Source organism: Carcharodon carcharias, chromosome 16 (assembly GCF_017639515.1).
Source record: "Carcharodon carcharias isolate sCarCar2 chromosome 16, sCarCar2.pri, whole genome shotgun sequence".
In the NCBI taxonomy this organism is placed as follows: domain Eukaryota; kingdom Metazoa; phylum Chordata; class Chondrichthyes; order Lamniformes; family Lamnidae; genus Carcharodon; species Carcharodon carcharias.
The window spans coordinates 4,903,181-5,191,538 of NC_054482.1; the positions used below are offsets into that span (position 1 = coordinate 4,903,181).

At 43.5% G+C, this 288,358-nt stretch overlaps 3 protein-coding genes across 5 annotated transcripts in view; 1 reads left to right on the forward strand and 2 right to left on the reverse strand.

Moving 5' to 3' along the window:
• Positions 1-35,591: 35,591 nt before the first annotated feature.
• On the reverse strand, positions 35,592-133,999 carry aspm (assembly factor for spindle microtubules). The gene is made up of 31 exons (XM_041208747.1): positions 133,914-133,999; positions 127,679-127,813; positions 127,409-127,544; positions 123,323-123,463; positions 118,846-120,145; positions 117,628-117,729; positions 109,376-109,522; positions 108,583-108,831; positions 104,647-104,714; positions 104,290-104,431; positions 100,741-100,871; positions 97,570-97,745; positions 93,906-94,051; positions 93,724-93,809; positions 90,556-90,774; positions 87,840-88,044; positions 79,054-79,196; positions 76,412-76,540; positions 74,801-74,995; positions 65,486-71,272; positions 64,794-64,943; positions 63,290-63,456; positions 60,106-60,265; positions 58,140-58,349; positions 51,592-51,741; positions 50,484-50,675; positions 49,971-50,163; positions 48,262-48,416; positions 44,745-44,921; positions 36,171-36,343; positions 35,592-36,050 (listed from the first exon to the last, which is right to left on the reverse strand). Exons 1-31 carry the CDS (start codon positions 133,997-133,999, stop codon positions 35,948-35,950), a joined length of 11,553 nt encoding a protein of 3,850 aa, XP_041064681.1. The 3' UTR covers positions 35,592-35,947.
• Positions 134,000-136,674: 2,675 nt separating this feature from the next.
• On the reverse strand, positions 136,675-180,274 carry zbtb41 (zinc finger and BTB domain containing 41). Of its 3 annotated transcripts, none has more exons than XM_041208366.1 (11): positions 180,235-180,274; positions 167,236-168,530; positions 166,397-166,604; positions 163,118-163,187; positions 162,835-162,982; positions 160,060-160,189; positions 159,040-159,135; positions 147,570-147,676; positions 147,066-147,171; positions 144,031-144,119; positions 136,675-140,663 (listed from the first exon to the last, which is right to left on the reverse strand). In XM_041208366.1, the coding sequence occupies exons 2-11, from the start codon at positions 168,350-168,352 to the stop codon at positions 140,014-140,016; spliced, it is 2,721 nt and encodes a 906-aa protein (XP_041064300.1). In that variant the 5' UTR covers positions 168,353-168,530; positions 180,235-180,274; the 3' UTR covers positions 136,675-140,013. The 3 variants fall into 3 exon arrangements, with proteins under 3 accessions (XP_041064300.1, XP_041064301.1, XP_041064299.1); XM_041208367.1 differs by lacking the exon at positions 180,235-180,274 and adding an exon at positions 180,009-180,029; XM_041208365.1 differs by lacking the exon at positions 180,235-180,274 and adding an exon at positions 179,738-179,889.
• Positions 180,275-285,953: 105,679 nt separating this feature from the next.
• Positions 285,954-288,358, forward strand: part of crb1 (crumbs cell polarity complex component 1) — a 97,158-nt gene continuing 94,753 nt past the window's right edge. The window contains exons 1-2 of the mRNA XM_041208748.1: positions 285,954-286,029; positions 287,210-287,794. Of these exons, the coding sequence (XP_041064682.1) occupies positions 285,954-286,029; positions 287,210-287,794 (661 nt within the window). The remainder of the gene's footprint in view (positions 286,030-287,209; positions 287,795-288,358) is intronic.

A 288,358-nucleotide genomic window follows, 5' to 3' on the forward strand; every position in this document is an offset into this window, starting at 1 on the left:
GATAAAAGAGCATGAGGAGATCAGAGACACAGGATAAAAGCACAAGGAAATCGGAGACACAGGATAAAAGAGTGCGAGGAGATCGGAGACACAGGATAAAAGAGCACGAGGAGAGCAGAGAGACAGGATAAAAGGGCGCAAGGAGATCAGAGACACAGGATAAAAGAGCGTGAGGAGAGCGGGGGAGACACAGGATAAAACAGCGTGAGGAGAGTTGACACATAGGATAAAAGGGCGCGAGGAGAGCGGCAGAGACACAGGATAAAAGAGCGCGAGGACAGCGGCAGAGACACAGGATAAAAGGGCGCGAGGAGAGCGGCAGAGACACAGGATAAAAGGGCGCGAGGAGATCGGAGACACAGGATAAAAGAGCGTGAGGAGAGCGGCGGAAACACAGGATAAAAGAGCACGAAGAGAGCGGACACACAGGTGAAAGGGCGCGAGGAGAGCGGGGAAACACTGGATAAAGGAGCGCGAGGAGAGCGGCGGAGACACAGGATAAACGAGCGTGAGGAGTGTGGAGACACTGAATAAAAGGATAAAAGAACGTGAGGAGAGTGACGGAGACACAGGATAAAAGAGTGTGAGGACAGCCCGGGAGACACAGGATAAATGAGCGCGAGGAGAGCAGGGGAGACACAGGATAAAAGAGCGCGAGGAGTGCGGGGGCGACACAGGATAAAAGAGGGTGAGGAGAGCGCGGGAGACACAGGATAAAAGAGTGCGAGGAGAGCGGGGAAGACAAACGATAAAAGGGCGCGAGGAGGGCGGAGACACAGCATGAAAGAGCGCGAGGAAAGCGGGGGAGACACAGGATAAAAGAGCGCAAGGAGAGCGGTGGAGACACAGGACAAAAGAGCAGGAGGAGGGCGGTGGAGACGCGGGATAAAAGAGTGCGAGGAGAGCGGAGACACAGGATAAAAGAGTGCGAGCAGAGCAGAGACCCGGGATAAAAGAGCACGAGGAGAGTGGGGGAAACGCAGGATAAAAGAGCACGAGGAGAGCAGAGACACAGGATAAAAGTGCGCGAGGAGAGCGGTGACACTGGATAAAAGAGCATGAGGAGAGCGGTGGGGACACGGGATAAAAGAGTGCGAGGAGAGCAGGGGAGACACTGGATAAAAGAGCACGAGGAGAGCGGCGCAGACACGGGATAAAAGAGCGTGAGGACAGCAGGGGATACACAGGATAAAAGAGCGCGAGGAGAGCGGGGGAGACACAGGATAAAAGAGCGCGAGGAGAGCGGGGGAGACACAGGAAAGAAGAGCACGAGGAGTGTGGGGGAGAAACTGGATAAAAGAGCGCAATGAGAGCGGGGAGGACTCGGCATTAATGAGCGCGAGGAGAGCGGCGGAGTCACAGGATAAAGGGGCGCGAGGAGAGCAGAGACACAGGATAAAAGAGCGTGAGGAGAGTGGGGGAGACACAGGTTAAAAGAGCGCGAGGAGAGCGGGGGAGACACAGGATAAAAGAGCGCAAGGAGAGCAGAGACTCTCGATAAAAGAGCGTGAGGAGAGCAGAGACACAGGATAAAAGAGTGTGAGCAGAGCAGAGACACTGGATAAAAGAGCGCGAGCAGAGCAGAGACACAGGATTAAAGAGCGCGAGGAGAGCAGAGACACAGGATAAAAGAACGCGAGGAGAGCAGAGACACAGGATAAAGGAGCACGAGGAGAGCGGCGGAGACACAGGATAAAAGGGCGCGAGCAGAGTGGAGACGAAGGACAAAAGAGCGTGAGGAGAGCAGGGTAGACACAGGATAAAAGAGCGCGATGAGAGCGGAGACACAGGATAAAAGGCCGTGAGGAGAACGGGGGAGATACTGGATAAAAGAGCGCGAGGAGAGCGGGTGAGACATAGGATAAAAGAGCACAAGGAGAGCGGACACACAGGATAAAAGAGCACGAGGAGAGTGGGGGAGACACAGGATAAAAGAGCACGAGGAGAGCAGACACACAGGATAAAAGGGCGCAAGGAAATCGGAGACACAGGATAAAAGAGCGCGAGGAGAGCAGAGGAGACACAGGATAAAAGAGCATGAGCAGATCGGAGACACAGGATAAAAGAGCGCGAGCAGAGCAGAGACACAGGATAAAAGAGCGCGAGGAGAGTGGCAGAGACACAGGATAAAAGGGCGCGAGGAGATCGGAGACACAGGATAAAAGAGCGCGAGGAGAGCGGGGGAGACACAGGATAAAAGAGCGCGAGGAGAGTGGAGACACTGAATAAAAGGATAAAAGAACATGAGGAGAGTGACGGAGACACAGGATAAAAGAGTGTGAGGACAGCCCGGGAGACACAGGATAAAAGAGCGCGAGGAGAGTGGTGGAGACCCAGGATAAAAGAGTGCGAGCAGAGCAGAGACCCAGGATAAAAGAGCACGAGGAGAGCGGAGACACAGGATAAAAGAGCGCGACGTGAGTGGTGGAAACACAGGATAAAAGAGCGCGAGCAGAGCAGAGACCCAGGATAAAAGAGCATGAGGAGAGTGGGGGAAACGCAGGATAAAAGAGCGCGAGGAGAGCAGAGGATACACTGGATAAAAGAGCACGAGGAGAGCAGGGGAGACACAGGATAAAAGAGCGCAAAGAGAGCGGGGAGACACAGGAAAGAAGAGCACGAGGAGAGTGGGGGAGATACTGGATAAAAGAGCACAATGAGAGCGGGCAGGACTCGGCATTAATGAGCGCGAGGAGAGTGGCGGAGTCACAGGATAAAGGAGCGCGAGGAGAGCGGGGGAGACACAGGATAAAAGGGCGCGAGCAGAGCATAGACACAGGATAAAAGAACGCGAGCAGAGCGGGGAAAACACAGGATAAAAGAGCGCGAGGAGAGCGGCGGAGACACAGGATAAAAGAGCGCGAGGAGAGTGGGAGAGACACAGGATAAAAGAGCGCAAGGAGAGCGGCGGAGACATAGGATAATATGGCGCGAGGAGAGCGGAGACACAGGATAAAAGAGCACGAGGAGAGTGGACACACAGCATAAAAGGGTGCAAGGAGAGCGGCGGAGACACAGGATAAAAGAGCATGAGGAGATCGGAGACACAGGATAAAAGAGCTCGTGGAGAGTGGACACACAGGATAAAAAGGCGCGAGGAGATCGGAGACACAGGATAAAAGAGCGTGAGGAGAGCAGGGGAGACACAGGATAAAAGAGTGCGAGGAGAGCGGGGGAGACACAGGATAAAAGGGCACGAGGAGATCGGGGACACAGGATAAAAGAGTGCGAGGAATGCGGGGGAGACACAGGATAAAAGAGTGCGAGGAGATCGGAGACACAGGATAAAAGGGCGCCAGGAGATCGGAGACACAGGATAAAAGAGCATGCGGAGAGCGGCAGAGACACAGGATAAAAGAGCGTGAGGAGATCGGAGACACAGGATAAAAGAGCGTGAGGAGGGCGGACATACAGGATAAAAGAGCGGGAGGAGAGTGGCGGAGACACAGTATAAAAGGGCGCGAGGAGATCCAAGACACAGGATAAAAGAGCACGAGGAGAATGGACACACAGGATAAAAGGGCGCGAGGAGATCCGAGACACAGGATAAAAGAGCATGAGGAGAGCGGGGGACACACAGGATAAAAGAGCGCGAGGAGAGCGGAGAAGACACAGGATAGAAGAGCGCGAGGTGAGCGGAGAAGACACAGGATAAAAGAGCGCGAGGAGAGCGGGGGAGACACAGGAAAAAGCAGCGCGAGGAGAGCGGGGGAGACACAGGATAAAAGAGCGTGAGGAGAGCGGGGGAGACACAGGATAAAAGAGCGCGAGGATATCAGAGACACAGGATAAAAGAGCGCGAGGAGGGCATGCGAGACACAGGATAAAAGAGCACGAGGAGATCGGAGACACAGGATAAAAGAGCGCAAGGAGAGCGGGGGAGACACATGATAAAAGAGCATGAGGAGATCGGAGACACAGGATAAAAGAGTGAGAGGAGAGCAGGGGAGACACAGGATAAAAGAGCACGAGGAGATCGGAGACACAGGATAAAAGAGTGAGCGGAGACGGGGGAGACACTGGATAAAAGGGCGCGAGGAGAGCGAGGGAGGCACATGATTAAAGAGCATGAGGAGAGCGGCGACACAGGATAAAGGAGCTAGAGGAGAGCGGGGGAAACACTGGATAAGGGAGCGCGAGGAGAGCGGGGGAGACACAGGATAAAAGAGCGCGAGGAGAGCAGTGACACAAGACAAAAGAGTGCAAGCCTAGCGGAGACACAGGGCAAAAGAGCGCGAGCAGAGCGGTAGAGACACTGGATAAAGGAGCGTGAGGACAGCAGGGTCGACACTGGATAAAAGAGCGCGAGCAGAGCAGGGGAGACACAGGATAAAAGAGCACGAGGACAGCGAGGGAGACACAGGATAAAAGAGTGTGACGAGAGCGGGGGAGGCACTGGACAAAAGAGCGCGAGCAGAGCAGTGGAGACACAGGATAAAAGAGCGCGAGGAGAGCGGAGACACAAGATAAAAGGGCGCGAGGAGAGCGGGGGAGACACTGGATAAAAGGGCGCGAGGAGAGCGGAGACACAGGATAAAAGCGGGAGTAGAGCAGAGACACAGGATAAAAGAGCGCAAGCAGAGCAGAGACACAGGATTAAAGAGCGCGAGGAGAGCAGAGATACAGGATAAAAGAGCGTGAGGAGAGCAGAGACACAGGATAAAAGAGCGCGAGGAGAGCGGGGGAGACACAGGATAAAAGCGGGAGTAGAGCAGAGACACAGGATAAAAAAGCACAAGGAGAGCGGGGGAGACACAGGATAAAAGAGCGCAAGCAGAGCAGAGACACAGGATTAAAGAGCGCGAGGAGAGCAGAGACTCTCGATAAAAGAGCATGGGGAGAGCAGAGACACAGGATAAAAGAGTGTGAACAGAGCAGAGACACTGGATAAAAGAGCACGAGCAGAGCAGAGACACAGGATTAAAGAGCGCGAGGAGAGCAGAGACACAGGATAAAAGAACGCGAGGAGAGCGGAGACACAGGATAAAGGAGCACAAGGAGAGCGGCGGAGACACAGGATAAAAGGGAGCGAGCAGAGTGGATACGAAGGACAAAAGAGCGTGAGGAGAGCGGGGTAGGCACAGGATAAAAGAGCGCGAGGAGAGCGGAGACACAGGATAAAAGGCCGCGAGGAGAGCAGGGGAGACACAGGATAAAAGAGCGCGAGGAGAGCGGGTGAGACATAGGATAAAAGAGCACAAGGAGAGCGGACACACAGGATAAAAGGGCGCAAGGAAATCGGAGACACAGGATAAAAGAGCGCGAGGAGAGCAGGGGAGACACAGGATAAAAGAACGTGAGGAGATCGGAGACACAGGATAAAAGAGCGCGAGCAGAGCAGAGACACAGGATAAAAGAGCGCGAGGAGAGAGGCAGAGACACAGAATAAAAGAGCACGAGGAGAGTGGAGACACAGGAGAAAAGAGCACAAGGAGAGCAGACACACAGCATAAAAGGGCACGAGGCGAGCGGCGGAGACACAGGATAAAGGGGCGCGCGGAGATCGGAGACACAGGATAAAAGAGCGTGAGGGGAGTGGGGGAGACACAGGATAAAAGATCGCGAGGAGAGCCGCAGAGACACAGGATAAAAGGGCGCGAGGAGATTGGAGACACAGGATAAAAGAGCGCGAGGAGAGCGGGGGAGACACAGGATAAAAGAGCGCGAGGAGAGCGGGGGAGACACTGGATAAAAGGGCACGAGGAGAGCGGAGACACAGGATAAAAGCGGGAGTAGAGCAGAGACACAGGATAAAAAAGCACAAGGAGAGCGGGGGAGACACAGGATAAAAGAGCGCAAGCAGAGCAGAGACACAGGATTAAAGAGCGCGAGGAGAGCAGAGACTCTCGATAAAAGAGCATGGGGAGAGCAGAGACACAGGATAAAAGAGTGTGAACAGAGCAGAGACACTGGATAAAAGAGCGCGAGCAGAGCAGAGACACAGGATTAAAGAGCGCGAGGAGAGCAGAGACACAGGATAAAAGAACGCGAGGAGAGCGGAGACACAGGATAAAGGAGCACAAGGAGAGCGACGGAGACACAGGATAAAAGGGAGCGAGCAGAGTGGATACGAAGGACAAAAGAGCGTGAGGAGAGCGGGGTAGGCACAGGATAAAAGAGCGCGAGGAGAGCGGAGACACAGGATAAAAGGCCGCGAGGAGAGCAGGGGAGACACAGGATAAAAGAGCGCGAGGAGAGCGGGTGAGACATAGGATAAAAGAGCACAAGGAGAGCGGACACACAGGATAAAAGGGCGCAAGGAAATCGGAGACACAGGATAAAAGAGCGCGAGGAGAGCAGGGGAGACACAGGATAAAAGAACGTGAGGAGATCGGAGACACAGGATAAAAGAGCGCGAGCAGAGCAGAGACACAGGATAAAAGAGGGCGAGGAGAGAGGCAGAGACACAGAATAAAAGAGCACGAGGAGAGTGGAGACACAGGAGAAAAGAGCACAAGGAGAGCAGACACACAGCATAAAAGGGCACGAGGCGAGCGGGGGAGACACAGGATAAAGGGGCGCGCGGAGATCGGAGACACAGGATAAAAGAGCGTGAGGGGAGTGGGGGAGACACAGGATAAAAGATCGCGAGGAGAGCCGCAGAGACACAGGATAAAAGGGCGCGAGGAGATTGGAGACACAGGATAAAAGAGCACGAGGAGAGCGGGGCAGACACAGGATAAAAGAGCGCGAGGAGAGCGGGGGAGACACAGGTTAAAAGAGCGCGAGGAGAGCGGGGCAGACATAGGATAAAAGAGCGCGAGGAGAGCGGGTGGACATAGGATAAAAGAGCACCAGGAGAGCGGGCACGCAGGATAAAAGAGCACGAGGAGAGTTGGGGAGGCACAGGATAAAAGGGCGCGAGGAAATCGGAGACACAGGATAAAAGAGCGCGAGAAGAGCTGGGGAGAAACAGGATAGAAGAGCGTGAGGAGATCAGAGACACAGGATAAAAGCACGAGGAAATCGGAGACACAGGATAAAAGAGCGCGAGGAGATCGGAGACACAGGATAAAAGAGCGCAAGGAGATCGGAGACACAGGATAAAAGAGCGCGAGGAAATCGGAGACACAGGATAAAAGAGCACGAGGAGAGCAGAGACAGGATAAAAAGCGCGAGGAGAGCGGATACACAGCATAAAAGGACACGAGGCGAGCGGCGGAGACACAGGATAATAGAGCATGAGGAGAGCGGGGGAGACACAGGATAAAAGGGCGTGAGGAGAGCGGGGCAGACACAGGATTAAAGAGCGCGAGGAGAGCAGAGACACAGGATAAAAGAGCGCGAGGACAGCGAGGGAGACACAAGATAAAAGAGCGTGACGAGAGCGGGGGAGACACTGGACAAAAGAGCGCGAGCAGAGCAGTGGAGACACAAGATAAAAGAGCGCGAGGAGAGCGGGGGAGACACTGGATAAAAGGGCGCGAGGAGAGCGGAGACACAGGATAAAAGCGGGAGTAGGGCAGAGACACAGGATAAAAAAGCACAAGGAGAGCGGGGGAGACACAGGATAAAAGAGCGCAAGCAGAGCAGAGACACAGGATTAAAGAGCGCGAGGAGAGCAGAGACTCTCGATAAAAGAGCGTGAGGAGAGCGGCGAAACAGGATAAAAGAGCGCGAGCAGAGCAGAGACACAGGATTAAAGAGCGCGAGGAGAGCAGAGACACAGGATAAAAGAACGTGAGGAGAGCAGAGACACAGGATAAAAGAGTGTGAGCAGAGCAGAGACACTGGATAAAAGAGCGCGAGCAGAGCAGAGATACAGGATTAAAGAGCGCGAGGAGAGCAGAGACACAGGATAAAAGAACGCGAGGAGAGCGGAGACACAGGATAAAACGGCATGTGCAGAGTGGAGACGAAGGACAAAAGTGCGTGAGGAGAGCAGGGTAGACACTGGATAAAAGAGCGCGAGGAGAGCGGAGACACAGGATAAAAGGCCGCGAGGAGAGCGGGGGAGACACAGGATAAAAGAGCGCAAGGAGAGCGGGTGAGACATAGGATAAAAGAGCACAAGGAGAGCGGACACACAGGATAAAAGAGCACGAGGAGAGTGGGGGAGACACAGGATAAAAGAGCACGAGGAGAGCAGACACACAGGATAAAAGGGCGCAAGGAAATCGGAGACACAGGATAAAAGAGCGCGAGGAGAGCAGGGGAGACACAGGTTAAAAGAGCGCGAGGAGAGCGGGGCAGACATAGGATAAAAGAGCGCGAGGAGAGCGGGTGGACATAGGATAAAAGAGCACCAGGAGAGCGGGCACGCAGGATAAAAGAGCACGAGGAGAGTTGGGGAGGCACAGGATAAAAGGGCGCGAGGAAATCGGAGACACAGGATAAAAGAGCGCGAGAAGAGCTGGGGAGAAACAGGATAGAAGAGCGTGAGGAGATCAGAGACACAGGATAAAAGCACGAGGAAATCGGAGACACAGGATAAAAGAGCGCGAGGAGATCGGAGACACAGGATAAAAGAGCGCAAGGAGATCGGAGACACAGGATAAAAGAGCGCGAGGAAATCGGAGACACAGGATAAAAGAGCACGAGGAGAGCAGAGAGACAGGATAAAAAGCGCGAGGAGAGCGGATACACAGCATAAAAGGACACGAGGCGAGCGACGGAGACACAGGATAATAGAGCATGAGGAGAGCGGGGGAGACACAGGATAAAAGGGCGTGAGGAGAGCGGGGCAGACACAGGATTAAAGAGCGCGAGGAGAGCAGAGACACAGGATAAAAGAGCGCGAGGACAGCGAGGGAGACACAAGATAAAAGAGCGTGACGAGAGCGGGGGAGACACTGGACAAAAGAGCGCGAGCAGAGCAGTGGAGACACAAGATGAAAGAGCGCGAGGAGAGCGGGGGAGACACTGGATAAAAGGGCGCGAGGAGAGCGGAGACACAGGATAAAAGCGGGAGTAGGGCAGAGACACAGGATAAAAAAGCACAAGGAGAGCGGGGGAGACAAAGGATAAAAGAGCGCAAGCAGAGCAGAGACACAGGATTAAAGAGCGCGAGGAGAGCAGAGACTCTCGATAAAAGAGCGTGAGGAGAGCGGCGAAACAGGATAAAAGAGCGCGAGCAGAGCAGAGACACAGGATTAAAGAGCGTGAGGAGAGCAGAGACACAGGATAAAAGAACGTGAGGAGAGCAGAGACACAGGATAAAAGAGTGTGAGCAGAGCAGAGACACTGGATAAAAGAGCGCGAGCAGAGCAGAGACACAGGATTAAAGAGCGCGAGGAGAGCAGAGACACAGGATAAAAGAACGCGAGGAGAGCGGAGACACAGGATAAAACGGTATGTGCAGAGTGGAGACGAAGGACAAAAGTGCGTGAGGAGAGCAGGGTAGACACTGGATAAAAGAGCGCGAGGAGAGCGGAGACACAGGATAAAAGGCCACGAGGAGAGCGGGGGAGACACAGGATAAAAGAGCGCAAGGAGAGCGGGTGAGACATAGGATAAAAGAGCACAAGGAGAGCGGACACACAGGATAAAAGAGCACGAGGAGAGTGGGGGAGACACAGGATAAAAGAGCGCGAGGAGAGCAGACACACAGGATAAAAGGGCGCAAGGAAATCGGAGACACAGGATAAAAGAGCGCGAGGAGAGCAGGGGAGACACAGGATAAAAGAACGTGAGGAGATCGGAGACATAGGATAAAAGAGCGCGAGCAGAGCAGAGACACAGGATAAAAGAGCGCGAGGAGAGTGGCAGAGACACAGGATAAAAGGGCGCGAGGAGAGTGGAGACACAGGAGAAAAGAGCACAAGGAGAGCAGACACACAGCATAAAAGGGCACGAGGCGAGCGGCGGAGACACAGGATAAAAGGGCGCGAGGAGATCGGAGACACAGGATAAAAGAGCGTGAGGGGAGTGGGGGAGACACAGGATAAAAGAGCGCGAGGAGAGCCGCAGAGACACAGGATAAAAGGGCGCAAGGAGATCGGAGACACAGGATAAAAGAGCGCGAGGAGAGCGGGTGGACATAGGATAAAAGAACACGAGGAGAGCGGACACACAGGATAAAAGAGCACGAGGAGAGTTGGGGAGACACAGGATAAAAGGGCGCGAGGAAATCGGAGACACAGGATAAAAGAGCGCGAGGAGAGCAGGGGAGACACAGGATAAAAGAACGCGAGGAGATCGGAGACACAGGATAAAAGAGCGCGAGCAGAGCAGAGACACAGGATAAAAGAGCACGAGGAGAGTGGCAGAGACACAGGATAAAAGAGCGCGAGGAGAGCAGAGAGAAAGGATAAAAGGCACGAGGAGAGCGGAGACACAGGAGAAACGAGCACGAAGAGAGCAGACACACAGCATAAAAGGACACGAGGCGAGCAGCGGAGACACAGGATTAAAGAGCGCGAGGAGAGCAGAGACACAGGATAAAAGAGCGTGAGGAGAGCAGAGACACAGGATAAAAGAGCGTGAGGAGAGCAGAGACACAGGATAAAAGAGTGTGAGCAGAGCAGAGACACTGGATAAAAGAGCGCGAGCAGAGCAGAGCAGAGACACAGGATTAAAGAGTGTGAGCAGAGCAGAGACACAAGATAAAAGAACGCGAGGAGAGCGGAGACACAGGATAAAGGAGCATGAGGAGAGCGGCGGAGACACAGGATAAAAGGGCGTGAGCAGAGTGGAGACGAAGGACAAAAGAGCGTGAGGAGAGCGGGGTAGACACTGGATAAAAGAGCGCGAGGAGAGCGGAGACACTGGATAAAAGGCCTTGAGGAGAGTGGGGGAGACACAGGATAAAAGAGCGCAAGGAGAGCGGGTGGACATAGAATAAAAGAGCACGAGGAGATCGGAGACACAGGATAAAAGAGCGCGAGGAGAGCGGGGGAGACACAGGATAAAAGAGCGCGAGGAGAGCAGGGGAGACACAGGATAAAAGAGCACGAGGAGAGCGGACACACAGCATAAAAGGGCGCAAGGAGAGCGGCGGAGACACAGGATAAAAGAGCATGAGGAGATCGGAGACACAGGATAAAAGAGCTTGAGGAGAGCAGAGACACAGGATAAAAGAGCGCGAGGAGAGCGGGGAAGGCACAGGATAAAAGGGCGCGAGGAAAGCGGGGGAGACACAGGATAAAAGAGCATGAGGAGAGTGGAGACACAGGATAAAAGAGCGCGAGGAAATCGGAGACACAGGATAAAAGAGCACGAGGAGAGCAGAGACACAGGATAAAAGAGCACGAGGAGAGCGGAGACACAGGATAAAGCAGCGCGTGGAGAGCGGGGGAGACAGGTTAAAAGAGCGCAAGGAGAGCGGCGGAGACACTGGATAAAAGAGCACGAGGAGAACGGGGGAGACAGAGGATAAAAGAGCGCGAGGAGAGCGGGGGGAGACACAAGATAAAAGAGCGCGAAGAGAGCGGGGGAGACACAGGATAAAAGAGCACGAGGATATCGGAGACACAGGATAAAAGAGCGCGAGGAGATCGGAGACACAGGATAAAAGAGTGAGAGGAGACAGGGGAGTCACAGGATAAAAGAGGGCGAGAAGAGCGGGGGAGACACAGGATAAAGGAGCGCGAGGAGTGCGGGGGAAACACTGGATAAAGGAGCGCGATGAGAGCAGGGGAGACACTGGATAAAAGAGCGCGAGCAGAGCGGTAGAGACACTGGATAAAGGAGCGTGAGGCCAGCAGGGTCGACACTGGACAAAAGAGCGCGAGCAGAGCAGGGGAGACTCAGGATAAAAGAGCGTGAGGACAGTGAGGGAGACACAGGATAAAAGACCGCGAGGAGAGCGGGGGAGACACTGGACAAAAGAGCGCGAGCAGAGCAGGAGAGACACAGGATAAAAGAGCGCGAGGAGAGCGGGGGGAGACACAGGGTAAAAGAGCGCGAGGAGAGCGGAGACACAAGATAAAAGAGCACGAGGAGAGCGGGGGAGACACCGTATAAAAGGGCACGAGGAGAGCGGAGACACAGGATAAAAGCGGTAGTAGAGCAGAGACACAGGATAAAAAAGCACAAGGAGAGCGGGAGAGACACAGGATAAAAGAGCGTGAGCAGAGCAGAGACACGGGATTAAAGAGCGCAAGGAGAGCAGAGACACACGATAAAAGAGCGTGAGGAGAGCGGCGGCACAAGATAAAAGAGCGCAAGCAGAGCAGAGACACAGGTTTAAAGAGCGCGAGGAGAGCAGAGACACAGGATAAAAGAGCATGAGGAGAGCAGAGACACAGGATAAAGGACTGTGAGCAGAGACACAGGATAAAAGAACGCGAGGAGAGCGGAGACACAGCATAAAGGAGCACGAGGAGAGCGGCGGAGACACAGGATAAAAGGGCGCGAGGAGAGTGGAGACGCAGGACAAAACAGCGTGAGGAGAGCGGGTGAGACATAGGATAAAAGAGCACGAGGAGAGCGGGTGAGACATAGGATAAAAGAGCACGAGGAGAGCGGACACACAGGATCAAAGAGCACGAGGAGAGTGGGGGAGACACAGGATAAAAGAACACGAGGAGAGCAGACACACAGGATAAAAGGGCGCGAGGAAATCGGAGACACAGGATAAAAGAGCGCGAGGAGAGCAGGGGAGACACAGGATAAAAGAGCGTGAGGAGATCGGAGACACAGGATAAAAGAGCGCGAGCAGAGCAGAGACACAGGATAAAAGAGCACGAGGAAATCGGAGACACAGGATAAAAGAGCACGAGGAGAGCGGAGCCACAGGATAAAAGAGCACGAGGAGAGCAGAGACACAGGATAAAAGAGCACGAGGAGAGCGGAGACACAGGATAAAAGAGCGCGAGGAAATCGGAGACACAGGATAAAAGAGCACGAGGAGAGCGGAGACACAGGATAAAAGGACGCGAGGAGATCGGAGACACAGGATAAAAGGGCACGAGGAGATCGGAGATACAGGATAAAAGAGCGCGAGGAAATCGGAGACACAGGATAAAAGAGCACGAGGAGAGCGGAGACAGAGGATAAAAGAGCACGAGGAGAGCGGAGACACAGGATAAAAGAGCACGAGGAGAGCGGAGACACAGGATAAAAGAGCACGAGGAGAGCAGACACACAGCATAAAAGGGCGCAAGGAGAGCGGCGGAGACACAGGATAAAAGAGCGTGAGGAGATCGGAGACACAGGATAAAAGAGCTCGAGGAGAGCAGAGACACAGGATAAAAGAGCACGAGGAGAGCAGGGAAGACACAGGATAAAAGGGCGCGAGGAGAGCGGCAGAGACATTGGATAAAAGAGCGCGAGGAGAGTGGGGGAGACACAGGATAAAAGAGCGCAAGGAAAGCGGGGGAGACACAGGATAAAAGAGCGCGAGTAAATCGGAGACACAGCATAAAAGAGCACGAGGAGAGCGGAGCCACAGGATAAGAGAGTGCGAGGAAATCGGAGACACAGCATAAAAGAGCACGAGGAGAGCGGAGAAACAGGATAAAAGAGCGCGAGGAAATCGGAGACACAGGATAAAAGAGCACGAGGAGAGCGGAGACACAGGATAAAAGGGCGCGAGGAGATCGGAGACACAGGATAAAAGAGTGCGAGGAGAGCGGAGACACAGGATAAAAGAGCGCAAGGACAGCGGGGGAGACACAGGATAAAAGCACGAGGAGAGTCAGAGGGCGGAGTTACAGAGAGGTGAGTATAAAAACCTTTCTTCAGCGAATCGCGGACCCCGGCTTGTTAAAAAATATATTATAAATGGCGTCACGGTAAATCTATGACCTGATTGGCTGGTAGAGAATTTACACTGAATTTGAAACTAAAACATTGTTAAACTAATTAAACCAAATAAATTAATCACTTGATTAATAAGTAGAGAGTATCTAGACCAGAATCAGGGGATTACTGTTCTTAGAATTTAGCATTTATAGTAGTAATCTAGCCCTAGGGAACGTATAGTTAATAAGGAGTCAATAAGCAGTTATTAGATTTAAATTAATTTATTAAATAGTTCTGGAAAAGCAGATGCTGGGATGAAGTGCTTCACCTGTGGGATGTGGGAAATCTGTGATGCTTCAAGTGTCCTGGACAACTACATCTGCAGGAAGTGTACCCAACTGCAGCTCCTCACAGACCCGCATGAATTGGTTGGAGCAGCGGTTGAATGCACTTCGGAGCATTCAGGTGGCGGAAAGCATCATTGACAGGAGTTTTGAAGATGTGGTCACGCCCAAGGTACAGACAAGTAGCTGGGTGACCGCTAGAAGGGGCAGGCAGTCAGTGCAGAAACCCCCTTTGGCTGTCCCCCTCTCTAACAGGTATATCATGTTGGATACTGTTGGGTGTGATGGCCTATCAGGGGAAAACAACAGCAGTAGCCAGAGCAGTGGCACCACGGCTGTCCCTGTTGTTCAGCAGGGGGAGGGGTCAAAGCACAGAAGAGCAATTGACATAGGGGACTCTATAGTCAGGGGCTCAGATAGGCGCTTCTGTGGTCGTGAAAGAGACACCAGGATGGTATGTTACCTCCCTGGTGCCAGGGTCCAGGATGTCTCTGATTGGGTACAGGACATTCTGAAGGGGGAGGGAGAACAGCCAGAGATCGTGGTACACATTGGTACTAACGACGTAGGCAGGAAGAGTGACAAGGTCCTGCAGCGGGAGTTCAGAGAGTTAGGCAGAAAGTTAACAAACAGGACCTCTAGGGTTGTAATCTCAGGATTACTCCCTGTGCCATGTGCCAGTGAGGCTAGAAATAGGAAGATAGAGCAGCTGAACACGTGGCTGAACAGATGGTGTAGGAGGGATCCGATATCTGGATTATTGGGATCTCTTCCGGGGCAGGTGGGACCTGTACAAGAAGGACGGGTTGCATCTAAACTGGAGGTGCACCAATATCCTGGCTGCGAGGTTTGCTAGTGTCACTCAGGTGGGTTTAAACTAGTATGGCAGGGGGCTGGGAACCAGAGCAATAGGTCAGCAGGTGAAATAAAGACTGGGAACCAGTGAATATGGCCAGTAGGACTAAGAGGAAGAGCAGGCAGGGAGAAATTACTGAACACAGTGGGACTGGGGGTCTGAAATGCAGTTGTTTCAATGCGAGAAGTATAACAGGCAAGACAGATGATCTTAGAGCTTGGATTAGGACTTGGGATTATGATGTTATTGCTATTACAGAGACTTGGTTGAAGGATGAACAGGTTTGGCAGAAAAACGTTCCAGGATTTAGATGTTTCAGGCAGGTTAGAGAGGGATGTAGAAGAGGTGGGGGAGTTGCACTGCTGGTTAAGGGGAATATCACAGCTGTACGACAGGAGGACACCTCAGAGGGCTCATGCAGCGAGGCAATGTGGGTAGAGCTTTGGAATAGGAAGGGTGCAGTCAATATAGGCCTCCCAATTGCCGGCGGGAGATTGAGGAATAGTTATGTAGGCAGATTTTGGAAAGATGTAAAAGCAATAGGCTGGTTGTGATGGGTGATTTTAACTTTCCCTATATTGACTGGGAATCACTTAGTGCTAGGGGTTTGGATGGTGCAGAATTTGTAAGGTGCATTCAGGAGGGCTTCCTGAGACAATATGTAGATAGCCCAACTAGGGAAGGGGCAATACTGGACCTGGTATTAGGGAATGAACCTGGCCAGGTGGTTGAAGTTTCAGTAGGGGAGCATTTCGGGAAAAGTGACCATAATTCAGTAAGTTTCAAGGTACTGGTGGATAAGGATAACAGGAGTCCTCGGGTTAAGGTGCTTAATTGGGGGAAGGCTAATTATAACAATATTAGGCAGAAACTGAGGAATCTAGACTGGAGGCGGATGTTTGAGGGCAAATCATCAACTTACATGTGGGGGGTTTTCAAACGTCAGTTGGTAAGAACTCAGGACCGGCATGTTCCTGCTAGGGTGAAGGATAAACACGGCAAGTTTCAGGAACCTTGGATAATGAAGGATATTGTGAGATTAGTCAAAAAGAAAAGGGAAGCATTTGTAAGGGCTAGAAAGCTGGGAACAGATGAAGCCCGTGGAGAATATAAAGAAAGTAGGAAGAAACTTAAGCAAGGAGTCAGGAGGGCTAAAAGGGGTCATGAAAAGTCACTGGCAACCAGGATTAAAGAAAATCCCAAGGCCTTTTATACATATGCAAAAAGTAAGAGGGTAGCCAGAGAAAGGGTAGGCCCACTCAGGGACAGAGGTAGGAATCTGTGTGTGGAGCCAAAAGAAATGGGAGAGATACTAAATGAATACTTCTCATCAGTATTCACCAAAGAGAAGGACTTAGCGGTCGATTTGTCCAGTGAAGAGTGTGTAGATAGCCTGGATCATGTTGAGATCAAAAAAGAGGAGGTGTCTTGAAGAATATTAAGGTGGATAAGTCCCTAGGGCCAGAGGGGATCTACCCCAGAGTACTGAGGGAGGCAAGGGAGGAGATTGCTGGGGCCTTGACAGAAATCTTTGTATCCTCACTGGCTACGGGTGAGGTCCCAGAGGACTGGAGAATGGCCAATGTTGTTCCATTGTTTAAGTAGGGTAGCAGGGATAATACAGGAAATTACAGACCAGTGAGCCTTACGTCAGTGGTAGGGAAATTATTGGAGAAGATTCTTCATGACAGGATTTACTACCATTTGGAAGCAAATGGGTGTATTAGTGAGAGGCAGCATGGTTTTGCGAAGGGGAGGTCGTGTCTCACTAGCTTGATCGAGTTTTCGAGGAAATGACAAAGATGATCGACGATGGAAGGGCAGTGGATGTTATATACATGGATTTCAGTAAGGCCTTTGACAAGGTCCCTCATGGCAGACTGGTACAGAAGGTAAAGTCGCACAGGATCAAGGGTGAGCTGGCAGGATGGATACATAATTGGCTTGGTCATAGAAGACAGAGGGTAGCAGTGGAAGGGTGCTTTTCTGAATGGAGAGCTGTGACTAGTGGAGTTCCACAGGGATCAGTGCTGGGACCTTTGCTGTTTGTAGTATACATAAATGATTTGGAGGAAAATGTAACTGGGTTAATTAGTAAGTTTGCAGATGATACTAAGTTTGGAGGAGTTGCAGATAGTGAAGAGGATTGTCAAAGGATACAACGGGATTTGGATCAGTTGGAGACTTGGGTGGAGAAATGGCAGATGGAGTTTAATCTGGACAAATGTGAGATAATGCGTTTTGGAAGGTCTAATACAGGCAGGAATTATACAGTAAATGGCAGAACCCTTAAGTGCATTGATGGACAGAGGGATCTGGGTGTACAGGTCCACAGGTCACTGGAAGTGGCAACGCAGGTGGATTACGTAGTCAGGAAGACATATGGCATGCTTGCTTTCATTGGCAGGGGTATTGAGTATAAAAGTGGGAAGTCATGCTGCAGCTGTATAGAACCTTGGTTAGGCCACACTTGGAATATTGCATGCAATTCTGGTCACCACATTACCAGAAGGATATGGAGGCATTGGAGAGGGTGCAGAGGAGGTTTACCAGGATGCTGCCTGGTCTAGAGGTTATTAGCTATGAGGAGAGGCTGGAGAAACTCAGATTGTTCTCACTAGAGCGACGGAGATTGAGGGACGACTTGATAGAAGTTTACAAAATTATGAGTGGCATGGACAGAATAGATAGTCAGAAGCTTTTTCCCAGGGTGGAAGAGTCAATTACTAGGGGACATAGATTTAAGGTGAGAGGAGAAAACTATAGAGGAGATGTGCGGGGCAAGTTTTTTACGTAGAGGGTAATGAGTGTCTGGAATTCACTGCCAGAGGAGGTGGTGGAAGCAGGTACGATAGTGATGTATAAGAGGCAGCTTGACAAATACATGAATAGCATGGGAATAGAGGGATACAGACCCCAGAAGTGCAAAATGTTTTAGTTGACGGGCAATATGATCGGCACAGGCTTGGAGAGCTGACGGGCCTGTTCCTGTGCTGTACTTTTCTTTGTTCTTTGCATGGCTGTAAACTTCCCCCTCCCAGCTCCTGCTGAAATGAAAGGTGATTTGTGACAGAACTTGCAGTTTTACCACTGGCAGTTTCACCACTTGCAATGGCAAAAACCATAAGATTACAACAGATTTAATTAACAAACTGGAACAGATACAAGTAGCCACACTCCTAAAGCTGCTGGGGAAGGTCTGCTACAAATGGTATTCTGCCCTCAATCAATCTGACAAACAAAGGAAAAATATGACAGAGATTTTGAATGCCTTGAATGCACATTTTGAAACCCGAGTGAACGTTACTTATGAACGGTATGTGTTCAATACTAGAGCTCAAGGTGCAAATGAGCCCATTGAACTGTATGTGACTGCAGTAACATTGTTTGCAGAATCGTGAATTCAGGCAGCTAAAAGATGATTTGATTCAAGATGGAATAGTCTTAGGCCTATGAGACCCCTCAGTGCGAGCAAGTCTACTGAAAGAGGAGAAACTTAGTAAAGTAGTAGATGTGTGTAGAAATGTGGAGCTTGTAAAACATCAGTTAAAGCACATGTATGGCAGAGCAGACCAGGAGATGAGTTATACTGAGGGACATTCAAGGCCAAAAGAATAGAGCAATTGCAGACAAAGGGCAGGATGCAAATACTGCAGAAGACATAATGCAAAGGAGAAGGAGGATTGTCCAGCATGCGGAAAGCAGTGTTTTAACTGCAAGAAGTTGAATCATTTCACACACAAGTGTTTGGCTAGAAAGAAGCAAAACAAGCCTATACATATGGCCACTGGAGAGATATCAGCAAAACGGTCCCATGAAGCACTGTTCACAATACAAGAGGTTGGTTCCATCAAGTCTATAGGTGATGAATGGTTTGTGACTGTTGCAATAATGACCACAGAAGGAGTGTCAAGTGAACAAGTAGTGTCAGATAAACACTCGTGCGTCAAGCAACATCATGACCTTCATAGACCTGTGCAAAGTAGTTCAACATGGTCTGAAAATGAAGCCCTCGAAAGTAATGTTGAGTCTATATGATGGTACGATACTCATACTGAGAGGACAAATTAGTCTGGAAGCCCAATGCAATGGCAAGAAGGAAGATCTAGAATTCCAGATCATAGATGGGACACAACAGCTACTCATCTCAGCTGATGTGAGTATAAAACTTGGACTGGTAACCCTGAATGTGCCAACAGAGGTTTACAATGTGGCACAGCACAGAAAACCATTGACACCCTGAACAGATCCTAGAGGAATACAAAGATGTATTTGCAGGGTTTGGATGTCTACCAGGAGAATATCATCTAGAAGTAGATGAGAGTATATAAGACCAATCCAGCTTCTGCTGAGAAGAGTTCCAGCTGCCCTCAAGTCAAGCCTACAAGACCAGGTAGGGGAGCTGGAAGAGAGGGGAGTAATTAAAAAGTGACAACTCCTACAGACAGGGTTAGCAGCATGGTAGCAGTGAGACAACCTGGAAAGCTGCAAGAATGCATAGACCCAAAGCATCTAAATAAAGTGCTGAAGACATCTCACTATCCCATGCCGAGCCTCGAAGGAACTTTACTGCAACTTGCCAAGGCAAAGATCTTTACTATCCTAGATGCGAAGGGTGGTTATTGGCAAGTGAAGCTGGATGAAAGCAGCAGCTTTCTAAAGACATTCTGGATGCCATTCAGGAGACACAGATAGTTGCACATGCTGTTTGACATTCCCATGGCTCCAGAAGAGTATCAATGCAGACAGCATGAGATAATAGTGATCTTTCTGGATTGGAGGTCATAGTGGATGATCTACTAGTCTGTGGATATGGAGACACAATGGAAGAAGCAATAACTGACCATGATTAAAATTTAATGCAACTGCTGGAGAGAGCTCGCGAGATGAACCTGAAGCTGAACAAGAAAAAAATGCAATTGAAGATGCCTGAAGTCAAGTACATAGGTCACGTAAAGACAGCAAAATGTCTTCACCGGATCCTGACAAGTTGAGAGCTGTAGCAGCGATACAGTGACCAACAGACATGAAAGCAGTGCCGCGATCCATTGGATTTCTGAACTATTTAGCAAAATCTTTGCCTAATTTGTCATTGGAGTGTGAACCATTAGGCAAGCTCACTACCAAAGAGGTACAGTGGTATTGGGGCACAGAACAAGAAGCAGCATTCACTAAAATCAAACAACTAGTGATGGCAATGCCAGTGCTGAACTGCTATGATGTCAGTGATGAAGTCACCTTGCAGTGTGATGCCAGCAAGACAGATCTTGGAGTAACCCTAATGCAGCAAGGACAGCCAGTCGCATTTGCACCAGGGCACTAATGCAAATGCTCAGGTCTAGAAAGAATGCCTGGTTATTGTTTTTGCTTGTGAGCATTTTCATCAATACTTGCTTGGGAGAGACAAAGCAACAGTGGAGTCCGACCAGAAGCCGCTTTAAAGATTTTTCTCAAACTGATGCTATCTGCTCCAAAGCGTCTGCAAAGAACGTTACTTCATTTACAGAGATATCATCTGGATGTGACATACAAGCAAAAAACACAGGTGTACGCTGCAGACGTTTTGTCGAGGGCAGCAGTCCCCATGAAGAAAGTTGAGGATGTTACAGTAGAATGTGAAATCTTCCAAATTCAATGTGAAGCAGCAGCTTGACATGATCTGGAAGTCATCAAGCAAGCAGAGCCATTGAATCTGACAGACAAGCACCTTGCTCAAATCAGTCAAACTACCCAACAAAGTGCAACTCTCCAAATGCTACAAGAAGTAGTGATGAAAGGATGGCCTGTGAACATCAAGGATCCACCTGTGGTCACAAGAGCACATTGGGCATTCCAAGATGAAATGACAGCTGAAGATGGCATCTTGTTCAAAAGGAAGTAGGGTCGTCATCTACAAGGAGATCCATCAGGGAATTGAATTGAGTCTGAATCTGGCCAAACATGAGCAACGGAATTAAAGACCACCCTGGCCAGTGTGGTGCTTGTAACAAGTACCAAGCAAAATAAGCTGGAGAACCATTGATGGACGCATGACATCCCAGACAGACTATGGATGAAGCTGGGAGTAGACCTAGTCACTACAGCAGGAACTGATTATCTTATCACTGTGTACTACTATTCTGACTACTGGGAGTTAGGCCAGATAACTTTAATGATGACAGGGGAAATAGAAGAAAACACTGAAAGCACACTTCAGTCATTATGGCATTCCAGACATCGTGATGAGTGACAATGGCCCTCAGTTCACTAGCGAAGAATTCAGCCGCTTCACAAAAAATTGGGAAATTCAACACTATGCATCATTTCTGCTCTATCCCCAGTCAAATGGAAAGGCTGAGGCAGCAGTTAAAGGCATCAAAGGAATCAAGAAATTGAGCAAAACTAGCATAGATGTATACAAGACAATCATCGAGTGGAAAAACGCACAGACTGAAGGCATGGAAGTTAGTCCAGTCCAAAGACCAACGTCACATCATACCCAAACTACTCTTCCAATAGCAAAGATGGTACAAAAATCAAAATTAGTAACAGGTGTGAGTGAAAAGATCAAGGTGAAATGGCAGAAAGCCAAATTTAATTTTGATAAGACTGTCAAACCAGTGCCAGAGCTGAACATTCGAGAGCCAGTCAGGGTACAAGCCTTGGATGATCTCAACAAGTCAGCCCACATGGAAACTTGAAACATGTGTAGAGAAGTTGTTACATAAATCGTATGTGGTGGAAGTGAACAAGCAAATATACTGGTGCAATCGTAGGCATAGACGCACAACTAGCAAAGCTGTTCTTTCACAGCAAATGGACGGTCAGAAAGAAGGCATCTCACCAGTTGTACTGAGTGCAGAACTACCAGAGTCCATGTGTCCTCAACAACGGAAATGGAACAACACCAGTTACCATGGCAATCAGTGCCATGGCAATAACACTCTCCGGAGAGGGAACATCATCCGGACGAACAGCTAATGACACCACACTCGCGTACCATTAAGAGACTGTACGATTTAAAGACCATGTATACAAAGCAGTTGAAGAGACTGACTAGGAGAACAAACAGTTAATACATGAGAATAGTGAGTGTACAATAGGTAACTTGGGTAACTCATAGTTAAACATGGTCATGCATGCAAATTTGTCTTTTGTTCATTAGGAAAAGGGGGATGTTTGTGTCTTTTGTTCGATATGGAAAGAGGGATGTTTGGGTTTTGAAGTGCAATGGTACTAAATGTCCTATCTGGCTTGCTGTAGTCATCTGACTCTGACATGAGGTAGTCTTTCTGTAAGCAGTCATTTTCCAGCAGTTCAATAAGGACTTACAAAGCACTGCTGCCTTTGAACATGAAACAATATCCACCTCTTAAGAATTTTACACATTTCAATGAAATCATCTCTCATTCTTCTGAACTTCAGAGAATTTATGCCCTTTCCGCTCAATAATAAATTAACTCAGTTTTGGCAGGTGTGAATTGCAAAGTGGACAAAGACTGTGATAGGTGAGCTTGTTGGAAGTGGAATTTAGACAGTGGTGCCTTACATCCACTTGACAAAACGTGTAATGGTGCTCAAATTATCTTTTTAAACTCTAAATGATCAGCAGTTCTCATTTTATAATTTTTGCTTTATTCCGTAGGTGTTCTTCTTTGACTGTTAGATCATTGCACAAGAAGCAGTACTTCTTTTTAAATTCTGCATATTTCTTCTATTTTCTGAGATTAATCTGAAAACATTTTGTGTTGATACTTAGATGCCAGCACACTGAGTTTGGTGGCTCAGAGAGGAAGTGGCAATGCAGTATTTACAGTGCACAATATCGATGGAAGAAATAGCAACCATTTAACATTTTCTATAAGACATTCCAGCAATGCCCTGGTGAACATAGCTTTCAACAATGAGCCAAGAAGTATACAATATAATAATCCTGCAGTTGGGGATTATTGCTTAACATTTTCAACAGGTAATTCTGTAAGTATCATGATCTATTTTTCTCTCTGTATGAAACCATAGCCTTTGAAAATAACATAACATGAAAATTCAGAAAATAGTTAACCTGTGTTTTATAGCGGTGACAGTTTTCTTAGTGGACAACTTCTGTTCCACTGACCTTGTTAATTTGCTTCAGATCGTTAGAATTTTTAATTCCATTTTGCCACAAATTCAGTGTTAAATACAGTAGAAGTCAAAGATTATTGAATTAACAGCCAGAAACTACCATTTTGAATATAACTATAATATATTAAATATATTTAATTATATTTATCCCTGTTATGTTTATATATTTATCCTTGTTATGCTATTATTGTGGTGCTTATTAATGCTTCAGTAATGTCACTGAAGATATTACGTCATCCCTCCTTATCTCATAACTCCTTTTAACAATAACTTGCATTTATAAGGCACCTTTAAAATAATAAAATGTCCCTAGGTGCTACACAGGAGTATTGAAAGCAAAATTTGAAAACATGAATGAGAATTTTGAATTTGAAGTATTGCTTGATTGGGAGCCAATGTAAATCAGCAAGTATTGAGGTGATAGGTGACAAGGGGCAGGACATGGTGCAACTTGCAGAATGTTGTTCCTCTGGCCTCTTTACCACTTCCCATTTATAATTCATTAAAATTTTACATTAGAAACATAAAAAGAAAGAAGGTGACTAATGTCGACATGGCCAACATACATCACTGATGTCACAATGCTAATCAAAACCACTGCCTGACCTGCATTGCACTATTGACATTGCGCAGTTTAATGGGTAGGATTAGCAGTTAGGATTAGTGATCAGTCTTAACAACACATTTGTATCATTAACAAGACATTATCAAACCATTATTGAGAATGAGACTGTGATTAACGTGTCCCAAAAAAACACAACAGATGGGAGTAAGTTTAAGACTATAAATCCACTAGAATATTCAGACAATTGTAAATCTATGTTGGTTATAGAGAAATTCAACTTGACCTCAGAGAATTAATAAACCATCTCTGATATCATAAAGCTAAGTATTTCTTGTCTGAAAATGTGTCAGAGAATAAGAAAGGCTATCGAAGCTTTGGAAGCGCAAGCAAAGTAAAGGTATGGAAGGAGCCATTGAGAGAGATTGAGCAGCCTAGAAAGAGAACTAGGAAGAGGCAGAGTTACAACAGCCCAAAACTGCACCTTCTATTTTGTATGTGACTTTTGAATAAGCTGAACTGGTAATTCTGATGGAGATTACAGACAATTCATTCTTCGAGGCCAAGTGTGATGGAATTTTAGTCTGCAGCTGGAATCTCTTTCTCTACCTGCAGCATGAGAAAACTTCTCCTTGGACATTATCTGCAGTATTGTTGTGAGAAAGGTCTGGGTGCATTTGCTGGAGATGTCATCTTTCAAATGAAATGTAAACTGACACTTTGTCTACTCTCCCTTATGTGGACACAAAAGATCCAATGACACTAATGAAAAAGAATAGGGACTTCAGTGCTGCTTCATGCTCTCGTCGGGACTTGGAAAAATTTATTAATTTTGCTTCCAATCTCCACCCCTCCATCATTTTCACATGGTCCATCTCTGACACTTCCCTTCCCTTCCTTGACCTCTCTGTCTCAATCACTGTTGATAGATTGTCCACCAATATCCATTACAAGCCTACCGACTCCCACAGCTACCTCGACTACAGCTCCTCACACCCCGCTTCCTGTAAGGATTCAATCCCATTCTCTCAGTTCCTTCGCCTCCGTCGCATCTGTTCCGATGATGCTACCTTCAAAAACAGTTCCTCTGACATGTCCTCCATCTTCCCCCTTAACAGAGGTTTTCCACCCACGGTCGTTGACAGGGCACTCAACTGTGTCCAGCCCACCTCCCACACATCCGCCCTCACGCCTTCTCCTCCCTCCCAGAAGCATGATAGGGTCCCTCTTGTCCTCACTTATCACCCCACCAGCCTTCGCATTCAAAGGATCATCCTCCACCATTTCTGCCAACTCCAGCATGATGCCACCACCAAACACATCTTCCCTTCACACCCCCAGTGGCATTCCGTAGGGATCGTTCCCTCCGGGACACCCTGGTCCACTCCTCCATCACTCCCTACTCCTCAACCCCCTCCTATAGCACCACCCCATACCCACGCAAAAGGTGCAACACCTGCCCCTTCACTTCCTCTCTCCTCACCGTCCAAGGGCCCAAACACTTCTTTCAAGTGAAGCAGTATTTCACTTGCATTTCCCCCAACTTTGTCTACTGTATTCGTTGCTCCCAATGCGGTCTCCTCTACATTGGAGAGACCAAACGTAAACTGGGCAACTGCTTTGCAGAACACCTGCGGTCTGTCCGCAAGAATGACCCAAACCTCCCTGTTGCTTGCCATTTTAACACTCCACCCTGCTCTCTTGCCCACATGTCGGTCCTTGGCTTGCTGCATTGTTCCAGTGAAGCACAACGCAAACTGGAGGAACAGCACCTCATCTTCCAACTAGGCACTTTACAGCCTTCCGGACTGAATATTGAATTCAACAACTTTAGATCTTGAACTCGCTCCTCCATCCCCACCCCCTTTCTGTTTCTTCCCCCTTCCTTTTGTTTTTTCCAATAAATTATATAGATTTTTCTTTTCCCACCTATTTCCATTATTTTTAAATCTTTTATGCCCCCCCACCCCCACTAGAGCTGTACCTTGAGTGCACTACCATCCATTCTTAATTAGCACATTCGTTTAGATAATATCACCAACTTCAACACCTCTGTGTTCTTTTGTTCTTTTGTCTGTGACATCTTTTGATTATCTGCTCCTATCACTGCTTGCTTGTCCCTACAACCACACCCTCCACTTCTCTCTCCCCCACCCTCCCCCCCACCCCGGCACTCTCCCCCCCCCCACCCGCCCCACCCGGCATCCACCTTAAACCAGCTTATATTTCACCCCTTTCCTAAGATTCACTCAGTTCTGCTGAAGGGTCATGAGGACTCGAAATGTTAACCCTTTTCTTCTCCGCCGATGCTGCCAGACCTGCTGAGTTTTTCCAGGTAATTCTGTTTTTGTTTGGGATTTCTCTGTGTCTTGTCAATATTTCACTCTCAGGCAACACTGAGGCTGTCTGGCATTTTGGGATATCTAAAAGACATGGAAGGCACGATAAAATGCATATAAAAACAGAAAATGCTCAGTAGATGAGGCAGCATGATCCACTGAGTATTTCCAACATTTTCTATTTTTGGTTCAGATTTTTCAGTATTTCACTTCTGTATTCAATAATAAAATGCAAGTTCCTTCTTTCTTTCACAGCCTGTGCATATCTATCGTTTACCTTATAACGGTTTGGACACTTTGCATGTGTACAAGCAATGGCCTTAATATATTAATTTATTTTTGTTATCTTATAGATCATTTTTAATGTTACATTCAGTGGAACTTTCACCATTAGATTTAATAACATCAAGCAAAATCTGGAATAAAAAATGGAAAACTATAGAGGTAAGTGATTGTAGTGACATAATCACAATGTCCCTGTACAAATCACTTTGTAAAAAGATTTAAAATGTGACTGTATAATCCAGTATTTCATGGTTAGACTATGGATTATCCTTAAGGTTTCCTATGTTGCAAGTTGCTGCTGTGCATCTTATAGATAATTCACACTCCAGCTACTGTACATTAATGGAGGAGGGAGTGGATATTTAAGCCCGTGGATAGAATGTCCTGGACAGTGTTGGGTTTCTTGAGTGTTGTTGAAGCTGTGCACATTCAGGCAAATGGAAAGTATTCCATCACACTCCAGACTTGTGCCTTGTTAGATGATAGAGGGCCTTTGGGTAGACAGGAGGTGAGTCACTCACTGCAAATTATAGAATAATTACAGCACAGAAGGAGGCTATTGGGCCCATCAAGCCTGGACAGGCTCTCTGCAAGAGCAGGTTAGCTAGTCCCCACTCCCCTGTCCTTTCCCTGTAGCCCTGAAATTCTTTTCCCTTCAACTGCTTATCCAATTTCCTTTTGAAAACCACAATTGAATCTGCCTTCACCACCCTTTCAGGCAGAACATACCAGATAATGAATGTTAGCTCCGGAAAAATGTTTTTTTTCATGTTGCCTTTGGTTTATTACCAATCACTTTAAATTTGTGTCCTCTGGTACTTGATCTTTCCACCAATGGGATCAGTTTCTCTAGAGCTATTGCATTCTGTCTCAACCCCTCAAGCTGTTGAACATTTTTATCAAGTCTCCTCTCAGCCTACATTTTCTAAGAAGAATAATGTCAATCTCTCCAATGCATTCATGTAACTGAAGTCCCTTTTTGTAAATCTTTTCTACACTCTCTCTAAAGTCTTCCATCCTTCCTTTAGTGTAGTGCCCAGAATTGTGCATAATATTCCAGTTGAGACCAAACTAGTGATTCATAAAGGTTAATCTTGGCTTCCTTGCTTTTGTACTCTGTGCCTCCATTTATAAAGCCCAGGATCCCATATGCCTTTTGAATCACTTTCTCAACCTGTCCTGCCACCTTTAGTGATTTGCGCACATCTGCCCCAGGCCTCTCTGTTCCTTCATCCCCTTTAGAATTGTACCCTTTATTTCATCTCCTTGTTCTTCCTACCAAGCTATATCACTTTGCATTTCTATGCATTAAATTTCATCTGCCCCATGCCCACCTATTCCACCAGCCATGTCTGCTTGATGTCTATCAGTATCCCTCCCTGCAGTTCACAATAGTTACAGTTTTGGGTCATCTTCAAATTTTGAAATTGTGCCCTGAACACCCAAGTTGGAGTCATTAACATATATCAAGAAAGGCAGTGGCCCTACTCCTGACCCCTAGGGAATACTGCTGTATACTTTCCTCCAGTAGGAAAAAGGACCACTCACCATTACTGTTTCCTGCCACTTAGCCAATTTCATATCTATACTGCCACTATCCCTTCTATTCCATGGGATTCAACTTTGCTGAGAAGCCAATTATGTGCACTTTACAAATTCCTTTTGGGAGTCCATGTACATCACATCAACCGCACTAACCTCATCAACCCTCCCTGCTATCTTATCAAAAAGCCAGGTGGTTTCTTGATATTAAGGCTCATCTATCCATTTTAAGAACTCTCAACTCCATCCCCCAGCTCATGCAATGTTAGGTTCTTATGGTCGTTCATAATAAATGACCCTCTGACATTGGAAAATGGGTTGGAGTTGTAGTATTCTCAGGGTGGCGGGAAGAAGCCCTGCAACATTGCAGTTTCTCTGTGAAGAGGAGAATCTAACTATATAATGAACCATTTAGTTTTGCTAGGCACAAAACAACTAGGATATACATTGTATCCTGCAGCTCATCGTCATTTACTCAGATCATTTCAAATATTGATTTTTTTTTTAAAGTTCAATGTTAATTTAAATTTGAAACAGAGCTACTCACACAAATTGTTGTATTTTTTGTAAATGTCATTGTCTGTTTCTAATTATAATATCATCTTCTTTAAAAATACAAATTAATAAATGTGGTATATTTATAATTTATTTCAATAACAGGCACAAGATGTGGTGGTACAAGTTATGAGAAATTGTAATCAACTACTTCCAAAGAATTAAAGATTCAATTACTGAATGAATGAAATTTACAGGATAGGTTATTCTATAACTTAAATACTACTTCATTTGTTTTGGAATTAATGTGAATATGGTTATCTAATCCAACTGCACTGCAACATCTTCGGAGTACTTTTGGAATAATAAACAAATAGTTTGGATAGTTCAAGTAACCTTTAGAATATGAGATGTTTTTCATTTTAAAATAATTGTTAATATGGAAAATGTTATTTGTGTCCTGCAGTATTATTACTTCCATGAGTACATAGTACATTGTGAGATAATTTCTTCATGCCTGCAGTGGATGAACAGGATTATCTAATGATAAATTGCAATTATTTGTAATAGTGTTAGTGAGGATAATATTCACATCAGTGGAATTAGTTTCAATGCTGTAGTCATAGAAGTGGTACCGTAGGATATTATTTTATGTTGCAGTTCTTTTTTTCTCTGATTCAATTTATATTGTTGCTTATGTAATTTCTGTACACAGTTGATTTTATTGCAACCTGCAACAGATAAACATATATTAAATGCAGAAAATGAATGGCTGGATTTTTTTGTAAACTGTAATCAGACTGTTACAATGTAAGTGCCTGGTGTTTAACAAAAGCTACTTTGAGAGTTGTAGCTTTGAAAAGATCATTGATCGAAACTGAAACAGCTCTATATGGTTTAGATGTAAATGTTTATAACAACAATTTGCATTTGTATTGCACCTTTAACATAGTAAAATGTCCCATGACACAGGAGTATTATGCAACAAAATTTGGCAATGAGTCCGTAAGATACTAGGACAGGAAACCAAAAGCTTGGTCAAAGAGGTAGGTTTTAAGGACCAGCTTAAAAGAGGAGAGAGAGAGTGAAGAGGTGAAGAGGTTTAGGGAGAGAATTCCAGAGCTTGGGCTTGAGGAGTGATGTAGGGCTGGAGGATATTTTACAGGTCAGAATGGGCAAGCCCTGGGAGGGATTTGAAAACAAGGATTAGAATTTTAAAATCGAGGTGTTGCTCCACTGGGAGCCAATGTAGCTTAGCAAGAACAGGGTCTTGGATGAATGGGGTTTGGTGCAAGTGAGGAAGTAGTGCTGCAGCAGTTTTGTGAACTCAGGTTAATGGACAATGCAAATTGAGAGACTTGCCAGGGGAGGATTGGAATAGTTGAAGGTGGTATTATTCCTTGGGCCGTGGAAGTACTCCCAATACTGAAGTGTATCATCAGTTCTCTGATGATTTAGGGCAGAATTTTCTGTTTGACATGCGGGGGTGTGGACCCTGTACGTCCACGGATAAAATGACACATGGTGACAACGGGCAAGCATCCAGACGTCACCACGCGCCATCGCAATATTTTGCTGGGTGGGCGCACAATGAAGTCCGACGCGTGCCCGCCATTAATTTAAGACCCTTTAGTGTTCAGGCGCCCGCGGGATCTTCGGTTCGGTGCACGGGCGAAACGGCCAGGCGGGTAGGAGACATTTGTATTAACCTCATCCACAGGCAGGATAAGAGGGCTCAGTGGGGTCGTGAATCTGGTCTGTGAAGTATTTATTGTTGAAAGTTTTTCAAACCTGCCTGTGTGACCTGCAGTACTTCAAAACGCATCCCAGCTGCTTGTTCTGGACTCTCAACCTTCAGGTCAGCGCTCTGCAGTGAGGAATCTTTACTGGGCCTGCAGTTTTCAGGAAGCCTTCCCTTAGCCTGGGTATGGGAGTTGATCTGCCCACTGGAGGCTGCTCCTCTGAGGAGGAAGGGAGGGCTAGAAGGGGGAGGAGGCCATGAGTGCACAATCAGCCTCCAGGGGAGCCAACTTTGGGAGGACAGGTGCAGGCACAAGGGGTGCAGGGCCAAGAGGTAGTCCAAGGCAGAGGGGGTCACAGAAGATGCCACTACCCTGTTGCCAGGGTTTACAGGCGGCGAAGCAGTTACCTCAATATGTCTGAGGTGCAGTCTGAAGGAGGCTCCGTCCCTCAAGGGAGACAGTCAACTATATCTGTCAGATGATTGGCTCTGAGATCTCTCTTAACTGTGTGGGTGGACACCCCATGCCAGCAGCTCTGAAGATCACAGCTGCCCTCAACCTCTATGCCTCTGGCTCCTTCTAGGAGACGGTGGGTGATCTTTGTGGAGTCTCCCAATCAGCTGTCCACACTTGTGTCAAGCAGGTTACAGACGCTCTGTTCAGATGGGCATTGACCTTTATCCACTTCCTTTGGGACCAGGCAAGCCAGACACAGCGAGCCAGAGGCTTTTTGGCCATTGCTGGCTTCCCCCGTGTCCAGGGTGCTATAGACTGTACACATGTGGCCATCAAGGCTCCAGCAGGTGAGCCCGGTGCCTTCGTCAACAGGAAGGGATTCACTGCATGAACGTGCAGATAGTGTGTGATCACAGGATGCTGATTCTACAAGTGTGTGCAAGGTACCCAGGCAGCTCCCACAACACCTACATCCTCAGACACTCCCAGGTGCCGGGGCTCTTCAGTGCTCCAGCCCGGCTGGATGGATGGCTGCTGGGTGACAAGGGCTATCCCCTCAGAAGGTGGCTCATGACGCCTCTCCCCATCCAAGAACAGAAGCTGAGCAGCGTTACAATAGGAGCCACGGCACCACAAGGGCTGTGGTGGAGAGAGCCATCTTTCCTCTCAAGATGTGCTTCTGGTGCCTGGACTGCTCAGGGGGTGCACTCCAGTCCCCCCCGATTGTGTCTCGGTGACAGTGGTTGCATGCAGTGCTCTACACAATCTTGCACTGGAAAGGGGGAATGCAGTGGATGATGAAGACGTCAACGCAGTGGCTGCGGCTGCACATGATAAGTCCAGCAGTGAGTCCGAGGATGAGCGGGCACAGGCAAATGCTGAGGGGTAGATGCTGACCTGGGACTACTCCAGGGAGGCAGGGACACCTGGGATACTTAAATCCAACGAACCTGAAAACTGAAACTGGATGATGGTGTTGAAGCACGAAGCTCTTCTCAGTGAGAAACTTCAGAAAGGTGTTGTCATCCACATTCACGAGAAAATCTGGATGGATGAAGACAGCTGCTAGATATGGATCAAAGATGTGTGGAATTTCAGACTAGGAGGACTATGCAAAGGAAGAGGTTTTCTCACCTGGAACGTATTCAAACCCCACCATACCAATAGCTATTGGGATGAATTATTTGGTGATTCAGATGGGATCAGGGTGATTTAGAGGATTTCAATGTGAAGTATTGTAGTTAATTCATTATGGTACACATTTCTATTGCATTGGATGAAATGTATATAGTTTGTAATGTTATAAAATAAATGTTAGTAAATTAATATGGATTCTTTAGTGTTTTTGTTTTCACATTATTCAATTGTGAGTCTTTTTTGGACCTAAATCAAGCACAGATGTTAACCCCTCAGAAATATTACCCATGTAAAAGTCGGCTCCATGACTTTTGACCTAAAAATTGGTCTCAAAAAATTTGTCTTTACATGAGCATATACGGTATCTGCTTAATGTTACTGGTATAATAATAGTAAAACAAACACATAGTTGGATGTAAAAAAACAAGTAGATATTTTTAGGCAAGCTCCGAGTCTGTTTACTGATTTTGCATTGATGATCTTCCAGTGCAGAGTAATAAGGAAAACAGAACATTTGTGTGAAATTGAATTTACAATTAATTATTAATCAAATACAAATCAACAATTATGCCTAAACTCTATTTAGTTTGATATACAGTGAAACAGTGATTACTAAAAGTCTTTTCCTTTGAGTCATTAAGCATTATTCAAAACGTCAAGGTGGGTATGATGTTACCCTTTTAAGAAAATGTCACATGAAAATTTCAATTGAAACACAAACTCAATATGTTAATGTGGCCTATACAGTAAGTACTTAAGGTTGAATTTAATAGTCAATTTTGAAAAGCATGACATTTAGGGGAAAATGTACTTGAGTGTGACTGATAGGCCCCTTCTGTGGTTCTTGGCTCCTAACTTTGTCATCAGAAGAATGTGATTTAAATCACCCTAAAGAAAGGAATTTGCAGGAATATTCAGGCCCTGAAAAATGGAAACGTGGGATGAATTACACAAATATTTTCTTTAAAACTGTAGTGATTGAAGGTATAACCTTTCCTACTGCCTATTAGGGGTCACGTGATTGTTCTGACGAAGGAACCCTAAGCGTGGGTGATCCAGGGATGTGGGGGGAGGGGGAGGGGATGTTTTCTAGTGGTGTACCTGGTTGAAGCATTTCTTTCATGCACCAAAAGTCAAGACACATTTAAAATAATGGGGAGAATATTCTGCCTGTCGGGTAGAGTGGAGCCAATCGGCTGAGCTCCACCATTTCACATGGGCGGGCCAATTAAGGCCTGCCCAGCGTGACGCACGGCTGGTAGTGCCCAGCGCTACCTGTACGGGCGGGGCAGGGGGGAGAAAGTCGGGGCCTGCACTCTTTCGCACATGTGCACTGAAAGAGCGCAGAAACCTCCCTGAGGTAGCTCTGTGCCTCAGGGAGATTATTATTTATGAATTTTATTACGTACTTAAAGTTAAAAATTATTTAGACATGTCCCCTCTTGTGACAGTGTTACATGGGCTGGGACATGTTTATGAATTGTGCAGAAAAATTATTTATTTATTTAATAAACCCTTCAGGAAACCTCATCCCGCCCGTGGGTGAGGTTTCCTGAAAAACGTGAAGGCCGCTTGCGCTCTTCACCTGCCCACCGCCAACCTTAAGATTGGACGAGCAGTGTTGATAACTACTTTAATTGGTTTTTTAATGGCCTTAAGAGGCTGTTGACAGTTCAGCAGGTGCGCGCCCACCGAACATAATATCTGAATGATGCATGCTGACGGCAGGACACATGCCCGACATTACCAGGCATCATTTTACGCGTCTGGGTGCCAGGGCCACCCCCACATGCTGACGTCAAAATTTTGGCCAATGTTTCTATTGTTCTAAAATACTAGGAAACGGATGAGTGCACAGAATGGCGGATCAATGGAATTACAATCATATCAATATGAATAAGGAATTTATACAAATCTGAAAATCATTTTATAATTATTCGTAATATGTATTACATTGGATCTGCCTTTTAAAAACAAGGTCTCAGATTATGCAACAATCTTTCAGTACTTATATCGTTGCTTTTTTACCAGATCACCAAAAGCAGCTACACTTTACTTAAATGTAAAGTGATGAATTGTTTATATTCTTTACCACATGCCATTTGTAAATACATCAAGTTTTAAAACAAAACGAATGCATGTTTCATTCAATAAGCGTTTATCATTTTAATAGCTGTTCAAATTACAGTATAGATTCAGACAACATTCTTACCAACTTTTTTTCTCTATAGAAAGATAAGAAATACGGCAATTTAAATGTGCAGGTGTAAATAACTCACAATGCATTATGTAGGAGTGTTCAAAAGTCTTTTTGTTCATTTGCTTAAAATAAATGCTTTTCATGCTCAAAAGGTCATTCAAAAATTCATGAAGGCAAAAGTAGACATTAAATTTTGGACTATTTTATACAATTTAAGTGCCTGTATGAATGGGCTGTGCTTTACCAGCCCTCTGGACACAGGCTGAGATGAGAGGGCTGATAAATTGTCAGTGGATGGTGCCGGAATGGAATCTGACATCTTCCTGCTGCCATGGCACATTATCAGTAGTGGGCCCTCAATGGCACGGCCACCCTCTGGGTAGCCGATTCATTGCCACTCCCCACAACATTGGGAAGTGGTGGCACTCCAGCCGCCAATGTGAGACGACCACCAGGAAAACCCTGGCAGCCTCCCATCAGGGTGGGATGGGGGAGGCCCTCCTTTATGACTACGGCATGACTCATGGGAGGGTGGGACGGGGTAGGGGGGGGGGGGTGTGGGGACTCACTGCTAGAGTGCACACCCCTACTCAGTGACCATGGCCTGTCTGCCCTCTCCTTCCTGCAGCTTCACCAGTAAAATGCTGCTCAAAATCTTGTTGCCTGCTTTCTGTCTTGGCAGCTGTCTCACTTAACTTTTCAGAAGATTCAGCTCATCCTTTTCCTTAACATTACAATGGCACTGATCCAGGTCAGACCAAGTACTATTCATTCCATATCTACTCTGAAGTTTTATTAAAAATTCATACAGCATTACCGGTAGGGCCAATATTTATTTCCCATTCCAACTTATTTTTAGAGACAAAGGTGGTGAGCAGCCTTCTTAAATCACTGCAGTTCATTCAGTGAAGGTGTTTCCACAATGCTGTTAGACAGGGAGCTCTAGGATGTTGATCCAGTGACAGTGAAGAAACGTCAACATATTTCCAAACTGGGGAGGCAATGGTTGGATGCAGTGATGTTCCCGTACACCTGCTGTGTTCATTCTACTGGGTGGTGGCATTTGCAGGTTTAGGAGGAGCTGCTAAACAAGTTTTGGTAATTTGCTGTAGTAAATACTGGCATTGAATGCCAATGGGAGGTGTTTAGGATCACAAGGATCTTTCTTTGTGCTAGGTATAGCCCTAGTCCCCTCAGTTTTACACAGACTCCTTGATGCCACACTTGGTCAAATGCTTCCTGATGTCAAGGGCAGTCATTATCACCCCATCTCTAGAATTCAGCTCAGGTCTATATTTGAATCAAGGTTAAATGAGGTCTGGAGCCACATGGTCCTGAGCATTAGTGAGGAGGTTATGATGTTTAAGTGCATCTTGATATCAACTTGTTGACAACTTCTTCACTCACTTTGCTGATGATTGGGAGCTGTATAATGTAATTGGATGGGTTGGTTTTGTCCTGCTTTTTGTGGGATGCCTAGACAATTTTCCACAATGAAAGGTCAATGTCAGTGTTGTAGTTGCATTGGAACAGCCTAGGTAAAGATGCAGCTTGTACTGGAGTTTGGGACCGTCCAAATGCAGTGAAAAGACATTACTAATAAATTATTGTCCTTGTGTAATATTCTGGAGAGACAAAGAGAACAAGCAGAGATAACAGTAAACTCCAATCCACCAATGTATAACCCCAAAAAATGTTGTATTTATTCAGCTAATTTATTTTTACAAAGCACATGGTACTTTCTAAATTAGTCTTTGCCTGCTAACTACAGTGAATGACCTTGTAATACAAATTGAAGGAATGGGTCTGTGATAGGGTTCATGTGCATGATGTTTTTCCCCTCCTCAAAATGTTAATATAATTCAGCAAGGTAGCTAGAGAAAAAAAATTGATGTGACAAAACATTTCTGTATTGCTCATTGCATACAGTATTGTAAAAATTTATTTCTAAATTGTAATAAAAACCAAGCGATGTAGACTGTACAAAAATATTTACAAATTCAACCAATTCATTTCAAAGACTAAGAAATAGTCCACAGAAATAATTTTGTTCCCACATGTTTTTCAGATTAGATAATCTTTCATCATGATATTTAACATACAGAGGAAAGATGCATGTGAAACCAAACCAAACTTAACAACATTGACAAACAATATACAATGAATACAATTTGGATAAGGTTAAAGAATTTGTTTTTTCATACACATTCACATGAACATTTTTCGAAAAATTCAACTATTATTTTCCATTATTGATGTTTTAAGTAGAAATTCCAAGTGTATCCACAACCAACTGAATGGCTTTCAGAGGGTCTACAATTTCTTTCATGTTGTCTCTCCTTAATACCCAGTCTGGATTTAGTCTGCAACACAGAAACAAGAACAAAAGCTCAGGATAGTGTTATAGACAAACAGGAAAATAGAAGAGGGAGTGCAAGAGAACGATGATAACATAATTCAAAGGTGAGAAAATGGTTTCTTACTTAGAAACTAATCTTGTTCGCACAGGTGTAGCTGGAATATATGAAACACCATTGCAAGGGGCAGACATCCGCAACTTCACATTTATTCTATCTATATCCATCTTGTGTTTTCTCACAGTTAGCTCATAAATGCTACGGATATGATCCACTGCTCTGGGCAAGTTTCGCACCTCCTGAAATCAAAATCCACCATTATATAGTGCATCAGATTAATCCAAATCCCCATTTCTATTCTCTATTTCGGTGGGAAAAAAAAGAGGAGAAATCAACAAGAAATTAACCATGACCCAATTATTTATTCTCTGCAAATACAATTAGTTTCAGCAAAATTAGCTAACAGAATTGCCATTTTATGCAGATAAAATAAAGTACATTGTTGACATTAATTTCAGAATGCAGTCTTTTTAAATCTACTTATTATATTTGTGTTTTAAAACAATGTCCTTTTAACAGATATAAAATTGTATGATCGCAATCCTTCTATCAAAGCCACAGATAACACATTCAATGATTGGAATTATCATTACAGTCAAATATCTCCATGATCGTCGTATACACCAATACCTCACTGTATCTTCAATGTGAGGTGAACACTTTTTTACATTCTTTCACGGGACGTGGGTGTCACTGGCTAGGCCAACATTTATTGCCTATTACAAAACAAAAACAGAATTACCTGGAAAAACTCAGCAGGTCTGGCAGCATCGGCAGAGAAGAAAAGAGTTGACGTTTCGAGTCCTCATGACCCTTCGACAGAACTTGAGTTCGAGTCCAAGAAAGAGTTGAAATATAAGCTGGTTTAAGGTGTGTGTGTGGGGGGCGAAGAGATAGAGAGAGGGGTGGAGTGGGGGGGTGGGGGGTGGTGAGGTTGTAGGGACAAACAAGCAGTGATAGAAGCAGATCATCAAAAGATGTCAACGACAATAGTACAATAGAACACATAGGTGTTAAAGTTAAAGTTGGTGATATTATCTAAACGAATGTGCTAATTAAGAATGGATGGTAGGGCACTCAAGGTATAGCTCTAGTGGGGGTTTTTTTTAATTTTATTTTATTTAAATAATGGAAATAGGTGGGAAAAGGAAAATCTTGATAATTTATTGGAAAAAAAAGGAAGGGGGAAACAGAAAGGGGGTGGGGATCGGGGAGGGAGCTCACGACCTGAAGTTGTTGAATTCAATATTCAGTCCGGAAGGCTGTAAAGTGCCTAGTCGGAAGATGAGGTGTTGTTCCTCCAGTTTGCGTTGGGCTTCACTGGAACAATGCAGTAAGCCAAGGACAGACATGTGGGCAAGAGAGCAGGGTGCAGTGTTAAAACAGCAAGCAACAGGGAGGTTTGGGTCATTCTTGCGGACAGACCGCAGGTGTTCTGCAAAGCGGTCGCCCAATTTACGTTTGGTCTCTCCAATGTAGAGGAGACCACATTGGGAGCAACGAATGCAGTAGACTAAGTTGGGGGAAATGCAAGTGAAATGCTGCTTCACTTGAAAGGAGTGTTTGGGTCCTTGGACGGTGAGGAGAGAGGAAGTGAAGGGGCAGGTGTTGCATCTTTTGCGTGGGCATGGGGTGGTGCCATAGGAGGGGGTTGAGGAGTAGGGGGTGATGGAGGAGTGGACCAGGGTGTCCCGGAGGGAGCGATCCCTATGGAATGCCGATAAGGGGGGTGAAGGGAAGATGTGTTTGGTGATGGCGTCATGTTGGAGTTGGCGGAAATGGCGGAGGATGATCCTTCGAATGCGGAGGCTGGTGGGGTGATAAGTGAGGACAAGGGGGACCCTATCATGTTTCTGGGAGGGAGGAGAAGGCTTGAGGGCGGATGCGCGGGAGATGGGTCAGACACGGTTGAGGGCCCTGTCAACGACCGTGGGTGGAAAACCTCGGTTAAGGAAGAAGGAGGACATGTCAGAGGAACTGTTTTTGAATGTAGCATCATCGGAACAGATGTGACGGAGGCGAAGGAACTGAGAGAATGGGATGGAGTCCTTACAGGAAGCGGGGTGTGAGGAGCTGTAGTCGAGATAGCTGTGGGAGTCGGTGGGTTTGTAATGGATATTGGTGGACAGTCTATCACCAGAGATTGAGACAGAGAGGTCAAGGAAGGGAAGGGAAATGTCAGAGATGGACCACGTGAAAATGATGGAGGGGTGGAGATTGGAAGCAAAATTAATAAATTTTTCCAAGTTCCGACGAGAGCATGAAGCGGCACCGAAGTAATCATCGATGTACCGGAGAAAGAGTTGTGGAAGGGGGCCGGAGTAGGACTGCAACAAGGAATGTTCCACATACCCCATAAAGAGACAGGCATAGCTGGGGCCCATGCGGGTACCCATAGCCACACCTTTTATTTGGAGGAAGTGAGAGGAGTTGAAGGAGAAATTGTTCAGCGTGAGAACAAGTTCAGCCAGACGGAGGAGAGTAGTGGTGGATGGGGATTGTTCGGGCCTCTGTTCGAGGAAGAAGCTAAGGGCCCTCAGACCATCCTGGTGGGGGATGGAGGTGTAGAGGGATTGGACGTCCATGGTGAAGAGGAAGCGGTTGGGGCCAGGGAACTGGAAATTGTTGATGTGACGTAAGGTGTCAGAGGAATCACGGATGTAGGTGGGAAGGGACTGGACAAGGGGAGAGAGAAGGGAGTCAAGATAACGAGAAATGAGTTCTGTGGGGCAGGAGCAAGCTGAGACGATCGGTCTACCGGGGCAGTTCTGTTTGTGGATTTTGGGTAGGAGATAGAAGCGGGCCGTCCGAGGTTGGGCGACTGTCAGGTTGGAAGCTGTGGGAGGGAGATCCCCAGAGGAGATGAGGTCAGTGACAGTCCTGGAAACAATGGCTTGATGTTCAGTGGTGGGGTCATGGTCCAGGGAGAGGTAGGAGGAAGTGTCTGCGAGTTGACGCTCAGCCTCCGCGAGGTAGAGGTCAGTGCGCCAGACAACAACAGCACCACCCTTGTCAGCGGGTTTGATGACAATGTCAGGGTTGGACCTGAGAGAATGGAGTGCAGTAAGTTCAGAGAGAGACAGGTTAGAATGGGTGAGAGGAGCAGAGAAATTGAGACGACTAATGTCGCGCCGACAGTTCTCAATGAAAAGATCGAGAGAAGGTAAGAATCCAGAGGGAGGGGTCCAGGTGGAGGGAGAATATTGGAGATGGGTAAAAGGATCCGTTGAACTGGGAGAGGACTCCTGCCCAAAGAAGTGAGCCCGGAGACGAAGACGGCGGAAGAAGACTTCAGTATCATGCCGAGCCCGAAATTCATTGAGGTGAGGGCGTAAGGGTATGAAACTAAGTCCTTTGCTGAGCACTGAACGTTCAGCATCAGAGAGGGGAAGGTCAGGGGGTATAGTGAATACACGGCTGGGGTTGGGATTGGAAGAAAGGGTGGGGACGGAGGGACAGGCAGGGGTGGAGGGTCCTAGATGGGTGTTGGTGTCGATGAGTTGTTGGAGCTTGCGTTCCTTAGCACTTGAGAGAAAGAGAAAAAGTTTCTTGTTGAGGCGTCGGATGAGCCGAAGGATAAAATGAAACTGGGGGCACGCGCAGCTTTGAAAAAGGGTACGGCGGTGCTGCTGGAGGGAGAGGTCGAGTGTGTTCATATGGCGGCGCATGGCACTGAGTGTGGATTTCAGAATGTGACGGGAACAGCAGTCCGAGAAACGTTTTATTGCCTATATTGCCTATTCCTAATTGCCTTTGAGAAAGCAGTGGCAAGCCACCTTCTTGAACCACTGCAGTCCATGTGGTGTAGTTACACCCACAGTGCTGTAAGGAAGGGAGTTCCAGGATTTTGACTCAGCAAGAGTGAAGGAACGGCGGTACAGTTCCAAGCCAGGATGGTGTGTGGCTTGGAGGGGAACTTGAAATTGGCATGCATCTGCAGCCCTTATTGGTGGTAGAGGTCGCAGGTTTGGAAGATGCTGTCCAAGGCACCTTAGTGAGTTGCTGCAGTGCATCTTGTAGATTGTACACACTGTTGCCACTGTGCATCGGTGCTGGAGAGAGTGATTTTGAAGATGATGGAGGAGTGCCAATCAAGTCGGCTGCTTGTGCTGGATGGTGTTGAGCTTCGGGTGTTGTTGGAACTGCACTCATCCAGGCAAGTGGAGAGTATTCCAACACATTTGACTTGTGCCTTGTAGATAGTGGACAGGCTTTGTGGAGTCAGAAGGCGAGTTACTCTTGCAGAATTGCCAGTCTCAGACCTGCTCTTGTAGCCACACTATTTATATGGCTAGTTCAGTTCAGTTTCTGGTCAAAGAGGTTGTTGATAATGAGGGATTCAGTGATGATAATGCCATTGAACACCAAGGGGAGATAGTTGGAGTCTCCCTTGTTGAAAATAGTCATTGCTTGGCACTTGTGTGGTGCCAAATGTAGCTCGTCACTTTGCCACCCACACCTGAATGTTGTCCAGCTCTTGCTGTGTTTGGACATGGACTGCTTCAGTAGCTGAGGAGTCACAAATGGTGCTGACCATTGTGCAATCATCAGTGAACATCCCCACTTCTGACCTTATGATGGAAGGAAGGTCATTGATGAAGCAGCTAACGACGGTTGGGCATAGGACACTGAGAACTCCTGCAGTGAAGTCCTGGCGCTGAGATGACTGACCTCCAACAACCACAACCATCTCCCTTTGAGCTAGGTATGACTCTAACCTGTGGAGAGTTTCCCCCCCAATTCCAAGTTTTGCTAGGGCTCCTTGATGCCACACACTCAAATGCTGCTTTAATATCAAGAGCAGTCATTCTCAATTCACCTCTTGAGTTTAGCTCTTTGGTCCATGTTTGCTCCAAGGCTGTATTGAGGTCAGCTCAGTGGCCTTGGCAGAACCCAAACGGAGCGTCAATGAGCAGGTTATTGCTGAGTTAGTGTCAATTTGCTGATGACCAGGTGGTAATTGGCCAGGTTAGATTTGTCCTGTTTTTTGTGGACAGGACATACCTAGGCAATTTTCTACATTGTTGGGTAGATGACAGTGTTGTAGCTGTACTGGAACAGCTTGGCTAGGGGCGCGGCTAGCTCTGGAGCACAAGTCTTCATTACTATTGCCAGAGCTCATAGCCATTTCAGTATCTAGTGACTTCAGCCGTTTCTTGATATCACGAAGTGAATCAAATTGACTGAAGACTGGCATCTGCGATGCTGGGGGCCTCCAGAGGAGGCCATGATGGATCATCCACTCAGTACTTCTGGCTGAAGATGATTGTAAATGTTTCAGCCTTCTCTTTTGCACTGATGTGCTGGACTCCCCCGTCATTGAGGGTTAGGAAATTTGTGGAGCCTCCTTCTCCAGTTAGTTGTTTAATTGTCCATAACCATTCAGGACAGGATGTGGTAGGACTGCAGAGCTTAGATCTGATCCATTGGTTGTGGGATCACTCAGTTCTGTCTATTGCATGCTGCTTAGCACACAAGAAGTCCTGTCTTGTAGCTTCACCATGTTGACACCTCATTTTTAGTCATGCCCAGTGCTGCACCTCGCATATTCTCCTGCACTCTTCATTGAACCAGGGTATTTTGAAGACCCAGGCTGGCATGTCATACCTGCATTGTCTGCATATTAGTTGAAAATAAAATTATCATTTGCAATAATCTGATGGCTACATGATTTGCAATCATTATTCTCAAATGTGACAAAGTCTAAGATTTAGTGTCAAACAAGTCAGCGTTTACAACAATCTCATTTGATATTCAAATGCAAAAGACAGCTCAAGTTGAATTTTACAGAACCCCATTTCATTAGAAGTTGTCACCAGACACTTTCTTGATCTAAGTGATACTCAAAGATCCCTCAGGGGCAATTTATCACAGACATCCACAGCTCTAAGGATGTATAGATGCCAGAGTTGCTTTAAGGTCAGTGGATATTGAAGCATTAGGCTAGGAGCTATTTAAAGCGCTTCAGATTTCAAATGATCCTCTTTGCCACCTGTGCATGGTGGGATAGATCATGATACTCGTGTACTAACATTGTTGAATCATGGAGACCAACATCCACTGATCTTTAGCATTTATGTATTTTAAAATTAAGTTCTCCTAGGCAGCATTGCTTAGAGCTGGAATTTGCTTATGTTGGAGCACAAATTGAACCCCATAGTCAGTTATTCACCAATGAAATATTTATAAGCTAAAAAAGTACCTGTCAGCACAAAACCAATGGAAAAAAATTTTGTGAGCTGAGCTTAGTCAAATGAGCTAAATGACAGTTTCTTTCAGGCTTGCTGTAATTAATTTGCCACAGGAGCAAAGCTCATAATTACAAGGAGAAAGCGAATGTGGGGTAGAAATTTCCCCATTGGGGGGGTTGTGCAGGGGCAGGCACAGAACCGATTGGCGCCCCCGATCGGTCTGTGCTGCCATTTTATGTGGGCGGGCCAATTAAGGCCTGCTTTAATTGGCTCGCACGCGAAAGAGCCTCTTCAGGGAGATTAGTTTACCTTCCAAAAATTTTAATAAAGAAACAAAAATATTTTAAAACATGCCCCAGCTCATGTGACAAGTGTCACGTGAGCTGGGACATGTCAATGAACTTTAATGAAAACATTTATTTAATTTATAAAGCCTTCATGAAGCCTCATCCGGCCTGTGGACGAGGTTCTATGAAAAATGCGAAGGTCGCCTGGGCTCTTTGCCTGCCCAACAACCTTAAGGTTGGACGGGCAGCTTTCTCAATAGGCTTAATTAGTTCATTAATGGCCTTAACAGGCCTTTGACAGTTCAGCGGACGCGCAGCCGACTTGGCCCAACGTCACCCCGCGTCATTTTACACCTTGGCAAGCGGGCCCCGCCCCCACGTCAAAGATTCAGCCGATGGAAGTCGTGCAGTGAGTCTTTGCTAGTTATATAGCTTTTCCTCATTTGGTGTATATTGTAAATGTTTGGTGTAGTTGCAATCACTTTTTCTGTAAAAACTGCACATGTCAAATCTTTTAACTTTCTTCAACAGAGCCAGCAGGTGTGGGGCTGTGCAGATCAGGAGATCGCCAGGTTGATCCCTAATGTGTGATGATTTCATCAATCACAGTTGGGAGGATAGCAGGGGTGCTACAATTGACTAAGACTGGAAGAACGTGTGGTAGAAAGAGGGATGATGAGAAGAGACATTTTTAAAAAGGCTCCTCATTACAATCCAGTTCTCCTCTATGGCATCAAACAGGACTCAGACTCATAGATGTTTAGAGCACAGAAGGAGACCATTCAGCCCATCGTGTTCTGCACCAGTTAACAAAATTTCTGACCCATTTTCCAGTGCTTGGCTCATAGCCCTGAGGCTATGGCAACTTGAGTGAATATCTAAATACTTCTTAAATGTTATGAGAGTTTCTGACTTAACCACTCTTTCAGGCAATGAGTTCCAGACATCCACCACCCTCTGGGTGAAAGAAATTCTCCTCAACCGTCTTAGCTTTCCACCTCTTATCTTAATTCTATACCTGCTAGTTATTGACCCCTCTACTAATGGAAAAAGTGCCTTCCTATCCACCCTATCTATGCCCCTCATAAATCTTACACACCTCCATTAGGTTCCCTCCCAACCTTCACTGCTCCAAGGAAAACAACCCCAGACTATCCAATCTTTCCTCACGGCTCAGACCTTCCAGCCCAGGCAGCATCCTGGTAAATCTCCTCTGCACCCTCTCAAGTGCAATCACATTCTTCCTATAATGTGGTGACCAGAACTGCAACAGCACTCCAGTTGTGGCCTAACCAGCATTTTATACAGTTCCAGCATAACCTCCCTGCTCTTGTATTCGATGCCTCGGCTAATAAAGGCAAGTATCCCATATGCCTTCTTATCTACCTGCCCTACTACCTTCAGGGATCTGTGGATATGCACACCAAGGTCCCTCTGATCTTCAGTACTTTCCAGGGTCCTAGTTTGCCTTGTTAGCCCTCCCCAAGTGCATTGCCTCACACTTTGCCAGGTTCAGTTCCATTTGCCACTGCTCTGCCCACCTGATCAGTCCATTGATACCCTCCTGTAGTTTCCGGTTATCTTCCTCACTATTTACCACCCTACCAATTTTCCTGTCATCCATGAACTTCTTGATCATACCCGCTACATTTAAGTCCAAATTATTTATGTACATCACAACCAGCAACAGTCCCAGCACCGAGCCCTGCTGAATCCCACTGGAAACAGACTTCCAATCACAGAAACATCCCTCTACCATCACCCTCTGTTTCCTGCCTCTCAGCCAATCAATTCAGATGATGCTCTTACATAAAATAGCCTGCCACTCATTCAAAGTTGGGGCCCATGCATGAGGCTTAGCCAATTTGTAAATTACCAGAGGGTAGCTGGCAGCATGGCCAAGTGTCAATGCATTTGAGAGCAGAGGTGGCAAAGTAGGAGTAAACCCAATTCAAATAGAGGCCCACTGCATAAATTCTGTGTCTGGCAACTATGCTTTTGCAGTCTATTCTTTAGATTAATTGTTCTACAGTATTTGTATTAAATATCAATTATGAAGCAGGACAGCTAATTGCCAAATTAAACATCTTTTTCAAACTGATGTGCAAATTTGTCTATAACTAAAAAATTTACAACATACACTTGAAGATGCATTTACTCACCAACGCCCTCTTTGAATCCTTTGACAGAAGGGCCAGTAAACAGCAAACCTTAGTAAAAATGCTGCCACACTTGTCTGATGTTTTGTCACCAGCTTTCCCTCTGTACTTGTGCAACAGGTCGAGTAAGGTATTAATGGAATTGTCCACTTCGTACACCACTGCAGAGGTTTTCTGATACTGGGGATCATGAAATCAAAATTCAATTTTATTCATTCATAGCTAAAATTAAGCTAAATCTTTATGTTGAAAACAAGGAAAGAAAACCATAGAAAGGAACAGCCAATTTACAATTACTTGGCGCAAAACAGAAAAACCATCCACTATGAGGGAGGTGGGGTATGAAGAAAAGAGATTGAGAGATGCAATGACAGATTCCTGTTCACCATCAGCACCTATTGAAGGTATACAGCTCAGCAAAATCCTGAATATTAATCCAGTGGTTAATTAGTTATCATCCAAGTCCTCATGGTGTCAAATAAAGAACCTAAAATGTTCAGAATAAGCCTATCTTTTCCAACGTGAAATTTTTAAAGACAGAAAACGTTAACTGTGATTTGTAATTGGACCTGTTTGCAGTTGAAGATGAGACTCAAAGGAATCATCAATCAGAAAAGGAAAACCAGACCAACATATTCGAGGTCACATATTGAATTACGCCCATTCGCAGTATTTCAAATAAGTGTCATTAACAGCAGAAACCAAAGACATTCCAAGTACGATACAAGAGGGGTCCTATGGAAGGTGAAGCAGAATAGATCATGTATACCATGTGAGGCTGTTTTACCTTGCTTTAGATACAAAAAGAGGGCATAGTCTGCACTTGAAGCAGGTAAATTCAAAAATAATCTTCGGAAACACTAGGAGGAGATTGTATGGAGCCCACAAAGATGTGCGGGGAGACTGAATTAGGTGGGAGCTGAGCTTGTGTTTCCCTGATGTCACGTTGAGATGCAGAGATTAAGTCAGCAGTGTGCTTATGGCATGTTGGGCCTCACACTTGCCTGGGGCAGGTTCCCACTTATCAAACATTTGCATGCCATGAACACTCATTGCCGCAAAACTTTTATAATTACATTCTGCCTTTAAGATAAAATTAGCAGCACATAAGAATCTTGTGGTTCATACTCACTTATAAGTGGCATGCACCAGTCAGCTTTGTGCAGTGGTGTCTAAGGTCAGTGGTCTTCTTTGCTGAATTCTATGGCACAATGGAGGGGAGCAGGAGAATGGCAGCTTGTATGAAGGCTCGAGATTAGCATGGACAAGTCGGGGTAGGGGAGGTGGGGTTAGGATCATCAGGTTTGGAAGACGAAAGGGCCTGACATCCTTTGCGGGGGGGGAAATGTGTGAGTAGTTGGTGGGAACAAGCGTGAAGGGGACAGGAGAGTGGAAGGTAACAGGTTCTATCGCAAGCCTTACAATGAGCATTCTGCAATGTCTCCAGAAGCATGTGCCTTGCTAGGATTGGGGATCGAAGTGAGAGGAGCCCCCAGTGTGTGGTGTTTGGAGCTTTGGTTGAAGACCACAGAAGGAAAATCTCACTGCTCATCTGTTCTACGGATGAAATCCATGGACACACATATTCTCTCAACAATGTCTCTCTACTTCACACTATTCAATTGCTGGAGTACCTATGGGTCACCTATACCCAGGAGCAGGAGGAGGGGATATGACAAAGGTGAGCTCTTGCTGGTCAACAACAGAGGCCGTAGTGCCAGCAGCAGGCAGCACCAGAGGGGAGGGCTGGTCAGGTTGCTGTCATCAATGGAAGGCAATGTAGCGGAAGGGCACTGGCGTTTGGCAGCAAAGTTGTGGCCATGATGTAGAGCCTCCCTTTTTGTCCAGGAGGCTCTTTTATAGCCTGTCAGTAGCTGCAGAATTGTCAGCTGACAGTGGGTTTCATCAATGAAAAGCTTCCTCTGCTGCAGAAATGCACATTTCCCTTGCATGCCGTCTGCACAGATTTTATTTAGAATAGAGTGGAAAACAGGAAAGAGCAAGAGACCGGAGTGGCGCACAGTTCTGGTTACGCCATCAAGAATGCCACAGTTAAAATTCCACCCATTATTTCTGTGACCAAGTTATCAAGCTATGGACCAGGTTCCACAGAAGCTGGATGCAAACAGTACTGGTTGATTCTTAAATGCAAAGTGGATGGATTTCTTTCAGGTGATATTTTGGGCTACAGTATGAATAATGAGGCATGATGCATGCTAAGTGTGGCATACTTGGGGACAACAGGTGACTGGAGACAGGGGGGTAGAGTTTTTATATTAGTGCCAGGAATTCCAGGTCAGTCCATTTCCCGATGTTGTATTACTGCATGCTCATCATATTTTCACCACATGGTATCGGGGCTGCTGCCTCCTGAAGCAGGCCCCAGATGGGAACAGAGCCAGCAAATGTTGAGTCAGGCAGGTAACAGGGCCCACATTCATTCACTCAGACATCGGCCCAGTTCTGTACACGAGTGTTCTGCGCCATTATTCTCACCCCTCACATCCAATATTCCCTACATAGGCAACAGATGGACTTCCGCTCCACTGCTTCAAAATGGCTGGATAGATGGCTGGATTTTAAATCAAAGGTTAAAGTACCAGGTTCAAATGATACATCTTAATGGTGTTGAATGCATAGGGCCATATATCCTCTGAAGAAAGTACTCCAATGCATCTGAACACTTTCACATTGCTGGCCAATTTAATGGTCACTTATCTTTAAAGAATAAAGCCCTTTCTTCAAGCACTGCATTAAAAATATGCTTAAATGATCATAAAACATCTAATTATGACACATCAAGCCGGCAACATCTTTTAAACTTACCTGTCGAAAAGTTCCCGACTACAACAGGCTTCCCCCAAGGTTTATAAACTGATGACCTGTAGTATTTCACACAGGCTTCAGGAACCTACCCGCTTCACCAAAGATCTCAAACTTAGGGGAATTGGCTGCTCTACGTCTTGATTGATATTTAATACAAATACATTTAAAAGGCTGAACCCGATGTCACTTTGGGTGCATGTCAGGTTGCAACCAGCCATACATCCCATGCTAGTCAAAATGGCGTCCAGCAGGAATTGGCTGGGAACTTCAATTTAAGGACCCCTCAAATCCATTTCAGTCACTTGATGCAGGTTTATCCAATGTCGGGAAGGCCAAATCCAGCCCATTGTTCCCAAAGCCTCCCAATACCCATGTTTCCCTCGCCTCAATTTTGGGTCAATTGTAGGCCAAATGATAGCAATTGATCACTTTTAATCAACTCCAGTTAAATAATATTTAAGTACACAGGGCAATTAAAAATGTATTGGGTGGAGGAATGTACACAATTATAACTTGTAACAAGTCAACTATACACCCACATACAGAGTACTAATTTAGATTTAACATATTTATCTCTTTACATCCGTTACAAAACAGGAGGCTACCCACACTATTACCCTGAAGAACCTCACTGCCTTTTTGAACACAGATGAGAATTTTGTAATGGGTTAATACCATTTAAAACTGATGATACCTTTGAAAGGTTGAAGAGAACTTGAACTGCACACTTAATGACATCCATAGAAGGCACACTGCGGTTGCAACTCCTGATCAAAGTTAAGATAATAGGCATTGCTCCACTTCGGGCGAGATTTTCACAACACATGGAAGATAGCCTAGTTGCAACCTCTGAAAAGAAATTAACAAAAGATTCATGTTAAAATTATGGGATGTTTTGTGGCTTGAATTAGCAGGTACATTTATGAAATTAGAATTAAGGTCAATATCCATTTGAAGAGCAGTTTTAAACAAGGAAAAACATCTTAAGAGCACTTGACAGAGAAGACAATGAGCAAACATCCCATTGCAAACTACTGCCCCATCTGCAACCTCCTTTTCTCCCAAAAGTGTTGTCACCTCTCAACTCAGTGCTCATCTTTCCAGCAATTAAGTGTTTGAACCTCTTCAATCGCACTAGCACTGAAACAATACCAATCAGTCACAAATTGCATCTTCTATGATCAGGATGTTCTGTCACTCTACTTTTGACCAGTCTGCCTCCTGTTGACCCCATCATCTTTTTCCAGTGTCTCTCTTCAGCTGTCCAATTGAGTGGGACAATCCCATCCAGTTCCACTCTTATCTTCTCAGTTGTAACCAGAGAATCTCCTGTTGAGCTAGAAGTTGGCATAAGTCATATCAGATAAGCAAAGCTCAGAGGTGATCAAAATGTAGATCAGCATGTTGTCATCAATGGGATAAAGGCTGGTGCCAAAGCAAGCAGCTTTGCAGAGGTGGAATTAAGCATGGATCATGATGGATAGAATATGGTAATGCAGATCTGGTCTGGATTTGACAGAATGCTAAGATTATGCACAGTCCAGGTGAGCAAAAGGATGGGAAATGAGCAGAGCTCACAAGGGAGAAAATAATAGTTTCAATTGCTCCAACGTTCAACTGGAGAAGTCTTGGTTCATCTAGAACCTGTTGTCAGACAGGCTGTCTAACAGCAGAGAATTGGTTGTACGTGCAATCAGCATTCCATATCATCAGATGATATAAGAATAACAGTAGAACAATGAGAAAGAGAGAGGACCAAACATGTATCTTTGGGAAACTCAGTTAGTGACTGTAGTAAACTGTTGCTCAAATAATGTAATGTATTGAGCCTCACTTATAGCAAATAAAAACTATCGTTATCAATACAGCGTCAGCTTCAGAAAACTTGGAAATTGTTCAAAAAAGACTATAGAGCTCATTAATCAAACTCTCCATTGAAAGAGGTATGTTAACATAATGGTTATGTTATTGCACTAGTAATTCAGAGGCTTGGACTAATGATGCTTTGAAATGCTGTAAAAACCCAAGTTCATTAAAGCCCCTGAGGGAAGGAAGCAGGTAGCCCTGGGCTGGGCTACATGTGGCTCCAATGCCAAATCAGGGTGGTTGACTCTTAACTGCCCTCTGGTCTAGCAAGCCACTACTAGAGATTCAAGAAGCAGCCCCATTACCACTGCCTCAGGGCAACAAGGCACTGGCAATAAATGCTGCTCTTGCCAGGATCCCATCTTTTATAATTATATCCAAGTCCCACTCCCGCAGTATAAAACTAAAATAGATATAGCTACAGTTAACCTCTGTGCTCCAACGAAAGACTCAATTAAAACTAACCTTAATAAATAAAGTGCATTGTCAGCTAATCTTATTGTATTGCATAAATGAAGAAAATGGAAATATGCAAACCTAAATGCTGTAAAGCTGCAAGAATGTGAGAGAAATGTTTGAACTTCAGAATGTAATCCAGAGCTACAGCAGTTCTGTTACACAATTTCTGCTCCTCAGTGCTGTTCTGATTAGCCTGTTTAATGCGGCGTCTGATAGTAATTATTTGAGGATTGTTGGTTTTCTTGCGTAAGCAATATCCTTTCCACAACGCCTACAAAATTAGAAATTTATTTCAATATTTTCTTTGACAAATAAGTGAATCATTCCAGTAAACTTCAGTTCTATCAAGATCATATTAAAGTACATTTAAAAAGCTCAATATTTCAAGTGTACCGTTGCAAATCGGCATTACAATGACACAATTGATTTTAAATCAATATATTATATATAAAGTCTAAATGATATTTTACAAACTCCAAAAATAACCAGAAAACTAAATTATATAAATAACCTTTCTTTTTCATAAGTTGCTCAGATGCAGCAAATGCTTAAACTCATTTCAACAGTCAACCACAATTAAAGTTTGAGTACCTGTATTTTGATAATTCCACTGTGAAATCTTTGTTTCCGAGTTCTATAAATAAAACGCCTTACAACTTTCTGAATTACAACAGCAGCTCTGTGACGTCGTATGAGCCAAACCCTCACAGTTCGCTGCACTACAATGATCTTCTGACGATCATCAAGGTATCTGCTGCGTTGAAGACAAGCTCTGAACCATCTCTATAATGAAATATATACAACAAATAACCACCTCAAATCAGTAGGACAATCAAAGGGGCCTTTAACACCCACTCAGTCAAAAATGGATTTGGGAACAGCTTGACAAATACCAAAATAAATTTTGGGTTAAATAGTTAAAGCAGGATGGGTAGACAAGTTGTCATTCAAAGTAAATGGGGTAATGTTGTAACAGGAGCATACCAGATCACTATTTACCAACCACAAGCTGGTAGCAGTAACTTAACTGAGCAGTAGCAGCAGGTTTGGAGTTAGTGCTACAAATTGAGTCAGAAGATTGTGGGCTCAAGTCCCAACCTATGATTGAGTTCAAAAGTCAAGGCTGACGCTTAGGGGATGCCACATTGTTGGAGGTGCCATCTTTCAGAAGAGTGATCAAAACAAGTCTTCTGCTTGCCTATTCAGGTAAAACATAAGATTCAAATATCCTGGTCAACACTCCTTGCTCAAGCATGACCACCAAAAACAGACTTTCTAGTTTTAAATTCATTTTCTGTTTTGGAACTTTACTGTGTATAATAAGCTGTCACATTTACTACATAACAGTGACATTACTCATGAAGGAATCCAACGGATATTAAGTGCTTTGGGAGATTTGAAGGCATTACAATGTTACATGAAAGTCATTTTCTCAGTGGATTAAATATTTTTGTTCAATTGTAACAATTTTGAACAGTGAAATGACTTGTAAAGACTCAAACAATAATAAAAAAACGGGGAATAATTACTCTAGTCAACATGAGATATTGTAAACATCTAGATTACTTTTAATACACAGTGACCTGAATAATTCTTCCTCATCAACGTGTTTAAACTTTCAGCTTTTTAAGAAATGCCGTTTTAAAATTCTAATTATCTGGAATGACCTTCACCCTTTTCATATGTCTTTTTTTTTTACCTGGATATAAATGACAGAATTGATCTTTTCTTTCGCACATTTAAGAGCCCTGTATCGTCTGTACATTCTTTGAATCTTAAAGGCACAAAGGTGGTGATAGACAGCAGCAGTAAAACGAAGCTTCTTTTGTGCCAATTTTTGCTCAACAAGCTGTAATTGAAGAGGAAAAATAAATAAATCATGAATTAAAGTAGCTACTTCACCACAATAAAATAGGCAATAGTGGCATTACAATTATTAAGTAAAAGTCAGATTTCTAAATTTGAATGTTGAATAGATAATTTACACCTGTGACACAGCCTATCACGCATGATCCTTGTGGAACAGAATATATATTCAAGTAAAAAAAAAGCTTGAAACTCATCACATTTTTTCACTTCGTAACTTAAGCCTCTTACACAGGCAACTCAAATACACTTATGCTTTTAACAATCCACAAGGAGCTGATGGTTTAAGGGCAGTAATGACTTTCACAGGTACTCTCTCAATTCCCAGTGCCCTGAATGTAAGCGATTATAGCAGTATCTTTGCTGTTGGATTTGAAACGTTATGAAAACTCCTTTAGACACTGCTGTGGGGATTTAGTAGAATTTTTTCCTTTATTCAGCTAACTAATACCAGTTCTGAGCTTGAGCTCAAGATTTACCTTTCATTTAAAGCCTCCTCTCCTCTTCTCCCATCCACCAATTCTAGCATTTAACACAATCTTAATAAACCTCAACTGAAGATTAGAGATAAAATGTAATGCTAACACATTTTAAGATGACTGCATTGCTCAGATTTCCTCTACAAATTAAGTCAGTCATTGATTTCTCCCTGCCTTGCTCCCATTAATGCCGCCTAAATTTTTCCATCAACTTTGAAACAAGTGTGGATTAATTAAGGAAAGCCAGCATGGATTTATTAAAGGCAAATCATGCTCAACAAACATAGAGTTTTTAGATGAGGTAACAGAAGGTTGATATGGTGTACACAGACTTCCAAAAGGCATTTGATAGTGTGACATATAATAGACTTGCCAACAAAGTTGAAACCCATTGAATAAAAAGGGACAATAGCAGCGTAAGTGATGGTGGAATAATGAGAAACAGAGTAGTGGTGAAGAGTTGTTTTTCAGACTGGAGGATGGTATATAGTGGTGCTCTGCAGGGGTTGGTATGATTCAATTACATTCTAGTTTTCAAAGAGGGACACCAATACATGACTTTAAAGCATGAATTTTAATGCAATTAAGATTATTCATTAGAAGACAGTTGAAACAAAATCTAATACTCAATAACCCAGAAAAAAAAAGATATGGATGTGTCACAAAGAACTGGCAAGACACAAGACTAGCAAAACCATGGTAATGATCATTATAGCTGCTGTCCTTGTGTGTAACGACTGTTATCAGGATCAGCAAAGAGTGAAAGTAATTCCTGACTGTTCCCTCTTGAAGTAGTGTGTTTGGTCATCCTTTTGATAGCTTTTCCACTTAGATGATTACAATGGGATATGATTGAAGTTTAGTACATTTCATATTTTTTGCATGATGTCCTGAACATGTCTGTGATGAATGTTACATAATGCAGGGTGTGTGATACACTGCAGTTTTTTTTTAAAGTATGCCATCAAAAAATATGTTTCCTGTTATTATGAGATTGTTGAGGAATCAAATAAAGCTCTTGCCCGTTTGTTATAATGAATTTGAATCTTGATCGAAAGTGTTTATATTAATGACCTAGACTTGGACATACATGGCACAATTTCAAAATTTGCAAATTACACAAAAATATTCCAAAATTCCCTAGATTCTGGAAAGGTTCCAGTGGATTGGAAAAATGCTAATATAGTGCCCTAACTCTAAAAGGGGGGGGCGGGGGGAGGCAGAAAGTAGGAAAACTATAGCCCAGTTAGTTTAATGTCTGTCTTTGGGAAATTGTTGGAATCCATTAGTGAGGAAGTAGTAATGGGGCATTTGGAAAGTCAAAGTGCAATCCATCAGAGTCAGCATGGTTTTATGAAGCGTAAATCATGTTTGACTAATTTGCTAGAGTTCTTTGAAGACGTGACAAGCAAAGTGGATAATGACGATCCTGTAGATTTAGTATATCTGGACTTCCAGAAGGCCTTTGATAAAGTGCCGCACAAAAGATTAATACACAAGATAAGATCACACGGAGTTAGGGGTAATATATTAGCTTGGATAGAGGATTGGCTAATCAACAGAAAGCAGAGAATCGGGATAAATGGGTCTTTTTCTGGATGGCAAGCTATGACTAGTGGGGTGCCACAGGGTTCAGTCCTTGGGCCCCAACTATTTACAATCTATATTAATGACTTGGATTCAGGGATAGAAGGTACTATAGCTAAATTTGCAAATGACACCAAAATAAGTGGTAAAGTAAGTTGCAATGAAGAAATAAGAAATTTGCAAATGGATATGGACAGGTTAGGTGAACGGGCCAAACTTTGGTAGACAGAGTTTAACGTGGATAAGTATGAGGTTATCCATGGAGAAGAAAAGAGTTGACGTTTCGAGTCTTCATGATCCTTCAGCAGAACTGCTGAAGGGTCATGAGGACTCGAAATGTCAACTCTTTTCTTCTCCACCGATGCTGCCAGACCTGCTGAGTTTTTCCAGGTAATTCTGTTTTTGTTTTGGATTTCCAGCATCCGCAGTTTTTTGTTTTTATCTCTGAGGTTATCCATTTTGGTCGGAAGAATATTATTTAAATGAAAAGAAACTTCAGAATGCTTCAGTGCAGAGGGATCTGGGTGTCCTCGTGCATGAATCGCTGAAACCTAGTATGCAGGTACAGCAGGTAATAAGGAAGGCAAATGGAATTTTGGCATTTATTGCTAAAGGAATATAGTATAAAAATAGGGAAGTGTTGTTGCAACTGTACAAGGCATTGGTGAGACCGCACCTGGAGTACTGTGCAGTTTTGCTCCCCTTACTTAAGGAAGGATGTAGTTGCACTGGAGGCGGTTCAGAGGAGGTTCACCAGATTGATTCCAGAGATGCAGGGCTTGTCTTATGAGGAGAGATTGAGCAGTTTAGGCCTATACTCGCTAGAGTTTAGAAGGATGAGAGGAGATCTAATCGAGGTATATAAGATGCTAAAGGGGCTAGACAAAGTAGACATAGAGCGGATGTTTCCCCTTCTGGGGCATTTTAGACCCGCACGCCGACACGCCAAATGACGTGTGGTGACACCGGGTGAGCGTTCTGACGCCACTGCGCGCCATCGCAATATTTCATTGGGCGGGCGCGCAGTTATATTTGATGCTACTTAAGGCCCTTGAGGCGTCAATTGACAGCAATTTTTCGGCACTGTGCAATCTTTGGGTCAGCGCATGGGCGCAACAGGCAGGCAGGTAGGACACATTTGTATAAACCTCACCCACAGGCGGGATGACAGGGCTCAGTGGGGTCGCAAGTGTGCTCTGTCAAATATTGATTTTTCAAAGTTACTGATACTTGCCCGTGTGATCTGCAATACTTCAAAACATATATCAGCTGCTTGGACTGGACTCTCAACCTTCAGGTCAGCACTCTGCAGTGAAGAATCTTTTTTGGGCCTGCAGATTTCAGGAAACTTTCCCTTAGCCTGGAGGCACCCCCCCTGAGGAGGAAGAGAGGGTTAGAAGGGGGAGGAGGCCAGGAGTGCACATTTAGCCTCCAGGGGAGCCACTTTTAGGAGGACAGGCACAGGCACAAGGGGTGCAGGGCCAACAGATTGTCCAAGGCAGAAGGGGCCGCAGAAGACGCCACTATCCCACTACCAGGGTAGACAGGTGGCAAAGAAGCTACCTCAATATGTCTAAGGTAGTGCCGAAGGAGGCTCCTCTCTCAAAGGAGACAGTCAACTATATCTGTCAGGTGATCGGGCCTGAGATCTCCACGAACTAGGTGGGTGAACGCCCCATGCCAGTGGCTCTGAAGGTCACAGCTGCCCTCAACTTCTATGCCTCTGGCTCCTTCCAGGGGTTGGTGGGTGATATTTGCGGTGTCTCCCAATCAGCTGTCCACACTTGTGTCAAACAGGTTACAGGTGGTCTGTTCAAGCGTGCATTGACCTTCATCTACTACCATTGGGACCAGGCAAGCCAGACACAGCGAGCCAGAGGTTCGCAGCAATTGCTGGCTTCCCCCCTCATCCAGGGTGCAATAGACTGCATACGTGGCCATCGAGGCACCAGCAAGTGAGCCCAGTGCCTTAGTCAACAGGAGGGGCTTCCACTCCATCTATGTGCAGATAGTGTGTGACCACAGGATGCTGATTCTACAAGTCTGGGCAATGTACCCAAGCAGCTCCCACAACCTACATCCTCAGACACTCCCAGGTGCCAGGGCTCTTCAGTGCTCCAGCCCGGCTGGATGGATGGCTGCTGGGTGACAAGGGGTATTCTCTCAGAAGGTAGCTCATGATGCCTCTCTGCCATCCAAGAACAGAAGCTGAGCAGCGGTATAATAGTAGCCACGCATCCTCAAGGGCTGTGGTGGAGAGAGCTATCGGCCTTCTCAAAATGGGCTCAGTACCCCAGATCACGTGTCATTGATAGTGGTTACATGCTGCGCTCTCCACAATCTTGCGCTGGAAACAGGGGATGCTGTGGACAACGAAGATGTCAACGCAGTGGCTGCGGCTGCACACGATGAGTCCAGCAGTGAGTCCGAGGATGAGCACGCACGGGGAAATGCTGAGGGAATAGATGTTGACCTGACATACTCCAGGGAGGCAGGGACACCCAGGAGGCTTTAATCCAACGGACCTTCAACTAACACACCATATATGGGCCTCTAGGACAAGCCTGGGCTGCAGGCTCTATACTCGATACCTGAGAGCAAAATCTGCCTGGATAGGAACATTAACTGAGGGCCTTGTTAAAAAAGCTGAATGTCCCACAAATCACTCATAACGTTATTGGTAACCATTCACCTGCAGGAAGAAAAGAGGAACCCTCAGCCATGGCGACATGTCAGAATTTAATATTATAACAAAAGGAACTTAAGAAAACAAAATGACAAAGGTGTGAAAACATCACACCAACTCATAAAGACCTCAGTCTGGGCCAACAAAAAAGCACCAGTGATAAACCCGTGGTGTGCTTAAGGTGCCTTATATTTACATTTTCAGGTGCTACGTCTTGGTGCTGCCCCCTCGCTGGGAGTGGCATCTGAGACAGCCTGCTCACCCTGCTGTCCTCTTGGCCTCGATGACCTTGGCGGATGTCCTCTGGCTTGTGGACCCTGTGCTGGCCCTGCCTGGGAGGGATATGCCAGTTCCACAACTGGCATCTCCCCAGTCGTCGCAGACTCATCGGATGCAAGGGTCACTGGCAGAGGGGTGGGGGAGCTGCCACCCTCATCCGGAGCGCCCTGAGAGGAGCCTGCAGAGATGACAGGCAGCTGCCGCGCCGACATGAGGTCGCTTTGGACCTCCCTGCTCACCGTGGATGGATGCGCACTGAGCAGGGAAACTTGGTGCCCAATCTATCTCCAACACTGGCACTGCAGGAAGCCATGATTGGCCTCCTGGAGGAGCCTCTCATCGAGAGTCGCCACTCTCTCCATGGAGGATGCATGGCGCTCAGCCATTGCATCAGCAATGGTCCATGTAGGCTCCTCCACCACGGACGCCAAGCCAAGCACAGCCTCATGTATCTCCACCAGATCCTCCCACACACCCTGCTGCATTTCCTGCATCGTGGACGACTCCAGAGACACATCATCACGCACCGAACGAGCATGTGGCTGGTCCCCTGCAATCCTCCAACTGCTAGCGCCATCGGCACTCTCTGTCTCTGCCAGCTCCTCTAGCGACTGTGAAGGGCCCTCACCGCTGTGCCCTGGGACACTAGCCGATGTTCTAATTCCCACCGAGGTGCTAGTATCTGTGTTGGTGCCTGCCTGGCAGAGATGGTGAGATGCTGGTGAGTCTGAGAAACTTCAATTACTGGTGTTGTTTTCCTTAGAGAAGAAAAGGGTGAGAAGAGATTTGATAGAGGTGTTCAAAATCATGAGCAGTCTGGACAGACTACTTAGAGAGAAACTATTCCCATTGGCAGAAGGGTCGATACCAGACATAAAGTGATTGGCAATAGCACCAAAGACAACATGAGGAAACGTTTTTATACAGTGAATAGTTACGACCTAGAATACATTGCCTGAAAGGATGGAGGGAGAATCAACCATGCTTTCAGAAGGGAATTAGATAAGCACCTGAAGATAACAAGTTTGAGGGTGACAGGGAATGGGGAGAGTAGTGGGACTAGCTAAATTACTGTTGTAGAGAGCCAGCATAGGCTCAACAGGCTGAATGGTTGCAGCACAGATTAGACCATTCTATGATTCTAATCTTAGCAAAGAGAAAAATGCAGCCCTAAGTCATCTTTTTATTCATTATGCATCTTATAATAGTGGAAGTCACAGTATGTATTTTCTATAGAGAGCCAAATATTTTGGGAGGTTTATAGAGTGCTAATTACATTTAAAATGAGCTTCAATAAATTAGAACTCATTCAAAACTTGAATTCAAAACATGCAGTTACTAAAATCATACCTTTTTGCGAACAAGCCATCCACGGCATATAGATTGCAAGAGAATTACAGCCTCTCTGATTCTTTTGTATTTCATGTTTTCAGCTTTTGCAAGTTGCCATGTTCTGTAAAATCTTTGTATAAATATTGCAGCCATTCTTTGCTGAAGAAACTTCTTTCTTTGATTATAACTTCTGTATGCAAGCTGAATTTGACAGGCAGCTTCATGTTTCTGTAATTCCAATAACAGACAGTAAATACTGGTGGTACATTAATTTTGCAGTATGTAATTTGCTCCAGCAACTTAACTTTTGAAATTGAATTTCAAATATTATTTGGAAACACAACTATAGGACAGCTGCAAAGTAATTTATCAACATTCTAAATATTTAGGAAAAATTGGCAATGCTTTATGGACCTACTCAAATTCTTTGAAGAAGTAATTAAATTATTGAATGTGGAGTGTAGAGGATAGTGTTAAACAAAGTTCTCAATCTGAGAAGGAATAACCAACTATGTTCCAGAGATCTCTTTTGGAACCTTTGTGGTTCACAATATTAAAAGGCAGTTGCTGATGGCAAAGCTGTGTTGAAAGGCAATGAGTAGAAAGGAAATTTTAACTCAAGAAACTTGAGCCAAATATGCAGATGTACTGTACATTTTATCACACGTAAACATGATGGTATGCATGGATTGGGGAAGGTGGCAGAATGACCTGTATACGTAGAGCTGCAATTAGACAATGCCAAATGCAATGCGGCTTACATTCCCAAAAGGAGAAAATGCAGGCCATTAACAAAAGGTACTCCGACAAAAGATTCACATCTAATTTGTCATTCTGTCTCTACCCACTCCACATAAAGGACCAAACCCAATCATCATCATCCCTTTGTTGGAAGAAAATAGGCAATGTTAGCTATGATCAGGGTAATATTAGCTATGATTTGAAGTTTCCAAAGTCAATATTCAAACAAAAGGGCTGCAGACAAAATTGGACATTGTACCCTAGCCTTGATCTTCCTTGGGTGAGTGTTTGAATAGCTTTCAGTTTAAGGGTTATGCAAAGCATTACCCTGTCTTTTCCTTCTCCAGGTACAGACTGACACTCTTAGTTTTAGAAACTGTTCAAGCTCATTTTACCTAAGCATTCCCAGATATAAAAGAAGAAAGACCAGTTTAATCCTAGCAATTTAGTCTGAATTTGAATCCTAGTACCAGAACTATGATGAAAGTATAGGTCTAGAGTTCTGTACCCCAGCACAATGGAAATTAGCCAAACCACTGAAAGATTATTGCAATTTTAATTTCAAGTTACAGCCAGCGTAACTGGAGTGTCCGTGAACTTTAACATGTTTGAAGGAACATTATGTTGGGAGCTGGAACTCCCATAAAACTGGCCACACCCCTAGATTAAAATAATGAGCATGGAGAGTTTTCACTGACTGAAGAGCTTCCTTGAAGAGGCATAAATTAAACTGGTTGTTTTTTGACAATATAAGTTTTAAAAATATATTTAATTTACTAAGGAACAGACTACTGAGCATCAAAGATACCAGTAAATACGTAGTTTTGAAAAAGTAATTTTCAGTGTTTTAATATGAGGTATTCACAGGTAGTACACTAGAAACTTACCGTAAATGCTTACTACTTGAAATAAGCCCATTTTCAACAGGATTAATAAAGCTGCACCAGGTTAAGTACATCTCTCAAATACTTTTTGAACTAAGTGGGGGTGGGGGTGGTTGGGGGAAGCAATTATGTTTTATCAAACCGCCAGATTGCATTGGTTCAGGTATGATTTAGATTCATTTGGATGGAAATGTATTTAAGCTGACACCTGAACTTTGGAAAACCTGCAGTTTGTGCCTGGGTTGTAGATTGCACCCAAAGTGAAATTCTTCCCCAATATGTTTACACTAATTACCCAATTACAAATTAAGCCAAAAAGTTTAAGAAAACGCAGTAGATTATTTCAGAAAATAGGCTACCCTGATCAATTGTTTCCTGGTTTTAAATCCTTTCCAAAAGGCCTGGATTTTGATTGCTGCCATTGTTTTTCTTAAGTTTTCATGCTGCAATCTCCTTGTTGCAATAGTCATTCTCCATCTTTGCTGAATAATGATTGCGGCAGCCCGGATCTTTAAGAACCTGTGGTTGTTAAATATGAAAAATTAATTTAACCAAACTATATTGTAAAAAGGGAAAATTTAAATCAGGAAGCATAAGTAGTCAGTTCCTATACCTACAGCAATATAAGATCTTTCTTGCTCCCTGGAATGTTATTCCTTGCAGTCAATGGGTGGAATTTTCCCAAATTTGCACTATGTTGTAGTAGTTCTATCCACCGGCCACGATGGTGGGTTCATCCCGAACCCACCCCATTATTTATACACTCCCAGGAAACACTCCATTTCCAAAATCCAACTACAAGCACACACCTGTGCTTCCAACTCACCACTGCTGCACAGAAGACATGGCCCTGAAACTGAAGAAGACTGCAGCCCCCAGGTTCAATGACGCGTCTCTCAAGCGGCTTCTGGATGCCGTGGAGGCCTGCCAGAACATCCTCTACCCACTCTGGCATAGGATGGGCAGTAACAGCACTAACACGGCTTGGGAGGCGGTGGCAGTAGTGGTCAGTGCCACCGCTCTGCAAAAGAGGACAGCCACCCAGTGCCGCAAGAGGATGAATGATCTCTTTCATTCCGCCCGGGTATGTGACTCATTTCATCACTCAACTCTCACACTCATAAACCTATCACGCATCCACAGGGCCCACACTCACTGCCGGTTCAAGGGACATCGCCATTCACTCTCTCACTCCTAGTGTCATTGTCTGCATCCTGTCCATGGAGCCACTCAACACCCACACAGGCCAGGCATACTTGTCATCTGGCCTAGCAGGCATCCTGCTTACACTTTCTCCATCCCTATCAATGCAGGACAAGCTGGCACACAAGAAGAGAGAGAGGCCGCAGACCAGTGGCTGAATGCCCGAAATCAAGGTCTTTGAAAACAGAGCCATCCAGCTGGCCGGCGAGGATCCGGACTCGTCATTTGCTGATGGTGAGGTTGGTGCTGCTCTACCAAGTGAGGATCCAGCAGTGCAACATCCATCAGACAACCATGCTATGAGTGATGTGTCCTGTTTCACAGGCCACTGCCATACACTAACTATCTCTCCTTGCTTCCGCAGGCGCATCTGCCAAATAGCCGAGAGTTTCAAGGGCCTCCAGTTAAGCCCCGAAGAAACCTCTGAAGAAGAATCTGGAGGCACCCTCCCTGAAGTCCCATCACAGCGCTCACTCACACCCTCTAAAGTTGCCTCAGAAACAGGGCTGCACTTACCCCCTGCTCCTCCCCTCGCCACCAGTCAGCACTTAACCCCCAGGGAGTGCCCCTGGAGCCTGCAAAGCAACAGGTGACCCTGGCAAGCTCTGCAGAACGTTGCTGTGCACTCACCTCCAGTTCACCTAAAGTGCAGGCCGCCAAGTGCACGTTGCCTCTGTGCTATTGTGAAACACGCTGGCGTGCTTTCCCGCCAACGGGACAGACGATCCAGCGGGGATGCAAGAGCCTGGTGAGATGGCCTGATAATGATAGGCTGATGCATCACAATGAGGTTCTCGATGACCGATGGCGGGAAATGCAGCCTACTGGTGGCGGGTTGAGCAGACAATCACGATCTGCCTTCCCACTGTCGTGAAACCAATTGCACAATATTATCTGCTCATGCCGCCTGTACGCCCGCTGCCAGCTGATATGGAAAATTCCACCCAATGTGGCAGATGAACATTTTCCATTTCATGGACTGTCAGCTAACACCATCTGCTCTGTCTCAAGTTCTGAATAGCATCCTCTACTGCATCAATGTGGCACTTCTTTCATTTCCAACTCTAAGCATGATATATACTCAGGTGAAATTGGCAAATGGTAGGGCAATTGTCTGCCTTTTTGTGCTCATAAACCTACGCCACTAGGAATTGGATTAAGATTGCCCAACTTCATTTTATATTCAGAAAGATGAGATTTTCATCCTGAGGATTATTATTCATTAAAAACACGTTCACTGGTCATTTTTTCTCAATAATAATGCTTATAAATTCCCCCTCTTTAAAGCGTTAGTGCAGTTTCTATATTTTTCCTTCTTCCTCGTGCGCTAACACAAATTAGTCTGCCCTTTTTGTTGCAAATTATTATTCTTTATTACATCACAGTGAACAAATGACATTTACTCAATTTGAATTGTATTTTGGGAAGCATGACAAATATCAGTGATTTGTAACTAACATTTTGAGAGAAAATGCATTGGCCCGGTTTTTGCTGTCAGCAAAGGGACGGTATTAGCTGTTGACCTTGATGAAAATTGCCCACAAAGATTTAGTGGGCTGTGGCTGTGTGGCATCAAGTTGATTATGGCATCATCCATAAGGGATCTCGGGTGCCCAAGAATACTAACTCATCAAGTAACCAGTTTGATGAATTCTCAGAGAGCAAACCAGGAAGTAAAAAGGCACTGAATTTTATTCATTTTTGAACTGTTTCACGAGGAGGATGGGATTGAGACAGAAGTAGAAAACTTTTTAAAAAGAAAAAAAATGGCATGGAGCAAATGGCATTCCATACGTCTAAATTTATTACAGGGCCAGAGGGGTTGTTCATCAATTATTATGACTTGGTACATTGTTAAAAACCCTGAAACACCTCATATAACAAGGGGTTTAACATTTTCAATGGTTTTTATGGTGAGATTGGTGTGCAAAAATTTTAAGTTCACAGCAAATCACTGATTGCATCTGGAATAACAGCAACTACATTACCAATGAAAGAGCAGGGCATTCCTGTACGAAACTTCCAGATTTACACATTTATCTTCCCATATGCTAATCGATGTCTCCGCTAAGCTGCGTGGTCAGCCTAAAAGCTACCACAAAGGTCATGTTCCATGATAAATAACGTGTGCACGCAGCCACGCAAAAACATTTAAAAGGGATTGTGTAGTAGAGAAAAAAATATTGGCCGTGCATAACGGCTAGATTTCAAAGGGAAAATTAGTGTTTATGTCAGTTTCACAGGATAATAACGGCAAAAGCTGACAGTTGTTTTCTCTACAATTGCAAAGCATGGGCTGTAATTAAAAAAAAACACAACTTCTTTTACTTAGAGAGTTACCTCGATCTTTCTTGTTTTGCTCTCAATCGCCGTTTGATGAATATAACTGAATTAAGTATGGACTTATACTGCTGACGTACAGTTCGAGCCTTGAACCATGCCTGGATTTTTTGTGCAGCTCTCATTTTTTTGGCTAGCTGTCTCACTTGGTACCTACGGAATGCATTCTGAAACAAAATAAAAATACACAATAGAATGTTCACTGACAGTGGGTGCTGAAGTTGGTCAAGAAGAACAGAAAACAATTTTAACTGAAGTGATGCATTTCAAGTAAAGAAATGGCATATTGAGATTACAATATTCCTGCAAATAAGACCTTTAAACTAGGGGACCCAAAAGATGTTTTCCTGTGCATAAAACTTTAAATGAAAATGTGATGGAACATAAAACACTAATAAAACTAAATGCTCAAATGAATATCAATGATGCAAGCAAGAGCAACAAAACTGCACAGTGAAAAACATACTTACTAAAGAAGATATTCTAAAATTGGATTAAAATTGTTAAAATAGAATATTTACAATTAAAATGCATGCTCTTGTTTATGAGAAATGCCATGCACAACAAAGCAAGAAATGGTGCTTCAGTATAGATAAGAGTTTATGTCAACAGCTAGAAATCATGCATTGACAAAAGGAATGAAAATAGGACCTATATTCAGGATAAAACAGAAAGGAAGCAATAGAAAAGAAATTTAGTAACAAAGATGTGAAGGGTAGAATATTGATGATGCTTTCAAAAGCCCAAAACCTGGTACAATTAGAGTGACACTAAGAACTGACTGCATCAAATTTTGGCATAAGACTAGCAGCCAGTGCTAAAGTGAACAAATCTGTTGGATGGCCTTGCAGCATTTTGTCAACAAACAGCCAATTATTGTATTGATGATAGATCAGATTAGCTGTTGAGTACAGCTCTTCACATTGAAGTATAAACAAACAAAAGGTCTGTGTGCTTAGCCAGTAAGTGAAACCAAGTCAGTGGTATAACTCTATTGCCAGGCCTCCTGGTGAAGAAGGTGTCAGTTTTGAAATCAGTGTGTACTGAATCACAATAGCATCGCTGAAAAGGAAAGAGAATTTAAAATTGGAAGCTAAGAAAATAGTTTACGATCCAGCGTTAGTTACTTTGCATCACTTTTTAGAGGGAAGAGAAATATAATGCTAAATTCAGAGATCAAATGTTCAAAGGCATCAGAAAAGCAGCTTGGCAGTGTGCTGATGATTTTAAAGCAAAGCACCTAGTTCAGACAATAGACATTCACAGACTTCAAAACAAAATAGAATAAAAAATTCTCTGGACAATTCTATATTCCAAAATTTTTCTTTACATGTGAAAGGTGGGAAGTGCAAGTATTTTTTGAAAAAAGGGCAAGCTTTCACAATTTGAAATTATAGGCAAGTTTAGCATGGGAATATCTGGAGCAGTGCAGCCTCATAAAGTACAATCAGCATGGATTGGGAGTGGAAAATTACCATTATTTGACAATTTGTCAAAGAAATACCTGTATTACAACAGCAGCATGCTTCATTTTAAGGTATTTCTCTTGTTCAGTCTTTCTTTGACAATAAGCTCTGTAGTGTTGCTGTATCACACATGCGGACTTCTTGTTGAGAAGGAATATTTTCCTCTGTTTCTTTCTACGATAACAAGCCTGCAAGGATTTTTAAAAACATAACTGAAGTAAACTAATGTACTTAAAGATGGAATGAAAATAGGCTACACATATTGGTAATATTTGAAAATATTCCATTTGTACATTGTTCTCCAACCCTTAAACTAATCCCCTTTTAATTAGCATTTGACATTTGCTCCTTGTAAATGTAGCCAGTTATCTCGGTGCCTGTCTTTGCTGAATCACTCCCCCATTTGGCAACATACAATTTCGCACAAGAGATGAGCAGAGACAGAAGGGGGGAGAGAAAACTGAAGAGGAAAGAGAAAGGAGGTCAGAGGAGAGAAAATAAAATAACATGAAGTTTATCATTGTTCACAATGATATTGGATACAGCAAAGACAAACTGGAATCTGCCTCTCGTTTTAATCACCCCCAATCAATTAAAGAACTGTTTTTATGAATAAATCAGATTTTTATGTTTACAAGTTTAACTTGCAACTGTATTCAAACCATAATACTACAAGAGGGCACCAATTTAAATATTATATCCAATTTAAACTTAACATTTGAAATATTACCTGAATTTTTGTGATGCTCTGAAGAAACATTTTATAACTTCTTCGGGCAATAGCTCCTCGCATTCTGGCTTGAAGGCTGATGACTATCCGCCGGAGTGTCAAGTAAGTTGATCTCTGTTGCTTCATTAGCAGGTAGGATCTGTAATGCCTTTGCAATACAACAGCTGCTACTTTGTATTTCGTATATAGTTTTCGAGCTTCAAGACCACGGTAGTGAGACTGGACTACAATTGCTGAAGATTTCATTCGGAGGAAAGTTCTCCTATACTGAATCATACGGAGTATTGACTGAATTTTTACAGCTGCACATTTCTGTTTAAACCAGTGACGAACAACCATACCTCTGTAGGCTGCCTGAATTGTGATGGCTGCATGCCTCATGGATTGATATTGCACAAGCTGTGAATGGCGCATTTTGCAAGCTCTGTACCAGCTTTGGATTGAAATAGCTGCAAGCCGCACGGCTCTGTAGCGTACCCTTGCTCGAAAACCACGGAATGCTGCTTGCAATATTATTACAGCTGACTTCTGAATCAAGTACAATTTTCTCGTGATGCACATCTGCAAAAAAGACTTAATAAGGCGGACAGCCTTAATTTTTTTAACCAAATCTCGGGCTTTTTTCCCACGGTAAAATGCCTGGAAACTAATTGTTGCTTTCTTGACATCATCATACTGTTTCATACAGGCATCCCTTATTTTGCAAGCTCGGTATCTTCTCTGTACAGTTGTTGCTGCCCAACAGAGTCTTTTGTAGCATTGGCGCTGCTTGTGCATTCGATAATAACTCTGTATCAACGTTGTTGATTCATGCATGCTTCTCAAATGCTGTCGAACAATCATTCCTCTGTATGCAGCCTGAATATGCAGAACACTGTTGCGAATCTTCATGTAATTCTCGTGATCGGTTTTCATTTGAAGGCGAGCTCGATAATGGGCTTGCATTATCACAGCTGCCAGTCTCAGTGCCTGATATGGGAGGCAAACCCTGTGCATCCTAAATGCAGCTTGTATTACTGTAGCTGCCTTGTGCCTGCACTGAATTTCTTGCCTAACTTTCATGCCTCTGTAAGCAGCTTGTATTGCTAAGGCTGCATTACGGACAGAGAAATATTTCTGTTGTTGTATTCGAGTAAGCAGTATTGCACGGTATCGTTGTTGGATTATGGTAGCAGCTGTTCTAAGATTCAGATATGTTTTTCTATTGTTATAGGCCCTAAATCTTCTCTGGATAATTATTACAGCTTGACCAATTCTCCGAATTTCTTGCCTTGTTTTCATTCCACGGAAAACAGCCTGAATATGAATAGTTGCTTTCTTGACATCATCATACTGTTTCACACAGGCATCCCTGACTTTGCAAGCTCGGTATCTTCTCTGTACAGCTGTTGCTGCCCAACAGAGTCTTCTGTAGTATTGGCGCCGCTTGTGCATTCGGTAATAACTCTGTATCAATGTTGCTGATTCATGCATGCTTCTCAAATGCTGTCGAACAATCATTCCTCGGTATGCAGCCTGAATATGCAGAACACTGTTGCGAATCTTCATGTAATTCTCGTGATCGGTTTTCATTTGAAGGCGAGCTCGATAATGGGCTTGCATTATCACAGCTGCCAGTCTCAGTGCCTGATATGGGAGGCAAACCCTGTGCATCCTAAATGCAGCTTGTATTACTGTAGCTGCCTTGTGCCTGCACTGAATTTCTTGCCTAACTTTCATGCCTCTGTAAGCAGCTTGTATTGCTAAGGCTGCATTACGAACAGAGAAATATTTCTGTTGTTGAATTCGAGTAAGCAGTATTGCACGGTATCGTTGTTGGATTATGGTAGCAGCAGTTCTAAGATTCAGATATGTTTTTCTATTGTTATAGGCCCTAAATCTTCTCTGGATAATTATTACAGCTTGACCAATTCTCCGAATTTCTTGCCTTGTTTTCATGCCACGGAAAACAGCCTGAATGTGAATAGTTGCTTTCTTGACATCATCATACTGTTTCACACAGGCATCCCTGACTTTGCAAGCTCGGTATCTTCTCTGTACAGCTGTTGCTGCCCAACAGAGTCTTTTGTAGTATTGGCGCTGCTTGTGCATTCGATAATAATTCTGTATCAATGTTGCTGATTCATGCATGCTTCTCAAATGTTGTCGAACAATCATTCCTCGGTATGCAGCCTGAATATGCAGAACACTGTTGCGAATCTTCATGTAATTCTCGTGATCGGTTTTCATTTGAAGGCGAGCTCGATAATGGGCTTGTATTATCACAGCTGCCAGTCTCAGTGCCTGATATGGGAGGCAAACCCTGTGCATCCTAAATGCAGCTTGTATTACTGTAGCTGCCTTGTGCCGGCACTGAATTTCTTGCCTAACCTTCATGCCTCTGTAAGCAGTTTGTATTGCTAAGGCTGCATTACGAACAGAGAAATATTTCTGTTGTTGAATTCGAGTAAGCAGTATTGCACGGTATCGTTGTTGGATTATGGTAGCAGCAGTTCTAAGATTCAGATATGTTTTTCTATTGTTATAGGCCCTAAATCTTCTCTGGATAATTATTACAGCTTGACCAATTCTCCAAATTTCTTGCCTTGTTTTCATTCCACGGAAAACAGCCTGAATATGAATAGTTGCTTTCTTGACATCATCATACTGTTTCACACAGGCATCCCTGACTTTGCAAGCTCGGTATCTTCTCTGTACAGCTGTTGCTGCCCAACAGAGTCTTCTGTAGTATTGGCGCTGCTTGTGCATTCGATAATAACTCTGTATCAATGTTGCTGATTCATGCATGCTTCTCAAATGCTGTCGAACAATCATTCCTCGGTATGCAGCCTGAATATGCAGAACACTGTTGCAAATCTTCATGTAATTCTCGTGATCGGTTTTCATTTGAAGGCGAGCTCGATAATGGGCTTGTATTATCACAGCTGCCAGTCTCAGTGCCTGGTATGGAAGGCAAACCTTGTGCATCCTAAATGCAGCTTGTATTACTGTAGCAGCCTTTTGCCTGCGCTGAATCTCTTGCCTAACTTGCATGCCTCTGTAAGCAGCTTGTATTACTAATGTTGCACGGCGGACGGATAGGTACATTCCTCGCTGCTTTCTGCTCAGCACCAAAGCTCTGAATTGTCTTTGCAGTAAAACTGAAGCAGCTCTAAGAGCGATGTAATGCTTCCTGGTTAAAAAAGATTTAGCCGCTGCTTGGATAACTGTAGCAGCTTTGTGAATTTCTTTCAGCTTTTTCCGGGTTTTCATGGCACGAAATGCAGCTTGCAGCACTATGGCAGCAGTCCTCATGTTTTGATACTTTTGACATTGATGTTTTCTTTGCACATGAGCTCTGAATCGATTCTGTATTATTAATGCTGCTCGTCTCCTCGTCTGAAATTTTTCATGCATTTTGTGCATTCTGAAATAAGACTGTATCATAATACAAGCTTGCAATTTTCTATTAAATTCTTTTCTTGCAATCATGCCCTTATAAGCTGCTTGAAGTGTCATTGCTGATTGGCGCACTGTCAGATATATTTGACGTTCTTTTCTCCCCATCAACTTTGCCTTAAAACGGTGCTGAACAGTTAATGCAGCATTCTTTAGCATTTCAAGCTGGTGCTGCGCTCTGAACCTTCGGAAAGCAGATTGAATGGTCACTGCAGCCTTGTGCTGCATTTTTAATTTTTCCCTTGCAGATAATCCACGGCATGCTGCTTGAAGAATAATCACTGCTGTCTTAATTTTAAGGTACTCTAGTCGCTGCTGCTGCCCAACTTTGCAACTCCTATACCATCTCTGGATCACAATGGCAGCATTTTGCATTGCCAAGTACTTGACCCTTGAAGCATGTCCCCTTAAAGCTGCCTGGATTTTAGTGGCTGCTGTATGTTGAAGCTTAATCATTTTGCGCACAATGTAACCTTTGTATGCTGCCTGTAAACATATTACAGCTTCTTTGATTCTTAAGAAGTTCTGTCTTTGATAAACCCCTTCACTGTAGGCACGGAATCCCCTTTGAATTATGACTACAGCAAAATGAATCCTAAGATACTGCCTCCTGAGCCTATGCATTCTGAACATGGACTGAATTTTAACTGCTGCTTGCTTCCACAAGTGCAACTGTTTTTGTATTAAGTACAGTCTAACGGCAGACTGAAGACATATACAAGCTTCTCTTTTTCTCAGATACTCGTTTCGCTTTTCCAAACAAAGTTTATTAGCCCGGTAACATCTTTGGACATAAGTTGTGGCTTTTTTAAGAGACCTGTAATACTTCCGTACTTGGATCATTTTCACAGAGGCCTGAATTTTGATGGTAGCATTTTTAATTTGCATGAACCTTTTGCGTGAAATATATGCACGAAAAGCAGACTGGATCTTTACAACTGAACGTAAAAGCCAAAACTGTCTTCTTGCTTGTAACCCTCTGTATGCAGACTGGAAGACAATAACTGCAGACCTTATTGCCTTGTACTCAGACTGAGCTTTCTTTTGAGCTGAAATTGCTCTGAAGTGGGCTTGTAATACACAAGCTGCAGCTTTCATTGAATAATATCTTCGCTGAGCTTGCCATCTTCTCACATGGGCCTGCACTGCAATGACACATTGTCTATTATGCAAAAACTTAAATCTTTCTTTTCTCGTTTGCCAATATGACTGAATAATACATGCAGCTTTCACTTTTCTGGCAAACTGGCGAGCCTTCATACCTCGAAAGTGAGCCTGTATAACTATCGCTGCCTTGAGCATCAATACATACTTCTCATGCTGAGCTTTTCCTTCTCTGTAAGCTCTGTAATATTTTTGGATGGCCAGCACCGCAGTTTTCATGGTGCAAAAAGCACGTTGAGCCATGCAGCATCTATACCATGACTGTATTCGAATGCAACTTTCTTTTTGATGTAAATATCTTTGTTTTTCTCTATACATTCGATACCATGACTGGATTGTAATTGCAGCTTGATTTTCTCTAATCTTTTTTTGAGCTCGCCATCTGCGAAAAGCTAGTTGCACCTTTACAGTTGCTTGTCTAAGTTTTAGGTAATGCTGCATCTCCTTCTGCCCCTGTTGCTTGGTTCTGAAACGCCTCTGCACAATAATGGCAGCTTGACGATATTTTTGAAACCTAGTTTGAGCCAAACGCATTCTTACTAAAGCCTGCATGGTAACGACCACTTTCCGAACAGCAATGTACTTCTTTCGCTGCTGATACATTCTAAAAGTAGATTGGATTACAATGGCTGACTTAGTTTGGTAATAGAGCTTCCTCACTCTTGAACCACGGTAAGCAGCTTGAAATACTACTGCAGCCCATTTCAATCTCTGATATGAAACATATTCATACTTTCCTGTCACATATGCCTTTATATGCTTCTGCAGTGTAACAGTAGCTTTTTTCCTTTTGCTGATTTCAGTTCTTACTAGATATCCTTTAGCATATGTTTGTATCAAGGATATGGACCGTTGAAACCTTTTGTATTGGTATCGACAGAGAAAACCCCTTATGTATTTCTGAAGTATTATTGAAGCTTTGGTCTCCTTCTTCAGCTTGCATGCTTTCCACCTTCTAAATGCAGATTGTATTATAACAGTGGATTGTTTCAACTGCAAATAATTCCTTCGCTCGGCCAAAGCTAGCAGACGTGCTCTGAAATGCCTCTGAAGTGCAACAGTGGCCCATACAGTACGTTTATAAGCAGTGACTGCGATTTTCATCCTTATGAGGCTTTGTATGAGAATGCAATAGCGTTGTGCCCTCCGAAGCTGTCTTCTAGCAGTATACCCTCGCCAGTGAGCCTGTTACATAAAGAAATTGGGAAAAAAATTACAATACCCAGCAGGTTGTATCAAAACAAAACCAATTACTATTAGAAATTAGACGAGTACCCAAAAAACCCTCCAGTCAAGTACATCTGTGAGACTATTTCATGCAGTGAACATATAACCATGGCTGGGCATACAAAACAGTTTTTATAAAACTACCTTAAACAAATCTCTGAAATACTAGTCTTTAATATTTGTTTTAAATTACCTCCCAAATTATTATTTGACAATCAAATTTAGAAGGTTAGAAAGCCCAAATTTACCTTAACTAGTATGCGCTTAATAGAATCAAAAATAGATTGTCAAATCAATTTCATGAGAAACCCTTCCTTGAAATTAAAGATGGGAATGTGTCAAAACTTATCCTTGCCCCATGATTTGGGGAGCAGATTGAAACCCACTGTGCAACTTCTGTAGTTACTGAAGAACCTGGCCAACTTGCTGTGGCATTAAGATCTACATGAGGGAAGCTTGCCAGAAAAGTAAAATCTGCATGTATTAATCAGTCGTATTGGCAAATGAGGAAAGAAAGATTTAAGTTTTTGTGTAATAGATAATGTGTCATTGCAGTGCAGGCCCATGTGAAAAGATGGCAAGCTCAGCAAAGCTATTATTCAATGAAAGCTGCAGCTTGTGTATTACAATGTGGCTTTGCTCTAATCTCATTTGGAGTTTTCTGCAGGGCAAGATGTGGCAATAAAGATTTTGCTCATACCAACATGAAGGTCAGTTTTTCAGTATTTCATTGGAAGAAAAAATGTGGTTCAAACTTCAACAAGCTTATTAAATGCCCTTTAAAGCTTCAAGACAGCTGCTTTTGAATGGAGCCGCTGAAATACAAGATGGCAAACCACAATGCTAAAAACTTGAAGCAGTTTATATACCAGATTGCAGTAAAGAAAACAGATTAACAATTTAATCTGTACGAACTCAGAGCCACCGCTGGCTCCTGGGCAATTTACACACACGGTCAAGACGGCTCAGTCAGGACTTTCAGATAAAACCCACATCTGCAACTACAAAAACTGTTGTTGAAATCCAACAACACTTTAAAATGCTTGTGGTGTTCTGCCTACATGCTGCTGAATGATCAAGGGCATGAGATTTTGTCCAAATATGACTGAAATGAAGGCCCAATAAGGATGATACAAAGGCATCAAGTGGGATTTCTCTGGAATGTGAAAAAAAGGTCAATTAGTACTTTATCGGCTAGGCAACTTCGATAAATCAGTCCTGCAAAAGGAAGCACTCATAAACATACTACACTGGACAACCACAGCTTTTCAAGCATTGGACAATACTGATATCAGCCAAGCAGAAATTATTTGTCCTGGTAATTTACTGCTCCTACAAGACTTTAATGTTGTAATTGCTGTCCTTTGAAGGAAATACCAGAGGGAAAGAAATTAAGATTCAGGGAGTATGGAAAGGCAAAATAAAACAAAGAATTCTATAGTTATACAAGACTTTCTTACAGCTGCATTTAATGTACAGAGTTCAGTTTTGAGGCTCAGCAGGGTCCAATGGAGCAAAATCAAAAGAGTACCCAATCCTAAGACACTTAGCTATCAGTGTAAGCATAAAGACTTCCTGCAAGAGAAAAGGTAGGTATGTTCACAACCGTTCGCCACTGGAACAGATCACTGAAGTAGGTGGCAAGTTCCCTTCAGTCTTTAAAAAGGGGGCTAGTTGAGAAAGGAAGACCGAGTTAGAGAAAGTATGTGCAGGTTCAATGAAATTATTGGCACTCTCAAATTACTGTGGTACTCTGGAGCTTGCATAATTGTCTTCGGCACTTTAAAAATTTTTCAGTTTTCCCTATAAGAATATTTTTATTTACTGCTCCTGGGAGATTGCAGAATTTGAGGGGTTGGGTGCTGGTGGGGGTGTGGGCTGGAAAGAGCATTGGTTTGATGCTACTGTACATGTGCTGTATATCTAAATGAGGCACACTTGATGGACTGAAGCTTTTTTTTTTTAAAATGCTGGCAAAATCTGTAGCCCTTTCTTGGTATATTGATCGTATGGAAAAGCAATGCAGGAAGCGACTGGATTATCCAGTCCATCAAGTGTGCCTCATTTAGATATACAGCACAAGTACTGTAGCATTAAACCAATGCTCTTTCCAGCCAACACCCTCAGCACCAACCCCTCAAATTCTGCAATCTCCTGGGAGCAGCAAATAAAAAATATTCTTAAAGGGAAAGCTGAAAAATTCTTAAAGTTTATTAAGGGCCTTAACAGGCCTTTGATAATTCGGCAGGCGCGCAGCTGATTCCAGTGCGTGCCCGCTGAAAGGAAGATCAGAATGATGCACAGTGATGCTGGGATGCACGGCCGACGTCACGAGGTATCATTTTACGGGCCCTGCACGCCCAACAGAAGATTCTGCATTTAGTTATTGTCCAGATTGAGATATGTAGCAAAGTTCAGCAAAACAGACCGGATCTCCAGTAAGGATAGAAGTGAACTAAACTCAAATCTTAGCACATTGTGGGCTGGAGGGTGGAAGGAGAAAGCTGTCAATTGCTGAGCATTTAGTATCAGATGTCATTTTAAAGGAAGTGCCGGGAAGAAATGATCCCAACAGATGCTTTGTTCTTCCTGCTGGAAAAATGCATGTCAATACCAATTGTTACAATGACAAAGCTTTTGCTGGTGCAAGACAGATCACTGAAAGCAATAGGGCAGCAGTGCATTTATGTAATGGGATAGGTGTGGGAGAAAGAAGGGCGATCACTTCTTCAGCAAATGCTTTTGTTTTGAAGGAACAGCATTCTGGTGGAGTGACAGAAACATGCGGATGTTGAATAAGTAAACATGAAATTTAATTTGCCGCAAGAAAGTGTGTTGTGTCTAACCAAAATATATTTCATTTAATGGTTGTAAAAGTAGTATTTATTGTTGTTTGAAACCCAGTTGTGTTCCACAAAGGAAACCTGCCTGTCTGCCTGTGGTTGAGGGGGCACTGTGCTAATTTAAGATTAGTGTTAGTCTTAGTAACTGAATCCTAACCTCATACAAGCATCCATACTCCATCAATGAGTAAAAATGCAATTTTTCAATTAACCAACTTTACAGACTTTCAGAATGAGCGCCAATCTGTACAGAAATCTGCATCAGGTTTTTTAGGATCAACAGGATACCCATGGCGTAGATTCCAAAATCAGTACCTGGGGATGGAAAGGTTGTATGCAAACTAATTTTATCTTGCACATTTTTGTTCCAATGAATATTGGGAATTTTTACACTGTTGGAAATTTTGTATGACATGATCAATTGTTAGGCCTAACAACCAAAACAAAAAAACCTGTAGAGATCTGTATAACTCAAGTGATTAAAACTCACCTACTGCTTCTGACCAAACTTAAAGCTAAAAGCAGAGCTTATTATTATAAAGCAATAAAACAGCAGTTAAAGGCAGGGTATAACCCAAAATGCAGTGCATGATGCAGCATTTCAGCCTTAAATTGTTCTTGTAATGCCAAATATTAGTCTAACCTGAATAAGTGTTGCTGCTTCATTCTGCACTGCTTGCACCTTAATCATCATCAATGCTTTAGCTTTCTTCCTTGCCACATGACCACGCCAAAGAGTTTGTATAAGAAGAGCAGCATTTGTTTTCTTCTTGACATGCTGTTTATGGAGCAATCTACGCACAGCTGCTTGAATGATACAGGCAGCTTGATGTTTTTCCTAAAACACAATTCAGTTGTTAAATTTAGAAGAACAAATTTTTATTTTAGGTAGTGCTTTTCATGGCCTCAGGACATTCTAAAGTGCTGCACAGTCAATCTTCTTACATTTATTTATATATGCTTATTTAATATGACACATGGGAAGAAAAAGGTAAACACCAAGGGTGTTAATTCAATAATTTGCATCCTTCATGCCATATTATACCTCAGTGCCCGGGGTAGCCCCATTAGGACTCAATGATGAATTACAATAGCTTTCTGCTGAATGTGGGATTGTAAAATATGGAATTTGTAAGGGGACACTGGGCACAGGCATCACCGCAGAAAAAGAATGATGCAATGGTGCTACTTGTTATTTGATAATACTTCTGTATCAATGTTGCAAATTTATACCTATGTTTAAGGTACAATTAATTGGTTATACTATGTATTTTGCTTTTGCTACAATTAACCGGTTATCTATCACCTGTATGCATGAAATGTAATAAAGCAAAAATGGTGTACAAGTGTGAGAAAATCACTGTATAGCAGCACTCGCTGTCTTAGTAAAGACCTGATTCAGCATTGTTACAACAGTATGTGCGTGCAAACTCTAGTGCTGAAAGTAATGAGATGATAACAATAACACAGTCCAACCAAAGTCATAATATATTAACCATTTGGCCTCTTTCCCATGGGCAATAAAGTGTAGTTACATGGATTTTAACCAAATGCTAAGACACTCAACAATTGCCCAAGTCAGTGATACAATAACAAGCTTTCATGTACATTACTGGATGAGGAGCTCAAGCCTCAGTAAATGACAATGGGGAGAGTTTTCTCCTTGTAAGTCAGGCCGTCGGGAGTGGGCGCAGAGTGGATCGCTGCCTGCGAACCACCATTTTACGCAGATGGGCCAATTAAGGCCCGCCCATTGTGTTGCGTACCCGGAAGTGCTTAGCACTACCTGTGCGGGCAGGGGGAGGAGGGAGAGTTAGGGCCTATGTTCTTCTCGTGCATGCACGTGAAAGAGCACAGAAATATTCCTGAGGCATGGAGCTGCCTCGGAGATTAATTTCATAATAAAACATAGGAAAAAAAAAAACTACTCAGACATGTCCCCTCATGTGACATGTTTATGAATTTCGGTCGAAGGGTCATGAGGACTCGAAACGTCAACTTTTTTCTTCTCCGCCGATGCTGCCAGACCTGCTGAGTTTTTCCAGGTAATTCTGTTTTTGTTTTGTATTTAATAATCTGTGTTTTCTTAAAGGTTAACTTGTTCCAACATATACCATTGTATACTTATTGATGCCCAAAGGCCAGATGCATTGCAAAGCTTTCACTCCATACTTAACAGCTAGATTTAGCAAAACCCTTGTACGGAATGAACAATGTAGGTGACAATGAATATATTGGAAGATAATGACACTACCTGTAAAAGCCGAAGCTCACAGTTTAACTTGTATTTCCTCCAAGCAGCCTGTATGATCCTGGCAGCTCTTGCTTCTTTTCGAAGGTCCAGAAGACGAGCACAAAGGAATGAAACGTAGGTAATAACAACCTGCAAAAAATTAAATAGGTATTGGTGAAACAACTTGGACAAAGTAATAACTGAAGTGCAATCTTACTTTGGGGGGGGGGGGGGGCGTGGAATATTTAGTTAAAGTAGCAATGACTATACTGGTCATTAGCAGTGACTATTATATTAGTCTCCTGTTTATCCCCCCGTACCTTGAGGCAGAATGGGAGAGTTGGAACAAGCAATAAAATGGATGAAAAAAAAACCAAAGCCCGTGGTCTTAAAAGCTGGTGGGCTTTTGTTCAAATCATGACTCTATGCACTGATCCTACAGATTTGGGAGGAATAAGAACCACCCCCCACCCGCTCCCCCCAAAACCTCCCACCACCAAATTTCAGGGAACGAATGTGACAATTGTAAATATCTTCAAAATAAATCATGTTGGGGAAACTATCAAAGTATTTCCCTCTTGTCCATAGCACAGAAAATCCTATTACCAATTCTCATACTTCCCGTGGCTGAGGAAATCCTCCCAGAGACAGTGTGGCTTTAAGACCTTCTAGAAGAACCTCACGCATGATCTTTCTTACCAAACAAATCCAACAGAAATGCCAAGAATACCATTAGGGACCCTTCATTGTCTTCATCAACCTAACCAAAGCATTTAACCCTGTGAATCACAAGGATCTGTAGATTGGATATCCAAATCTCTGGAGCACAAGAAACTTCATCACAATCCTGAAACTGCTTCATGATGATAAAGAATGCAACTATCTTGAGTGGGAGATCTGAAAGACACCTTGAAAATCCAGACTAGTGTCATGTAAGTCTGTGTGATGGCCCCAAGAATATTTAATTCTACCTGACAGTGGCTATTCACCTCAAAAGTCAACTGCCCTCTGGTGTGAGTATTTTTTTAAATTTATTCATTCATGGTATGTGGGCATCACTGGCTAGGCCAGCATTTATTACCCATTCCTAATTGCCCTCGAGAAGGTGGTGGTGGTAAGCTACCTTTTTGAGCCACTTAAGTCCACCTGGTGCTGGTGCACCCACACTGTTGTTAGGAAGGCAGTTCTAGGATTTTGACCCAGTGACAGTTAAGAAACAGCAACATAGTTCCAAGTCAGGATGGTGTGTAACTTGGAGGGAAACCTGACAGTGGTGATGTTTCCATGCATCTGCTGCCCTTGTTCTTTTAACTGGTAAAGGTCAGGGATTTGAAAGGAGCCTTGGTAAGTTGCTGCAGTATATCTGGAGGATAGTAAACACTGTGCCACTGTGAGTTGGTGGTAGAGGAGGTGAGTGTTTAAGTGCTGGATGGGGTGCCAAACAAGTCGGCTGCTTCGTCCTGGATGGTGTCGAGCTTCTTCAGCATTAATGGAGCTGCACTCGTTCAGGTACATGGAGAGTGAAAATACCACCTGGATAGAAAACTTTAACCTCAGACACCTCTGTGCCAAAACTAAATGGACTACCATAGGCATACATGATCTACTGTTTGTGGATGCCTGCAGTGTCATTATCCACTCTCAATTTCTTCAATTTTGCATACAAGGGCCTGTCTTTGAATGTTGCCAAAACAAAACTCATCAACTCACACCTGGACAGCCAAATATTCCACTTCCCATTTTTTTTTTTGAAAGAGACACCATACCACGGCAGCTACCTCTCTCAAAAGGCCACCATTGACAAAGAGATCCAACGCCAGATCACCTGTGTCAGCTCAGCCTTCTATAAATTACGATACTGAAAGTTGGACAACAAAGACCTCAAGTCAACAAAAGTCCTGGTGTACAGAGCAGTTGTTGTCAACACAATCCTGCACTGCAGTGAGATCAGGACTGTGTATCAGCAACACACAAGAGCACTGGAAAAATTCCATCAGCAATACTCCACCACATCCTTCAGATTCAATGGGATGACCTTCGAACAGAAGCTGGTTTCTTTCTTGAAGCCAGCTTCACCAGAATTTAGGCAAAACTCCTGCAAAATCAATTAGATTGGACTGGGCACCATGCCTAGATGGCTGAAAAGCATCTCCACAACAGCTCCTGTTTTCTCAGCTCTCAAAAACACTCTGAAGCTCTCCTCAAAGCACGGCAGCATTGACATTAAAGACTGGGAGATTACTACCAATCGTTTAAAATGACAACTTGCCCATCAACATACATCGTACTTTCAGTCCAAATATCTTAATGATGAGGCAGAGTGGCAGCAGAGAAGAAAAGAAAGAAGGCAAATCCTGCACTCCAGATCATGCTGTGGGACATCCTGCCCCATATATTCAAAGATGGGAGGGTCGAGAACTGGCCTAGTCAGTCACATGAAGACCCATGGCTGGAACTTTGCGGCGTCATCCTCAAATCAAGGAACAGTTGACGACATAAATCAACAATGGTTTGATAAAAAAGGGCAAGTTCGGAACTGAACCACGTAGACAACTTATAAAAATTGCAGTTGGATAAACCTTCAAGTATTGTTCTGTACAGAATTAAGAAATTACAGTGTATTATTCAATGCTTTCACCTGAAGGCCAGGGTGTTAAGCTTACCTTCTCCTCAGGGATAGTATTCGACATATCTATATGGCGAATCATAGCTGGGACACCGCCAAGTGCAGCAACTGCAGAAGTCACCAAGTTAAAATTCTTTTTTTCATTCTCCAGTAATTCTTCATAGAGTCTAGCTGATGAAACTTAAAAGTGAAAATAATACATTATGTAACATTTGAACAGCAATATTCAAAGAAACAGGTGGCTCGAGTTCATATCTAACCATTTATTTAATTATAACAAAAGTCAGCATTTAATTTTAATACCACAAAGATGAATCATAGAAGTTTACAATAGAACACAATCTGTTAGGTCTCTGCTGGAACAATCTAAAACCAGTCCCATTGCCCTGCTATCACCCCATATTTTTCTCATCATCAAATATTTATTGACTTGTCTTAAAAACATGCAATAGCCTCTGCAGCAAGTCAATTCATGATCCAACTCTGCATAAAAGCTGTCCAAATATCTCCATTTTAACTTGATAACTCCCAAGTCGCCGATTTATGAACTAGAGAAAATTCACCCCATCAAAACCCTTCATTAATTTTAAAAACCTCTTAAATCTGTTCTTGAACTTCCCTACTCCAGTGGAAACTGTTCAAGTATCTAAATTCTTTCCTCATAACAGATTTCCTAGTCCTGGCATTATTCAAATTATGACCAGTGCCTCTGCATTTCCACCCTTACTTCCTGTAATATTGTTGGATGGATCTCATCCAATCTAGGTGACTTAACAACTTCAAGTGGGCCAAGTGAATCAAGTATAAGTAGGGAAATATTTACAGGATAGCACTACATAAGTACCGAGCAATGTCCAGCTCCAACAAGAGAATCTAACCATCTCCCCCATGACATTTAATAGCATTCCCATCACTGAACTCTGTTAACATACTGGAGTTGCCTCTGATCAGAAATTAAACTGGATCAGGCACATAAAAACTTGCTATAACAGATCATCAGAGATTTGGTATTCTGTGGCACGTGACATGCCACACCTCCCAACTCCCAAAAGCCTCTCCACCACCAACAAGGCACATGTTGGGAGTGCAATGGAATATTCTCCACTTGCCTGAACTTTCAACAACATTCAAACAGCCCAACACCATTCACGGCAAAGCAGTCCACTTCATTGGCATTCCATCCACCACCTTAAATATTCATTCCCACCATCACAACAACATCGCAACAGTCTGTACATTTACAAAACGTACTACAGCAACTTGCCAAGGCTTCTTTGACTGCACATCACAAACTCCTGACCTCTCCCACCAAAAATGAGAAGGGCAAAAAGGACACGAGAAATAAGAGCAGGAGTAGACCATATGGCCTGTCAAGCCTACTCCACCATTCGACACGATTATGGCTATTCTTGGGCTTCAACTCCATTTTCCCGCCTGCTCCCCATTTCCCTTAATTCCCTCACAGGCCAAAAATGTGTCCATCTAAGCCTTAAATGTATTCAATGATGGAGCATCCACAACCCTCTGGACTCAAGAATTCTGAAGATTCACAACCCTATGAGCGAAGTAATTTCTCCTCATCTCAGCCCTAAACGATTAGCCCCTTATTCTGAAACTGTGCCTCCATATTTTAGATTCCCAGACCAATGGAAACAATCTGACTCTACCCTATCATCAGAACATAAGAAACAGGAGGAGGAATAGGCCATTTGGCCCCTCAAGCCTTCCCCAGCCATTCAATAAGATAATGGCAGATCTGCCCCAGGCCTCAACTCCTCTTTTGTGCTAACTCCTCATAACCCTCAACTCCCCGATATTTCAAAAGTCTATCTACCTCCTCTTTAAATACTTTAAGTGATCTAGCCTGCACAATTCTATGGGGTACAGAATTCCAGATATTCACTGACCTCTGAGAAGAGATTCCTTTGCGTCTCAGTTTTAAATGAGTGTCCCCCTATTCTGTAAGTAGTCCCTTAGTTCGAGATTCCCCTACTAGTGAAACCATTTTCTCAACATCTACCCTATCAAGCCCCCTCAGAATCCTGTATGTTTCATAAGATCACCCCTCATACTTCTAAACTCCAATGAATAAAGGCCTAACCTGTTTAGCCATTCTTGATCAGTCAACCCCTTCATCCCAGGAATCAGCCTACTGAATCTCTTCTGAACTCCAATGCCTGTATATCCTTTCTTAAATACGCTGGCCAAAACTGTACACAGTACTCCAGGTGCAGCCTCACCAACACCCTGTACAGTTGGAACAAGACTTCCCTATTTTTGAACTCCAACCCCCTAGCAATACAAGTCAAAATTCCATTTGCCTTCTTAATTAGTTGTTGCACCAGCATGCTAACTTTTTGTGTTTCACGCACAAGAACAGCCAGATCCCTCTATGCTGCACTTTTTTGGAGTCTCCCTCCATTTAAATAATAGTCTGCCTTTTGATTTTTCCAACCAAAGTGTATGACCTCACACTTTCCTAAATTAAACTTCATCTGCCAGGTTTTTGCCCACTCACTCAACCTGTCTATATCCCCTTGCAGATTCCTTATGTCTTCATCACAACATGCCCTCCCACCTATTTTTTTTATTATCTGCAAATTTGGATACATTACACTCTGCCCCCTCCTCAAAGTCATTAAATATAAATAGTAAATAATTGAGGCCCTAGGACTATCTTTGTGGCACTCCATGAGTTACATCTTTCCAACCTGAAAAAGACCCATTAAGCCCGACTCCCTGTCTTCTATGTGTTAACTAATCCTCAATCCATGCTAATACATTACATTCAATACCGTGAGCTCCTAACTTGCACAATAGCTTTTTATGTGAGACTTTATTGAATGTCTTCTGGAAATCCAAATACACTATATCTACTGGTTCCTCTATCAATTCTGCTTCTTATATCCTCAAAGAATGCAAGCAAATTTGTCAAACATGATTTTCCCTTTGACTCTGTTTGATTAAGTTAAGCTTTACTAACTGTCCTGCTAGTTCTTCCTTAATAACGGACTCTAGCATTTTCTCAACGACAGATGTTAAGCTGACTGGCCTATAGTTTTCTGCTTTTTGTCTCCCTCCCTTCTTGAACAGGGGCATCACATTAGTGGTTTTCCAATCCGCTGGGACCCTCCTGGATTCCAGTGAGTTCTGGGATATTTCAACCAATGCCTCCACTATCTCTGCAGCCACTTCCTTTATAACTCTTGGATGCAGGCCATCAGGTCCTGGCAGCTTCTCTGCCTTTAGTCCCATTAGTTTCTCAAATACTTAGTCCCTCATGATAGAGGCTGTTACAAGATCATTCCTCCCATTAGCTCCTTGCTTATCTGATATCTTTGGAATGTTTATAGTGTCCTCCACCACGAAGACCGAAGCAAAATATTGGTTTAAAATATGTGCCATTTCCCTGTTCCCCATTATCAATTCTCCAGTTGCATCCTCCAAGGGTCACATGCTCACTTTAGCTATTCTCTTTCCTTTTATATACCCATAGAAGCTCTTGCTGTTTGTTTTTATATTCCTTGCCAATTTACTTTCATCAAGCACCTTCACAATTTTGTAGGTTTCAATGAGGTCGCCTCTCATTCTAAACTCCAGAGAACGTAAACCCAATTTACTTAGCCTCTCATCATAGGACAACCCCCTTATCCTAGTGACCGATTTAGTGAACCTTCACTGTATCGCATCCAATGCAAGTATATCCTTTCTTAAATGTGGAGACCAAAACTGCACACAGTATTCCAGATGTGGTCTCACTAAAACCCTGTATTGCATCAACCGCTGTTTATTCTTGTACTCCAATCCCCTCACAATAAAGTAATAAAGGCCAACATGTCATTTACCTTCCTAATTGCTTGCTTCACCTGCATGTTAAGTTTCTGTGTTCCTTGTACAAGTTTCTTTGAAAATCAACACTTACAATTTTCACATCTTTTAAAAAATATCTGCTTTTCTATTCTTACGATCAAAGTGACTGACCTCAGAGTTCCCCACATCGCTTCCATCTGCAATCTTGTTGCCCACTCACTTAACCTGTCTACATCTCTTTTCAGCCTCTCTGTTGCCTCCACACAGCTTACCTTCCCATTTAGCTTGGTATCAACAGCGAAACTGTATCAAAGTCATGGGGCAGGATTTTTCCTATAGCGGCTGGGCTGGGCAGGAGTAGGCACAGAGCTGATAGCCGCCCGTGATCGGCTCTGCGCTGCCATTTTACGTGGGCAGGCCAACTAAGGCCAGCATAAGATGCGACCGGTCGCGCTCAGCACTACCTGTGCGGGCAGTGGGAGGGGGTAGAGTCGGGGCTAGTGCTCTTCCGCACGAAAGAGTGCAGCAATCTCCCTACAGCATGGAGCTGCCTCAGCGGGATTGAATGGGTATTAAAATAATTAAAGAAATGATTTAAAAATTTACTTAAACATGCCTCCTCATGTAATAAGCTTCAGAAAACCTCATCCCGCTCGTGGATGAGGTTTCCTGAAAAACGCAAAGGCTGCTTGGGCTTTTTGCCTGCCCACTAACCTTAAGGTTGGACAGGCAGCATTCACAAGTGCTTCAATTGATTTCTTAATGGCCTTAATAGGCCATTTATATTTCAGCGGGCGCCAGCCCATTCCAGCATGCACCCGCCACATGAAATATCACAACGACGCATGATGATGTTGGGATGCACACCCAACGTCACTGCGCGTCATTTTACATGTCGGTATGTCTGCCCCCCCCTCCCCCGATCAGAAAATTCTGCCCGTGGATATATATTGTAAATTGCTGAGTCCCAGCACTGATTCTTGCGGCACTCCACTACTTACTGCCTCCTAACTTGAAAAAATCTCGTTTATGTCCACTCTGTGCTTTTTATTGGTTAACCAATCCTCTCTCCATGCTAAAATATTACTTCCAACTCCATGAGCCCTTAACTTGCCTATTAACCTTTTGTATGTCACCTTATCAAATGCCTTTTGGAAATCTGCATCTACCAGTTCAGCTTTATCCGACTTACTAGTTACATCCTCTAAAAGCTCTAATAAATTTATTAAACAGGATTTCCCTTTAGTAAGACCATGTTGATTTGTTCTAATCATACCATGCTTTTCTAAGTACATTGTTAAGACTTCCTTCATAATAATAGACAGCAGGCACATGGCATGAAACTGAACAATGAGCTTCCTTTAAAGAGGTGATAGTTCAGGTACAGTCAAGGTACAGCTCCCTGGAAGATGAAAGAGAAGGAAGCAGAAAAGGGGTGCATATGACAGATGTCAGATGAATAATGCAATTGAGAATTAAGCTCAACATGGAAGGTTCAGAAAAAAGGTTCAATGTGAAAAAGATAAATAAGAGAAGCAAATAAAAAGTATGAGAAGAGACTGGCATCTGACAAAGGATTCTAAGTCTCCTATAGGCATATGAATGGGAATGTGGTGGCAAAAGGAGGAATGAGGCTGATTATAGACCTTAAAGGGGATTAACACATTTAGTACCTCAGCCATGTCCCCTACTTCCATGAGTACTTTGCAAATTTGTCAGGGAAGAGTCACAACCCAGGTGATAGTGAAAGAAAGTGGTTGAGATACTGGATTGACTAAAAATTATTAAGGAAGCATGAGGTAGGCAGGCATATCAGTTTTACTTGCCAAGCTTTGTTTGTAACTTACGTGGGCCAGATCCATTCTCAATCCATTAAGATGGCCCTCTCCCCATTAATTACTTTTAATTAATTACTCCTTGTCCTTTTCTGCAACTAACCTAAACTTTATGGCCCTTAAATGTCCCCCTTCTGACACTTGATCCACATACCCAAAAGTTGGTAAATCACCTAGATTGGATGAGGTACATCCAATGATACTGAAGGAAGGAAGGGTGAAAATTGCAGAAGCACTGGCCATAATTTTCAATTATTAGTCAGGTGGTGCCAGAGGACTGGAGAATATTCAAAATGGCTCTAACATTTGCAAAGAGTGTAAGGATAAGTCCAGCAACTACAGACCAGCCATCAGTTTAATCTCAGTAGTGGGGAAGTGTGGTGGCCTAGACAAATAGGGAACCCACTTTGTTCTAAAAGGGTTAATGGAGAAATTGAATTAAATGCCTAGGCTTAAGAGAAAAATACTGCAACCTTGAAGAACAATACCATCTTGTTTGACCACTGTTGTAGGATGAGCCCTGAGACATTCCATGTTGTTCTTTCTCAGGCCGAATATATCAAAGTTGTGATAAGCATTTGCGTAACCACAATGTCTGTTCCGATGGGAATGGAAATTTACTAAAATATGGATTGATCAATTAATTTATGCAAATAAGCGGATTGAGTTGTGCAAAATTTACTGATTGGCTGTAAAATGCTTTTAAGCAAGCGTTTGTGTATTCTGCTTTGAGATGGTACAATAGCTCTCGTTGTATTGTTCTCCCTTACGCAGAAGTAATAAATGGGGTTTCTATGTATTAATGATGCCTTGGGGTGATTAATCTCCGACAAAAGCTTTTAGAAACAATAATCCAGAATAACAGTCACTTAGGTTAAGGGTGAATTAATTCAGGCAAGCCAACACAGATTTGTTAAGAGCAAATAGTGTCCAACTTTCTTGAATTTTTTTGATGAGGTAACAGAGGGTTGATTAGGATAACCCAGTTGGTGTACATGACACTTCCAAAAAGAATTTGATAAAATGCCACATAACAAGCTTGTCAGCAAAGTTAGATCCCATGGAATACAAGTGACAGTAGCAGCATGGTTACTAAATTGGCCAAGGATGGTGGAATGGGCAGGCAAGTGGCAGTTGAAATTTAATGCAGAAAAGTGTGAAGTTTCATTTTGGTAGGAAGGAAGAGAGGGATTATAAACTTAAAGGTCCAATTCTAAAGGAAATGGAGGGGTAGAGAGATCTGGGATATATATGCACAAATCATGGAAGGTGGCAGGGTAAGTTGAGAAAGTGGTTAATAAAGCATATGGGATCTTGAGCTTTATAAATAGGGGCCCAGAATACAAAAGCAAAAATTAAGTTATGGTGAATCTTCATAAAACATTGGTTCGGTCTCAACTGGAAGTGTGTGTCCAGTTCTGGGTGCCATATTTTAGGAAGGATGTGAATGCATTGGAGAGAAGGTAGAAAGGTTTCATGAGAATGGTTTCAGGAAAGATTAACTTTAGTTACATAGATAGGTTGGAAAATTGGAGCTGTTCTCCATGAAGAGATGATCAAGAAGAAATTTGATAGAGCTTTTCAAAATCATGAGGGGTCTGGACAGAGTAGATAGGGAGGAACTGTTCCCATTGTGGGAAGGATCCAGAACCATAGGGTAATGATTTAAGGGGATTTCTTTTTTAAAAAAATGCTGTGAGCAGTTAGGCTCTGGATTGCACTGCCTGAGAAGGTGGTGTAGGCAGTTTCAGTCGAGACCTTCAAAAGCAAATTGAATAATTACCTGAAGAGAAGAAATATGCCGGGCAAAAAGATGGGAAGTGGGACTAGGTGAGCTGCACCTGCATGTACAAGCACAGACATAATGGGCTGAGTGGCCTCCTTTTGTGCTGCAGCCATTTTACAATTTGATATAAAATATTGAAAAATATTTCATTTATTGAGAATCTAAATAGCATACAAAAATGAAAGTAGTAAATATGTTAGTATAACTTTTAAGATGTCTTTTTCAATTATTCAAAATCAGTTCACTCACAAGTGGAGGGCTACATGCTTAGCAAAAACAGGACTAGTCATTGAGGGAAAGTATGAGAAATAGGATGGAATTTTCCAGCACGCTTATGGTGGGTTCCCCCAGGGCGGGGCCGGCCAACCACTGAAATCTCCATTCACATCAGCGGGACCGGAAGATCCTGCTGGCGTGAGGGGCTGGAAAATTCCAGGCACTATTTCAATTATTCCCCCCTCCATTTTTTTGGCCTACTGCAAGAGTACGGTTTCTGGTTAGGAAGGACAGTGAACAAAGTTGTATAATCTAGTAAATAGGAAGAGCATTGATGGGCCTGCCTTTTTCTTATTTTTGCTGTTTTCACACTTCCAGATATCTGAAGTGTGTTCCAGTAACAAACTGCTCCCAGTGACATCGCCATTCACATTACCAGTCGATTTAATTTTCCTAATACCTGGATAGGCACATGGGAATTCCCAAACTAAAGGATTGTGCAGATAGCTGAAATTATTTCAGCTTTTTGGTGATCCATCAGAATGAACATTACACAAGTCACAGATTACAGTTCAACATCAGTCACTGCATTGCAACATTTAAATCTCCCAAAAATATACACATTTTTAAGCAGATGTTTTTAAACTTCAAATACAGTGCCATATTACTAATGTGAAATGAAAAAACCTGGAAACTGCATTGCTGAAGTCAAATCAATTGACATTTAAGCTACATAGCCCAGTGGTGCATTTGATTTGCTTTTTAATAGGTACAAAGGAAACAATGGAAATGGTATGGGGGAGCCATTCTTTATATGGGTATTGTGATAAGGTCACGGCTGAATGATGGGCAAAATCCACATACGATTGCATTTTAGCAGTGCATCAAGTTGCTGACACGTTCGAATGCAAGTTTGTATTACATAACAGTGCACTTGTCATGGTTGCATTACATGATAATTACTAAAGGGTATCCCAGCCAATTTTTAAATTTAAATTTAAAATAATTTAACATCATGTGAAATAATAAATTTTTTGTATTTGACCAATAAAGTTACACATCACTGGGAAAAAAAACACATTTATAATGTAACATGTACATTGCAGAAACAACATAGATAATTTAGCACTTGAGCACGAATGCCTTTGTAATCTTCAGAACACTAACCATACTTACTCAGGTTCGTTGGAATGACTTCAACAGAGCTTTCATCAGAATCACTGGTTGATGTATCAATTGCCACGGTACCATGTTGCGCACATTCTACTGTCTGCATGGTTCGAGAACAGATATCATCTGCAGCCAGAAGGCCAGGGTGATAATGGTGAATAAGGTAACATAAAACTCTGCCATCAGAAAAGGCGACAGTGAAGTTTTCAACCTGAAATAAGAAATAAAATTATAGGACCATGTAGCTTAAATTGTTACCTTGAATATTTATTACTGCTTTCCTGAGACACTACTTACAAAATAGCAATTTCTCAAATCATCTAATTGACTGCATTTCAGAAAAGTTAGCTCTTACAGAAATTGAGCCAGGCTCTGCTTGGTATTTCATTTCCATTGTTTTCAGGTTATGGAATCATACAATCATGCAGCAAAGGAGACCATTTGGCCCATCAACTGCGTCAGCTTTTCTGAATCCCATTAGTCCCACTCTCCCACTATTTCCCAACGTCCCTCCAATTCCTTCTGCTTCAAAGTATTAATCCAATTTCAAAGCTACTAAATCTATATCCATCATCTAACAGATAGTGCATTACAAATCCAAACCATCTGTTTCATAAACAAGTTTTTCATGTTACCTCTTGTACTTTCACCAATCACATTAGGTCTATGCTCTTGGATTATCAACTCTTCAACCATTGGAAACATTTCCTCTATCTAAATCCTTCATCATTTTAAACACTTCTATCAAATCTCTTCTTAGCCTTCTCTCCTCCACGGAGAACAACCCCAGCTTCTCCAGTCTCCCAACTTAACTAGCAAAAATATTCTGCTCTGCATGACTTAAGTAAAATTCAAATTAAACATTTATAGAAGTCAAGGTCCTTGATAGTGAAACATTGCAGTACAGAAACTAGAGGCAATTTATTAGATTACTTCAACTTACTGCCTTTTGAAATTTAACACTGCAAGGTCATCAGTAGATTTTTATTTAGCTTCACTGCGCCAGCATCAGTTCATTAATGCAACCAAGAACAAAAATATGTTTCAAGTACTGCAGAAATCTCAATTAATTCAGTTCCTTTTCCCTCCAAAATCTTCATCTTAAACTCCCCATCCAGTTTTCACACAAACATCAGTGCCCTTCCAGAATCTCATCTCTCGTGTGAACCACAATGGTGAACATCAGCAGAGTATTCAATAGTGGGGTAACATTACAGCCAATCCTAATTCTGCCCTTGTACAATGCCACAGATGCAAACATATGCCATGGGACACAAAATGATCAGGGAAGGAATCTTGCAGAGGTGTCAGGAGCTTCACCTGCTAGCTGAAGAGCAGACAAAACACCTGTGCAACCTCTTTTCACTGAGAGCCGCTAACCACAAGCCAATTAGGCAGTGGCAAGGCCAATGGCAGGCCTTCCCCTTGAATGAAGGCCCCATAGATGGCATAGAATTACCAGTCAATCAGAGATTGGCAGCTTGTGCTCAGCAATGCCCGGGGGGGGGGGGGGGGTGTACAGTGGCAGCTGCTGCCAGAAGGACACCCCCCCAACCCCCCAACAGTCCCAGAATCACAGAGGGACCCAGGACACAGGTAAGTTATGTTGGGGCAGGCGGGGGAAGATGGGGGGTATGGATTTACGCAGAATGGGTTTGCAGGGAGAGGTGGTCAGGCAGGTCAGAAGCAACGGCAGGGGATGGCTCTCAACGCCTCTTCCTGGTGTCCACTTCCCCGATCAGGCACTGAACAAGGGACCACCCCCACTTTGCAAGATTCCACATTCAAGCATTTACTGGAGCAAATACAAAGGTTCAATAACATGAATCTGTTGGACTCCAATTAACACATTTAACTTGCAAAGGGAATTTCTATGAACATAATTCTTTCCCTGCATGATGTTTCAGCACCATATCCTTTTAGTTGGATATTTCAGAATTTTATAATCAAATATTAGAAGACTCAGCTCAGAATTCAGTCCACCTACAGCTCCTTGTACGACTTTGTGGATTTGAGTAACTGTCAATCACTCTTGAAAATAATGGGCCGCCATGCATAGCCTATTTGAAAGTAGCTTGGCTCTTCCCTAAAGCTTTAAGACAACTGTTAAAAATTACTGCCTTTGTATCAAGCTAGAATCTTAATCCTGGTTTAACTGTTGCTTATGCAAAACAAAACTGACTCGCGTCTGAATTTATGGAACATCTACAAAGTTAAAACCAGACAGAATTGTTTAATTGTTACAGGTAACTCTATTGAACTGTTCAAGATTGCTGCAAGTTATTCATGTTAATAGTTTAAGAAACTCAAGCCACCAAATGTTATATTTTCAATTTTATCTTGGGATCAACACTTCAAACCATAACCGAATGCAACGCAATAAACTTATTTGAGATTTAGATGCGAGTAATCCTAAGTCTTCAATATCATCCCAAAATAAAATTAGCTGTGCTGATCATTGCCAGTGGCATGTGCATTCTGAGAACAAATACATACTTGAGTCTGATTGGGCATGGAGTGAAATCAAAATTAATTTGGCGAAGGATATGATTGCAATGGCTAAAAAGTCTGCCAGTCACTGTCTAGTCTCGCACGTAAAGAACGGTCACACAAAAAGAAATGAAGGGTGGCACTTGTACATACAAATAAATTCTAAAGACACATACAAAAGGATAATTTGATCAATTTTGTGTGGTTAAAATAAATGAACGAATCAACTTACTTTGAGATCATAATATTCACAAACAGCATTAACCCAATTCAGTAGCAACTTGATTCGTGGGCTATATTTTTCAGGTATAATGTTGAGGTCTTTATCTTTTGCTGGGTGAGACAGAACAGACATGGAGCGCAGAGCTTCCAATTTATGCCATGTACGTAAAGTTTTTTGCAAGAATTCAATCTCTTCTTGTAACTGATCTTCGTTGAGCAAAATCTCTACCTAGGATAAAAACAATGCAGTCAAAACTTAAGTAGTAGTCACATATTAGTGCTCAAAATACACAGGGGCAGGAGGCAAATGTACCCTTGAAACCTCAATAGAAGCTTGTGAAAAATCAAATACATGGGCAAAAAAATACAAGAAAGGTCACCCCACACATAGGGCTTCTCCGTAGTCCAGCTGGGGCTGAACAATTGCAGGCACACGCAACTTGTTGAGATTGGGAAAATAATGCAGAGTTTGATTGGTGGAGCAGCGGCCATGGAAGATAGATAGTTGGCGGGTAGTTGCTCCTCCAATCACAGATTCTGTCTCTCCCATGTTCACTGCTTCAGCTCCTCCAATCACTAGTACCCTCCCTCCTGCCTTTGCTGCTTCTCCAGAGACAGAATCTATATGGATGGCAGAGGAGCAACTGCGAGAGGGAGGGAAGGAACCTGTGATTGGAGAAGCTGCTGGCCGCCATATAGGACTTTCTGCTGCACCATTACTAACCGCATTGAGAGCAAGCCGTGGAGAAGAAGTGAAAACAAAAATAGAGGGAAGAAGTGACCAGTAACCCCATAACGGGGCCAGGGGCAGGCCCAGGGAACTACTTGCACCAAGAATGCCTTCATGGCCCTTTCAGAAACATGCAGCTAAAGAGGAGGGAGGAGGCTGCCTCGAACCCAGTAATGAAGCTGGGAGCAGGGCTTGGGTGAGCCGTCACTCAGTCCGACACTAGCCTGTATCCTGCTGCCGTCTGTGTTGATGGGGCCACCATTCTCCTCTGATCTCACCTCTTCACAGTGACAGAGTCTGAATGAGTTTGCAGGATATTATTTTGAAGGGAGCTGAGAAATGGAGAAAATGCAGAAGCTCCTGTTAATGGGAGGTTTAAGGGTCCATGACTGGTGTCCATAAAGAAGCCACCAGTTAATGGAAGGGTGAGAGGTTCCCATAAAGGAGCCGCCATCTGATAAACATATGCTTAAGTTTGCTTATGCTTCCTAAAGCTAATCCCACAAAAGAATCTATTTGAAATCTGAACAGTGAAGCTTTTGTCGGCATTGACATGTTAATATCCAAACGGTAACTTTATAATTGCTTGGAGCTATGTTCTATTTAAGTTCCTTTTGTTTTTGATTTCATTAAAGATTAATTCTCCCAACCTGCTCCACTTGAGAATTAAATGCCTGCCCTTTATTTTTAATATGGGTACAAAGAACCTCAATTAATGTCCCTTTGATCCATCCAATCGATGCCTCATTAAAGTATGGATTATCATGCAAGGAAAAACATTGAAATGTGAAGTGTGTGTAAATTAAACCATTCATTATCTGCTGTCTGGCTTGGTGCTGCAGCAATAATTTGTGTGTATTCCCTTGTTGGACCCTTGAAAAGTTCTTCAGCACCCACTTTAAACAGAAATACTGAGGGAAAAGAACCTCGAAACTGGAAGAACAAAACTAGAGGAACCTGTAGAATGCTAACTACTTGCAATTTTTTTTTTAAAAGGGGCTGCAGATGTGAGACTCATTCTCAATAAGCTGTCCTGTGCCAAGTAGTTTTCATTTTGGAAATGGAATATGAGAGATTTATTCATAAGTTAAGAAAACATCTTTTAGAAAAAATGAGTTTATAGGAAATGGAATACCAGGACCTTGCTCACAGATTCCAAGTTAAAAGGTACAAACACACATAGGGCAGGATTTTCTGTTCATCGGGTGGGCAGGACCAGGAAAAAGTCCCCCGCCCGCTATCGGCCCCTGACTGCAAATTCATGGCGCGCTGAAACGCTCAGCACTGCCAGGACGGGGGTGGGAGGAGGGCAAGCTGAAAGCTCCCTGAGGGCACAGAGCTGCCTCGGGGAGCTGAAGAATTGTACAAGTGAAAATAAAGATTTTAGAAATGATATAAGCTTGTCCCCACGTGATTCAGTCTGTCACGCCCGAGCATAATACAACGTATGATGATGTCGGGCGTGCGTCCCAATATCATTGCGCACTTGCGCGATATTTCATTCGGCAGGCATGCGCCGGAGTCGGCTGTACACCCACCAATAATTGAAAGGCCTATAAAGACCATTAACAAGGTAATTAACTTGAAATTTACGCTGCCCGTCCAACCTAATGGTTGGTGGGCAGACGAAAAGACCAAGCGGCCTTTACATTTTTCTTTAAGAACCCTCATTCACGAGCGGGATGAGGTTTCCTAAAGCTGTCTACCCATAGATACATATGTAATCTTTGATATTTGTGCTACCTTATCTACATAAAGAAGTAAACTCTTTAAAAACATAAGTACAGAAGGAGATGTTACTACATGACTACATCACTTAAATAAAGGACTGAGTGAGAATAACGCAGCCAGGAAAATAAAAAAGTAGCTCCCGAAAATAAGAAGTAGCACTTGAGAAAATGTCAAAAAGAGCCCAGATGGTGGGGGCGGTGGGAAATTACCTCTGGCACAATATACTCTGAAAGCACAATTGAGAGCACATTTTAGCATTTCCAGTTTGCAGTCATATCCATGGGTGATACCAAAAAGTATATTTTTCAACTTGAATCTGAACTGCTTCCAGCAATGTGTTTGCTACAACACTAAACACACCTTGTTCAAATAAACAGCTGCAAATTGAGGAGTGGGGAGGTTGGCTTTTATAAAATGTTAGTTACTTTTTATATTATCCATTAACTTCAGTTTATCAGCATGCCACAAGCTAAAATTCAAAGAGGCAGAGCCAAGTAGTTCCCTCTGCTTTCCAGAGACAATAATATCCCAAATCATGGTGAAAGCAAATAAATGGACAGTCATACCACAATTTCCTAATATGTATACTACAGAATTTCAATACTAACCAAACAACTCTTTTACCTTAATGTCAGCATATTAGCACCATCATCTTTGAAGAATGACAACTGTATATTTTCAAAAAAAAAAATTAAATTTCTGTAGTGTATACAATACCTGAAACGCAAAGATGATTCTCCACAGCAGTGCCAAAGTTTTTTCCCGATGTCCATCAACAATATCTCTAGAATCTATTAGGTTGCCTTGTGAACAAAAGGCAAAATTGTGTTCAAAAGTGAATATCTTATGAGAATACAAAGCTTTTTATTCAAGTTACAGTTATAAAATTTCAATTTTACCCTGTTCGTCCTTCAGATCAACTCCTTGAGTTTTAAGAGCATTCAATGCAACATGCACATTATGCAGCTTTTGAAGACGGCTAATCGCTGGGACTCTGAGTTGTTTTGATAGTTTCCAGTCTCGTGTGAGAAGTTCCACTGCTCGTCTGTAAAAGGTTATCCAAATCAAATTAAAAACACTGTACTGAGCATGTGAATTTACATTACACATCGTTAGCAATTATTAAGCTTATTCTAATTGCCACCTAGCAACTTTACTACATGGATTTTCTTATTCATAGTATTCTTCATCAAGTCAAAAGAAAACTTTTTCAAACACCTTCAAAATACTTGTCTTTGAAATACCATGGGCAGCCTAAAAGGTCCAGCTAGGAAAATTACAAAATGATGTATTAATGTGATTTTCTGTATTTTCTTCGTCAAATGCCACATGGTTAAAACAGTAATATGTGGTAACATTTACTCTGATAGCCAAGTACTTACTCCATTGTGTAAATCTGATCAAACATTTGCTGGACTCCCAATGAAGTTCTATGATCACCCATTTGTGGGTTGATTATTCTGACACAATGTCACATCAATTGAGTTAGTGATGGGTCCTGTTCTTTCGCAAACAGTGGTATTTTTTAAATTTGTATTTTAAATCTACAATCAAATCTACATTGACTGATGGCAGAATACACTGCAAGGTTTCCCAAAGTCAGGTGGCTCTGGCTCTGTCCCTGGTTTGGTTTGATGTTCCACAATATGCGGAATTTTGGAACAGTCCCAGTGGATTGGAAGGTACCAAAGAAACACTGCTACTCAGGAAAGGAGCGAGAGAGAAAGTAAGAAACTAAAGACCAGTCAGCCATTAGGAAAATGCTGGAATCCATAAAGCAAGTGCCAACAGTCAATTTAGAAAATAATATGACTTGGCAAACACAAGATGATTTCATGAAAGGGAAACCATACTTAGCAAATCTACCAACTACTGATGATGTACCTAGCAGGGTTGATTGTGGGGTGATAGTGGATATAGTTTGTTTTGATTTTCAAAAGGCATTTGATAAGGTGCTAAAAGAAAGGTTGTTGCACAAGGCAAGGACTCGTGGGGCTGTGGGTAATATATTAGCATGTTTAGAGGATTGTTTATCGGACAGAAAACAGTAGGAATAAACAGGTCATTTTCAGTTAGCAAGCTATAACCAGTTGGGTGTCACAAGGATCAGCGCTGGGTCCTCAGCTAATCACAATCTATATTACTAATTTAGATGAGAGGACTGAGCGTAACATCCAAGTTTGCTGACCATACAAAGCTAAGTGGGAAAATAAACAGCAAGGAAGGCTGAGTCTGCAAAGCGATAAAGATAAATTAAGTGAGCAGGCAAGATGGTATATAATGTAGGAAACTCAAGGTTATTCACTTTGGTAGGAAGAATGAAAAGAAAAAAAACATAATTTTCTTAAGTGCTGAGAAACCATAATATGTTGGCATTCAGAAAGAAGGATGTGTGTCATTGTACATGAAACACAAAGATAACGTACAAGCAATAAGAAAGTGTCATTTCTATAAGACATAAAAAAAATCATAAACTGTTTAAAATTAAACATTACTGACTGCTTATTTAAAAATGGACTTTGCTGGACCAAAAAACATGGCTGCTATTGCAAATTGACTATAGTTTTGGAAACTTCCAACAGTAATTACAGGACAAAGCTTAACTTTCACCTTTGTGGAATCTCACACTTATCACTGTGTGGACCCATTGTAATCAATGAAACAAGGGAGCAGGAAACAGCCAGTTTCCCCAGCCTGGACTTATAACAAAGGGAGAGAGCCACCAAAACTCAGTGTACCTGCAGATATGCTAGTGGCCACTATCTCTCCCTGAAGGTGAACAATGGATTTGGCCAGAGACTTAGAAACTGATCGTTAACCTGAAACTGATTCATCAGTGGGCAACACCATATGATCTAAGCTCCTTTGGCCTTTGAAAAGTTTTAATGTTACATTCTTGGACTCACAGGGCTGTCTGCTGTTAGCATCCAGCCTGTTAACACCAAAGCAGAACTCCAGGCTGGCAACAAAGCTTGCCTCAAGTCTAAACCAACCAAAGCATGGTTCTCTGGAAATTCCTACCATCATCTCTAGAGCGGTCCAAGTCTCTGTGTACCATACTCATCTTGCTGTATCATCATCAACTTTGAAGGAATTTGGCAACTCATGCTTTCAGCTAGCTGAACCCATCTGGACTCTAACATTCACGTGAATTGATATTTCTATCTTTGCTTTTTTTTGTTATAAGTTATTCCTAGGGGAGAATTTTCTCCCCGTCGGGCAGGCTGGAGCTGGCGCGCAACCGACCGTCGCCCGCAATCGGCTGCGCGGCGCCATTTTACGTGAGTGGGCTAATTAAGGCCCACCCAGCGTAACACGCTCCCAGTGCGGATGGGGTGAGGAGGGAGAGTTGGGGCCTGTGCTCTTTTGCGCATGCGCACGAAAGAGCACAGAAATGTCTCTGAGGCATGGAGCTGCCTTAGGGAGATTACTTTGCTTATGAAAAGTTGAAATAAAGAAAAAAAATATTCATACATGTCCCCTCATGTGACAGTGTCACATGAGTTGGGACATGTCAATGAATTTTAATAAAAATTTTTATGACATTTATAAACCCCTCATGAAACCTCATCCCGCCTGGACTCTTTGCCTGCCTGCCAACCTTAAGGTTGGATGGGCAGCCCTGTTAATTATTTCAATTGTTATTTAAATGGCCTTAATATGCCTTTGACAGTTCAAGAGTGTGCAGCCAACTCTGGTGCATGCCCGCCGAACTGAAGATCGGAATGACACATGGTGATGTCAGGACGCACGCCTGACGTCACCGCATGTCACTTTATGCGTTGGCGAGGAGGGCCCCGGCCCCCACACGCCTATCAGAAGATTCAGGCCCTAGTTGTTGAACTTTTCTTGGAATATAAAAATAACAAAGTATAGTTGCAATACAGGACTTTGGTGAGATGACACCTGGAATACTGTGCACAGGCTTTTCACTAGATTGATTCCTTGGATCAGAAGGCTGCCCTGAGGTCAGATGGAATACAGTAGCTCGATATTCCCTAGAGTTTCGATGAATAAGAAGTGATTTCATTGAAATATGTAGAATTCTGGGAGTACTTGACAGGATAGTTGCTGAAAGGCTGTTTCCCTTGACTGGAAAGTCTAAAACTAAAGGATGCAGTCTCAGGATAAGGGGTTGGTCATTAACAACAAGGGTTGTGAATCTTTGGATTTCTCTACTTCTGAAGAGGGTAGGTGAAGAGGAAGTATGTAAGAGGAGCTGAAAATAATCTGTTCGAAACTTTTTTTCAAAGACATTTAAATAACTGGTTGGTCCAAAAATCAGAATAAACAAAAGAACACATTCCGTTGCAGGCTTAATGAACAATTTTCAAATTGAGCAGTTTCATAAAAAAGGAGATAAAAATTACTAAGGAACATCTGGGTGTCAAGTAACCTTCAGTCCAACAAAATATTTGAATCTTTTTGGGTCAGTTTTGCTGTTTTATAAGATTAGTCTTACCATAAATCACTTTATTACAGTTCAATTATTTAGAATGAGCATCAGATTAAGAGAAAATTCAGAAGTACCATCATTCCGTTGGTTAATTAAAATATACTTACACCAAACGAATACCACATCGAAGATCAACAGCTATATTGGTGATTGCAAAATTAAATTCGTGGAGGGGTGTCTGAAAATGGCCAACAGTCAACCCAAAGTAACCAAGGTGACGAGAAATGTCTCCTTCGCCACTGAGAAAATCTCTAGAGAAGGCAAGTAACAGATCTTTGCTTGTCTAAATGGAAAAGACAAGTTAAATTAGAAAGTTCAAAGTTTACTAATAAACAAAATCATATTGTACATCATACCAGTCTTACACCAGATTTCAGCCTGTACACATTTTCACCAAAAGGTTATGCCATAGTATATATATGCTTCAATACCAGCATTTGGATTCAAAAACATTTTAGGTACTGTAATCAGCTATGCATTAAGTTAAGAGGTATCACAAGGACAGTCAGCCTGAATACACAATGCCAGGCTGTTAAGTCACTGAATTCATGTTCACACTTGGTCTTTAGTGTACTCACACTAATGGCTTCTCTGTGATAACCCAATGTTTCTGCATTCTGAAGTAAATCTCATATTTCTTACCCATCTCACTCACTTTGATACTGAGGAACTTGATCTCAAATTATTCTTGCTCAGAATGCCAGCGTACATGGACAATATAGTCCCATTTTGTTAACCTGTGTTCTCCAAGGATCTATCCTTAGCATTCCCCATTTTTCTCTTATACACATTACCACTCAGCGACAATATCCAAAAAAACAATGTCAGAGTCCAGTTAGATGATGACACTCAATTCTTCCCCATGGCCACGTTTCTTAACCCCTCCAATATCTCTAAACTATCAGGTTGCTTGTCAGACATCCAATGCTGGATGAGCGGAAATTTCCTCCAACTACATATTAGGAAGACAGAAGTCATTTGTCTTCGGTTCCTGTCACAAAGTCTGTTCCCTAGCCACTGACACCCTCCCTCTCCTTGGCAACTGTCAGAGGTTGAACCAGACTGTTCACAACCTTAGCTTCATATTTGACCAAGATGAGCTTCCCACCACATATCACTGCAATCACTAAAACTGTCCATTTCCAATTCTGTAATGTCACCTGACTCCCTGCCTGCCTTAGCTCATTTGCTATTGAAATCCTTATTCATACCACTAGAATGGACTTTCGTATAGGAAATAGGAGGAGTAGACCACTGGGCCTCTCAAGCCTGCTCCACTGTTCAGCTAGATCATGGCTGATCTTCCACCTCAACACCATTTTCCCGCACTATCCCAACATCCCTTGATACTTCTAATACTTATAAATCTATCATCTCTGTCTCGAATATACTCATTAATGAGCCTCCACAGCCCTCTGGCGCAGAGAGTTCCAAAGATTCACCAGTCTCCTGCGTGAAGAATTCCTCCTCATCTCAGTCCTAAATGGTCTGCCTCCTATTCTGAGTATGCCGCCTGGTTTGAGAACTCAGGGTGGGGATTGAGAAACTGGGTGGAGGCCCCAGTCAGGGGAAATATCCTTCCTGTATCTAATGTTTCAAGTCTTGTAAGAATTTTGTAAGCCTCAATGAGATCACTTATTCTTCTAAACTCCAGAGAATTTAGGCTGTGTCTCCTCAATATCTCCTTGTAGGACAATCCAGCCGTCCCAGGATCAGTCTGGTGAACCTCGATCATGCTCCCTCTATGGCAAGTACGTACTTCCTTAGGTAGGAGACCGAAACTGTACACAATACTCGAGGTGTAGTCTCACCAAGGCTTTATACAATTGCAGCAAGGCATATTTACTCTTGCACTCAAATTGTCTTGCATTAAAGCCCATAATAGCATTTTGCCTTCCCTCCATGTTAGTTTTCACAGTGACTTATGAGCAAGGGTACTGGTGTCTCTTTGGACATCAACACTTTTGCAATGCATCACCATTTAAGAAATACTCTGCATTTCTGTTTTTTTTTACCAAAGAGGATAACTTCATATTTTTCCACATTATATTCCATCTGCCATGTACTTGCTCACTCACTTAGCCTGTCTAAATCCCTTTGAAGCCTCTTTGCATCCTTCTCACAAGTCACATTTCCGCCTAGTTTTGTATGATCAGCAAACTTGGAAATTACATTTGGTCCCCACATTCAAATCATTGGGGCCCACACGGCTGGCCTGCTCGGATTGGATTGGAAAGCTCTTTAAGGTGCTGCTGTCTGTCTCCTAGTCCTCCTCTCTACTGCTCTTTTATTCTTTAGTCACTTCTTGTTCAGTCGCTTATGTTCTAACTTCCGTAAACTTATCATCCAAAACTCTGCTGCCCATGTCCTTACTCGCACCAAATCGCATTCATCCATTATTCCTGTTCCCGCTGACCTACGTTGGCTCCTGATTAATTAACACCTCAATTTTAAAATGTTCAATTTATGGCTCCACTCCTCCCCATGTATAGTCTCTTCCAGCCCTAAAGCCATTAGAGATACGTATGCTCCTCTAATTCTCACTTTTGAACATCTCAGATTTTCATTGCTCTACCATTGGTGACTGTGTCTTCATCTTCTAAAGCCATAAGCTCTGGAATTACTTCCGTAAACCTCTTTGCCTCATTCTCCTCCTTTAAGAGTCGCCTCAAAACCTGTCTTTATGACCAAGCTTTTGGTCATTTGCCTTAATATTTCCTCATATGGCTCAGTGTTGTATTGTTTCCTAAAGCTGCCAAGAAGTGCCTTGATATGTTATATTACATTAAAGGTGCCATGCTGTCCTAGAATTTATTTTTAAGAATGGATTAATATCAATTGGCTTTCAAATAATAAAATGATCACAAACTTATTTTTTATTTGAAGCTGCCTTTTCAAAACGATGTTGTACATAAGTTAACGAAATGAAAGTGTAATACTAGGTACAAATGCTTAACTCTCTCAACTATCTTGGCGAGCCGTTAACCCATTTATTACACGGATTAACACTTCCTCTAAAATAGCAAAGAGCGATTTCAGTGGCTGTGTTATGCACTTTCACGTTGGTATCATACAGAATGTCAAAGACACACTCATTTTCTGGTCTAATCTTATCATTCAAAAGGTTAGTTAAATTTCTAATTAAAACTGTTATGCTGTAAAAACTTTTTCAACATAAAAAGAGAGAAACAACCAGAGAAAAATGTACATAAAACATCTACGACAAAACTCAATAGAAACTCAAAACTCAAGAGAAACATTGTTGGTGGATATCTAACCTTAAGTTCAGCATCTTTGCAGAAAAGGCATGGGTCGTGATCTATTAACCTAGACTGTTTAGCACAATCAAGAAACCAAACCAGAAGCAGAAATTTCTTCAGTGTGAATTGTGCCAAAACCTCCTTGTGCTCTAGAAAATCAAAACAAATAGTTACAACATTATTTAACTTTAATTTCTAGCTCAGCCTTAATAGACAATAGTATTAGTGTATATCTACATACACTACTACAAAGTGAGCCTCAACTCCAAATGCAAGATGTAATCGAGACACAAGGCACAATATACATTATTCAATGGCAATGTCTTTTAATTAATGAAAATATTTGTTTGGTAGTACAGAACTTGAGTATCGAGGGAAAAAAGACATGCTATTGAAGATTTTCATCTTGCATTCATCAGGACAGATTTGCAAGGATACCAATTGTAAAGGAAACAATAATTTATACTGCATGAGAAGAGTGTGCTGATTGGTGGCAAGTGGACTTTGGTCGGTAGAGACATTGCCCTGGAGAATACACCAGGGAACAGTTAACTTCCAAATGTTTAAATTCAATCCAGGCAGGTCGACTCTGATTCCATAGGAAATGAACCAGGGAATGTTGCTCCCCCACCCAAGCTTTTGTTTAATTGAAAAAGGCGCAATACGTCTGTCTGCAATGGACAGAGCCATGTGTGTGAATATATGTAGCTTCTCACTCACAAGTGTTCCCTGGTGCATTCTCCATGGCAATGCCTCTAACAGATTCCTCCTGCCAACCAAGCAGATGAAAAGCTTCGGCAGCATGTTCCTTTTTTCAGCAATAATGAAATTATGCATCATTTATCAACAAAATTAATATTTAAATACCATGGTTCAGTTGGTAGCACTCCCACCACCGAATCAGAAGGTTGAGGGTTCAAATCCCACTCCAAGGCAAACACAAATTCTAGTCTACCACACCAGTGCAGTGCTAAGGGAGTGCTGGACTTTCAGAGGTGCTGTTTTTTGGATGGGATGTTAAACCAAGGCCCCACCTGCCTGCTTTGGTAAATGTAAGAGATCCCATTGAACCATTTTGAAGAAAAGCAAGGAAGATATTCCTGGTGTCCTGAACAATATTTATTTCTCAATCAACATCACAAAAACAGATTACCTGGTTGTTATCCCATTGCTGTTTAGGGGAGTATGCTGCACACAAATCGGCTGCTGTGCATTTCCTACATTACAACAGTAACTTCACTTCAAAAGCAGTTAATTGGCTGTAAAGCACTTTAAATACATTGAGTGGTTGCGAAAGGCACCAAATAAATCCAATTTTTTTCTTTTATTTATGAATCAGCAACTATATTGTTTCACAGAAAATGCTAGCAAAACTCAGCAGGACTGACAAAGTTCTGAAGCAGTCATATGGGCTCGAAATGTTGACTCTGTTTCTCTCTCCACAGATGCTGCTAGACCTGCTGAGTTTTTCAAGCATTTTCTGTTTTTATTTCAGATTCCCAGCATCTGCAGTATTTTGCTTGTATATTATATTGTTTCAAGTTAACCCTCAAATCAAACAAGTAACAGTAGAAGTTGATTTTTAAACACACAGGAAGAAAAATAAAGTCCTGAATGGAGATGTTAGGTTTGCAGTTTAAATTGTTACATAGTAGAGAAGTTATCTAAAAGGTATATAAGCTTACTGTAGTACATCATATTACACACTGTACATTGAGATAGAGGTGTTACAAACAAGAGCATGCAAATCCTTGCACAAATGAAATTAACAGCGCTTGCATAAGTTTATCATGCAAAAATGCTGTAAAAGCATTTCATGCCGAATCAGGTCTTTTAGATGTAATCTTGGTAATCTATATGATATCAACATTAGAAATATTGTTATATTTAAGGAAAGAAGTTGGGGGGGTGAAATCAGCCACCCATGTTTGTACCAAGCATTAATATCTGCAAGAATGTCATAAACAGTCTCAGAAATGGAGACAAAATATATTAAGTACAATCCTCTTGAAAGACTGATGCAATGACTTGATAGAAGATTACAAAGCAACCAATAATACAGGATTATAAAAAGTTCTACCGCTGTTCTTTGCAGGGTCTGGTATCCCAAATGATTTTCTCAAGATGAACAAGAATTCAATTGTATATATTATATGCATTGAACAGAAATAAAAATATAGCTTTTTTTTCTCCTTTCAGTTAGCAAGGAGCTAGAAATAATTATAGGAGATAAAATGGATCTTATTTCATTCAATGAGAATCACTTAACTGGAATCTGTTTATTGAGGTATTACTGAACACACACAAGTTTGTCCAGAATCTTGAACAATACCAATGCATGCAAAAAAATCTCGGCTATTAAGATGTAAAAGGAGGAAATGTTCATCTCAGGAAATCAGAGAAGGCTCAAGAATCAGCTCTAAAATTAATGTGGATCAGCTTTAAAAGGGGTTATTGCTTCATAATTCCAAATTAAAAGAACAGATAAATAAGTGGCAGAAACCATCAATTTGAAGAAATTTCACAAGTCAGAAATACAGGTTGTTTAAAACAGAATTCCTAAGCCTAGATGCTTTTAAAAAGGCCTTTAGATTAATTTTGAAAGCACATGGTTCAACAACTAGGACTATCAAACAATTTCTTTGGCAAGTTAACAGTACAATGCAATAAGCAATGTTACATTCTACAGATGCGCAGATGGCTTGCCAGAAATAAAAAACAGGCTTATGCACAAATCGAGAATAGACTTGCAGATGATTGAGTAAAGGTGTAAGCTGTATGGCAGGATCAGCACATTGCAGAATAAAAAAGGTGCAGCATCCCACAGAAGACAAAAGGGCTGCTTGTGGTTTAGTATATGCCCTGAATATTTTAATTTAAATGAAACTGTAGGTTAAAGCAATCACAACTAGTGAGGGAAATCATAGGATTATCAATAGATGAGGTTGCTCTTCAGCTCATCATGCTCTAAAACCTTCCCCATTGTAGCAATCTATTTTTGCATAGTGGTTGTCATACTCAAATAATAAGCCAGAAGTAGCAAGTTGAAATTGTGGGCCAGGAACCAGAAAGTGAAATCTGACAATGGTTACAAAAGTGCAACTAGTTCACTAATGTCATTCTAGGAAAGGGAACAGGCCACTCTTGCCTGGTCTGGCATGTAACTCCAGTGTCACTGTGATCAAGTTATAAAGTGGATGAGTAAGCCATCTCAGTTATAAAAATTATGAAAGCAGTAATGGAAGCAGAATCCACAACAGTTTTTGAGGGGAAATGGATAAAAGTTATGTAAAAAGTTAGAAAATGTGGAAAGCTTCATCAGAGAGGACACTATGCACTGTAGTCTCATTTTGTGCTGTAAAATTCTAATGATTCATCTATGTTAACTGAATTAGCATAAATAAAATATGTTCACAGAAAACTAAACTATGCACTCGTTTCATCTAGATTTCAACTTGAGTCCCAAACCATTTTTTTCCTCAAGGTGGAGGCCTTTCAAGTCAATGAGACTACATGTCAAACTTAATTTTGAAACAGAATCCATGTATTTGAAGCAAGTTTTCTTACCATCACGGTATAAATGTGGCACGGTTGGATGTCTATATGCTGCAGCTATATCAGAATTCCAAAGTAGGCGATTTAAAATAAATCTAGCTAAGCCAATCGCATCACTGTTGCTTTCCAGTGGAATCAGTTCACCAAAAATGCACTAAAATGTGACACAAGAAGTAGATTTCAGCCAGCGCACCAAAATGTATTATTCCTCATCATAAATAAAAACAGAACCATATCTCATCATAAAGCTGTTACATTTGTTTACCTCAAATACATTGCAAAGAAATGAAAAATTGTAAAGCTTGAAACCTGATCAAAAGATGCAATACAACATTACAATTGTATTTAATTGTACCAAATATACCTCACCTCCAGTCCTATTCGTAGCCACAGAGGATTATAAGACAAAAGCCATTTTAGGATCTTCTGTCGTTCCCCTTTAGTGAAGGAGAAAATACAAGTTTAACATAAAAGCATTGAAAAATTCTAAAAATACTAAAACTTAAGCTGAGAAACTAGAGTTTACTCATGACCAAATATGAAAACCAATTCATTTAGAAATCAGAATGGAGGGAAATACCTTTCATACAACTTCACCACCAAATACAATGTTGCTTTCAGTATAAATTGAATTTTTGACTACAGCTAATTTCCTTTCGATAATTATTCTACTTGAACTGCGATGATAAGTGGGTTATTCTTTCTAATCACTCTGTCCCTCATTCTGGTTCAGCTGGTCACTAATACAACTAATTGAACCTGTGTTTCACCAATATGTGGAACAATAGTACTGACATAAGGCATAAAAAATGCACATTGTAAACCCATAAATCAGTATCTTCATATTCCATTTTATTCATCATTAACCCCTGTGAATGCATTTGACTTTATTACAGCCAGGCCCCAAAAACAGGAATTTGGGAACTCCTAAATGCCACTTGCGGAGAGGTCCAATTCCACATATGAAGGATTGTTACAAGGAGTTCAGTTGGGCTTGGTATATTCCCATGAAGTGGAAAGGAAGGGAAAATAAATCCAGAGCTCCATGGATGACAATGGGATAGAGATTAAGATGAAGAAGAAAAAGCATGCTTATAACAGGTGTCAGGTGGACAATACAACCGAGAACCAGGCTGAATATAGAAGATTCAGAGGGAAAATGAAAAAGTGTATAAGAGAAGCAAAGATAGATTGGAATAGAGACCAACAGGTAATATAAAAGAGAATCCAGAAGTCTTCTGTAGGTATTTAAATAGTTAAAGGGTGGTCAGAGGAGCAGGGCCGATTGGGGGCCAAAAAGGGGATTTACACCTGGAGGCAGGAGACATGGCTGCGATATTAAATGAATATTTTGCATCTGTCTTTACCAATGAGTAAATTGTAACTGTAACGGTGAAAGAGGAGCTAATTCAGGCACTTGAAGAGTGAAAAGCGATAAGGAGGTAGTACTGGATAGGCTGTCTGTACTTAGTTAATAAGGAACCAGGACCAGATGGATGCATCCAAGGATACTGAAGAAAGTGAGAGTAAAAATTGTGGAGGCATTGGCCATAATTTCCCAGTCTTCCTTTGACTCAGGGGTGGTGGCAGGTCTGAAAAATTGCAAATGTTGCACTCTTGTTCAAAAAAAAAGGTGTAAAGATAAACCCAGCAACTAGAGGCCAGTAAGTTTAACCTCGGTGGTGTAGAAGCTTCTAGAATTGATACCTCGAGACAAAATTAATAGTCACTTGGGCAGTGTAGGTTGATTAAGGAAAGCCAGCACAGATTTGTTAAGTGCAAATCGTGTTTATCTAACTTGCTGGATGAGGTAACAGAAAAGATTAATGAGGGTAATGCTGTCAATGTGGTGGACTTCCAAAAGGCATTTGATGAAGTGCTGCACAACAGACTTGTGGGCAAAGTTCATGGGATAAAAAGGGACAGTAGCAGGATTTTCAGACTGGAAGGAACGTTTGTAGTGGAGTTCCCCAGGAGGTCAATGTTGGGACCCTTGCTTTACCTGATATGTATTAATGACCTAGACCTTGGTGTACAGGGCACAATTTTAAAAATTGCAGATGATACAAAATTTGGAATCATTGTGAACTATGAGGATGGTGTTCAATTTTAAAAGGATAGACAGGTTGGTGGAATGGGCAGACAAGTGGCAGATGAAGTTTAATGCAGAGAATTGTGAACTGATTCATTTTAGAAAGAATAATGCAGCAAGACAATATAAAGGTACAATTCTAAAGGGGGTGCAGGAGCAGAGGGTCCTGGTTGTATCTGTGCATAAATCACCAAAGATGGCAAGACAAGTTGAGAGCATTGTTTAATAAAGCAATGGCATCCCAGGTTTTATCAATAGAGTATAAAAACAAGGAAGCTATGTTAAACTTGTATAGAACACGGTTTGGGCTCAACTGGCGTATTGTGTCCACTTCTGGGCACCACACTTTTGTAAAGATGTGAAGGCATTAGAGTGTGCAGAAAAGATTCACAAGAGACTGGAGAAGTTGGGACTGTTTTCTGTGAGGAGGAGAAGTTTGGGAGGAGATTTGATGGAGATATTCAAAATCACAAGTGGTCTGGTTAGAGTAGATAGGGAAAAAATATGTTCCCATTGGTGTGAGGATCAAGAACAACAGGTCATTAAACAATGGCGACATGAGGAAAAGCCTTCTCATGCAGCAAGTGGTTAGGATCTGGAATGCACTGCCTGAGATTGCAGTGGAGGCAGGTTCAATCGAGGCATTCAAGACAGAGTTGGATTATTATCAGAAAAGGGAGGATGTGCAAGGCTACGGAGAGAAGGTGTGGGGAGTGGTACCAGGTAAATTGCTCCTGGAGAGAGCTGGCGCAGAGACGGTGGTCCGAATGGCCTCCTTCTGTGCTGTATCTATTCTGTGATTCAGTGCATTATCTATTTCGTTGCCTTCCTTGGGGGATTGCAAAGTTAATTGGTGGGTAAACAGTGTATATGGTTACGCTATATCTGAGTGTGGCCTTGTTGATCATCTTTCTCGTATGCTTTTATATTCCCTACTTCACTTCCCTTTCCACGTTACATTGATGTGATTAGAAGAAGTGGAGCGGCAGAAGGCTTGTGAGAAGTATGGACCCGTTGGGTCAAATGGTCTGTTTCTGTGTTGTACATTCACTGCCAGCTTGGAGGAAGATTTCTCCCTTCATGCTGGCAATTCCGTGCCAAAGATTCTGAAAATGTTGTACTACCACGGCTCACCAAACTGCTTCAATGGAGAATTCCTAGGTCATGCACCACTTAGTGGCATTCTAGAAATTCACAAATCTTGCTGACTTCAGTTTAGACAACCACTGAAAGTTGAGATCTCATGTGGGGAAACTACGATCAATGGTGTTGTTTCAATAAAAGTCACATTCGAAAAATGCATTCCATGCTCCTGTGCTATCAAGTGGAGAGTGAGCAAAAAGATAATTTGTCATCTGAGGACTTTAGACTCGGAGCAAAAGTTACAGAATAGCATCATAGATTCAGCTTGAATTTCATTCAAACTGAACCATAAAGTTCTTCAGCTGGGGTTATGTTTTAACTCACTGCACATTTTAAATTACAGTATATCTTAGTTGCACTTGGATGGAGCAAGGCACATCAACAAGCAGATCTGGACACTAATAGAATTAAAGAAAGTGACATATCAATAGGTATGCAATTTTTCTGATGTCAGACACACTGTTCAGGGAAAGGGCAAAGCTGAAGGTAATATTTCACTGCAAGAAACAAAACTGAAATTCTCATCTTCCCCATTAGCCAACTGGACTGCCAATGGGCAAGGCTACAAAATCTATCCGAATGTGTAATAAATAAATGGTTATTATTAGGAGGCCTAGATTATAGGAAAGAAAAAGAAGTTCTTACATATATTATCCTTCTACCAACAAAATGAAATATCTCTACTTATTGAATCTGCTGTGACAAATTATGTGTTAGGATACAAAAGTGAGAGGAGTTTTACCCAAAAAGGAAATTTCAAAACCCACTCAAGATTGTAATTTTTCACTTCCAAGAACTTAAGTCACACTTTCCACCCTTCCCCTTCCGTTTACAGTAAATGCAGACAGGGCATGATACTGTACCCTTCATGTGAATCAGTTAAATTGGTTTGTCTCAAATGTGAAATGGCCATGATTCACACCAATCTTAATCAAGCAGTTCCTTTATACAATGGTTCATAAATTGCAGAGCAGATCAGACTCAAGAATGTTATTTGATTGCACCAAAATCTTGCACAAGTTTCAAAATAGCACAGCAAAAATGCAAGAATGATATGCTTGGGAGTTTACCAATGTCTTTCCAGAGGTATCGGTCTTTCCGTACAACCAAATGTTTAGCCTCAATGGCTACTTCCAACTTCTGTATAACTTTGACCATCCCTTCAGATGTAAATAGTCTGCAGGCTGCGCGGCGAAGACGATTAAGTCTACATTTCGCAGTATATGCCCTCAGTGACATTTCTTCGTTGGTTGGTGCTGCAGAAACACTAACTTTGTGGTGCTGTGTCTCAGAACCCATAAACAGCGTAGCAGTATTCACTAAAAATAAATTTCAAACAGTTGAAGTTAAAGTTATCCTAACAGCAGGGATAAAAATTTGCATCAATTTTTTCTCCACACTAAGGGCAGGTTTTTCCGGCTGACGCGTCAAATGACACAGGGGTACGTTGGGTGTGTGTCCTGGCTGAGGGAATTCTCCCCTGCCCACACAGAGAGCACATCGCGCTTCCTGGTGGACATCACACTGCAGCACCCCCCCCACCCCACCCAGGCGCCAAGCAGAAGGCCGGCCACCGGCACCTGCTCCCACACCCACCCCCAACAGGGGGTAAAATGTTCCCCTCCAGTGTCTGGAAAAGATTTCTATAACTGATGATGTAACAGCTTAAAATCGATAGCCCAAATTGTTCAGCCAGCATCAGTGTTGAAAAGGACACCATTGCAAAAAAAAATCTGAAGAGTTGACAAAGAATGTCAAAATAAAACCTTTTGGGACTGAGAAATAAATAGCTCATGATATATTTCATACATTTGAGAGAATAGTAAATACTAAAAGTAGCACTTGGTAACCATTTCAGCTCACCTCTGGAGGACTCAGTGTTTACTGTAAAGTCATCAGGAGTAAGAACAAAATTTAACCACCATGTGAAGCCTCTTTCCTGTTTCTCTTTCCATTGTTCATCATAAAACATATTTTTTGCAGCAAATGGCATTGGATGTCTTGGAATAACTGTAAATACAAATAAATGGGTTAAATGCTCCTTAATAGAAACAACTCAATTCAACACAATAAGTGTGTGGAAACAAATACAAAAGCCTTTGCTGTACAACACATCTTCACAGCATTTTAGTCCAACAAATTAGCCACTTACCACACATGTCTAATTGGGATCCCAAATGTGGGTAATTGTATTTCCGCTTAGTAAATTTTAAAAAATTAGTATTTATCACCCAAGTGATCTCAATATTGTTTGAGAGCATGCACTCCTACTTTAACCTTTGTGTGCATTTGTTGGTAACAAAAAGCAAGTGTTTTTTGATCATCCCGAGTGCTCTACCACTTTGATTACTGAATAAGGATAGATGATGGTGAAGTAAATATACGCACAAAGAATTCACTTATCCATATCTAGCAAGTGTACACAAGGCATTTTCTATTAGAATTAATGCATCTGACTAGTCAGTTTACTTAATTAATAAACAATTTTATGGTGGGCTGACGGCAGGTCGGATTTCCTGCTGAACTACGTTGGGAACGCCATTTGCATGCATTACCACGTCATGAATTATTTGAAAGGGTACTCGCAGGAATCACGTTCCACCTCCCAATCTTGTACCATACCAGCAGGAAATTAGACCAGTCTAAATCGTGTTTAGAAATGAACGGCGTGCAGCTGTTTGCACCCCCTTCGCTCATCACTTTGAGTCACCATCGTTTTAACGCAATTCTTTTGATGATTTGCAAATTCCATGTTGTAAACTTGGGATCGTATTCAAACTTCCCTCTACAAGGTGCTAGCAATAAGCGTTTTAAATAAATGATGCCAGCAACTTAGAGCAGGCACCAAAAAAGTTTTGTCCTGTACTGAATGAAGAAGTCAAAAACTAAGCGAAATCACCTACAAGTTTGCAACCTCTCCAGTGATCTATGAGCTCAAAAATTACAACCCACAAGTGTAAAGTACTCATATGATTGAAAAAATAGTTGTTTCCTTTGTCAAAAAGTAGCAAAATCCAAAGAAATTAGTAGTGACCATAGTCGGTGGAGCCATTAGAAACAGAAAGAACAACATCGATTCTCGTTTACTCATTTATTCTACCCAGCAAAACAGGGTATTCAACCAAGATTGCATAACTATAAATTAACACTACTTACTGGATTACATAACAGCTGACCTCTCATAATGATAGAAATTGAAAATGCATAAGTTCTATTAAATACTTAACAAATTCTGAACAAGTAGCTTGAAGCAGTAACCTGAAGCAGTCGAGACTTATCAGAGTAACAAAATGCAGAGGGCAGAATTTTCCGGTCCGGCCAGTGGTGGGCTTTGTGGCGAGTGGAAGCAGAAAATTCGGAGAGAGGCCAAAAATTGAATTTCCAATGTGAGAAATCAGTTTGAAATTTTCCCCTCACAATTTTATAGTGGGCTGACGGCAGGTCGGATTTCCTGCTGAACTACGCTGAGAACGCCATTTGCATGCATTACCACGTCATGAATTACTTGAAAGGGTAGTTGCAGGAATCACGTTCCACCTCGCAATCTTGTGCCATGCCAGCAGGAAATTAGACCAGTCTAAATCGTGTTTGGAAACGAACGGCCTGCAGCTGTTTGCACTCACTTCGTCATCACTTTGAGTTGAGTGCATCATTCAAAGACTACCAATAGCGCTGCTCTGGATTCTCATCAATGCCAGTGTGACGCCACACTGGTGGGGGTGTACGGTTGGTCTGCTCACTGGCTTCTGCCACACTCTGGGAGGGTGTGTTCTGCGGGTCTCAGGCAGGGCTGCACTCTGAAACAGAGACGAGCATTGTGACCAGGGGAGTGGGGAAGGAGGACGGGCACACAAGGGATAATGGGCTATGATGGGGTTGGGTCGGGGAGTGCGGGGCACAGACACGGGGGCTTGCATGAGGAACAGGTTGCACAGAGAATCCTGGAGGGGTTGGGGATTTTGTCATCAGTAAAGAAGGAACAGGAGGGCTCATTGAAAGAAAGTCATAGTCCCGAGTCTGGAGCCAAGAGGTCGGGAGAGAGATTAAAAGGCAGTCCTAGGGGTTAGCTGACCATGCTACAGGATTATGCATGGCAGGAACATTCTAGTCACGCTCTAAAGAGCCTCTGTGCTCAATTGGGACAAGACATAGCTTGGTGTGCAGGGCGTAGTGATGGTCTTACAGTCGGTGGCAATGTGGTTGCCTGGCTTGGTACTGGGCTGCAGATGGGACAGTCATGATTAGGGGAGGCATCTGCAGCTTATAAATGGTGAAATGAAAAGGGGGGGTGCGGGGGGAGCCGAGCAGGGTGTTCTCCTCTGTATGTGACCGTGCATACAGCCTCAAGATGGGGAGGGATAAGATCCAAACGGGGCATAGGGACATCCACACTAATGGGGTTGGTGGCGGGGGGGAGGAGGAGGAGGAGGAGGAGGAGGAAGGGGTGTGGGGTGGGTGGTGGTGGTGGCGGTGGCTGAAACATCCACCGCAATTACAATGGGATTCCGAATTACTGGGGGAGGCTGGAGAATAACTGGAGAGCTCTACCTGCACATTGTGAGGTTCCAGGAAGATTGGAGGGACCTGAACACTGACACGGGGAGGGGAGAAGCTGGTCTCAAAATAAAGAAGGAACACCACCATCTTGAAACCCTGAAGTTGTTGCAGTTTAAAAATTGATACTGGAGAAGAATCTGCATGAGCGGGCTCTGAGACAGTGTGGGAGGAACCCACCGCTGGACTAAGGGGCTGTTTCAGGGAGAACCCTCTAACTGCTTAGGGTCACAGCATTGAAATAAGGTCAGAACTGAGAGAAAAGACGAAGACCTCCTTGAGAAGGTGCCTTTTGGTGCGGTTTAACGAGAGACTGCAGGAGTAATTAGCTTCACAATACAGATGCTCCATTTGAGCTTTAACAGAGAGATAAGTGAGAATGGAAAATGCTGGCAACTGTTAAGGGAACACAGCTGCTGCATATCTGCCAGATCATCAGTGAAAGCATTTGACGTGCTTTCTGCTATTGGCATGGATAACAGGCCAAAGGGCATCCAGTCATTGCTGAAATGCAAGTTGAGTTTGATCAGCATACCAGATCATAGATTGCAGGAGTACCTTTGGTAAGGTGGCACATTTTAAAATGTGTCCAACCTCTGTGGGATGGAGAAGTATCAGGGTTGGCATCTTGAACACCTAGATCTGTGAATGTGTGCCTCAGTTGCATCAACGAGAAACTAGTAGCACAGATTCAGCACTAGGGCATGAAAGTGGCTTTGTTTGCAAGTGGGAGGTCTACTATATTTACCCAGCATTCATTAATCTGTTGCATCTATTAGTCCACAGGGAGGAGGAGGAGGAGCCCATGCTCAATGCTGCCTTCTTGATGGCAGTAATCCATTTGAGGAGGAGAGAGGCTCAGCACCACCTAGTGCAGCTTCGAGAGGAGGCCCAGCCTGAGGTCCATGATTCAGGGAGCTCCAGCAACACCCAGAGGATGAGGAGATTAGATCCAACTGGCGGAGGCAACATGCACAACCAACGATCTACCGAAGAAAACATTCCTATATGGAGATGACTGAATGAGTGAATGAGAATGCTGTGCACGTCTGCACTTGTAAAGAGATGTGGTGGATCATATCTGCCACATTCTGCCGAAGGATCTAACGCCCCATGGACTGGCAGGACATCCCCTGCCAGTGCCCCTTAAGGTCACTGCTATGCTCAATTTTCTTCACTGGCGAGTCATTCCAGGGATACACAGGAGACCTATGCAACATCTCAGTCCTCTGCACAAACGTATCAAGGTGACAGATGCCATCTCCAGTAAAGCTCATCATTATGGGAAGTTCACACTTGATGAAGCTAGCCCGGCTGCTGGATTTCTGCGTTTTTCAGGTATCTCAACATTCCCTGGAGTACAAGGTGCAATCGATTGGACACACGTGGCTTTGAGAGCTGCATGGCAGCAGCCCCTGACGTTCATCAACATGAAAGGTTTGTACTCCCTGATCAATCAACTGGCGTGTGATCACAAGCACATCATGCATGTTTGTGTCAGATACCATGGGAGCTGCCATAACTCATACATCCTGAGTCACTCCCAGGTGCCTCATGTATTTCAAGGGCCTCAGCGATTACAGGCTGGCTGCTTGGGGATAAGGGGGTGCCCACTCAATGATGGCTCATGACACATGTGCGCTGTCCTCAGAATGCCTTGGAGGAGAGATATAATGCAGCGCACAGGCCGACACGATCCATTATCGAGCGGACCATCCGCACCCTGAAGATGCGCTTCTGATGTTTGAACTGCTCAGGAGTACTCTCTGCATATCCTCCACAGGGCGCCCCACATAATCATGGTCTGTTGCACCCTTCACAACCTGGCACTTCAAAGGGGAATGTCTTGCCAGAGGGAGACATGGAGGAGGCGGAGAGTTCCTCAGATGAAGAAGAGCAGGAACCTGAAGAAGGAAATGAGGGTCAGTTTCCACATGAGGATGCCATTGAAGAAGCACAATGTGGAAAACTTGCATGAGCCACACTGATAGCCACATTCCTTCTATCCCTTAGTTCCATGCCTGTGCACTAAAAGGTCTTTACAACCACGAGAGCAAATTCAGCATTTGGACTTGCACCTTCAACCTTCATGATTGACCAGGCCCCAATCTTTGGAAAGGTCAGCAGTGAATCCTGTATCTGTGCGCTCTGGGAAGTGAAAGTCAAAGGACGTTAGATCCTTCGGCAGAATGTGGCAGTCATCACCATCTTAAAGAGAAACATTTAGCAGACACGGAGATACACGCATGGTTGGAGGTGCCATCAGAGCTGCAGGTCTTGTGCTTTGGCACTTCCAATCAAGGCAGACTTCTCACATGAGAATTACATCTAATGCTCCAAGGCTATTGCCTAACTCCATATTGTCTTGTAAGGAGTATAAATTACTAACATATTTTGCAGACGCTTTCAGTAAAGAATTTCACACATTTGCCTGGCATAACACTAGGGTCCAGTAACTATCAGGGCTCAGCCACACATCACATGAATGCTAGGCTCACAAATGGAGGTAATAACAGAGTGGGAACATGGCTCACCCTCACAGTAAGAGGGCACATAGATGCAAATGCACGACGCTTTCAAATGATGAGAACGGACTCCTAACAGGCAGTCGAGATGCCTCCCACCACTCTTGCCTAGCCACTGATGGATCCTATCAATGCCAATAGTGATGGAGTGCAGGTCCGAGCACAAATCCGGCAGAATCTGCTGGACTAAGGTCTCCAAGGCGGCTGCCACCTTTCCCAAGGAGACCGAGGCACTTGCATGTCGTAGTCACGACATCGGACAGAATGTGAACAGGCTCCTCCAACCTTTGCTCCAGTCTGTTGACTGCTTCTCGCAACGATGCCTGATTTTCTACCACCTGTCGATGCATCTCCAGCATGTGTGCGGTGGCCACTTCCAGAGGCTGAATCTGAACTCAGCAGGTGCCCGATCTCCAACATTCCTTCATTTGCCAGAGACCTGGACTCAGATTGGAGTGTGTGCCTGTGTTGGTGGAGAGTGCAGGGAAATGCAGCAACAGGTGTTCTTCAAAGAGTTACACTGCTACAGTATCCTGGGCTTTATTAATAGGGGCACAGAGTACAAGAGCAGGGTTATGCTGAGTTTGTATAAGACACTCGTTAGACCTCAGCTGGAATATTGTGTACAGTCCTGAGCACCACACTATAGGAAGGATGTGATCGCATTGGGGAAGAGTGAAGAGGTTTACAAAAAATGGTTCCAGGGATGAGAAAACTGAGTTGTGAATATAGATTGGAGAGGTTGTGACTGCCTCCTTGGAGAGGAGAAGGCAAAGAGGAGTTCGATAGAGGTGTTCAAAATCATGAGGGGGCTGGATAGAATAGATAGGGAGAAACTGTTCCCGCTCTTCAAGGGATTGAGAATAAGGGGGCACAGATTTAAGGTGATTTGCAAAAGAAACAAATGTGATGTGAGAAAAAACTTTTTCACACAGCAAGTGGCTCAAGTCTAGATTGCACTGCCTGGAAGTGCGGTGGAGGCAGGTTCAATCGAGGCATTCAAGCAAGCAATAGATAATTATTTAAATAGAAACAACGCGCAAGAGTACAGGGAAAAAGCAGGACAATGGCACTAAGACATAATGCTCATTTGGAGAGGCGGTATAGAAACAATGGGCCGAATAGCCTTTTTTTGCGCTGTAACAATTCTGTGAAATGAATCCCCATCATCCTCCTCTTATGTGGGCTGGAATCTGGGGCTTATGTTGGTTGTGCTGGTCTGTCTGTACCTGCTGCTGCCTGTAAGAGAGAGAAGCTAGATTTAGTTCATGAACAGGCAGAATACAACATCGCATGTCACTCACTGAGAATGTCAGGATATGATCAACTCATGGAGAGTTCATCCATATTGGCTTGTTGGGAGAAGGCTATCTTGCCTTCCCCACATAGCGATCCCTGTCCTCCCCCGCCAACTCGACAGCATCCTCCTCAAATTTGGAGAGCTCCTGTATGTCGGCCGTCCCTCCTCCACTCCAGGATCTCTCCCTCTTATGGGCAAGCTTGGCCTGCATGAAGACAAATGAAAGGAATGTGATGAGAAGAGATGGAGGAGAGGTTGGGAAGCATGCATGCTTGTTGTGTGTGCTGAGCCCTCCCCAGTAGGAGCTGAGGTTAGAGTTTCTGCAGCATGATAAATGAGATGCTGGTTATGTTAAAGTGTCCGTGAGACCATCAGTTTTGATGTGTCCCCCGCTAATATTGTGAGAGATCCCAAGCAGTGTAACCCTTTACACGCAGAATATCCTTATGAGAGTGAGAGATTGGAGTGAGCTGAAGGTTGACTTACCCTGGCTGAGCAGATGAGATCATTCATCCTCTTCCTGCACTGGATGATGTTTCTCAAACGGGTGCCCAGTGAGTCGACCTCTCTTACAACCACCTCCCAAGCTGGCAAGATGAGGCTAGTGGGCCTCCTGGAGCCATCCCTCAGGTAGAGGACATCCCAGTGCTGGTGGACTCCATGGAGGAGGACCTCAAGCGAGTCTCTGCCGAACCTTGGTGCAGTTTTTTCTTGGGTGCAGCAATATCGAAATGTTTCCTCCAAACAGCTGGGCTGGAGAGTGTGAATGTGTGCGCTTGGGTGGTGTTTAAATATAGTGCCCAGACCTTTGACCCCATTAGATAGCAGCAGGGTGGATGAATCAGTTCCCACCCCAGATACTTGCCAACGCATAATTAATTGGCTTCCGAGCATGAAATCGGGTGCAAGTTCCCACCACACCACCCAGCAGGAAACACACCACAAAACCTGCCTGTCACTGCACTTAGTCTCCAAAATGGGAAATTCCACCCAGAGTATCTAATTGAACAGCATTTTAAAATTGAATTTTTCACCTACTGATAGTTCATGGCTGTGCCAACAATCTTGTTAGGAATATGACGGCATCTAGAACATGTAAACAGAACTCTGGACATGTGTGCTTTTCATGCATGGATACACAACACTTCACTAACCCTAGTCCAATGGCAGCTCAAAGTCAGCTATATAACCTAAGTCTACTGATGCAACATCTTTGAAAGTAGTTGCCTTCTACGCAGGCCATTTTGCATGTAGAACACCTTGCACCAAGACGACAGATATTCAACGACACATAAACCAGATATGGTTTCACCATCACACTGCCTTGACAAGGTAAACCCAATCCATTCATCAATCTTATTTTTTTTTGCTTAGCTGCAGTGCACCAGTTTCAATAATTCAAAATTCATAGTATAATGCCTTACCCAATATGAGAAATGGTTATTGCAACACATCTCTAGAAGGGTATTGCTCGCCACCGTAATAAAAGCATATGAACCCACAATACTAAAACAAAAAATTATCTTGGGTATTAAAATGACTTAGAAAAAGTAAAAATATTTCAAAGAAATAGTAAATGTAATCTTCAATGCATTGAGAAGTTGTTTCTGTGAATGCCACTTCAACAGAGATGATCTTTAGAAAGCAATAAAACTTTTATATTTGTTCAGTTTACTTTTTTTTTAAAATAAACAAATTATGTAGCAAGTGGTTGCAAATGTTGTACATTTACCTACCTGCCTTAGTCAATTTTCTGAAAGCAAACTGTGACTGCGCAACCCCAGGCATAAGCTTTCCAGGTTTTACTTGAGCGGTAGTGGAGTACTTAATGCGAGAAACTGTGGAGTTCAACAAAAATATATAATTTACTCCATAACCTATTAAAACCTACAGTATCTAATCCTTAAAGCAAGCCTCTTAAAAACTACAAAAACAGAAAGATGAATGCTATTTGCATTACATGAACAATTTTAGCAATTGATTATGCATGAACATGTTTATATGCAGAGAGATGACCTTGGTTTGGAGTTACTAGCTATTAGTATGCCAGGTGGCAATTTGCAATGATAATATAGTTGGACAAACTGCTACTTTTTATCTTGATAAATGGATGCCACCTTGGAGCAAACGCTACCCATACCCGACTTACAATTAGAGTTTTAGAGAAACAGGAAACTGTGCAACACCTCTTCTTTGCCTCATTGGCAAGAAAGGCCACCAAGAACGTATTCCATCTTGCATCTTAAATTGGACAATATACTAATTTCTAAGGTATACCCAGGAACTTGTCTGATTGGGCATAATATACAGGTGGCTTGACTATTTGGTGATCCGTACAGTGCTGTTTTGGAAACATTTAGTGAGATTAGATCTTGAGGAGCTGAATGGCCCAGTATTTCAGAGCAGAACTGTTCATTAACTGCCCAGCCTTACATTGCTAGGTGCTAAATTAACATATTTGAAGGCAACTAGAAACAATTTTGCAATTTCTAACAGTAGTAATATCATTACCATGGTTAGACTGAGCTTCTGGCAAGCACAGGAATGTAAATTACTGAATTTAATGCCATGCACTTGACGTCACCATAAATTTCAATACATTTATATTGCAGATGTATTATTTCTATAATTATTCAATAGCATATTCATATTAACTATTAAGTTTCTGGCCACAAGAATTTGAATTACTTTTTCAATGCCGAGCTGGCCTCCACATTAAAATTTTACTCTGTTTTCGACTCCCATCAGTAAGACTCATGGGATATAATGCAATACGTAGAAAAACACCTTGATGAACCAATCGAATATGCTGATCTGTACCTCCCTTGGTTTCAAATATCACTGCCTTACATTTTATGTCCATTAACTAAACACATTAAATATGCATAGTTACGGTTTTTAACTCTATAAATACACCATATCCTCTGTACAAAATTAAGCACGTCAATTCATACCAGTTTTTCTTTTCTGGAGTTGTTTTCCTCCTCCACATGAAGTGTATTTTTTCACAGCACTTGATTTCCTGCACAATTGTTCCAGGTGTACAGATTTCCTTTTGTTAGTATAACTATCCTTTTCATGCGCATCATTTGACAAGAATTCGGAACTTTTTCTCTTTCTACTTGGAAAAGGTAGGTGGTTAACAAGACTTGGATTTCTGTTTTCAGCTTCGGTCTGTGCAACAGTAACAGACTGTGAACTGGAACTAGTTGTGACTTCAATATCTTGCCTCCTTGACAGTTTAGGTTTTCTCTCCAGCTCGCAGGGTCCTACAGATTTACTTTTGGCTCCTGTAGTAGTGTAGACAGGGAGCAGCTTGGTTTGACCAGTAGACTGATGTGTGAGCTGCTTATGTGGCTGTGCCTTCTGATGGTGATTAGAAGTTTTGGACTTCACAACAAAAGTTAACCTTGACTTCACTGGCTCCAGTTCTTCCACATTTATAACAGGGGGAGTGCCCTGCGCTGGCCCAGGTGACCTGAGCGTTGCCACAAAGTCCAGCTGTTCATTGCTCCTTTCCTGTTTTGAAGAATTTCCAGATTGCAATGCAATTTCATCCGGAACGGTCTCAGCAGCTTGTACATGACTTATGCGTGACAAAGGCTGGTTCATAGTTTCCCATGCATCTTTCAGAAACTGATCTGGTGACAGCACTGATGACTCAACAACTGGTTCAGAATCTCTATCAACAGTATAACTATCATTTACAAAAGAATCAGGGCTTAAGATCCGACGTCCATTAACAGGAGTAGGAGGAGCAGATATACAAGAAAAATTTGTTGGTGTTTTGATAGAAAACTCCTTCACTGGTTGACATCCCAAGGTCACTCCAGTGTCCATGAAAGTCTCAGCTATACACAGTTCATCATGCTTTTTGTCACAATCCAGCACCCTCTCAATTTGCACTGATACTCTGTTACTTTGAAGGACAGAGTAAGTAGTATAAGATTTAAGCGAATGTTGAGTACAATTTTCAAGTTCTTGCTTTTTTTGACCTGGGGATAATATAGGAGATAACTGCAATATCTCGTGACCATCATACTCTGAGAAGTGGTGAAGAGGGGGAGCTCTATCCCCGACTGGACTGAGGTTTTCACATGACTGAAGAGGACTTCGAGGTTCCCCCGTTTTCATAATATCCACCTTCTGTGATATGATGATTGTTTTACTGGCAATTGATGCACTCTTTTTTGGTTTCAAAGGAGCAGCACCTTCTGAGGTTTTCTTCCTTTTAATCGATTCCCACAAGCTTCGCTGTGGAAGTAAATTAAGTATTTAGACTGTGCAGCTTCAAACTATTTCGCACAATATACTCCTAATAGGATTCATCATTTTACCAACCGAAAGCAATTAGGAAGCTATCAGGAACTGGTACCTGTATACTGTATTATTTTATTTTGTATGTTTTAATGTACTGTTGAAGATTAGAAGTAAAAGTAATACAGTTCTTTACTTTCCGAGTACTTGCATATTAGTTCATGCTGAAGTATTGTGCTGCATTCCGTTAGTAAATGAAACTCTGTTAGCCTACATTTTTGATTAATCAGCAATGCCAATTCCCCCATGCATGCCAGATATTAAAAGTTTTCACTGAACTGTAACTCTAAAATTTGCTCATAAGAACATTAAAAAAATAGGAGCAGGAGTATGGCATAGGGTCTCTTAACCCTGCTCTGCCATCCAGCTCCTGATCCGATTGTGGCCTCAACTCCACTTTCCTGCCTGTTTGTCATGACTCTCGACTTGCCTGGAGTTCAAAAATCTATCATCTGGGAGCTTGTGTCAAATTTGGGCCAGCAGTCCCACAGACTAGTTAAATGTGACTTAGTCGTATTCACAGAATTGACCACTGAGCCAACATCAAGGCTCCTCCATCCTGACAATGTCCTGCCGCAAAGGCAGGATATACCCACAGAAATGGCAATACAATTGGATGCAGGAAGGACTGGCTGGGGGGGGATTCTTAACAGTGACTGAAGGTCCCATAAAGTTTCATGGCATCAGGTCAAATATAGGTAAGCAAATCACTTGCTGATTACCATATCTCTCAGCTAATGAATTTACGAACATATGAACAAGGAGCAGGAGTAGGCCATTCAGCCCCTTGAGCCTGCTCCGCCATTTACTAAGTCCTTGGCTGATCTGATAGTAACATGAAATCTGCATTCCACCTATTCCCAATAACCCATCACCCACCTCTTGCTTTAAAATTATTCAAAGGCTCTGCTTCCACCACCTGTTCAGGAAGAGAACTCCAAAGGCTCATGACCCTGAGTGAAAAAATTTCACCTCATCTGTTTATTTTTAAACAATGACCCCTAGTTCTAAATTCTTCCACAAGAGGAAACATCCTCTCCACATCCACCCTGTCAAGACCTCTCAGGATCTTATATGTTTCAAGCACATCACCTTTTACTCTAAATTCCAGCAGATACAAGCCTTGTCTGTCTAACCTTTCCTCATAAGACAACCCATCCATTCCAGGTATTAGTCTGGTAAACCTTCTCTGAACTGCTTCCAATGCATTTACATCCTTCCTTAAATAAGGTGACCAATACAGTACTCCAAATGTGGTCTCACTAGCGCCCTGTACAACTGAAGCATAACCTCCCTACTTTTGTATTCAATTCCCCTCGTAATAAATGATAATATTCTATTAGCTTTCCTAATTACTTGCTGTACTTGCATACTAGCCTTTTGTGATTCATTCACTAAGACACCCAGATTCCTCTGCACCTCAGAGCTCTGCAATCCCTCACAATTTAGATAATATGCTTCTCTTTTTTTCTTCCTACCAAAATGGACAATTTCACATTTTCCACATAATATATTCCATTTGCCAGGTCTTTGCCCTGTCACTTAACTATCTTTATATCTTTTTGTAGCCTCCTTATGCCCACTTCACAACTTACTTTCCTACCTATCTGTCATCAGCAAATTTGGCACCCAATTCTTCATCCAAGTCATTTATATAAATTGTAAACAGTTGAGGTCCCAACACTGATCCCTGTGGCACAGCACTCGTTACATCATGCCAACCTGAAAAAGACCCACTTATACCCACTCTCTGCTTCCTGTTGACCAGCCAATCTTCTATCCATGCCAATATGTTATCCCCATACCATGAGCTTTTATTTTCCACCTTTGATGTGACACTTAATCAAATGCTTTCTGGAAATTTGTGCTCCCCAACATTGAACACCACTTAGAAGAGGTACCAAGGGCACATAATGTAAACTGGGTAATGGCTTCAATGTCAGTCGCCAAGAGTGGCTTGACAGGACCACTGCTAACCATGCCCAAAAGTACATAGTTGCCAGACTAAGCTATGACAGTGATGACAGGATGAATGACAGAAATAACGCTGCTTCACCCTCCACACATGCAGCCTGGCCTGCTGAGTATTTACATCATTAAAAGTTTTTAAATGATTTGGATTTTGGGATAGGGACATTGAAAAGTATTGCGTAAATAACAGTGGACAGTTTGGCAAACAGCAACAATTCAAAATTTTCAGAGGCCAGAGACAGTTGTGACTGCGTTTGACACAGAAGAAAATTTGTAATTACTTCAAACTGTTTGCGAAATCTGAAATTTGGAAAGGATTTTTAAGAGTTTGTATCACTTGTAAAGGGATCAACTATAATTTTTGGATGATAAGAAATACCGGTCAATGTGACCTGGCAACTCTTGACCTGAAGGCAGTACCAACAGGAAGAAGTTAAAAATACTGGAGGCTGGGTGCCGAACAAAGAGAAAAGAGAAGAGCTGGAGAGAGAAGGCGGACAGCAAGCCAAATCAGAGAGCTCCTGAATTCTGAGCAGTCGGAAAGCACATTTAGCTCTGCTGAGTGATTGAATACCCAGAATCGGCTGGACAGTGCAAAGGTAAAGCTGGTTCTGGTCATCCATGACCAACGAGAGCTGAGAATCGAGAAGGTTCCAGAAAGAAGTGCGCCATTGTGTGGAAGAATGTATGGGCAGAACCCTGTTTACATGGATGCTGCTGCCTGTGGAGAATCCACTAAATCCTTGAAAGAAAGAGATTGGAATGCTGCCCAAGGAATAAAACTGGTACCACAAAGATGGATCTGCTATTCCATGTATAATTTATAGTTTGTACCAACCATGATTTGCACGTTAAGTTTTTTTTAAATTCATGTTGACTCGGATTCGTGTTGAGGTAAAAGTCACACAAAGTGAGATCTTGTTTGGTACTTTCTTCATTTGGGGGTCGTTCAGTAAATTGGCTTTACAGATTCAAGGGGATCGTATCACAATTTATAGAATGGTTAGAGAGGAAAAAAAGTGAGATTTAATACAGAAAACTGGAGATAAGGATGTAGGGACGAGGAAAGATGTTGAATAATGTAGTGTTTCAATAGTATACCATATACAGTGCTAATTATGAAACAGGAACAAATTCTCTCACCTTCTTTTTGGGTGGGTCCTCTGCCTTGCCCAGAAGAATGCAGTGAATTTTCACGCAGCCAACATTAAATGTCACTGTTTCTCGGACCCCTCCAGCATCTACTGGTGTCCAAGTTATGGAAAGATAATACTTTTCTGCTGGCTGTGAGAGGAAGCACACATTTCGAAAGACCAGAATTACAACTAAGGTTTTAATTTGTCGCACAATTAAAAATTAAATTAGGAAAAGCAGTTATGAATGAGGGGCCATAACTTCTGTGGAGTGGCAATCATAGTCAGATTGCCACTCTGCTCCTATTTACTTAAATGCAGCTGCACCTTTCTCAAGCAACCTTCCAACACAGGTCAGCTGAGAAAGGTGCAGTGCTGCGGATTCCCGAGGCCTGCAAGTGCAGTAGAGTCAAGGGAAAGAAAGCCATGTCCCCTTTTTATGGCACGAACTTCAAAGGTCCAAACACTTTGAGAAGCCAGGAAGAAGGTAAATGGGCAGGATGGTGGTGGTGTCGGGGGCTAGGATGATTCAGGGTGAATTGGATGGTCAGTAGGGAGATTGGGGGCAGTGGTTGGGGAGTCCAGTGGTGTCAGTACTATAGGTACCCAGGAGTTAAAAGTGATTTTAATGCTTCTAACTTTTCATGGGTAACTATTCCTGTACGACAGTTGAAGCCGGCCAAAGACTTGATTTAATTCAAAGTATCAGATGGTTCTCAATGCAGGGTAATTGTCCATTGGAAGTTTGAATTTCCCAGGCAATTGCGTACAATCACTCAGTGTGGACTTTTGGTGGGGGGCTGAGGTCCCAGCACATCTTCGGAATACCCCTGGGTACAACACCCCAGCGAACAGAAGTTATGAACCAAGATATGAACTGTAACTTTAGAGTTTGTTCAACAACTCTATTTACATATTGGGACACAATTCTGTATCAGGATGCAGCAAACACTGCAAATCATCAACATGTACATGCTTTTTCTTACCACATTTTTGAAAGAATGGTAGCACACAACCATCACGCAGTCATGTATTGCTCAGCGCCATAGGATTCTGCTGAAGCCATTACACAATACAGGAGAGTGGAAACCAAACCATAAACCACTGTTGCAAAGGGTGTCCATATGACATTATGTATTAAACTTACATATATTGACTATATTTTGGACCTAGTTTACAGCTTTGCCACAATCCCCAAAACAGTAAAGGAGCTCCCAACCCCTTTTCAGAAAAAGATATGGGGAGATTTTGATGAGTCTTCTACAAAAAGAGTAAAGCTGTCACAGGTGTGAATCAATAAAAAGCCAGAACTATAAATTGCATCAGCAATCCAGATGTGAACTCCATTATGGCAAGACGTGCTCTGTTAGCAGCCGCCACCACCCAATGCCGGCCCCCCAGTGGTAAACTCACACAACCTGGGCTTCCCAGTGATCAATGTCAACTTTTTAAATCCTTCTCCGTGTTTTCCAGCGTGCTACCTTGTAACTGTGACCACACTTCCAAAAATAGTTGTGACTGTAAAACACTGTATAACATCTTAAGATCGTGAAAGGCACTTTACAAGAACAAGTTTTTTTAAAATCTTGACAGGATTTACAGATACAGCTCAGACTATTTTGCTGTTGGTGAAAGTAACATCAACCTGATATTAAACAAGTGACACAGGTGCGAAAGCAGTTATTTAGCAATCTAACTCGCTTTCTGCTTTATCTATTTAAAGGAGCATAAAGCAAGTAAGAAATGTCCCATTATGTCATCTTCACCTTAGAGAAATATGTACGTTACTTCTCCCTGATGAAATGAGTAGTATCAGTAAAGCTCGGCGAGCGGAAGTCTGGTTTGGTATTTTATCACCATGAAGGATTTCGATTTAAAAAAAAAACACAAGCAGCACAGTGGCTTAAAACCTTACATGTATTAGTGGGAAGAGGTCAATAACTCCAACTTCTGTTCAGGAAATTAACAGCTTTAACAGCAAATTTACCTTAGTATGCAAAATCATCTTATAATGAGATCATTGCAATTTTTTTTTTAGAAAACAACAAATTTGATTTTTAAGTCGAAGAATTGGGCATCAAGGTGATCAAGACACAAACCTACAACTTAAAACAAGCCTATTGTAATCTAAAAATAATGCTTAATTGTAACCAAAAGCCAAGAGTGAAAGTGGGATGGAGTGTCAGTTTTAACGGAGATGCAGTGCACGTTGTGCTCAAATAAAGTTGTGCCTGTGGTTACGGGGTGGGGGGTGGGGGCACCATCAATATTAATGACATCGAGGCAGGATCTGAGCTGATGTGCAACTTGTTATTCCAGAGGTACTGTACCATCATGGGATTACTTCGACTAAGCAGGCTGTCCACAAGCACTGAGATAAAAACAAAAAAAACTGCGGATGCTGGAAATCCAAAACAAAAACAGAATTACCTGGAAAAACTCAGCAGGTCTGGCAGCATCGATGCTGCTGAGTTTGTCCAGGTAATTCTGTTTTTGTCCACAAGCAGTGGTCAGTTTTCTCGGACGGCGGTGGAGTGGGTGTCCCAGATCCACTCTCCCTGCTGACCCAAGACCAGCACACTAAACACCCTCTGTATATGTGTGTGTGTGTGTGTGTGTGTGTGTGTGTGTGTGTGTGTGTGTGTGTGTGTGTGTGGGGGGGAGGTAAGGGAGGGGGATGGGGGTGAGGGGGTGAGGGGGGATGGGGGTGTGTGGGGGTGAGGGTGAAGGGAGGGGGGCTGGGGGTGAGGGTGAGGGGGGTGAGGGGGTGGGGGGTGTGAGGGTGAGGGGGTGAGGGGTGTGAGGGTGGGGGGTGTGAGGGTGGGGGGTGTGAGGTGTGAGGGTGAGAGGTGTGAAGGTGAGGGTAGGGGGAGTGAGGGGGGGGTGGGGGTGAGGGGGTGGGGGGGGGTGAGGGTGAGGGGGGTGGGTGTGAGGGTGAGGGGGGTGTGAGGTGTGAGGGTGAGAGGTGTGAGGGTGAGAGGTGTGAGGGTGAGGGTAGGGGGAGTGAGGGGGGGTGGGGGTGAGGGGGTGGGGGGTGTGAGGGTGAGGGGGTGGGTGTGAGGGGGGGTGGGCGTGGGTGGGTGAGGGTGGGGGTGAGGGGTGTGAGGGTGAGGGTAGGGGGGAGTGAGGGGGGGGTGGGGGTGAGGGGGTGGGGGGTGTGAGGGTGAGGGGGGTGGGTGTGAGGGGGGTGAGGGGGGGTGGGCGTGGGTGGGTGAGGGTGGGGGTGAGGGTGAGGGTAGGGGGGAGTGAGGGGGGGTGGGGTGAGGGGGTGGGGGGTGTGAGGGTGAGGGGGGTGGGTGTGAGGGGGTGAGGGGGGGGTGGGCGTGGGTGGGGGTGAGGGGTGTGAGGGTGAGGGTAGGGGGGGAGTGAGGGGGGGTGGGGGTGAGGGTGAGGGGGTGGGGGGTGTGAGGGTGAGGGGGGTGGGTGTGAGGGGGGTGAGGGGGGGTGGGGTGAGGGGGTGGGGGTGAGGGGTGTGAGGGGGGGTGGGCGTGGGTGGGGGTGAGGGGTGTGAGGGTGAGGGGGGGTGGGGGTGAGGGGGGTGGGTGTGAGGGTGAGGGGGGTGGGTGTGAGGGGGGTGAGGGGGGGTGGGGTGGGTGTGAGGGGGGTGAGGGGGGGGTGGGCGTGGGTGGGGGTGAGGGGTGTGAGGGTGAGGGTAGGGGGGAGTGAGGGGGGGTGGGGGTGAGGGTGAGGGGGTGGGGGGTGTGAGGGTCAGGGGGGTGGGTGTGAGGGGGGTGAGGGGGGGTGGGGTGAGGGGGTGGGGGTGAGGGGTGTGAGGGGGGGTGGGCGTGGGTGGGGGTGAGGGGTGTGAGGGTGAGGGTAGGGGGAGTGAGGGGGGGTGGGGGTGAGGGGGGTGGGTGTGAGGGGAGTGAGGGAGGGTGGGGGTGAGGGGGGTGGGTGTGAGGGTGAGGGGGGTGGGTGTGAGGGGAGTGAGGGGGGGTGGGGGTGAGGGGGGTGGGTGTGAGGGGGGTGAGGGTAGGGGGAGTGAGGGGGGGTGGGGGTGAGGGGGGAGTGGGGGTGAGGGTAGAGGGGAGGTGGGGTGAGGGGGGAGAGCGCCACTGGGGCAACATGAGTCGAGTTGAGGAGACGGGGGTCTTACCTCCACCACAAACTCCCGCTCGCTGACTGCAAATCCCTTGCAGGTGGGAAACTTGTCGATCGCCACCAGGACCGGGACGCGCTCGGGGTTCTCGATGGCCAAGGTCGCGGTTTTCCAGCAGCCGGTCCGCACGGTGCTGAAGCAGACGAAGGGGGTTCGGGCGAAGTGAGTGAGGGTAAGGACGGGGGGGACATCCTCCCCCTCCCCCTCCCCCTCCCCCTCACCGCCAGCCGCCGGGATCCCGCGGTATGGCCGCTGGGCCGAGCTCACCTCCATCGAGACCCTTCTACGAAGCACCGCCCCCGAGCAAAAGGTCTGCTTGTGTGTGTCCCGTCCCCCCCCGCCGCCGCCGCCGCCGCCGCCGCCGCCGCCGCCGCCCCCCCGGGCCACTCGGTCTCCGACCCGCTGTCCGGCACACGGCAGTTAACACAATCGCCTCTCTCTCTTTCAAAGTGACTGCACACCACCCCCACCGCCCCCCCCCCTCCCGCCCATCACTCAATTCAAACGGTCAGATCCAGCCAATCACCCAACAGGAGCGGCATTTCACTCACCAATCAGGCGCTCTGAAGGCTAAGCCAATAGGAGAGGCCCCTCGCGGGGCCGCCCCCCCCCCTCCAACTTTCAAACTCAGTCGCCCAATCAGAGCCCAAATACCTCGGCCCAATCTCGCGCAGCTCCTCCAAAACGGGGCGTCTCTCCGCGAGACCGCGGCGACGGTTGGTGGTGATGGACAAGTTGGGGGGGGGGCGGGGCTAGGACGGGGGGCGGGGCCAAGATTGGCATCCATGACGTTTCCGTGGCTTTTGAGATGGCCGCCGAATCCAATTCCTAATCTGCCACATGCGGGGCAGATGATGTTTGGAGGACCGGGTGGATAAATTGTTTGGAGATTTGTGCGCTTTCTCCAACATCTGGACTTTGTAGGTTCCTGGTGAAGTCTCTGGTGTGTTTAGGAACATAAGAACAGGAGTAAGCCATTCGACCCATGGAGTAGGCTTCCCTATGTAATTAGACCATGGCTGACCATCTACCTCAAGTGCCACTTTCTCACACTCTCCCCATATCTCTTGATGTCATTAGTCTGAGAAATCTATCAATTTCTGTTTTGAATATACTCAATGATTGAGCTTCCACAGCCCTCTGGGTAGAGAATTCCAAAGATTCACTATCCTTTGAGTGAAGAAATTCCTCCTCATCTCGGTCTTAAATGGCCAACCCTTTATCCTGAGATTATATCCCCTGGTTTCAGACTCACCTGCAGGTTGAACATCTTATGTACACTCAGCCTGTCACACCCCGTAAGAACTTTGTAAGCTCCAATGAGGTCACCCGTCATTCTTCAAAACTGTAGGGAATACAGCCCTAGTCTCCTCACTCTCTCCTCTTAAAACAACCTTGCCATCCTAGTGATTAATCTGGTGAACCTCTATTGCACTTCCTCCATCGAAAGTATATCCTTCCTTAGATAAGGGGACCAAAACTATGCACAATTCTGGTGAGGTCTCACCAAGGCTCTATATAACTGCAGCCTTTTTTGTACCTTCCCAAATGAACCTTCTCCATTTTGGTCAGTCACAAGCCAGAGTCTCCCATGCATCAGCGGGGATGTTTGACCTCTTCAGGGATAACCTCCTCTTGGAGTCTCCTATGACCAAGTTCCGAGTAGAGCAGTTGCCCCAGGAGTCTGGTGTCAGGCATATAAACAACATATCTTGCCCAGCGGAGCAGGTTTTAAGTGATTAGTGACTCAATGCTTGCCTTGTTGGCTTAGCATATGTGCTGCTGTTGGACCACCTTTCTTACTGCCAGATTTGGAGGATCTTATGAAGGCAACACGGTACTTCTCCAATGCTTTGAAATGCCTGCAAGTCTCCGAAGTGTATGGGAGCACAGGGCTCACTGCTGTCCAGTAAATCATTATGTTAGACTCGGGTTTGAGATGCTGGTCCTCAGATATTCTTTTCCTCAATTGGCTGAAGGCTGATCTGGCACAAGGGAGGCAATGATGAATTTTGTAGTCTATGTCTGCTTTCATCAAGAGGAGGCTCCCAAGAAATTCAAAATGATCCACACTTTCCAGATTTTGATCTCGACATACTGGTCCAGGTAAGCAGGCAGAGGGAATGGTCACACTGGGGAAGGTCACATTGCCATAGTTTGAGCCTGGTCACATTGCTAAATACTGGGAGATGGGTGCATTGTCTATGAGTTATTGTATGGTTACAAGGAATTAAAACTACTGCTCATATTAAATATATACACTAACATGATTAGTTGGATGGAATGTCCTATGTCTGTGTTATAGTTTGATGTAATGCATTGACCACTGCCAGTATGTTGTGGTCTTTTTTTTATTCATTCCCAAGGTGTAGGTGTTACTGCAAATCCTACATTTATTGCCCATCCTCAATTGCTCTTGAAAAGGTGGTGGTGAGCCACCTTCTTCAATCACAGCACCCTGTGTGATATTCCCATGGCACAGTTAAGCAGAGAGTTCCAGGATTTTGATCTGGTAACAATGAAGGAACAGCTCAGGATGGAGTGTGACTTGGAGGAGAACTTGCAATTGATTGTATTGCTAAGCACCTACTGCCTTTCTCCTTCTAGGTGATAAAGTTCACAGGTTTGAGAGATACTGTTGAATAAGCAACACTTGGTGAGTGGCTGCATCAGGTAAGTAATAGTGTAGCCATGTTACATTGGTGATAGAGGAAATGAATGCTTATCGTTTGCTATAATACAGCAGTGACTAATTTTCAAACAAGTACTTCTAGCTGTAGGGCACTTTGGGACATCCTTAGGTCGTGAAAGGTACTATATGAATGTTAAGGCTTTCTGTAAGGTGGTGGATGGGGTACCGATCAAGCAGGTTGCTTCGTCCTGGATGATGTTGAGCTCTTTCTGTTGTTGGAACTACAGGCAAGTGAAGAGTATTCTATTACAGGTCTGACTTGTGTCTTGTTGATGGTGGAGAGCTTTTGGAGAGTGAAGAGTTAGGTCATCCAAGGGCAACTAGGGATGGGATTGCTTAGCTCTATCTATAGCATGTTGCTTTTGTATGTAGTACTTCCTATGTTGCAGCTTTACTATGTGGCATCTCTTTTTTGTGTACTATTGGGCTGCTCTTGGCATACTTTTCCACTCCTTATTGAAACTGGGTTGGTCGCCTGGCTTGATGGTAATGTAGAGTGAGGGATGTGTCACGCCACGAGATTACAGATTGCAATACAATGCAGGGGAATACAATTCTGCACCTCCTGTGTACCCTTAGGTGATCTTAGGTTGTAGTTATCAGGCAGGCATTTGACTCTTAGGCAGCTTTCTCTGCTGGTGGTTGTGGAAGGGATCAACCAGGACTATAAGCTGGCTGCTAGCAAGTGCTTTGGCGGGTGTGTGTGTGTGTGCATGTGTGTGTGTGTGCATGTGTGTGTGCGCATGTGTGGAGGGTGGATTAATATCTGTAAGGGGGACACAAGGACATAGAGCATCAAACCAGACCAATGGGTAGATAGGTTATTTCTTTGATTAATATGCACAAACAAATCTATAAAAAAAACTGGCATCACTGGAAGTACTCAGCAGGTCTAGCAGAGAAACAGAATTAACGTTTTGAGTCGAATGTGACTTCTTCAGAAAAGAAAAATTTATATTTGAAGTAGTCTAATTTACCTTGGCACACAAAAATAACAAAACAAAATCTTAAATCAAAATGTGTCCAATTTCACAAATCTATATTTACTAAATCAAAGCATTCAGACATTTTCCTAATGGAAAGCATATTTTCTAATCTGAAGTTGTTTCAGAAATTACAATATGCCCTTTCAATCTTATGTTCAAAATCATTTAAAGTCAGGTTAGGGAATCCTTTCAGCTGGGTGCGCCTGTAGGAAGCAAGCTCATATCTTTTGGTATTCCCCTACAAGCAAGCAGAATCTGTGCATGACTGGCAGATATCAGGAAAAATACAGCACAGGAGGTAGCCATTTGTCCCTTTTTGTCTATGTTAACTCTTTGAAAGAGCTATTCAATTAGTCTCCCTCACCCACTCTTTCCCCATAAGCCTGATTTTTTTTTTCTTTTTCAAGTATATATCAATTCATTTTTGAAAGTTACTGTTGCATCTGCTGCCATCACCGTTTCAGGTAGTGCATTCAGATCATAGCTCGCAATGTGAAAAGAAAAATCTCATCCCCCCCATCACTTCTCCCCAATTCTTTTCCCACTATCTTAAAGCTGTATCCTCTGGTTACCAACCCTCTTGCCAGTGGAAACACTTCCTTATTTACTCTAGCAAAATGCCATATGATTTTCAAACCTCTGTTAAATCTCCCCTTAACCTTCCCTGTTCTAGTCTCAATGCATAACTAAAGTCCCTCATCCCTTTTTCCATTCCAGTACATTCCTCTATATAGCACCATAGCTTTGACATCTTTCCAAAATTGGGCTGCCCAGAATTTGTTATGTCCAGTTTTAAGGGTGTATCAGGTTGTGCCAGGGCTGAGATTTGTACTTTCCCGTCATCATGATTAAGATCTGGGAAAGTCTGTTACTAGCAGGGGTTCATTACTCAGTTGGTAAGCTAAATAGATGCAACGTCAGGCTAAATGGCAGAGCTTCCTGGCCACATGGGCTTGGGATAAGAAGGGCTAAAGGCAGGGGCAGAATGGGAGTTGAATTACGACCCTCATCTAGTTGGGTAGATTGAAAATTATAGGTTAAATATGTGATTCTGGCAATTAGTAATTCCACTTAAATATGAAAAACCAAAGAGCTGCACAGAAGTCCTGCAAATATTGTAAAATGTATAAAAGCAGCATGTACTTTGTTACTCTGTTGACCATGACCCGAGAAAGCATGGAAGTGCTTATGCAAACAGGGAAAAAGAAGAAAAGAGATTTTCACAGACATCAACTTAGTCTTAGACTGTCACCTAGTGTTTACTGCGCAAACTGCTGAAGTAGCCAGAAGAGAATTGGTTACTTCAATAGGTGGAAGTAGGTAAAAGATGTTTTTCAAATGGTTATATCCGATGCTAAACAAATGATAAACAAACCCAATGCGCTTTCATCCATGCAAGAAAGCATAGACACTGTTGTCATAGATTATAGAAAATTGTTGTAGTGTTGTGTCAATGCGTATTGAAAGCAAAGCAATGGGTGAGAATTTAATATAGCACCTTTTCAAAACTAAAATTTCATAAACCACTGGGTCAATCAAATATGCAGGGGGCTACACACAAAGGGTGATAAGAGATCGGTACTCTTTAGTGCAAATAGAAATTAGTGCTGGATTAATTTTTAATTTTAAAACTGAGATTAATAGATTTTTGTTCAAGCCTATTAAGGGGTTGGGGGCAAAGGCAGGTATATGGAGTTAAGTCACAAATCAGCTATGATCTCACTGAGTGCTGTAATAGACTCAATGGGCTAAATGGCCTTCTCCTACTCCTGTTCCTATGTTCTCTACCCTGGCATTGATCATCTTTCCTACTCTCTTGCCACCGTCCAAGGTATGTAGTGATCTACCTAAGGGCAGGTCGTCTGCACATTTCTCCATGTCTCATGGTCTTGCGCTTTCCTCTTCAGTTGCTCATAGGAGCCTCCCATTTTCAATGTCAAGTTGTCCAATATCATCATTCTCTTTCTCTCTAATCTTCCTTCAATCAAATCTTTCAGCCTGTTCTCATGCCTTAGCATATGACCAATCTAATCTTGTTGCTCCTTCTTGATGATGCTCATTAATGATCTTTCCTCCTCCACCATCCTGAAAACCTCATTGTTCTTGTGTTGTCAAACTGACCCACTCCATTCTTCTTCAAAGCCATATTTCACAACTTTCTTTTCTTTGGATGTCTACTTTTCAGCCCTATACAAGTCACTCTGAATCATAGTCTTGATAATCCTTTTATTAAGATCTCTACTTATTCCTATGTTGAGCAATTCTTTATGTTTGGAGAATGCATTCTTTGTCATTGCTATTTTAATTTTGATTTCTTTATGACAGTTACCATCTTCTGACAAGATGTTTCCCATGTACTTAAATTGCAATATCTAGTCCAGCTGTTGACGATGTGTCTTGTCTTCTGCCTTCCCACCATTTTTTCTCCCTAACTTCATAATTTGTGTCTTTTTTACATTAATTTTCATTTCATAAGCTTTCACCACATCATTCATTCTATCCATTAGTATCTGTAGATCTTATGCTGCGCAAACCACCAGGACCTGGTCATTTGCAAATCTCACTACCTTCACCAATTGACTTCCTACTTTGACACATTTCTGTACTTCACCTAATGCATCTTTTACCATGGCTTCTGCACAGATGTTAAAGATGGTGATAGTAGAGAGCCTTGTCTCTTCTTACTCCCGATTACAGCAAGTTCAGTTTCACCAAATACTGTCCTGATTGTAGCAGTCTGTCCCAATAGAGTTCCAATCATTCTTTTATTTCTCCAGTCAACTCTGCTCACCTCCAGCACTTCCACTAGCCTTTGCCAGGTCACCTGGTCAGAAGCTTTTTATAATCCACAAAGCACGCGTACAATTCTTGCTGGTATTCTAGGCTTCTTTTGCTGAATACTTTCATCATTGTTACAGCCTTTCTAGATCCACAACTCTTCCTGAAACTGATCAAAGCTGATATCACGGCTTACTTTGGCTTCCAATCTAATTGCTTGGATATAACATTCACTTTGATACATGTGTAACCAAAGTTATGATGCATTTCATACCTTCACATATCATGTTCTTTGTTATCTTCTCCAATGGAACTGTTGTGCCTCTTCAAACGTCTTCTGGCCATTCTCCCCTAGCGTACATCTCCTCCACAAATTAATCAATTCTCTTGCTGCTTTCTTTCCAAGTCCTTTTATCATTTCTGCTGACTGCTTTTCTTAGCTTCAGTTATTTTATAGCTCTAAACATTTCACAATGCATACAGTCAAGTCCTAGTTCATCATGGGAAACATCATCTTTCTCTGGTTCTAGTTCTATTGGCATAGAAATCATTGATGTACTCTTTCTATCGATTTCCTTCCTCAGATTCTCTAACCAGCATAATCCATCTCTCCTATCAATTCCTTTATTGCCCATCCCAAATTGCCCTTGTTCAGAGGGCATTTAAGAGTCAATTTGGCCTGGTAAGGACAGCAGATTAGTAAACCAGATGGGTTTACAACAATCGACAATGGTTTCATGGTCATCATTAGACTTTTAATTTCAGATTTTTATTGAACTCAAATTCCATCTGCTGACTCGAGCCTGGGTCCCCAGAGCATTACTGGTCTGGATTATTGGATTACTAGTCCAGCGACAATACCACTACGCCATTGCCTCCCCCCTGCACTATTCTCCCTACTAACACTCTTGCCTGGTCAATCTCTTAGCTCATTTTATTTTCTATATATTTGTTTGCCTTCATTAATTTTTGTTCTTCCAGTTTCTTTGTCTATTTTCTTCAACATTTCTTCTGAGACCCATGGCTTTCTAACTCTTCTCCCTTTAACCAAAACCAATGTTTTCTCTAGCACTTGGCATCACTTTTCATTCTAACTCACTGACTGATCTTTGCAATTCCTTTCTGAACTGTTGTTAACATCTAAATTTTTCTCTGCTGATTCATGAAGCTTGACCCCTTTAGAGCCCTCCATATTCTCTCTATCCCATCTAGGCTTCTGATTTCCCTGACCCAACCATCCTTGCAAACTACCATCCCACTTCCAACCTCCTTATCCTCTCCAAAGTTTGAACTCTCTATCACTTCCTAAATGTGTTGCCATATTTCTTCGAACTTGATGTTTGAATCCCTCTAATCAGATTTCCACTTCAGCAACAAATGGCTCCAAGTCATAAATTATATCTTACTTGACTGTGACAATTATAGATTATCAATTCTCATTCTGTCTGCAGGCTTTGACAGAGCTGATAACATCACCCCTCCTTCAACATTTCTCTATCATCGTTCGACTGGGCTACACTCACCTGGTTCCATTCTTATCTATCCATAACTAGAGTCACCTGCAAAGCCATTTTTTTTCCCATTTCCAAACCATTACCTCTGGTGTCCCCAAAGGATCTATCCTTGGCCCCCTATTTCTCATCTACATGCTGCCCCTTGGTGACACCATCCAAAAATACAGCATCAGTTTCCACATGCACTGACAATACCTAGTTCTATCTTTCCTGACCCCTCCACTATCTCTAAACTGAGACTGCCTGTCCAGCTAAAGTACAGGATGAACAGAAATTTCCTCAAACTAAATATTGGGAAGATAGAAGCCATTGTTGTCCGTCCCTGTTACAAACTGCATCCCCTTGCCACTGACTCCATCCCTCTCCTTGGCAACTGAGGCTGAACCAGACATTTCATAGTCTTGGTGTTATATTTGATCTCAAGATGAGCTTCCTAGAACATATCTGCACAATCACTAAGACTGCCTATTTTCACCTCGTAACACAGCCCAACTTCCCCAACTTGCTTCAGCTTATATACCGAAGCCTCAGCCATGCCTTTGAAAATTCCTGACAAACCTAACACACTTCTGGTCAGCTCCTCTATGTCTACCCTCCACAAACTTGCTGTCATCTAAAACTCTGCTGCCTGTGCCCTAACTTGCACCAAGTCCTGCTCACCGATCTCATCTGTACTTGCTGTTGATCATTGACTCCAGTTAAGGGATGTCCCTGTATTAAAGTTGTCATCCTTGTTTCTTGGTTCCTCTATGGCCTGACCCCTCCCTATCTCCAATCTTCTCCAGCCCTATAAAACTGTGACATTTCTGCACTGTGCCAATTTTAATTGCTCCATCACTGGGACAGTTGTGCCTTCAGCTGTCAAAGTCCTAAGCTCTGGAATTCCCACCCCAAATCTCTCCACCTTCCTTTCCTCTTTAAGATTCCTTAAAACCTACCTTTTTGACATTGCTCCTTTAAAGTGACTTATTACTTTAAAGGTACACTATAATTGCAAAGTTGCTGTTTAAATCATCATTGGTTAATCTGAAAGACCTTTAAGGATACAGAGGTGGTGTCATTTAGAGAAAGTGATACAACATATGGTTATTACTAACTTTGAAAAAGTCAGTTACTGCAGACAAAGTCAATTATGTAATAGCTTAATTATACTTTTGTAAAGCTGATCAGTGAGTGAAAACAAGTTGAGGCTTTCAAACTGACAAATGGACAACACTATTGATTATTAATGCTAGAGAGACTAGCTTGGACCTATTGTCTCCAGGCCAGGAATCAAGGTTCAAAATGCAAGTCTTCGTTGATTGAATTTATTAGAGGGAACAATATCCACAGCCAACACATACAATGATGCAAATTTTGCAGGACACCTCACGTTACAGTCGCTGAGTTTGATCACAGGGAAATTAAACCCATACCTTTCCCATATCTCTTCCTTACAATGGTCTTGGCTTTTTAAACTCAGCTAAAAGACCCTTATACCATACCTCCTCCATGAACTTCATTCTTAGCTTTACACCAACTTACATTAGCTCAGCACTCCAGTGGGTCTCATTATAAAAACTCTTGTTAGAAGTACACAAAATAGAGTCCTAAACATAAAATGGACTCTTTATAAAATCTTTCCTGCCAGCATTCCTAACAAACGCCATGATTGACCTCAGCTTCTTGTAAATTTTAACTTGTAAAAATTACTTGCAAATGACATTTACTTGTAAAAATGCAGTGTAATTAACATTTGGGTGGGATTTTGCAGTGCCAGTAGCAGCAAAGCGTTCAGCTTCGTCGCCACTGGGCATTGGAGAGGCCGCTAACTTATGAAGTGCACATGTAAACTAGAGTGCACTAAACTACTACTCTCAAGGGTTGGCTACTTCAAGCACCAAGTAAGGAACCAGAGTGAATTTGGGCTAATTGCCAACTCATTAATTAATTATACTTTAAAATTTTATACTAGTACTTTGATGGATGAGCAGCCTCATCTCAATGTGCAAATACTTAATAAACTAAAATGGAAACATTCTGAACATGAAACCTTTTCAAAAGTAAAACCTATGTCTTTTTTACCATGATTTATCAGACTTTTTACAGTTTTGGTGATGCAGTGACTGTTAACCAATCCTACAATTGCCTGTTGCTTTCACCCAAATTAGCCTGCGCTGCTGGGCTTCACTGCAACCCACGTTGAGAGAGAAACCTTCCTCAAGACAGCTGAAATTCTTGTCACTGGGACCATGGTAGGTTCATGCTGAAATCTGTTCAACGTCAGCAGCAAGCACTGCTACTGCCCGAAAAATCCTGGCCATTAATTTTCAAGTATATCTTACATACACATGATTTTATTCAGATAGTTTCAAACTTTTGGTATTTTACTAAAGTGCACGGTGCATGCGCATATGCTTTATTATGACAATTTTGCTCCCACAATAGTTTTCACTTTATTTCCTCATTTGACTTTTCTTTTAAATCTTTATTTAGCAAGGAAATTTAAAACATTGTATTAGTTTTATACTTTAGAGGTTTGTTAGATTCAGTTCAATTCAACAATAAGCTATGACTTACAATCTATTTATATATAAAATTCACTTAGTCTAGTAAGTTTTTCAATTGGAGAAACTCAGGATGCCTGTGTTTTTAAGACATTTTAAGTATCAAGATCCTTGATTTTCCTTCACTGTGTTTAAATGCATTGTGTCTGTGTGTCAGTCGAGTTTCTATTTTCCTGCTGTTGGCAAGCTAGGTACTATATGAAAAACAAATCTAATGTTTTTCCTGAAAATTTGTTAAACTCTTATTTTCTCTATTTTTGAATTCTCCACATAATCTCATCTAACTTTCGCAAGCTATTCAGGCAGTAGGTGTCTCTGGTGTCACCCCTCTGAAGTTTGGGAAAGGAACTAAAGTATATAATACATGCTTAGCAGTGCATTAATTGACTGATTTAAATTAACATTTTTAAAAAAGCAGTTGTTCATCTGCTGAAATATTGAAATTCAGAATAGGCTAGGAAGAGGGAATAATTCTGAAACAAACCAAACCCACTTTATACCAAGGAACAAACATTACATTCTCCGGGCAATATCCTCGACGGACTTCATCAAGTTTCCACTTAACTGACTTTAGTGTAGAGGTGTAGATGATTTAGGTGTGTTAATGAAACCCAGGAAAGTTACTTTCAAAATTAGTTGCCGAGAAAAGTTATCCAAAGTTAAATACACAGCATTCGTAGGACAATTATATTCTCTTAAAGAATGTAAATATACTAAGGAATACTTTTTAATATAAAATACTCCTATCCAAGTGTTAAAAATATTTAAAATACCTACATTGTAGAACACACCCAACATATTTTTTCCTTTCCCTCCTCCCTTCCAACTGTCATTTCAATACTCATCTGACATGTAGAATGCAAGCAACTTGTATTGATCAGTGGCCCTTTCATAATCTAGAAGCTAATTAGAAGGATTTCAGTGAGAAACTTCAATACTATCTGAAAATATGAGCAACTTTGACCAATAATTAAAGGACAAATGGTTTCTTATGCAGCTGTTTGCTGAGTGCTCTATTATAGCTGATTTCAGTTTGAGTAGTTACCCAAGGTAGGCATATAAATTTTGTAGAACTACCCTCAACTCTGCAGGTTGAAAGGACCTTGTATTCATGATGTGTGAAGTAAAATCAAAAGGGTGGATTTTCCACCATTTTGATGCGATAGTTGTAATTCTTCAAATTAAAGATTTGAATCAATACTGTGCTTCATGCCTCTACACATTTCCTTCTCTGCTAATCTATATTTCAGATTAGTTTTTCCTTGTGAAAGCCCATCTTTAGAAGCATCACATGGTATATTTTATTTTCATTTACCAACTGGTTTAACATTAAGATTTCTTATTCCCGGTTTTCAGGATTTTTTGCTATCTAGGAGTTTCTCATAATGGAAAAGATGACATTTCGAATGGTATATGTTTCCCGTAACATTTCAGTGTAAAAGAAGGTTTCTACTTTCCTTTCAATGGGGCTGAGGGAATGGGATCTTGCTATTACCAAGTCTGATGGCAAGATGTTTCCACAAGTCAAATTTGGGAAACCCAGGTTCTTACTAAAATGTTACTTAAAGAATCAGGCATCCTTCAGATTTTTCAAACTGCTTTTTTAACTTATTATTATGTAGAATATAACCTTCATTAAACAATAAGGATGACTAGGCCTAAAGCTGAGCCATCTTTTCATCTTCCAAAAATGAAGACATTATGGTCAAACAATAAATATGATCAGTTTAATATTAATCTTCAATATTAATCTTTGGATTTTTGAATATGTTAATGTTTAAAATTATTTAAGTCCTCTTAAAACCAGTGCTGAAGCATAATTTCAGTTATATACAATACCAAGCCTTGACTGTCACTCAGAAATCAGATTGGAAGGACTAGAGGTAAACGTAAAGATGACAAATACCTCCTTTTTAAAATACATTATTATAACATACCCGATACCAAAACAAGGATAATTGAGGGAAATCATACCAATTTACTACATAATTTGTAATCGATATCAAATCAGATTTGACTTAAAAGTTCATTTTTTACTTTTCTGGATAAAACAATGAGTCTACAGAGGGTGAACTGTTCATTGCAATTAATGGTCTGCATTGGAAATACTTTGTACTGATGTACCCGTGTCAAGTCCAAGTAAAGTTCCGAGATATGATTGCTCTCTCGGATCTAACATCTGATCACGAACTGGATGCACAATATTAGCTGGTTGTGATGTAAGAGTGTACTTCTCCAGAAATGAAAGGTCTGTAGCTCTTTGATAATCAGTCTGCTGATGAGGCTGTTGGGAGTGAAGGAGGGTGTGAGGTTGTGAAGCTAAAGTTGCAGGATGTTGGGTTGCTTCAGATTGAACAGTACTATCAGCAATCCGTACTGGTACAAGTGTTACATCTCCATGAACGTTCTGAATTGCTGTTTTGCCATCGCCTTGGTAAACCTTATTTTGATCCAAATACGATTTTGCATCTGTTTGGTACATTTTGCCATCTTGTGCATACAGCAATTGCTGGGATACCATTTTCATTTCAGAAGCAGCCACAATTGACTGTTCTGGAGACTTGGTGCCATGAACATGATCCATATGATATTTTAGCTTGTCTTTCCGTTTGAACGTTGCATTGCAATGATGACAGTTGAAGGGACGGGCATCAGAATGAATAACCATGTGTTTTGTTAAAGTCTTCTTAATTCGAAACGCTTGGTTACAAACTTGGCATTTATAGGGTTTTTCACCTGTAATAAAGAAAACACCTTGACTAGGTTTTGATTTGAGCCTTAAAGGGTTTCTGACATGCTTAGATCAATTTGCCATCACTAACCTATTCAGCATTATTGTTTTCCAAAAAAGTCATCATTAGCACTACATTGGATATCTGGAATAATGTGTGCAGTGAAGTCCAAATCAAATCAATTCAGTTGTGCAGAATTAGTAGAACTCAATTTAAATTCCCAGGACTTTCACTAAAATCTCTAAGGAATCTAAACTGTTGAAAACAGGGTCAGAGATTTTCTTCCATAGAAGTGGGACCTTGAGTTTAAAACTAAAATGGGGCTCTGTACCCTGAAAACAGGCAAAATGCCAATATCATCACTTTTTCCAGCATTAGTAATTGGCAGGTACATAAATCACATTTCTGCCAGTATATATAATTTTAAGTTGAATTTATATATACTTGTGTGTGTTAAGGTAAAAATGGTTTCAGTTTCATTTACAAACTGTGGTATCTGGGAGTCTGGATAGACTTGTGACTAAAAGGTTTCAGGTCTTTTGGGTTTGTTTGTATAAGTACATTTTTAATGAGGTCTTACACCTCTGAAGTTAAAGTGATGTGTTAAAAGGGGTTGAAAGTTCAGTGATTCTGGAAATAAAGTAGAAAATCTTCACTGTTGCCAAGCTACAGTGATCCAGGAGCAGTAGTTAAGTGAATAATCAGTTATAGGACTCAGTAAAGTGATCAGTTTAGCAGAAGTGCTACTAGAAGACTGAGTTTAGGGAGCTCATTTGTTTGCTCTGCAGTTGAAGAAACAGTGAGATTAAAGTGCAGTTTTTGGTTGTCTTGGGGAGAGAGATGACTTAGGTGAGAAGCATCAAGTGAAGGCTCAGGAATTCACCAGAAGAAAACCGTTTACAACTGTGCCAACCTCATGCAAGAAGCCTTTGCATCAAGCTACTGGTAATTCTTCACTGGTTTACATAAACATATGAAATAGGAACAGAAATAGGCCATTGGGCCTCTTGAGCCTGCTTCGCCATTCAATAAGATCACGGCTGATCTGTTTGCGTTTCGGATTCCACATTTCCATCTACCCCTGATAACCTTTGATTCCCTTGCCTAACAAGAATCTATCTACCTGCGCCTTAAAAACATTCAATTACCCCACCTCCACCCCTTCTAAGGCGGAGAGCTCCAAAGTAGCAAAACCCCCTGAGAAAAAAAATTCTCCTCATCCCTGCTCTTAAAGGGCAACCCCTAACTATAAAACAATACCCCCTTGTTCTGGATTCACCCACAAGAGGAAACATCCTTTCCACGTCCACCTTGACAATACCGTTCAGGATCTATATACTTCAATCAAGTCACCCCTCCCTCTTGTAATCTCCAGTGGAAACAAGCCCAGTCAATTTAACCCTTCCTAAGTGTTTATGTGTTATATTGATTATTGTATTGCTGGGGCAAAGGAATACTGTGACTATTCCTTTATTCCAGTAACTTTCCTCAAGATTTCTTTTAAAAAAAAGTTAGGATCTATCAAGCCAGGTTTCACTCTGAGGTCTGACCTGTCCAGCATTAACAGCAGCTGTAATCGTAACACTGTACAGTTAAATTTGTGATTGTAACCTTAAACAAAAAATAACAGCCATTAAATGCTTTCTTAGGTCATGATGCATTACAAAAATGGATCTGTATCACAAATTGTAAGGTAACTACAAATGTCTGTCACAAATTTCTGACCTGATTTTGCGAATTCCAGTGATATTACTCATTGGCAGAGCTTTGGGTTATGCAGATGTGTCAAAGCACATATTGAGTTTGAATTCAGTTATTACATGGTACTAAAAGGTGCTAGGAGCCCTTATTAATGCAGGGAATGGGGCAGAGTTTTCTGCAAAAGGGGTCCGTATACCTTCTGGTGCTTCTCCGTCTGCAAGCATAACCCATGCATCTCGCACTTGGGAGTGGAAAATGGTCCACAAAGGGGACCATGCACTCTGAAACCTCTCTGAAATGGATGGTCTACACTGGTACTTTTGGGGAATAACAGGGTCTTAGCGGCATTGCCAGATATGAATTTAGCAGAGGAAATCATATTATACAATCTGGAACTCACCTGTACACAGCAAAAATATTTTTGGATCATTACAGCTTACATTCTTTGCTGAGTTTCAACATACTTAACCTGACAATTGAACAGGGGCCCCCAGGAAACTCGCTGCCTAACATGAGTGAACCAAAATGCATCAGCGACTTCTGTCATTATTAGTCTATACTCTCCAGACCAAATAAATCATTATAGCCTTGATAAATCCAAGAGCTGAACCTCTACAAACACTGCATTATAATTTAAGCTGACCTTGGTTCTGCACTGCTGCAGAGATGCTAGCATCAAATCAGAACAAGGAATATAATGTCTTAAACTTAATGCTTAGTAAATGAAAAGATAAAGACATTTCTTACTGGATGCAGAGCACAGTGTATGTCTAAGAAGCCAGGTGACTGAACTAGTACTTATAGATCACTCCAGCTGCCTTTCACAAACTTCACATTTAATCAGATAGTTGTCCAGGCATGTTAAGAGAACTCATTTAAAGTTCTCATCCACAATCACTGTATGTCCCATGAAAGGGTGAGAATAATGTTCAGGAGAGCCACTGTGGGAAATGTAGAAGAGTCTGTGTTTATGGCATAAATGTTAGGGAAGCTGACAAGCAGCTCAGTGTGGAGAGCAAAATGGCCACAATTATATTCTTGGATGAGAATAAGGCCATCAGTGTTGAATTAAGGCAGACTGCAATACTTGTCATCATAAGATACCATAGTTCAAACAATGTTCTTGAACAAGTGTTTGCAATGTTACAAATTATAATATAAACTTAATATTCCACACAGCAGGTTTACAGAATAATAAATTCTTCAGTGGCATAGCACAGAGTTTGAGGAAAGATGTCAAGTTTTGGAAAGGTTGCAAAGGGGATCTACTAGAATTGGTACCAAATACCAAAGGGAGTTCAGTTAAGTGGAGACACAAGAGAAGCTGGGATTGCTGTCCCCAGAGCAGAGGAGGTTAAGGGGAAAGAGGTGTTCAAAATTATGATGAGTTTTGATAAAGCAGATAAGGAGAAACTGTTTCCACTGGTAGGAGGGTCAGTAATCAGACAATACAGATTTACAGAAATTGGTTAAAAGAACCAGAAGGAAGCAGAGGAGTACTTTTTATGCAACAAGTTATGGTCCTGAATGCAGTGCCTGACAGGATGGTGGAAGCAGATTGAATAATAACTTTCAAAAAGGAATTAGACATCGACTTAAAACGAGAAATTAAAAGATTAAACTGATTACAGCTTCAATGGATGCAAAGAAAAAACAATTTATCAGGATACCTGAATGTGTCCTAAAATGCATATCCAAGCTCGACTTCCCTTTGAATTCTTTTTTGCATACTCCACATTGGTGAAGAGTAGCTTTGTACCTGTGATCAGTAAAGAAAAATTAGAGGTATTTTTCTTACCTTTGTTAAAAAAATATTTTCTTTAAACTCAATTGTCAAAAAAGGTTAATCCAGATCAGTTATAGTTTGCATTTATTTTACATATTATTCACCTGCTTTAAATGAAAATGATGGAAGACATATCTAACCTGCTCGTATTAACAGTATCCATTCTGAGGAGGGAATGTTCTTGCGTTTTATATTTTTTTTTTCAAAATCTGTGAAAATTGCCACAGCAACTTTCAAGAAATTGCATCAACAGGTTTCTTACCTTATTAAGAATACAAGGCAGCAATTCAGACCTCTTGGATATCATCAAATTCTCTAATAACAACATTCACTAAGTGGTTGCTTTATCATGGGTTTGCTCAAGGTCTGCTCATGTTAGACTGGATCTAGCTTCCAGATGTATGCTGATGAGACAGCTTTAACCCCTCATCTCCTCAATGTTGGACTTCTTATCTGATGTTTTGAATGAGCCATGCCTTCCTTCAGCTAAGGATGCCACTGTCTTTAGCTCCTATCAAAGACATTACCATCACTATTGATTCCATCCCACTAAGCCACCTACTTATAACTCCATATCGCCACCCATCCTCACTTCTACCTCAGTCCATCTGTTCCCAGATATAATTTTGCCACCTCCCAAATTTAATTACTCCAACGGTCTCCTAGCTTGTCACCCACTCTCCACTAGCTTCAGCTCATCCAAATCTGTGCAGCACACATCCTGTCCCACGCTAATTCCCACTCACTAATGTTTCAACATTGACTAAACTGCACTGACCAAAATTTTGGTCACTCTTCTTTAGGTTGAGTATCCATTTTCTTTAAACTCATACTCACATTTGTTCTATATAAAAGCTACTATATAAATGCAAGTTCTTGTTAATTACCATCAGAAATATCCATGAGGACAGAGCAGGGTGGCTTCATTCCACTCCTAAACATTATTTATTACCTTACATTACATTAGCTTCTACTCAGATAGTCTCATCTGCATCTTGGTATTTTTTTGGCCCATGGAAGGATCAGTCATGTCATGACAAGGTCCAATGGATGTGCCTAAATAATTCTAATAGCCCCATAACTTTTTCACAACTTCTGGAAAAAGGGTCTATCAAGTGACAATTAGTTATTGGACAACCATGGGGAGTTAAGGAATTTCTTTGCACTCTAGGCTATCTTGAACAATTTGCTTAGTCAGACCATTCAATTGCTTTTTGATTCCTTGTGCATTTGGGACAATTTGGATAATCCCCCTTATGTTTCATTGTTTTTTTCAAGCTACTCAAAATAGAAAGATGGTTTACAAATTACAAGGATGAGAATGACCAAAGACAAAAAGATTTGAAAATTGTGGGGGGCAAGGAATCATGCAATTAAAGCACTTTTTATGATCTGTAATGAATGCAAATACTTCAAGGCACTTCAAATAGATGGAATTATTAGACTTTAGGGGGTAGGAACAAAAGTTTTCCTTTATTTATCTTTTATTACCATCAAGACTAACCAATACATTTATATCAACCTCAGCATTTCTGCATTCACTCCAGCTTAGTGCATGTAACACAGGATGAAGTACATACTAACAGCAGAACATGATCTTGCTAGGATATGTACATACAAAGCAAAGGACTACAGCAGTGCTTTGTAAACTATTTTCCAATGTGACCCCATTTTAAATCAGCACCACCTTCTTGCCCACATCCCACGAGAGAATATATTTTTAAAATTCTTGAAAATTAATGTGACCCACAATGCCAACAAAAAAGCAATAAAGCAGTATAATAACATTCAGTGTATAATTAAAGTTTGCACATTATTTAACAACAAACAATAATGCATCATATAGGGCCATAACTTACGTTGAAGTGGCAAATGAGTTGGATTGTCACTCTGCCCGAAATGACTTGCCTGGACTTCCAGGCGATCCTATCCTGTCCGACCTGAGGGAGTTGGGGGTGGATCGTCAGGAGTTGAGCCTGGGGATGGGGGCAGTGGTGTGGGTGGGCGTGGGTGTTTGGGAGTCAGGCCTGTCAAGAGTAGGGCCTGAGTGTGGAGGGAGTCCCCTGGGGTGGGTGGTGAAGAGCTACTCCAGCAACATGGGAGGGGGGGTCGTTGTGGGTATTACTACGCAAAAGCTACAAGTGGTTTTAATTCTTCTAACTTTTTCTGGGTAACCATTGCTGTAACAGCAAAGTCAAAACCTTCCAAAGTTTGCGAATTAAGTTGCATTTTCAGATGGTTCCCAGTGCATGGCATTTGCCCACCCTAAGTTTGAACTTCCAGGGCAATTACCATGCAGTCCTTACCTGGGAACGTCTGGGGGTGGGTGGGTGTGGTTCCTCCGCACATCTTTGGGGTACCCCCCCAGATAACCGTCCCGGAGCTCAGAAGTGATGGCACATAAATATGAAAATCCATGTTTTTTAAGTACTTTGTAAAAATGTTACATACTTACATAGATTTCAGCCAAGCTCTCCATATTCCCTGTGACAGAAGACTCAGTAAAGCTCCTCTTCACCACCCCACCCCTCCACACACTCACTCATCAGTCCCTCTTCCCCCCCCCACCCCTAGCCTTCCAAATCCTACTAAAATTTGGGCTCCTCTTTTCCCCCTGACCCCTGCACACAGATGGAAGTTGGAAAATAGTCAAGGATGAGGTGAGAGAAAGGGTGATGGGGTAAAGGAAGAAATCGTCAGAAGAGATGAGGAATGAGGAGGAAAATGGGGCAACTGGAAAGGGAACATGGAAGGAAGAGGAGGGGAAAGTTGGATTTTGCCAGGAAAAGTAAAGTAAATAACTATCTAGTAATTTGAATTATGCAATTTAAAGATCTCGAGCTTTCTTTCCCCATAATTATTAAAGTATCAGGTGATTTAAATTAATTAACTCCAAATTAAGAGCAGGACTTGACTTACTTCTGCCAGACTTTTTCTCCCAAATGGACACTTCTATAGTGAACACTGAGATGATCCCGACGGCCAAAACACTTTCCACATTCTTCACACTGATGAGCTTTTTCTCCTTTGGAGACAAAACAAAAAAGGTTGGATATCAATATGTGAAGTGGATTGCTGTTAAAACAATTGTATCTCCTCCAATTAAACAAATGTTTCATGCCCCAGACAAAAAAAAGTGTTGTAAAGACAGCAAAGTATTCTTGTGGGAAACCAAAACAGATGGAGATGTTAAAGCAGCTAGTGAATCCAGAAAACTAAAGGGTGTCCCTTATGTGAATTTAATATGCAATGTAGGACATCAAATTTGAAACACATAAGGGGTGATTAGCAGGCAGGGTCAAAAAGTTATGGAGAACCACCTCTCCAGCCAGCCAGCTAACAACTATTTAAGCATTGGCTGGAATCCCCCAAGGCACCCATTTCCTCTTTGGACTATGTGAGGGAGCAACCTAAATACTTTACCTGAATGGGTTTTTCGGTGTTTTGTGAGATGGTCATGGCGAATAAAGGTTTTCCCACATTCTTCACATTCATAGCGCTTGTCATCATGGTGCACCCGGAGATGTAGTCTAGTAACAACATGCAAAGTTATAAAAACTTTAAATAATATTTCTTGCTATGCTATTGACTTCATGAATCTGATCAGCATGCCATAAATATATAAATAAAACACTAAAAAAGAAAACTGAGAGCAACAATTGCATTTATCGTCATTGTAAGTAAACTCATTTGATTCAAAAGGATTTTAAGAAAGCTATTATTCATTTCTGCAATAAAGTTAAGGTAACGGATCTAACTAGAAAATATTTGATGCTCTTCTAATAAACATGACAAATATATCAGATTTTCACCTGTATCACTAAATGTTCACAGAAATGATGTTTCCTGATATTCAGTTTGTTTAGAATTTGTTCACCATGACAAAAAGTCACTGTCATCCCTGCTTTTCAGGTTTATAAATCCAAACTTGATACCCCTGTTAATTGTACATCAATTGTGTTTAATTATATTCAGGTGGAGGGCATAAATTGAGGTTTCACTTGAGCAGTTACAAGGGAACACTGGCCTTTATTTCAAAGGGAATGGGGTATGAAAATAGGGAAGTTTTGCTAAAACTATACAAGGCACAGTTAGACCACACCTAGAATACTGTGAACAATTTCGGTCCCCTTTTCTAAGGAAAGCTATACTGGCATTGGAGGCAGTCCAGAGAAGGTTCACTAGGTTGATTCTGGTTATGGAGGGATTTTCTTATGACCAGAGGTTGAGTAGGTTGGGGCTGTACTCATTGGCATTTAGAAGAATGAGAGGCTTGAAACATATAAGATTCTTAGGGTAGATGCTGAGATGTTGTTTCTCTTCGCGAGAGAGTCTAGGACCAGAGGGCATAATCTCAGAGTAAGGGGTCACCCATTTAAAACAGAGGAGGTGGAATTAGTGAATCTGTGGAATTCTTTACCGCAGAGGGCTGTAGAGGCTGGGTCATTAAGTATATTTAAGGCTGAGACAGATTTTTAATCAGTAAGGTTATCAAGGGTTATGGGGAAAAGGCAGGAAAGTGGAACTGAGGATTATCAGATCAGCCATGATCTCGTTGAATGGCGAAGCAGACTCGATAGGCCAAAGTGCCTCCTTCTGCTCCGACGTCTTATGATCTTATGGTCCAAGTACTCTGATGTCACTACAAAAGATCATGAAACAGCTATGAATGCAACACGTAGAACAAAAAGGCTCAATACATATTTAAGCATGAGAGAATAACATCCTTCCTGCTACACTGTGTCACTTAACTATAGGCAAATTTATTTAAAACTTGGCCAATGGACACTATCGATCTGATTCAGTCATTCTACTTCTATGACTGATTCCCTAACTTCCAATTCAAGATGATTGAGAAGCAAGTTAAAACACAAAAGGCTAACAAAAAAACTATAAGGTATGTGCAAAGTTTAAGATTTTTCAACAATAACTACTACTTTTAGCACAGCATACTCATGCTCAACTCTTTCTCACAAATGAGAAACAATCAGCCTCCCTCTCACCATTCTGATTTCAGTGCCTCCCACCTTGTTAATTGGCCTGGATTCTCCTCTAGAACTTAATCATATCAACAATACAGAATAATTTTACCTTCCAATCTTCAAAACACAAAAGCCTAAATTCCATTTTAATCAGTATAATAATGCTCCTGTCCTTATAAGATTATCATCTCAGCAGAACAGAAAAATTACTGCTATAATCTACCACACATTTCCCATTTCATCACTGAATAAATATTAATAATTTCACTTGACTTAATCCATCAACCTCTCAGCAATGACATCCAGTAACTGATCAAAACTCTTAAGTACATACCAGTATGTTAACAAACCAACCCTGTCAAGCAACAGCTTGAAATTGAAATCGTTACCGTGTCGTACCCAAAATGATCCCTAATATGTAAATCACAATTAATAGAACTTCCCTATGCATGTTGCGGTGGAACAATTCATAACCTGGCAAAGAACAACTTGCAGATGACTCTCACCAGTCAAAGCTTCACACTCCGCTCCCACGGGGAATGGGGAAAGAGATGGTGGCATAGTGGTAATGTTGCTGGACTAGTAATCCAGAGGCCCAAGCTAATGCTCTGGGGTACATGGGTTCAAATCCCACCACAGCAGCTGGTGGAATTTGAATTCAGTTAACAAATCTGAAGAATAAAGCTAGCCTCACTAATGGCGACCATGAAACTATCATCCATTGTCGTAAAAACCCATCTAGAAATCTGCCATCCTTACCTGGTCTTGCCTATATACCACTCCAGACCCACGGCAATGTGGTTGACTCTTAAATACCCTTATAATGACCTAGCAAGGTCAGTTCAAGGACAATTAGGGATGGGCAACAAATGCTGGCCTTGCCAGCGACACCCACATCCCATGAAAGAATAAAGAAAACTATAGTACACGGAGATCTTTTTCTCCCATTGGCCGGGAGAACACGTACTGTCTGTTGACAGTGTATTTAAGACCGAGATAGATAGGTTCTTGATTGGTAAGGGGATCAAAGGTTACAGGGTGAAGGAGGGAGAATGGGGTTGAGAAACTTACCAGCCATGATTGAATAGCGGAGCAGACTCGATGGGCCGAATGGCCTAATTTCTGCTCCTATGTCTTATGGGAGGAAAACCAACACCAGAGTTCAATGTGAACCCTCTGATTTAAACAAATCAGTGATATTCCCATTGCTCCTATGAAACAGAGGGGATTGCTGTCAAGACTGGTGGGAGTAGAAATTAGTTCAAGAGCCCAAGGGAACCGTGCACCAGTGCATGACGTTAGTGCTGAGGAAGTGGATTGGCAGAAGGGAGAGGCAAGTCTGGGGTTGCAGAAGCCCAACAGCTTCTGAAGAGCACAGGAGAACCCTCCTGGTCTGGTAAGAATTCCACAGAAATATTAAATTCCTTACCCTGACCCATTTGCTGACTCCAGCCCTGGTAAGGTTGTTGATTTAGTCATCAGGTTTGAACTTTTAACTGTGAAGAGGGTCCCACTTGTCTGAGACTGAACAGTCCTACTATGTTAAATCTGAGGTCAGTTAAGGCGATAAAAGGCAGGAATATGTTGGGAACATGGTGTGACTGCCCTTGACATCTTAACTCCCGCCCCCCAGTGTGTTCGCACTGAATTGGGGGTTACAGCCGATTGGTAAAAGCTATTTTCAGTTTTGTTTAGTTTACATAGAACAATAAAGTACATTTCAGGATAAAAGCAAAATACTGCGGATGCTGGAAATCTGAAACAAAAAAATAGCTGGAAAAACTCAGCAGGTCTGACAGCATCTGCGGAGATGAATACAGCTAACATTTCGAGTCCGTATGACATCATCAGATCTGAGGAAATATAGAAATGAGGTGAAATATAAGCTGATTGAGGGGGTTGGGATAGAGTTGGATAGAGGGCCAGTGATAGGTGGAGGCAAAGAAGAGATTGCCAAAGATGTCATAGACAAAAGGACAAAGGGGTGTTGACAGTGGTGATATTAGCTAAGGAGTCTGCAGGATGAGCAAGTAACAGATAGTTCGAGTGGGGCTGGGGTGGGGGGAAGGGATCGAAATAGGCTAAAAGGTGGAGATGAAACAATGGATGGAAATACATATAAAAATATTAGAAATTGTTGGGAAAAGAAAAATATATTGAAAAAATATAAATTATTGGAAAAAGGGGGATCAGAAAGGGGGTGGGGATGGAGGAGAGAGTTCGTGATCTGAAGTTGTTGAACTCAATGTTAATTCCGGCAGGCTGTAAAGTGCCTAGTCGGAAGATGAGGTGCTGTTCCTCCAGTTTGCGTTGAACTTCACTAGAACACTGCAGCAGGCCAAGGACAGACATGTGGGTATAATAGCAGGGTGGTGTGCTGAAATGGCAAGCGACAGGGAGGTCTGGGTCATGCTTGCAGACAGACCAAAGGTGTTCTGCAAAGCGGTCCCCAGTCTGCGTTTGGTTTCTCCAATGTAGAGGAGACCGCATTGGGAGCAGCGAATGCAGTAGACTAAATTGAGGGAAGTGCAAGTGCAGTGCTGCTTCACTTGAAAGGAGTGTTTGGGACCTTGAACGGTGAGGAGGGGGGGAAAGTAAAGGGGCAGGTGTTGCACCTTCTGTGGTTGCAATGGGAAGGTGCCGTGGGAGGGGGTTGAGGTGTATGGGGTGGAGGAGTGGAGTAGGGTGTCCCGGAGGGAACGAACCCTACGGAATGACACCAGAGGGGGTGAAGGGAAGATGTGTTTGGTGGTGGCATCATGCTGGAGTTGGCGGAAATGGCGGAGGATGATCCTTTGAATGCGGAGGTTAGTAGGGTGATAAGGAGGACAAGGGGGACCCTATCATGGTTCTGGGAGGGAGAGGAAGGTGTGAGGGCAGATGCACGGGAGATGGGCTGGACACGGTTGAGGGCCCTGTCAACCACCGTGGGCGGAAAACCTTGGTTAAAGAAGAAGGAAGACATGTCAGAGGAACTGTTTTGGAAAGTGGCATCATCAGAATAGATGCGACATTGGCGAAGGAATTGGGAGAATGGGATGGAGTCCTTACAGGAAGCAGGGTGTGAGCAGCTGTAGTCAAGGTAGCTGTGGGAGTCGGTAGGCTTGTAATGAATATTGATGGACAGTCTATAACAGAAATTGAGACAGAGGTCAAGGAAGGGAAGTGTCAGTGATGGACCATGTGAAAATGATGGAGGGGTGGAAATTGGAACCAAAATTAATAAATTTTTCCAGGTCCAGATGAAAGCACGAAGTGGCGCCGAAGCAATCATCGATGTACCGGAGAAAGAGTTGTGGGAGGGGGCCTGAGTAGGACTGGAACAAGGAATGTTCCACATACCCCATAAAGAGACAGGCATAACTGAGGCCTATGCGGGTACCCATAGCCACACCTTTTATTTGGAGGAAGTGAGATGAGTTTAAGGAGAAATTGTTCAGTGAGAGAACAAGTTTAGCCAGACGGGGGAGAATAGTGGTGGATGGGGATTGTTCGGGCCTCTGTTTGAGGAATAAGTGGAGAGCCCTCAGACTATCCCGGTGGGGGATGGAGGTATAGAGGGATTGGACGTCCATGGTGAAGAGGCGGCGGTCGGGGCCAGGGAACTGGAAATTGTTGATATGATGTAGGGCATCAGAGGAATCGTGGATGTCGGTGGGAAGAGACTAGATAAGGGGAGAGAGAATGGAGTCAAGATAGCAAGAAATTAGTTCCGTGGGGCAGGAACAGGCTGACACGAACGGTCTATTGGGACAGTTCTGTTTGTGGATTTTGGGGAGGAATTTCAGGAATCATTTTAACCTAATCCTTCAGGTGGGAAGCCTACGGAATGAGGCAAAAATCTGGTTTTACACCCTGCTCAGTACCACTCTAGATTGATTTCGATGCAAGTTAAAACCAGACAGGGGTCGATTCTAAAAACAAAAAAACTGCGGATGCTGGAAAACCAAAACAAAAACAGAATTACCTGGAAAAACTCAGCAGGTCTGGCAGTATCGGCGGAGAAGAAAAGAGTTGACGTTTCGAGTCCTCATGACCCTTCGACAGAACTTGAGTGAGTCCAAGAAAGGGGTGAAATATAAGCTGGTTTAAGGTGTGTTGTTGGGGGGGGGGGGTTGGGTGGGGGCCCAAACCCCCGCCCCCCCCAACACACCTTAAACCAGCTTATATTTCACCCCTTTCTTGGACTCACTCAAGTTCTGTCGAAGGGTCATGAGGACTCGAAACGTCAACTCTTTTCTTCTCCGCCGATGCTGCCAGGGGTCGATTCTGTCAGTTTCACATTGTGAGTTAGGGTAAAATTGCTCCCCTCATTTGCAATTAGGAACAAGTGTAATGCAATATTCAGTATCTGAGCAGGGAAAGCAAAGCATGAAACATAAAATAAATATTCTTAAATTAGGCATGCTTAATGTGCAAAATGCTATAGGGTAGAATTTTTTGCTTGATGTGCAGGGGGCAGGCCAGCGATATTTCGCTGGGCGGGTGCGCGATGAAGTTTGACGCACACCTGACATTAATTAACGGGCTTGTTAAGGCCCTTAAATTGTCAATCGACGGCGATTTTTAAGCAGTCCATGCGATCTTCGGGTCAGCACATGAGCACAATGGGCAGGCGGGTAAGAGACTTTTTAATCAAACTCATCCACAGACAGGATAAGGCGGCTCAGTAGGGTTATCAATCTGGTCTGTGAGTATTTATTGCAGAAAGATTTTTAAACTTGTCTGTGTGATCTGTAGCAGTTCAGAACGAATTCCAGCAGCTTTCTCTGTCCTTTGAACCTTCGTCAGGAATCTTTATCGGGCCTGCAGCTTTCCAGAGGCCTTCCTTTAGCCTGGGTATAGGTTCTGACATGTCCACTGGAGGCAGCTCCTGAGGAAGGGAGGGCTAGAATAAAGAGGAGGCCAGGAGTGCACTATCAGCCTCCAGGGGTGCCACCTTTGGGAGCACAGGCACATGCACAAGGGGTGCAGGGCCAAAAGGTAGTCCAAGGTGGAAGGGGCCGCAGAAGACGCCACTATCCTGCTGCCAGGTTATACAGGTGGCAAAGCAGTTACCTCAATATGACTGAGGTGCAGTGCCAAAGGAGGCTCTGATTGTCATGGGAGACAGTCAACTACATCTGTCAGATGATTGGCCCCGAGATCTCTAACTGTGTGGGTGATCACCCCATGCCTGTGGTTCTGAACGTCACAGTTACCCTCAACTTCTATGCCTCTGGTTCCTTCCAGGGCTCAGTGGGTAATCTTTGCTGTGTCGCCCAATCATCTGTCCACACTTGTGTCAAGCAGGTCACAGACACTCTGTTCAGGCGTGCATTGACCTTCATCCACTTCTGTTGGGACCAGGCAGGCAGGCACAACAAGCTAGAGGCTTCGCGGTCATTGCTGGCTTCCCCTGCGTCCAGGATGCAATAGAATGCACATGTGGTGATCAAGGCGCCAGCAGGTGAGCCCGGTGTCTTAGTCAACAGGAAGGGATTCACTCCATGAACATGCAAATAGTGTGTGATCACAGGAGGCTGATTCTACAAGTCTGTGCAAGGTACCCAGGCAGCTCCCACGATGCCTATTCCTCAGACACTCCCAGGTGCCGGGGCTCTTCAGTGCTCCAGCCCGGCTGGATGGATGGCTGCTGGGTGACAAGGGCTATCCCCTGAGAAGGTGGCTCATGACGCCTTCCGCCATCCAAGAACAGAAGCTGAGCAGCGGTACAATAGGAACCACGTCTCCACAAGGGCTGTGGTGGAGAGAGCCATTGATTTTCTCAAGATGCGGTTCCGATGCCTGGACCGCTCAGGGGGTGCACTCCAGTACCCCCCAGATTGTGTGTCGGAGATAGTGGTTGCATGCTGCACTCTCCACAATCTTGCGCTGGAAAGGGGGGGGATGCAGCGGACGATAAAGGTGTTGACGCGGTGGACATGATGAGCCCAGCACTGATTCTGAGGATGAGGAAGCACAGGGGGATGGTGAGCGGCTAAACACTGACCCGGGACCCAAGGCAGGGACACCCGGGATACTTTAATCCAACGAACCTTCAGCTAGCTCCACACAAATGGATCAGCAGGACCAGCCTTGCCCGGCGCTTCCATACTCGCCACTTAAGTGCTAAATCTGCCAGGTCATCAGCTGCAACTAAGGGCTTTGGACATAAACTTCAATGTCCACTCAAACACTCATGACAAGTATGTAAAACATACAAATGCAGAACAAAGGAGCCACCCTCAGCCATCGTAACACTTTTGGTTTTAATTTTCACCATCAGAAGTTCTCACAAAGTCAAAACAAAATGTTATTCAAGCAGAAACAAATAATGAGTCCCTAATCTAGGGCCAACACAAAAGCACCAGTGAGAAACCCGTGGGGTGCCTAAGGTGCCTTATGCTTACATTTACGGGTGCTACGTCTTGGTGTCGCCCCATATCTCGGAGTGGCACCTGAGCCAGCCTGCTGACTGTGCTGTCCTGTTGACCTCAATGACCTTGGCAGTCGTCCTTGGAGCCTGTGCTGGGCCCGCCTGGGAGGAGTCTTCCAGGTCCACAACCGGCATCTCCCCAGTCATCGCAGCCTCACCTGATGAAGGGGTCACTGGGACAGGGGCGGAGCAGCTGTTGCCCTCATCCGGAGCGCTGTGACAGGAGCCCACAGATATGACAGGCAGCTGCTCCACCGACGTAAGGTCACCCCGAACCTCCCAGCTCACCATCGATGGATGGGCAACGAGCTGGGAAGCTTGAAGCCCACACCATCTCCCACATTGGCAATGACCAGCTGTGGCTACTGGCGCTGTGAGGGCTTGCGGGTCTGAGCGTAACCCCAGGAGAACCTGCTTGTTCTCCTGGAGGGTCCTCTCCACGAGAGTCGCAACTCTCTCCATGGAGGAAGCATGACTCTCTGCCATGAGGCTCATTGCATCAGTGATGCTTCGCGTGGACTCCTCCACCACAGACACCAAGCGAAGCATAGTCTCATGCAACACTCCCAGATGCTCCTGCACACCTGGCAGCATTTCCTGCAGCTGCTGCGTCACGGAAACTCCAGAGGCACATCTTCATACACCGACTGAGCATGTGCCTGGTCCTCTGCAGTCCTCCGACTGCTAGCGCCATCAGCACACTCTGTCTCTGCCAGCTCCTCCAGCGATTGTGAAGTGCCCTCTCCACTGTGCCCCGGGACACTAGTCGATGTTGCAATGCCCACTAAGGTGCTAGCATCTGCGCTGGTGCCTGCCTTGCAGAAATGATGTGATGCAGGTGACAGTTAAGGGCCCTCAGGTGTGAGGGGGGACATCTGGAATTCCTCCTGGCGGACAGGCTCTGATGATGCTGAAATTAACAACAAAGACAGTGGATCAGTTAGCATGCACACAGTGACACACTTCATCCCTTTCCCCCTGGCTCATTATTCGCTCAACTTTCCAGAACCTATGGACATGAACAATGGTGGGGTGGCAAACAGTCAGGAGGATACTCTTACATTACAAGCAGATACAGACGGCTGGTCAGATGGTCTAAGGAATGCCAAATGGAACGTTATGTGGAAAAGTTTGAGGTGCTGCACTTGGGCAGGAGAAGCAAGGCGCGGGAATACACGAGGAATGGTAGGATAGTGGAAAGTAAGGAGGATCAGAGGGACCTTGCTGTGCATGTCGACAGGCCCATTAAGGTAGCGGGACAGGTACATAAGGTGTTTAAGAAGGTCAATGTCATATTTGCCTTTATTAGCCGAGGAATAGAATATAGGAACAGGGAGGTCATGTTCCAAGTGCAGAAGACACTGCCTAGACCACAGCTATAGTTCTGCGTGCAGTTGTGAAATGTGCTTCATGAGAGGGATGTGACTGGAGTGGAGAGAGTGCAGAGGTCGTTGACCAGGACTCTGACTGGGCTGGAAAGTTTGACTTATGAGGAGACATAGCATTGACTGGGATTATTTCCCCTGGAGCAGAGGACATTGAGGGGTGACATTATTGAGGTTTATAATATTATGAGGGGCATAGATAGGGTCGACAGAAAGGAACTTTTCCCTGAGGTTGACAGGTGATGTGATGAACAACTTTTGCACACAGAGCGTGTTGGGAATGTGGAATGCACTGCCTGACTGGGTGGTGGAAGCAGAAACCCTTCAAACATGTAATAAGTATTTGGATGTGCAGTTGTGATGGCATGGCATACTAGGCCACGGGGATAATGGTGGGAAATGGGATAAAGCGACTTTGAAAGGTGCTTGATATGCACATCTTCAAAGGGCCGAGGGACCTTTGTCTATGATCCACACCTCTGACTCTATCAGTCTGTGACTAAGCAATGTTGCAACAATAACCAATCAAACAATCATCAGTGCTATGGATGTTGGGAGGACATTGTGGATCTCACTGTTGGCCTCAAACACCTGGCCGTTCCACCCCAGCCTCACCAACACCAGTCGACCTCTCAAGCTCCAGGGCCTCCTGCTTGAAACGGCTTAACATTATGAGCTGGGCCTGGCTGCCTCCAGTCCTCCAACGCTCACGCATTGTGAGCATTCTTCTCCTGAAAAACAGAGAAGACCATTCATTGCGGCAATTCGCACACGGACTCTGCAAGTGCACGCTACGCCCTAATCACAGTGGCCTATATCAGGCCTCCAGTGCCTTCTCCCCCCACTACTGATGATCAGTCACACAAAGATATTGCACCTGCTCCCAACCGCCCCCCCAAACACAATGGCCATCTTGGACAAATTCTGCGTCCATCACTTTAGGAAACACACGGTCTTAGCTCCCATAGTAAGGAGCAGCATCGAAGCCAGTAGATGACTCTTGGCCACAAGACCTTGAGGCTCCCCTTCCACAATCTCACCACCGTGAATAGGACATTTGTTGGAGTTCTGAGTATGCGCCTAGCTGCATCTCCTGCAAGTTGCTCCCAGACTAGTCATGTGCGACTAAGAGCAGCACACGGTGCGGGGGAGAACTGAACTCCTCATGAATCACTCAGGCTGATGTAAACATGGGCACTATCTGCTTGCCCACCCAACGTACGAGCAATGCCCAACATGATTCAATGCAGTCACGACAGTAAGACTTGTGGGGTTGGGGTGGGGGGGCCTCAAAGGCTGAGGCTACCTGCAGGGTTAAATGCCCAATACCAACATGGTACTCATCCTTCCAGAGCGCAACAAATTGTTGAAGTGCTTACAGCTCTGGATCCAGGTGCACCGCACCACATCGCGGGAGCTCACCACCTCCTCCCAGGCAGGTTTGGTCATGTTGGGGGGGCCTCCTTCATCCTGGGGGACCAACACCTCCCGCCGTGCTGCCACCTCCTCGAGGAGGGCAGCAAGGCAGTCATCAGAAAAGCAAGTGGCGCATTGGCAGAAAATTCTGTCCAGAGTATAGTACAATTCTAAGAAAATGTCCAAGAGTGGTATTTTTGCACAGTTTGCATCCACGATGACATACACAAAGTTCCAATCACAGCCATAACATCGTGATCCAAGCGTGAGCAATTCTGGGTCACTTTCATATGCCTCCTATGCAGCATGAATGTGGGTTATCTACTGCTTTCTTGGCTAGAGATTGTTTGCATTACATACAAGCAATGAAAGAGGAAGAAGAGAAAGTATCCTTTAAAAAAAGTGACATATGACCCTGAATACACCACAGGACATACTTAAAATAAAATCACCCAAAATAATACCACCCATGTAAAATTAATGCTGATTGGAAAATCTGTGCTTTTTTTGTTTGTGTTCCAGGAACTAAATATATTATCTTTAGTGCAGAGGCCAGAGTAGAATAGAAGGAAAGCATGATGGATGAATATTATGGAGTTTTATTGGATAACGTTTGGAAATCAGGAAGTGATGAGGAAAGTATATGGTCCAGAGCCCGAGAATGGGCCTTACTTATTCCTGTATGTTCTTACCTGTACGAACTACCATGCCGGAAGCTCTGTCCACAAATGCTGCACAGATGTGGCTTTTCCCCACTATGGATCCGAAGATGCTCTTTTAATGTAGTTCTGTATATTTAAAAAATAAAATGGGAAAATAAAATGAAGATTACTCAAAACATGTACTTTCTTGACTTTTGTCCCTCCGCTATTGAAGATGGGCAAGTTTTCCCCCCACCATAAGTCTGTAAACAATACATCTCTAAAGCCTAATGGACAGATTTCAACTTGATACACAGAAAGGGTATGGCTCAAGGAAGAACTGAATACTTTTTGGTGAATATGCAGATCTGGATCCTGGAATATTTTAAACGATCCATTAACATTGGGAGATAGGGCGAATTGACTTTTTAAAAGAATGTTGTGGGCTGTTGGATTTAGAACATTGTTGATTGTTTTAGAATGTTGTAGATTGCATCAGCTGCAAGAATGGAATTTTTCACTGCTGTCAACATTTGAGCAGAGCTCTCAGAGCAGGTTGTTGAATATGGATTGCCCTGAAGCCTCCTCAGTGAGATGGAAGCTCTTACTAGAAATATTTCTTTTTTCAGTTTTATGGTTACAGACTATGAACCAGGCAGGGAAAAGCCTCAAGGAAGAGCTGAGTAATTATAATAACATTAAGTTAACAGTGTGGCTGAGGCATGCACTCTACTGAGTGCCTCCTTCACTTTTTTCATTATGTATCAATTACTGCCAAATTATGGGCATAGATTTCAGACTCAATTCAATTTTATGACTCAAAGCTAGTGGAGAAAGAATAAAACAACAGCATGGTAAATGAATATTGCCTTTTAAACATCACTATATTTTTAATTTAATTTAATGCAGCATTAATAATAGCCTTTTGGGTTACAGCAGATTTATATTACAGGCTTTTTTTCATTAAATGCTAGAAGTAAACAAAATATATCTGAGCCTTGTCTAACAGAGCCTAAAATTTGCAACTATTTTTGTATTTAATTTAATTTTAATAATCACATCTAGTTTTACCTTTCCCTTACAGATTTCCCACAAATAAAACAAGTCCACTTTCTTTTTCCTCCATGAGTGCATTCAATATGACGCTTAAGGTTCCCAGTATCATTAAACTGGCGACCACAAATATCACATGGAAAAGGCCCTAAAATGTGAAATAAAATTAACATTAGCTTCAAGTTACCAAGCTTGGATCATTAGTCTTAAGTTCTGTAGTACAACATGGTCAAAACTGTACTACATGACATTTAACTCCATTCAAATAATAAAACACAACTGATCCTAACACAATGATCTAGGCTTTATCTCTGCAGTACATCATCCTGAATCGACAACATTTACACTTTTCAACACACAATGTCTGCATTTTTTTTCTTGAAGGGACAGTGGCCAATAGTCTAATTTTTATTTTGGTGTGGGTGAGAGAAAGGACAATTAAAAGCAGAAGTCCATTTATTATAATCACTGAATGCTGTGCTTAAATGTTTTAGACACTCACTGATATCACAGTCATCCTTTGTTCAGTTATACTTTAAAGCTGCTATGCAAGGATATCTTGAAAACAACCAAATATTTTCTATGGAATATTTTCTCCTATAACATAAAGTTATGCTCTGTACACGAATAATGTGAACTGGTGCCCATAGTCCACTTTGTCTCAGCGAGTAAGACTTTCCACACTGTTGCTTCATGCAAAATGTTCATCCCCATGCTGTTTTTAATTTATATTTTGTCAGCTATCATGCTATTATTTTTTGATTTTCACTCACAATTTGATATCTAAGAACCATACAACATCCCCAATAAAGTTGGTTAGCAATCTACTCCCTGACCTCACGATCAACCATGATCAAACTGAATGGCAGAATAGGCTCGAGGGGTTGAATAGATTACTCGTCTTTCTATGTACTTATGTCTCTATGGCTGTACTGTAAAGGGGCAAATACAACAGAACTGATTTTTTATAAAGAAAATTACTGGAAATCTGATTCCAGAGAATCCAGCGCTGAAAGTCAGTACATTAAAAAAAGACAGTTTGATAGCTTTCTGACTAGTCAAACAGCAGATAGTAACACATTAGTTCCTTTCTTGAAGGTGAAATTTCAATTTGCTTTACAGAAACCAAATGTTTCAAGAGGTCCTAACTACTGAATTTACTTCACTGATCAAGAAAAACCTGGATTTAAAAATGCCTTTTACATTCCCCTACATGTCCAATAGCACTTTGTAACCAATGGATTCTTTTTGAAGTACAGCTACTTCACTATTTCTCAAGTAGTGTCATGGGTCTTTTGAGTCCACCCCAACAAGCAAACAAATGAAGCCTTGGCAGAACATCTCACCTCAAAGTTACCTGAACAATGCAGTACAGTCAAGTATTCACTCAGGTTAGACTTAGATTACTTTCTCAAATCCATTGTGAGACTTGAACACAATTATCTGAATCAAACCCAAAAGTGCTACCAACTAAGCTAAGCTGACACAATTATACTCACAATACAATTGATTGGAAACTACATTTGTGTCTGCTAGGATCCATTCTATACTCTAGATCGTAAAATTCAAAGATAATTAAGCTGCTTTTGATTTTCCCATATGTACATTTCATATTATTATTAAATAGAAATACAACAGGTATTGGTTGTTCTAGGCCTTCTGTTTGCATTTAATAAGTAACAATTCAAATGTCAAAGTAGTAGTGTAGGACAAGACTACATTTAATCTAGTAAATGTTTATTGCACGTGGGGAAATTGTTGACCTACAGGTTGATTAATGTTGAAGGATAAATCAATTAAAATTACAGAATTATTATGGCACAGGAGGCGGCCATTCAGCTCATCATGTCTTTGCAAGAGAAATTTACTTAGTGCCTTTCGCCCATCTTCTCCCTGCACATTCTTCCTTTTCAGATACCAATCCAATTCCTTATTGGATGCCTTAACTGAACCTGCCTCCACCACACACTCAGGCGGTGCACTCCAGATCCTAACTACTCGCTACATGAAAAAAGTTTTCCTCACGTTGCCATTTTGTTTTGCCAATTACCTTAATTGTGCTCCTTTGTTCTCGATCCTTCAACCTTTTTTTTTTCCATATCTACTTTATCCAGACCCCTCATGATTTTGAATACCAATATCAAATCTCCTCTCAACTTTCTCTTCTCCAAGGAGAACAATCCCAACTTCAATCTATGTAACTGAAGTTCTTAATCCCTGGACCCATTCTTGTGAATCTTCTCTGCACACTCTCTAATGCCTTCACGTCTTTCCTAAAGTGTGGTGCCCAGAACTAGACTTAATATTCCAGTTGAGGCTAAACCAGTGTTTCTATACAAATTTAATATAACTTCCTTGCTTTTCTGCACTGTGCCTTTTTTAATAAAGCCAAGGATGCTCCATGCTTTTATTAACTGTTCTCTCAACCTGTGCCGCCACCTTCGACGATTTATGATATAAACGCAGGGTCCCTCAACTCGTGCACCCCCTTTATAACTGTACCTTTATATTGTCATTCCGCGTTCTTCCTACCAAAATGAATCAGTTCACACTTCTCTGCATTAAATTTCAAATAAACTTCTGAATTGTAAGGACAAGATGCAGGTATACAGAGCGAAAAAGTTCTATAAAAATATGAAATTGTAACAATTACCAAAAATGAACTACTTTCAGACTGAACTACGAAACTACATGGTAAACATGAACACAATCAAAACTAGTTTTGAACAAAATTATACCAAGTTCTTGGGTGTTTTTTTCATTTAACATTTTATTTGGTGAACTTATCCATACCCAGATGAAATTTTTCCTGATGTTTCAGTCTTGCAAATCTTGATTTGAAATGTTCCTCACAGTAACTACATTTGAATGGTTTATCCTGTGTGTGAAGGATCATGTGCTCCTCAAGATGAGGTCTCCGTGTGAAGGTTTTGTTACATACCTATGGCCAAAAAAAAAAGCAATGAAGAATCATCACAAAAACTTACAATACTTTAAATATTGCAAGCTACTAACACAAAGAGGTGGCAGCAGTTTATTTCTTGGGGTTGGGAGGCCGGAACTTAAAAGAACTTACTTCACACTTCCAGGCTTCACTCTTCTTCTTTTTGACAGCAAAAAACTCTTGTATATTAGCAGGATGGAATCTGGAAACATTTCCAAATCAGTTAAGTTAGTGTATTGTTGCCATTACAAATGAAAATAAGAATAAAAGCACACTTAAAAAGATAAACAATTTTTGGCAAATCTTTCACAGGGAATCTGTGTTCTGAATTACAAATCCTTAACATTATAAAAGTTAGTTAATTTGTACATTTCAGCTTTCCCTTGTTGTGTTTGATGCTTTAGGGAAATAATAAAAAGTATTTAACCACTTCTCTAACTGTTTTGCCACTCTGTTCCACATCTTGGCATAGCAATCATAAAACTGGTAAAACGACATTGTACACACGTGTTATTCAATATTGCCATAAAATAATGGTGTTGACTGTATTATATATGAAACAGTAAAGTCCCACCATTCATATCTTCACCAATCACAAATTTGCTTATCTGCACAAAACATTATGAACATCGTTTCACCGATTGCGGGTCCAATGTTTGTTTATCCAGTTTTCAGAGAAAAAAAACAAGAAGAAAAGATGTAAAAAAAAGTCATAAAATAGAACAAGTTCCTAAATGAATATAAAAAAAGATATGGAAGGTGTCCATAACATATTTCCTGGACTAGAAGATGCAGTGTGTGCACATCATCTGCCATATTGCTTATGGAGTATTTGCACATGGGCGTCCATACTTATGATGATTTCATTTGTGTCTACAGTACAGTATCCAGGCAATCTTTAAGTTACAATTATTGAAAAATGAGTGAATCTGAACCAAGCAGTAAATGCCCTAGAAAAGCAGTGACACTTGCCGAGAAAGTGACAATATTAGATAGGTTAAAAAACAGCGCTAGTGCTACCATGTTGGCCAGAGAATAGTGTTAATAAATCTACCATTAGGTACATTAGGCAATCTGAAGGTAGGATAAAGGGCCAGTGTTAGTGCTTCCAGTAGTCATACTGCCAGATTAGCTTTTGCAAAGAGGAGAAATCCACACTTGGAAGAAATGGAGAAGTTACTTAACATGTGGTTAGAGCATCAGCATCAAAAATATCCCAGTTAATGGCCCAATTATTAGAACTAAGGAGCTTGAATTTTACCAGCACATAAAAAGTAGTAAAGCAGATAGTGCTGGTGCTACTTGTAATGGTAAAGGGGCCTCTCCTTCACCTTCCAGAGGCTTCTCAGCCAGAAAAGGATGGTTTGATCGCTTTAGAAGCATTTTGGTCTTCATAATGTGAAATTGGTGGAGGAGGCTGCATCAGCTGACCATAGAGCTGCAGGAGAGTTTTTCAAGGTGCTGCAGAAATGCACCGAGGAGAGAGGGTACCAGCCAGAGCAGGTTTTTAACACAGACAACACTGGTCTGTTCTGGAAGAAAATGCCAATTAGGACTTACATATCCAAAGATGAAAGGACAGCACCTTTTAAGATGCATTTAAAGATGCAAAGGATAGCTAATGCTCTTTTATATGTCATTGTGGCTGGTTTTAAGTGTAAACCAATGTAGGTTCATAGATCAGAAAATCCTCAAGCTCTTAAAGGAAAAAATAAATCTTACCTACCAGTCTTTTGGAAGGCTAACGGCAATGCCTGGGTTACAGCAGCAGTGTTTGCAGACTGGTTTCAAAATTGTTTTCTGCATAAAGTTAGGGCTTATTTGAGGAGAAAGAACTTGTTCTTCAATGTCCTACGTGGCCTTGATAATGCTTCTGGACATCGACCCTCGCTTGCAGATAGCCATTCAGACACTGACATTTTGTTTTTACCCCCAAATGCAACCTCATTCATCCAGCCAATGGACCAGGGGTCAATGCAGCCTTCAAAGTTTACTACACTTGTAGAAGTTTCAGCCACATTCTCAACCTTATGGAAACAAACTCTTCAACCACTGTCGTGATTGTTGGAAAGAATTCAACATCCTTATATCAATAGGGATAACTAAGGATGAATGGGATGAGGTTAGAGAATCAACCATAAATGCCTGCTGGAAAAAAGTTTAGCCCGAGGCTCTGAATGATTTCAAAAGGTTCCCCAATATGGATGCTGAAGTAAATAAGATTGGTGAGTTGGCAAAATAAGTTGGGGGGGAGGGATTTGAAGACCTGGCCACAGATGAAGTAGAGGAGTTGCTTCAGTCTCATGAAGCAGAACTCTACAGATTAAATCAAGCAATGTAAAGAGGAGGAGGAAGAGGAAGAAGAGCCTTAGATGGCTCGATTTACACCTATGATGATGGCAGACCTCATAAGATCAGCAGACGAATTGAAAAAGAACAGGCAACAGGCTAAGACACAACATGGAAAGAAGCATTGTATTTTGTAGAGCGACTGACATGGTTATTGTTCCTTAGTGAGAACTTTATAACATTGAAAAGTAAAAGGCAAAGCAGTCAAAAATAACTTTATCGACTACCACTAAAAATCTACATCAGCCACCTCACCCACTCCCTGAACATCCACCTTCAAGGAAACCTCCAACTTCCCCTCCAAGCCAATCACATTCTGCTGGAGAGCCTTATAATAAAGGGTAGGTGTGATTAATATATATTTATTTTGTTAAACAGCGTGACATCTTTATATTTATTAAAAACATTCTTTTTTTCTTTTATTCTCTATGTATCAAATTTGTGGATGGTTGGAATCTAATTGACTCCCATTATAAAACATGTTTGCCGTTTGCAAGTTTCCAAGAACGCAACCCCTGTGAATGGAGTACCCACCTGCCTTTCAGGTAGATGTAAATAATCCCATGGCACTATTTCTAAGTAGAGCGGAGAGTTATCTGCTGTGTCCTGGCCAGTAGTTATCCCTCAATCAACATTGCAGAAAGAGATTATCTGGTCATTTTCACATGGCTGTTTGTGAAAGTTTGCTCTGTGCAAATTGGCTGCCACGTTTCTACATCACAATCGTAACTATACATCAAAAAATAGTTCATTGACTGTAAAGTGTTTCAAGACACCTGCGTATGTGAAAGGTACTATATAAATGCAAGTCTTTTAAAATAGGAGGGCAATTTTCTAGTAATACTTATTTATTAATTGCTTTAATTTTTGGGGGGCACATTTGTTTTGTTCAAATTGACAAATAGGACCATAAAATAACTACACCACTAAAATATGGTACTAGCCAAAGAAAAATCAAAAACCAAAACACTAGTTCAAATGCAATTTCGCTATCATAAAGATGCAGGAAACAGAGGGACATGCAAATATTTTAGCAGGATATAATCAACAGTTTACACTTACCTCCTCACATGCTTTGCTAATGTTTTTTTGCTTGCATGTAGCTTGTTACAGAATGGGCATTTTTGTTCTTTTCTTTGAATAGCAGTTTGTGCATTATGCTTCTTTCTGTGAGCAGTCAAGTTGGATTTGGTGGAGTAATACTGATTACAAATATCACATTCAAAAGGTTTTTCCCCTGTATGCACACGAGTATGGCATTCATATTTTCCTATAAAATCCAATATGCAATTAGGAAAGTCAGGATACACGGTATAGAAAGTTTGCAGTAAATGACTGGATTACTACAGCATAGTCTATAAATTCATCCAGCTTAATGCACCACAGCAGGCAGCACAGTTTTCACTCACAATAGCCCCCACCATAGCTAGTTCTTGCTCTCAGGTATGTCATTCCAAGAGGTTGAGGCACTTCCTCACAATAAAATGGAAGGAGGAAGCAAGAGTTTAGGGGAAGGGGAGCAGAGAATTAGTTAATAAACCAGAAGTAGATTTTTGCAGAAGTAGATTTTTGCAGAAGTAGATATATTGCTTGCTTGCCCAGTCTGTCAGCTGGGGAATGGAACATGAAAAAAAAAATTTGTATTCTAGTTATGATTATACATTACATTATGACATTACGTGATTAAGTATTGTAAAATGGAATTACGTGCAAATAAACACATATCAAATGTTAGTTTTTAAGTCACAAATGTTAAATGAAATTCAGATCACCTGCTTTAGGTCAAATTTAAAATAATTTTCAACTCTGATTTTGTTTCTACAAGAGAGTAACATCCTATTAAATGGCAGCAACAGGCAACACAACTATCCGAAAGAACAAGCATTGTTTATCTTACCAACCTATTCGATCAAAACTTTTATCACATTTAGGACACTGGAGTGTTTTCTTGTTCCCAGTCTGCGAAATGACTGGATCTAGTCCCTTAGGAACATTTTGCTCAATTTCTTCTGCATCGAGAGCCTCATCTTCATCAGTTTCTTCATCATTCTCATCCTCCCTTTCAATTTCTTCCTCCTTTTCTATTTCTTCTTCAAACTTTACTTCAACTCTTTCTATTTCATCGTCACTTTCTATACCTTCATAATCATCATGCTTGTGTGTGTCATCACCAAGTTTACTGGAATATTCATCTTCAGACACATCTGTGTTTTCATCATTACTTTTACTCTCAAACTTTGCTGGACACTTGCGAGTACGAGTTGACCACCTCCTTGTACAAAGTTCAATTGTTGCGATGTCAGCACTTTCTTCTTGCACGACAGAATTGGCACCATGTGCTTTAGCTATATGGTTTTCTAGGGATTTTTTATAACAGAAACTTTTACTGCAGAATGTGCATACATTTTGTAATTTGGCAGTAGGTTCAAGAGAATTCTTTTCTTCCAAACACTGGTCATTTTCAGTAAACAATTCTGTTTGGGTTGACCTAGACATATTTTCATTACCAGTCAACAATTTAACTGCATCTATAATGTCTAGAAACTGCGCCGCTTCCAAAACTGAAGGGATGTCATTTTCCTGTATAAAGAATTCAGACGTGTACAGAAATTCCAACAAATGATGGAAAACATAGTAACTTACATGGTCCAATTGGATGCTATCCGTGTTTGGGTTTTTGCTTAAACAAGCATGGAAATAACTGCTACCCACTGCAACAACCACCTTATGGGCACAAAAATGCTTTCCTTCTACCATGATAATTAAATCACAGAAAGGTGACTGCTTGAGTCGATCATCATTCATATATTTCAACAGATTTTTGTTATGCAGCAGTGACCTCAGATGTACGATTGGCGAGGATGGTCCTAAAGGGATATCGAGATTGTCTGCAACATTTGAAAGGCCTTGTATCGATCTGGGACCATGGCAGAGATTTTCAAATTTTGCGGTCTGTAAATCTAAGAAAACTTCTTTGCCATGTGCTCCAGTTAAACTTGAACTAGTTTTATAAGACATGGTGGTTATGAAAAATGCAGCAGCTGTATGACTTTTATCAGTCTGCTGTCAGAAAGTGGAACATCATTGTAGAACAAAAATGCGTTCTTTCAATATAAAGTTTGCTTGTAACTCTTTCTGATACTGGATGATCTCATATTGCACAATCTTCTTAGCATGGTTGCAATATTCTTCAGGCCTGCAAGAAAATCACCCAAACAAAGTATTACAATTAGGAAGGCTCATGTAATAGATGAATGTTGCAATAAATATTGGTTAACTGAATTTTTAAAAAGAGCTTCTGCAGAGTTGGCAACTAGTGCAATATTGAGCCAGGATTCGTTAATGATCGCATAGTAAAGGATCCTCTAGGCAGACACAACACAATAGACTTCAATGTTTGGTTTTAGGGTGAGAAACATGGGTCTGAAACTATTGTCTTAATCTAAAGAGTTGCCTAAAGTAGACTAGGAAAACAGATTAAGAGTGAAGATAGTAGATAAGCAATTAAAGGGTATTTAAGGAGATATTTCATAATTCTCAAAGATATATGCCATTGAGAAAGAAAGACTAGGAGTAGGACAAAGCATCTGTGGCTAACTCAGCACACTGTAGCTAATTGAAAGAAAAGGCATACAGTGGGTCGTAACTTCCGACTAGCGTCTGAAAGTGCTGGCCTGCAGAAATTAGAAGACTTAACTGTTCTTGAAAATTGTGTTGCCACTTCCATTCGCCAGAACTGCTTGGGACCTGCATTGAAAGAATCCTCAAGCCCCAGCGAAGTCTAACTCCAGCGTATTCAAGAAGGCTGTGCCCACTTTTTTTACAGCTCTTGCTGCTGTAAAGCAAGTAAGTTTAAAGGGTCAGGGAAATTGACAGGGCAGGGGAAGGTAAGTAGATAGGATTTGGGGTGGGAGGGGGTGCCTGGAGGTCGGGGGTGCACAGAGGTTGGGAGGGGGGGGTGGTATGGAGGTTGGGGAGGCGGATGGGGAGGTCTGAGGTCACGAGGGGGTAGTCCCATGGCGTTGATCTGGGTTTTTACAATAGTTACCCAGAAGTTAGAAGAGGTTTTAATTCTTCTAACTTTTGATGGGAAACTGTTGGTATAACCCTGGTGGAACCATCCGAAGTTTGCGATTTAGACTGCATTTTCAGATGGTTCCCAGTACAATGCAATTGTCCAGAGGAAGTTAGCACTTCTTGGCAATTGCTATGCAAACCCTTGCCTGGGAACTTGCCAGAAAGATTCCCCAGTGCATCCTTGGGGTACCCCCCCCCCCCCCAAATCCATCACTGGGGAGTGTGAAAGTTATGGACCAATATTGTGGTAGGCCAGAAGATTAAATTGTTTTTAGAAACTAGCAAAAGATGACTTAAAAAGAGGGAGAAAGTAGACCATGAACGTATACTAACAAGAAATAAAAAAATGCAGTAAGAGTTTGTATGTATATAAAAAGGAAGAGAGTAGCTAAAGTAAATTTTATTCCCTTAAAGGATGAGACTGGGGAATAAATAAAGGGAAGCAAGGAAATGGCAGAAACTGAACAAATAATTTGTATTTGCCTTCACGGCAGAAGACAATAAAAGCATCCAAATAAGTGTAGAAAATCAGTTTGCAAAAGCGAGGGAGGAGCTTAAAATAATCATCACTACAGAAATAAGGATTAGACAAATGGGACTAATCGCTGACAAGTCCCCTAGACCTGAAAGTCTGCATCCTAGGGTCTTAAAAGAAGTGGCTGCAAAGATAGTGGATGCATTGGTTGTAATCTTCCAAAATTCTCTAGATTCTGGAAAGGTCCCAGCAGATTGGAAAACTGCAAATGTAACATTTGTATTCAAAAAAAGGAGGGAGGCAGAAAGAAAGAAGCGACAGGCCAGTTAGCTTAACATCTGCCACTGAGAAACATTGGAATTCATTATTAATGAAGTAGTAGCAAGGCACTTAGAAAATCATACTACAGGTTAGATATCCTTTATCATTACATTCGAAAACCAAACTTTTTTTTGAATGGTTGTGCAGTTAATAAAGCAATGTAACATTTATTACCTGTAATATAATGTTAACAGATAAGAAGTAGGGTGTGAGAGAGATGGCAAATAGAGAAACAACCTAGTATTGTAGACTATAGCTAGCCGAAGGTTGACTTTTGTTACACAAGTGGGCGTGGGCCTACCGTATATGGCAGATCCGAAAATTGAAAATATCTGAATACCGAAATGCAATCAGCCCCGAAGGTTTTGGATAAAGGATACTAGGCCTGTATAATCAAGCAGACCAATTGTTTTATGAAAGGGAAATCATGACTGACAAATGTATTAGAGTACTTTGAGGAATGTAATGAGGATAAAGAGGAACCAATCTATATAGCATACTGAATTCCAAAGGGAATTCATTAAGGTGCCAAATAAAAGATTACTGCGCAAGAACTGTATAGGACATTGCTGAGTCCGCACCTAAAATACTGCATATCTGTTTGGTCTCCTTATTTAAGTAAGGATATACTAGCATTGGAGCAGTTCAGAGAAGGTTCACTCGGCTGATTCCAGGGATAAGAGGTTTTCTTATGAGAAAAGATTGAGCAGGTTGGGTCTATACTCATTGGAGTTTAGAAGAATTAGAGGTGATATTATTGAGACTTAAGATTCTGAATGGTTTAACAGAGTAGAAGTTGAGATGTTTCCCCTCGTGTGGGAATCTAGAACTAAGGGACATTGTTTCAGAATAAAGGATTGCCCATTTAAGAGGGAGATGAGAATGAATTTCTTCTGTCAGAGGGTCATGAATCTATGGAATTCTCTACCCCAGAGAGCTGTAAAGGTTGTCATTTAATATATTCAAGGCTGAGATGGACAGCCTCTTGAACTATAGGGGAGTCAAGTGTTTGGGAGAACAGGCAGGAAAATGGAGTTGAGACCAAGATCTGATCAGCCATTATCTTATTGATCTTATGCTTTAATATTTCTGTAGTTATTGTGAGATAAAAGTAAAAATTGATATCCCTGACTCACCTATCTCAGAAGAGTGAAACAAGTAAATGTGTTTTATTTAGTTATTCCTTTCACCTGAATATGTTCTAACAAAAAGATGGCTATTGCGTAAAGCTCACTTATCTAGTTTTGTGTAAAAATTTTACAAGACTCTTAAAGAGCCACGTGTTTATGTGAGAAATTGAACTTAAAAGAAAATACAATGAATTTGTACTAATGTCTAAAATATTCCAGGTCACGTTACCTAAATGACTAACCTTTCTTTAAACAATATAATTTAGTTAGTAAGCATTTTTCATTTAGTCTACCAGAATATAAAAACATAAATATGTAAGAAATAGGAGCATCAGTAAATCATACGGCCCCTCACACCAGCTCTGACATTCAATAAGATCACAGCTGACCTTTGACCAGTGGCGTAGTGCTATTGTCACTGGACTTGTAATCCAGAGACCCAGGGTAATGCTGTGGGGACCCAGGTTCAAATCCCACCATGGCAGATGGTGGAATTTGAATTCAATAAAAATCTGGAATTAAAAGTCTAATGATGACCACGAAACCATTGTCGATTGCCTTAAAAACCCATCTGGTTCACTAATCCACTTTAGGGAAGGAAATCTGCTGTCCTCACCTGGTCTGGCCTACATGTGACTCCAGATCCGCAGTAATGTGGTTGATTTTTAAATGCCCTCTGAAACTCAGTTGTATCAATCTGCTAAAAAGCCAATAAAAAGGAATGAAACCGGATGGACCACCTGGCATCGACGTAGGCACCGGAAACAACAATGGCCAACGCAGAGCTGTCGACCTTGCAAAGTCCTCCTTATTAACATCTGGAGGCTTCTGCCAAAATTGGGAGAGCTGTTTCACAGACTAGTCAAGCAACAGCCTGACACAGTCATACTCATGGAAGCATACCCTACAAATCAAGTCCCAGACACCATTATCACCATCCCTGGGAATGTCCTATCCGACCAGCAGAGGTGGCAGCACGGTGGTATAAAGTGGGGAGGGAGTTGCCCTGAGAGTCCTCAACCTCAATTCCAGCCCTCATGAAGTCTCATGGCATCAGGTCAAACATAGACATGGAAACAACCTGCTGATTACCACGTACCGTACCCTCCCCACTCAGCTGATGAATCAGTACTCCTTCATGTTGAACACCATTTGGAAGAAGCACTGAAGGTGGCAAGAGCACAGAATGTTCTCTGGGTGGGAGACTTCAATGTCTATTACCAAGAGTGTCTAGGTAGCACAGACCAAGCTGTCAAGTCCTAAAGAACATACCTGCTTCACTGGTGTGTAGCAGGTGGTGAGGGAAACAACAGGAAGGAAAAACATACTTGACGACATCCTCACCAACCTGCCTGTCGCAGATGCATCTGTCCATGACAGTATTGGTAGGAGTGACCACTGCACAGTCCTTGTGAAGATGAAGTTCCATCTTCACATTGAGGATACCCTCCATCACGTTATGTGGCGCTACCACCGTGCTAAGTGGGGTAGATTTTGAACAGATCTAGCAGCGCAAGACCAGGTATCTTTGAGGTGCTGTGGGCCATTAACAGTAGAATTGCACTCGAACATAATCTGTAACCTCATGAGCCAGCATATCCCCCACTCTAACATTACCACCAAGCCAGGGGGAATCAGTCCTGGTTCAATGGAAAGTGCAGGAGAGCATGCCAAGAGCAGCACCAGGCATACCTAAAAATGAGGAGTCAACCTGGTGAAGCAACCACACAGGACTACTTGCATGCCAAGCTGCAAGTGATAGACAGAGCTATGCAACTGCACAACCAACGGATCAGATCTAAGCTCTGCAGTCCTGCCACATCCAGTCGTGAATGGTGGAAGACAATTAACCAACACACTGGAGGAACAGGCTCCACAAATATCCACATTCTCAATAATGGAGGAGCCCAGCACATCAGTGCAAAAGATAAGGCTGAAGCATTCACAACAGTCTTCAGCCAGAGGTGCAGAGTGGATGATGCATCGCAGCCTTCCCCAGCAGTCCCCAGCATTACAGAAGCCAGTCTTCAGCCAACTTGATTCAGCCCACATGATATCAAGAAACGGCTGAAAGCATTAGATACAACAAAGGCTATGGGCCCTGACAACATTCCAGCAAGAGTACAGAAAACTTGTGCGCCAGAACTTACCTCGCCCCAAGCCAAGCTGTTCCAGTACAGCTACAACACTGGCATCTACCCGACAATGTGGAAAATTGCCCAGCTACGTCCTGTATGCAAAAAGCAGAACAAATCCAACCTGGCCAAACCCCGCACCATCAGTATACTCTTGATCATCAGTAAAGTGATAGAAGGGATGATCAAAAGTGATAAGAAGCTGCACTTGCTGTGCAATGACCTGCTCAGTAACACTCACTTTGGGTTCCACCAGTGTCACTCAGCTTCTGACCTCATTACAGCCTGGGTTCAAACATGGACAAAAGAGCTGAACTCCAGAAATGAGGTGAGAGTGACTGCCCTTGACATCAAGGCTGCATTTGACAGAGTGTGGCATTAAGGAGCCCTAGCAAAACTGGAGTCAAAGGGAATCAGGGGGAAAAATCTCTACTGGTTGGAGTCATACCTAGCACAAACAAAGATGGTTCTTGATAACAAAAACAGAATTACCTGGAAAAACTCAGCAGGTCTGGCAGCATCGGCGGAGAAGAAAAGAGTTGACGTTTCGAGTCCTCATGACCCTTCGACAGAACTGGTTCTTGATGTTGGAAGTCAATCATCTTACTTCCAGGTCATCACTGTAGGAGTTCCTCAGGGTAGTGTCCTAGGCCAAACCACCTTTAGCTACTTCATCAATGACCTTCTTTCCTTCATAAGATCAAAAGCGGGGATGTTTGCTGACGATTGCACAATGTTCAGCACCATTCATGAGTCCTCAGATACTGAAGCAGTCCATGTCCAAAACAACAAGACCTGGACAATATCCAGCCTTGGGCTGACAAGTAGCAAGTAACTTTCAGGTCACACAAGTGCCAGGCAATGACCATCTCCAACAAGAGTGAGTCTTACCACCGCCACTAACCAATGCCTTTCAATGGCATTATCATCACTGAATCCCCCACTATCAACATCCTGGGGATTACCATTGACTAGAAACTGAACTGGACTAGCCACATAAATACTGTGGCTACAACAGCAGGTCAGAGGCTAGGAATTGTGCGACAAGTAACTCACCTCCTAACTCCCCAAAGCCTGTTCACCATCTACAAGGCACAATCCAGGAGTGTGATGGAATACTCCCCACCTGCCTGGATGAGTGCAGCTCCAACAACAGTCAAGAAGCTTGACACCATCCAGGACAAAGCAGCCTCATGATTGGCACCTCTTCCATAAACATTTATTACCCCCACCACCGATGCACAGTGGCAGCTGTGTGTGCCATCTACAAGATGCATTGCAGAAACTCACCAAGGCTCCTTAGGTTTCACCTTCCAAACCCAGAACTGCTACTATCTAGAAGGACAAGGGCAGCAGATACATGGGAACTACACCACATGGAAATTTCCCTCCAAGCCACTCACCATCCTGACTTGGAAATATATCACCATTCCTTCACTATCACTGGGTCAAAATCCTGGAATTCCTCCCTAACAGCACCGTGGGTGTACTTATGCCACAGGAACTCAGTGGTTCAAGGCGGCAGCTCACCACCACCTTCTCAAGGGCAGTTAGAAGTGGGCAATAAATGCTGGCCCAGCCAGCAAGGCCCACATCCCGTAAATTAATAAAAAACATTCCGCTTTCTTGCTTGATCTCTCTATCCTGCAATTCCTCTATAGTCCAAAACTACCAATCTCAGCCTTGAACATGCTCAATGACTGAGCAATCACCACCCTCTGAAGTAGAGAATTTTCAACGTTCATAGCCCTTTGAGTGAAAATTACTCATCTGTCTCAGGATAAGGGTCAGTCATTTAAGACTATGCCCTATAGTTCTAGCCTCCAACAAGGGGAAACAGCTTTTCAGCATCACGCTGTTAAGCACCCCCCCACTCTCATAATCTTGCATGTTTAAATGAGATCACCAGTCATTATTATAAACTCCAGAGAATATAGGTCCATTCTACTTAGTCTCTCCTCATAGGACAACCCTTATCCTAAGAATGAATCTAATAAACCATATCCTTTCCCTGGGGAAGGAGCCCAAAACTGTGTACAGTACTCCAGTAGCGGTAAAAATATGGAAATGTAATTTTTGATTAACAAATATATTCAAATAAACTTATGTTGAACAACAAAATATTTGTTCTAATCAGGTTTTAAATGAAAATTACAGTTCATAAATGCCATATTATTTCAAAGAATTCTAGTTGATTTATTATAACAGCTACCTGACAAGAATGATCCTCCAGGTATACAAACAATCATTTGGTAGTACGGAACTTGAGTATCGCTGAAAAAAAAGACATGTCAAAGCTCTTCATTTTGCACTCATCAGAACACTTCGCAAGAATACCAATATAAGGGGAAAACAACAAATTACACTTGAGAGTGCTGATTGGTTGGCAAGTGGACTCTGATTGGTAGACGTGCTGCCATGGATAATACACTAGTGATGGTGACTGACAGTTAACTGCCAAGCATTGTTTGAAATTTAGACCAGGCAGCTTGACCCTGAATGATCAAGCGTTGCCCTGAGGAATGAGTCAGCAGATGGATGTAACTGATTTAGTTTAGCATTGGGATTCTTACCGTTCCACATGCTATAAGATTGGCCTTAAATAAGGCCTGAGCCATTTCTCACCATGCAAGCCTGATGCTGAAATAGGGTACATCAAAGGCACCCTGCAGGATAATGGCTACCCTGATCAGATCATTTCATGCTGCGTATCACACAAACTCATGAACAGGTCTAAGGTCATCATTTTCGGTCCTGTTAAATGCTGTCTACCTCAGATTACCCTGGAAGGGTAATGTATGTCAAAAATTTGGTCAACAGGCGAAACTAGATGTTTCACACTGTTACTATGCAGTAGCAACATCAGTGCTATTCACCACTAACAGGATACTGCCCAAGCCCAAAAGATGTTCTGCTAATTACACAAATGATAATATGGTATATGAATTTTGGTGCCAGTGTGATGCTGAGTATGTAAGCCATACGTCTCAAAAACTGGTGGATCATATCAAACAGCATATCCCAGCCACTGTTTGCAACGGGCAAGGTACAGCCTATACCTAACCAGCCCGTGCTTGCAAACCCAAAACGAGTCAACATTTTGTGATTCCGCAGTTGGACAACATTTACTAAATAATCCTCAGTGTGCTAAGAATTACGCTGACAACCCATTTAAGATTGTCAGTCCAGCTCATAGTGTGGCACGTTTGTGTACACTGGAAGCTACGTATATTACTACACAGTGCCCTGTTCTTTGCAGACAGAAAGAACATGTACACACATTTCACCTGTTTCAGCTAAACAAAATAAGTGACAGCCATGATTGAATGGCGGAGCAGACTCGATGGGCTGAATGGCCTAATTTCTGCTCCTATGTCTTATGGACTCATTCCTCACGGCAATGCCTTGACCAATCATGGTCAAGCTGCCTGGTCTAAATTTTAAACAATGCAGTTAACCGTGAGTCACCATCACTGGTGCACTCTCCATGGCATTGCCTCTTCCAATCAGAGTCCACTGGCCAACCAATCATCACTCTCTTCACATACAGTACAAATTGTTGTTTTCCCCTTATATTGGTATTCTTGCAAAGTATCCTGATGAGTGCAAAACAAAAACATTTTTTTTCAGCAATTGTCCTCCATATAAAATCTGTTTGAAATGTAGAGTTCAGGAAAGTTCTAGCTTTTAAATCTGGCATGTCCTATGGTAAGTACTTAAAATAAGGTGAATAGTAAACTAAAATTTGAAATTTCCAAAATATATTACAGTATTAGTAACACATACTGATGATAGAAGTTGGATTATTGTGCATCTGTCTGTGCTCAAAGTGTGTCTAAAATTCATAATAAAACAGAAAATGCTGGAAATCATCAGGTCTGGCATAAACCATGGAGGCAGAAAGAGTTAATGTTACAAGGCTGTGCCAATTCATCAAAACCAGTACCAATGACTCTGTTTCTCTCTCCACAGATGCTGCCAGACCTGATGAGTATTTCCAGCATCTTCTGTTTTTACTTTGGATTTCCAGTATCTGCAGGATTTTGCTTTTGTCTAAAATTTATAGTTTGTACTATGAAACAAATGAAGGAAAAGCAAAAGATTACACGAAGAAAATTAAAGAAAAACAAGCTGTTGCTTAAAAAAAATGCACTGAAACCTCACTAAAGGCTTTACTAGTCCAATTTTAGTTGGAATTGTAAAAATGTTCCAATTCTTCTCATTATTTAAACTACAAAGACCTCATGGCTATTCTGGGGTTGGCAGCAAATTTCTGATCTGCAGATGCCAATCTGGTCTGCACTTTGCCCAGACCAAGACAATGAGCAGAGCAAACAATTCAACCATAGTGAGCCTCATAGCCAAGCCCAATTCTGTTCCCACCCGACACTAACTGCTCTGCAGTTCAAGTCGGGGGTCACCTGATAGCAACCAGGTATATAAATCCTGTTCATTTTCCCTTTCCTAATTGAATACCTCTTAAGACTGATTGCTTCTCTGCTGAGATCAGCAAATTCAACACAAGATCAAATCTAGAAAGAATGTGCTCTAACTGGTTGAGTTATGCACGGTCTTAACCAGCCGAGCTGTTCATGTAGACTCACTTTCATAATATTCATCCTTACACAGGGAAACTCGGCACTCTTTCTGCTAACTTTTTAATTAGTCATTCATGGGATGTGGGCATTGCTGGCTTGGCCAGCATTTATTGCCTTCTTGAACAGTTGCAGTCCAGTGGTGTAGGTACACCCACAGTGCTGTTATGGAGGGCATTCCAGGATTTTGATCCAATGACAGTGAAGGAACGGCAATATATTTCCAAGTCAGGATGATAAGTGACTTGGAGGGGAACTTCCAGGTGGTGGTGTTCCCATCTATCTGCAGCCCTTGTCCTAGGTAGTGGCCATGGGTTTGGAAGGTGCTGTCTGAGGAGCCTTGGTGAGTTCCTGCAGTGCATCTTGTAGGTGGCACACACTGCTGCCGCTGTGTGTCAGTGGTGGAGGGTGTAAACAGGTAAGGTGTCAATCAAGCGAGCTGCTTTGACCTTGATGGTGTCAAGCTTCTTGGTGCCATGTTTGACCCTGAGATGAACTCAATGTTGTTGGAGCTGCACTCATCTAGGCAAGTGAGGAGTACTCCATCACACTTCTGACCTGTGCCTTGTAGAGGTGGACAGAATTTGGGGAGTCAGGAGGTGAGTTACTCACCGCAGGATTCCTAGCCTCTGACCTGCTCTTGTAGCCACAGTATTTATATGGCTTGTTCAGTTTAGTTTCTGGTCAATGGTCACCCCAGGATCTTGATACTGGGGGATTTAGCAATGGCAATGAATGTCAAGGGGCAATGGTTAGATTCTCTCTTGACACAACCATTCGTTGCAAAGGGTATTCAAATTCATTTGCTGTCCTGAATAACTGTTTCAAGCAAAACAAGCAATTACTTACATGCCCTTCATTTAGATTGCTTGTTTAGAATGCCAGATTCTAATACTTTAAATAGAAACACTGTTCAATTATTAATGCTTCTTTCTAGCTCTCTGAACATACATTTAGATTTTCATCATTACAGACAGTAAGGGACGACCAAAAAACACATACTGATACACAGGAATCAGACTTGCTCAATTAGTTCAGAACATTAATTAAAATACAGAAGGTAGGAATCAGGAACCAGCCAGAATAATCCATACTGAATTCATAATGAAAGCACAGACACAACAGAAACATTCCTTCTGAAACACATCCCCAAAAATTATGATTGGCAGTTTTGGAACACTAAACATCTCATTGCAAAAGCAGGAGGTAACAGAACTACTTAAAGCAGGCAAACAGAGCAGGCAAGTGGCATGCAGTAAGGAATGAGGTATAAATTGTCAAGGCATGGATGTGGGTTTTAGCAGTTGACAAAAATGGAAATAGTAATGGTGCAGATGTGTCAGAAGTTCATCTCAGGGTCAAACATGGCACCAAGATCGCAAACAATCTGGGTCAGTCTCAGTTGCCAGGGAGGGCTTAGAATCAGTAGCTCTCTTACAATCTCTCAGTTTAGCAACGCAAACCCGCAAGTAGTTCAAAATTGGATTATGACTTCGCTACACTGCGACCACCAGAGAGTCAGAACGTTCAATCCATCAGTTTGGGCTGGATTCATATCACGGTCGGAGACTAAGAGCGAGTTGCCAACCCACTGAGACACAACAAATCCCAAGCGCAACACTCTGCCACTCCCCTCCCCTCTGAAGCATCAGAAAACATGGCACCATCACCTTCTGCTGATATCAAAACTCTTGTCTTGTCAAGTCATTGCGTCGGGAAGAGCCAGCCCATAGGTGAGAGACTGCTGTGCAATTTGTCACACTAAATCCGAGGGGGACACTCTAACTGAGCCCGCTCTGCTTTGCAGACTGACCCCCCCTGGAGCTGGGGCAGGGACCACAGCGCCAAGGAGACCCCCAAATGGGAGGGGAGGGGGGGGGGGGGGAGGGGGAGTACGGAAGGACCATAACCCCGTCCGGGCCCCGCCTTCCATCTACCTACCGGATGAGAGCTCCGGAATCAGTAAGGAAGCGGCCCAACAGGGCCCTGGATCCCGGATCCCGGATCCCGGATCCCGGAGTCCGGAGTCCGGAGTCCGTGTCCCCGGCGACCTGAACCCCGCTTTCCGCCGCTCGCCTCGCTGCAACAATCCCCGATCCCATTGGCTGGTGTGTCAAGCCCGAGCCCCACCGTTCACACTCCCCTTTTACTGCTTTTATTTTCAAACCTTTGTTTCCGCTCGCGGCCAAAACCAGCAGAACGCCGGGTACCCGCACATGCGCGGCCGGCGGCCGGATTCCCGCACATGCGCGGCCGGCATCCGGCGACTTGCGCCTGTCAGTGTGGTATGTAGACTGTGCCAGTGGAAGAACCTCAGGTTAAGCCGAGACAGCTTCGCAGCTGCGTTACTCCTGAAATTGCAGAAACTTCTCGATTCGTGCATTGGCAGCACCTATAGAATGGTTACGTGACAGAGGGTGACCATTCGGACCATCGTGTCCATGCCAGCTCTTTGCAAAAGCAACAGACACAGTCCCACTCCCTTGCCACTTCCACCCGTAGCTCTGCATATTTTTTCCCTTTAGATCCAATTCCCTCTTGAAAACCGCGATTGAATCTACCTCCACCACACTCTCAGGCAGTGCATTCTAGATCCTAACCTCTCACTACATAAATTCCTGTAAAATGTCGTTTCCTCTTGTTGCCTTTGGTTGTCTTGCCAATCATCTTAAATCAATGCCCTCTGGTTCTCAACACTTCGAGAAATGGGAATGGTTTCTTCCCATTAACTCTGTCAAGAAACCACCCCCCCACCACCCCGTCATGATTTTCAACATGATGAACACTTGGTATATTGAAGCCCATGCGCTTGAGGGGACACCAAAGCAAAATACTGTATATGCTGAAAATCAGATATAAATGCTGGAAATACTCAGCAGATCAGGTAGCATCTGTGGAGAGAGAAACAGAGTTAACATTTCAGATCCGTGATCTTTCATCAGAACTGGGAAAAATTAGTAATGTGTCATGCCCGGTGAAGGCATGCCATATTCATAACTTTACACATGGACTGAGTTCATATGGAAGCTTCTGGAACTACCTTTGTCTAAAAATGGGCATTGATTAACTGTTAAGATGGCTACCAAGAGGTCAAAAAACCTTTGCTTATTCAACACAGACTAACAGGCTTCTGGAAAGTTCTGAATTGAATACCCATGGGGACACGGGGGGAGGGAGGTTTCCCCCTGGACTGGACATACCAAGATGAATGTTATCTGTGGAATTAACACCTGCCATTATTTGAAGCTTACTCAAACACTGAGTGAATGGACACATAAATTTTACGTCTCTATAGCCTTTCAGCTTTAAGCCATTCGGAGTTGACAATGGATGTTGACCACGTGACCAAAACTGGCTTCTGATACCAAGATCCATGATTATCACAAGACCCAAAAGAGACCCAGGCAGCTTACAAAGAACAGTGACAAGACAACTGCTGCACAGAAAGGCTGTGTCATCTTTGCCTTTTAAGAACCATCAATCATTAGCCAGTCTGAGAACAAGGCTCTGAAACTAGCCACACATTATCAAGTAGTCAAAGCACATTACCTGTTCCAGTTTCAAAGTTCACCTGAAAACCAACCTCCTAAACATTAGAATACAAGAAACCTTATGCTTTACAAAACCCGCACTTCAACTTTAAATCATCAAATCCATTCAAGAATCCATTGGCCTGCCACATGGGAGAATGGAAATCATAAATGAGAGACATAATTAACTGTAACCTGTAAAACGGCCCTACCCTAACTGTGTTCAATCTTTGTGTGTGTGTGTCCATGCATGAGTCTGAATTATCACTAAGTCACACACTCAGAGTTAGTGTGTGAGAATAAATCATCTTTATTTTAAACTTACAAAAGATTGCCGCTGAATTATTTAATTGGAATACACACACCAAGGGTGTTTGAGGGGAACTTTCTCAGGTTTACCATTGTCCCTTTCTTTCTATGTGCAGCATCCAAGCATGGGATCGAGAGTTGAGGTTGCCAGGAATTAAAATATGTTCGCAGCACAAAATCAAAACTAGAAAATAAAAACAGAAAATGTTGGAAACATAATGCAGATCAAGGCAGCATCTATTGTGACAAGAAACAATCAATGGGTGAGATTTTAACTCTTTCAAAATCTGTAGAGAGTGAATAATTGGACAACGTTTCAGGTCAATGGCATTTCAACAGAATTGGAAAATGTTGGAGGTTAACACATTGTAAGAAAATGCAAAGTCAGAGAATGACAGATGGTACCTAACTTATAGTGTGTTTTCAGCATTTTCTATTTTTATTTCAGATCTAATGTCTGCAATATTTTGCTTTTGTTTTTGCCCTTTTTTAAATATTCATTCATGGGAAGTGGTGGTGAGTAGCCTTCTTGAACTGCTGCAGTCCATCTGTTGTAGGTATGCCCACACAATGTTGTTAGGAAGGAAGTTTCATGATTTTGACCCAGTGACAGTGAAAGAACAGAGATATAGTTCCAAGTCAGGAGATTTGTGTCTTGATGGGGAACTTGCAGGTAGGTGGTGTTCCCATGCATCTGAGATCATGGGTTTGGATGGTGCAGTCAAAGGAGCCTTGACAAGTACTACAATGCATCTTGTAGTTGGTACATACTGCTGCCACTATGCATCGGTGGTGGAGAAAGTGAAAGTTTAAGGTGGTGGTGTGCCAATCAAGTGGGCTGCTTAACATGGATGGTCTTGAGCTTCTTGAGTGTTGTTGGAACCATAGTCATCCAGGCAAGTGGAGAGTATTCCATCATACTCCTGACTTGTGCCTTTAAGACAGTGGACAGGCTTTAGGGCCTCAGGAGGTGAGTTACTAACTGCAGAATTCCCAGCCTCAGACCTGCTCTTGAAGCCACAGTATTTATATCACTGGTGCAGTTAAATTTCTGGTCAATAATAACTCCCAGGATGTTGCTGGTGGGGGATTCAATGATGGTAATACCATTGAATGTCAAGGGTAGATGGTTAGATTCTCTGTTGTTTGAGATGGCCATTGCCTGGCACTCAGGTGACACTAATGTTGTCCAGGTCTTGCTGCATATGGGTATGGATTCCTTCATTATCTGAGGAGTTCTGAATGTAATTGAACACTGCAATCATCAGCAAACATTCCCACTTTACACCTTACTTTGGAGGGAAGGCCGTTGATGAACGTGCAGAATGTCCAAGACACTATCTGGAGGATCTCCTGCAGCACTATCCTGGGGCTGAGATGATTGGCTTCCAACAATCACAACCATTTTCCTTGGTGCTCATTGTGACTCCAACCATGGAGAGACTTCCCCTGATTCCCATTGACTTCAGTTTTGCTGGGGCTCCTTGTTGCCATTTTTAAACCTTTGCATTTAAAATGTTTTAAAAAAAAGCCTAACTTACTTAAATCCTAATGACAGGCCTGTGCACAGACAATTTATATCCAAAGAGCTTATGTACAAAAAAAATTAAAACTTCAAATCTGGATTTTCTGGGTTGAAGCTTAAAACTGGTATTTCTTAAAGTTCTATGTGCACTTCCTGTCGGTGGCAAACTTTGAAACTGCACTGTGCAGCGATGAGGCAAGAGTCTGTTAGGGATCAAGGCAGGAGAATAGCCACTGGGCAGAATCGTTCAAAAGTTGCACAAAGTACAGTAGTGGGCAGGAAAAAGGATGTTTTACCGCCCCCCCCGGCCGCAATGGCAGGTTTTTGCGCCGTATTGTCCCATTCATGGTGTGTCCCGCCTCATTAATAATGCATTCACGCCAGATCGCTGGTGAGTGGGCTTGGATTTGCCTGCCCCACCTTGACCTCAGTGCTTCCTCGCTCTGGGCGCCATATTTAAAGTGCACAAGAAAACAGCCTACTACTTGTCTCCAGACCAGGACTGCTCCAGGCGACAGATGGCCCAAAAAGCAAAGACGATGGCACGCACCAACTTTAGCGATGCCTCTCTGGAGTGCTTGCTGGACACAGTGGAAGGCTGCTGCAAGGTACTTTACCCCCTCTCTGGCCATAGGTGTCCACCAGAGTCACCAATCCAGCCTGAGAGGTGGTGGCGGTCAGTGACAGTGGAGCACATAGGCGGTCAGCCACCCAGTGCAGAAGAGGATGAATGCTCTCATCCATTCAACCAGGGTAAGTCATTCACCTCATCACTCTCAACTCACATACTCACAAACACAGGGATCTCACACCTCAAGGGACAACACCACTAACTCTCACACACACCCTCACATCTGCATCAGGCTCATATCCTCTAGAGTTTTCGGCCTTATCCCATCCATGGCTCCACTCATCACACAAACATTCTATGCAGTTCCATGTGTCCTGCTCACACTCACTCTCTCCCATCTGTTTTCATGCAGGAGAAGCCTGGCTCAGAACAGCAGGGAGAGGTCCCAGACAGGGGTGGAGTGGCCCACCTTAGGCCCCTCACCCACTTTGAGGAGCGTGCTATCACACTGACAGGTGAGGATGTGGACAGTGCCTGTGGTGATGGTGAGGTTGGCAGTGAGCACCACATCATCCCTCTATCAATGCAACTGTGAATGCTCTCTCTCCTGCTTTTGACTCTGCTGCCATGCACTAATCATCTTCTGTTTGGTTCACGGGGAGCTCTGCCAAGTAACCCTCAGCCAGCCAGTCCCTCAGCTCCGCCCAGGTCTTCACCTCTAGCCAAGAGGTCCTCAGCTCCATCCAGGTCCTTATCTCCAGCCAAGAGGACACTCCTCCATTAAAGAGCTGGAAATAAGCAGCCTGGAAGACCCGTCACAGCGTTTACCCACACCTTCCACCAGCACAGAGACACACACACCTCGGTTGGACCTAGATCTAGTGCAGGCTTGGGTTCACAATCTAGTGGTCGCTGCATAGACATGTATCCGCAGAAGGAGGAGGCAGGTTCAGTCAAGCTCCCCAGCATTCGGAGGACTACTGAAGAAGAAGCATCTGTCAGATGATGAGCCTCTGGATTCCGCCTTCCAACTCATTGTGGAGAGTCAGCAGAAGGCAGAGGAAAATTATGCAGGGCTGTTGGAAGTCTGCAACAGAGTGGCACGCAAGTCAGAGTAGTGTACCTGTCTGTTCTCTGAAGTGGTGCCAACATGTGTGCATATGGAGGTCTCCACGGGAAGGATGGCAGATGCCATAGAGAATCTGGTCCAGCAGAACGCAGAGATTCGAGCAGACCTGCACTCCATTGCAGTAGCCATGGGTAAGTTGCTGCAGTAGCAACACGAGAGGGAAATGGGGCATCTCGATGAACCTCCAATTGTTCCTTCCCCTCAAGGAATCAGGTGTGTTCTCAGGCACCCAAAGGGAGGAGGAGTGGCAGCCGGACACCCCTGAGTTATCCACTCAGGGATCTCAGAGGCTGTCTGCTCCCTCTGAGTCCCCTTTGCCTGTGACCCCCTCAACCTCATCCATTGTCACTTCAGCTGGCCCACAGGAGGACAGTCAAAGCTAGCCAGGGTCCTCAAGGCCTCAGCTCTCCAGAGGGCGCACGCTGAAGTCATTAGAGGCAACAGGGCCACCCATTGCACATCCTGTCTCCACTCCTGCTGCGGATGTCAGAGCATCACCTAGAAGAAATGGTAGGCCTAGAAAAGTTAAGCATTTCTGATTATAGGTGAATACATTTTGTCATTTTATTCAGTGAAAATTAATATATTTTCAGATTATAATGTGTAATGTTGTCTTTCAGCTTCGTTGACAGACAGTGTGAGTCCTCCCTGCCACCCTCCCACCCACACCTCACCTTCCACCCCCACCCACCTCCAGCCCCCATCCCACTAGCAGTTCAGCTGCACACAGCCAGACCATAAGTGATTCTGGGGGGAGAAGTTTGTGTGTGGCAGGGTCTTTTGGAGCCTCATGTGAGCACTCTCCCATGCACACAGAGCCTTCATCCATCACACTCATCTCACTGTCCTGAACATTTTTAATGCTGCCTACTGGGTTTCTCTTTCAGTTGCCCATGTGAGCTGCATCTCCGCCAATCCACGTTCTGCACGCCTGTGCAGCACCTGTGCCCATCCAACATGATTTTGATTTTGACAACAATGGTTATGGGCAGATTTTTTCTCAACTCACTGTTGACACCACCACCACCACCACCAACCCCACCCCCCCGCAACATCACCTTCTACTTCCCAACTGTCACCTACCAACTCAAACTCTTTTCTTTTCAGGATGTCCAGGCGAATGTGCACATTCCCTATCTTCCTGAGAATCTCAGCCCAACAACATTGACCTCCCCGACCTCATCCTACCCACCTCCAGATTCCATGTCTGCCTCTGATTCGCCACCAACCACCCTCACTGTCCCTTCTACCACTATCAATGCATCCTCACCCTCCCATCCTTCCAGCTCCCTCTGCCCCTCTCATAATCACCATTCCCTCCTACCACTCCCATCCTCAGTTTGCTCCCCAGGAGGCGATCATCGACTCCACTGACCTCTCCCTGGCACATTCACCTGGACATTCCCCCCCTTACTCCCTCCTCCACTCGGACACCTGCCTCCCCCCAGACTCCTTCCTCCCCCCTGTACTCCATCCTTGAACTCCTTCTCCCCTCTGAACTCCTTTCCTTACACCTTTCTCCCCCCTTACAATTACCTCCGCAGTTGCCGTATTCTCCCCATTACACCCTCCTCCCCCTCCCAACCTCATCCCCCAACACCTTCATCCACCCCTCCCAACCTCACCCCCCGACACATTTGGTCCCCCCACAAACTCACCACACCCTCCTCTGTACACCTTCCTCTTCCAGTCAAACCTAGGCCACCCTTTCGCACCACCACCACCGTCCCCGCAGCACCACACCACCGCCCCCCCCCCCACAAACCCCCTGCCCCCACCACCACCACTGCTGGTATACCTTTTTCTCCCACTCACAGCTGGATCTTTCTCTCCCCGCCCACCTCACCAATCATCCATAGCAACCCGTGGTGAAGACATTGATGTTCCAGAGCAGGCCCAAAGCCTCACCGGAGATCTCCCACTTTCTGTGAGCTGCTTTGCAGTATTGCCATGTCCATCAGAATCCAATCAGCATGCAACACATATGTTCCTCCAGGGTCCAATAGCTGTAAGGCTCCAGCATCTTCTGCCCTTTGGATGTTTGCCATCAGAACAAGGCCCTAACAGTAAGTCCCAACTCCTGCACGTCACACTTGTACAGACGTATTCTGGGCAGCGTTTTTTCCCGTTGGTGTAACAGTAAATCTGGTGTGGGGGATGATTACGGTCAGGTCTTACTTAACGGGATGTAAAGTGGCTTCACACCGGCATCCAGTGGGATTGCAGTCCCGCTATGGTGTACTGCATCGGATGATCTCGCTGTGATTTCATGCCAGTGTGAAACCGATTTTTGGCCTTCTCGCCATATTGACCCCACCCCGCTCGCCATGATGCCTGGCAGCTATTGGGGCCAGAATATTCTGGCCACTGACTCCTTTGTCTTCCTATCTGATACTTAACTAGACATTTTGCAAATTTGGTGTCATATTTGTCCCCACACATCAGACTTCTAACTACACATCCCCAACAATAAGACTGGCTATTTCCACCTCTGTAGAAACATCACCTGACCATGCCTGACTCAGCTCCTCTGCTGCTGAAACGCTCATCCATGTCTTTGTTATCTCTAGACTTGACATTCCAATGCACTCCTGGCTGGCCTCCCATCTTCCACCTTCCATAAACTGGAGTTCATCCAAAACTCAGCTGCCCATATCCTATGTCATACCAAGTCCCGTTCACTCATCACCACTGTGCTCATCGACTTACATTAACCTCCAGTTAAGCATTGCCTTGTATTAAAAGTTCTCATCCTTGGTTTAAAATCCATCCCCGTGCTCAGCCCTTCCTTACTTTATAAACTTCCCTCGACCTAAAATCCTCTGAGGTATTTGCATTCCTCCAGTTTTGACTTTCTGTGTGCACACAGTTTTAATTGCTGCACCATTGGTAGCCATGACTTCAACTGCCTAGGTCCTAAGCTCTGGAATACCTTCCCTAAACCTCTAAGGCTGTCTACCATTCTTTTCTCCTTTATGATGTCCTTAAAACCTACCTCTTTGACCAAGTTTTTGGTCATCTTCCCTCATATCTCCTTATGTGGTTTGCTGTCAAATTCTGTTTCATAAAAGTCCTCTGATAGCCTTGGGGAAGTTTTAAAGTTGTTGTATAAATGCAAGCCGTTGTTGTGTGTCAGGCCAAACATTTTGAATGGGAAAAGGTGAAATGAAACAATAGGAAGCCAACAAGGAACAAGTAAAAGTGCAATGCAAAAATAAAAACAAAATAGGAGCAGATTTGAAATTATTTCCCATAATTGTGCACCAATAGGCTTGTGCTTTAATCCAGTTTTTAAAGGTTCACAGTATTGACATCATGCAAACAAAGAGACTCAATGGAATTCCCAGGCTATCCAGAGCATGTTTCCAAGCAAAAGTATTTTTGAGGCTGGTGCCATGAAACAGTGCATGCCTCCTGCAGCCCCAGTGTACATCCTTCAGTAAATCAAGGGCAAAAACAAATCCAATAATGGAATCAAACTTGGTTTTCTATTCCGTACATACATGCAGAATTTCAGCCCAGGTTCTCTGCTATTATGGTGAGCAAATTTGAGTTTTGGACCTGATGTTGGTCTGGATGAGGAACTCTAAAGATTGCTAGCCAACATGGAAATTGCTGTTGTCTTATGGAAGGATACTGCTGCTAGTATGAATGAGAAAAGGAACCTTGTACAGGTATATATCACTGCAACAAAGCCTGGTCAATACTTGTCCTTCAGTCAACTGTTATGATCCCATTAGAGGCAACTGATGTTTAAAGAGAAATTCAAAATCCCTGTTATCTACTGAAAAAATAAAACCACAAGATTCAACGGTTTAGAAAAATTATTTTACTGTACAAGGGTCAAACAAACCAAACACTAAATAAACACAATCTTAGGTTATCAATTATACTTTACACTCAAAGGATGGATTTTACATGCCCACGCCAGGCGTGTTTTCAGTGGGGGGTGGGGGGGCACATAAAATAGGTCAGTTAACTAGCACACCATCTTCTGGCCCATCCCCCGAGCTGACCCTGATAATACACTAGGTGGGCAGGAGTTGAAATTGGCAGCCTGCCTGCTGTATGTAAATAAATAATTAAAGGCCTACTGGCTTGAGAGCAAGCCTGTTGACCTGGTTAATACGCTACCCACACAATAATATGGCTGCCATGGGCAGTGGGGCAGCAGACCATTTTTTATGGCCTACATGCAAAAAGGCAGGATGGATGGGGGCATCTCATTCAGGAGGTGGCATCTGAGCATCGGGGCAATCCCCTAAGGTGTCACTCCCATCCTTCTTTCTACACTGCCTGCCCTCCAAAACCTGGCCCCCTACTCCCTCCGTCTCCCCTCTCCCTAGATTCCAGGATCCCTGCTCAAAAACCCCAATGCTTACCTTTCTGGGGCATCCATCCATCTTTGCGCTCCTTCTTGCAGTCCCCGCGCTGCCCACTACTGTTCTTTGGCTCAGATTGTCTGTCAACTCCCCAGGACGGGTCTTCCTCTCACTGAGGGGTAGAGGTCCCACTTTCAACCAATTTAGCCTGCCCGCAGAATGTTATGGCTGCGGGGTAGGCTTCTTGCTGACTTTCCTTCTGGGGGTGCAAGCAGTCTGCACCCCACTCGGCCTCCACCTCCCATCGCACCCCCCCATAAAATGCAGCCCAAAATAACAATAAACACAATCACTTATATTTTAAAACTGAACTCCTCAACTGAGACTTTCCTTTTCCCTTTTGATTACCGGTCCTTAAAAAGTCTTTGGCTACTTATCAGGTTCTTGAACATTATCCACTTTCCTGGGACCAAACCAAAGTACCACGGTTCTCAGGAATTCTCAGTGTTCCCACTATCCTCCAAGGTAGGAGCTTTCCTGGGGTCCTTCCACTAGACACCCACTGCTCTTTAAGCACCTCACAATTGTGGATCCTCCAGCTCAAGCGTGGGCTCCTCTGCACTCTGGCTTAGTGCCTCTACCTTGGAAATATTCCTGAATGCTGACAGTCCTTTTGCTTCTGCTCTACAGCTACTTTTCAGACCTTACTAGTAAAAGTAGTAAAAACTCTTTCTCTGCCTGATGAGCTCAAGACTTGCAACCATCAGTTTGGGTGCTTTCGACCCCAAAAGTCATCTGGAAAAATCCCACAGACAACTTCCCAGAATTCCAACCAAGACTCCACTCTGAATCACTATCTCTATGGCAGTAGAGATTAGTTGAGATGTCCAATAGATATTTGCATGAATGAACATTTTAGCTTCAAAACCAAACCTCTTGACCCTGAAGACTGCATGTCATGAGCTATTAATGGGCAGGATATTGAATTCGGCGAGCGGGGTTGGTGGGGGGGGGCGCTCGCCAACGCATAAAATGATACGGGATGACATCGGGTGGAACTCCTGACATCATTCCACATCATTTAAATTTTCAGGTAGACAGGAGCGCAGCCGGATCAGCTGTGCGCCCGCCAACCTGTCAACAGCCAATTGAGGCCATTTAAAAACTAATTAAAATAATTAAAGGATCTGCCCGTCCAACTTTAAGGTAGCAGGCAGGCCGGGGGCCCTGGAGGGCTTCAGAAAAAGCATGAAACCTCATCCACGGGAGGGATAAGGTTTCATGTAGGTTTTTAAAAATTTAATGAAAGTTTAATTAAAAGCGATGGACATGTCCCAACTCACGTGACAGTGTCACATGAGGGGATATGTCAAGGAAATTTTATTTGTCTATATTTCACATTTTTGAATTTGGCGCCGATCTCCCTGAGGCAGCACTTAGCCTCAGGGAGATGAGTGTGCATGTGAATGAGAGCACTCTCGGCTTAGGGAACACCCACCACCCCCCCCCCCCACCCCACCCCCCCGCCCGCACAGGGAGCGCATAGCGCTTCCTGGTGGACGTGACGCCCATGTAAAATAGTGGCGTGCCCCCGCGATTGGAGGCGGGCCCACTCCTGAACTTCCCTCCCAATGGTGGGAAAATACTTCCCAATGTATATACTATTGGAAAATATTTTTCTTATAAAATGGAGGTTTAGTCTGTGGGTGTGTTCTAATTGGATTAAAGCCAGCTAGTCTGGGTGCTTTGATGTGTACCATTTTTGAGATGTAAGAGAGGTAGAGTGCATTTGCATTTTTTGAATGCTGCATTCAAGAAGTGGGGTGAAATCTGGTACTTAGCTAGCAGAGACCAAGCAATATGTTTATATTACTAATAAAATTGGTACTATAGAAGGGGTTTTATTATTAGAAGAGGTGGAGTTCAAAGGGGCTGATGATACAATGAGAATTTACATTCGATGAGATATGCTGAATATAACTGATAGCAGTTTTATGGTGTAGTGGAGAGGCAATGTAAGATCAAAGTAGCTGTAAGCCTACAACTGTCTCCACAGGAACCAAAGTGAAAAGAACCTCGTTTTGAATTTGTAAGGTGAAAATGCTGGTGTCTGATTAAGTCTATGGGTTGCTGTTGCCTTAACAGAGATTAGTTTGGGAATTTGTTAGAAGTTATGATGGTAGTAATTTGTAGCCATGTATATGTGTTTAATGTGTTATAACTTAATAAAATGTTTCATTTAGTTTAACATAAAACCTTTCAAGAACTGGTGGTCTGATTCCTGAATTTAGAGTTGCATCTTAAACATGCCACTTAAAAATATAGGTTATGACAGTTGTTTAAAGTTTCCCTCTGGGTTGTTTAAATAACTCAGCTTTACCAACTGCTGGGTCATAACACTGCATGAATGATTCAAATTCCTATAGAAGTCAGAGCAATTTTCCTCAGACTTACTGTCTGCAGTTCCCTGGCTAAATGAAGGCCACCTACTATTTTATGACTTTCACCCTCCTAACTCTGTCCTCATAAGTACATATGGAACCCATTTAATTGTAATTGACCCAGGCTTGATAGATTTGCATTTACATTAGGGTTCTTTATCAGTTTCTTAACCAAGTTTTTCTATTTATCTTAGATTGAACACTTTAATCTCTAACCTAAAAGTTATATCTAAAATATTAATATAAACCATGAAACTAGATGATTAAAACACAACAGATAAGTGTTATGATCTTGAGGGAGAGCATTCAAACTTAAAAAGAAATTTGAACTCCTAGCTTTTAATTGAAATAAACTATGCCACAAGGTTTCACGTTTTAAACAAAGCAAGTACCACTAATTTAATGTGATATTTCATAAGTTGTTACTCTTCAAGCACAGAAATCTTAACGGGCCACTTTCCATTCTATTTTTAATTCCACCCAAGAGTTCTCTGATACTTCCAGGATCTTTAGGGTTCTTTCCCTTCTCCTGGTATAAAACCAAGGTGTGCCACAGTTCTTAGGAATTAATTTAGTGTTTTTTTATTTTTATTTTTTCATGGGATGTGGGCTTCATTAGCTGAGTCTGCATTTATTGCCCATCCCTAGTTGCGCTTGAGAAGCTGCCTTCTTGAACCGCTACAGTCCATGTAGTGTAGGTACACCCACATGCTGTTAGGAAGGGAGTTCCAGGATTTTGACCCAGCGACAGTGAAGGAACGGCGACATGTTTCCAAGTCAGGATGGTGAGTGACTTGGAGGGGAACTTCCAGATGGTGGTGTTCCCATCTATCTGCTGCCCTTGTCCTTCTAGATAGTGGTCATGAGTTTGGAAGGTGCTGTCTGAGGAGCCTTGGTGAATTCCTGCAGTGCATCTTGTAGATGGTACACACTGCTGCTACTGTGCGTTGGTGGTGGAGGGAGTGAATGTTTGTGGATGTGGTGCCAATCAAGCGGGGCTGCTTTGTCCTGGATGGTATTGAGCTTCTTGTATGTTGTGGCAGCTGCACTCATCCAGGCAAGTGGGGTGTATTCCATCACACTACTGATTTGTGCTTTGTAGATGGTGGTCAGACTTTGTGGAGTCAGGAGGTGGGCTACTTGTCAGAGGATTCCTAGCCTCTGACATGCTCTTGTAGCCACAGTATTTATATGACTAGTCAATTTCAGTTTTTGGTCAATGGTAACCCCAGGTTATTGATAGTAGGGGATTCAGTGATGGTAATGCCATTGAACGTCAAGTGGTGGTGGTTGGATTCTCTCTTATTGGAGACAGTCATTGCCTGGCACTTGTGTGGTGCAAATGTTACTTGCCACTTGTCAGCTCAAGCCTGGATTTTGTCCAAGCCTTGTTGCATTTAGTCATGGAATGCTTCAGTATCTGAGGAGTCATTAATGGTGCTGAAAATTGTGCAATCATCAGCGAACATCCCCACTTCTGACCTTATGATGGAAGGAAAGTCATTGATGAAGCAGCTGAAGATGGTTGAATCGAGGACACTTTCCTGAGGAACTCCTGTAGTGATTTCCTGGAGCTGCAATGACTGATCTCCAACAACCACACCCATCTTCCTTTGTGTTAGGTATGACTCCAACCAGTGGAGAGTTTTCCCTCGATTCGCATTGACTCCAGTTTTGCTCAGACTCCTTGATGCCACACTCGGTCAAATGCGGCCTTGATGTCAAGGGCAGTCACTCTCACCTCACCTTGGGTGTTCAGCTCTTTTGTGCATGTTTCAAGCAAGGCTGTAATGAGGTCAGGAGCTGAGTGGCCCTGGCGGAACCCAAGCTGATAGCACTGTTGATGACCTCTTGCATTACTTTACTGATGGAGAGCAGACTGATTGGATGCTAATTGGCAAGTTGGATTTGTTCTGCTTTTTGTGGACAGGGAATACCTGGGCAATTTTGCCACATAGCTGGTTAGCTGCCAGTGTAGTAACTGTACTGAAACAGCTTGGCTAGATGTGCGGCAAGTGCTGGAGCACAAGTCAAGTACTATTGCCAGAATACTGTCAGGGCCCATAGCCTTTGCAATATCCAGTGCCTTCAGCCGTTACTTGATATCATGTGGAGTGAATCGAATTGGCTGAAGACTGGCATCTGTGATGCTGGGGACCTCCGGAGGAGGCAGAGATGGATCATGCACTCTGCACTTCTTGCTGAAGATTGTTGCAAATGCTTCAGCTTTATCTTTTGCACTGATGTGCAGGGCCCCCGCATCATTGAGTATGGGGATATTTGTGGAGCCACCTCTTCCAGCTAGTTGTTTAATTATCCACCACCATTTGCAACTGGATGTGGCAGGACTGCAGAACTTAGATTTGATCCATTGGTTGTGGGATCACTTAACTCTGTCTATCACTTGCTGCTTATGCTGTTTGGCACGCAAGTAGTCCTGTGTTGTAGCTTCACCAGGTTGACACCTCATTTTTAGGTTATGCCTGGTGCTACTCCTGGCATGCCCTCCTGCACACATCATTGAACCAGGATTGATCCCCTGGCTTGATGGCAATGTTAGAGAGGTGGATATGCCAGGCCATGAGGCCCTCAGTGTTCCTGGTTTCCTGCTTTCATTGTTCCTGCTTTTCTCTGAGGTATGAGATTCCTTGGGATCTTTCCACTAGCATTCAGCCAGGAGACCCTTTACTTGCCTTTTAAGCACTTCACGATTATAGACACCTTGGCTCAAGCATGGACTTCACTACCTTCTTGCTTAGTGGTCTAAAGCTCCTGGCAGATTTCCCTCTCTGCTTGTCTCAAAGCTTCTTTCAGGCTCCAACTCACTGTTTCTGTGAGGAAACACGCAGATGATCCCAAAACAAAAAAAAAATCCCTGTGTAGCCTATCTCAATGTCATACTCAGGATGTGCCCAACAAAAAGTTTACCTTCAAAACAATCCTTTGGGCAGAATTTTATGCTCGCTATGCGGGCACACGCCTGACATGCCAGAATGTAAAGTGACACACAATGAAGTCAGGTGTGCGCCCCGATGTCATTGCTCACTCGTGCGATATTTTGTTCGCCAGGTGTGTGTCGGAGTTGGCTGCGCACTCGCTGACAATTATAAGGCCTCTTAAGGCCATTAACAATCTAATTAAATTCAAATTTACACTGCCTGTCCAACCTTACGGTTGGCGGGCAGGCGAAAATGCCAAGTGGCCTTCACATTTTTTAGGAAACCTCATCCACAAGTGGGATGAGGTTTCCTAAAGCAAATAAAAAATAAATAAAAACTTTACTTTGCAGTTAAAAACATGTTCCATCTCATGTGACAGAGCCAAATGAGGGGACATGTTCTATTAAATTTTTACTGTCTTTATGAATTTTTTTAAAAGCGCTTCAGTCTCCCTGAGGCAGCTCTTTTGCACACATGCCCAAACTAGTGTTAGGTCCGGCTCTCCCTCCTCACCCTGCCCGCATAGGCAGCACTCAGCACTGCCGCTTGCGATCCATGAAGGGCGGGCCTTAATTGACCCGCCTGTGTGAAATTGTGGAGTGGAGCCGATGGGAAGCGACGTCAGCTGCCTGACCACCCCTGCTGAGGGCACCCGCCAAGGGCAAAGTCCTGACCAATTCTGGAACCCACATAAATAGTTTATATTTCTAATAAAGATAACAGCCCTTTTACCCTTGGTTCCATCAAAAAACCCAGTGTTAACAAGTTGCTTTTAACTTCTTTGATCTGGAGAACCTACTTGAATAATTGAACCCTCCCTGGTTTACATTCCAACTTCAAAGCATTTTCCGAGTTATCTTGAGACAAACTGGTTCATCCAAATAGATCTGAAGTTTTCATTATAATGCTAGGTATGAATGCCTTGTTTCACCTTCAAGCAACACAATAAAACTTCCTCTTTATACTGTAATTGCCCAGGTCTGTTTGATTTGCACTCAGTTCAAGGTTTACCAGTTTCTGGATCAGATGTTTCTATTTATCTAAGTTTAAAATTCAGTTCCTAAAACTAAAAGTTATTCCTTTAAAAGACATGAATTATGAAATTAAACTTTTTCACAATATAAATAAAACATTATGTGGTCATTATCACAATACTGTTTGTAGAATCTTCTTGTATGCAAATTGTCTTCTGTGTTTCCTATTCCTACATTTCAATGGTTATTTGGCCACTTCTGGGAAGATCAGGCAGGCAGACAAGACTCAGGGACCATTAAGGTGTAAACCAACATTTGCCCCAATGGAGAAATATTTTCAAAGGCAGTAAGATTATGCCCATTGTTGCCATGCCCCATGAGGACTGTATAATAATGAAGTAATGGATTTACTGTTGTGACACCAAGTGATAGAGTACATTCTTTTTGCATGAAAGAGCACTACGTAAAAAATAATGTGCTGTCATGTAATACTGATATACAATGGCATCTCTCACAGACAAAAATGAGAAAGAAATCACTTTTCCTGTAGATGTCTTTGATTCGTTTCCACATTAATGCCACGTGCCACCCTTTCTGGCTTTCTGTTTGTCTTCCACTTTCTTTGGCGATAATTCTACCTTTCAATTTTAATAGGTGGACAACATGGTATCATGTGTTGTATCATTCTATACAACTGCAATGTCAGAATGTATCTCTGATTCCTTTTCTCACTCTTTCTGTCATATTTTCTAGTGGTCTCTTCCTTTCTCTGGATCTTGTTTCCACTTCATCTCTCATCATTAATGCATGTCATTCATAATCAGGTGTCAGGCAACGATGAAGATCAGTGCTGAAGCTGAGCAATATGTGAGTTTTTAATTCTCGATCTCTACAATTAAAAAGCAATTTTTTTTACTAACAAACTCAATTACCAAACAGCGGCTGGTTGGCCGAGTCCTGTTCCGATGTATTCATTTCCTAATTCTAACCTTTTAAATCCAAAAATAGACAGCAATTTGACAGCCAACATGTTATAGACCAGTGGTAAGTTCCAGGATCAACTGGGGTGAAAGCTGTCTAGGAACTCCCATAGATAAGTGATAAGGGAAAGTAGGGATATGGGCTGGGGCGGTCAAGTTGGGAGTAAGCACTCCTCCCAAACACTGGCCCATTCTTGGGAGACAGTCAAGTTTTGTAAAGCATATTACCTAAATCCTAATATACTTAACTTTGAATACATTTGGTTTTTAGTTGTGAGCTTCTATAAGGAACATATCTTCTTATTTCTGTTGGACTGCTGTAAAGAACATATCTTCTTATTTTCTGTTGGACTGGGGATTAAAATTACAATGGCTGCAGGTTGCAAGACATGTCCACTGGAACAGGATGAGAGATTTATACAATATTGCAGTGTTGGAATAGAGTGTGTCATGAAAAACAGGATGGTGCCGGAAAGGAGTCCTGGACCAAGGGAGCTGCCTGGCAACAATGTTTTAATTGGCTCCTGACCAGGTAACCAGGTTTTGTGTGAGAGCAGTGCAGCTGAATAGCTCCTAGTCTGAAAGGAAAAAGATCTAAAACCTCTTTCTCCTGTGTATGTAAGTATCCAGTAATCCTACAATAATAGCTAGCTGGTTTTTTTCTCCTCATACCCCTATAACCTGCTCTCCTTCTCTCTGTCAAGAGGCAAAGGGGAAAAGCACTGTTAGAGGCATTGAAAGGCAAGTGCTCAACCAGTGAACTAAATACTGAAAGTGCTGGAAGACCACCTCGTGTCATCAACAAGAACTGAAAGGAATTTGGAAGACATCGATCAAAATCAACCCATCGAATCCTGTACTCCGGAATTGGTGCTATTGAACTGTTTTATCCCAGCCTTAAAATCCATACTTTTGTGTGTCTAATGTGTCCTGTATGTGTGTATAGGGATTTTAAGAAGGGGTAGTATTTAGGTTATGGAGTTAGAAATTAGCAGTTCCTATTTCTTTCTTTTGCCTCTGGTTAACAGACAGTTTGTTCAATAAACAGTTATTTATTTATTAAGTTTACCAACCTGGTGCTTGTATTCTGTTAACCTAAATTAAACAGTTAGGTAGAATTGGGGTAATCCGGTAGTTTGGTCAAACTTTCCACATTTGTCACAGCTCAGGGGACAGTGGGGCTTGATATTACACGCAGTGGGTCGTGACAGCTTCTGATTTTTGGTCTCTACATGCTGTTCAGCTTCAGCACTGATCTTTACTGTTAACTGATTCTTGGGGCGGAATCGTCCCAGATTTACATGTGTGGTAGCAGACATGAAAAAAAATGTTCTACCCACCGGCCGCAATAGTGGGTTTTTGTGCTGTATTATATCTTTCCCGCCTCATAAATTATGCAGTCACGGGAAACACACATTTGATGGTGGGTGGCCCCAGAATTACCTGCTACACCATTACCCTGTGGCATCGGGTGCCATATTTAAACTGCAGCCCTGCGCACTGTTCTCAATAATTACAGCCCAGGACCGCACCAGTGAAGACATGGCCCCAAAAGCCAAAAAGAGTGCGGTCCCCCCCAATTCAGTGACGCATCCCTGGGACGCCTTCTGGGCGCCATGGAGGCCCGCTGCATTGTCCTCTACCCCTGCTCCAGCTGCAGGAGGCCTATCAATTTCACCTCTCCAGCTTGGGAGGCAGTGGCAGTGGTGGTCAGTGCCAACACTGCACACAAGAGGTTGGCCATCCAGTGCAGAAAACAGATGAATGATCTCAGCTGTACTTCCAGGGTAAATCAACCATCTCATCAATCTCAACTCACCCACTCACAAGCCCATCAGACATTCACTGGCATTTCACTCACTGTCAGCTCAAGGGACATCACCACTCACTCTCTCTCACACACACCCTCACATCTCCACCTGGCCTCATCTCCTCTGCAGACTGCCTCCTCAGCCCTCGACATCTTGAGGACACTTGCACAGATCAACACGTGCTCCCACACCCACATTCTGGATACCCCCCACCCCCCTCCCCAGTACAGCATTCATCCTGCAGCCTCTTTCCTTGCCTGAGGCCACTTTTCCCCCTTCCACAAGCAAGACCTATCCCTGCAGCTACTGAAAAGCCGCTCCTGCCTTACAGTTGGTCTGGTAGGTAGGGACCTGTCCGTGAGCAGCCATAAAAGTGATATGGTGCTGCCTGTGAAGACTGGTGCTGATGACTGTGAGTGCTGTAGGCGAACAAACCTCGAAGTCCCAAACGAAATACAGCTCAACAGGTGCACGTCGCTTACGTTCAGTTGTGAAACATGTCTGCGTGCAAGCATGCCGACATTATCGGATGATCCAGCATAGGGGGATGATTCCGGAAGCAGGGCCTATAGTGAGATGCTTAAGTATTGAAATTAGGTTCCCGATGTGCGGCAGTGGGAACTGGGGCCTGCTTTTGATGGATGGAGTGGACAAACAGTTTTCATGACGGTGTAAAACTGATTTTTGGCCTTCTTGCCACATTGTCCACTCACGCCCACCATGACGCCTGCTGCCAGTGGGACTGGACAATTCCACCCTTAGTTATGAATGACATAAATTAGCAACAAAGTGAAGCAGCCAAAATCATAGGGTAAATGTTCCAAAATTCAGATAAAATTTAACACGCAGTTTTTTCATTGGCATTAACCAATTTACAGGAGCTCATCAATAGAAGCATCCACTCTCATATAAACTACATACAATTTCTTCCTACATGTCTAGTTATGAAGCTCAGCAAATAAAAGACAAGCAGCAAATTACAAAAATGATATTTTTTTCTGCTAACAGGTTGCTTTTGGAAAAGGAGGGAAATGTCGGATTTGGGCATTTTTGCAAAGGTAAGATGATTCTTTCAATGGAAATTAATCAAATTGTTCAAGATGATTGCAGTAGCAGGTCTTGCCACAAGAGAGCATTATTATCACAGTATAGACCATTCCAACTCGTGCTACTTCTACATGGCAATGTTCAAAATAATGTTGGATTCAAAATAAAGTATTGTACATGGAAGGGAATCCACTATTACTTGAGTACGAAAACCATTTATTTTTTGTTGTGTTTTCTGATAAGAAATTTTATTTATCTTTTAGTTCTGGGGAAAAAACATTTCTGCTTTCCATTTTTAGTTCCAGGCTCTATTTTCAAATTACAAGATTCAAAAACATTGTAATAGTCATTACACTTTTTCCGAGACTCAATGGGCATCTAAAAATATTCTGAAAAAGTAAACAGATACTTTAATGAAAACAAAACCTTCAATCAGCCATTTCAGCTTCCAGCATATTTTGGTCTGAGTCATTTTTGTTCTAGGAGTTGTTTTAGATTTAGCCAAAGTTTCTTGAGTATGAATTAGTTTCCATTTTAGTTTCAGTCCTAAATATTGTCTGACTGATGAAAATGTAATAATTCTGGTTGATCGCTCAAGTCCCTGTTTCACTTGATGAAAGCTATGCTAATAGACAGACGGCTCTTAAAACCTCCTGGAAAATGAACTTGGTTTGATTGCTGTACGTAAACATTACATCTCAGAAACAGGCCATTCGGCCCAACAGCTCTATGTTTTGTTCTCTATAGTAATGATAGGTAATACTCCAAAAGGTTCAAAATATTGAAATTCCTATTAGTAATCTCAATTGAACAGTTGTTGTTAAGTATTTAATCTATATTGTTGCATTCCACAGACACAATTGCTGTACAGAGAATGTAAATTGAAGACTTTGTTAAGCGTATATTAATTATTCCTCCCAATATGCAGCCCTATAATCATGTATCTTTTTCATAAAATGGTATTCATCCAGATCCATTTTAAAAGGTGATTATTAACATAACATTGATTGGCTTAGATGGAAGTCTATCCTTAACTTTAGCATTCTTATGTCCTCTAATCCTCAAATTATATATGAAAAATATCCTTCTTTGTGAAAATTATACGTCTTTCTTTCTTTTTAAGATCTGCATTCTCTTAAGATTCTGGGAACTTTTAGGACCAGGGAGGGTCTCTAAGTCGAACAGCCCTGTCCTTGTTGATAGGTTGCAATGCTAGCTTCACACTCTGTCTCTCACTCTTACTAGAAATACGTTTAATTGATTTTTTTTATCCTTTTAATACTATTAACATTATCAGCCAACTCTGGTAACTTCAACTGAATGACCAATAGTAATATTGTGTGGCACTACCACCATGCTAAATGGCAATAGATTTTAAACAGATGTAGCAACTCAAGACTGGGCAATCATGAGGCACTGTGGGCCAACAGCAGCAGCAGAATTGAACTCAACCACAATCTGTAACATCATGGCCCAGCATATTCCCCATTCTACTATTACCACCAAGCCAAGGGATCAACCCTGGTTCAGTGAGTGCAGGAGAGCATGCCAGGAACAGCACTGGACATGCATAAAAATGAGGTGTCAACCTGGTAGCTACAACACAAGACCACTTGACATAAGCATAAAGTGATATATAGAGCTTAGTGATTACACAACCAACAGATCAGATCTAAGCTCTGCAGTCCTGCCACATCCAGTCATGAATGGTGGTGGACAATTAAACAACTCACTAGAGGAGAAGCCTCCACAAATATCCCCATCCTTAGTGATGTAGGAGCCCTGCACATCAGTGCCAGAGATAAGGCTGAAGCCTTTGCAACAATCTTCATCCAGAAGTGCCGAGTGGATGATTCATTTCAGCCTTGGCGGTCACCAGCATCACAGATGCCAGTCTTCAGCCAATTCAATATCAAGAAATGGTTGAAGGCACTCGATACTGCAAAGGTTCTGGGCCCTGACAATATTCCGGCAATAGTACTGAAGACATGAACTCCAGAACTTGCCGCGCCCCTAGCCAAGCTGTTCCAGTACAACCACAATAGTGGCATCTAGCCAACAATGTGGAAAATTGCCCAGGTATGTCCCATACACAAAAAGAAAGACAAATCCAACCCAGCCAACTACCGCTCCATCAGTCTACTCTTGATCATCAGTAAAGTGATGGAAGGGGTAATCAACTATGCTATCAAGCAGCATTTGCTCAGCAATAACCTCTCAATGACACTGAGTTTGGGATGAAGTGTGGCATCAAGGAGCCCAAGCAAAACTGGTGTCAATGGAAATCAGGGGAAAACTCTCACTGGTTGGAGTCATACTGAGCACAAAGGAGGATGGTTGTGGTTGTTGGAGATCAATCATCTCACTTCCAGGACATCACTGCAGAAGTTCTTCAGGGTAGTGTCCCAAGCCCAACCATCTTCAGCTGCCTGATCAATGACCTTCCTTCCACTATAAAGTCAGAAGTGAGGATGTTCACTGATGATTGCACAATGCTCAGCACCATTCACGACTCCTCCAGATACTGAAGCATTCCATGTCCAAATGCAGCAAGACCAGGCTTGGGCTGACAAGTGGCAAGTAATAATCATGCCACAAAAGTGCCAGGCAATGACCATTTCCAACAAGAGTGAATCTAACCATTGCCATTGACATTCTAATGGCATTACCATCATTGAATCCCCCACTATCAACATCCTGGGGGTTACCATTGACCAGAAACTGAACTGGAATAGCTATATAAGTACTGTGGGTGCCAGAGCAGATCAGAGGCTAGGAATCCTGCAGCAAGTAACTCACCTCCTGACTCCCCAAAACCTGTCCACCATCTACAAGGCACAATTCAGGAGTGCAATGGAATACTCTCTGCTTGCCTGAATGAGTGCAGCTCCAACAACACTAAGAAGCTTGACACCATCCAGGACAAAGCAGCCTGCTTGATTGGCACCCCAGCCACAAACATTCACTCCCTCTACCACCCACGCACAGTGGCAGTACTGTGTGCCATCTACAAGATGCACTGCAGGAACACACCAATGTTCTTTAGACAGCATCTTTCAAACCCATGACCGCTACCACAATCTAGAAAGACAAGGGCAGCAGACATATGGGAACACCACCACCTGGAAGTTTCCCTCCAAGCCACTCAGCATCCTGACTTGGAAATATATTGCCTTTCCTTCACTGTTGCTGGGTGAAAATCCTGCAACTCCCTCCCTAACAGCACTGTAGGTGTAACTACACCACATGGACCAATGGTTCAGATGGCAGCTCACGACCCCCTCTCAGGACAATTAAGGATGGGTAATAAATGCTGACCTAGCCAGTGACATCCACATCCCACAAATGAATAAAGAAGTAGTTAATTGATACTAGGGTGCCTATTATATATTAAGGGCCAGATATGTCTCTTGAAGGACAAGGTAGATAGAAATTTAAACAGGAAATTAAAAAACGGCAGATTCTTCACACTAAAGTAAAGACTGCATACAACATATATATATATATATATATATATATAAGTAAATTAGCATCTTTCATGTATAAGGTAATCTGTACAAGCCACCCGGATTAAGTTCTTTTATTTTTCTTACACCATTAATAGGCCTAGCTTTGTCTTCCAGATTTTATTAATTAAATTCAAACAGCTACTTTGGTGGGATTTGAACCCATATCCCCAAAGCATTATCCTAGGCCTCTAGATTGTTCAGTCTACTGAAGTTACCACTGCATTGCCATCTTCCCACCAAAGGTTAAACCCTAGGATCCTAAAGGAACTGAGCAAGGTACTGGGTACTATTTCTTGGAGAGCTTGAAGCCAGATAATTTATTTGTGATGTGTTCTCTTTTCTAGCTCAAGGACACAAAAGCCATTTGTGGTGCTTCCACCACTGATTCCACCAAGATCAGCTAACACACCACAAATCAAGAAACAAACTTTTTTCTGATCTGCATGGCTCAACTACTTAATTATACAATGCATTTGCACGCTGAGCACTAGGGGTCAAAATGTATGTTTTAACCATTACCTAAGAAACAAGATGTTCCATTGCCCTCTTTTAGTGTGATAATATAAGATTGTTGAAGATATTGTTACTTTTAATAAGCAGAAATTATTGGTTGTAATTCAAATTGTGTCTCACCACATACATATATTTATCTAAATTAATGAGATCTTTGTGCGGCAGTACTGCAAAGAGAACTTTGATTACACTGTCCAGAAGCAAAAATATTGTTAACAAGGTCAAATAGCAGGATATATTCTATTTCACAAATTGTAACTTGATGGTAAATACAATTAACATATGTGCAGGTTTACTAAATCCATCAACCCATACTTTATTAGCTCAATGAGCAATTCAACATCGCAATTGAACTTAAATTACTTCAATTCAATTCATTTAATGCATGATGAAAATGAAGTTAACATTGGTATTAAAAATACATTGACAAAATGTTTGATTTTAGTTGGAGATTCAAAATGAAGAAACTGTAACTTCTCTTAATTATGCCTCTATTTTTCTAATTTATTTTTGAAATTATTTACAACCATGGGACAAATCTGTATTTTCCCTAAGAATATAGACAATTATCACTATTCGCCGCTGGGCTAGATGTTTTATCACCCGACAACAGGTCATGATACAACACAGAAGAGTGTTTTCGCATAGTAACAGTTGTCAAGGCAATCAGAGCAAAGCTCTTTTCAGCTTTGTCAAGGATCTCAAGGTTTCCATGTTCCACAATAAGCAAAATCTATATCATATTTTCTGACTCATGGCAGTTTCAGAAAGTCTGGCTAATAATTTCAATTAGTTAAATGATGACACAGTTTTGTTCTATTCAAACATTCTCATTTGTATATAATTATCTTGAAATAAAAACTAAAATAAACATTAGCAGCTTGTTTGTGTAATACTTATCTGTTGAGGCGGTAAGATTGAACTTTAAATTATATGTATGCATATTTCATCAATGTGTAGATTTCCTATATTATTCTCCTTTCATAAGTTTGGTAAGTTAGTTAAAAACTTCAAACTCGAATATATCTGACCATTTAACATCAAATATTTCAAAGAGTTCCATAGCCTCAAAAGAAAGGTCAATTTTTGGAAAGTGTAATCTTGTGAACATATTCTACTGCCGTGCCACCAGTGTGATCCCTGACCCACATGAAATGCCAGCTGAGATATTAGGCATGGACAGCTTTTTTTTATTCTTTCACGGGATGTGGGCATCACTGGCTAGGCTGGCATTTATTGCACATCCCTAATTACCCTTGAGAATGTGGTGTTGAGCTGCCTTCTTGAACCGCTACAGGCCATGTGGTGTAGGTACACACCGTGCTGTTAGAGAGGAGTTCCAGGATTTTAACCCAGCGAAGTGAAGGAACAGCAATATAGTTCCAAGTCAGGATGGTGAGTGGCTTGGAGGAGATCTTCCTTGTGGTGGTGTTCCCATGTGTCTGTTGCCCTTGTTCTTCTAGGACATGATTCTAGCCCATGATTGTCTGTACATGATTTCTAAAAATGTACTACCAGTAGTACATGGCTCTGCTCTGCCAGAGCGAGAGGCAGAAAAATTACCCTGAAATATAAATTCTCAATCTCCAGTTAACATTATTTATTTTGTGTTGGAATTCATTCATTTTTAATCTGATGTATGTACAGTAATATTAACCATTGTTATTCATTTGTTAGCTAAAAAAGACAAATATATAATTCCATGATTTCTTATTTTATATTACTTTCTTCTTGACTTTAAAATTATTTACATCATGTTCATATTTTTCTGTGCTATTTACCTTGCCTAGCCATAAGGCTGATGGGTGATTTCCTCCAAGGCATATGCCAAACCTCTGCAGTTAGTCACTAGGAAGGTTGTAGAAATGTTGTTGGTTGCACCATCATCCACCTGCCCAATTCTTTCCCCTATCTTTCCCAGCTGGGCCCAGTCAAATTTTGATAGCTTATGCCTTAACTACTCAATGATCTCATAAATTAGTGACTCTGCACACTATTCCAAATCCTCCATTAATAAAACTGCAAACCAGTTAGATGGGAGGAGGAATCTGTTAAAATAAATAAAGCAAGCCTGAAGATAAATGAAATAGGAGGCGAGAGTAAGTGTAAGACCCATATAACAAACAAAAGCAACATAAATGCTCAGGGAGAAAGCCCAAACAAGCAAACTGAAAGAAAATACTGACGAACAATGAAATATAGCAACAGTGGGAAACATTTACAATAGTGAATAAAAGAACCCTGGAAAAGTATATCCCATTAAAAAGCAAGAACAAACAAGCCAGTAATGATACTACATCAATGAATAAAGAAATAAAAGCAAAATTGAATCTAAAGAAAAAGGCATACGTTAAGGAGTGAATGATAAAACGTAAGATTAAAGGATTAGGAAAGAAGTCAATGAAACAATTATGAATGTCAAGAGAATCTACAACATTAAATTATGAAGGAGTATAAAATAAATAGCAAGGTATTCCACAAACACATAAATAACAAAAAGAAAATCCAGATAGAGATACGACCATTAAAGTGATACACGTGATAAATTTACAGATTATGACAGCCAAATGACAGAAATATTAAATAAATTACTTTGCCTTGCTATTTACTAGGGAGACTAACATGGTGGACATGGTCAAAAAAGATATGAAGACATTTAAGATGGAAATGGGAAAATTATTGATAAACTAATTAAACTTAGAGAGGATAAAACTACTGGTCCAGAAGGATTGTATCTGCATGTATTAAAAGAAGTTAGGGAAAATACAGCAGGAGCCTATAACATAGCTGTAAAAAAAATCCTTAGCAAAGGGAATAGTGCCAGAGGACTGTCAGACAGATAACATAATTAATTTCTCTTAAAATAGAGATAGAACAAGTCCAGGACACTATAAACAAATTAGCTTAATATCGGTTGGAAAGAATCCTTACTTAAAAGATGTAATGGAAAAATGTCAAGAAGCTGAAAGCATCATAAAGAGGAGGAGAAGAGGGCTCCGAGGGAGAATGGTGGGTGGAGTTGAACATGGAGGAGTGGAAAAGAGCTCTGAGGGAGGGCAGAGGGTGGAGTTGGGGCATGAAAATGTGTACTGGGAAAGACCTGGTGTCTTGGGTATGGTGTGGTGGTGGTGGGGGGCGGGGTGGAGGATGGGAGGATGAGTGAAGATAAACAAAGTGAATGGCCTGAAGGCCCACATGTGGGGTCTGTGGGTTAAACTCAGGGTGCTAACTGTCAGAGGGTGCATTCACAGTCATAGCAGGGCGTTCTGTTTGGTCGGGGAGCAGGCCTAGTTTGAGGTAGGAATTTTCAAAGGTCTTGCAGGATGGGTCACAGGAACTCTAAGGATGATGTGAGGAGGTTCTCGGAACAGAGGAGGATCGCTTTAAGAGACAGTAAATGGAGAGTCACTGAAGGAAAATTATGTCACATCTCACGACCAGTGAGATGTAGGTGTAGGCCAACAGAGTAAGACATGTGTAAATATGCTTCTGTACTCGTGATGTGCTTATACTTTTCAGTTCAAGTTAAAATAAAGAACCTTCTAACACCTGTATCAGTCGCACATGAGAGGAGCAAATAATATAACAGACAGAATTGGGGGTAGGCTCAGCGGGGAGAAATGGCATGCACACTTCCATGATGACAGGGCTCAGGGTGATGGGGTGAGGTTCAAAGGTTGGAAAGAGAAGTTACATGATGTTGGGAGCATCAAGGGTGATGGAGACAAAGTTGAAGATGACAAGGGGAGAGTCATGAGTTACAAAACAAGGGTAACCCGCACACTGTAGCTGGCCATTTTCAAAACTCACTTGTAGCTGCCAGGAGTGCTGGGGGGTGACCAGTGTGGGTAGGGTGGAGTTTTGGGAGACAATGGGCTGCATATTATGGAGGGGTGGATGACCAAGTGGGACTTTACCCCTCAATGGGAGGAGTTCTCACCCTCAGGAGTTGCCAGCTAATCTAATTGACCAGCAGCTCCATCAGTCCAGGCAGTAGCCATTAACACTGGACAACAAAAGGAGGAGGAAGAGGGCCCATGGATCCCTGGAACTAGGCAAGTGCAGGGTCTTGGGCAGGGAGGGTTTAGACGTATCAGGCGGAGGTGGGAGTTGTGGGTTTAAGGATAGGGGTGGTTAGGAAGAAAGGGGGATGTTCTATCGTAGGGAAGCTAACCTCCAATTGGCAAAAGGCAGTCCCTGAAGATAGAACCCCCACTTCCTTCCTGCCCTTTGAAGAGATTATTTTTTTTTTAAATGGGCTGCCCACTCCTGTACGATTGCCCATGCAAAACATTTGATGGAGTGGGCAGTGTATTATCAGAGTAAATTGGCTTGGCAACAAATCTAATTGAACCTTAATTATCTATTTAAATATGGCGGGCTTCCAGCCCCTCCTGTACTGTGGGGGTTAGCTTGGGGGTGAGTGGAAAGGTGGTAGGTCAGTACCCGCCCTTTTTTACATGTCCCCTCCCACCAAAAACACGCCTGGCGGGGGGCACGTAAAATGCAGCCCTTTGTGTAGACAATGGAAGGATTAGAAAATCTCACTGTTCAGCAGCTGTATGGATGAAACTCATGGGCATACAGGTTCTCAAATCACTGATCTTTTTCACACAGTTCACTTGGTAGGATGCCTATGGGTCTCCTACAACCAATCTTCCTACAACCTCAGGAGCAGAAGGAGACGAAAGGAGCACTCTCACCAGTCAACAACAAAGGCTGCAAGGCCAGTAGAAGGCAGCACCTGAGGGCAAGAGCAGCTAGGAGACAGCCATCCAGAGAAGCCATAGGAGAAGGACATTGGAGTGACAGCATGTCTTCACGATATGGAAAAACTAGCTTCAGATGTCCGAGAGACAATACCAGAGATGCTGGAGAATGTCCCAGGAAGTGGTCACTGAAACGTGCTGGATCCTGCAGCAAGACCTATAGCCACATGGATTTGGCAGCAACCCCATGCCAATGGTCCTCAAAGTAACTGTGGCACTCAACATTTTTGCTATCAACTGCTTCTAAGGCTCCGTGTGCAACATGTGACATTTCACAGGCTGCCACATACAGATACATCAAAGAAGTGACCAATGCCCTCTTCCATCATGCCAATGAGTTCATCAGGTTCACCACAGATGAAACCGTCAGGAGGCCAGAGCAATGGGCTTCATGACCATTGCTTGTTTCCCCAGAGTGCAAGGGGTAGTTGACTGCACTCATGTTGCCATTAGAGCTCCCTGGAAACAACCAGTACCATATATGAACCACGAGAGATTCTACTCTAAACATCCAACTGGTTTTTGATGAAGAATTACACAGGCCTGTGCTCGTTTCCCAGATACTCGTATATCTAGCAGAGCCTGCAGCTTTGTGGACTTTTCCAGGCCCCAGCTCAGATTGACAGCTGGATCCTGGGTGACAAAGGCTCTCTAGTTCTGGTTAATGACACCCGTGAAGCATCCCCACAGTAGAACGGAAGAGCCCACATCTCCATCAGAGCCATCATCGACCAGCCCACTTACATGTTAAAAATGCACTTCCACTGCCTGGACAGGTCCAAACGGGCTGTGCAGTATGCACCACACAGTGTATCATGGATAGTGGTAGTGTGTTGTGCATTTCACTACGTGGCCATGCAAGACCTCAGGGAGGAGCAGCACTCCTACTCAGGTATGGATGTACTGTATAAGCCTCAGGAAGAGGACATGAAGGTGCATGAGCCAGAGACACAAGGGACAATCCCATATACACAAGATTTTCCCAAGACTGAGGAACCTCATGACCACTGCCCCATTGCCAGGGCAGGTTTTCCTGCTCAGGATGTCTACCAACCCCTGTAAGACTGCCCCCCAAGTACATAACCCAGAAACTGTATCCTCTATCACTAGAAAGCGAGGGGAGTGGACATATGTTGTACACACTTGCTACTGAAGATGTACCGTGGACAACTGATGCGCCGGTGGGCATACATCAAGCAGTCCATAATCTCAGAACCTGCTCCATCGTCACAGGCGATTGACTTCACATAAGGCAGTTCAGTTGCCCCTTTGCAACATTATCTAAGGAAATCTCCTTGACACTGCATATAATGGAGCTTCTGCAGAGGCTGCATCTTACTCTATGTCCCACAGACTAGCGACAATCCAAATGGACAGAGATATGAACATTAAATAAAGACATACACAAACACACACCATTGTCTCCTACACAGTAAAGGAAGTGTCTAACATTTCCCTGCAGCCATAAATGAGTGCCAAGGTTAGGTCTCTGACTAATCAAGTCTCTAAAAAGGATACTGATGCGCACATGAATAAAGTGGAAACAACATATTGTGCAATATTTAGATGTGACAAAGTGAATTACCTAAAAACACACATCAGCTTTGTGCTCTCATAAATGCTTAAGTTTCCTTTTCCTGCAACTGTGTGAACCTGACATCAGTAGCTGAGGTAGAAGTAGGCTGCTCAGTGTGATGCCCTGTTGTCTGCAATTACTCTGGCCTGTGTCCTCTGGAGGAGGGCCTGGAGGGGACAGGTGCAGGGGCAACTTCTTCGGCCGCTCGTCTGCTGGAGAGAATGGGGTCAATGGCAGAGGGGAAGATGAGAGGCCGCTTACCCTGGGGTGTCCTGAGAGCAAGCCCCTGGGGCAGTTGGCATACTCTCTCCTCCGTCTGGGTATGCAATGGCACCTCCCTTTCTCCCTGAGGAGAAGCAGCACCTGGAGGAAGGCCTCATTCCCCCTCTTCACCCCCTTTTCTAGTCACTGCTATAAAGAGCCAATGGCTTGACTGTCGGAGTGTAGGTCAGAGCGTACCTGGCTCTCCATGGCATTTGTCAACCTCTCCAAGGAGAAAGCCATGCACTCACATGCCTGAGATATGGCAGAATTCATGGTGTGCATAAACTCCTCCAAACCCCATGCAAAGCTGTGCATAACCCTTGGCATCTCCACCATATGTTCCTCCAGGCTTCTTGAGGCTGTGACCAGTGGCTCATCATTAGCATGGGGCTTGCGGGAACTGTTCCCTAAAAGTCCTCCAGGTGCCTGGGACCTCAGCAGTCACAGCATCTCTCGGCTGCTGGGATGTATCTCTGTTGTGCTCACCAGAATGTAGACTCGATTCTAACTTCGCCTGCTCCACCACCTAATGGGTGTGGCTGAGCTGGTGGAGGGTGCGAGAGAGGCAAGTGGCAGTGAGTCCTCCGGCTCACTGGTGCCATTGTGCCCAGAGGTGGAGTCTTTTGTCTCCAGTGGCTGAGGCCTGGGATCTGGATTGCAGGCACCTGTAAAGGAGAACAAAAAGAAACAAATTAACGTTCTACAGAGACAATTAGCACAGCACAATTCCTCATGTGGTCCTCAGCAACCATTATGGTAGCACCAGGTTGTATGCATTCTCACTCTGCTACCTTGTCATTCCACCCTTGCTGTCAGCAATGGATCTGCCTCCCTGCTCCCCAGCAATCTGGAAGGCTTCTTCCTCAGCAGGGATAAGGATCTTGATCGGGCACCCTGCCACCTATCTTTTCCCTTTCCTTTTGATAATGGACCTGCTTACCCTTCAGGATAAAGTGGAGATTTAGTGTCTTGACAAATGCCAATTGACCCCCTTGTTTGCATTTATACCCATCACTTATATTGGCCTGATGTATTAGCTTATATCCAATCACTTGTTCAAGCCAAGTTATCACATGCTTTGGCCTCAAGTGCTATGCAGTCCTGAAGCTGATCATGCATTCACCCACCTAGTCTAGCTGCACACAAATGCATAGCCTGATGCTCACATGAGATAATCCCATGCCACTGTGCCATTTACTCATCAGATTGAAGGAGGTCTTTGACTCTTTTTCGGCACTCATGTGATCTTGGGTGGGCCCCATGATTGCTAACAGCCTCAGTGATCTCTGTCAGGCTGCCTTGGTCAGGTGGGAGGGTGTCCTGTTGCCCTTGTTCAGACAGAGAACCTCCCACCGTTCCCTGATGGCCTGGAGGTGAATCTGTAGAGAGGCATCGCTAAACTTTTGGGACTGGTCTCTGTCTTTGCTCAAACATCTCGAGTGAAAGCTATAAAGGACTTGGACGTGATGGGGGTGGGGTTGGAGGTGTGGTGGAGTGGTGGCGGAGTTCCTAGGACATTAGATTTTAATCAGAAGGGGAATGATTGGGGGAATAAGTTTGAGTGGGGCTGAGGGTTATGAAGAGTTGCAAAAACAAATTGACCAAACTGCAGAATGAACTGAGGATGGACGTGGAACCTATGGCCTTGATGCAGATACCCACTGCTTATTTACCCACGGCCCTTTTATAGTCTGCCTGAACCTGTTGAACTGTCACCTGCCGGCGGGATCCTCTAAAGGGAAGCCACCCCCACCTGGCATTTGCACTTGTTTTACACACCCTCCATTGGTCTTCTAAATTTTCATATCAATTGCCTGGGCCACAGCTCCTGACACAAGAGTGGAAGTGATGCCCTCTTCTTATTCTGCCATCAGGAATGGCGCACTACTGATTAAATTCTGCCCTTTGCAATACTTTGTAAAATTATCTTCTAGAAGATGCTGATGAGCATCAAATTATGATTTTATTTTAATATTGTGCTTCACACTTCATGCAATGCAATGAACTGGTAGTATTAATTTGCAATGAACAACATGATTGACAGGAAATATTGGCCTAGATTTTGTTCTGCGAATGACAAAGCTGTCAACATTCATCCTCACTGCACTGGTGGGAGACTCAGTAGCTTCAGGAGTGGTATAGTATGTAAATTCTCCGCTGCTCCAGAGGCTTCACTATTGCACTCACTAACCTCAAGATTGAAATAAAAGAAGTGGCACTGGTGGGAATTTGGACAGAGTGCCCACTAATAACAAAGGCCTGGATTTTCCGACCTCACCATGGCAGGACCTGCCGCGGGAAATGAGGCAGCCCATTGACTTTTGACAGGACTGGATGATCCCAGAGTTGGTGGACGGGGATGGTGGGGGGTGGGGGCTGGAAAATCCCGTCCAAAGTATTTTTGTTATGATATTAGAGGGCTGGTGTTTCCAGGTGGAAAGATCCTCCAGACTCACTTTGCAATTTAATTTAAAGTCTTAGCTTATGAATTCAGCAACTCACGCAGTTGAGTTCAGCTTTAACAACACCATGTATGCCCAAATAGATGGTGTTGCCATGCGATTCCCTCTAGGCCCAGCTCTCGTAAACATCTTAGTTGGGTTCCATGAGAAACATGTCTTCGATGGAATGACAACTAACCTCCTCCCACTTGCATATTTCTGATATGTGGATGATACATTTGCTATATTTAAATTCGTAACAGCATCTAATGATTTCCTTGATTGTCTTAATGGGCTCCATCCTGTCACCTTTGAAATGGGGCAGTCAAATGAACTCTGTTTCCTTGAAGTCCTAGTTGAGAAATTTGTTGGGTATTCCCTACCATGGTCTACCACAAGCCTACCTTCACTGGTCTGTACATGTGTTGGGATTCTTACAGTTCCACGTTCTATATGGTCAGCCTTATTGGCAACCTCATAAATAGGGCCCAAGCAATTTGTTCATCATGCAAGCTTGATGCTGAAATAGGGGGCATCAAAGACATCCTGCGGGATAATGGCTACCCTGACCAGATCGTTTCACGCTGTATATCACGCAAACTCATGAACGAGCCTAAGGCCGTCATTTTTGGCCTGAAAAGTATCCAGTCTACCTCAGATTACCCTGGAAGGGCAAAGTATCTCAAAAATTTGAGCAACAGGTGAAGCTAGCTGTTTCACGCTGCTACTATGCAGAAGCAACATAATTGGTATTTGCCACTAACAGGATGTTGCCGTCAAGCCAAAAAGACATTTGGCCTATCTCGCAAATGAGTAATGTGGTATATGAATTTCAGTGCCAGTGCGATGCTAGGTTTGTAGGCCGTGCGTCGCTAAGATTTGCAGATTGCATCAAACAGCATTACTTTTCCACTATTCCCAACCAGCTTGTGCTTGCAAAGCTCAAAGCCCAGTGTCCAACATTAGATGTGATTCTGTGATTGGACAGTATTTTCTAAATAATCCTCAGTGTGCTAAAAATTAAGCTGACAACTAATTTAAGATTGTCAATCAGGCTCGCAGTGTGGCGCATTTGCGTGTATTTGAAGTTACATATATTAATACACAGGGCTCTGTTCTTTGCAGACAGAAAGAACATGTACACACATTGCACCTGTTTCAGCTAAACAAAATAAGTGATAGCCATTCTCCGGTTTATTCCTCTGGGCAATGCCTTGACCAATCGGAGTCAAGCTGCCTGGTTTAAATTTCAAGCAATGCTTGGCAGTTAACTGTCAGTTACCTTTAATTGGTGCTGCATAGTACTGCTTCTACCAATCAGAGTCCACTTGCCAACCAATCAGCACTTTCCTCTCATACAGTATAAAGTGGTTGCTTCCCCTGATATTGGTATGCTTACATTTATCCTGATGAGTGTAAGATGAAAAGCTTTGACAAAATGTCTTTTTTCAGCAATACTCAAGTTCTGTACTACCAAATGACTATTAGTCAGATAAAATGATATGTATTTTTAAAAATGATTCTGCTCAAATTTACCCAACTTAATCTTCTGGTCCAATTACTTTTTAAAATGAATCAATAAGGCAGATATTGCAGCAGCTCACTTTTGAACGATCTTGAGTGTGGCTTTTATTCACTGCACCACCTGATCTGTCTTGTTTGCTAGCATTAGAAAAGACAGCAGAGCCCATGCTGATGCTCACACTGTGAGGGAATCCTTCCCCCTTGCAAGTGAGATTCTCACCACCTCCTCGCCATTACACTAGGCAAGTTCACGCTTTACTTCAAGGTCAGTGCCAAGCGCCATCCAGGCAACTATTTGTGATTATATGATTAAGTATTTGTTCATCTCCCACCAGTTTCATGATGTAGTGAATGTACCACTGATGTCGTAAATATATACAATGAAAGTCTATATATTTAAATATATATTTGGATCAGAGTTTGTTTGGAGCTAGAATGCACCTATTGTATTTAAATGAAGGACGCACTACAAATTAGAAATGAGAAGAACCAGAAAGGCATAGATATAATAAATAAGCAAACAGGCATCTGTGAGCTTTGACCTAACTGATTAAATGAACTCAAAAGAATGCTGCTTTTGCTGCAGTGGTTTTAAAATTATGATTTAATCACAGTGATTGAGATCACACTCAAAATGATTGTGACATTAATTTCAATTCAGCCCACACAGAATGACATGGACATAATGCAAGCTTATTATCCACCAGCATACTCGTTTCCATAGTAATTCTCCATAGCCGAGATGACTGTCCTCTCAAGTCTGCTTTTATTGGCTGGTTCAAGGAATTTCCTTTACAAATGCGGCCAATGCTTTTAAGGAAAGCAGGCAGCAAGTTTAAGGAAAAAAAAGAGAAGTTGAGAAATCTGGAATTTAATGGTGGGGAATCAGGGCTGGGCATTTACACATTTTCACTTCTGAAACCCATGTACCAGCTAAGACAGACCCATCTGTCCAGGTTTAGGTTTTAAGAATTTCTACATTATCTATACATTGTTAGCAATTTTTAGCCTGCCAATGCTGTAACAATTTTATATGTCTTTTGGGACCATTTATGGGACGGCTGCCATTATGGGAGAATGTATCAAATGCATATCAAGTGTCTAGCTTCCCAAAACCTTTAACTAATTGAGAAGTAAAGTTCTTTTTCTTCTCCGATGTAAGAAATCATGTATACCTATGCATTAGCTATGTGTATTCATGGTTTGTTCGTCCTATTGTGTACATTGTCTGCTGGAGAAATGTAATCTGAATCAATTAAACCAGGTTGTCTGATCTTGTTATTGATCAAAGAGTGGAGGACTGTCCAGAATGATGTTACTATTCAAAAGCTTAAAGGCGAAGAGAATAGATGGATATAGGTGTAAGTTAGGAAGATGTAGTTAGTGTGGAGTATGAACACTGGCATAGACTGCTTAGACTAAATGATCTGAGTGGTGGAGATTCCACGTAATTCAATGTAAAAGCTTAATCACATCTGCCCAATAGCCTATTTCCTGCAGTCTCAGGCTTTGAAATCTATTTTGATTTGGCAATTTTGCACCACATGTTTTCAAAGAGAAGAATGTATAATCAATCTGATAGCCTGGGTTTTATGTGATTTTATAGCATGTTGCTCCACTATCCACATCCAGGGCGTACTTTGATCCCATGTAAAGCTTTACATCATAGATATGGGGTTTAAAGCTACTAAAGATAACTGTAAAGATGTTAAGAGCTTTCATTATTTTGGAACAGATGCTATAAATTAAGTGAATTATTGTAATCAGGCTAAATTCGCTTTCTGGCTGTTGTGATTTAATAATATAAACTTGATTTGTAATTTATAGCCTGAATAATATTGCCTATGACGGTGGTCGTTTCCATCAATTGGAAAGATCAGGAGGAGATCATATGTATCCACGCCCCACAGTGGTTACAGGATTCGTAACAAGCCCATTATTTCAGGGAAAAATTCACATTTCAGTTTACAGAGTGTAAGAGCCTGCCTTTTGCATTGGGTATGAGTAAAACGTGTTAAGAAGGAGATTCAATTGTAACACCAGCATCAAGCAATCCCAGGTATGCCAGGGGCACATTAAGCTCATTCTGCTCTGTTCAAACAATGTGCCTCAATCACGCTTCAAAAGACTGCCTGCTGCCTTACCGATGTGAATTTTATATTTTGCTTCCCAGTTGTCTTTGTGGTCCTGCCATGCAAGATTGAGAGTTCGGAGCCCCAACCACTATAAATGGATTGAGAATAGTGAAACTCATCTCATAAGGGATTTAACAGTTACAAGGAGTTCAGTCGCAGCTGCATTCTCCTTCAATGTAAAGTGTGCTTTTGCAAAGCATCTTTTAGACGTGCTTTGCAGGTTCAAGTGATGTTCATTCCAGGCTGTGTAATATGGAGGTTCATGTAGGCCCCCAACTCATCTGCACTGTGGAAAGGTGAAGATATAGTGTCGAAGGAGAGAAGTAGATGTTCATGGAGGCAGGTAATCTTTCCTTGATCTCCATGAACTCTCCGTCAGCCGTGAAGGTGGTTCAATCAATTAGCCCACACTCTGAGCTCCTGTGTACTCATGTCTACCTTCATCGATGTTGGCTTGACAAGTGAAAATCTGCACAGCTCCGAATGTTAGTACGCACCTTCCCACCTCAATGTTCCTGAGCTCGGACCCTCACCGACACAATTTTGTCCTGGCGCTCAAAGCTACAGTGTTTACTGTTAGCAACTTTGGAGTTCTCTGCATTGCACTCGTGCACATATAGGGATGCAGTGGTGGGCCATAACTTCTGATGTGCGTTCCCTCACCTAAACCCTTGGCAAGCTCTGCGATGCTAATTTCATATGGTGTTGTGTTGGGGTCACTTGAACAATTGAGCCTGATCTCGATGCATATATGTTAGCTAGGTGACAATGCTGAGGGCGGAAATGGGATAGGACCAACAATGGAATACAGCTGATTGATGTCTGATGTCTGCTCTTTATTATCAATGATGCTGAACCTTGAAGTCTCCATGGTCTGTCTCCATTTTCAGACTAGCTAGGGCCACGGCTGGCCATCAGGGGAAATGATTGTGTAAAAGAGGAGGCATGTTCCTGTGTGGCAGGCAGATGATCCTCGTGAGGTCCTCCATGCCCAGTAAAAGGTCAGGCTGACTGCAGCCCCCATCCTTCACTGGAGGGTGCTGGATGTCAATGTTATGAGGATTGAAGTAACACTGAGGATTCAGTATGATTCACAGATATGAGCACTTAGAGAACTTCCTTGGCTGGCTTGGCCCAAATCTCACCTTGCTTTTTCACCATCAAAGTCACATAGAAGGCGTTGTCCTGTAGCCGGAGATTGCTCTCCTTAGGTGCCTTGTCAGATGGAAGGCATGCAGCCACGAACGCACTAAGGATTGTATTCCAGCTCCTGCCTCTTGTAGGCTGCCATAGTGACATGGATGCTGGAGAGATGTTTGAAGAGGCTGCACTATCTGACATGTGATGCCAGGAGGCCCTCCTGCAGTTAGTACCACATTTCAGCAAGGCAACGTGCTCTCAAGTGTTCAGCATCCTTCAAAGGATGAGGATATGGTGACCCTAATGTATTACTACTCATTCTCAGAATGGAGTAGATGGTTGAAATGAGAAGGATAGCAATGCAGGTGGTAATGTTTCCAGCATGGAGGCCAGTGATCACTGCATCTCATTATTATCCTCCTGGAATCTGGTGGCTATTAGTGCTTCACGTGCAGGCCTGCCTTGTCAGGCCCAAGCTCTGGCCTCTGCCCTCTGCCCTCTTGATGCCCTCATCCTCAGAGGAAACATGTAGCTCCTCCATCTTGTCATCTGCTCACTTTGCAGTGCCAGGTTGTACAGGGCGCAGTAAGCCACGATGATCTGTAAAACCCTCTGCGGAGTGTATTGGAGTGTGCCGCCAGATCTGTCAAGACATCAAAATTGCATCTTCAATATGCCAATAGTTTTCTTGACCAATATTTGTGTGTCGGAGTGAGCACTGTTGCACCTTTCCTCCGATGGATTTTGTGGCTACAGCGGGCGTCATCAGCCTTGTCCTTTGTGGGTAACCTTTGTCACCAAGGAGCCAATCCTGGATGTGGTTTGGGCCCTCAAAGATGTCTTGGCTCTGCAATTTACTCAAGATGTAGGAGTCATGGCAGTTTCCCAGATTCGATGGGCCGAAGGGCCTCTTCCACACTGTGATTCTGTGATGTTGCGCATACCTTCATGATGTGTTTCTGGTGGTCACAGACCAACTGTACACTAAGCGAATGGAACCCATTCCTGTTAATGTGTTGCTTTGACTCTTGCCAGGAAGCTCTTATAGCCATGTGAGTGTGATCGATGGCACCTGCACCTGTGGGAATCCTGAAACAGCAGCAAATCTGTCTGACTAGCTTCATCTCTAGTGAGGTGCATGTAATTGTGCGTCTTGGCAAAGAGGGTGTCCATCGACTCCTGTATATACTTGTGAATGGAAGCTTGAGAGATGCTGCAGAGGTCCCCAGTGGAGCCCTGGAAGGAGCCACTCACATAGAAGTTAAGAGTGGCAGTGACTTTCAGAGCCACTGGCAATGGAGGTCCTCCCAGTCCCCGCAGCATTAACTCCTAGAGAATGTGACAGATGTGACCCACCAGATCCCTGGGTGTGTAGAGGTGTCAACAACACTGATTTTCGCTCATCTGGAGGAATGACATGTGTTTTCTGTACACCCTTGGTTTTGCAAGCCGCTTACATTCAGCAGATCTGTGAGCTTCATCCTCTGGGTTCAGAGGGGGCCCTGCTGCCCCTTGCTCATCAGAGTGAAGCAGCTCCCTTTGCTGAGCCTGGCACTGATGTCGCACTCTACTCTGCCTTTCCTTCTGCCTGCATGCGGTGATGAAGACTACGTTAAATGCACCATTCATCTTCCACACGTTCTCCCCTCTGCTGCAACATTGAAGAAAAACATGCATGAGCATCAGCCTTCAAAGCGCCTCTTCCTGTCGGTAACTAGTGAGTGACTGTGGTTTCAAGGGGTTAGTTTCAGTCGAGGCACCTCATCGCCACAAAATTCCTTGGCAGCACAATGGCAGTTTTCAGGAACATAGTATGTGCTTCCCTCTCCCCCTCCCTAATCCAAGACCTAATGCTATGAGGTTGCTTTGGACAGGTGCTTGGATGTGCTTCTTTTATTGCAGATGCTGGAATCCTCATATAGTGTACTTTACGACTACATCCTTTGGAATACACATGAGGGCAAATGGTCAGTGAGGCAATGAGATTATCTTAGGCGGGGCTGGGTTTTCACATCTCTGAATCCACCAGCTGCAAGGTTCGGAGGCCCAGTTTCCAATGGGCTTCTCCAGTTTGCGCAGTAGCCCACTTGGTTTTGGATTTATTGTTGCACTGGGGAATTTCTACACTTAGGTCAAGGGTTACTGCAAGGAGATCAATTAGTGGCACGAATCAGAATTAATCTCTGATGAATGTGCTTCATGAATTAAGGCTCCTGATTGCATCTATTGTTATTAAAATTCTCCTAACATGTCTCAGCTCTGCATTCCTCCTTATTTAAGAATGCAGATATCAGTTGGATGCCCCTTAAATTGGCCCACAAATGCAGTGATCCACTCCTCCCAGAAGCCCTAAGAGCCCTCCCCACGAGAGTGTTTTCACAGTTTCATTTTCCACTGTGCCATAGGTTCAGGTTGCAAGATGGTGGTGCTGAGGTTCTACTACCAGACCAGCTTTAACCTTCCCTGCGTGACTCTGGAAATCCCTCCTATCATTCTGGAGAAGGACAATGTGCAGGTTTCCCTCCCTCTAATAACTCTCAGTCCTCCCCCTCTAATTCTTGATCCCATTGTTATTGTGGTGTCTTACCCCTGAATCATAAAAACTAGGAGCAGGAGTAGGCAATTCAGCCCCTCGAGCCTGCCCCGCCATTTAATACAATCATGGCTGATCTCATTTCAGCCTCAACTCCAATTTCCCACCCTCTCCCCATAACCTTTCAACCCATTACTAATTAAAAATCTGTCTATCTCCTCCTTAAATTTATTCAGTATCCCGGCATCCACTGCACTCAGAGGTAGTGAATTCCACAGATTCACGACCCTTTGAGAAAAGTAATTCCTCTTCATCTCTAATTTAAATCTACCGCCCCTTAGCCTAAAACTATGGCCTTTCGTTCTAGAATGCCCCACAAGGGGAAACATCTGCTCCATGTCTACTTTGTCTATCCTCTTTAGCATCTTATATACTTCAATTAGATCTCCTCTCATCCTTCTAAACTCTAGCGAGTATAGGCCTAAACTGCTCAATCTCACCTCATAAGACAAGCCCCGCATCTCTGGAATCAATCTAGTGAATCTCCTCTGAACCGCCTCTAGTGCAACAACATCCTTCCTTAAGTAAGGGGAGCAAAACTGTGCTCAGTACTCCAAGTGCAATCTCACCAATGCCTTGTACAGTTGCAACACTTCCCTATTTTTATACTCTATTCCTTTAGCAATAAAAGCCAAAATTCCATTTGCCTTCCTTATTACCTGCTGTACCTGCGTACTAGCTTTCAGTGATTCATGTATGAGGACACCCAGATCCCTCTGCACTGAAGCATTCTGAAGTTTCTCTCCATTAAATAATAAGTCACCTTTTTATTCTTCCGACCAAAATGGATAACCTCACACTTATCCACGTTAAACTCCATCTGTCAGATTTTGGCCCATTCCCCTAACCTGTCCATATCCATTTGTAAATTTCTTATTTCTTCATTGCAACCTACTTTACCATCTATTTTGATATCAAATGCAAATTTAGCTATAGTACTTTCTATCCCTGAATCCAAGTCATTAATATAGATTGTAAATAGTTGGGGCCCAAGGACTGAACCCTGTGGCACCCCACTAGTTACAGCCTGCCATCCAGAAAAAGACCCATTTATCCCAACTCTCTGCTTTCTGTTGATTAGCCAATCCTCTATCCAAGCTAATATATTACCCCTAACTCCGTGTGATCTTATCTTGTATATTAATCTTTTGTGCGACACATTAACAAAGGTCTTCTGGAAGTCCAGATATATTACATCTACAGGATCCCCATTATCCACTTTGCTTGTCACATCTTCAAAGAACTCTAGCAAATTAGTCAAACATGATTTACTCTTCATAAAACCATGTTGACTCTGATGGATTGCGCTTTGACTTTCCAAATGCCCCATTACTACTTCCTTAATAGTAGACTCCAACAATTTCCCAACGACAGATGTTAAGCTAACTGGTCTATAGTTTCCTACTTTCTGCCTCCCCCCTTTTTGAGGAAGGGCGTTATATTAGCACTTTTCCAATCCACTAGAACCTTTCCAGAATCCAGGAAATTTTGGAATATTATAGCCAATGCGTCCACTATCTCTGCTCTTACTTCCTTCAAGACCTTGGGATGTAGGCCATCAGGTCCTGGGGACTTGTCACCCTTTAATCCAATAGTTTGCTCAGTACTTTTTCTCTAGTGATAGTGATTGTTCTAAGTTCCTCCTTCTCTATACCCTCTGCACTGCTGTTGCTATTGGGGTGGTACTAGTGTTTTCCACCGTGAAAACTGAGGCAAAATATTGATTATGCACCTCTGCCATTTCTGCATTCCCCACTATTAACTCCCCAGCCTCATCCTCCAAGGGACCAACACTCACTTTAGCTACTCTCTTTCCTTTTATATACTTGTAGAAGCTTATGTTATCAGTTTTTACATTTTGCACTAGTTTTCTTTCAAAATTTACCTTTGCTCTTTTTATTATTTTTTTAGTAACCCTTTGTTGATCTTTAAAAGTTTCCCAATCTTCCAGCTTGCCAATGACCTTTGCAATTTGGTATGCCTTAGTTTTTGCCTTTATGTTGTTATCTTTAACTTCCTTGTTTAGCCATGGATGCTTTTTCCCCCCTTACCATCTTTCTTCATCATTGGAATTTATTTTACTTGGGAGGAATTGAATATCTCCTTAAATATCTCCACTGTTCATCAACTTTCTTACCTTGTAGTCTTCCTGCCCAGTCCACAAGGGCCAAATCTGCCCTCATGTCTATGTAGTTACCTTTGTTTAACTCCAGAACATTAGTGTGGGACTCAGGTTTCTCGCTCTCAAACTGAAAAATTGTTTGAAGTGCATGTGCCAATGGTCCATGTGTACCTTACCCTTCCCCATCTTGAAGCCTATTGCACGGAGACATATGGAGACCCCCCCAACCCAATGAGACTGAATGCCTGCCCCTACACCACCTGTTCTCAATCTATAGGCTACAGGTGCCTCCCCTGACTGCGACTGTGCCATCTGTTGCCCAGTATTATGCCCAAAACCCCCCAGACTGATGTGCATGAGGTGGTGATGAGGCCCTGCGCACCTTGCTGGGCACGGCTGACAATGGACTTACAAGCCTTCCCCCTCCTGGACAGGGACAAGGACAGTCTTTCCATGAAATCTAAACTGAAGTGCTTCTTTACTCAGCTCTCGGTCCTTTCTGGCCCTGACTCGCTTTTGGGTTACCGCCCTCGACTCACTTCCCATTCTGGCCCCGCTGACGTTCTCACCCCCCGCGCCCCCCACCCCACCACCACCCAATCACGTATCTGAATGCACCTTCCCTAGTATTCACCTCCCACCCCCAATGAAGCCTTTGCCCTCCAGCCCCTACCCTTGCCTTTGGCCTGTCTTCTCCCACCCCCAGTCAAACCTGTGCCCTCCAGTTGACTTAAACCTCCCCCGCCACCCCGCTGGCCTTACTGCTGGTCTGGTACACAGAGTCTTGGCTCTGAAACCACCCTGAAATTATTGTGCTGTTGCCTGCGCAGCCTGGCGTGGAGTCGGAGCAATGCACGATGTAAGGTAGGCAAACGTACCTTAAAAGCATGAGCGAAATGCAGTTTTCCAGGTGCATATCCCTTCTCTCTGATTGTGAATGATGCCAATCTAATTAGACGCCTGCATGGCCTTTTGATCGAGTGTGGGGATTGATCCCAGTGAGCTGCCTTCATAATGAGCATACATGATATTCAAACGTATTCAAATGCAATTCCTGACATGGCGCAGCAGGAAACGCATGCCGCCTTTGAAGTCTGGAGCGGACAATCGCAACCTGTTTTCACGCCGGACATAAACATGACTTTTACGCTCCTGCGATATTTTCCCCTCCCGCCTGCAACTACACTCATCACTGACAGGAGTGGAAAATCCCACACAGGGCGTCTGACAAAACTCCAACTCCACCATCTCCATCATCAATTCCTCAAACCACCAACCCCCTCAACCACCTTCTCCACCTCTCCTTCTCCCAGAGCTTCCCTTCCCTACAGCCTCGGTTTCATTTCCTGGTCATGGTGTAGTGCCTCTGAGTCTGCAACAGCAACTCCGAGACCTCGGTCACCAAATCCCGTTGCTTCCCTCACTGTATGCAGCAGCTCTCCAAAACATCTCTAAACACAATCCACAGTGAGCCTTGACAAAACAGCAGCAAGTGAAAATCACTTCACCTGCCAGTTGGTGCCTGATCCTTTAGTTAGGTAGGTTCCCTCATGTTGTTAAATGTCTGTCCAGCTGAGAGTGATTATCACAGATGTTCAGTGAGCACCCGCAGATCAAATTAGGGAAGCAAGCGTCAAATCAGCTGAAATGGCTGTTTGGTATCATGATAGGACCTATTCTCAGGCTGTCGGCACAGGCAGGGTATGCCAGTGCTGGTGCCCTTCACAGCATGGGGCATCACACACGCCACACTGGAAGTGGGTGCGAGTGTGGCTGCACCATTTTAGACCTCAGCTGTTAATCACATAGTAATTGAGTATTTAATTGTGTTTAGGTGCTGGGCATTAACTGGGGATCCACTTGTGCTCCGATGTAAAGGAAAAGTTACAAAAGAGGTATATATAGGAACAGAATGAAACTGAGTATTGTCAAGGAGGTGCAAAGTGTGTAAGGGTTAGGCTCCAGTTTTGTCCTTCTGGCTTAATGGATTAGAAAAATTTGAGGCTTCCATAGTGCCTGTGCCACTGGTAATACGGACCCGAATTTTGACACCTTTAACTGCTTTAAGTACTTCAATATCATTATCCTAGACATATGTTGATTGTCTACTCAATAGTTGTTATAATGCATCTGATCTCATACAAAAAGTGAGCAGAAAAATATTCAGGCATTCTCTATGCAGAGTAATTGCACTCCCTAAGTCATTAAATTTGTTGAAATCTGTTAGAATAAATGGCATGATCAAGACAAATTAAGGCATCTCACCGGCTGTTTCGGTTTCTCTCCAAATCTGGTAACATCTGCTGATAATATTATTCCCATTTAGCAGAACATATGTCAAGAAGAACAAAAAGGCTGTTGGTATCACCTAATACTAGTAATCATTGCGGTTTTATTTAATGAAGCTGTTAAGTAGATACAGGAAGCAATTAATATACATATCTAAACAAATAAGAGGTCACATTTTTCCAGTGCAATGGATAATAAATCAATCGGGCATTTGCAATAGATTTGTCAATGAGAACAAGCTCTAGTTCCAATGAAAAAGGAAATGTTGTCACACTTAATCAGATTCCAGCTGGCCATTACTGATGGCTTTCCAGTTTTCTGATTTACCTTGCGCATTTCCTTGTAGGTCTATTCCTCCTATTGAACAGTTCCGTTCATCCGCTCTGATTGAATTGCAAGGATGGTCGGAAAACAGATCCCACGGAAGAGGAGAAAACTGCACAGTAATCTCAAAAATTCTACATGGCACATAGGACTCAATCCAGAAACTTAGATTGGTCCTCTGAGAAAAGTGACTTTAGTAACTTAGGCACATTTACTAACTCATCTTTTTATTAACAATTTAACTGACCGAAGGCTTGCTTTAACAATTTTTAAAGATACGTTCCCTCAGATCCAAAAATTTGTTTATATAGTTACAGCATGCAAGGTTTTTATTGATCTGCACAGATTCTACATACTAGCAACAGGACATCCAATTTTATTTGCAAGGAAATCTAATGGACCAACACAGGAAAAAAGAACTTGCATTTGTTTAGCATCTTTACCTCAGGATATCCCAAAGTACTTTACAGCCGATGAAGGGCTTTTGAAGTGTAACCACTGTTGTAATGTAGAAACGCAGTAGCCATTTTGCACACATTAAACTCCCACAAGCAATAATGTGATAATGACCAGATAACCCGTTTTAGTGATGTTGGTTGAGGAATAAATATTGCCCAGGACACTGGATTTAGAGAACCCCCATTTCTTCTTGAAAATAGTGCACATTGCTTATCCTACCTGTACTTGAGGGTTTGAATAGACTGATATCACCTTACCCCAGGTGTTTCTGCATTTCTTTCAGGTAAATTAATTTATTAGTCTTTCCATTCAAATGAGTTTGGAGCCACTCATGCTTGTGTCCTTGACAACCATTTGACTTGGCAACCAGTCACTAATAGAAATCAGCTAATTGGGTCAGTTTCCCATAATTTGAGTATTAACCCTTTGTTTTTCCCAAAATTCAGTCGGTGAAGCAGGCTAGGGAAAAAAAATCAGGAAAGTGAAAGTGTCCCAGATAAGAGCTGTCACAGTACAAATACCAGACTGTGGAAAAGAGACTCAAATAACAGTGATTAAACAACAAAAGAACTACAACAGATACAGTACAATACAATACCTACATATATGCCAGCAATCATACTAAACATCCATTAAATTTTGGTAAATAGATTTTCCATGGCATACTGAAATATGCAAATGCATTATTCATAGTTTTACTTTAACCATACAACATCATTTTGTACTGTAACTGTGTGAGAGTTTAGCTCTTTGCTCACCCATATTTACACTACATTGTCCAATTTTCCAAGGTCTAGCTTCACATCTTGGCTGTTTTGGGTGTCTGAATTCCATTCATGGCTGTGTGCCAGGTTGTCAAGGCCACCAGCATCAGTAGGCTCACACTGTCTAGATAGATAAGCAACAGCAACAAGTGCCCTTATTGTAATATAAGGCTGAGAAAAGAAGGGGAATTAGCATCAAGAAGCAGCCTGGTCTTTGCCAATTAATTAAAATGTCATCATTATAAATCCAGAACATGTGCCTGTTCAAAGTGGCTGAAGCTTGGCCTAAATAGCCAAGTGGTTATGGTACTGGGTTTGTAACCCCAAGATCAAGAGTTCAAATCTCACAATGGCAAACTATGATTTGAGCTTGGCATAAGTAGCCAAGTAGTTATGGTACTGGTCTTGTAACCCCAAGATCAAGAGTTCAAATCTCACAATGGCAAACTATGAAACAATGTAACTTCATCTGAAACAGATGGAAACAGGTTTACTCAGAAGAGTATCAAGAGTTCAAATCTCACAATGGCAAACTGTGAAACATGTAACTTCATCTGAAACAGATGGAAACAGGTTTGTACTGGAAAGAGTATCAAGAGTTCAAATCTCACAATGGCAAACTATGTAACAATGTACAGTGTTGCAAATTGTAACAGTGAGATTAATGAATCAATACATTATAAAAGCTTGGCCTAAATAGCCAAGTGGTTATGGTACTGGGTTTGTAATCCTAAGATCAAGAGTTCAAATCTCACACTGGCAAACTATGAAACAATGTAATTTCATCTGAAAAACAGATAGAAATGTGTTTGTACTCAAAAGAGTTACACAACATCTGTTACATCATCAAAATATCAATCAAGAGTTCAAATCTCACAATGGCAAACTATGAAACAATGTAACTTCATCTGAAACAGATGGAAACGTGTTTGTACTCGAAAGAGTTACAACACCATTCAAAGCAGCTGACACCTGAACATGAGATCATGTGATAGAATCGAATTCCTTGATTTGTCGGTGGTCTTCCGTCTGAGCGTTCCCCTGTTCGGACGGAATTCCACATTGGCCCCAAGCCCCGAACCCTCCCTCGGGTGCTGGTGCCCCGCAATATGAGCCGCCTCGAGGACATGCCCTCTGTGCCTTTTGGCACGGCAAAGAGGGGCTTTTTGTATGGACTGCTGCTGCACACCTTCCATTTTCTCGCCCTTGTCCGTCGACCGGACACGCCCTGGCGTGCCTTGTTGCCGTCCGGCGGCGGAGGCCCTCGATGGGAGGCCCTCTACGGAGGTGTCCTCCCCCTTTCTATCGGGGACCTGGGTTGGAGGGTGTTGCATGCAGCAGTCCATTATAATAAGAGGATGCATAGGTTCACGGACTCTCAGGACACATGCCCTTTTTGCGGTCTTGTGGAGTCCGTGGACCATGTATACATAGGGTGTTGTAGGCTGCACTCCCTTTTTAGTTATTTGAAAAACCTTTTATTGATGTTTTGTTTGCACTTCAGCCCCACGCTCCTGATCTATGGGCACCCGGTGCGGAAGGGGGTCGGGAAGGAGGAGGACCTCCTCGTGAACCTGCTCCTGGGCCTGGCCAAGTTGGCCATTAACAGGTCCAGGCAGCGGGCGATCGACGGGGGAGTCCCGCCCGATTGTTTGTCCCTCTTCCGCGGCTACGTTCGCTGCCGGATGTCCCTGGAGAAGGAGCACGCGGTGTCTGCTGGCACTCTCGAGGCCTTCCGTGCTCGGTGGGGACCGCGGGGACTGGGGTGTTTTGTTGACCCCTTTAATCACATTTTGATTTAAAGTTTGTAAGTTTCCTTTAAACTTTGTTCTTCGTTTTACAGCTGACCTGAATTAGGGGCTGTGCCTGATTTATCCCAATTTTGTTGATTTGGTTTTCATTTAAAAGATTATCAAGAGTTCAAATCTCACAATGGCAAACTATGAAACAATGTATCTTCATCTGAAACAGATAGAAACATGTTTGTATTTGAAAGAGTTACTGGGCTTGTAACCCCAAAATCAAGAGTTCATTTAAGCTTGGCTTAAATAGCCAAGTGGTTATAGCACTGGGTTTGTAACCCCAAGATCAAGAGTTCAAATCTCACAATGGCAAACTATGGAACAATGTAACTTCATCTGAAACAGATGGAAACAGGTTTGTACTCGAAAGAGTTACAACACCATTCAAAGCAGCTGACACCTGAACATGAGATCATGTGATAGAATCGAATTCCTTGATTTGTTGTTATTTTTTATCCCAATTTTGTTGATTTGGTTTTCATTTAAAAGATTATCAAGAGTTCAAATCTCACAATGGCAAACGATGAAACAATGTAACTTCATCTGAAACAGATGGAAACTTGTTTGTACTTGAAAGAGTTACAAGCTGGGAAGGGAGCTGGGCAGGACGGAGGGCGCGTTCAGTGTTTCTCTGCCGTTTAGCCTGGCTGACCTGCGGAGGATGCGCGAGTGCCAGGAGGTCTACTCTGCTGCTTCTTCTGCCAGGATCAACTGGAGTAAATGTTCTGGACTCCTGGTCGGTCAGAGGCAGATGAATCCCCTACCCGAGGAGCTCAGGCCTTTCACCTGGAGCAGGACCAGCCTCCTCTACCTGGGGGTCCATCTCTGCCCCGCTGAGGAATCCTGGCCGGCAAACTGGCAGGAACTGGAGACAAAAGTCACCGCTCGCCTGCGGCGCTGGACAGGACTGCTCCGAGTGCTATCTTACCGAGGTCGAGTTCTGGTCATAAACCAGCTGATCGCCGCCATGTTGTGGTATCAGCTGGTCACTTTGACCCCTCCCCCGGACTTTGTCACAAGAATCTAGAGATTGTTAGTCGACTTCTTCTGGGACAAAAGATTGCACTGGGTCGCTGCCGAGGTTCTGAGTCTCCCGCTTAGGGAGGGTGGTCAGGCGCTAGTGTGCCTACGCGCACAGGTGGTGACTTTCCGCCTTCAGACCCTGCAGCGATACCTCTACGTCGAGCCTCCTCCTAGATGGTGTGCCCTGATGCCGTATTTCTTCCGTCAGGTGCACGGCCTGAATTATGACGTGCAGCTCCTGTTTATAGAACAGCTGGGCCTCGGTGGCTCCTTGCAGGCGTTGCCCGTCTTTTACCAGGACCTGATCAAAGTCTGGAAAGTGGTCGCCTCGCGACGCAGCTCTCCCCTGTCAGGAGTAGCGGCTATCGTCAGAGAGCCGCTGCTCAGGAATCCGCCCCTCCGTCCTTTTCAGTGGTTGGCAGAGAGGAGGGCTGTGGCCGCAGGGGTGACCAGGATCGGGGACGTGCTGGGTGGCGGAGGACTGGGCTGGATGCTCCTGCAGGAGTTGGCGCGACTCGCGTCTGTGAGTGTCCAGGTCACAGCCGATGCCATCCAAGACCAAGAACGGTCGTGCTCGGACCCGACGTTATTTTGGGTCTTGAGGTGGCCCAGGTGGGCGGTGGTCTTCCTGCTGAACGTTCCCCTGTTCAGACGGAATTCCACATTGGCCCCAAGCCCTGAACCCTCCCTCGGGTGCTGGTGCCCCGCAATATGAGCCGCCTCGGGGACATGCCCTCTGTGCCTTTTGGCACGGCAAAGAGGGGCTTTTTGTACGGACTGCTGCTGCACACCTTCCATTTTCTCGCCCTTGTCCGTCGACCGGACACACCCTGGCGTGCCTTGTTGCCGTCCGGTGGCGGAGGCCCCTGATGGGAGGCCCTCTACAGAGGTGTCCTCCCCCTTTCTATCAGGGACCTGGGTTGGAGGGTGTTGCATGCAGCAGTCCTTTATAATAAGAGGATGCATAGGTTCACGGACTCTCAGGACACATGCCCTTTTTGCGGTCTTGTGGAGTCCGTGGACCATGTATACATAGGGTGTTGTAGGCTGCACTCCCCTTTTAATTATTTGAAAAACCTTTTATTGATGTTTTGTTTGCACTTCAGCCCCACGCTCCTGATCTATGGGCACCCGATGCGGAAGGGGGTCAGGAAGGAGGAGGACCTCCTCGTGAACCTGCTCCTGGGCCTGGCCAAGTTGGCCATTAACAGGTCCAGGCAGCGGGTGATCGACAGGGGAGTCCCGCCCGATTGTTTGTCCCTCTTCCGTGGCTACGTTCGCTGCCGGATGTCCCTGGAGAAGGAGCACGCGGTGTCTGCTGGCACTCTCGAGGCCTTCCGTGCTCGGTGGGCACCGCGGGGACTGGGGTGTTTTGTTGACCCCTTTAATCACATTTTGATTTAAAGTTTGTAAGGTTCCTTTAAATTTTTGTCCTTGGTTTTACAGCTGACCTGAATTAGGGGCTGTGCCTGATTTATCCCAATTTTGTTGATTTGGTTTAATTGTTTTCATTTAAAAGATTATCAAGAGTTCAAATCTCACAATGGCAAACTATGAAACAATGTAACTTCATCTGAATAGGAACAGATGGAAACGTGTTTGTACTCGAAAGAGTTACAACACCATTCAAAGCAGCTGACACCTGAACATGAGATCATGTGATAGAATCGAATTCCTTGATTTGTTGTTATTTTGAATTAGGTGGAACAGGGGTCATGTTAATAAATATATATATATATATAAATCATGCTTTTGATACCAAAAGCAGAGAGTTTTCATGGGTTAGCAGAAGGTTACGGAAGTTTAAGCAAAGTAGCAGCAGTTCTTTTGAACCAGGGAAAGGTTCAGTAAAAGTCAGAGGGTTAAAAAACTTGATTTGACACAGGTGAAAATCATCCTATATGGCAATAGTTTAAGTCTGAGAATGAAGACATAAAGAGTATCTTGAAAAGGAAGAAGCTGCAGGGTTAACAGGAAGAAGGCAGCAGAATGGCATGAAGTGAATTGCTTATTTGGAGAGCTGGTGCAGATATGATGGGCTGAAAGGCTTCTTTCTGCATTGTAATAATTCTGTGATTCAGTAATCAAGTAACGATAGTCAAAAATTGTATTTGCCAAAACAAAAACAGAATTACCTGGAAAAACTCAGCAGATCTGGCAGCATCGGCGGAGAAGAAAAGAGTTGACGTTTCGAGTCCTCATGACCCTTCAACAGAACTGTATTATATTTGCCAGGCTGGTTGAGCGAGGAACTCACTCCTTTAAATGCTAAAAAGCTTCCAAAGTGGCAAAGACAGGATCTTGAGCTAAGACACCAGTTTAGCCTGCATTGAGCACAAAACACTTTCTTGGTAAAGAGTTGAAGACCATGCTAGCACAGACTGGAACATTGTTGCCACTTAAAATGCCTGCTATCAATCATTAAAGAGGTGGCGCAGCATTTTGGTGGATAGTGAATGACTTAACGTGTTCTCCTAACAGTGACCAGCTGAATAAAAGTAAACATGTCACTCCTACGGATTTCAAGCACTGAGACATAGGGGACAAAATTCGATTGCTCCCGAAAATAGGCATGGGGATTGCAATACACTCATTGCTTCCAAAGCACGCTATCTGCTAATTTGCATGATTGCTGTGTGCAGTTGAGTGGCTACAAGCCTCAGCAAGGTACCCAGGTTTTTGCGAGCCTGGTACCACTTAAGACTAGCCTTCAGCTCTTAAAGAGCAGGTGCTGGAACTGTTTGGAAGCGTGAATTGTGGCACAACAGGGGAGAAAGCCTGCTCCAATATTCTCTGATGCTCAATTCGTAGACGTGTTGGAGAAGACATAAAGTGTGAGGGCCTAATTTTGAATGTACCACCACAGCATGGGCTGAGAGGCAACTGGAAGGGCACTGGCAAAGTGGCAGTGATGGGAGCACAATTGTTGCCATCCTGAAAGAGGATAGCAGGTTCATGCTTCGCTGTGTCAATCCCACTCCTTCAGGGCAGTGCCTCAGCAATCCTCACAATCTGTTACAGGGAAGGTTGCTGGACTGCTGTGATAGCCTGCATGCTCCTTGGAGTACTGAGATCTAAACCCAGAATGGCAGCCATCTGAGCCAGTAGCCAGAACCCTCATAGCCTCCATCTGAGCTTCCACTGCAGCGCTGAAGATACTGGGAGGCCTCCAGCCGTGTTGCAATGACAGCTGAGAAAGCAGGCAGCGGATGCTTCATCCTGAGTCAGTCTGACATGGAGGTGGCTACCACTTCCATGGTGGCAAGGATGGGCTCCAAGCTCTGCACGATGTCCTCTGCCATGTTGGAGCCAGACTCATCCATGTTCCTGCCTAGTGATAGCATTTTCCAGTCATCTCAAGGAGTCCCCTGCAGCAGAATTTGCCTTGCCCTCCGGTAAGTTAATATGCGAGCTGATCTACCCCTCTGGCCTGGCAGCAGCAGTCTCGTGCCCAGTGACTCACTATGTGCTGATTTTGACTCTACATCAGTCTCTAAAATTCACGCAGTGCCAGTATCTGAGCTGCTGGTTCTGAGTGTGAAATCAAGTGACAGTGCCTTCCTTTCACTTTGGTGGGCTTGCTCTTCATCTTCCTACTGGATCTTTTGAGGCTGAGCAAACATTATTTCCTCACCACCTGAAAGCACAAAAGCATAAACGTAGAGTAGAGGTGATGGAAAGGCATCTTGGATAAAACCAGAAGTTCCACAGTCACTCCACCTGTAGTGTCCAGTATTCACACTTTACTGATTCCAATATTATCGCTTTACTGATTCCATTGTTCATGCTTTACTGATTCCAATCAAGTGGGCTGCTTCATCCTGGACAGTGTCAAACTAATTGAGTGTTGTGGGAGCTGCACTCATCTAGGCAAGTAGAGAGTATTCCATCACACTCCTGACTTGTGTCTTGTAGATGATGGACAGGCTTTGGCGGGGTCAGGAGGTGTTACTCATTGCATTATTCCTAACCTCTGACCTGCTCTTGTAGCCACAGTATTTATATGGCTCGTCCAGTTCAGTTTCTGGTCAATGGTAACCCCCAGGATGATGATCATGGGGGATTCAGCGATGGTAATACCATTGAATGTCAAGGGATGATGGTTAGATTCTCTCTTGTTGGAGATGGTCATTGCCTGGCACTTGTGTGGCACGAATGTTACTTGCCACTTGTCAGCCCAAGCCTGAATATTGTCCAGGTCTTGCTGCTTTGGACATGAACTGCTTCAGTATCTGAGAAGTCACGAATAGCGCTGAACATTGTTCAAACATCAGCAAACATCCCCAGTTCTGATCTTATGGTGGAAGGAAGGTCATTGATGAAGCAGCTGAAAATGGTTGGGCCGAGGACACTACCCTGAGGAACTCCTGCAGTGATGTCCTGGAGCTGAGATGACTGACCTCCAACAACCACAACCATCTTCCTTTATGTTATGTATGACTACAACCAGTGGAGAGCTTTCCACCTGACTCCCATTGACTACAGTTTTGCTAGGGCTCCTTGATGCCACACTCTGTCAAATGTGGCCTTGATGTCAAGGGCAGTCACTCTCTCCTCACCTTAGGAGTTCAGCTCTTTTGTCCATGTTTGAACCAAGGCTGTAACGAGGTCAGGAGCTGAGTGGCCCTGGCGGAACCCAAACTGGGCGTCAGTGAGCAGGTTATTGCTAAGCAAGTGCTGCTTGATAACACTTTTGATGATCTCTTTCATTACTTTACTGATGATCGAAAGTATAATAATGTGTCAGTAATTAGCTAGGTTGGATTTGTCCTCCTTTTTGTGTACAGGACATACCTGTACAATTTTCTACATAGCCGGGTAGATGCCAGTGTTGTAGCTGTACTGGAACAGCTTGGCTAGGGGGTGCAACAAGCTCTGGAGCACAAATCTTCAGTACTATTGCTGCAATACTGTCAGGGCCCATAGCCTTTGCACTGTCCAGTGCCTTCAGTTGTTTCTTGATATCATGTGGAGCTAATTGAATTGGCAGAAGACTAGCATCTATGATGCCAGGGACCTCTGGAGGAGCCGCGATGCATCATCCACTTGGCACTGCTAGCTGAAGATTGTCGCAAATGCTTCAGCCTTATCTTTTGCACTGATGTACTGGGCTCCCCCATCATTGAGGATGGGGATATTTGTGGAGCCTCCTCCTCCAGTGAGTTGTTTAATTGTCCAAAGACTTTGCAGTAACTATTAACACGATCCATTAAAATCAATATGATAAGATGCATATTAAATATTTGGTCATATATGTTGCTTGTCTAGATCATTGATGTTTTTGCCACTTCCTTCACTGCTCTTTGATACATTTTTGAGAAAAAATACATTTTTAGCAACAGCTCTGAATTACCTGATGGTTATTTTAATGTGTCTAATATGCCAATATTCTATTCATCTCCTTCTCAGATCTAATTCTGTTGTAGAAAGTCAGGAAAAGGATTAAATGAGGTCTAAGGAATTAGAGTTCATTCTGATGGATTACTACAGTTAATTTTTTTTTGCTCTTTAGTAATTCTGCAGCTTGATTTAAGTCCCAGTCACAATGGGAAGGAAGAACATGTTTCAAAACAATGACAGTTGAAATTATAGCAGAGAATATAATTTTAAAAATACTCCTGTCAACTTGTAAACAAATCAATAAGCAATTTGTTACACTGATCACCTCTACACCTCTAACACTAGCCAGTACAGAGTGGGAGGGCCTGTTCTAAGCTAATGTAATTCCACTTTAATGCTCACTCCCTATGCTCAACTAACTACCTAACTTAATTTTAGAAGAACTAATCAACTCTGCTTGAACTAGTTTACGGCAGATAATTTTTCTTCCTCCATATAATTTTATTATCCATTTTGCGTGTTTTTGTAATTATCTCAAATTTGTGCCCGCTCATTACTATCTGGCTGACCAGTGGAAACAATCTGTCACTGTTTACCTTGTCATAGTCTGTCACAATCTTGTCAACTTTCCGAAGGTCACCCCAACCCTTTCAGCTCTAGTGAGAAAAGAGCTTACTTCTCAAGTTTCTTCTAATCCATCATCCCTGCTGTAAATCAACACTGCACCTTTTCCATCCGTCCTGCTTAAAACTGTTACTAGTACTGTGACTACAATCTAATTAAGGTCCTGAACAAGTTCAACATTAATTTTTGGTTTAATATTCCATGCATCTATATGTAAACTGAAGGATTTTATTCCTTTTATAGCCTTATTTACTTATGCTGCTTCCTCTAATGACATGTGTAGCTGCACAACAAGGTCACTCGACTCCTGTGCTCTCTTTAAAACTTTACAATTCAAGGTGTTTTTCTTTTCCTGCATGTCAAAAATGTTTTCCTTCACAATTCTCCACTCTGAACTACATTGAGTACATATTTGCTCATCATTATAACCTAACTATTTCCTCCTGCAATCTTTTAATCCACGTCATAGTTTGCTATACATCTCAACTTGGTGCCATCAACACATTTGGACAATACTCTTTCAAATCACATGTCCAATATATTTATGCATAATAGTAAAGAGGAATAGTCTCAATCCAAATGTCCAAGGAACTTTGTGCACCTCACCTTTCCAGTTTTGATAAATTTCCTTGGCTTTCTGCCCTCTAACCATCTCCCTATCCACACAGCCACAATTCCCTCAATTTTATGCGCCAGTACCACTGTACAAAGTAGCTTACGTTTTTTTTGAAAGTTTGCACAGACTTCACCTACTGTTTTTCCTTTATCTATCCCTTCTGTTATTTCTTTCAACAATTCTGTTAGCTTAGTGAAGCACCATCTGCCTTTAGAAATTTGTAGAGCAGAGGCAAAAGAATAAAATTAGACTGGATTGTCCAACCTGACAAATACCTCATGTCTCCTATCAGTTGACCAAAAGCAAGGATTAGTAGAAGTATGGAAGTAAGTTACTCACTGCTGGGTCTGGTAGCATCTGTGGTGAGGAGCAGAGTTAATATTTTAGGCCAATGATCTTTCATCAGAACTTCTGACAAAAGGTCATCATCCTGAAACGTTATCCTTGGATCTCTCCACAGATACTGAGTTTCTCCAGCCTTTTCTGGTCTTATTTCAGATTTCCGGCACCTGCAGTACACTATATACTTCGCTTTACCTCCCCTGTTGCCTTGGTTGAAAAAGGCATGAAACTAGGCAGACTGAAGATCATGGGAAGAATGGGAATAGCTTACCTAAAAATAGTAAAGTATGATAATAACTAACAACATCCTGCGGTTCACCATTGAGCAGAAACTGAACTGGACGAGTCATATGAATACTGTGGCTACAAGAACAGGTCAGAGGCTAGGAATACTACACCAACTAACTCACTTCCTGCATCCCCAAAGCCTGACTGCCATCTACAAGGCATAAGTCAGGAGTGTGATGGAATACTCTCCACTTGTCTGGATGAGTGCAGCTCCAACAACACTCAAGAAGTTTGACATCCAGGACAAAGCAGCCCACTTAATTGGCACCCCATCCATAAACATTCACTCCCTCCACCACCAACACACAGTAGCAGCAGTGTGTACCATCTACAAGATGCACTGCAGCAACTCACCAAGGCTCCTTAGACAGCGCCTTCCAAACCCATCACTGCAACCATTTAGAAGGACAAAGGCAGCAGGCACATCGGAGCACCACTACCTGAAATTTCCCCTCCAAGCCACTCACCATCCCCGAAATATATTGCCGTTCCTTCACTGCTGCTGGCTCAAAATCCTGGATCTCCCTCCCTAACAGTGCTGTAGGTGTACCTATACCACATGGACTGCTGAGGTTCAAGAAGATAGCTCGCCACAACCTTCTCAAGGGCAACTAGGGATGGGCAATAAATGCTGGCCTAGCCTACGATGCCCACATCCCATGAATGAATAATTGCATTGTCTAATAGGTGCCTATACTGTATGTAAGCCCTTAAAACCATCATCACTCACTAGTCAGTGACAGAAAAGGAACCTTTGGAGACTGCTGTTAACTCATGTTTTTACTTCAGTGATCCAACATAGAGGAGAACGTGAAGGAAATGGAGGCTGCATTTAATGTTGCCTACATCATCGCAAGGCTGACAGGAGCGTGCATGACCTCTGAGTATGGCCTTTCAGTTTGCAGACCCTCAGAGATGACAGAGGGTACATAAAGATAAAGAGGTTACCCTTCTCCATGTGCATCTACATCTCTCCATGTACACTACACCTTCACCTTTCCACAATGCAGATGAATCGGGGACTACGTGAATATCATTTGTACCTGCAACACTTGTCGGCAAGATGTCTCGCACAAGCACTTTTTACATAGAGGGTTACGCATCATTGATGTCGGAGAAGAACTGAGAAGGGAAACACACTGTGATGAGATGGTTTCACACAACATGAACCAAAAGGCACATGATGCGAAATCAGCAATAAATAGGGGAGGGAACATGGTATGACCCCTTATAGACCACAACACAACTCAGCGTACAGAGGAGGCATAGACAGAAGATGTGGAATGGGTGCAATTGTATTCACATGTGAAAAGTATATACACATGGTGAACACCTGTGCTACCATTGTGTTCCTATTATTTCTTGATCTTGCTAACTCTGCTGCTATGTCTTGGTGCTTCCACAGCATCCACAATAGGGGTGGAGGTATTGACTGCTACACCCTATTGTCTGTGATGACTTTGGCAGGCATCCTCTGGAGGGCCGAGATTTGGATGGCCCCGGCTTGCTTTGGATCTCCTGCTGTGGTGCAGGTGCACCATTCTCAGTCTGTGGAGCTGGAGGTGATGGGGTCACAGGAAGAGGGAATTGGGATTGGCTGGACACTCCCGGAATCACCTGGCTGGATGGCCCCGGCATGTCCAGCTGCTGGTCTTGACCCTATGGGTTCTTGGAGGCCCCTGGCTGACTGCTTGAGGAAAAGGGACAGCTGCAGTGAGATTGAGGTGCCCTGGCCCCCTCTTGCATAGCCACTGATAGATTCCACCAATGCCTACAGCAATGGAGTGCAGCTTCTAGCATAGTGTAGGACTTAAGTCCTGGACCAATGTCTCTATGGCAGCTGCCATCCTACCAGTGTTGACATCCATGCCCTGGTATGCCAGCACTTTTGCCTCAGACTGAACATGGAGGGATTCCTCCATCATACGTTGCAATCTGTGGAATGCAGCTGACAACTCTGTCTGATATTCCAGTGACTATCACTGCAGCTCCAACATCTGTGTTAAGACTGAGTCCACAGGCTTGTCATCTAACTTGGACTCAGCAGAATCCTGGCCTCCAGCAGTCTTCCAAGTGCCGGTGACCTTGTATGTCCCTGCCTCTGCCTGCTGTGGAACAGAATCCGTGCTGTGCTCACCAAAGTGTGGCCCCCGAGCCTGCTCTAGATCTAAGTCCTACTGAGTTGTGTCCCTGCACTGGTGGAAGGTGTGGGTGAGCACTGTGACGGGTCCTCCATTGTTGTGCTCAGGAGATCCTCATCCGAAGTGTCGAGGAGGTTGGAGAGGAGGGGTTGGCTCTTAGTGGCCTTGCGTCATCTGGCAGAGGTGTCCATGAATAAGATTAAAGATAGTTAGTGCGTGCCAGCAAAGTACAAAACATTACATTGCACTCAATATCGCTGTCTGAAGGATCAGCTGGTGCAGGGTTCTCACTTAGGTGTGCGTCGCTGGTCTCACCATTGCCACAGGAACAGCCCTGGTCCTCTCTGGCCAAGTGTACTGCTTGCCCCTCATGCTGGGTGAGGGCCCTGATCTTTGGCATGCCCCCACCGGTCCAGGACCTCTCCCTTTCATTATGAATGAGCTTGGCCTGCATGAAGACAGATGGAGAGAGTGTCAGTAGGAAGCATGCCAAGCCAGGTGTTAAGGATGCCTGCCTTGTGTGTGTGTACTGAGTGGAGCTGTGCAATGTTTGCATGGGATGTGAGCCCAGATGGAGCTGTCAATGTGTGTGTTGGAGAGTGAATGGTAATGTCCCTTGTGTTGGTAGTGCTTGAATTCCCTGTGGAGTGTAATCCTGCAAATGTCCGAGGGGCTTGTGAGAATGTGAGGTGAGAGCGATAGAAAGTTGACTTACCCTGGTGATGCAGATGAGATCATTCATCAGTTTTTGGCACTGGGTTTCTATTGAGAAACCCATTGAGAAAGTTGTGTGCAGATATGGTTTAAATATGGCATTCAGAATGAGGTTCCACTGAGATCACAGCGCGATGGGCAAATCAGAGGCTGCCTGCCGGCGATACAACATGCTTCCTGCTGATGCATATTTAATGAGGCAAGATATGGACAATCGGGCGCAAAAAAGCGCCATTGCGGCCAGCGGAGAGCTAATTTTCCCACCCACCACCGCACTTAGTCCACGGAGGGAAAAATCCCGCCCAAAGTATTTGTGTCAATATAAAGTTTGATTAATGAATATATTGCATAGATATTGCACCATTCTAAAAAAGACTACTGAATTTTTTTTTGCTTCAAAACTTTGTAGAACATTGGTAAAAATGGGCATACATTTATTTTGCAATGCTATTAGCAAATCTCATGTCGTCTAAGTCATGTGATAGAATTTTAACAGAGTAAATAGCATAACCTAGTCTACACTATACAATACAGGACACAATTTAATATGGACAAAACAATGCCTTACCCTCTTATGAAGATGAAACCCACAACTGCTTTTTTTTCTGCGAGAGATAGGGATTTTCTTTGATGGCATACCACAGGCTTGTCTTTGTAACAAGCTACCTTCATTCTTCCCATTTTTTAGGTTATTCAATTGCTTTCTGCTATCTCTTGAACAGCTCTTGATTTTTCAGATCAGAAGATCATAAGAAATAAGAGCAGGGGTAGGCATAGGCCATTTGGCCAATCAAGCCTGTTCCACCATTCAATAAGATCATGGTTGATCTAATTGTGGCTTTAACTCCACTTTCTTGCCTGCCCCCCATATCCCTTGACTCCCTTGTAGATCAAAAATCTATCCAACTCCGCCTTGAATATATTCAATGACCCAGACTCCACTGCTCCCTGTGGAAGAGAATTCTAAACACTAACAACCCTCTGAGAGAAGAAATTCCTCCTCATCTCCATCTTAAATGGAGATTATTTTTAAACTGTGCTTCTAGATTCCACCACAAGAAGAAACATCCTCTTAGCATCCACCCAGTTAAGCCCCCTCAGAAAGTTATGTTTCAATAAGATCATCTCATATTCTCCTAAATTCCAATAAGTATAGGTTCAACCTGATGAATTCTTTCTCATGAGATGCCCCCTTCATCCCAGGAATCAGCCAAGTGAATCCCCCCTGAACTTTCTCCAATGCAAATATATCCCTCCTTAAATAAGGAGACCAAAACTGTACATAGTACTCTAGGTATGGTTTCATCAATGCACTGTACACAGAGTATTTTAATACTCCATCCCCTTTGCAATAAAGGCCAACTTTCCATTTGCCTTCCTAATTACTTGCTATATCTGCATGCTCACCTTTTGTGGTTCATGTACAAGCTCACTCAGATTGCTCCGTACTGCAGCATTCTACAGTTGCTCTCTATTGAAATAATATTCTGTTTTTCTATTCTTCTGACCAAAGTGGACAACCTTACATTTTCCCACATAATTCTCCCCCTGCCAATTTTTTGCCCACACACTTAACCTATCTATATCCCTCCTCACAACTTGCTTTTCTAGCTATCTTTTTGTATCGTCAGCAAATTTGGCAATACAGTCAGTCCCTTCATCCAAATCATTAATATAGATTGTAAATAGTTGGGGCCCCAGCACTGATCCCTGTGGCACAACCCTAGTTACAGTTTGCCCAGAGTTCTGTTGAAGGGTCATGAGGACTCGAAACGTCAACTCTTTTCTTCTCCGCCAATGCTGCCAGACCTGCTGAGTTTTTCCAGGTGATTCTGTTTTTGATGTGAATTATTCTTTTGTTTACAACTGGTAAAATTTCACTATCCTCTTGGACTGTATCTTTCTCAAGTGTGGGTGTATGTGTGAGTGTGTGTCTGTGTGTATGTCATAGCATTTATACTTTTGGAGTGAATGTGTGATAAATAATCCTCTTTATATAAACCCACAAAAGCTTGTGCTATTATTTAAAAATTGACCACACAGTTAGGGGTTGAGGAACATACCCACCTTCCTTTCCAAAAAACACACTGGGGAGGATTTTTCCCTGGTCAGGCAGGCTCAGCGGGGGTGGCTAGGAAACCGACCGCCGCCCGCGATCAGGGCTGGACCATGATTTCACGCTGTTGGGCCAATTAAGGCCCGCCCAGCGTAAAATGCACGTGGTAGCGCTCAGCACTGCCTGTGTGGGGAGGAGGGCGAGACCGCAGGTTCGTGCCTGCTGGAAAAGCTCCCTGAGGCACAGAGATACCTCAGGGAGATGAAGAGTTTAAAACATTAAAAATAAAGATTTTTAAACTGTTATAAAACATGTCCCCACTCGTGACTCTGTCACATGAGCAGAGACATGTCATTAATGAAATGTTTTAGTTTTTAACAGCTGTTGGAAACCTCGTCCTGCCCATGGTGTGCTTGGCCTTTTCGCTTGCCCACCAACTGTAAGGTGCATGCGCCCGTTGACCGAAATATTGCGCGAGTGCGCGATGATGTCAGGACGCTCGCCTGACGTCACTGCGCATCATTTTACGCTCGGTCAGGTCGGGCGCTTGCCTACCCGACAAGTGTTATATTCTGGCCACTGATTATGGACCTTAAGGGAAAGGGTACAAGGATTTCAGTTCTGTCCTGATTCTGTTCGGAACAAATACAATACTTGTTATTGTACAAATGCTTGTTCAAAGTCTCTGCCATTTCCTTGTTTCCCTTTATTAATTCCCCAGTCTCATTCACTAAGGAACTAATGGTCACTTTAGCTACTCTTTTCTTTTTAATATAGTTGTAGAAGCTTTTATTGTATGTTTTTATATTCATTGCCAGTTTTCTCTCATACTCAAACTTCACCCTCTATTTTTTTAGTCATCCTTTGCTGGTTTCTAAACTTTTCCCAACCTTCTGGCCTAACCTTCACAGATAATTGTCTGTTACTTGAAAAAAAATTAGCAAGGAATTTTACACTTACTTGCTGTAGCTAAATTACTTATTGAGCTCACAACTTGAAGCTTGCACTCTGAAAGATGGCTTTTGCCTTAGTACAGTTTGGAAAGCCACTTCGTTTCTACACAAAATAAGTCACACTTGTTAGCAAAGGTCATTTCTGCAATATGCAATTTGTGTCATTGCTCATGTTCCATTGGTGCCTTACTGTCAGCAGTAAATTAACGTGCAAAAAGGTGAGAAACGGTATTCTGTTTCCACAGAATACCCTGAAATTACTATTTAGACCAAGAAAGTATTCATGGCTGTGGAGAGGATGGTTTTAGCATATAATGTAATAACATTCAATTGGAATGGTAGAATGTAGATTTCAACTGAACATACAAACAAGGAGCAGAAGTAGGCCATTCAGCCCCTCGAGCCTGCTACTCCATCTAATAAGATCATGGCTGATCTGATAGTAAACTGAAAGCTGCAGCCTACCTACCCCCTATAACCTATCACTCCCTGCTTACCAAGAACCTATCCACCTCTACCTTAAAAATATTCAAAGACTCTGCTTCCACCAGCTTTTCAGGAAGAGAGTTCCAAAGATCATGACCCTCTGAGTGAAAACATTTCACCTCATCTCTGTTTTAATTGGGCGACCCCTTATTTTTAAACAGTGACCCCTAGTTCTAGATTCTTGCACAAGAGGAAACATCCTTTCTACATCCACCCTGTCAAAACCCCTCAGGATCTTATATGTTTCAATCAAGTCACCTCTTACTCTTCTAAACTCCAGCGGATACAAGCCTACTCTGTCCAGCCTTTCCTCATTAGACAACCCATCCATTCCAGGTATTAGTCTGGTAAACCTTCTCTGAACTGCTTCTAAGGTATTTACATCCTTCCTTAAATAAGGTGACCAATACTGTACACAGTACTCCAAATGTGGTCTCACTAGTGCCCTGTACAACTGAAGCATAACCTCCCTACTTTTGTATTCAGTTCCCCTCACAATAAATGCTAACATTCTATTAGTTTTCCTAATTACTCGCTGTACCTGCATACTAGCCTTTTGTGATTCATGCATTAGGACACGGAGATCCCTCTGCACCTCAGAGTTTTTCAATCTCTCAGCATTTAAATATACTTCTCTTTTATTCTTCCTGCTAAAATGGACAATTTCACATTTTCCCACATTATACTCCATTTGCCAGATCTATGCCCATTCATTTAACCTATCTATGTCTTTTCGTATAATAAAAATAAACAATAAAATGCACAGTGATGTATAGAACAGCTGCAGGATTTTGCAATGTTTTTAAAGCTTAAAGAAATATTGTTCCCTGATTAACTGTGATAGAGTTGTGACACTTGCTGCAAGGTCACATTCCAATAGAATTGGCGCTACTAGTACAGCAGTAAGAAAGGCTATCAGGGCACAGAACTCCTTTTTTTGATTCCTCCCATCCAGCTTAGAAACGATCTGCATTGTGAGTCAATGTGCAGCCCATAGATGTCTGGAATGGCTGACTGATCCTTTGTCCAGATTAGCCAGCTATATTATCTATTTTCCTATTGACTAACAGCAGGAGTGTGGTACACCCAATGTCCTTGCACTGCTACATTTTCCTGTAGGGCAGACTTGACGGCAACAGGATCCCATCCTCCTGGCACCATTACTTGTTCTTCCTTATTGTGGCCTGTGAGTTACCCAATGTTATTTCCTCAAGCTCACCAATTGGAGTCTGCTGCTTTAAAGGTTGGTAAGAGGGGAAAAACTTGTCCTGAGGTGCTATCTTGGCCCAGCCTGTCCCTCTGGCACACTGCTATTCCAAACGTACTATGACACTGAAGTTCTTAATATAAACTGCTGTCTCTATGTGATAACTTTCTAAGAGCTCACACTGCAAACTGTGTATATCATTTGTGTATTGGTTTATGGTGTATGATTGAATAAGAGAGGGGGCCAAAACATATTTGGGGGAGTGCTATGGTTTCACCAGCTCTTTACACCACTCTTGTAAACAAAATAGTCCAGCATGGCATCCCCTAAAGCGGTTAAGGACTGGTAGTTTGTGAGCTCTATCCTACTTCAGATCCACCACTCAGTACTTTATGTTGTTATGCAAGCACAGACATGTTGGAGCTTGAAGGCCAGACAAGATCAATTAAATTCTGTGGAAATTAAGCTTAGCAGTCACGAAATATATTTTTGGTGGAAAAGTAATTGCGAACTCATACCCACTTAAGCATACATTGTCAAATATGAGAACACTAACAATGAATTGTGTGCAAGATTCAGTTACTCATATTTTTCCACAAATACCCTTTATATTTTATTGCAGTAACACCTGCAACATTAATGCATTCATTTCTAAAATATTGTTTGTATACTGTGAAAGGAATCTTCCATCTCATTAACTGAGCTTGGACCATAATTGCTAAATGTTTGGCAAAGGTATAAAGAAACAGCTGTTCTGCAACTGAAATGTTGTTCATTTCCTCTGTTCAAATGCTTTCATTATATAGGACGATATTCCATTTGCACAATCCCACTGGAAACAGACATTTGTAAAATCAGCCTTAATTTATTGTCATTATTGTCATCATTTGAAAGAATTTTTTTTAGAATCTGTACAAATGTAAATTTTACCATAATTGGTTTCACAATTTTTAATAGCCCAATCAATTCAAGAAAAACACCTTGTGATTAGTTTTGGGTTTATTTTACTTTGCAGCTATCCATCCTGAAAGAAACGCAGAACTTGAAGTAAAAACAGAAAATAGCAGAAATGCTGAACATGCTCGACAGCATTTGTGGAGAGAGAAACTGAGCTAATGTTCCAGGACGATGACCTTTCTTCAGAACTGGTAAAAGTTGGACATGTAACAAGTTTTAGGCAAATACAGAGGCAGTGAAGGGGCAAGGGGTACAGGACTGGAGAACCAAAGAAGAAGCCTATGGTAAGGTGAAAGGCAGGAGAGATAACAAATGGATGATGGTGCACGGCAAAAAGAGATGTAATGGGACAAGTAAAAATACAAAAGATAGATTTTGAGGAGGTATAAATGGGAAAGCAGAATCATCACCAACAACTGCCACACAAAAAAAATTGCAGGTGGGGGGAGGGTGGAGGGTTGCAGTGGCTATCATCTGAAGTTGTCAAACTCATTGTTCAGTCTAAAAGCTTGTGAAATGCCAAATGGAAAGGTGAGGTTCTGTTCTTCGAGCTTGTGTTGAGCTTCATTGGAATAATCGAGAAGGCTGAGGACTGAATGGTCAGAGAGGTAAATGGGTAGAGAATTAAAATAATAGGGGAGTGGAAGCTCAGGATTACAATCTCAGACTGACTGGAGGTGTTCTGCAAATCTTGAAAGCCACAGCATCAGAACAGATCATTGTTATATATCAGATAACAATTACCTGGGTCTGATTACAAGAATTTTCTCTGGATTCCACTAAGTGTGGTGGCAGGCGTGAAAAAAGACATTTTTCCCACTGGTTGCAATGGCGGGTTTTTGCACCATACCATCCACTTCCTAGCATGTCCCACCTCTAATAATGCATGCACGTGAAACACGCAGGATCGCTGGCGGGCGGGCTCAGATTTGCCCGCCATGCCGTGTTCGTAGCATTTCCTTGCTCCGGGTGCCATATTTAAAGCGTGCCAGAGCACATGCCTACTTCATGTCTTCAGACCAGAGGTCTGCTCCAGGTGACAGATGGCCCTGAAAGCAAAGAAGATGGCAGCCCCAAAATTTAGTGACGCCTCTCTGGAGTGCCTGCTGGATGCAGTGGAAGCCCGCCACAAACTCCTCTACCCCAACTTTGGGCGAAGACCTGCCATCAAATTCACCAGTCCAGCATGGGAGGTGATGGCAGCGGTGGTGTGCGCCAATGCCCCCCAAAAGATGACAGCCACCCAGTGCTGCAAGAGGATGAATGAACTCCTCCGTTCCACCAAGGTGAGTCATTCTTCTCATCACTCTCAACTCACACACCCACAAACCCGTCACACACTCACAGGGTTCACACTCACTGCCAGTTCAAAGGGCATCAACACTCATTTTCTCATGAACACCCTCATCTGCCCTGCCCATCATGTCCTCATGCCATCGATGGCACCAACGGCACTCCACACATGCCAAGCATCCTTTTCATCTGGCCTGGCAGACATTTTGCTTACACTCTCTCCATCTGTCTCCATGCATAAGCTAGCCTACTACAAAAGGGAAATGTCCCAGACTGGTGGAGGAATTCCCGACATAGAGGTCCTAGGGCCTTTGAAAATACAGCCACCTAGCTGGCTGGCGAGGATGTAGTCAGCTCCTGCACAGGCAGTGAGGTCGGTGGCACTCATTCAAGTGAGGATCCTGCACTGTAGCACCCATCAAATAACCATACTGTGGGTGGTGTCTTCTGTTTCACAGTCCCCTGCCTTGCACTAATTATCTCTCTTTCCATCGCAGGCACATCCGGGAAGCAGTCGAGGGCGGTCACGAGCCAGGTCATCGACTCCAGCCCCGAGGACACCTCAGAAGTGGAATCTGCAGACACCGACATTGAAGACCCGTCACACTGCTCACCCACACCCTCCACCAAAACAGAGACACATAACTCAGTGGGACCTAGTTCCAGATTAGCCTGGGGGTCACAATCAGGTGTGCACACTGCACTGTCTGATCCACAGCAGGCGGAGGCAGGGAAATCCAGGGGGGCCAGCACTTGAAGGACAGCTGGAGGCCAGGAATCTGCTGAGTCAGAGTCAGATGATGAGCCTCTGGACTCGGTTCTACCTCAGTTGCTGAAGCTGCAAAGGCAAGCTCGAGAATATCAGGAGAGGATGTCTGCTGAACTCCTCAGATTGCAAGGTATGATGGAGGAGTCCACCTGCCTTCAGTCTGAGGTGATAGCGCCAGCATGCCAATGCACTGAGGTCAACACTGGTAAGATGGTGGATGCCATGGAGAACTTGGTCCAGGACATTGGTCCTGCATTGCTGTAGGAGCTTCACTCCATCGCTGAAGCACCTTCTGGCATCCATCAGTGTCAACATGAGAGGGTAGCGGGCATCTCGAACTCATTCCAGCTTCCCCTTCCTCTCAAAGAGTCAGCCAGGGGCCCCTTGGGCACCCTTAGGGAGGAGGATCAGCAGGCGCACACCCTGGGACCATCCACCCAGGTAAATCCAGGAGTGCCCAGTCCATCCGATTTCCCCTCTTCCTGTGAGCCCCACAGCTCCAGCTCCACAGGCTGAGGAGGGTGCTACTGCCACACCGCAGTACCCCGAAAGCAGGCTGGGGCCCTCCAAGTCTCAGCCCTCCAGAGTTCATCACAGCCAGAACGTCATAGTTTTGGGGGGGGGGGGGCACCAAGGCAGAGTTAGGAAGATTAAGAAGATTTAGTTGCTTAGCCAGGGCACAGGCATTAATCACTTGTACATAATATTCACGATTGTAAATAAACTCACAAAAATGTCTCCTTATCTATGGCTCCTTGTTTTGATGAGCAGTGTTCATGCCATTCAGATGTGAAACCTTAGTTCCTGCACAAGATGAAGGCAAGTGTTTCTGTCCTGGGCCTCTTCCTGTGCAATGTGTACCTTCAGAGACACGCCCACCAACAATTTAAGGGCCACTTAAGGCTATTAAGAAGCCAACTGATCCCGATTTTATGTTGCTCGTGCAATTTCTCACTCGGCATGTGGGCAAAATGGGCAGACAGGTAGCCCACATTTTGCAAGACCTCGTCCAAGGGAGGGATGAAAAGGGTCATCAGGCATTGCCATTGTGAGTAGTGAGGAGTTTAGAAGATAGTTTGCTGCTGGTTGCTTATTTGAACTTGATAGCTTCTACTCTGTTCTGAGCTTCATTCTTAGCATTTCCAGGCTTCATTTCAAGACTCATTGGTTTCTCCAAGACCCCCAGGGGATTTTGACTGTGTGGACCCTTCCAGGTATCAGACAGCCTTCTGTAACTCTGGTAATGGGGATTGTGGTCTCGGCTGGAGGCACCTCCTCTGAGGAGGAAGAGAGATGCAGAAGGGAGAGGAGGCCGGGTGTCCCAGTGCAGCTTCCAGGGAGGGCGACCTGTGGGAGGAGAGGCGCAAGCACAAGGGGCGCAGGGCCAGTAGGGAGTCCAAGGGGCCACAGAAAACGCCACTACGCTACAGCTACCTCAATATGTCAGGGGTGCAATGCCAAAGGAGGCTCTGCCTCTCCAGGGAGACTGTGACCTCCATTTGTCTGATAATTGGGCCTGAGATCACTTCCAACTGTGTGGATGGAAACCCCATGCCAATGACTCTGAAATTCACAGTGGTCCTCAACTTCTATGCCTCCGACTCTTTCCAGGGGTCAGTGGAGGATCCTTGTGGGGTGTCCCAATCAGCTGTCCACAGTTGCGTCAAGCTGATGACAGAATCTCTGTTTAGGCAGGTAGTGACATTTATTCATTTTCGTACGGTTGAGGCCAGCCAGGCTGAGCGAGCCAGAGGCTTTGCAGCGATTGCTGCGTTCCCCCGCATTGACTGCACACACGCGGCCATCAAGGCGCCAGCGGGTCAGCCGGGTGCCTTCATCAACTGGAAGGGATTCCACTCAATGAACATCCAGACAGTTTGTGACACAGGACACAGATTCTGCAAGTTTGTGCAAGGTACCCTGGCAGCTCACATGATGCTTATATCCTGAGACACTCCCAGGTGCCAAGGCTATTCGGTGCTCCAGCCCAACAGGATGGATGGCTGCTGGGTGACAAGGGCTATCCGTTGAAAAGGTGGCTTATGACGCCTCTCCGCCACCCAAGAACAGAGGCAGAGCAGCGGTATAATAGGAGTCATGGATCCACAAGGGCAGTGATAGAGAAGACCATAGGTCTTCTGAAGATGTGCTTCTGATGCCTGGACCGTTCAGGGGGAGCACTATAATACCCCCCAGAGTGGGTGTCACTGATAGTGGTTGCATGCTGCATTCTCCACAATCTGGCACTGGCAAGGGGGGACCCACTGGAGGAAGAGATCTTGAGGCAGCTCCACAGGCCACAGAAGATGAATCCAGTAGTGAGTCAGAAGAGGAGCACAGTGAGGAGAACGCTGAGGGCATGGAGACAGACTTCTGAACCCTACAGGGAGGCAGGGACACCAGGAACGCCTTGATCAAATGCTCTTTCAGCTAGCCTGCCAAGGATCTGCTTCCACCTCATACCAGGGCTGCCGCCTCCATCCCGGATGTCTGAAATGACCCTTTCATTTGAACCCAACGTCCACTCAGTGCCTGTGCAATAAAGTTTAGAGGCACTCACGTCCAGCATTACATTCTGGCGTACCCTGCACCAAAAAAGATGAAGCATACTCAGGCTTAAACAAAAGCAAAATTTATGTAATTTTCACACTCAAAACAAATGAACATTACCATCTCTGGTGTTAATGCCCACACCAGTAAAAATATAAATAAAATTTTGCAGAACAGAAGATCAACCGTGAACAGTCCCTCTTGTGCTCATGGTGCCTTAAACTTATGTTTACAAGTGCTGCCTCTTGATGTCCCCACCTCACTGGCAGCGGCATTGGAGGCAGCCTGCTAACTCTGCTGTCTTGGTGGCCTTGATGACCTTGGTGGTCGTCCTCTGGCTAGTGGAGCCAGTGTTGGCCCCGCCTGGGTAGGAGTGGCCTGTGCCATGGCTGGCGTCTCCCCAGTCATCGCAGCCTCATCAGATGCCACAGTCACTGGCAGAGGGGTGGAGGAGCTGCTGCCTTCATCCAGAGCGCCCTGAGAGGAGCCTGTAGAGATGACAAGCAGGCCATGTGCCAATGTGAGGTCGCTCTGGACCTCCCTGCTCACTGTTGATGGACGGGCACCTAGCTGGGATACTGGGTGCCTCATCCATCTCCCACACTGGCACTGACCACCTGAGATCATTGCCTGTGTGAGGGCTTTCAGGTCCGAGCCCAACCCCAGGAACACCTGGTTCTGTCCCTGGAGCTGTCTCTCCATGATAGTCGTAACTTTCTCAGTGGAGGAGACAGTGTGCTCAGCCATGAGGGTCAATGTTCCATATGGACTCCTCCACAACAGAAACCATGGCACGCATGCCCTCATGATCCAGATCCAGATCCTCCCGCACATCCTGCTGGACATCCCACATCTGCCGCCTAACGGACGACTCTACAGGCTCATCAACTGCCTTTGACTCAGCATGGTCCTGGTCTCCAGCAGTCCTCCAACTGCCAATGCCCTGGGCACTCTCTGCCTCCGCCTGCTCCTCAAGCAAGTGTGAAGTGCTCTCACCGCTGTCCACCGACATTCTAGCCGAAGATCTAATGCCCACTGAGGTGCTGGTATCTGCGCTGGTAATTGGTTCTGAGAGCGGGTGTGATGCAGGAGCATCTAAAGCCCAGCGGTCCTTTGGCATCAGGGGTGGCTCTTCGGGGTCCTGCAAATGAGTGCCTGCTGGCGAATCCAAGGGAGAACAACGACATGTCATTAGTTTAAGTCGTTACACTGTCATTGTGTATGCCAGTCATCCTAATAACACAATGGGGGAAGCAATGGTGTAATGGTATTGTCTCTGGATTAGTAATTCAGAAACCCAGGGTAATGTTTTGGGGACCTGGGTTTGAATCCTGCCATGGCAGATGGTGGAATTTGAATTCAATAAAAATCTGAAATTAAAAGTCGAAATGATGGCCATTGAATGTTGTAAAAACCCATCTGCTTCACTAATGTCCTTTAGGAAAGGAATTCCGCTGTCCTTACCTGATCTGGTCTGGCCTACATGTGACTCCAGATCCACTGCAATGTGGTTAACTCTTAAAGCCTTCTGAACTAGGGATGGGTAAGAAATGCTGGCCTGGCCACTGAACACCCCATGAACAAATAAATAAAAACACAAGGTGCCATCATCTTTAACTGATCAATGGAGACTCCAGTTCTGAGTTTCCCATCAATGAAGAGACTTTCTTTTTGTTATTTATTCATGGGATGTGTGCTTCACTGGCTGAGCCAGCATTTATTAGTTGCCCTTGAGAAGGTGGTGCTGAGCTACCTTCTTGAACCACGGCAGTCCACGTGGTGTAGGTACACCCACAGTGCTGTTAGGAGATGGGTTCCAGGATTTTGACCCAGCGACAGTGAAGGAATGACTATATATTTCCAAGTCAGGATGATGAGTGACGTGGAGGGGAACTTCCAGATGGTGGTGTTCCGATGTATCTACTGCCTTTGTCCTTCTAGATGGTAGTACTCATTGGTTTGGAAGGTGCTGTCCAAGGAGCCTTGGCGAATTCCTGCAGTGCATCTTGTAGTTGGTACACAATGCTGCTACTTTGCATCAGTGTTGGACGGAGTGAATGTTTATGGTTGTGGTACTAATCAAGCGGGCTGCTTTGTCCTGGACGGTGTCAAGCTTCTTGAGTGTTGTTAGAGCTACACTCATCCAGGCAAGTGGGGAATATTCCCTTGCACTCCTGACTTGTGCCTTGTAGATGGTGGACAGGCTTTGGGGAGTCAGGAGGTGAGTTGCCCGTCACAGTATTCCTAGCCTATGGCCTGCTCTTCTGGCCACAGTATTTATATGGCTAGTCCAGTTCAGTTTCTGGTCAATGGTAACCCCCAGGATGTTGATACTGGGGGAACATCAAGGGGTGATTGTTGGATTCTCTCTTGTTGGAGGTGGTCATTGCCTGACACTTGTGGTGCAAATGTTACTTGCCACTTGTCAGCCCAAGCCTGGATATTTTCCTGGTTTTGCTGCATTTGGACATTGACTGCTTCAGTAACTGAGGAGTCGCGAATGGTGCTGAACATTGTGCAATCATCAGCAAACATCCCCACTTCTGACCTTATGGTGGAAGGAAAGTCATTGATGAAACAGCTGAAGGTGGTTGAACACTACCCTGAGGAACTCCCGCAGTGATGTCCTGGAGCTGAGATGATTTGCCTCCAACAACCACAACCACCTTCCTTTGTGCTAGGTATCACTCCAACCAGTGGAGAGTTTTCCCTGATTCCCATTGACTCTAGTTTTGCTAGGGCTCCTTGATACCACACTTGGTCAAATGCAATCTTGATGGCAAGGCCAGTCACCCTCACCTCACCTTTGGAGTTCAGCTCTTTTGTCCATGTTTGAACTAAGGCTGTAATGAAGTCAGGAGCTGAGTGGCCTTGGATGGACCCAAACTGGGCATCAGTGAGCAGGTTATTGCTAAGCAAGTGCTGTTTGATAGCATTGTTGATGACCCCTTCCATCACTTTACTGATGATGGAGAGTAGAGTCACAGTAATTGGGTGGGTTGAATTTGTCCTGCTTTTTGGACAATCTTCCACATAGCTGGATAGATAGTGTTGTAGCTGTACTGGAACAGCTTGGCTAGGGGAGCGGCAAGTTCTGGAGCACAAGTCTTCAGTACTATTGCCGGAATATTGTCAGGGCCCATAGCATTTGCACAAGCCAGGGCCTTCAGCCGTTTCTTGATATCACGTGGAGTGAATTGAATTGGCTGAAGACTGGCATCTGTGATGCGAGGGACCTCCGGAGGAGGCTGAGATGGATCATCCACTTGGCACTTCTGGCTGAACATCGTAACAAATGCTTCAGCCTTATCTTTTGGACTGATGTGCTGGGCTCCCCCATCGGTGTGAATGGGGATATTTGTGAAGCATCCTCCTCCACTGAGTTTTTAATTGTCCACCACCATTCATGACTGGATGTGGCAGGACTGCCAGAGCTTAGATCTGATCCGTTGGTTGTCGGATCATTTAGCTCTGTCTATCACTTGCTGCTTATGCACGCAAGTAGTCCTGTCTTATAGCTTCATCAGGTTGACACCTCATTTTTAGAAATGCCAGGTGCTGCTCCTGGCATGCACTCCTGCACTCTTCACTGAACCAGGGTTGATTACCTGTCTTGATGGTAATACTGGACTGAGTTGAATACAATTCTGCTGCTGCTGATGGCCCACAGCACCTCATAGATGCCCAGTCTTGAGTTGCCAGATCTATTCAAAATCTATCCCATTTAGCATGGTGATACTGCCACATATCACGATAGCGGATATCCTCAATGTGAAGGCGGGACTTCATCTCCACAAAGACTATGTGATGGTAACTACTACTGATACTGTCATAGACAGATGCATCTGCAGTAGGCAGGTTGGTGAGGATGAGGTTAAGTATGTTTTTCCCTCTTGCTGGTTCCATCACCACCTGCTACAGACCCAGTCTAGTAGCTATGTCCTTTAGGACTCGGCCTGCTCAGTAAGTAGTGGTGCTATCGAGCCAATCTTGGTGATGGACATTGAAGTCCCCCACCCAGGGTACATTCTGCACCCTTGCCACCCTCAGTGCTTCTTCCAAGTGGTGTACAACATGGAGGAGCACTGATTCATCAGCTGAGGGAGGGCGGTATGTGGTAATCAGCAGGAGGTTTCCTTGCAAAATCTGAAACTCTCACCTCTGTGCACTGCACTCTTAACCACTTCAGAGACCCCTGCCGCTCCACGACCGGCTGAGGCAGGTGGCTGGCGAGTCTCAAACTCCAAGGCGTCCAGTTCAAACCTTGGTCAATATTAAGAGGGTTGGGGGGGCTTCCGCCTGTCCTTGACCTCTTTATGTTATTATGGCTCCTGCTCTCCTGAATAGGCAGGGGAGCATTACTCCACTATCTACATGCAGTGCCATTTCAGCCCCGCCAACCCCACCTGAGGAACATCTTGCAGGGCACATCTGAGTCACAGCCCTCGAGCTGCAAGGCACTCAGTCCAAGCAGCCAGGGCTCACCTCCTTGGCCAACTCCGGTGTGTCACTGACAGTTGGCACTCAGACTCTAACACCCCTGAGCTCCATGGGGGGGGGATGGCCAGCCCTTAACACTTCTCCACCCTAATCCATGCCAACACGCTACTCACCCTTGCTGGAGTGCAGCAGGTTGTTGAACCTTTTGCGGCACTGCACCTATGTGCGCCGCACAATGTCGTGGCTACTGACTTTGGCTGCCATCTCCTCCCAAGCTCTTTTTGTCCGGTGCGGTGGCTGCCTCCTGCCATCTCTGGGAACGAGGGTGTCCCGCCTGACACCCACCTCCTCCATGAGGACCGCAAAGCTCTCGTCCGAAAAACGGGAGGTCAAGTGCCCACCTGACCTGCCCTCCCACCTAATATCTCCAGCTGCTGTTGAGGCCATGGTTCCAGTCTCCAGACTGCAGAATATGATACTCCCCTGGCAGCCTTCAGGGACCTGCCTCTGCCAACTTTAAAGTGCCCGCCGGGTGGCTATAGGACACGGTGCCCGACAGGCCCCTGCCCCCTCTCCAGCCCTTCCCAACTGTTGGGAAGATACATTTCATGTTGGGCGGGCCTTAATTTGCCAGACAGCGTGAAATCACGGTCATGGGCTGATCGTTGGTCGCTTGCCTGTTCCCGACAACTCCCGGCCCTGCCGGTTGCATGTGGCCCGCCAAAGGTAAAATTCAGGCCTCGGACCAGCTCGCGGTACTTTCCGCTCATGCCACCAAACACGTCCGCCGCAAACGGGAGCGGAAAATTCCGGCTATTTAGCTAATGAAAAGCTCGTGAGGGCGGAGACATTGGTTCAAACTCCTAAAGTGCTGATTTTAGGGCCAATATCAGGAACCTTTTCTTCACAGGGAGAATGTACACAATGTACCAGTTAAATTCCTGCTCAGCCATGGAGGTATAATCGTTGGAATCCATTCTGGAAACCACATTGGAGAGATGGGATTTTGCTGGATGGGTTAGATGGGGCGAATGCTGTAAATTAGAAGAAACAGTCTGAAATCCATAACCGATATCTGATCTTCACCATTGGATCAGTCCTGAAGAAAGTCACTCTGCACTGTCTTGTGTTATGGTTTCTATGATCGAGCAGGCGAGAAGGTCTATCGATTCAAGGCTTGGCTGCAGCTAGCTAGTCAGGAATTCTACATCCACTAAACGTCATTACTCACAACTCATGTTCCAGTCCAAATCCATATTTAAGTAACTCGCGTTTTGATAAGTTTGGAGAATGTATGAAAGGAGAGAAATGTCTTCATCTCTTCACGTCACCCGCTCAACGCCGGGTCAAAATAGCCGATGATTTAAACAGACATTGTGCCCAAATGTTAATAACGCGAAGCTTCCAAAGCAAAATAGTCTGAAACAAATCGGGCACGATGGCCAGAGCTGCGCTAAAGAGTGAGCAGTACAAAACCATGCACGATTGCCGCTGATGTAGAACATATGGGCAACCCCGTTATCTGCTGAATGGACGGTTGTGTGTGTGTGTGTGTCTCTCTCTCTCTCTCACCACATTCAATGCGGTGGCTTTGGAGAGACGGAATGCTTTCCGGGTCGAACTTTAATATCATTGGGGGACGACGGAAGGAAATTGCAAAAAAACTTCAGCCAACTCCAGTCCGCTGAGCATTCAGGTCTGTAGCGGGTTTGGAAAATCACTCCCAAGTCCTTGCAGGGAAATTCGAGCAAGGTAGTGGCTGCCGCCTCTCGAGTGACAGCTCCGCAGCAGCAGCTCTGCGAGACAGCGAGGTGCGGGTGACAGTCAGCGCAAGTCCAGTGCCCTGGTTGGGTGAGTGCGAGGGTGGTGGGGGGGGAAGCACCCGAAGGGGTAAAACCTCACCCGTCTACCAAAGCTACAGGATGGTTTCCTTCCCAAATCATGGCTTTCTGTAAGACTTCAAGAGTGCGGACAAAGCCCGCCCGTCCCCTGCGTTGGCTCCTCTTCATCATTGCCCAATGTAAGTACCGCTGTGTTTCTAGCATTTCGCACGACCAATCCATCATTTGTGAGCATCTAAACAGATTTAAGCCCTGAAGTGCTGATTTCGGACCCAAACATCCTTTGGTGTGAAAGGGTTAAAAGGTTCCAAGTGCCATTGATTGACCAGAACACCAAACAGTTGAATAAAACAATTGAATTTCTGACAAACAGCAGAGGCGATGCTCATCAAGTGATTTTGCGTGGGGTTAAGATTTGATTTGAAATTTCAGCCTGAACCTGGTTGGATGAATGGCAGTAGACAACAAAAGATCGCGGAGACTTTGTTTTAGGGCGATTTCGCCTATGGATAGTAATTGCGAAATGGTTGTGAGTTCTGAGCCACAGAGGGGTTGTCAAGGTGAAGTGTATACAGCTCAGCCAAGAGGAGTCTGAATATCAATTGGTGCCAGTTTACGAAGCATCTGTTACTAGACGGGGGGATTTAGTGTAGTTTGTGCCGGCAGTGTTGGTGTAATCTGGGTCACTTTATGCTGTGCAGCTCAAATAGACGGTTTGCAAACAGAAACCAAAGAATGGCTTGATCCCCGCCCTTTCTACTCAGAGTAGATTATTGTCAAAAAACAAGATAGCTGGTCTGCAGAATTAACGGATGATGGTAAAAGTTGGTGGACGGTTGGTTTGGTTAATTTATGCTATAACGTGATCTGGTTGCCCGCACTCGCTGCCAAACGGTCCTTGAGGAGCTTAAGGCGATGCACAGCGTGAAAGAGTATTCTTGTGCCGGGTGTATTTATTATTAAACGAGACGAAGATTGCGACTTTCGTTGCGGGGGAAGTTTGTACAAGGCGCAGAGATATTGAAGGGGGTCTGGTTGGCACGCATCCTGCATTATAAAGTCATTCATTTCAAGTTGAATAGTTGCTCAGAAGAATCCACCGTACATCAATTTTATAAAAAATAATATAAAACTAAACTGTGGCGTAAAATATTTCTTCCAGGCACTAGATTTAAGTATTTTATGAAGTGTTTGACCACATCTTGAATGCTTATTCTCGAGTCCAGTGCAATACTTGTCGAATAGTTTGATCCCTCAGGGCCAAACGAATACAATTTCTCGTGGCATGTGCAATTGCTTTGTTAAACATGTGGCCATTAATGGATATCTTCCCCCTCTCTAAACTGAACATAATTCTTATTCAAAAGCCAGCTTACTTATTTACCAAAGTGCTTACGTTTCAAACAACAATCGCAGTTTATTTAATAAGCGCTGTAAGAGTTTTTTTTAAAGCTTTCACAGGATGTGGGCCATCCCTAAAAGCCCTTCAGTGGGTAAGTGGATTCTAAGGCCATTTCAAAGAGCAGTTGAGAGTCAACCACATTGCTGTGGGTCTGGAGTTACACGTAGGCCAGACCACGCAAGGTTGGTAGCTTTCTTTAAGGTTTTCCCAACAATCGGAGGTAGTTTCATCGTCACCGTTACTGAAACTATTTATATTCCTGATTCATTAACTGAATTAAAATTTCCCAAGCTGTCATGCTGGGATTTGAACCCATGTCCCCAGAGCATTCACCGGGGTCTCTGGCTTACTAGTTCAGCAATATTACCAGGACACCACCATCTCTCACTTATTACTACATTGAAGAAATGTGATGTTGGAAGAAAACAAAGTTACATCAGGTACAGTATAGGAATCAGAGAATGATACAACAAAGAAGGGGACCATCTATGCCTGTGCTGGTTCTGTGACAAAACTATCCAATTAGTCCCACATTCCTGTACATTCTTTCCTTTCAAGTATTTAACCAATTCCTTTTTCAGAGTTACTCTTGGATCTATTGAAGATTAGTGGTAGACCAGAAGATTAGAAACCAGCAAAGGATGGCTAAAAAAGGGAGAAATTGGAGTATAAGAAAATTAATAAGAAATACAAAAATAGGCAATAAAAGCTTTGACAAGTATAGAAAAAGGAGAGTAGCTAAAGTGAGCAAGGGTCCCTTAGAGAGTGAGACTGGGGAATTAATAATGGAAAGAAGAAAATGGCAGAGACTTTGAACAAGTAATTTGTATTTGTCTTCACAGTAAAAGACACAAAAAACATCCCAAAGATAGTAGAAAATCAAGAGGCAAAAGGGAGGACAGAATTTAGAATGTATTGGGACTGCTAATGGTAAAACAAAAACAGAATTACCTGGAAAAACTCAGCAGGTCTGGCAGCATCGGCGGAGAAGAAAAGAGTTGACGTTTTGAGTCCTCATGACCCTTCAAGAACTGCTAATGGTACTTAAGGCTGACAAGTCCCCTGGTCATGATGGCCTACATGCTTAGGTCTTTAAAAAAAAAGTGGCAGTAGAGATAGTGGATTTATTGGTTGCAAACTTCCAAAATTCCCTTGATTCTGGAAAGGTCCCAATATATTGGAAAACTGCAAAGGTAATCCCTCTATTTAAGAAAGGAGGGTGACAGAAAGCAGGAAACTATAGGTGAGGCCCCCCCCCCAAGCCAATCGAGCACCAGTGTGAGCCCCCAGACAACATCCGAAGAAGGAGCTCTGGAAGAACTGTCACAGCACTCACACGCACCCTCCAACAACTCAGTGACACACAGGTCAGTGGGACACAGGTGTAGATTTGGCTTGGGCTCCATTTTTGGAGAACATCTCACAGACACGTCCCTACAGCTGCTGTGGGCAGGGACAGCCCAGGTCTGCAGCACTTGGAGAGCTGCTGGAGACCAGCCACCCGCTCAGTCCAAATCAGATGATGAGCCTCTGAAAACGGCTGCCAACTCAATGCTGGAGTTGCAGCGACAGACGGCGGAACATCAGGCAAAGATTCAACAGTTGCTCAACAGACTAAAGCAAACAATGGAACGGTCTGTCTGCGTTTTGTCTGATGTTGCGGTTCCGACATGCGAGCACCTTGACGTCACCATAGGAAGGTTGGCGACCACCATTGAAACCTTGGTCCAGCAGGTCTTGCTGGATTTGTGTTCGGCCCTGCACTCCATGGCCACGCACCCTGGTGGACACCATCAAGATGTAGGCGACATGGGGATGAGGCACTTTGACCACCCTCCAAATGCACCATCTCCTGGAGGAGTCGGGGCGGGGCCTGCAGACACCCACAGGGAGGATGAGCGTCAGCTGGACACCTGGGGGCCTCTTCTCCGGACACTCCAAAGGTGTGCAGCCACTCACCGCCCCCTTTGCCTATGACCCCATCCACTCCAGCTTCTCAGGCCACTGCAGGCGCTTCTGCCATTGAGCAGGTGACCGTTATCAGGCCAGGGCCCTCCAAGCCTCAGGCCACCAGAGGACGTCCATCAAGGTCATCACAGTCATCGGGAGGTAGCAGTCAGCAGGATGCCTCCACCTCTGCTAAGGATGTCAGGGCTGCACCCAGGTGTGGCAGTAGAGTTAGGAAATGTATGAAAAACTTCTGTCACTTGGATCACAGGTGTGCTATACATGTAAAGAAATTACACTTTTGTGAATACATTTGATGGTTACGTGAACATTCTTGGCAACTGAAGGCTTTGTGATTTTGTACTTTGAAATCCTCTTATTTCAAGGTTTAGCCTTTCTCCCACTCAGTGATAATGTCTCACTGTGAGATTCACATTCCTGTGATGTCAACCTCAGTTGAACTAATCTCTGCACCCGTGCGTGATGCCAGGAAGATGCATTTAAATCTTAAGTGGAAGCGTGTGATGTAAGCGTTTCTAATCCATCTTCCTCAAGGAACACTTTTGAGTGAGGGCAGCTCATTGCCATTGATATTCTGGCGGCATTTGTGTCTCCTCAGCGGTAGTGGCAGAAGAAAAGACTCCGGATTCCACATCTACGGGGGATCCTGCCCCATGTGCCTAAGAATAAGCCTGTTCAATCACATGAAGACCCATGGCAGAAACTCGTGACCCTAAGTAGACATTATCTTCAAACTCGAGGGACAGCAGATGATGACGACTGTCTAGAAGATGTTCATATTCATTGCATATTCCGCCTTCACATAACCAAGATATTTGATCCAAGATAAATTGATCACCTTCTGTCAATCATTTTAAACATCCCATTTGATAACAACGTTATATGAGTTGATATTAAACATTTGACTTCTACACCTCAGTCTTTGAAGGGATAACTTGAAAGTTCAAGTACAGCTTGATAATTGTAGTATAGTCAACGATTCCATTTGCAACAATTCATGAGTACAAATGTTACAGTAAAGTCAAAAGTGAATAAACTCAAAAACCGTTTTGGAAATAAGTAAGATTGTTATGACCCTGGACGAGCCTCCAATTTTGTAATGATCTCAGATGAAACCCACAATTTTGTTACTTCTGGTTAGGGACTAATAACTTTTGTCATAAAGTAGAAAAAATTTGAAATCCCAGATATTTACTTAAGGTATAAAACCACAAGATTCCACGGTTATCAACAAACAGAAGAATTTTTATGATACAAGAGTCAACAAAGCAGCTCGTCAATACTATCTCTCTTATACTCTAACATACAGAATTAACATGAGGTAAACATGAATTAACATGCAAACTGTGGTCGAGCAAACCACAAACTGCACATTAAATGGCAGACACAACCAAGACAGATTCCATGAATTTTCTCAGCAACCCACTCAGACGTCAATGATCACTGTCTGTCACAAAAATTCCCTTCCCCATGAGGAATTTCAACTCCTCTCCTTCAAAGAGCTGGTCTGATCCCCAGCTGATACTCCACCTGAGTTCCATCGGTCCAATCCTTACCAAAAAGCACACTATTGCAGATCTCTCTCAGATCTGCTCTGAGATCCAACCTTCTTGGTCCTTTTTTCCAGCTAAGCTGACCTACTTCTGAATCCGAGATCCACTGTGCTGACCAGGCTACACTCCAGCGTGTAAACACAGGCACGATTCCACCTCCTCAGCCACACTGCTGCCAACAACTGCTCTTGGGCCTTTCTTTGCCCTTAACTCCCAGCTTCATGAAACAGACAACTGCACTTCAGCTTCCCTGAGCTGACAACTGCTCCTCACCAGCACTGAGCCGACACCTCTTCAGCCTCACTGAGCAGGTACGCCTTCAGCTTCACCAAGCTGATCCTGGTCCCCACAGCGGCTTGAACTGATCTGTGCCCTGTTAAATCTTACAACAGGGTCAACCTCTGTTCTGAGGCAGGGTCTAACATATCAACCCTTGGTAAATTTTGTACTTTAAATGTTACAATCTCCAGTCAATCAAAGGTCACTTCCACAGGTGCCAACTCACAACGGCTCCACACCAAAAGCACACAGGCAAAAATCCAAAAATATAGATTCCCTCACAGATAGCTTTTGTACAAACAAATCCCCCAAACTTGAATCTGTAGTTTATAGATTAGCAGCAAACACAGTAAATCAGGGGTGGGGAACCTTTATCTCTCTTGGACAATAGTTCTAAATCAACACTTTCTATAAAGTGAATTAACTCTAAACACCCAATTGCTCTATTGTAACTAGAAACAATTTCAATATTTTTACAGTATTTGTGGACTTCATGATGTCAATCACTTCCCTGTTTCCCTCATCAGATACCCCACAATTTGTTCACATCATTATTCCTCTAAGAGTCCTCTTTTAGTGTTACATTTGACCCAGCCATAGGCGGAACAGCACAGGTTGAGTTACCCTTGGATTCTTCCTACTCCCCCCAGTCCATCACCCTGACCCACTCTCAGGGAAGCACTGCCCATCCTCTGGCATCTCTTCCAGACAGGTCAGTTGAAATCAGCAGTTCAGCCTAACAGGAAGTGCACGCCACAAAGTGTGATCTTGCTACTTGTGACAAAACTTATTTGTGCAACGTGTAGATTTGCCAATTCAAGTTGGTCATATTCCTGGGAGTCTCCTCACGTGTCCTCCCACTTTGCCCAGCCAGTCTTTCTTCCCATCTCTTAATATTTTGGCAACGAATAGACAAAAAGTGTTCAATGAAAAATGTATGCAATATTTTACTGCATTTGTTAATTTTCTCTTGGATTACTTACAACAATATCCAGGAGATCAATCTTCAATTCCTGAAGACTCCAGGGATTTTCGGTAACCTGAGAATTGTGCCGTGCCAATGATGTGTTTAGGAACTCACAAACATGGAAATGATAATTCCGAGATTTTACTTAAAAATGTACGCAATGAAACACTTCTTAGCTGATACTTTTCAGACCTCCAAACACAGGAAAGACATTCAGAAAACTTCCTATAAAAACATGCACAATGACATTTTCAGAATATATTAGGATATGACATACCTAAATATTGCTGAAATTTGTATTAATCTGACTTTATAAGAACTGACACTTGGAGTTTCTGAAGCTGCCTAGAAATCTGCGACCACAATTAGGATGCTTGTGTTCTGGTTTCATGGTCATGTTTCATACCAGTCGTTGCATGCTTAATTCCTATTAATCTGTTCCAATGTTCTGCTATTTTGGTGATGCTAGATGTATAGGAATTCTTCAAAATGCTTCCTGCTGTAACGTTCAGGGCTTTTCTTTGATGACTCTTATCTATCCATTGAGCAGAATTTTATGTCCCCCGGTTGGGCATGCACCCGACCCGATTGGGCATAAAATCGCACAATATTTTGTTTGGCGGGCGCGCGCAAAAGTCGGCAGTGCACCTGCCAAGAGGGCAATTAAGCCCATTAATGGCACAATTGTCTCCAATATTTACCTTACGGTTGGCAGATGGATGAATGGGCCAGCCGGCTCTTACATTTTTCATCAAACCTCATCCAAGGGCGGGATGAAATTTCCATAACGAAATAAAATAAAAATAAATATCTGTGGACAGCATTTTTATCAGCTATATTTTCAGGTGCTTGATTGTGATGCATGGACATTCTTTTGCAGCTTTTTAAACATTTATTTGACCATTTTCAGGTCAGCAGCTGTCTGCATTCAAAGAGCTTTCTTGCAGCGCTCACCCACGCCCAAGGAAACGTCATCGCCCATCCTCTCCCCGCCCCCACCCCGCAGTGCTGAGCTTTTCAGTGTGCATTTCATGCTGGCTGGCTGCTAATTGGCCAGCCAGCATGAAATCGCGATCGGGGCCTGTTTCCCGACCACTCCCGGGCCCTCCAATTGCGCGTGCCAGCCAAAGGTAAAATTTAGGCCATTCAGTCTGAGTGATAATCTTTAACACAGCACATGCTCAACACTTTGACACTTTTCACCTCTACAAAATGTATAACAGAAGTTTTTAACCTCTATTAAATGTGAGAAAAGCAAATATCACTACATGTATGTGGTGAACCATTGGAAGTTATTTACCATAGCGCTTTGTAGTACTTTTTTCTTTTAATCTCACATTCCCTTAAGAGGTGTGGTACACCTTCCATCCACTGAAGGATTCTAGCGAGAGTTAAAACTGGTCAGATTTTATACTTGGAATGCAGCACAATTAGCTTGGAAATCTAGTAGTTGAATAAGTGTTAACACCTAATATCTTCAATATATTTTGTGATTGATGTGGTTCCGAAGCAGCGTAACAATGTACAGGGAGAGGATTATGGCTACTGATTAACATCACGTCATTATTACTTATTAAAAATATGAGCTTTGAAAATGTGCCCATCTTTTAATTCAGGACTTCCATCAACAGTCTATCTAAAGAAGATATTGGGAGAGTCACATTTGTTTATTCTTTTTAACTACTCAAGGAACCTCACGGCTTTTAAAATATGCATATTTTATGTTGGAAGAGCTTTCAAAATTATCTTCTGCAGAGTTTTAACATTCAGTATTACAAAGTAGAAATAACAAAAGGTAATGACATGGAACTTTAATTACTTTGAAGCATCAAATGTTTACAAGCAGCTCCCTATTGCAATATAATGGAACAAATCTGGTAGATTTGCAATTAGCTCTACATTGAATCAACAGTTCAGTTTTAATATTTGCAGTAGTTGGTTGTCATGGTAATGCTTTTAATGGATCAATTTAGAAGCATACCAAAAGCTGTATTATGTAGTCTGTTTATGTGTTGCTAAGAAGACTAAATTAATTCTGTGGTTTTTATGTTTAAGAAGAATGTGAAACTATTAAAGCAACATTAGCGAAAAGAATAAATTAGTGGCACAACATTGGCTGCGGTAATCAACAAAATATTGGGAATGGACACAATGGAAGCTTTGCAATCAGTATGCAAATGATGGCTCAGCTTATCTGTGTCTGAAAGTACATGTATGTGCAGCTTGTGGTGTGACAGTTATGGTGCAACCGGGAGCCGGCTGCACAAGTGCAGTTGTGCATTTTTTTCGTTCTTTGGGCCCGGGGCAGGATCTTCCCCCTACTGGGGGGGAGTTGGTGTGGGAGCAGGTGGATTCCCGATCAGCCCCAATTTTATGTGAGCGGGCCAGTTAAGGCCCACCCAGCATGACATCTGCCAGGATGTGCTATGTGCTCCCTGTGTGGTTAGGGGGGGATTCCCTGAGCCGGGAGTGCGTTCTTTTCGCCAAACTGAAAATCTAAATGATGCGGGGTGACATTGGGATGCACACCCGACGTCACCTTGTGTCATTTTACAAGTCAGCGAGCGGGGCCCCCGCGCAACCCCCACCCCCCACCCCGGGGGCCCCGCAACCCCCTCCCCCCCAACTCACCGAACAGAAGATTCTACCCCAACTCGCCTGTGCATGAAGAAAAAAAGGGCAAAAACCCAGATCATGCGGAGCACCATGGAAGACTAGTGATCCAAGCAGGGGTCAGGGAGAGGTCCCAAAAGCAAGTCCCATTTAGAGGACAGAGACAGGGCAGTGACAGGTCCCTATTAAGTCCCAAACAGAAAAAGGGCTGAGGGTAGCCCTTAATATTTAAGAAGAGAGCCGAAGGTTGGTGACTCCATGCTGTGGCCTGTTGGGGCAAAGGTACTCTTTGGAGCAGTAGCGTTCTGTTCGGCCTGGCCAAAGTTCTGAAGTTCTGTTTGTGAGTTGGTGCTTGAGTGCGTACTTGGGGATCCAGGGGTGTGGAATCTTGGGCGAGATTGGAACCCCGCAAGGTGGGCCATTGTTGATGCCGTCTGAGCTGGAGCTACTACTGGAGCGAATTCCCAGGTTAGATCTTTGAAAGTGAAGACTGGAATCCCTCGTGATCGAGACAGGCCGGGATTTTACGTGCCTGCTGGTGCCGGGAGTGTTCGGTGGTGCGTGCGGACAGTATGGCAAGAAGACCAAAAGTTGGTTTCATGATGTCATGAAACCAGTTTGCGATTATCCGCTCAGCCCGTCTATGTCGGGAACCCCATTGCAATACATCAGCCTATCATTATAAAGCCAGCCCGCCAGAGACATCCCCCCACCCCCTGCTAGATTGTCCACCCACATTGGCGGGAAAACATGCCATCATGTTTCACAACAGCATATATAAGGCGTGCACTTGACGGGTTGCACTTCACTCAGACTTCAAGGCAATGGCAGCGGTGGGCAGTGTCAATGCACCACATAAGAGGCTCGTCATCCAATGCAGATAGAGGATGAATGATCTCATCCACACAGCCACTCACTGCCTTTTTTTACCACCCCACTGACATGCACATCCACCTCCAGGGAACTGTGGACACAAAGGACAACTTTCCTTTGTTCTTCAGAACTTCCTTGTGCCATGCCATTCATTGAATAATTCCTTGCTTCGGTCAACACTTGCAGTCATCAGCGCCAGGCTTCACAGACAGCACCATCACTTTAAGGGGGGGCTCACGGGTAGGTCTCTACCTACCAGATCAGCCATATGTGGGTGGCTTGTCAATGGCTGCAGAGCAAGGTCTTGCTTGGGGGAGGGGGAGAAGTGGCCTCAGGCAAAGGAAGAGGCTGCAGGACAAGAGCTGTACTGGGGCAGGTGGTTGTCTCAGGGTCTGTGTGTGTGTGTGTGTGTGTGTGTGTGTGTGTGTGTGTGTGTGTGTGGGGTGGGGGGGGGTCACGTATTGATCTGTGCAAGTAGCCTCAGGATGGTGAGGGCCGAGGAGGCAGTCTCCAGAGGTGATAAGGCCAAATGGACATGAGAGGGTATGTGTGTGAGAATGGGTGGTGATGTCCTTGAGCTGGCAGTGAGTGAAATGCCAGTGAATGTGTGATGTGCTGGAGTGTGTGAGTTTAGAGTGATGAGATATGTTGCCATGCCCTGGCCGTGTGGATGAGATCATTCATCCTCTATCTGCATTGGATGACGAACCTCTTATGTGGTGCATTGACACTGCCCATCACTGCCATTCCCACCAAGTCAGAGTGGTAATGTGTCTGCCTCTCCTGCAGCCAGAGCCGGGATATCACATGGCGTCCAAAAGGTGCTTGAGGGCTACAGTCTTCTAGGCTTTAGGGGCCATGTGTTCTTTGCTGCAGTCCTGGACTGGAAGCACTGAGCGCGGCTGTACTTTAGATGTGGTGCCTTGCGTGATGAAGCGGTGAGGTGACAGCATGGCGAATTGGAGCCCACCCACTATTGAAACGGTGTGTATTCTGAGAATGTATAATTAATGCGGTGGGCTTCGGATGATACGACATGAAAAGCCGCCATTGCGGCCGGCAGGTAAAGCGTAATTTTTCCTGCCCACTACCGTACTTAGTGCAAATCTGGGATGATTCTGCTCACAGAGTTTCAGTGAGATCGGCTGATTGAGAGTTTACTGACATCAGAGGGGGTTGTTGAGAAATCCATGGGCTGGGATTTTGTGGCCCCCGTTGTGGGCAGGACCTGCCACAGGCAAGGCGGCGCCCCATCCAGCAGTCCATTGACTTGAGGTGGGACCGGAAGATCCCAGCAGTGGGCGGGTGCAGAAAATCCCACCCATGGGCTCTGTTTTGGTCGCATCTGTCACTTATTGGTGTCTTCCACCACAATTTCTGTTAATTCACATATACCGCATATTAACTCTGAATCTCAATGCATATTATATGATTGTTAGATATTATAAGTTGTTTTATCCTTTCTGACCTTGTTTGTAAAGTTTATTTTTGTTTGCTGAAAACCCATGGAATCTTGTGGCTTTCTTCACGGGGCAAGTGTCTTGAATCTCAAACTTTGTCTACTTTAACAAAATGTTAATGGCCCCTAACCAGGTCTTACTAAAAAGTTGGAGACTGGCCTGGGATCACAACACAGTTCAAGCTTATTTTGAATATTCTGCAGAATATTCTTTATTCTGTAGCAGTTGTTGACATATGGTAGAAGTACCGATGGAACAGATCTGTTTGTACCTAGAATTGAGCTTTATAGCACAGGAGGAAGCTGCGCCAGCACTCTGAAAGAGTGATGCATTTAAAAAAAGAAAATTAACTTGCACTTATATAGCAGGTCCCGGAACCTCAGGCAGTCCCAAAGTGCTTTACAGCCAATGAAGTACTTTTGAAATGTTATAGCATAGTTAATTCACAGGACATGGGATTCACTGACAAGGCCAACATATATTGCCCATCCCTAATTGCCCTCGAGAAGTTGGTGGTGAGTAGCCTTCTTGGGAACCACTGAAGCACTGAACCACTGCAGTCCTTGTGATGAAGATGCAATCACCGTACTGTTAGATAGGGAGTTCCAGGATTTGGACCTAGCTATGAATGGCGTTATATTTCCAAGTCCGGGTGGCGTATAACTTGGAGGGGGGTGTTCCCATGCAGCTGTTGTCCATCCTTCTAGGTGGTAGAGGTCACAGGTTTAGGATGTGCTGTTGAAGAAGCTTTGGTGAGTTGCTACACTGCACCTTGTAGATGATACACAGTGTAGCCACCTGCATTGATGGTGGAAGGAGTTAATGTTTAAAGTGGTGGATGGGGTGCCAATCAAGGGAGCCATTTTGTCCTGGATGGTATTGAGTTTCTTCGTTATTGTTGGAGCTGCTCTCACCCAAGCAAGTAGGGAGTACTCCATAATACTCCTGACTTGTGCCTTGTGGAGGTAGAAAAAATTGGGAACTCAGGAAGTTTTTATGTGGCTGGTCCAGTTAAGTATTTGGTTGATAGTGACTCCCAGGTTTTGATGCTGGGAAATCTGATGATGATAAGACCATTGAACATCAAGGGGAGGTGATTGGACTCTCTTTTGCTGGAGATGCCTATTGCTTGCCACTTGTGTTGTACTAATATTGCTTACCCACTTATCAGCATAAGCCTGCTAGTTGTCCAAGTCTTGCTGCATGTGGGAACAGCTGCTTCATTATCTGAGGAGTTGTGAATGGTATTGAACATTGTGTAATCATCAGCGAACATCTTCACTTCTGACCTTACAATGGAGGGATGGTAATTGATGAAGCAGCTGAAGATGGTTGGACCTAGCACACTGCCCTGAGGAACTCCCGCAATGATGTCCTAGGGCAACCACAACCATTCTCCTTTGGTGTAGATATGTTTCCAACTAATACAGGGTTTTCCCCTTGATTCCCGTTGACCACATTTACCAAGGCTTCTTGATGCCACACTTGGTCACATACTACTTGTATGTCAACGGTAGTCACTCCCACCTTACCTCTGGAATTCAGCTCTTTTGTCCATGTTTGGACTAAGGCTTTAATTTGATCTGGAGCTTAGTGGATCTGACAGTGAGGAGGTTATTGGTGAGTAATTGCTGCTTGATGGTACTGTCGAGGACATCTTCTATCACTTTGTTGATAATTGAGAGTAGGCTGATATGGCAGCAATTGTCTGGATTGGATTTGTCATGCTTTTTGTGAAGTGTCCACCTAGATTTTGTGTTCTTCTGACACAGAGGCAGGACCACTGTGACCACTGCACCCTTTCTCCATAATTGCAATATTTGGGATTCTTTGTTGATCAATGGATTACAGGCATTAGTAGAGGCGTGATGAAGTGCAGGCTTTTCAGCTTTCCCATGACACTATATGGATACATGTACAGGCCTAATATAGAAAATCACAATCATAACCTAAATGATTTAAAGAAGTGCTCTCTCCATGTAAGAATGTCCTGCAAAAATATCAGGAGAAAAACTACAAAAATGACCCAATTTCAGCATCTCATTGCTAAGTGTTTCCTGTAAAAATTACCCAAACCTTAATAAAAATTAAGTTACTCAAACCAATTGGGAAAAAAGTGCTGTGCAGTAAACATAGGTATTCTGTATTCTGTATTCACCAGCTAACAGAACGTTCTGGGTATCCACTATCAATGAAGCAAACTTGAGGCATTTTTCATTTTTTTTTTGCTGTGGGAATTATTTAAATGTTTAGTGGTATTCAATTAACCTGGAATAAAATAATACAGTTTTTTTTATTTACAGACACATTTCTTTGAACGCTACTGTGTTTTTAAATCACATTTTCAACACTCCTTTTCAAGAAGACAATCTGGTTGACTATTTTTTTCATATTCATTCTTGGGGTGTGAGCTTAATTGGCAAGGCTGGTATTTATTGCCCATTCCTCATTATCTGTGAGGTGGTAGTGCACCTTCTTCTTGGATTGCTGTAGTCCATATCGTGAAGCTACTTCAGCAGTAATACTAGATAGGAAGTTCTAGGATTGTGACCCAGAAGGAATGCCAACATATTTCCAAGTTATACTTGTAGGTGATGATGTTCTCGTGCACCTGATGCTCTTGTCCTCCTAACTGATGGAGGTCTAGGTTTTACAAGTGCTGAATAAGATGCCCAAATGAGTTATTCAAAAACTAAGGGCTGGATTTTACGTTCCCCTGCTGGCAGGTTTGAAGCCTTATACCCAACGACCTCTGTCTGGTGAACTGTCCACTGGGCCATGACTTGCTGGACGTCCACACTGCCACTGCCACTACAAAAACGCCTGTAAGCAAGGTATGAAGATGGCAGATATTGACATAGACAACTAGGAGATCTTTTTCTGATCTCGCCCCTTCAGGCATAACCCTTTCTGGGGTGCCTGGTTTTCTTGGGCAGCAGCACAGCCTGGATGTTGGGCAGGACCTTACCCTGGGCCACCCTCCCAGCAGCTTGTTGAGTTACTCATCGTTGCAGATGGCGAGCTGCAGGTGGTGGGGGATGATGCGGGTCTTCTTGTTGTCCCAGGCCGCATTGCCAGCCAGCTCGAGGACCTCAGCCGTCAGGTACTCAAGGACAGCGGCCAGGTAGACAGGGCTCTTGCCCTGACACGCTCGGCATAGTGACAGTCTCATTGGAAGAGATGAGGCAAAATGAAAAGCTCAGCTGGTCGAAGAGAGCCCCGAGAAAATCCTGCACCTTCTCAGCCCACTGTCTTTATCTGCAAATGCGCCAGAGACTGCCATGCCAGAGTGAGGCTCCTGAGCCACACTAGGTGATGTTTAACAGAGAGTTAACCACCATGATGTAAACCATTCTTTCATGAAATGGAAGACTGTCAAGGAGGTGTGTTCTGAATATGTTCAAGGAATCCAAGTAAAAGAAATATGAGAATAAAAACTACACTTGGAAGAATCCCTCCCGCACTCCCCCAATAAAAATGATCAAGCAACTCCCTGTCTGGGTTTTTGTGTAATTTTTAAGGAATGTATTTTAAAACTGAAAAAAGTGACCTGTTGGTGATTGCTTTGGTAATGCAAGAAAAACAAGGCAATTTTAAGTGAGAATAAGAGCTGATTTTCCTTAGACCAGGTGGTAATAATATATACACAGTAGGTATCAAAACCAATCAACTTTCTTTTTTCAATTGTTGAAAATTTTCAGAAGCCAGTACTACAGATACTCACATGAGACTTCATTTTGAAGCTGCAAAGAACATCAAGGACAGCAAATCACTTCTTGTCAGCAATTACCATCAACTGTAATCTTCTTTGTACATGGACTATGTGACAATGCAAGTGTTGGAGCATGACAATTGTCGGATTATCCTTCACACTTTATCGCCATGAATGGGAAGAAAATGAAACTAGACAATTATATTATAGACAAGATGAGCACCAACAATTTAAATTTAAATTTAAATCCTGGCTGCAACGTTCTCAAAGGAATATGAACATTAAGATTACTGTTCTGGCATTCTTCCATCTATGAAAGATGATGGACATGCAGCAAACCAATCCATTTCAAACGAAGAGGCCAAACCTTGAGAGCCAGGTTCTACCACAAATATCACACATGAAGCTATCAAGTGTTCTTGGGGTTGTTTTTGGCAATGGCGTCTGTTGCCAAGTCGCAATAGCCACTGGTCATCGTGGTGGTGCCCACCAGTGCACAGGAGGTGTCGGCATTTTCCTCTGTCATCAGCTAGTGACTCGCACGCATGATAATTGATGTTTAGGGCTGTCATGCTTTCAAGTATCCTTGAAGCAGAGCCTTGGGTGTCCTACTGGTCATCTGGCTTAGGCTACCTTGCCATATAGAAGATCCTTGGGTTTTCGATTGCTTTCCATCCTGCAGATATGCCCGAGCCAATGAAGCTGTCTCTATTTGATTAGAGCTAACTGATTTGGGAGCTGTGCCTTTGAGAGGACTGCCGCATTTGTGATTTGGTCCTGCCAGGATATACCCACAATATGCCAAAGACAGTGAAGATGGACACTGTTGAACTTCTTTTCTCGACAGCTGTAAGTCATCCATGTTTTGTAGCCATTCAGCAAGGTGCTGAGAACACAGGCCAGTTCTGCATCAAGGGACAGATTGTCTGTCACCTTGGACCCGAGGTAGCAGAATTTACTAACCACTTCCAATGGGGTGCAATTCAGTGTGATCGGGGTGGATCATGACCACACTATCCTTGACACTTATAATCAGGGGAGAACAAGTTACAGGCACAGGAGAGACAATTCAAGAGTTTTTGTAGCTGAGTTTCCGTGTGAGCGACTAGCACAGCAGCTTCAGCGTGGAGGAATTCTCTGATCACGATATGTTTTTGTCTTTGATTTCAGTCTTGATAGATTGTAGAGCTTGCCATCTGACACAGTGTGCAAGTAGACTTGCTCCATATCTGCAGGGAAGGCAAAGGTCAGGGACATGGAGAAAAAGATGCCAAACAGAATATGGGCTATAGCCTGGTTTCACTCCATTCTGAAACTGTTGGAAGTGGAGCCATCACACTCCAGGGTATAGTGCATGTTGCCACAGAAGGGGCAGATGAGGCTGAGGAGCTTTGATGTAGTCAATTTCCCCCAAAGCCTTGTAGAATTCTACTGTGTTGAATTAGTGAGATCTGCAAAATTAAGGTAAAGAGTTATACCCTGTTACCTGCACCTCTCTTGCAACTGGCATATGGAGAGGTTCATGTCCACTGTAGATCTGCTGGCACAGAAATCACACTTCTTCCAGGTGCACACGATCTGTAAGGAGATGGAGTATTTTAAGTATGACTATAGCAAAGGCCTTCCCCATGATGGAAAGGAGTGAGATGCCCCTGTAGCTGCTGCAGTCTTTTCTGTCATGGGCAATGTGCCTTGGTTATCATGGGGCAGACAAGATCAATGATAATGGAAACACCTTCTTGAGCTTTGTGTCCTGATTGATCTCTGCATTACCAACACCTTTCAGGGCAGACATCGTCACAAGGCATTATAGTGTCACCTAAGGCCTGGATATTGGTTCCGATTGGACCTGGTCATCACAAGACGGCGTGATCTGCTCAGTGTTCTCCACATGCACACCTATCACAGTGCGGCTTGTGACACTGACAACTCTCTTGGCTGCAGCAAAGTGAAGGTGCACCCTGATGGTTTCACAGTTCAAAGCTCAATCATCTATGAAGCAGCAGAAGCATCATTTGGTAACGACAGAACCTGCAAAAAGGACTGGTTTAAGACCTACACAGCCGAGATGACATCTGCCAGTGTGCAAAATACAAACCCTAAATGATGCACGACATAAACGCAATAGCTGAAACACTGCATGACCTGGAAGAAGTCAAGTCAGCCATGCAAAAGGTAGGGAGATACTTCACAAATAAACACTGGATCAACTTATGCCAAGAAATCCAAACTGTTTATGACAATGAAAATCAACGAGCTATATATGAAGGGATCAAGAGGGTACTTGGTCCGACCATCACCAAAGTTGCCCTTCTGAAGTTGGCAGATGGTGAAGTACTCGCTGGCAGCTAGAAGAAAACAGATATGCCGCTGGGTTGAACATTACTTGGAGCTGTACTCCTGAAAGATGGACATCTCCTCGTTTGTGCTTGACGCTCTCGTGCAGCTTCCTGTCATGGATGAGTTAGATGAAGAACTCTCATCACTTGAGCTCAAGAGGCCATAGATTGCTTAGCAAACAAAGAAACCTGGCAAGGATGAAATCTCAGCTGAACTGATCAGACCAATCAATTGCCGCACCTTTATGACCTTCTCCTTCTCTGCTGGAAGGTAGGCTCCATTGTGCAGGAGAAGCATGATGCAAAAATCACACTATACAAAAACAAAGGCGACAGAGGAGACTGTGACTACATCAAGATTACAAGTCAAAATATATTATCGCTGCAGTAAAATATTCTCAGTTGAATAGCTCATAGTACAAACATTGTAGAAAAACAGTTTCTGCTTTTTTTAATAAACTGATTTACATTAAGCATCTGGCTGCTATAAAACCTAATGGGAAAATATTAACTTGCTGGCTGTCAGCAGACTTACACTCAACAAATTGTAAATTTCAGGGTATCCCTGTGAACTGAATAGTGAAGTGAAGAGTAAATCAGAGAATCCGGTGCAAGTGTTAATATCAGTTCAACTTCTTTTTAAAAAAAGGGCAATATTGGCTGCAGCTTGTAACAGTAAGAGCTTTTCAAGACCTTTTACCCAAAGTCGAAAGTAAGTGAGCTATTGAAAACTGTTCAATTTTTGCACACGCTAATTGGGAACTTGATACTTAAATTTTATGGTCACATGTGTATAGACTATAAATGCACTCAACTTTGCTTACATTTTCTTCAATATAAAATTCACATTATATTACCTCAGAAAAAATACTTGGGTTCCCATAAATATAAAAGCCTTTAAGAACAAAACAACAAATTCAACCCGTCACCTTTTAATAGCCTGTTACTTATTTTCCCCTGATGCATTCAAGACCAGTTCTCAATTATGGAGATGGGTTTTGTGTTTTTGTTTTGTGTCCAATTCGCACGGGATTGAGATTCTCCAAACCTTTTCACTTGGCTCTCATTGCCTTTGTAACAGATGGACTGTAGGCTAATATATTTAAAAATCATCTTCCAATTTTTGAAATGTATCCATGGGTGGAAAATCTTCTAAAAAGAACCATATTAATATTTGTGCTGAGTTTATCAACTGTCTTAAAGGAAATGTTCTTTCTGATAGAATTTTCCGGACTTTTTGGCAATGGACTGGGAGGAAGAAAGGCTGGCAAAATGGCATGGGAAGGCATCGGATGTGGTGGCTGATGTCTTCCTACTGTCATACCACTTTGTCAGCGGTGGGCAAGTTGGAAGATCGGCCACCCTCGGCAGGACTAATTGAGCCACTAAAGTGGTTAATTAGAGGCCACTACCCGCCTCCATAGGTATTTTGCCTGTGTGGGAGTTGCACAAGAGTCCCACTGCCATACGGGGAGACTGTTGGATGAAACCTCCCGACCTTCCGGCGTGTTCTGGGGGGAGGGCCTCATTTACGGATTCTCTGTGGCCCACAGAGGGATCCCCTGGCAATAATGATCACGTTCTTGGCAATGGCACAGCCAGTGCTTCACCAGCAACCCCCCCCCCCCCCCCCCCCCCCCCCCCCACACACACCAATTGTTGGAGCCTGTTTGCCTGGCCCCAGTGCCCCACGACCAACTTACCCACCTTCAAGGGCACCTAGCCTTTGTGGTGCCCTCTCCCTGGAGCTGTGTCCTCAACAATGGCCACTGCTAGGAATTGAAGTGTTGAGGATGTTGAGCTGGTATGCCCTTTGATTGGACCAGCAGCTCACAGGGCTGGGTTGCTGTCCTTAATTGGACAGTTGCCCTGGTGGCAAACACACAATTGGTCACCACCAGTAATATACCCCCTTGGGTCCACCCACCGGCCAAACTTTCGGTTCTGATGGCAGGGTCTTGGTAGACAGTGTTTGCTACTGCATAAAGTGGGGAAGTACAAAGACATCCAGGAACAGAGAGCTTCGTGAATCCAGTACTAAGTCTGGAATTTGGTGCAAGCGGGAATTAGGGCTGCTTTTATTCTTTTTCTTTTACCTCCAATAGCTGATGAGTGTTCTTCTTCTGTCTCCAAGCTAGAAGATCATAACTTGCTATTACTTTAGCTAACTAGCTACTAATTCAGGAGTCAAATAAATAAATAATGTTGGACATACATGGCAGGGCAGGTGGTGTACTGCATTTTCAACATGTGAGAGTTTGTGGAACACAACCATAACTGCAATTTAATGTCTGAAGCTTTCACAACTTCAGCTTGGAACTGTAGTCTGAGCTACAGACATTGCAGGGCATCAGGGTGTAGGAGATTTACCTGGACTCTTTCTTCAGGGAGGCGGTCACACTCTTTAGGTTAAATAGAACTTTGGAGTTGGTCAATAGTCAGGGACGGGAGGGTGTGAACACGAGTCATGCAGGATTCAGCAGGTAGCGACCCTTGACTTTCGCCAGCAAGTACCACTTGATTGAAACATATAAGATCCTGAGGGGACTTGACAGGATGAATGTGGAAAGGCTATTTCCTCTTCTGGGAGAATCTAGAGCTCAGGGTCATTGTTTCAAAGTAAGAGGTTGCCCATTTAAGGCAGAGATGAGGAAAAAGTTTTTTCTCTCAGATAGTTGAGAGACTTTGGAATTCTTTTCCTCAAAAGGTGGTTGAGACAGAGTCCTTGACTATCTTTAAGGCAGGGGTAGATGGAGTCTTGATAAGCAAGGGGATGAAAGGTTATTGGGGTAGGAATATGAGGTTAAAATCAGATCAGCCATGATCTTATTGAATGGCCGAGCAGGCTTGAGGGGCCGAGTAGCCTACTCCTGTTCCTAATTCGTATGTTCATATGTTCTTCGTACCACAATGTAAGCATCTCAAAATGGCTGCCAGTGTAGAGTTTCCCACCTTTATGCCTGGTTTGGCAGGCTTTTGTGTGTGTGGAGCCACTGCCTGTGTGCCTACCCAGTTAACTGAGTCATGTGAAGCCTTGGAGCTGTGCCACATTATAGCCTGGTTTCTTCCGCGAAGCTTAGCCTGTCATGCAATCTTGCTTGCTCAGTAACAGGGTTCCATGGTGGGCCTAAATACTAGTCAAAAGCATTGAGAATGGTGTCAAAGTCTGCTGTGGACTCTTCGACCCCCTGCCTCAGTAGAAAATCTTCTGCTACCAGACCCACAGCATAAAGAAATAAACTGACCTGTTGCTGCTGCTCTTTATCATAATGTCCTGATACTGTCCAATACCTGAGTAAGTGTTTTATCCAAACCTTTCAGTTCTGGTCTCTTTGCAGACCAAATTTTCTGAACGGCTGCAGGAAAGGCAGGGACTGTTCAAGTGTGCTGGCATCGTCACCACGTTCCAATTTGCCTCCACTTTCCATCGAGTTGCTATAAAGTTCTTTTTCACTCTGGCCTTGGTTCGGTCGATAACACCAATGTATTTTTTTACATCGAAGTCTCCATTACTGCCACCATGTTCTGAGATGCATCTTGTTACCTGTGGAATCTGGGTGTGGTTCCTGGTTCAAAAACAGAATTACCTGGAAAAACTCAGCAGGTCTGGCAGCATCAGTGGAGAAGAAAAGAGTTGACGTTTCGAGTCCTCATGACCCTTCGACAGAACTAAGTAGAAATAGGAAAGGGGTGAAATATAAGCTGGTTTAAGGTGTGTGTGTGTGTGTGGGGGGGGGTGGGGGGGGGTTGGTGGGGAGTGGTTGGTTGGGGGGTTGGGTGGGGGGAGAGAAGTGGAGGGGGTGGTGTGGTTGTAGGGACAAACAAGCAGTGATAGGAGCAGATCATCAAAAGATGTCACAGACAACAGAACAAAAGAACACATAGGTGTTAAAGTTGGTGATATTATCTGAACGAATGTGCTAATTAAGAATGGATGGTAGGGCACTCAAGGTATAGCTCTAGTGGGGGTGGGGGGGAGCATAAAAGATTTAAAAATATTTAAAAATAATGGAAATAGGTGGGAAAAAGAAAAATCTATATAATTTATTGGAAAAAAACAAAAGGAAGGAGGAAGAAACAGAAAGGGGGTGGGGATGGAGGAGGGAATTCAGGACCTAAAGTTGTTGAATTCAATATTCAGTCCGGAAGGCTGTAAAGTGCCTAGTCGGAAGATGAGATGTTGTTCCTCCAGTTTGCGTTGGGCTTCACTGGAACAATGCAGCAAGCCAAGGACAGACATGTGGGCATGAGAGCAGGGTGGAGTGTTGAAATAGCAAGCGACAGGGAGGTTTGGGTCATTCTTGCAGACAGACCGCAGGTGTTCTGCAAAGTGGTCACCCAGTTTACGTTTGGTCTCTCCAATGTAGAGGAGACCGCATTGGGAGCAACGAATGCAGTAGACTAAGTTGGGTTCCTGGTTACTGGACAGACTGTAGTCATACTCTGGTACTTGCTTAACACTTGTTTAGTAGTACTAAACAGAGCAGGTTGCAGAATAGATATGTTGCCCCTGAACATAGTGTCCCAATCTCTCTCTGTCTCAGAGAGTCTAACACATGACTGACTGATGTCAGTGACACATCATCATCTAGGTCATATATTAGCATATCACATCTGTTAACCCTTTATCCTTCCTCGGGTGTACTTGTACAAGGAACACAAGGTTAGCAAGTAGGTACAATACAACAAACAATTAGGAAGACAAATGGCATGTTTGCCTTTATTGCAAGGGGATTGGAGGACAAGAATAAAAATGTATTGCTATAATTGTACAGAGCTTTGGTGAGACCACACATGGAATATTGTGCACAGTTTTGATCCCACTTTTCAAGGAAGGATATACTTGTATATTCAATATGGCCACATAGATTTTTTTGAATTACTTTACACCAGATAAATATATATAATGAATTAACTTATGAATAATTATAGCAGTTGTCTTCCACCATCACCTTAACCAATTTATTAAAAATATCCTTTAATTCTACAGATGTTTTCAATTCTTGCTATTAATAGTCTAATTCCAATGATCAAAGGAATGTTCCTCGAGATGATATTAAAATACTGTTTTAATCATAAGTAGATCCTAAAAAACTATTTTCCTAATTAAAATTCTGCATAATTTGTGGAATATTTTCATAGATTTGTCTTTAATTAACACTTAAACAAGTCCTCACCATTACTGCTCTGTCTCGTCTGGATATTTACTTTTCACATATATTCTAAATTTTATAAATTTCATGAGTGGCTTCAGACTAACTTCAAGATTACTGTAAAAAAAAACCATTAACCTGCAGAAAGAATACATCAAGGTTTATTTTACCTGGTAAAATTATTGGAATTTAACAATAGTTGTTTCAGCATGTGCCTTTAGTATGAGCGATTTGAATTCATAGCATTCATTGGTTTACTCATTCTCTCTGCAAGCTGTATTCAAGTAGGTCCCTAGGAATATTCTTCTGTATAGAAGATTGCTTCTTACAACTTAAGCAGTGTGTGAATTTCTTGAGCCTATCATGCAGCTTTGCGACTACTGAGAAATCAAATATTGCTTCCCATGGGAAAGCATAACACAAGTGGGGCAAAAGCCAAGAATATTTAACATGAGCTGACTCTACAGACTATTTAAGGTAGTATTTGGATATCAGTTTTAATAATGACTGAATGCAGTATGATAAAAACAAAAAACTGCGGATGCTGGAAATCCAAAACCAAAATAGAATTACCTGGAAAAACTCAACAGGTCTGGCAGCCTCGGCGGAGAAGAAAAGAGTTGACGTTTCGAGTCCTCATGATGCTGCCAGACCTGCTGAGTTTTTCCAGGTAATTCTATTTTTGTTTTGGATTTCCAGCATCCGCAGTTTTTTGTTTTTATCATACTGCATTCAGTCATTATTTTTTCCAGGTAATTCTGTTTTTGAATGCAGTATGACCCAGTCCTAAATAAGCATAAATTTCTTCATAGTGAGTCCAACAATGGTGACTGGTGCCTGAATCTAGTTTTCTCTCCCAGAAGAGTAAACAGCAATCATATTGTGGAATTATTCCCATTTTTGGGATTTTTTGGGGATAAAAAAGGAATCTTTCAGCTGCCATAAAAATTGAGTAGCAGAATGTACAATTGACACACTTACGGAGTGAATGACCTGCTCTGAGATAGGGCTGGGATGGAATGAGAGAAGTTGAATAGGGGGTGCAGGTGGCATAGGAAGAAAGGTTGGGATGGGTGTGATAGAGGGATGAAAGAAATGGGATTGGCCTGACAGGGATAGCATGGGAAGGAAGGAATGACATGAAATGGGGATTTAAAGTATTTTTCCAATAAAGGTACTAATTTCATTGCAAATATTTTGCAGGTCTTTGCTAGTGACAAATGTTAGACAAAGTATCAAAATGGTTTAGTGCTGGTGTCTGCATCGTATTCATGTTGTTTTATTTGAAATTGATCATAATAAATAATGCCAAGGCATTCTGAAAACTGCCGGGAAGCTTTTAGGGAATAGGAGTCAAAAGTTCCAAGTGATTAAAAAAATGAAACCCTCAATATCCATTCTATTATTAGTGGAATCCTGGAAACAACGAATCAGGTTCGGATTGTTAGGCTTTTAGACTGATGAATTGCCCAAGGCGTTTGTTGATGTTAGAAGCAAAGGTGGAGAGAGCTCATTAGCTCCAAATCCAGGGCACGGAACAGGTGACAGTAAGAGCCTTAATGTATTCCAAACAGAATAACAGGGGAGAGTACCCTCTTTATTTCTTCCCCCTCTATGGTGGCTGAGCTTCTGCTGTATCCCATCTGGATTGTGGTCTCAGGTTAGCAATAGACCTGAGCAAGTCAGGGTACATAACAATAATTGAAAGTATCTGGTATCAAACTTAATTAAAAGTTGCACTAAAATAAAAATAAACATTTGCCATTTTTTAACCTCACTTGCATGCATAAACAAGGGACAGAGCAGAGCCTAAACGGGCCAGGCTACATTTTCTTCCGAGTTCTTCAAGTCCAGACCTATGCATATATCACTCGTTTTGCTGTTCTAAAGCTTCTACTTACAAGCTATTTTATTAATAATTTAATTTCATAACCACTTATGATTAAAATTCAATGCTTCTTTAAAAAATAGGGATAAAAGTGTTATGGATATCTTGGTAAGTATAACTAACATTCAAATTGCCTTCACAATTAAGGTATGAATGTTGTTTGTTGCAAGAAGCTTTCAGAGCATTAGAAAGTATTGACCTTGGCAGGCTATCGTCTGACTCCCAGTCATACTAATGGTGCATCCACACTATAATTGTAGCATTGTTGAATAGACACTGCAATTATATTGTAAGGTGCTGGCTGTGGCTTACTATTAGTGCTCCTGACTCGGAGTTAGAAAGTCATGAGTTCACGTTCCGCTCCAGAGACTTGAGCATAAAATCTAAGCTAACGCTCCAGTGAAGTACTGAAGTGCTAAAACAAAAACAGAATTACCTGGAAAAACTCAGCAGGTTTGGCAGCATCGGCGGAGAAGAAAAGAGTTGACGTTTCGAGTCCTCATGACCCTTCGATACTGAAGTGCTACACTGTCAGAGGTGCCACATTTTGGACAAAATATCAAGTTGATGCCCCGTCTTCATGCTCAGGTGGATGTAAAAGATCCCATAGCATTATCTTAAATAAGAGCACTCCTTGGTGATCTGGCTAATATTCCGCCTTCAACCAACAACATTAAAATAGATTGACTGGACATTATCGCATTACTCTGGGAATTTGCTGTGTGCAAACTAGCTGCCACATTTCCTGTATTACATCGACTGCATGTCAAAAGTACTTCATTAGCTGAAAAGAGCTTTTAGGATGCCCCAAGGTAGTGAAAAGAACTGTATAAATGCAAGTCTTTTTTAAAAAAATGCAACCTAAATCCAGTGTTGCAGATACGTAGAAGTCAGATGTCAGCTCTGGGGTGAAGAGGAATGTGATGCCTTGCAGGAGGCAATCTCATTGTTCTTTGTTTCAGTCAGTTCATCTCTCCAATCGCAGTTGACCTAGAAGTTTGGTGTTAATGTGAAGCTCACACTGTTCTGCACCAAAGCTGAATTTGCATTGAGAATGCACTGTCAAACAAGATTTGAGAAATCATCTCTGTTACTTTGTGCCACATTGCACAGAATCTGCATCCAGTACAGGATAATTTCAAACTGGTACAAGGTCCCAATTAAAAAGCACCCAGGTAACCTGATAGCTTTCCTGCAACCTTTATCAACTGTCTTTCAATTAATTTTTAACGTTAAGAGAAACATCTTCTCCCATCCCCCTCATTTGACGTCAAATCACTAGGATTTTTGTTTCGATGTAACGCCTGTGGATGGACAGTTATCTCGGTTGACATTCTTCTGGCTTTCAAAGAAAGCTAACAAATAAACCCATCATAGAAGTGACACTTGAAAATGATTTGAGCATCTACTAATTATTTCCCTGTGCTAGATTTTTGTCAAGAATAATTTGACAAAGTTCCAAATCCAGCATTTAATTGTTTTTATTTCAGGATTATCTGACATGTCAGATTAGTTTTATTTAATTCAATATGAAATAATCCATCTGAGAAAAAATCACCCCGACAAGCAAGCAGAAATTTTTTTTCCTTTGTTAATACAATAGGAGGATTGATCAAATTCAGAATAACAAATGCAGCAAATTGAATGCAGCCCTGCAACTCAAACTGTAACAGGGATTATATGAAATTGTACAACAGGATAATGGTAAATTTTGATCTAAGAGTAAAACTAAAGAAAGCAGGTTGTATGCAGAGGCAGAGTGTGAACAGTGTACAAGCTGGATCTCCCACCACAACACAAGGGGTACAGTCACTTCAGCCAGATCTTGCTGTGATCTGGCACCAGTCCAGCTCATTATTTTCGAGTTTCAAGAGAGATTTCAATCTCCAACTCAAATTAAATGTAATACTCAGAGCACTTCTCCAACCTTTCAGTTCCCATCACGTGGTCATTCTTTTTTAATCATTTCACCAGCATTGTGAAAATCGGCATTAAACAGTTTTTCACGGCCTGCATTGCATATTCCATTCAAATCAGTTAAAAGACTGTTTATTGAGTGTGCTTAATAAATTGAATAAGTTTAAAGTTTGATTAAACCTCTATTTGCAGCCACATTTTATTCCATTTAGACTAAGATGCAAAAGAAAGCAAAGCTTTTATCCAATTTATTCTAAGATTGGGCTTCTGGCACTAATAATATGTATCATCCACATGCAAAAACCAAACTTTTAAATGAATGTTTTTAAATGAATTTGAATAGAACATGAAGATCTTTATTGATTTCTTTGGTCTACTCAATCTTTTATTAACAGGTAATGTTACAATATTAAAGAGTGAAGTTACCAGGAGGATAACATGGTCCCTGCTCAACAGTACCAGGACTGCTGCTGCTTTTTAGCATTATGCACAGTCCACTGCCAACCACGGAAGGGCACTTAATGAAATGGTTGCAAGCCTCACAGACTTTGGCTTGAGCAGTGATGCAGAGTTGCATTTGCCAGAGCAGAGGCAGACTTCTGGGCAGCAGGGGCCCAGGAATAAGGAGGGAGGGGCAGTGAGGCCCCAGTTTCTAAGCCATACACAATCTTCAACAGTACGCTCTCTTGCTATGGCAGCCTTCACTTAGCATTCTCCGGTGTATCACTGATATTTCATTGAAACACACAAGTCCGTTCTACTGCAACAAATGAAATAGTGCTTTCTCTTCCTACCATTAAACATCCTTTCGCATTCCACACACCCACAAAATGATCTCACCAACGCAATGGTCTCTGCAGACAGACACTGCTACAAGGTTCTCCCCATGCAGCGGATGATAAGGCGGAACCAGGTTGCTCTCTCGAGCCTTTCTGGACTTGAGATGACGGTGGCAGCTGTCCTTAGCGTGATAGTGACGGTGGGGGGGGGGGGGGGGGTGGTGGGGGGAGCACCTCCAAAGGCTGCTGCACCCACAACATCACAGAAGCAGCCTCTGCCACAGGGCTTGACCCTTCTGATGCTTTGCCCATCGAATGGCCCATGGAGGCAGATGATGATGGCCAAGCTACCTGAGGGGTGGCCTCCCTACACCATTTCTCACCACCTCAGCCCTTTCATGGTGCCCTAGATCATTGGAGGGAACCACCAGCTGGGTTAACAAGGGTCTACTGCACACCCTGCTCCCATGCTGAGGAGACCTCCATATGCCCTCAGGATGCCTCTCTCCTTGGCATTCTGGATTTCTGATGACTGGGTGACATGCTACCTGTGTCTCTTTCGTCACTCACCCTGCCAGACCTAACAGGTCATTGAAACATTTCTAACACTGCACCCAAGTCCTCCACATTACTCCCCTGCTGCTGACCTCATTGACAATGTCCAGAAATGTCCTCTTGGTCTATCCTTGTGGCCTCTTGTGACTGCTAGCAGGAAAGAGAATGCTCCTACAAGCTGTGACAGTCTCCAATGTGACCTGAAATGACTTATCTGAAAACTGCGGATGGGGAGGAGGAGGAGGGTTGCTGCCCTGGCATGGGGGCCTTCCTTACACTGCTGTCTGCTATTCCTCTGTAATCCTGAACTGGTCCCTCTCCCTTTGCAAGTCCGCCGCCACTAACTGGGCAGCAAATGTAACTCTGGCCCAATTGGCACATTTACACCCGGAAATTGTCTGGACTGTGTATTTACTCAGGAGGGCGGGATTGGGATGCGGAAGTCTTCGTGACACTGGGGTCTTGACCTGGGATCGGAAATCCTGCCCTAAAGGGACTTAGAACAAGGTGGCACAGGATTATTTTCATCCCTAGAGACAGATACTGAGATGCAGCCAGCATCCACCTCATTTCACCCTGTCACTGGATAACCCCTTAGAAGGAGTACATGGATACAGAGTAGAAAACACACATCACATACTGACATTAAGCAATGAACCCTGCCGCATACTAATAAAAGTTGGGTTTGGTATTAGAATCTTTCCTGACAGATCTTTTGTCAAGCAAATGATCCCTTATTTAGCAAGGGCATTGGCACATGTGAAGATCGCTGTTGTGCATTGAACCTTTAAGGTACTTCACAACATGTTTGTTTGGTTAGACCCTGCTGATTGAGTTGTTTGTTCTATTGGATAATCAACTGTCTCTTGATAGAGTTCATCTTCTTTCTGTGGTTTGCTTGACTAAAACCGTGGTGGGAGTTTGTGCTGCATCGTGCCGCTCTTCAATCCTTACTTTTGATTTAGAGAGCAGTGTCATCAGCTTTGGTTGCAGTTTATATTCTTGGCCCCCTGCAACCATTCCTGTAGTCTTAAATGCTTTTCAATAAACACTGCTGTAGGACAAAATGAATTATGGAAGCTGCCAGGTAGCAAGCATTCATGTGTATAGTTCTGTTCCATTGGTCATAGAAGCAACTGCATATTTATGGGATGGTAGCCTTTTCTGTTTGGGAATTAAATAACAATGAGATATTAGTGCACACAGTCAGTCAAACATACCTGCAATTCGGGGACCCCTGTCACATGGTGGAATGCTCTTGTATGCTGCTGGCTGTTTTCCAAGAGGTAATTAATGCATTGTTTGATCTGGATCATTGTTGCAGCAGTGGCGTGCCTGATACAAATGTGCTCTGAAGGCTGCAAAATGTGACAGAGATCTTCTGTGTTTGCTTGGCACATAGAAGTTTAACACAAGTTAGTTTCCCAGTGACTAACCAAGCTGTCATTGTCCTGGAAGTTGTTCCCAAGCCGGGTTACAGTAGTGTGCTTAATTCTGTTATGGCCTCATTTGGGGACATTGTTCTTCACATAAACTTCTTAAGGAGCTTTACAGGGCAGATGCTGGTATGATGTTCCCCCTGACCAGGGAGGCTAGAATAAGTGGTCCCAGTCTCAGAATAAGGAGTCAGATATTTAGGACTGAAATGAAGAGCAATTCATTTGCTTAAAGGATGATGAATCTTTGGAAATCGCTTAGAGAACTGTGAATGCTCAATCATTGAGTATATTCAACTCGAAGTCAACTGATTTTTGAATACTCAGGGAATCCATGGGCATGGGTTTAGTGGGGGAAGGTTTGGGTGAGGTAGACGTTCACCCATGATCTTACTGAATGGCAGAGCAGTCTAGAAGGGCCAAATGACTTACTTCTCCTGTCTTATGTATAGGTGCCTGAGACAGGTGATATTTTAAGAGTTGACCCAAATGTGTAACCTATCTGGCATGATTTCTGTGATTTCTCTCCACAATGTGTCCTTAGCCATGGTCAAGTAAATCAGCAAACTAACACCATAACAGTATCAATGTCGGTCAGTGAGAACAGGGTGATAGGTGAATGGGACTTGGTGCAAGTTAAGTTATGAGCAACGGCATTTTGGATGAGCTTAAGTTTGTGGAGAGTGCAAGGTGAGAGACCAGCCAGGAGATCATTAGAATAGTCAGGTCTAGTGGTAACAGGCATGAATGAAGGTTTCAGCAGCTGATGAGCTGAGACAGGATGGAGACTGACTTCCCAAAGCACTTTATAGTCAATGAGGTATTTTTAAAATAGTCACTATTTTTTTTTTTGGCAGATCTGACAGCTCATTTCAGCACAGCAAGAGCTTGCAGACAACAATTTTATTGCTTTGGCAGACTTGGTTAAAGGAATATGGCAACATATGAACAGGGATAGGTCATTCAGCCCCTTGAGTCTGCTCAGCCATGTAGTTAGATAATGGCTGATCGGTACCTCAATTCTTTTGAATAAAATACCACCTTTGTTCTGTATCCCTCTTAAGAGAGAGAATGATGTGAAATGCAGAGGACTTAATGACAAAAATAGAGGAAGCAATTAAAAGACACAGTTAGTATAAAAAGTGGTTGTTTCCTGTTACTGTATAGAAAGTGGAAAAATTCTCTATGCATTTAAGGAGCATAGGAACAAGAGTGAGCCATTCAGCTCCTTGAGTTTGTCCCACTATTACATTTGATCACTGCTGAGCTGTATCTCAAGTTTGCCTGCCTTTAATCTACATCCTTTATCTATATTATATTTGCTTAATCAATCTGATTGAAGAATTGTTAATGAGCAGTGAAGTCTAAATCAGGAACTGTCAGGTAGAATATTTCATTTTATGTTAAATCAGGTACAGGAAGAGAAATAGAGACATGGAAAGAAAAAATATACTATCAGAAAAAAGAGAAACAAAAGAAAAATTTTAAAAAATATTTTAATATTTTCTAGTTTAAAATTAATAATTAAGAATCTGAAGGAATGAGACTCCATGATTGTAAAAGTTAATCTTCAGCACTTGAGAGTTTGGAGGGCAGTCATTAAGATTTATCACACCATTAAAAAAGGTAAGCATACTGGAATGCACAAGCCCTATTTTTTTCTGGTGAGTTTAATTTGTAACTATGAGGTAAGCGGAACAACTTTACCCAGTTTGCAGTACGTCAATGTGCGAGATGCCATTTTTGCACAGTTTCTGGAGGAGCAGGGCATCTCTGACAGCAGCTTACTGCCTAGTGCATTTAATTCTCCATGTGTAGTCACCAGAAGTTGCTTTACAATGTTCATAAAAAAAGGCTAACACTGCAGGCATCGCCATTATTTTTATCAGAAAATCTGGCCAAATGTTTTTACCGCTCGAACTTTCTGCTTCACCTAATCTATGTGAGAATTAAAAGTTTCCATTACAGCAACATTTGGAATAGCTTCAACGAGTCTGGCTGGATTGGACACCCAGGGCATTGGGTGGACACTGGCCTTACAGTCCACTCAATATTGCTTTTCAAGAGTGAAATACGGTGGATTGTAAACCCAACATTGCACTCAAACCCATCCAGTTCCTAATGGTTGGGTTAGGTTAAAATTACTTCCATTGCTCCCGCTAGATGGGTTACTTGATTTCCCACGATTCAGTGAGTAATTAATCCCCTGCTTTTCTTCAGAAAGTTCCATGGGATATTTTGTATTTACCCTGAGGGAAACAGGGCTTCAACAAAAAAAACAGAAAACAGCGCCTCCAACTTTGCAGCACTCCCGGTACTGTTGAAGTGTCTTCCGACATTATGTGATGTCTTTCTGACTCAGAGTCAATAATAGTAGTCAGGTGCAACACTCCAGTCATATAAAATGTCACATCAATCAATTTAGATCACACAAGTTTTGTTACTAGTAAATACAAAATGGGGCTTGGCCTAAATAGCCAAGTGGTTATGGTACTAGGTTTGTAACCCCAAGATCAAGAGTTCAAATCTCACAATGGCAAACTATGAAACAATGTAATTTCATCTGGAAACAGATGGAAACATGTTTGTACTTGAAAGAGTTACAAATAGTTAAATACAAAATGGCACCAGAGGGTCATGGATGAAGCAACTTTTTAAAATAGTTTAAATTGCAAAAACAAGCATCATTTAAATGAACTTTAAAAATTCTGATCACTGTTGAAAACCACTGACTTGCTTGCTTTGTCGTAACCTTGTGTCATATTTTTGGAGTCTGACTTTGTCTTTTTCTTGTTACCTTCTTTAGGTTCATATTGTGCTGCAAATCTGAACAAGTGCCTCTCCAGCCCCTGCAAAAACAATGCAACCTGTGAGCAACATTCTGAAACTTATGTTTGCCATTGTCCAGAGACACCAGCGGCATATACAGGGAAGAATTGCGAGGAACTGTATGATGTGTGCGCTTCATATCCCTGTCTGCACAATGCAACATGCAACAGTGTTTTAGGCACAGCCAACTTCTCTTGTGACTGCCCTCCTGGTCACACTGGCACCAGTTGTGAAATTTACTTCGACAAATGTGCCAACATCTCCTGCATGAATGGTGCCACATGTTTAGATGATGCTGCTGGCCCCAGCTGTGTTTGCCCGCCAGGTTACACAGGTGCCAACTGTGAAACCAATGTGAATGAATGCGCATCGAATCCATGTGAAAATGGAGCTGTGTGCAAAGATAAGGTGGATGGGTTTTCATGTTTCTGTGTACCTGGGTATCAGGGCAGACGATGCGAGATTGAAGTAGATGAATGTGCGTCAGAACCCTGCAAGAATGAAGGTAGATGCATGAATGAAATTGACAAGTATATCTGTGCCTGCCCACCTGGTCTGACAGGTAAGAAGTACTTTCCAGGCAGTCTGACTATCGGTTGGTAAGCTTTCTCCAAGGAATTCTGCAATTATCAGTCCAAAAGTTCAAATCAGAAACAAAAACGTTCATTTTCTGTTCTTGCTTTTAAGTTGGAGATTTTGTTTTCTACTCTGCAAGAAGATTGTAGAATGATACAGCAGAGAAAGGGACCATTCGGCCCAACATGCCAGCGCTGGCTCTTTGAAAGAGCTATCAAGTTAGTCCCATTCCCTGCTCCTCCTTCATAGTCCTGCCAATTTTGCTCTCTTAAGTATATACCCAATTACCTTTTCAAAGTTACTATTGAATCTGCTTCTGCCATCCTTTGAGACAGTGCATTCCAGATCATATTCCAGATCATATTCCAGATACAGCACAGCATCTATAAATCGATTATTAAACCATATATTATATATATAAAATTATAGAAGTCAGTACATTTATTCCAGAAATACTGCCTTTTATTGGTTAATATTTTTAACTGTTCTGGGAGTCATTTTTTTTAATGAAGAATGCCAAGTCCTGAAAGAAAATATAGTTACAAATTGT

What these genes read in the sequence shown, in the direction of transcription:
- aspm (XM_041208747.1), bottom strand. Translation starts at nt 133,999, where the DNA reads ATGATGAAAGTATTCAGCAAAAGAAGCCTAGAATACCAGCAAGAATTG. An exon ending in GAATCATCTTTGCGTTTCAG is followed by an intron (nt 90,775 to 93,723) that starts GTATTGTATACA and finishes TTTTTATCCTAG; the next exon opens with GTAGAGATTTTGCTCAACGA. An exon ending in AGTCATTCCAACGAACCTGA is followed by an intron (nt 79,197 to 87,839) that starts GTAAGTATGGTT and finishes TTCACTTTTAAG; the next exon opens with TTTCATCAGCTAGACTCTAT.
- zbtb41 (XM_041208366.1), bottom strand. Translation starts at nt 168,352, where the DNA reads ATGTCTTATAAAACTAGTTCAAGTTTAACTGGAGCACATGGCAAAGAA. An exon ending in GTGAAGCCTGGAAGTGTGAA is followed by an intron (nt 162,983 to 163,117) that starts GTAAGTTCTTTT and finishes TTTTGGCCATAG; the next exon opens with GTATGTAACAAAACCTTCAC. An exon ending in GGAGAAAAAGTCTGGCAGAA is followed by an intron (nt 144,120 to 147,065) that starts GTAAGTCAAGTC and finishes TACTGATCACAG; the next exon opens with GTACAAAGCTACTCTTCACC.